Here is a 240,913-nt window from a genome sequence, read left to right on the forward strand (position 1 = left end):
TTCAGCATGAGCAGGGAAGCACATTTTAGTGCCTGTAATTCATTAAGTAGCTTGAGTTCTTTATTCTGTTATTCCTGTCCCTCTTACCTCCTCAGTTGTCTCCTTCTCACCTTCACATTTCATTGCCTTGTGGAATATGTTGCAAGAAATTACATAAACCTTCCTGGTAAAACTATACAGAGGAATAAACAAAGAACTAGTTTTTATCTTCTATAGCTCTTGTTTAGTCTACCTGACTTAACACCATGGAAATCACTTGTCTCGGTAATACTGAGTAAATTATAAATAATCCTTTTGATTTCTGCTTCTGTTAAACACAGATGGCCTTTCTGGAGTGCAGTGCAGACTGTGGGCCAGATCCCCAGCTTCTACAAATTGGGGTTACTTCATCAGCTTCAGTGGAGTGACACTGATTTGAGCTGTCTGAGGAATCCTGCCAATTGGTTTTAAGGTATCTGTGCCAATTCACAGCAGCTGAGGAGCTGTGAGTTCAAGGGCCTTTCTAATTGTAGCTTATGTTCACTGGATAGAAGATTTATTGGGTTTCTTCCCTCTGCCACTCAAGCAAATCATCAAAACATAGACACATCCCAGAAGATCTGCTGCTTACTGCTGTGGGGCAAGGTGAAGAACTGTTCATGGTAATCTTAAAAAAAGGAAGGGAGAGCTGCAGGTCAGACTCAGGCTCTGTGTCAACATGCAAGTAGAAGACTGATTGTCTGCCCAGTGTGTTTGTGGCCTCATGAGTTTAGCACAGCTGGGGGCTGTAATCCCTTATGCCATAACCTATCTCTGTGCTTTTGACTGGCTGTGTGGCCATGAAAGGTGACCACAAATAGAAGTCTAATTTATTCTTCACCTGCTTGCTTACCAAAACAGAATGTGTATTTTTTTATTCCATACCTTAGTGAACATACCTTAAACCTGATGGCAGAGTAATAGTGAGGATTAAAGTTAAAATTTCACTCACAGACTGTTATAGTTCTTAAGGCCCAAACCTTCTATACATCCCATCAATTTTCTCTGTGATTGATTTCTCTGCAAACAAGCAGGAGTTTAAATCTTTTAGGGGTGTGGTGACAGCAGGAAATATTATCTCCATGATATTGATGAGGAAATAGAGTAATTTGCCAGAGGTCTCACAGGAGGTAATACTATTATTTGGAAAGCTTATGCAGTTTGTTGGTTTGGCTTTTAATCTTTATTTTTATTATTTTTTTTAAATTGTATTTTGTGTTTATGCTGTTCCCTCTTCAGTCACATCTTTATATTCAATGTTCTTTGAATGCTACTTCTGCCCTGCTCAGGGTGTGTGTAATTTGGTTTGCTTTCAGACAGCTCACAATTTCATATTGTTTCCACTTGTAAAATTGTCACATAAGCATCCGTGTGCTTTCTTTCCCCCTTGTGAGAAGCTGGTACAAACAACTGCCACATTATTGCACTGTTTGACAAATCTCTCCTTTGTGCCACCATCCTCCAAAAATGTCAGTGCTGTTGCTGCGGAGCAGCAGGTGGTGCTTTGTTCCAGGAAGGTAAAGGGGGCTACATTGAATTTCAACAAGTTCTTGGACTGTCAGAAATTATCTCAAACTGGTTCTTCTGGTAATGCTCATCTTAGTAGGTGGTGTCTCTGCTCTCCTGACTGCTCAGGATGCCATGCCAGAAATCCACATTCCTGATGGCATCTCATGTTTGTACAGGGTGGGCAGCTGCTCGCACTGTTACTAGCATCATGTCCTTTATTTGCATACTTTTTCCACCTCTATCGATCTTATTTTCTCATTTGATACCTCTGTTGAGAGAAAGCCTCTTTTACAGCACTTGGCTCAGCAAGGTGCCTGCTTTTGACTCCCAAGCACTATGACTCAAAGGTATTAGTAATGGGTAGATTACCTCAGGCAATACAGTCCTGCACTTCAGCCTTTAGATCTTTTCTACTCTTGCATTTATTACAATGTGTGTCATTTAGAAGTTTCCAAGGGAAAAAAGTGAGAAAGCACATACCATTTTTTCTTCCTTTGTATATAATGTATTAAAGAAAGAGTGATAATACCTTTATCTAATGCATTATTTATGCTAATACATCCATGGCAAAAAGACTTCCTACAGGAATTAGTTGACATTTTCGTGGTTGCTAGAAGTTGTGTGGACATCATTTTACTTATCCTCAGAGTCAGATATAGATTAGGGAAGAAAATATTTTTAAATGGCTAAAATCTTTCTGCTTTTTGTTTGGGTTATGGAATTAGGTACTTATTTACACTAGTTTTGCTTAGTTATAATTCATTGACCAAGATGACTTACTTCCCCCATATGAATTGTATGTATGTATGTATGTAATGTATGAATTTATTCTCCTGTGGTTTCCTTTGTCACTATGCCAAGAGGCATAACCAAATCCTGACCAATCATTTTTGGGTTTCAAGAGGTTGATTTCCTGCATCAGCCAGAACAGGGGAGACAGGTTCGGTTAAGTTGTGCTAAATGTCTTTGTGTGAGTTGATGGAAAGATTGCAGCCCAAGTCTCATTTGCTGCCATTTGAGGCAGGGCAGTCTGTTCTAAATGGCTTTTTGGGGTATTGCTATGCAGTTCTTTGTTGGAGCCTGAGTCATGCTGACAAACTTGTGCTCTTCTGCTAGAGCAGGGGGTTGAACACCACAAGTCCTACCGGAGCACTCACGAGAAGGGGAGGTGACAAATTTGTGTGCCACAAGGTGACATTTCTTCAGTGCCAAATCTCTCTTGCTTGCACCTGTCTTGACAGCAGCTGATTGCTGCAGTCTCCTCTTCCGAAAGGAAGAGGAAGAGCTGCTCCACCGTGATTCCTATCAGATGCTGTGATGGCTGTCACCTCCTGGCTGCTCCTGGCTGGCCATCTCCGAGCCCTTGTGAGCCACCCCGGGACAGGACTAGACTAGAGAGAGTCCCAAATCATGACATTTATTCAGTCACATCAAGGATCACAGTGGATATCTCTTTTGTTATGTTGGGAAGATGAGTGTCTGTTTCTTTTTTTATTTAGGAACTGTTCCAGAGCAGTTAACGCTTTCCCTGTCTCCTTGTCCTGCATGTATGAGTTAGATTCACACGAGCTAGACCACCTGTTCTTAGCCTGGGGCTGGAATTTTTTTATGCAGGGAGATTAAACAGTTTATTTTTCATGCATCAGGGAGAGCCCTCAGAGTGTTGGCTGGACTTGTTGGGTGACAACTTCTACCTTAGGCTAATGACTGTTTTAAAAATAACCATTAATTGCTCTGTGGGGAACTTTCAACTTCTAGCGTGCTTTTATGCTGATTTTGGGCTCAGGCTTTTCAGTTTCAGCGATGCTCTTCTTTTTCCGGGGCTTCCCGTTTCTCCCGTTGCAGAAACACAAATTCTGTCTTCTTGGAGCTGTTTCTTAAGAGCACTGTTTGCCTCTAGGAGCTGGGGATTTTCTTAGCATTCCTTCTTAAAGGAGAGCAGCGCGGCACAGCAGGTGCTGCGCTGACCTCTAGTGACAGGTCAGGAGGACAGAAAGTATCTTCGCTGTTCATATACACCAGCCTTCCTCGGAGCACCCCCTTTCCTGCACTGTTCAGCCCAAACAAATCGTAAGGGCTTAATTTCTCCTACTGTATCTCCAAGCCTTTATAATATTTGCTTAAATTTCTGTCCAGTTGTTGAACAGCTGGTGTCGGACTCAGATCTTCTGCTGGCTGTGCAATGGCAGAATTCTATTAACTTTTATTAATACCTACAAATGTAACAAATTTTGCAAGCTGATGATACTCCATTCCATTTATGATCCTACAATCAAATGATTTATATGAAGATAACCCTTGAAACCCAGAGGTTAAAATTCTTGTTTTGACTCTTAAAAATTTGCCTTTTAATTATATTTCAGTCCGTGTGTCTTGTTGCCAACAGGGGAATTGGAAGGGTTCTGTTGGAAGAGATACTACTTGTTATGAAACACAGAGAAGAAATTTATAATTAGCAAATGTCTCTAGGGTTGCTAGATCTCTTTCAAAAGGTTTTAGACACTTGATGCCTCACAGTTTTAAATTGTTCTAACTTTTTAAATTTTTTAAATTTTGAAGTATGCTTATAAACTAGGAGCAGAGTTACTCCCTGTGTGAGTCACTGAAGTCAGTTGAGTGCACCAAAAATTGAGTTGCACCAAAATTAGGTAGGACAGTACTTGTACAGAAGAATGAAGAGATGGCAGTGGAAATCACAGGGAACTAAACCAGAGACATTAGAAGTACAAGGGAATCAAAGTGTGAGAGAGACACTGCAGGGACCTTTTATTTGGCCTGCCCTGGAGACTTGCAGACGATGTGTAAGAGGCTCCTGGTCGAGGTCCTTGCCCTTGAGTCCTGGATGCTCCTGGGTTTCTATGGGACCTGTTTTGAGTTAGGTGTTTAGACAGGGAAAATAGTGTAAGATTCTCCTAGACTATTGTCCTTGGGCTACACATTTGCAAGTGTTTTGTTAAGTCTCATATGTGGTAGATGTAATGTTTTTAGCAAACACTCAAACATAAACTGAATTTTACTGAATGAGGTAAGGGCCATTTTAGCTAAAAATAGTTATTGCTGCCTTCTGGTGGAATAACCCAATACCAGAACTATTACCAGATGTGAAATTAAAATATATGTCTGAATGCACTATGCACTCGGCAGTGAAACCCTCAAAAGCTCCCTATCATCTGCTTTGGTTTATATCCAGCGTCCTACAATGAACCAACATCACAATCAATAATACAGCTAATGTAGTTCCTTTTTTTTCTTAGCAGCCTAAGGGAATTTAAAAATAATAATTCTCCTTTTATAAAAAAAAATAAAATATGTCTAACCATGAGCAAATGTGAATGAAAATTCCGTGTCCATTCAGCTCACTGTTGTGCAAAGCAAAGGATTTCCCTTTCCTGTCTTATTTTTGAAACTTCCTTATTCTGTGTTTACTGTTCAGCTCAGTTTGGGAATGCTGCAGGCCAAAGAACACATTCATTGCTAAAGGCATGTTTGAAATTTCTTGCTTATGGTAAAAGGACAAAGATGTCACATCTCTCTGGGTAGTTTTGTTACTTGGTGGTGGTGGCTTCTATTCCTGTGAGGAGAGGGGTCACTGTGAGGGAAATGATCGGTTTACCTTGGAGGAAGGTACCGGATAGTAGCTATCAATTTCACCACATGCCAAATCTTTATTTAGAGAGTGAAAACTACTTTTGTGGCCTCCAATGCCAGTGAACAGGAAGGATGGGATACATGAGATGCTGAGGCTTTGGATCATGAGCAAATGGCAGGATGTACTGCAGGCAAAATAGCAAAAGTGGGACTTCAGTGAAGACACCTCCTGGAAAGGGGTATCAAATGGAACAGAAAGTGGGGAATGCCCTTGTGGCCAGAGTTGAGCTGGATGGCTGCCTGCAGCAAGGACAGGTGTGTCACAGCCTGAGAATGGTGCCCACTCACAAAGTTACAGGGACTGCCCTGATAACAGTAAAGTTTCATTCAGTTTTAGCTGAAAACATGCAATATCCTGCTGGGGATTTTGGAACAGGTCTTACCCACTCTTCTGGGCAACTACTGCCTGGATGAGAAGTGGCAGAAATTGAACTTTTAATGTGAAAAAAATAAAAAATCTGCTTAGCTGCACTCAAAACTTTTCTGCCAGAGACATTCCTCATTAAATACACATGGTGGGATTTTTTTCAAAAGAGCTTGGCACAGCCCTTTCCCTGCTCCCACTGGATTCCATGAAGGTGCCACAGGTTTCAGTGGGAGGAGAGCTAAATTAATATGGAGTGCTTTGGAAAAATGCAGCTCAGAATGGATCCTGGCAGCCTGAGTAGATAGGGATTGGAGGTGATGTTGAAATTGTCACGTAGAAATTTTCCATGCTGGCTAGCATTATCCTCTCCATCCTCCTTGGTTCAGAGCTAATGGAAAGCAGTGTGTGGCAAAGCATGACTTGAGGGGAAGGGAAAGTCAGTGCTGAATAAAATAAGAATATCCTAATTTCCTCCCTCCTCTGTGTCTTTCATCAGGATAAAAATTGCAGAACTTCCCTTCTTCCTGAGGTTTACACTTAACTCCTCAAGAACATACTGGTTAATTGCAAGCAGCTGTGCATACTGCTCCTTCTGGATGGGATTCTCCTGATGTGGGCTGAGCAGGCTGGTACTCTGTTCTCTCCAAAGTGCACCTGGCACACACTCAGGTGTGGGAGAAGCAGGGGAGGAGGTCATGTTCCATCTGTCCCGTTACCTGTCTCACATAAGGGTAGGCAGCAGGGGCTGCTGTGCTGGGTCACAGCCTGGTCTCATGGAAAATGTAGCTTGGAAGGGACCTCTGGGGCCCCTAATGCAATCTCCTACCTTGGGCAGGGCAAACTTCAGAGTTCAGTGAGGTTGCTCATCTGCTGAGGTACAGCAGTAATTTCTCCAATCCAGAGGGGAAAGAGCAAAGTGATCACAGGCCTCAGACCTATGTGGGACAAAACTTGCAGCCTGAAGATTGTGAAGAATCTGGTGATCCAGTGGTCTTGAAGGAAACCTGACATAGCTGACATCCTGCATTTCTTTGGTTTATGTCATTCTTTCCCCCTCAGGTAGAAAAATCTCTTATTAATACAGGTTGTCACAGGATAATCCTGTTTGATTACATGTTCTCTTGTTGGCACGCGTGCACTGAAGTGGTAAAGGTTGGTGAGGGCCGGGGTGGTGTTTGGGTTCAAGATCTTGCACAGCTGTATCAGCTGAGGAGGGGATGCCCCAGATGAGCCCAGATTTTCTAGTCCTTCTGTTGTGTGAGGTGATTCCTGCAGCTGCAAGCAGTGACAGTAGGCCAGTCCTGCTGCGGCCGCTGTTCCTCTCACAAAGTGACATTGTCCCTCATGGAGGAACCTTCACCAAGTGTCTGATTTTCCTCATTCCCTCAGTTATTCTGCTTCTCTTTTGGACACATCATGTTCAGCTTCCCTAGGTAAATTTCAGATCTTCTGACAGAAAAAGCCATACAAATAATCACAGAATCAGTCAGTTTGAAAAGGATCTCTGAGATCATTGAATCCAACCTATGATCAAACACCACCATGGCACTGAGTGCCACATCCAGTCTTTCCTTTAGTACCTCCAGAGACAGTGACTACACCAGTCATGGCCTCAGAAGTGAACAGTAGCCTGTTACACACAGCAATTCACCCCTTCTTTGCTTGAACGGATCCTTAGTAACTCCCTTGGCCTGCTTGGTGTTAAAAGAGGCCTCAGCAAGCACAAATTGCCTTTCAAAGTGGGTGGCACTGTTAAAAGAACAATACTGTAGTGTCTTCTAGAGGCAGCAGCAGGGTTCCCGAGTTTGCTGTACACTTTGAAGGAATGCACTGTGGTTTAATTGCTGCCCAGATCAGGCCTGTGACATGCTCTAATTTGGTTTGTCACCTTTCTTTTTGAGGAATTAAGAAAGTGCCAAAGCCAGGAGCCCCTTTCCTGCCAAACTCAGATTCAACCCGCACGAGCGTAACGATCAATGTGAGCTAATAGGTCATGACAACTCCTTCGGTGCCTTTAGCATTTCAGGACTTCTCTTACTCAGGAATTTACTTGAGTATGTCAGTTGCCACTGACTAGCTGAATATTTGTCATGACTGTGAGTTCTGTCTCTTGGATCCAAACGACCTGTCCAGCTGTGAGAGTTTTTTCCCAAGGAATATTAGTGTTCACTTTGATAGTTTTAACACTGACTAATTTTTTTCACTGAATAACGTCCCAACATGAAAGTATCTGTTCATATCAAATATCTTTCTAGCTGAAATGCACGTAACTCCAGTTCCATAGTAACTTCATTCCCATTAGCACAGCAGCATTAAAAGGGAACTAGCAGAATTCAGTTCTACCATGTCAGCAATTTAATCTTTTGTAGCAAGGAAATGTCTGCCTGAAAACGGACTGATTTTTTTTAGAGGATCCATATGAATGTATAAAGTATTGGTGCCATTTGGTATAAATTGTAATCAGTTCCAGATTCTGCTGTACTCAGAAACTTGAATCATGGAATTGTACGTGGTGGTTTCTGTATTTTGAAGGCTCTCACCTAAACCGCAGCTCTTGTAACAACTAAAATGGCTACACCCATGGTGTCCAATCCCTTGTCTTAATCATGTTAAGAAAACGTTTATTTAACTATGAATCAAAATTGTTTTCCAAGCCCTGCAGCTTTTCAGGTGAAATGACAGAACCAGCCTTGCTACACTGGGGCAAAGTAGGTGGGCTCCAGAGGCTGAATTTCACTTAATTCCTTCAATTGTGGTTCCTTTGTCAAAGCATTTCTGAAGGCCTGGCGCCAGACAACGTGGAATACTAAGCACTGGGATCTAAGTGCGATTTAGACTGCTTGGTCTGCTTTTGGCTCCCTGCATGTGTTTTAAGGCATATTAGAGGTACAAAGAGGTGAAAAGGAAAGGCACAAGCATGCACAAAGTCTGCTGCCTGCTTATACAGCGTCTGTGGTTGATAGAAGTGTGTGGCTGTAATGAGGACAGGGCTATTGAATTTATTCATTCAGGACTTGAGTCAACTGCTGCCCTCTTGAATCAGGTAGGGGAGATGGACAATGGCTGGACACACCAACATTTTTGTGAAAACACCAAAGTTTTTTGTGAATTGCTGCCAACAGAAACCGATAGGCCAAGAGATGGTTTAGGTTTGCTGAGGGAATTGTTTTCTATGGTACCAGAGCCAGCATAAACCATCACTCTGAATCTACTGGTATTCTCAATGCTGTGACCAACTTCAACCATGTCTATAAGGCAAATTAGAGCAAAAGGTCTGCACAATCTGAGGTCTGTGAACTTTGATGAACAGCTAGACACAAATGACCCAACTAATCCTCCTTGCTGAGAGCATGGACAACACTGAGTTTGGCAGCAGTTCTGCCAATGCATCTGCATCTGTTGGCCTGTCCTAGCACTCAGCTGCAAATGGGTGCCACCTGCATATGGATTGATGGAGTACTGGGATGCTGAAAATCTGAGGCTGGGTGAGAGCTGCAGTGGTGGCTTGGCTGTCTTACAGACATTAACACAGCTAGTTGATGAAGCAGGAGGAGGTGGGAGTCAGGAGAGCAATGTCCATTCTATGAATTTTCATGGTGCCTGAAAGCAGCCCAGGACATCCCAAGCACAGTGAAAAGCTGTAACTGTGACCTTGCTCTTTATTAAGACAGTAGGATTAACCCCAAGCAGGACAACTTAGAGCTCTTTAGTTACAGCATTCACTAATAAGACTAGCCTTTCCTTTCCTTTCCTTTCCTTTCCTTTCCTTTCCTTTCCTTTCCTTTCCTTTCCTTTCCTTTCCTTTCCTTTCCTTTCCTTTCCTTTCCTTTCCTTTCCTTTCCTTTCCTTTCCTTCCCTTCCCTTCCCTTCCCTTCCCTTCCCTTCCCTTCCCTTCCTTCCCTTCCCTTCCCTTCCCTTCCCTTCCCTTCCCTTCCCTTCCCTTCCCTTCCCTTCCCTTCCCTTCCCTTCCCTTCCCTTCCCTTCCCTTCCCTTCCCTTCCCTTCCTTTCCTTTCCTTTCCTTTCCTTTCCTTTCCTTTCCTTTCCTTTCCTTTCCTTTCCTTTCCTTTCCTTTCCTTTCCTTTCCTTTCCTTTCCTTTCCTTTCCTTTCCTTTCCTTTCCTTTCCTTTCCTTTCCTTTCCTTTCCTTTCCTTTCCTTTCCTTTCCTTTCCTTCCTCCCTCCCACCACTTCCTTCCTTCCGCCACTTCCTTCCCCACAGCAGGTAAGCAAGAATTATTTTTCTGTGTGTAATTATAGACCAGCTCCAGTGTTTGTAATCCACCTCTTTTTGACTAGAAAAGTGAAGTTTTCCTCCACCCTCTCCTGCCTAATTCTAGAAAAGTCAGGGGAGATGGCCACGTCACAAAGAATCTCTTCCCTAAGAGTTTTACTGAGAATGTTTTATTGCATTTTAACAGTATCCCCACTAGTCCTAGTGGCAGGTTCCAGCAGACAGAGAAGGGTCCTAGGAAGAACAGATGCTACTGCACATTTAGTCACATGGACTTCAGTAAGATCTACTGTAGCGTGCAGAACTGAAAAGGATACAACTTATGATAATTTTGGTTCAGTGGCTGACCTGAATATTTGAAAATAAATTTTATTCAGAATCAAAACAAGTTTGGTTGTTTTTTTTTTTTTGTTGTGTTTTTGTTTTTTTTTTTTTGTGAAATGAGAAATAATAACCTTATTTTTGGATAACTGGACTGAATTTGACTCACTTTAAAAAATCTCAAATTATCATTTTCATTTAAATGCAGGGCAGGTCTAAAAGACACAGCTAAACATTTCATTTGAAAAATAGGAAAAGGACTTGTTTCAGGATTTCTGAAAGAAACTCTTTCACTCTGGACAAGGTCAAAGTGAAACATCTGTCAGTCTCCTAATCCCTTTCTCTCATTCCACTGAAAAATAAGAGATGATGGGAAGGTACAGTTCATCAAGAAAAGGAAATTCTCCCCCTTCTCCTCAGCATTTCTGAAAACCAGGACATCATACTGTAGAGTGTTATTTGCAGATTTAGTGGGAAACATGCCTAAAAACCAGGAAAGAAAAAAAATTCCACGTGAATCAGCTTCCAAGTCAAACAATTTCTGTAGGTCTGTGTTTGAAATCTTCCCCCTGGAAGCCTAACTTCATGCATTAACTAATTCAGATTCTGGTCTTATTAAAACATCATGAGATGGAAAAACCAGCCAGACAACTCCCTAAGACCATTGTAATGTAAATTAAATCTAGTACTGTAAACACCTGAGGGCTGATTCTTGTAAAACAAACACCAAAAAAAAGGTGGGGGTGGGGGGGAGGGAAGGAAAGAAGACAAAATTAGTAAACAGCACTTTTTTTCTAAAAAAAGGTGATTTTATTGAGTTTTAATATACAGCTTTAATATGTTAGGGTAATCATACAAGATCTCTCTTGTGTTCAATTTACACATTACAATAGAGATGTGAGCTAAATTCTTTTGGTTTAATGTACAAAAGGAATCCAATGTTGTCCACTAGCAGCTTTGAACTTGGCAGAAAGGTTCTAAAGACTTTAAGTGCAGTAACAACCATACAGGATACAAAATGAATATAAGGACTTTTCACCAAGGTATATAAACATTTGAAAACAAATGGTGCCTGCTCCACAGGGCAGACAACTAGCAAATTAAAAAAAGTCACTGACCAATGTTCCAGGGAAGGAGGAGCATCACCCTGTGTAACAGTTCTCATAAAATGGACTAAGAGTATCTGTATCATAGAATTCGTACTGATCAGAAAAAAAGGTCTGAAAAGAAACAGTAGGCAAGGAAATGAACAATCAAAAAAATGACATAGTAATATAAAATATTTCCATCACTATTTAAATGCCAAATTAATCAAGCAATAGTAAAAAAAAACCCAAAACAAAAAACAAAGCTCTTCTGTTTAAAATAACAGCACTGTTTTTGATTATTTTCCAAGTTTTTTTTTTAATGAACACAGTTGTTTCTTTCATACAGAGCAATGTGTTCATTTGGTCTGTCACTTCAGTGAAGCTGATAAACAAACAACCCATCATGTCTCACCTTTGACACATTTTAACCCTTTTCTCCCCTTTTGTTTGCTAGTCTGGTGCCTTCTCTTCTCAAGTTAAATACTTTTCTTCCTTTTCTTTATACAGTGCAGAGTATATGGGCTTAGGATATGGAGATTTTCCTCTACTCCAGTTCACTCTCTGGTTCTGAGTTCAGTGGTGTGCAGTAATTTGGCTTGTCTGAAGGCACGTACCCAGGGAGACACAAACACTTGTACGACCCTTCCGTGTTAATGCATTTGGCATTCTTGCAGAGGGACATCCTGTTGTTCAGCTCGTTGCACTCATTCACATCTGCAAAAAGGAGACATCAAAAGACATGTACTCAAGTCTGGTGTGCAGTTAATACTCATTTAGTTCCAGCATTGTTAGGACTAGAACAATCTGCACAAATGCCCTGGGAACTTTATTTTCAGATCCAATTGGGTGGAATTAGGCTGGGTAAAAAGCTCTAAAAGATGAATTGGGAAGAGGTGGAAGTTATCATAGGAAATCAGTAGGGTATTGAAGAACTTTAAACTGTTAGATTACCAAGTCCAAATTCAGCCTAGCTGCACAACAAAATTAAGTAACCACTTACAGGTGTTTATCTGATGACTGAAAAGTGACTTTTAAGAAAGAAGCTCAAAGTTCTTAGCATGACATCTGTACTTTACCAACTAAATATTTTAGGAGCTGCTGGTGGTGTCAACTGAATAGTTGTGAAGGGTAAACAACCTGCACTCAACATCACACAGCTTTGGCCTGACATACACAGCAGCTGCATATTTTCTTACTAAGGAGGCCAACTTGCCATAAAGTCCTGAAGATTACAAAGCACACAGGCAGCTTCTCATCAGAGCTGGGAGATTTCAGCTGGGTGTTATGAAGCATAATGCTAAACAAGGTTAGTGCAGACCTTACACTGAAATAATCAGGCTATCTGTACTAGGCTTTTACACTGAGGGGTGGTTGTTCTGCTTCATCTTCTCACTGACATTTGCTGTTCCCATGTTTAGTTGTTTTAATTGAAAATAGAGATGTCTTGGTTAGTAAATGTGCAGATTTACTAGTTTGAGAGTGAGAGAAATGGCTGAGTCTGTTGAATGTTGAAACCTGTGAAAAATCAGAGGCCAAGCTTCACCAACTGGTTATCTGCATATTTAGGCAATCACTCTGAACCCACTCTAAAAATCCACTCCTAAAATCACTCTTCTGCTCTGGGTCCAGTTCCATCCTCCTAGCTTACTAAAGCCTTTGAAAGACATTTGGTCTGTACATTAAAGTCTTGGTATAAGTTTATGCTTCATTCCACAAATGTGTGTCTGTTCACTTCTACTCTCTTAACTGAACATAGCTGTAATGACCAAGATGCACTGAGGAACGCCAAGATATTTTTGCAACAACAAAAATAGTAGTAAATACATTTTTCAGTAAATAAAGCAAAGCTTGGATCTTTAATACAATTCAGGTGATCATCCCTAACCCCTTTGTTCGAGGCCTCCCAAGGTTAAGTGACTCTGTACCAGGAGATAACAGGTGATATAAAGGTGATATGCTATCCTCACCAACACAAGTCATTTTGGCCATGTCCAGGTGATAACCATCAAAGCAGTCACAGGTGTAGCCTTCCTGGACTCTTACACATCGTCCATTTTCACATCCATTCAGAATACCACATTCCTCCGCTTGTAGCTCCTCAAAGCTGTTCAGGAAACCTGGGAGGAGAGCGAATGGCAAACAAGTAGGTTACAAAGCTACTGAATTAGTATCCCCAATATATAGTGAGAGTCTGAAATTCTCTCAGAAGTTTACTGGAATGTGACTTGACTTTGCAGAAAATAGGTCAGCTTTAGCAGAGCTGCACCATCTGGAGTTTTAAATGTACCAGAAAAGTGCCGTGATACACTTCAAGATGGAAACGAAATAACTCGGTTAACTCTTAAGTTTTATTTTGTGTTAAAAATCTGTGATCTTTTTTGTAGAATGGAAAATTCATAATTTCATTGTTTACTTTTTAAAGGGTAAGTCAGTGTTTTCTAAATAGCACCTTTTATTTTAATTGTTATGTGAATCAGCCTTTAAGAAAACAAGTGGTCATGCAATTTGGGATAAAAGTTTCTTAAAGCAGGATTGTAGAAAAATAAGGTGTGTGTGTGTGTGTAGAGGGGTTAGAGATGCATTATAATTTATCCAGAAGAAAACATATTAAAAAAATATCAATCCCAGCTGCCATAAGGAAAATAAGAAGAAATCAGAGACTGCTTTCCTGTTGTGGTTTTTTGTTAACAGCCCTTTGGCTTGTGCTTCAGTGACTGGTGCCAGTACAAATACCTATAATCTACCAATTCCTCCTTGTCATAATTCTAGATGGTGAACAGTCAAAGCTCAAAGAGCTTTTTTTTTTTTTTTCACCTCTTATACAAAGAGTTGTCTTTGTATTCAGTGGTTTGCATAATACTTTTTGTGCTTCCTGCTTTAGGGCTTTTGTGACAGTTACACTTTTAAATATAAGGAAGGATTTATACTTACAAAATTACTTTACATTTTTACATGTTCAGAGATTGTCTCTAGGACCGAACTGTTCCTGTAAGTCCTTAGTTTTTTTTCACTACCTTTCTGCTCATGGAGCAGTAATGTAACAGGACTGCAGATGGCAGCCCATCACATCAAACAGACTTCTGTGGAAAAAACTGAGAATGTTTGAGTCATAAGTTTAATAGAACTATGAATATATAGAGGAGAAATTGGAGCTGAAGTGGAATAGACTAGGATACATTTCCCCATCTGTCCCGTAACAGGTAGTGGCTCCACCAACAAACCAGCAACTTATTGAAAAACTATTTACTGATTCATATTGCAACAGCTGTGATACATATATTTGCTAAGCTATCTAGGAATATGAATTTGTCCCCTCCTTATGTTTTTTCCTCTTGTGTTTCTTATTTACTCCATCCTGTCTTGGTCCTTGAGGCCCTCTTTTCTACTCACTTGCTTTGCCTTTCCTACTCTGCCCTTTCCACATCTTCCTCCATTTAACTTCCATACTGCCATTTCTACTCCCCTCTCTCTTTAACTACAAACATTGCTCCTATCCTGGATTTTCTAGCATGGTGGGCTTCTTAATAAGGATCAGGCTGGTCAGCAATACGCTGAGTAGATTCTGAACACACTGAACATGTAATGTGAATTAAGTACTTACTGACAGATGTCACATCTCAAGAACATATATAATACACAGGATGTATACAAGTGTACATTAAATGGGAAACATTGCAGTCTTTTTCATGAGCCTTGTAAATCACTTCTCAGTGCAGTATTGAGAATACTGAGAACTGTCATGATGTAGATAACCAAGTTTCATTACTTGCTGGGGTCCTCTGACAGAGCTTGCAGAAGTCTCAGGACAGACCTTTAAAGTGAAGACCTCTTCTAATTTAGAAAACAGTGCCAAGAAAGGGAAAGGTGTCCCCCCAACCACACAGGTATTTTTTAAACAAAAGAAATACATAATTTATTAGACATATAGCATATATATAGACATATATACGCACGTGCATAAACATATGTACACACACATGTTTTTACTCCCCCTTTCCCTGTCATAAATACCGTATGTTGTAATTTTAAGTAGCTAAAACTAAAATATATATAACTCAGAGCAAGTTCTACTCCACAAAATATACTCTAGTTCAAAACAGCTCAATGGGACCTGTATTGTAATTCTGAGGTATGTATTTGCTTCTGCAGAAACTGATTGCACAATGACAAATATTACACTGAAGTACATGGCCCTGCCATGGGATGGGATGTAATGCTGTATTCCTCACACAGCCTGCAGCAGGATTGTAATCTTGAAGTCTCTGATGCCCTAAACAGGATGCCCCATCTGATTCAGTGATAGGATGGGCCAAGAGCCATCAGCTCTTAAGCCTCTGTCCCTAAGAGGTCGGAACTAGATGATCTTTAAGGTCCCTTCCCACTGAAGCCATTCTATGAAGTGGTCTCAGCTGTGGATACAAAACTTTCCACAATTTATTGTATTTATTTACCACTATATTATACACCTTATTTATACCTCGTGAAATGCTTCTTTCCAGATTAACAGTATGTTAACATTGCTTACCCGGTCATTGTTCTGGGTTTTTTGTTGTGTAATGAGTAGTTTTCAGCTGTGTGACATTTCAGCTACACATCAATACTCAGTAATGCTGACTGGGGACTGTGAACATCACAGCAACTTGCAGGCCATAGATACCTAAAGCACGAGAAGTTACCAGCTCCTTCCGATACCTCCACTTTTCTTCTCTAAAACTGTGATAAAATATTTTGGACCTGCACAGGGTGCCTGGTTTTGAGGAAAATGCTGAAATCTGTAAGCATTTCTCTCCTGCAAATTTTAACAGTGAGCTGGGCCCGACCCAACATGAAGAGCCCTGATATTCCTCAAGTACAAGCAAAATGCTGTGTGCAATCCCTCACACCCTGCTTGGCAGGCCATAGCATCCAGCCTGAAGTCCATACATATGTGTGTTCTCTGATCACACTGTGCTGTACATTTTCTCTGTTGAGCAAGAATGACTTGCATGCTCTCATTTCACCCATACAAGTTCTGCTGGGAAATCATGGAAAGATGAAGAGGGCTTTTTTTTTCTTTTAAATTAAACACACTCTGGAGAAATCTATCCCATGCTCCAAAGGAAAATCAATTTGTGAGAAGGAAAATTGGAAAGCCGTTTGACCTTGACCTGTAAAGCTGTTGGTAAACACAAATTTAGTACAGTTGGCCCAAAATGTTTCACTAGATTAAAAATTAATTGTACTCTGAGCCCAACTGGACTCTCATACAAACCTGGCTCTTGAACTGGAACACCTGACTGGAAGCTTGTGTCATAGGAATAACTAAAGCATAAATAGGCCACACTACTCAGAAGCAAAGAGAAGAATGAAACTGTCTACAGGGAAAAAAGCCTGAAGTAAAAATCTCATTTCAAGTCTTTTATGTAACAGAGAATCTTGCTTACGGTCTTCAACAAAGTATGGATTGGTTTCTGGAGTGTAGTGCTCCTCAAAGTCCACTAAAGCATCTTGTCCATATGGCCGTCGAGATCCTGGAAGAGGAATGTTGCACAGCTGGGCGTAATCCTCTGAGGGGAGAAAGAAAATAAGATATAAAAGCAAATACACTTGTAACACAGGCTGCATTACATTAGTCCCAGTGAGCTGTGGTTCATATTTTCTGGAAATAAACTTATCTTCCTAGAAACACCATAAATTTGCAGAAAAGAAAATTACCAGAAAGCATTCCCTCTTCAAGAAGGATGTCATTACAATGTTAATGAGCCAAATATATACTGTTAAGTCTAAACAGGGATAACACCAGGGATAGATTTGAGTCAGTAACTGTACAAAAAGTTATAGGTCAGGTTCTTCTGCTCTGCATGGGAAGCAAGAACTGAGGGATGTTTTGTATCCCACTGCTAATGCACTTCTCTCTAGGGCTATCTCTGTTTATAGTCCTCATTCTGTGGAAGAAAGGCTATCCCAGACCATTATGGCTGCTAGCAGAAGCCTCCTCAAAGGAAGTAAATTGGGGCAGGTACAGCCAGTATTTCTGGCACTATCAACCAACCTGCAGAAATCCAAGTGAAAAATACTTCTAAAATAGCCCAAACTTATCTACAAACTGTATCTTCAACCCACAGGCTTAGAAGTGTGAGTGCTGTTCAAAGTCTCCTTGGCTGTGAACCTCAAAGAGCAGGGGGAAACACACAAGAGAAATAGTTACATCTGATTTTGTGCCTCTTTCTAAAAGCTAGACTACACAATCTGAGACCAAAGCAACTCTTCATTTTAGGTGTCAGAGTCCATGTTTGAAATGCTTATGCAGAGTTTGACACTTTTATAAATCAAAAATGGTGTCAACTCTGTTTCTAGTACCCTTTACTAAATGACACACAATACAATTTATTTGAAAACAGAAATATTGTTAAAATACAGCAACCCAGGTGCTCCTTTACTGCTGTGACAGTCTATTCAGCATCTGGTTCTGTGAAGACTGCCTGGTGTTCTGAGAATCAGGCAGAGAAAGGACGGGAAAGAAAAACCACCAAAAGAGAGGGAGGGAAAAAAGCCCTAAGCAGATACAAAATCCAAGAATTGCAGATGGATGCAGAGCCAGAAACCTCATGCTGTGTAGAACTGTCCCAGACAGCAAATAGTTGGATAAATCCAGACTGCCTCTAGACAGTACAGAGCACAGCCCTACTTGCTGTCCAGCACTTTAATTTTATTTTTACAGGTAGTATCTGCTCCACCTTGAATGATTTTATTTTGTACTGAAAAAACCAAAGTGTTCAAGAAGTCTGTTTGAATTCTGTGGTCAACAACTGGGCCCTTTGAGAGCACAAGACAGAGCAGTACAGGCAAAGCTTGTCTGTGCACACCCAGAGCTGCCATGGCTGCCAGTCCAAGTCTGCAGCATGAACTCCCCAGAGAACTTACAAATCATTGTAAATCCCACCACATTCTGCTGCAAGAGCAAAGTGGTTTCCTTTGAGGTATGTCCTCCAGAATGTATTTATACAAAGTAATAATATTCAAACACCATTTTCCTCTCCCAGAGAACAAAGTACACTGCCCAAGAGCAACATCCCAGGGCACAGGAAACAAAGCCAGCATTGCAAAATAAAGGACATACAGCAAAAGTTACTTACATCCCAACTGCACAGCTTCCCACTGACATACAGTGATAATGAGCATAATTTTGGGAGTTGTCATAGGACCAGAAACACCCCATTCTTTCTTCTCCACATCTAATCCTGAATTAACATCCACGTATGGGGACAGGTTATAATCTCAGATTGACCCTTTCATTCATATGTACACACAGGAAAGCTATGCAGAATAGTGAAAGCACTTTTTCACAGATGCCCACAAATGTTCTTGGCAAAGGAAATCTGTGTTCTACCACAAAATACTAATTCATCTGGCTTGTGTGGAAGAAACCACCACATAAAAACAGTCAGTGAAAGGCAAAGGGACAAGACAAGCAGCTCTTAGGGATCACTGCTTCTTCCACATGAATGTGATCTGATGGGAAGGACTGAGCAGGACATAAGACACTGGATTCCCAGATTACTCAGTGCTAATTTTGCCATTAGTGATACTGGCAGTATAAACAAGGCTTTAGTTCTGAAGGAAGCAGTTGGAACGTTTGAAAATCCATGGAACTGAAGCACTCATGTACATGATAGTTGCACAGTTTGACAGTTGTGCAAGACTATTTTATATTGCATGTCTGCCAATGCAAAGTTGTTTAACATCTAAAGAAGAATTAAGGAATGTTGACAATAGAAACTTGTTTCCTGCCCCACTGGTCCCTCAAAAATCAAGTTGTGAATGTCTGCATTTTTAGATCTTATACCTATAATACTCTCTTAATACTGTATGTTCTGTTTAGCTGTCCAAGTAGAGTAGACTAAAACTCTTATCTTTTATAATGTGTTGATTCAGTCACTAGGTGCTTGGACAATAAACCCAAGGGGAACAACAGCAACTCACCTAAGAAACCAACAGCAGAAATTCAGGACCAATAACAATGGTAAGTTAGCTATTCTGGTAAGTTATCTATTCCACCTTTCTCAGCTTGTCTTTTTCTTCTTCTTTCTCTTTTTTTTTTCCCTCCAGGGAAGAAAAGGGTGGGCAGAGAGGAGTGTACGAAGACTGAGAGGTATATGGGAGGCCACTGAAAGGTCATGAGAACTGCTGTTTTGAAATAAGGTAGATTTGAGACTTGGATCCCTGACAGAAATGAACCATCTGAGTGCCCCTGTGGAGGACAGAACAAGTTACAGCAGTGACACTTTCTGTTGTTTTAAACTTTTCCTCTTGCTATGCTATGTTCCTAAAGTTTAAATTAAAAATAATGTATTTTGGGTCACTGTGATGTGTGCTGGTCAAAGTTTTCCAGGGGAGGCAGCCAAATGAACAGAGTGCTGTAAGATTTGTGGGTGGAAGCATGACTGGTGCACAGAAACTTGCAGGCAAGTATTCAAACGGGAGAACAGGATGACATTGCCCTAGGGAGATGACAATAGGAGACTGAGATCAAGAAGATGGTAAGGGGGCAGAGACCAAGACAGAACATGTACCTATTCCTGAATGACAGAAACATCTTAGTTGCAACAGAAATTAATGCTCATTTTGAAAAGAATCTTTCAAGTAAAGTTGAAAGAAAATATCCTATAATTCACAATGATTGAAGAAACCTTTTTCTATATGGGTTTATTTTTACTGCTCACTCATCTCTTGGCTATGATCAGGGACAATACAACTACAGTTCAAGAGGGGGGAAAAAAAAACCACCTTTGTTTTTAACATAGTTTAGTCTACACTGGTCCATGTGTTTCTAAGCTTTTCTCATAACTTGCAAATGAAGCATAGAGACAGCTTGTTCTATAACTTAGGGTGGCTGTTATAAAAGGAAGCTGATGTATGCTTCCAAAAATGAAAAGGACATTTTTGAAGTCAGATGTATTGCATATTAAACAAGTGTTATGGGATTACATCTAGACACACAAGTGTACTGGCACAGATGTTAGCTGTAATTGCTGATGAAAGCTTGGCTGACAGAGACAACACAATATAAATTGGATGGACTGACTGGCTTTTAGGTGCTTGTTAGCAAAAATGCAGCTGTGCAAATGTGCATCTAATTTGCATATCCAGTTGTAACTGAGCAAGCCCTTGTGAGCCTTACTTGTACCCAGAGGCCTAAAAATCCTAATGTTAGAAACATTATTCTGTATTTCACATATTTAAAACTAAATATTATATTAAAAGTTTTTCCTGACACAACCATGAAACAACTACACCACAGCCAGTCCAGCTCCTGCCCATAAAAACAGCTTGATTTCTGTTCCAGCTCTTCAGAACTGTCACCATCACACACACAAAATAAGCAAAGACTAAGAAACTAAACCAGATCCTTCAAATTATTTAAGAATGCAACAGTTCTTTGTTCCAGAACTAAAGGTTCTGGACATCAGTCTAAATTGGTTAAGTTTATGCTGTCTCAGGAGATTGCATCATATTTGAACCAAAGCTAAAGGTATTTCTGCACTATATTTAGATTGTGCTATTTGACAATTTTGGTAACTTCAAATTCATTGATGTTGCCCATGGATAGATGTTAAGGTTTGCAGTGAACAGCATTCATGTCTACCCCACAATTTAAGAAAAAGGTAAGGGTATCAGTCACAAAGGTTATTTTTCATTAGTTAGGAAGGATGTTCATATACCCTCATGGACACACTCTAAATGAAATCCCTGAAAAAGATTCACAGTGGATGTGAAGCTCTCACTAAACTGAAATAATTACCAAATTGCTTGTCTCAAAACTTCTTGGTAGTGACCTTTTGTTCCTCTGCTATTGCTGCTCGAGTTTCCTAAAATGATCTTCCCACTCCTTTTTGGTCCAAGTGGATAGTTAAAAGTTGTAGTAAAAGGTTGTTTCTGATGCAATTTTGCACATGGCTTTCTGACTCCTTGCTGATTTCCATATCCACTTGGAATGTGAGGTTCCATGAGAAAGAACCTGTAGCCAAAGCTACTCTGCATGTCTTGCCTAACCTTCAGAAAAAGTACTGAAACGCTTCATCATCAGAAATTAAATCAGCCAAAAATCTGAACATACTGAACACAAGAATTTGAATATTTGAGGCCCAATCAGTGCAGTATTTTAAGCCCTGAGAATATAGTCCATTTGACCAGAGTCCTTACCACAAAGGAAGGAGGCACAATGCCATCCTAAATGGAAAGATGAGCAATGATCTACAGAAATTAATCCAGTGCCTCCCTGCTGATCTTAACCATCCCAAAAGAGGAGAGATGAAAACTCACACTTTACACACATTGATTTACCCTGTACTTCCAGATCTTCAAGTGTGACATTAGCCAGAACTTAAAAAGAACACTATGTTCTCATATTATGGAAGCTCAGCCCAGAACTAACTCATACTGTTTACAAAGGATACTCAGAGTTCCTTTGCAACAAAAATGCAATCCAAACAATCTGTTCTGCCAGAAATGGGCAGAATTCAACTCCATCTAGGCATCTCTGAGGGTCTGCATCTGAATTAGTTGTTCATTGTCCATTTTAATCCAAAGAAAGACATAACTACTTCTAGGACAGCATCTCATTGTAAAGCACATGTCTAGAACAGCTCAGGGGCATATATTGTTCAGGGTGCTGATTTATCTTTCCTGATGGAAGGAAAAACTGGCAGGACCAGCACTGATGTGGGTTTCTGTATAAAAAACACAATATGAAATTGTCCAAGAGAAATCCTACATTGTACAACACCCCAGGTGATTGAAATTACCCACTACTCACAGTGTTCACCTAACATGGGCTTTGCAAATGCTAAGGTGGGAATAAAGAGAAACTTCAAATACAATATGAACAGCAGTTCTTTGTGTGACTTCTAATCCCACAGAGCATCTGAAACATCTACTGACTGTCTTTTCTGCAGATCTTCTAAACATAAAGTGGTTCCATAAAATCCCACAAAGTAATAGAATTTAAAACTCAATAGTAGAGAAAGTATTTCTAAGTATACACAAATAAATAGGCTGATAAACTGAGTGCTGGTACCTTTTGCAGTTGCCTAAGAATGTGTTCATGACATTATCTTAGTACTCACACCAACAAAAAAGTCCATGTTACAGATATAGTAATGTACTCCCACTCTCAATAGTTACTAACACATGTGCTAAAGCTGCTGAGTCCCAGACCTACCTCACCCTGTTTTTCTGTATGAAAGCTTCTCCAGGCAGCCAGCTACAGAAGAGAAAGTACTGTCCTTAACTGACTGACATCTCTTTGGCACATCTATTGAGCTCCTAATACCACCTCACCAGCATTTTAAAGTGTTACAGAAGCAAAGGTGATACTGCACTGCAATAGCCTCAGAACTACTACTACTTTGCGAATACAAAAATAGGCTGTCTGTAAGTTAAATGCTGACCCCAGCACACCACATTACTCAACATTTTCTAGCTGCTGGTTCTATCTCCTCTCTTCAAATTTCCTGTAACCATATACCTTGCCTAAAATCCATTCCAGTCCCCTAAGTGTTTCACAGGAGCTTCTGGAGTCTCAGAATGTTTATAGTTCAGGTCCGACAAGTTCAATTTAACTTGAGGTGTACATGGCTTTATTTTAGATTTCAGATTTTTTCAGTCAGAGCCAGTTGCTCTGTTTTCTGGCATGGAGGCTTTGACCCAGATGCTAAACCTACTGGTGCCTGTCCTGCTACCAGTTACTAGACCAAGGACTCTGGATGGAGGGAGTTGGGCTGTTAAGCACTAACAGTAAATTGACCAAGTAAGCAGAACTTCCGAAGGCACATCATCCAACATGTATTTTTTTGGGTGGGTGCAATGAAGAAAGCATGTTTTGTTGTTGTTTTCTAAACCAAAAAGTATACAATTTTCTTTCTTTTCCCTCAACTGGTAAATTTCTACAGATTGCCAATGAGAAAACCTCAAGTAACACAGAAGTTTTTTAATAATAATTATTAAACTGTTATTAATGTTCTTTTGGCAAATACAGACTAATGACACTGTGAACTCAGAGAGAATACACTCAGTAGCTGACATTTTGGTAATGGATGAAATCTGTGAAAGTCTTTATCTGCAACATGATGATATCATAAGATAATAATATAATTAAAAACAATGTCTTTACATCCCTTGCTTGCACGAGTCAGATGTACTCAACCACAGCACTACAGCTCATGTTGGCAGTATTTTGATCAGGACTTTGAACTAATGTTTTGAGTTTGTTCCTCAATGTTGTCATCAAAGTACTTATCAGTCTTGCTGTTGTTAGTATGTTGCTGTTAGTATTTGTTGCAGTATCAACAAACGCTACTTATTTTTGTCTCAGTCTGAATGTTTGGAGTCATTTCAGTGGGGTTTGTTTAATTAAGCACTGATTAGTAGTTTTTAGAAACAGTAGCAACCATGTAATTTCTGTTTTCAGGCTGATTTAAGACTGTATTTCTTTTTGCTTAATATGGATGAAGTCTTGCAAAAGTGCTCTATCTTCCTACTGGTTCTATGCTGGATCCTACCTGAACAAGGTATTTAAATCTTGTCATGAAAAATGAAATCACTTTAAAGACAAGCTGGGTTACAAAAGTTAGAGGTTATTTTTAATAAAGTATTAATATTTTTAGAAGGGACTTGCAAAAGTATGACAAAAAGTATGACTGTGGTAGGCCTGTATTTCCTTCTTTCTAAGGGTGGTGACTAGATCTTCAAATACAACGGGATTATAAACAAGGTAAAAGGAAACCACAGATCTGTACTAGGATCCAACCCATTCCATGGTGTAAGTCTTGTGGTGATAATGCTTTTCACATCGCCAGGTCTTCTTTAACATATGTTACAAATCTTCAGAAAGCCCCTAACTGGGGAAATAGGCAAACACCTTCAGCAGTAAACGCAGCCAACACAATACCTAAGTATGTAAAAATGGAGAAATTCCAGATTCCCCAGCCAGGACTTGAACCTGTGACCTGATGGCCTGGAGGTGTGAAAGCACTCTCTTGAGCCAATGATATCACTTTAAGTGCTACAGACTGAAGACATGTCAAATGAATCATTTATTCAGTTCAGTCAGCTTTAAATTTTTCTTGGTAAACGTTCCTGAACAGAGAAAGGCTTCCAGGTTTCTGTGTGGGTGAGCGCACATGTGTGTGAGGACAAATGAGCACATACCATATCTCCACTGAGAAATGAGAGCTTGTATGTTTGTTGTGACATCATAAACATTCAATATGCTTTTATTTTTAACTATGTTCCAATCTATAAGGGTAATTTAAAGTATTTGGGATCAAAGTACGCCTCACAGTTCCAGTTAAAGCAGATATTTCTCAATGAAAATGAAACATTGCATAAAAGTTATCTTGTATCTGGAGGGAGAAAGATTTTATTATCCAACACAATGCTCTTCAGCTTTGATTAAGGATCATCCAACTCATGTTTAGGATGTTACACATTGGGAAGCTCCATGTAATTCTTAAAATAAATTTCTCAATTTTCTTCATAGAGCTAGTGGGGATTTACACCCCACTGTTGGCACAGGATTGAGGCTCCAGAATCCCGTGTTCCTAATGATCAAAATACATCTAATATTTTCAGACTGAAATAGTTCCAATTTTTTTTCCTCATATCAGCATTTTTGTTTAAATTAAAAGCTTCTGGGAATCCTCCATGATTGTGCTCTAGAGGAGAGTCTTAGAATTTGCTGCCTTTGTTCTCTAGCTATGTTTGCAATTTTTCATCTTCCCCCTTGTGAGGCAGGTTCTCTTTGCCTGACCATGTTGGTGGTCCTCTCTTTTCAGATTTATCCTGCTTTATATGTAACTAGCTAGAAATATCCAGAAGTAAATCTTGTACCTAATTTAACTCTATCTAACAGGAATAGCTTTTCTTTGCTCTCTCAGGATTACATGCTTGCATGACACAGATGGGTCATTCTCACCATGTGATAAACTTTGTACAAAGAAAAAATCCATTAATCTGTTCAGTCTTTCCACTTGAGGAGTTCCAGGTCATAGCAACTATTCTTGCTATTAGCTGTTGCCCTGTATTTGTCTTACTATTACACTTCTTTCCATTACATTTGTTATTCTAGCAGGTATAATAATTTGATGTCCTCATGCAAGCTTTGTTCTGACAAAGACATTTCAGAGATTTCCATATCTTATAAATCAAGCTGCTGTCATGCACTGTTTTTCTTCTTCAGTCTCTTCCTGGGTAAGCATCAGCCAGCAGTTACTCCACCCAACATCATCAAAATCAGATGCTTTTTTTGCAGTTGCTGCATTTCCAAAGCAAACTCAAACAAGTAAAGATATCTCAGAACAGGTTCAGGGACCTTGCAAGTAAATTATAAAAGCATACAACCCAAACAGACAGAAACAACCACATTAGTTCTTCACTGAGCTTCTCTGTAGTTTTTTAATTCCTGGGTTTTTGCTACACAAGCAAAACTTGTATTGCTTTAGCCACAACATTACCATTAGAGTAACACAGGCCCAAATAAAAATCCAGGAATGTTCACAGTAAAATCCTTTACCAGTGCAGGATGGTATTCCTACATGGAAAGATATGTCACTGAAAGACACATTTATAAGAAGAAAGCTGCATCCAAACTAGACCTTGGAGCAGTTTATATGGGGGGATGAAGTTAGTATCATATCAGACTGTGTATACCAGGGCTCATGTATCTCAGGCACAGCATGACATACACCTACACTGCTTCCACTGACCCCTTCTCCAGTCCCCAGAAATAAATTTGTGTGTCAATGACATTTCTCTCTGTATCCATTCAGCTTTTATAGTCACCACAAGTGGTACCTTCTACCTGAAATATCATGGAAGAGCATCTGATTTCCAAAAGCGTTAACAAAATATAGTATTTTAAAAATAACGCCAGCCACCTTTCTTTTTAACACTAAATTATATTCCCTGGAAATTCTTCAGTCCTTATTGGTAACCCATTCCCTTAACTTGAGGGGCCAGGGGCTTTTTAGTTTTTTTTTTTTGCGTCATTGGTGCAGGTACAAATGCAAGGGATTAGAGTGATGAAGCGTTTCAGGTTTCGATCCGAGGAGCGACACGCGTGTTTCCTTACCTGACTCCTTCATCGGACACAGCGCGCACTGCATGCCCCAGGCTTCCCCGTACAGGCAGCAGCACTCCGTGTACGTGGTCTGCTTTCCAACCAGTGGTCGACTGCAGACAAAATCGTCACTTAGGTGCTGCCAGCAAAGGTCCTGGTAGACCTCAGCTTCTTCAGTTTGTTCTGATGGAGAAGACAGGATTAGGTCATCGTCAGAGCACTGTTATTTAAATAAGACACTGGTGCAATGATAAATTTTATACATTTAGATTAGAAAAAATAGCTTAGCTTTACAGACTGCTGAATACAAATTTAAGCTTAGAAGTCATGACCTTTTTTAAGTGCCTGAGGGGGCTCATCCCTTGAATGTTCAGCTTTGGAAAAATCTTAAAAGGTTCTGAGTTATCACATTAGGCCAATTTAAAAGCACGTTGTGTTGGATACCCAAAACCCAAATCTTTCTAAATCACAGTCATTGCTGGACACTTAACATGGATTCAGCTCAGCTTCCATGGAAGTTAACAGAGCTTGACAAGAAACAGCACTGGGAAAGAGGTGAATGTTTGGGGAACTCCATCCACACAATGGTTCTTTAGAAGTTATTTTGTTTTTCTTATACTGTTGTCAGTGGCATCTGAAAGAACTTTTACAACTAGGGCAGAGCCAAACAAAAATTTTTACATGGGCTCCCTGGGAGACTGGACAAATACTTGGAAGAGAGAGTCCCATTAACTAAACAGACAAACTACATCAGTCTCAGGAAATCCCCTGAGCTGAAAATAGCTGGAGGCTGAGAGAGTGCTGGGGAGGGTGAAGAGAAGTATTGTTTATCTACCCTCCTGGTCTCTAATCATTCACTTACAGCTATTGTTAGAGACAGAACACTGCTGTGAACTACTGTCACATTCTTATGAACATTCACAAAAATCTGTATTTTTGTCAAGGCTGGAGTTTTTCAGAGGCATAATAGTTTTGACACAGATCTCAGAAGAAACCATTCCCAGTCCCAGCGAGTTCTGATCACTGCTGATCGGAAGGAGAGGAACTGTAAACTTAATCTTCCCACTTGGAATGTAAAAACCTCAGCACAATTGTTTTGTGAAGACATCTGCAAGGTTTTGATTTTGTTCCAATACAGAGTGAAAAGTAAGTGTTGTCACAAACCAAGGTTCTGTTTCGTCTGTGCATATCCATTTACTGCATTTTTACATTATGCACGGGTGAGCACAGAACTGAAACCTCTCCCAAGGTTTCAAACTGATTTCTGAAAGCATGAAGGTGGTCAAAACTTAGATACCTACTCTACAAAGACCTTAGAACACGCAGTGAAAAGCAGCAGCAGTGGGTCTCTGCAACCAACTCCAAATTCTGCTGGCAGCAAAGGAACCAGCCTGCCCTCTCCCCCTCTGCGTGAGGGGGACATTGCCAGCAGCGATACAAGGCTTGAGTGCTTTGTGCTGGCTGAGATGATCAGTGCTGTGTCAGCCTGAATGTCTTATGACAGAAGACCCTTTGGGCTCTTGCATTCTTTTCAGATCCTAGATGAACCCAAAGGACAATCCTGCTCTTGGTTTTTTTAACTGCAGCTGGAACAATAGAAATGCTGTGGCTCTTTCACAGTTCCAGGCAACAGGGTGACCACATTACTCCTCAAAATACCAGCCTTACAATTTGGAGTGACTAAAGCAGGCATTCAGTCTGTATTCCCATTTCCTTTTACAGAAGCATGTCAGGAAAATTCACCACAAGTTGCAGGAACCAGAGGTCTGGATTTATGGCCATACAGTGCCAGCATTAAATCAAACCCATTGTAACAATTCTTTTGAAGACACGAGTGGCATAGACAAAGCTGTGCAGTCTGAATGATGCTCTGGATTTCTGACACATTTCTAAGAATCTCGTAATATCTAACATTTTTTTCTGAAATCAGTCTCTACTGAAATTAAAAGAACACACAAAAACATTATTTCAACAGTGATGCTGAAGCCCACGACTCGAAACTGTGAGCTCAGTGTACCTTCAGTGTTAATCAACTGAAAGCACACACACACAATTTTAGCTATTTCCTCCTATATCCTGTCATTCCTGTCATACTTTGGTAGAATTACATCTCGAGACTTAGCCTGCAGCCAAACCCCAGCCTTACTGAGACAGCAAGCAGGCTGTGCCTCATTACCTACAAGGCTGGACAAGGCAGGCGCAGAGCTGGTGAACTGGCTGAAGACTCCTCAGCCCGAGCCTAATCTCACAATACTTCCAGCAATGTCCTGTCTGTATAGGCAAAGTGGAGCACTGTGGAGTTCTACATCACGATGCCTCCTGGATCAACAGACGACGGTCCAAGCATTGCCTTCCAAAATCCTCCAGAAGAGCAGGCTCATCCAAGGATGACCCAGTCTAAGCTTAGACTTCGGGTCTGTAGCCATGTCAGCACCACCTCGTAGAGGTGTACTCACTTCAGTAATATGTATAATGGATCATACCACTCGAATCTGCTGGTCTGATGCATCGCTTTTCTGTTGCGTCCAAAACCATTGGGTGTGTACAGAAACAGTTGTAAGATCCTTCTGTGTTAATGCATTGGCCATCAATACAGCTGTTTGGGTCCTGACATTCATCCGTGTCTTTAAAATGGAAGGAAATGTATCAAGGAGAGCCAGCACAAAGTATTTGCATTGTGTTAATATATGTTTCTATTTTCCTATATTAGGAGCAGACTTCCCTGCAAGCCTTCTGTAAATTACCACAAATACCCATTGCTGGCAAAAACATCCTGCCTGTGCTCACGGAGAAGGACAGACATCTGAAGGATGCTGACCTGTGATCCTCAAGTCTTAGGGAGCTAGTACAGAGCAGCACCAGGGAGGTCAAGGAGGATTGTTGGAGGGGTTGCAGTGCCAGGAATACCCTGCACCCAGTATAGCTGCTACTGCCTCCCACATTTGTCTCCCTTTAGGACAATACCAGCAGGCATTAGGGGTGGGCATACACTTAGTGATTCTTCATGAGCTTGTCAGAAGAATGGATCACCTTACCTAGCCATGGAAGTTATATTTCTTTGTTTGTCTTGGAAAGCAAAAGCTGAAATATAGCTCAAAGGGAAGAGCAGGCCACTTCAGATAAATTACATTTAATCAGCTAAAATCCCACCCTTTGTAAAGAATAATCACAGAATTCCAAGGTAAAAGGCTCTCTTATTGCAGTTGCAAAAATTGCTTCCTTTCATTATGATATTCTGTACATTATACATGGTTCTCTGCTTACAAAGCAAAAGCCAGGGTCATGGTCATGAGTAATTTTCAGCTGAATACCAGAACCAAAGGAGTATAAAGTTGTGCAGGCTAAAATAGGCTTATCAATTACCTCAACTGTAATTTACATTGCATATTAACCCCTTGTGGAAAATATCTGTCCTTGAAACAAACAAACAAACAAAAAAGTCTGCATTAATCTAATATAGTAAACCCAGAACACTTACCAAATTAAAGGAGAGCTTCAACATATAGGCTTTCACTGTTCATCCCACATACAAAGGACAGAAGGCTAAATTGTACCTTGGCAGAGTGAAGCAGCAGTGTGCATGTAAGGAGGGAGCCCCCTCTGATCACTTTGTGCTGCCTGCATTAAGGCTGGCACCAACTCTCAACTATGCACTTAAAGGAGCACAAAAGGCTGTCCTGGAGATGCAAACTCCTGAGAGTAATTTGCTGAAAAAGGAGGCAAATAAAGTAAACCCTGCTCTACATGCCACAGCTATGTCATCCAGAATTGCTGCTCAGCCAAGCAGAAGGAAGGGAAATGACCCAATGTATCTTACAAAACTGCTACAGGACTTCAGAGGCCCAGTATTTCTCCCCTTACTGGGAATGCCACAATTCTGATGGGATTCCTGCTGTACGAGTCTGCTTGTTTTGCCCATCTGCATACCACTATAATGACAAGACCACTTCAAATAAACTTACCAAAGCACTGGAGCTTAACAGGGTCATAGTATGTGCCTTGTTTGCAGTAGCACTCATAACCTGGCTGCGTATTCAAACAGAAGCCGTTTTTACAGATTTCTTGTCCAAAGAGTTGGCATTCATCAGCATCTGGGGAGAAAACATTAAAGGCTGTGTTACCATTGTTATTATCATGCCACATAGAAAAGCAAGATGGAATAAATCCTATACACTTCTCTGTTCAAGCAAACTTCAGTTTAAACAGAAAATCCCAGGAGCACAGATATCCACAGAAAAAAACACCCTCAGACAAGTGGTAGGGAAGAGGCTATGTAGCCAGAATGGAAAAGGAAAAATTGGTGGACTGTTACTTCCCCTTGTCAGAATTAAGTCCCGTGGCACACAGAGACTGGAATAATCCCCAGTTTCCCTTCCATTCCTTTGGTATCACATTGCTCTTAACTCCAAGCAAAACAGATGAACAATTTGACCTGTATTTCCCTATATAATTTGCTTTACTGAAGGTATTCCCACCATGGATCTAACTTAGACACACCATCTGGTTACCAAACTAAGCAGTTATGCTTATGGATGGACTCTGTGACGGCTCTTCTCTGTGCATAGCGTTTGGTGACTCTGCTGTGCACGGTAGAAAATACTCCTTCTCTGCACTGCTCGTGGCTTTGTTTCTCTTCCCCCACACAGGACCTATTGTGTCTGTGGCTGAACACAGGCTGGCCATCACTACAGAACTAGAGATGGCTGACAATCTACCACACTTTCAAATGAGGCTAAATGTTTTCATGGAGGTTTCATGGATAATATATGCCAGCTCATATATAGCTTTTCACAGTTGTACACATTTTTTCCCAGTCTTGCATTTATGTATTTGTTACTGTTGGAATTCCATTCACTTCCTTTTTTCCAACCTACTTTTCATTTGCTAGACCTACTTAGACTAGTCTGTTAAAGCTAGCTTGGTAGTAAAAATGGCAATAAAAAGCACAACTTAAAGTAGGTCATTCTTCTCTCAATACCAATTGTTTTAATCCACTGTCATCTATATATTTACTCCCCATTTATTCTGGGGCAGCACAGATTTCATCCCAAAGTTGTCATTTCCAGCTGTACAGTAATTTCAAAGGTGAATCATTCAAATGCTTCCCTTTTTCCAGAAGAACTGAAAGATCTAGAAAACTATTTACTTTTACATCCACTCTTCCAGCCACTAAGTGACTACAAACATTAATTATTTTTACTGTTTAGCAGCAGGAACAATGCGAAGATTAATAAGAAATGTCACGTTCACATCTGTCTTCTTCTTGTGAAACATGGATTTGTGTCTGGAGAAAAATGGGAAAGCCTGGAAGCAAAGCCAAGGAAGGCTAGCAGGCTATTCACTTCTGACAGGTAATTCAAATAAGAAAACAGGAATTGCCCCTCCAAGCAGAAGCTTGTGGACAAAAGGAACAGTAACATTTAAGTTAGTGTAACAGAGAAAGATCACATTACAAAAAGAGCAGATTAATAGTTATGTAAATGTGAAAGTTATTTATCTATTTAGAGTTTGTCCTTTGTGCCATTCCTAAGGTTTTACAACATAAATTTACTGAAAACGTAAAAAGTCTTATTATGGCAGGGATTTGTGGAAGGTATTTCCAGATAAATTATTTCCACATTTCAGTATTTATAGCAGCTACAGATACTATCAACCCTGAGGTAGCACAAAAACAACACAGATTTTATCTAAGGTGTATTTGGATATGCTGCACAGCAAGTTCCAACTGTGAATATCTTAGATCTGTAAAGATAAACAACACCCTTAAACAATCCCTGAACAAAAATACTCTCAGAGACCTTAAAATGAGCTCTGTGAAGTCTTAAAAATGATTAATATTGATGGCTACTTCTCAAACCTGAAAAGAAATTTTGCTGATCCCACTTTTACTTCTTTGTGATGCCAGCTCCCTCTCACCCACATTCACAAACTTCTATCACTCCAATTTCTTTACTACCACTGGACTACCACCAGTAAATATTCCATGAAGTTCTGTAATGAAAATATTGTTGCTGAACTTCTCTTCAGTGTTTGTATTCATTCTCCCTTGCAGGCCAAATGTTCAACAGAACTCTCTCTTCTCTTCCAACTCTGCATACAAATATTTACAAATTTAAGCTGGCATTGTATTCCATATGTAAACGAGTATTTGTGGTTTGTGGTCACAGCACCAATTCTCGTAGTATATAGCACTTAGTAGAAATTAAACCAGAGTATTGCAGAAACTGTGTAATTGATATTCTTAAAAACCAGTAAAATGATGATTTTCAGTAATGTTTCATACTACAAACTGTTTTTATCACCTAATAAAATTTTAATTAGTATGTTTACATTCCTAGCTCACATTTCTAGTCAATCAACTACCAGAACTTCTGAAATAATTAAAATAATTATACAAGTCAGTACTGACCTTTGTAATTCTGAGCAAGAAGCCCATAAGATGACTCTCCAGAGGGAATAAAACCTTTTCCTTCAGGACACAAATCAGTAAATTCAGCTGGGAGAGAAAGAAAACAAAAAAATTATGTTGTTAAGAAGAAAGTATTCACATATGTAGTGCTACATGTATTTCAGGGTACTTTGAGATACCTGCCCTGTTTGCATCAGGCAATCATACACACCTTTAGTTTAAGGGGGGATGTTAAATGCCACAGCCTGACCTTCCCCTGCTCTCAGTTTGCAGAGCTAGCTTTCACAAACCTGGCTAGGCTGCCCACGGCATCACAGAGCTCCAGGCAAACTCACTTCTCCTGCTCTTTGGCAGGAGAATGTGGCCCTTACTAGGTTTCATGGTGCACTGCAGTTATAACAATACCAGTAGCCAAATTATCTTAATTAAAGCAAGCATGGGCCTCTATGAGCTACGCTGAAAGCTGCAATCTAGGCATACTCCAACTGAGATACAAACCCCCATCCACATTCTTCAGTCCTCATACAGGAAAACCCCTAATTGACTGCAACAGGAGAACATGGTGTGCATTACAGAGAGAAATTATTTCAAGTGTCTTGGAGACTATACAGAATCAAACCAACCTATCCAAGCAGAGAGGCCCCTTTTTCATTCTGCATTTCATTTCAGTTTAACCAATTCTAAGGTCTTCTTAAAAAAGGAATTAAACGTGATGATGCATTTCTGTGAAAAGTAATCTCTAGCATTTAATCTCAGAAAGTTTACGCATGTTCACTCTTATGTGATTTTTTTTCCATCTGGATTCTGAATTGCAGTCATCCCTGTTTATGTTTCAAGTACTGTTTTCAAAATTTGTGACACATATCACATGGCTCTGTTTGTTTAATTTAATATTTAGATATTTAGAGGTTAAACAATGCCCTGCAGAGAACATTATTAACTGAATTGTTCAGTAAGTTGCAAAATGTAAAACTAATGTCATAATATGTATTGGTAAGCTGTAGTGCTGTAGGAACAGCACTGCAAAGAACAGCTGCAGCCTCAAAAATGTTATAATGGTTACCTTCGTTTTCCAGCTTCTGGAAAAAAATCTAACCTGTTACCATAGCATCTGGAAAAAGCTTTTGTGAGAACTCATATTTGCTTAAAATCAGTTGGAGTTAACACTGTTCAGTAACAGGCTTTTTCAATCCCTAGGGAAACTGCAGAGAAGCCAATGGATTTACACCAGGTACGAATTATTCTTATCACCCTTTCCTCTGTGAAGGATTCCTATGGTAAGTCACGACTAAATACTACAGAATATGGGATTTAATTGGCAAGCCTTCTCTAAAGGCAAGGCACACTCTATTAACATAAATACAATGCTAACAATAAATACAAAGCCTCTTCTTACCAGTTCCAACGACAGGGCACGGGAAGATTTCACAGTTATCACCCCAACCAGCACCCAAGGTACAGCAGCATTCTTGCTTGGTTACATTGGATGTAAGCACATTGTCACAGAAATTAGCATCATTCAGATTGTAGTAGCACTCCTTCTTTCCATCTTCCTGTTGATCAGCCTCTATTGGCATTTCTAAGATAAAAACACACAAGATGACACATGAAATTGGTCACTTTTTCCAGGACGTCAAAAGAGCAGAGAAGAAATTGAGTACAAATTTTGGTTTAACTTTTTGATGTTAGAAAAAATGATGGAAGTCGATTACTTTCCTTTGGCTTTTTCAGACCTGTTCTCCAACTTGACCATAAAAGGATTCCTCCAATTTGCATTTCTATCATTTTCAAGCAATGCATGAAATACCTGCTCTCATGTTCTGCTACTAATGGCTATACCCAACTACTGACATGATGCTCTTCATATATGAATCCAAAAGCTCTTCACAGAGGTAAGCAAATCTCATTTTTTCAGATAAAGGAGCTAAGACATGAACTGAAAAGACTCAATTTTCAAAAGAATGAGCATTTACAGCCCCTTTTCATTTCACTGGGAAAAAAAGCATGCTCCACATTTGAATACAATGCCCTTTATGATTTTTGCAAAAGAATCTTACTGACTCCATGGTAAGCAGAGGAATATAATACACATGTCAAGTTAACTTACTCTGTGTTTTACTTTACAATAGGAATCCAGCCAAGAAGGCAGATTTATTGCCCTAAGCACTGAGTGGGTCCTCTCACAATATTTATATGGACTGGAGGCAAAATAGTCTGTCCCACAGGTCAAATAAATACCCTATTAGTGTAAGAGTCAAAGACCTTTCAAAAGCAAGGCACTCCTAATGTACACCAAGAAGTGATTTTGAAAAGAAATACCTATTTAAAGCTTCTGTGTTTGCAGAACTCGGCCCACCTAACATTTCACTTCACAAAAATTATCATCAAGGGCTCAGAAGTGGGAACTACCACATAAAATTGTTATTCACACTTGATCGATATGAAAAACTTTTCACAGGCCATCAGTAAAGTAACCAAGTTCTAAAAGTATATATGCTCATATTTATTAATCAAACCCAAAACTTTATTCAGGAATTTGAGACAGATAAATCTTGAGTCTTGAAATTACTACCTCATTTTCTTTTTATCTAGGGAAATTCTTTATGCTTAGTACTTAACAAATGTTTAACTAACAAAAAACCAATTAAAATTACTGCATGTTGGCTGATTTTTCACTCTTTGAGATTTTATTTCCACCCAGGCTCTTGCACAATAAGTCAAGAATGAGACATTTCTCAGAAACACAGCTATTGAGGCAGGAATCAGAACCTCTATTTTATAGAGTGACAGTGCACTTCAAGATGCTACTGCAACAAATGTTGGTTTCATGGTGCAGCAGGAAAAGTGTAATAGAGTTGCTACCAGAGACACTGTGGGATGACAACTGGAGCACTGCAATGAGCTGTTCTAAACTCTTGAGAAGGGATAGGCAAGAAAAGAGAGGTAGCCAGCCCTGTGTGTTAGGGAGTTGAACAATGATGACAATAGGGTCAAGTGTTTATGGGTAAGAATCAGGGAAAAGGCCAACAAGGCAGGTACCCTGGTGGGAGTCTGTGGTAGACCACCCAGCCAGGATGGAGAGGCAGAAGAAACATTCTATAAGCAGTTGGGATCTGTTCTATAAGCAGTCTTGTGAACCCTAGCCCTTACTGCTGTGGCAGACTTCAGCATGCCAGATGTCTGCTAGAAATACAGCACAGCAGAGAGGAAGCAGCTTAGGGGATTCCTGGAGTGCGTGGAAGAGAACTTCCTGACATATCTGGTGAGGAAGCCAGCCAGGGGAGGTGCCCCACAGGACCTGCTGTTTGTGAACAGAGAAGGACTGGTGGGTGATGTGATGGTCAGAGGCTGTCTTAGGAAAAGCAATAAGGAAATGATAGTGATTGTGATTCTTCGGAATTAAGGAAGTGTGCCAGCAGTTCTCTCACCTTGGACTTCCAGAGGGCAGACTTCCACCTCATCAGGAGACTGGCTGAGAGATTCCCTAAGGCAGCAGCCCTGAAGGGCAAAAGTCCAGGAGTGCTGGAAGTACTTTAGGAAGAAAATCATAAAGGTGCAGGAGCAGGCCATCCCTATGTGCCAAAAGATGGGACAGGAGGGAAGATTCCCAGCCTGCCTGAACAAAGAGCTTTGTCTGGAACTTGGGGAGAAAAGTGAATCACCTTTGAAACAAGAAGCAAGCAACTCTGGAGTGGGCTTTAAGATCCCACTTAGAAAGTGTTTGTGAGATGGTAGCTTGAAGATAGTGATGTCCAACAAATGCTGAAGGAATTAAATAAACCCCAGCTCTTGCTACTTCAATTGTATTATCACTGCCCATCCACATTCCCCAAAGCAGATGGAGCAAGGCAACTTTACCAGGCATGCAAATATTAGATCCATTTGGAGAAAAGCAGATTTAAAAATGTCATCGTGGATTGCCTATTATTATACTTCAATAGTATGATCATGTGCAATAGTTCTTTTGGTTTCTCATTAGACACAGACAACTGGATTTATTTCTGTTTTCCTCAGAAAAGTGACTTCAATATTGGGAGCCTGAGGGGCTGGCAGACACCTCCATTCAAATTTAGTATAACGTTGCCACCTGCAAGGCTTTGCAGTTTTGCCAATATAACTAAATTGTACATTAAAGGATACACCCAGCTGGCTGCTTATTTCAGCTTTGTTAGTTTAGCCTGTGCTCAACCCTCATCTGACAATCACAATTTTCTATAATGTGTTGAATTTCATCAATTGAGGTGGTTTTGTGGTATCAGTTGCTATCCAATAGGAACTATATTAAGACTACCATGTCACAGAAATGCATCTGAACTAAATCTGCCATTCCAAGGTGAGAGAGCAGTGCTTCAGTCACCAATTTAAATATTTTCCTTGGCCATTTGCCATCTGTCCAAATGAATCAAAGCCAAATCTTCATCAGAAGAGAAAACATGGCTGTTTTCACACTGTTTATCAGAGAAAGAACACCAGAAGCTGCCCCAGGAGGAAGGGGAGATAGTCTCATCATGTCCTTGTTTATTCCCATTTTACATACAATGTGTTGGTTTCTCCTCTCATTATCTGTTCAGCAGATAAGTGGCTGTTGTTTACACAGCTGTAAGTGAGGGTTAGTCAAGAAGGCATCATGAATGTTTGGAAAGCAAATGAGACACAAAACCTTTTTCTTTTTTTTTAAGCCAAGACCAGTCTACATCTACAAGCTTATCATTTCTCTGTCATAGATTTTTAACCATTTAGTAAACAAGTTGTTTTTGAAAGTGATTTCATTAGTTATGTTGACAAAATATGACAGAATTTATTTTTTGTATCATTGTTTCTGTTTTTTTCTGTTAGAAAATGTAAAATATCTCCCTATGTAAGGTGTGCTGGTAAAGGAAAATAATTTTACCACTTTTTTGATGTAACTGTTCTATTAACAGTCTATGAGAGAAATTCTGTATAGTTGCTGCTGGATTGGATTCTGAAGTATTTCTTAGAAATAGATTTATATACCTTAGCATAACCTTGATCCAACAATATGCTTAGCATGTTTCATGCAAAAACATGCATCAGTAATATAGGATTCACTGGATAATAGCATATCCTTAGACTTCAGCATACACTGGAATATTTGCCTAAATAGTGTTCTGTTAACAAGTGTGATCTGAAAAAAACAACACATCAAACTTATGGGATCTTAAATACTGCAACTGTGTACCAACATTTACAAATGCAATGAGAAAACTTGTTGCAAAAATGAAAAATAGTCATTATAACTTCATGATTTCTAAAAGCTCAGAGGACTTTGAGAAAACAATTCAAGTAAGAATTCTCACTTTCGGAATCCAATTTTTAAGAATACAGTAAAAATGTATTGTTTAGATTTCTCAACTGACTCCACATGTGGCCAACTACAACACCTAACACATGCACGTGCAGTGCATATACATATACATGCATATATACAATTCAGGGATTAGTGCAAGTGATGCACACATAAAACTTACAGCTAAGACTTTGTCCACAGACAACTGAAATTCACTGAACAATAAGAAAGCCCATAATGTTTAGGAAATTCAGAATCTGTACTCATGCACCAAATTTGTAGCCTTTTGGATCAAATTTATGAAGTACTACTTGTCAGCCTCAAATTTTTTGTGCTGCTGGTTAGTTAGATTGCAAGGGGGATTGATTTTTTTTCAATATTAATCAGCCTAGAAGAGACTTACAGTTTTGGACACCAAAACCACGATTTTGACTTATAAATCACATCAATTACTGTTATTGCAATAAATAACTGGTTATGTTTCATGTAGCCAGGAGAAAGCAACATCTGTAGACACCTAAGTAGGCCCAGGTACCTTCCTGGAGATCTCCATGGCCATGCTGTGCCTGATGCCCCCCCGGACAGGGTTGTCCCCCCTGGCTGCCAGGGCACTGCTGGCTCATGTTCAACTTGCCAGTGACCAGGACCCCCAGATCCCTTTCTGTGACACTGCCTTCCAGCATTTCATTCCCCAGCCTGTCCGTACATCCAGGGTTAGCTGTCCCAGGTGCAGAATCCGGCACTTTCCCTTGCTGAACTTCATACGGTTGGAGATTGCCTCTGATTTGTTGGTCTCTCTGCAGGGTCTCCCTGCCCTTGATGGACTCAGCAGCTCCTCCCAGTTTTGCATCATCTGTGAACTTGCCCTGTATCCCTTCCAGTCCTGTGTCCAAGTAATTTCTGAAGATTTTGAAGAGCACAGGGCTGAGAATGGAGCCCTGTGGAACACCCCTAGTGACAGGTCCCCAGTGCGATGTCACCTCATTCACTGTAACCCTTTGTGTCTGACCTGTGAGCCAGCTGCTCACCCATCCCATGATGTGTTCATCCAGCAGTGTGCTGGACATTTTGTCCAGAAGGATCCTGTGAGAGACAGTATCAAAAGCTTTACTGAGATAAAAAAGATAACATTAACTTCAAGGCTTCCCTTGATCAGCTAGGTTTCCCCTAATGAAGAGATGCTGGCTGTGACCAATTACCATGTTGTTTTTCAGGTGTTTTTTTAATAACTCAGAATAATATTCTCCAGACCTGTGGTTGGCAGGGCCCTCCTTCTTTCCCTTTTTGAAAATCAGGACAATGTTTGCCATCTTCCAGTCAGGTGGGACCTCCCCAGATTGCAGTCAGCTCAAAAATGATTGAGAGAGACCTCACAATGTCATGAGAGGCCCTTTGAGTATTCTTGGTTTAAACCCATTAGGTCCCAGAGACTTACAGGGATCCAGTTGGAGCAGCAGATCCTGCACAAGTTTAGGGTCAGTTGTGAGTTTATCATTTTCACAGGCATGGTCCTCCAGCTCAGATCAATAGGACCCCCTTAGTTTGTCATCGTTGTTGAAGACAGAGGCAAAGAATGCATCAAATGTCTCTACCTTGTCACGTCCCTGTGTGCAAGATCCTCATCCTGTAAGGGGCCCATGTAATTTCTGCACTGCCTTTCTCTATTTATGTATTTAAACCCCCTTCCTTTTTATCTTCCCCCACAGTAATAGTCAGCTTCAACTCCAACTGCACTTTGGCCACACAAATTTTCTCGCAACAGTGGTGAGCAGCATCTCCGTATTCTTCTCATGTTAACTGACCTTCCTTTCACTGGACACTACTTTTTTTGCCTTAGCTCCAAAAGAAGATCCCTGCTCAGCTGGTCTTCTGCCTCGCCTTCTTGACTTTCCATGTTTTGGAATTGCCTGCTCCTGTGCTCCTAGGCAGTGGCACTTCAAAAGTAACCAGCACTGAATGGACCACAACTATGGGAACTGACAGTGGTCAAGTAAGAGATTTTTAGGCTTCAGGCACTACCTTGAGCCTGTGGGAAAGTCAAGTACACAACTTTCTCACTCTGGCCTAGGAAATCATAAGGAGGAATCCAAACAGGCCTTAGAGAAGGAAAACAACCTTTGCGGATATTGTTTGTCTCCTTGTTTTCTTGCAAGAAATGGTCGAGGGGTGCTGTTCCCAACTGTCCAATGATGGTGACATGTTGGTTTGATGATCCACAAAAGTTTTATCTTTTCAGACCTTCTTGGATCTGTCCATAAAAGAAGATCTGGAAGAATAAAAAGTGCTCTCTTTGCAACTAAAGCTAGAGTCTGTGTCATCACTTTTGCTGTTCCTAACACAGTGTGACACCACAACACCTTCAAGAGAATTTTCTCTTTCTTTCTAGCTAACTAGCTCCCTGAGAAGCCACAAGTCTGCTATCTTCATATCTTCAGAGTTGAAGTTGGCAGTTTCCTCTTGTCACCAGTTTTTAAGCTGGACTGCTTCATGGTCTCATGTCCAAGACAGGCATCAATCACCACTTCAGTCATGAGACCCTCCTGGTTAATTAAAGCAACAAATCAAAAACGATATATTTCCTAGTTGTCTCCCTTAATACCTGTACCATGAAGTTAGAATTCATGTTTTAGTAATCTTCTGGATGTGTTTGTGCCAGCTGTTTGTTGTCCCTAGTGAACATCTGGCAAGTTGAAGTGTCCCCAAAGGACAAGGGAAGTTGTCTGGAGCTTTCCATTAGCTCCTCAAATAACAATTCATCAGTGTCATTATCCTGGCTAGGTGGTTTGTAGTAGACTCCCACGATGACATCCATGTTATTTTTTTGTCCCTTAATCCTCATGGGGAGACGTTAAACCATACAATTGCCAAATGGTATGCTCCATTAAGCTCCATACATTCCAGCCACTTCCTTGCCCCCAGCCTCACCTGCCTTGCCTGAAAAGCCTGTAAACATCCAATGTGGCCCTCCAGGCATAGTTTCATCCCACCAGGTTTCCCTTACGCCAATGATGTGTCTTTGCAAGCACTGATATTGAAACATTTCAAGTTTAGGCATGCCACCCCAAATCATAGTTGTTATGATCCCCAAATATTCACTGTCCATTATATCTTCTGGATTCCATCTTATGAGACCTGTTAGTAGTATATTAGTCGTTAGTAGTATATTAGTCTATATTAGTGGTTCAAATGCATACTTACAACGTGCAATAGTGAAAATCACTATTGTATTCAAACTTATTATTTATTACTATTATCGATTATTACTCTAAATGCATTGACCTTGGCACATGCTAGAAATGAAGCACAAATAGCCTTATATAGTTTGTTATAAGAATAAATGAGAAGACTTCAACCCAAAGCATGCATTTTTTCTCTTTTAGGTACAAAGATGTATAGAACAGCAGATTTTCATCTCCTACAGAATGAAGTTCTTTCCTCCTTTATCTTTTCTTATTTCTGAAACATTTCCTACATTTTGTGAATGGCAGGGCAGAGAAGAAGGGAATAAGACAATCGAGCCTTGCACAACTTTTTGCACTTTTTTGGTTTTTTTTGGTAACAGTAGGGGTTTAAATTCCTGATACATACACTGGGAGGATTGTTTCAAGGCACAGCTAACAGCAGACACATTTCCAGCAAGTGGAATCTAAATAAAAGGAAATCTTGAGAGCCCTAAGGGTGAGTCAAGAAAAGTGTGAACACACAGCACTCCACAAATCTAACAGCCTTTGGAAGAAGACCATGGAAGAAAAGTTCAAAATTAAAGTAACATTTGAACAAATGTCACCTAATTGCACTTCATACAAGGTGGACAAACACTTCTTTATGCACAAAAATACAGAATGAGAAATAAGCAAGAGCTGGGTGAACTAGGCTGAACTACAGATATCTGCAAGAGGATAACACAGATTAAGTTCTTCCTTTCTGCCTCTTAAGTTCTGCCTTTCATAAGCATGGTGCAAACTAATGCTAACAGATGATATCCACATGGATCATGGGAGCTCTGGAAGCACCACGCCTGACTTGAGTATGTGGCTTGTCAAAGACAGAGAGGATGCGTGGCTATTCTAGCATTCTTTGCAGCAAGAATAGTTTGTAAGGAGAACTAACAACAGTCTTTTCTCCTTTTACTTTAGAAGTAAAGATCTCTGTTCCAAATCCTGCCATTTTGTCTTATTCTAGTCCAAGACCGTATGATGTAAAGTACTTCTCACTAGCTCCTTGTGGTTTCCTATGAGAGACCTTGATGACCTTATCAGAGAAGAGACAAAGGCGAAGCATGTGTTTTGTTAGGGCCTGATGAAGCCTGGAGGGGAAGGAAGAGCAGTTACAGCAAAGCTGTGCTCACTGCTGACAGCATAATGGAGTTAGTACAGCCAGTAGAGTATCCATCTGTTGACAGCACAATCTGTCACACTGTGTTCTTCATCCCCTTCCTCCCCACAGTAATGTTAGGGTATGTCCTCAAATGTCCCTTGGATGTGAGTTCTTTTTACATGACTCAGGCCCTCTGCTGATTTTTTAGTTCTGGTTTTGCTTCATCAGCTAGCTGAATTCCCCTGAGTACTACCTCTTCACAGGCCCAAAATGTTTGTCAATCAGCTGTTAATGATATTTCACAGGCAACTTCTTGAGTGCTGCTGAGTGCTACATTCAATGATCTAAATATTTGTGACAATTAGGTCATGGATATTTTAACCCTCTTTACAAGTCTGAAAGATCATGAGTGATAGGAGAAAATAGCCACAGCCTGGAAGCTGTAAAGTAAACAAAAAAACCCAATTCCTCTCAGGCTTTCCAGAAGCTAGACCTGCAGTGTAAGAAAGCAAGGAAAAAATACCAAGATTTGCATTTTGGAGGGGAAAAAACACTGTGCAAGTAAATCCTGTCATTTCTTGTACTCTGTTCATTGTTACTGTGGGTTTGTTCCTTTCTCCAAACTGGATCAGTTTAGAAATGTGAAGGCAGCTTTTAAGAGTTCTAAACTAATTTTCAATTAGTGCATTTCCAGTAGTATTTTCAACACCCAAAACACTTTATAAGAAAGCTCAAAAAATCCAGTACAATGGACTAGTAGGAAAAACAGGAGTAAACCAGGCAAGGACACTTCAAGAGAGACTGAGGTAGATTGACAACAATTTAGTGGTTTGGGTTTTTGCCTTCTCAACAGCCTTCTCTTAGGACTTATATTAATTCTAGATAATGCTAACAAGCTATCACTATTGTGCTGATTTTGGCTGGTATAGAGTTCTTCACAGTGGCTGGTATGGGGTTGTATTTTGGATTTGTGATGAACAACCCAGGGCTGATTAATATTGAGATGTTTTTATTATTGCTGAGCAGAACTTACACAGAGCCAAAGCCTTTTCTGCTTTCTGTTCTGCCGCACTGGTGAGGAGGCTGGGAGGAGACACAGCCAGGACAGGTGACACAAACTGACCAAAAGGATATTCCAGACTGAATGACATCATGCTCAGTACATAAAATGAGGAGAAGAAGAAGGAAGAGGGGGATGTTTGGCATGATGGCTTTTGTCTTCCCAAGTCACTGTTACGTGTGATAGGGTCCTGCTCTCCTGGAGATGGCAGAACACCTACCCATGGGAAACAGTCAATTCATTCCTTGACTTGCTTTGCTTTTGTTTGTGGCTTTTGATTTCCCTATTCATCTGTCTTTACGTCAACCCATGAGCTTTCTAGGGGAGTGAGTGAGTGGCTGCTTGGGGCTTGGTTGCCATCTGGGGTGAAACCACAACAACTAAATACAACTTCTGGTTTTAATAATATGCTCCCTTAAACATTGTCCAAGCATACTAGTGGGTGTTTTTAAAAGTTTGGACAAAACCCAAAAACACTCAGGTCATAGACTTGACTCCATATCAGATTTCATTTTTACAATCTAGCCAATGAGACCGTTTACTCTTACCTGCAGTAATTGCTCAATATTACTGCCAAGTCTGTTGATGAATAACATTTAGAAGGTGCTTCTGCTATATTTTCACTACTAATGGTTCACTGATAACATATTCCTTCCTAGAAAAACCTCCTCTCGTGCACACACTTCCAAGACACTGACAAAACTTTACATTTTTCTGCTGTAGTTAAAGCAACACCAATATTTCAACCAGCTCTGCCTTTCCAATGGTTCCGTGTGCAGTTGAAATCATGCCAAGCATGCAAAAATCCACTGAGTTTTACCTGGTGAGGTACGGAAGCGACACTGTCCGGTCATTGGATCATACTCCTGGTTTTCATCAGAGCACAGACACAGGAAAGAACCATCAACATTTTCACAGAGGGCTTCACCACATACTCCACTTAACATTTCACATTCATTCACATCTGGGGAAGAAATCCGAAACATGAATCAATTGAGACCTACTACTGACTGTTCTTTTATCTGCTGTACCTGTGCCAATATTGTCTGCCAGATTACAGATGTGATCCCTGGAGAAGGATTAAAAACTCACTAATACCTAAGTGGATTCATAAACAAGTAGTAAGTCCTATGAAATAAAGACCCCTGAAAGTCACAGTACAGTTTATAAACCATTAGTGCTGATTAGGTGCTGACTGTAGACCAGAACACAGGTTTTTTGGTGTTTCTCATTGTTAAATACTTGCTTTTCTGTGTATTCTCCTACTGGGATTTAAGACTCAGAGTAATTTGTTTTCTTAGCTTTATTATCAAACTTTCACTAAACTCAAGGAGCAAAATGAACGGGTTTTGGTGAGATTCAGACTGCACTACAAAAAAGAGAATTCATTTTCCTCTCCAAATACCAATTTGCTTGTAAACAACCACTAAAAAGAAAATTCCCCAGCCCCAGTGCCACTGTATGTCTATATATGTCCACTGCATGGACTCACAGGCTGCTCTGGGATCCACAGAAATTGTGCCCAGGTCACCCAGGGACCCCTGCTGAACACCGCAAAATTCCTCTCTCCAAAAAATTCCACATATTTTTAACTTGGATTCCATACACCTGCTAACTAGCCAATCCTGAAATGCTTTTTTGACCAAAAGAATTGTTGTCTGTTGTTTAAACAAGGATTATCAAATACTACCAGGATCACTTAGCTTTACTTTCTTTTTAGTTGTTAATGTTGACATTTGAAAATCAACTTCTAATGAGAGGATCTCAGTAGACAGAAATTATGCTGATTAGTATCAGAAATAGTAATTTCTTTATCACAATTCAAAAATTCCTATAACTGTGGTCTAACATAAAACTTGTTTAGCAATGTTTCATCCTTTTTACCCCTTGCCTATCAAAATTTAGTTATCTGAATAAATGTTGACTTCTGTGTTTTTATGTAAATATGAATTTTAACTTAAAGTTTGCTTACATTTAAAAAATGTATTCAGATTTTTCTTTATCTTTTTACTGGACTCTTGTCATAATGAATAAACCATCTTTGGGGAACACTGCTTGGTCAGGAACTAGAGACTTACTTTTTCCTTGAATTGTTTTGGCTGATAAGTGGCTTCAAAATTTGTAAGAGTATTTTACGTGATATCGTGTTATACAAGGAAAAAAAAGCATTGTTTAGTGGTTCAGAATTACTTCAGTGGGAACTCAAAATTAAATTTAGTTTCACACCATCCTCTCCCTTTCCCCTTTTATTTTTTTACTTTCTCAGCTTTGTTTTCATCCATGAAAAATCACTGTATGACAAAATACAACTTGGTATGCAGCAAAGTAAGTGTCAAATGGCATACAGAATTTTGTAACAAAACTATTTAATATATTAGAAAATGCATACAAACACTCTGTAAAACTTCTAAATCCTCCTCTCTGTTTGGTATTCCATTTAGGTCTCTGTTACCAGTAAATGTGTTTCATCCTGGGTCTGGCTTGAAGAATTGCTTAATGAATACCTTTCCTCAATCTGGTATTAATTTTATATTACAAACTTGTGCTGCCTCAAATGGTTCTCCAGCCAGCACTATTAACAACAGATCTGGAAACCTATTAGTCACAAAAGAAATGTGCAGTATTTACACATCTACAAAAATCCCACATCATTTCACGGTGCTAGGTGTCTTTCCTGGAGCTGGAAGCTAATGTTAAAATCTGTTTAAACACCATATGCCTAGGGAGGTGCCATCTAATTCAGCCTGGCTGTGCCACAGTCCAGATGTTATTTCCTGCAGGGGGTACAGCAGGGTCCTCGTTACCCAGCTGTGAAACTAAACAGATGTAGCACTTAAATAAGCACTAAAATATTAAATTCATGCTATTGTATTTGTGAATGGTCCTGACATGCAGAAACAGTGAGACTTCTTGGGGTTTTTAAAAGAAATAAAGTAAGTGGCTCAGCTTATTTGCTGTTTGCTTCTGTTTGTCCTAATAACAGGTTTTCATAAAGTTTCCATCTGGCACAAAGTTCAGTGAGTAAAGAAGAGCTCAATTACTATTTTGCTAGTAAGTGGCATAACTTTAATAAAAATGACAGAAAACAAAAAAGTGAAATGCGCTTTGCTGGAATGCTGGTTTTTCTTCCTTGAACTTCGCAGCAGTGACTACTGGCACCTACGAACTCACCTGTACACCCTTGCCCATCCTGTGTGTCCTGGTACCCTTGGTAACAGAGGCAGCGGTAGGAGCCATCCATGTTTTCACAGAACCCGTGACTGCCGCACACCGTGCCGTTCACACACTCATCCACATCTGCAAGGAAGAATTTTAACATCAGACAGGCTGTGTGACAGCCAAAGGCAGACATTCACCAAGAGTGCAGAAAACCCACAGATGGGCCACTTTGCAAACAGATGCAGCTATGTCTCAACACACTGGGAAGGAACACGAGGACAAGACACAATTAATATAAGCGCGTGGACAATTTAAGAAATTGTTTCAGTGTTAGCTTTGCAGCAAGTATGTCAGCAATGGTCAACTGCCTCCACCCATCTGTTTCACCAAACTTGCTAACCTACAGCATGATGTTACATACCACAGACTAAGGCATAGTTGAAACAGTTTCTCTGACTGACCTAGAGATTGTACCAGTTGTAGTATTATAGAGTCAACAACACGAGTGAAACTGAACTCACTGTGCCTACAAAAAGTGTTCAAGGGTATAGCTACATCCACTGTATTACTGTATTTACAGATCTCATTATAGCTCTCACCACAGATCACAATTTCATAGTGTAAGTGGTAAATATCTGTGGACTGAGCCTTCTGTGCCTGTAAAGTCCTTAAGTCTAGGGATAATTGCATTTTAAATGGAGGATAAAATGTTTATCTGAGTGCTTGTTACTATCATTAATTCTGCACATTTTGGTAGCCCTTCATGTGATGGAGCCTACCATCATTCTACCCCCAATGGAGGCCTTTGGCACTCCCTGAACTGAAGAACAGTGGGGACTGAATCCTGCAGTGCCACAAGAGAAGGCTTCTCCAAGCAGGTGAGCAGCACCTGGTGTTTCTCTGCAAGGACAGAGTAGGGCTCAAAATGTAGTCCTGCCTGCTCCTCCAGCTCTTCACAGCTGTGTCAAACAAAAATCTACAGAAGTCAGCAATGATGCAGTGCATTCTTATCCTGACAGTACTCACCAAGCAAAGACTATTTAACTTTTAAACTGTGTTTTACACTCAGCTAAAAGGTACCTCTTGGTCTTTGAACCATGTGGTTAATAGCCTCCCCAAGCTATTAAAATTTGAGCAGCATGTTATTACCATCCACACCTGTGACCTCTTGTGCTGCCCTCTTGCAACCCAAGTGCTCAAATTCATCCACACAAACTTTGCATGCCTCAGGGAGTGGTGTTTTTGGGATCTTGAAAACCAGTTTTTCCTGTGTGCTGTGGTGGGGTCTGAACAGAATCATATGTATACATTTAAGGCCAGAAGAGTCTATCCAGAACCTCTTAAAAAGATTAAAAAACTTGTCTCTGGTAATTTCTGTACCAATGGAACGGACTGTGAAATTTTAACTTTTTCCTCAGAAAGGCATGTAATTTCATGTTAGGATGTTTAAGTGATGGAAAACTCACTTCTCCTACTGAACTGATCCATTGGTTAACAAACTTCAGCCTACATAAGAAATGCATGCAAAAACTGTATGTACGAAATATACCAAAATCTAGGACACATATATGAGTATAATTGATGATTATAAAAAAAGTACTCGTAGATAAATGTATTTGGTTTGTAAGTTTTGTAGTAAAGATTTTAATGGTCTTTACATCTTGATTTATTAAACAAAGGAAAAATATTCAAGGAGTTTATTTTAGAAAGGGCTATTGTATTTGGCAAAGAATAAAATAGCCTGTATGCTTATTCTCAGGGAATTGAATACAAAAATTTGGATGTTTCTGGATCTTGAACTTACTGAAACCTACCACAAACCCTTCCTAGTAGAATTAATTCAGCAATGCAAATAAATAACTTATCTTTGTTAAAGACTGTCAGAGGTGAAAAGTCAAGAACTACCTTTTATACCTTTTCCATGTCCCCACAGTGACAGAATGATAAGAAGATGCATATGGAGTTACTGGGAGGAAGACAATAACATTTTTTTACTGCTGTGTTTTTTCTGGTCCCTCCTTCTTACTGCTGTGCACTGTCACTGCATAATATATCTGATATTAAGAGTCTCATGTGATCAGCAGAATTTCACATACCTAGTGAAAAAATCTGAATACACTGTCTCTTAATCAGAAAGCTCTGTTAAGAAAAGGAATTCAAAATGAGTATACAATGGTGGTTTGACAGCTGGGAATTTCAGACAGCAGACAATATAGTATCAGTGTGTCTTCAGAGAACAACTATGGTTAAATAACAAAAAGTTCCTGAGCCACACAACAGTAACTGTTAAAAACCTACATGGAAGAAACTATAACTGGAGATTTTAGAATTACCCAAATTACAGAACTCCTTTTACTTAAAACCTAAATGTTAAAGGAAACAGAGGGATGGTTCATGCAGCTGGCTCTTCACAAGTAAAACAAGGTCATTGACTAAAAAGCCGCAAAAAGAAAACTTGTGATTGTAGTAAGTGTCTAATTCAGTATATAATACAGCCACAGAAGACAGGGTTTTTTTTTCTAAAAAGTACAGTCTGAACATCATTCAGTGCATGGGATATTACAGAGAAGGTCCAAGCACCAAATATTTTTCCTCGTCTAGACAGTTCACTCAAAGGACTCTTTTTTATGGCCGGAAAGGACATTTGTTTCTTTAATCACCCCATAAAGAGTGAGGCTTGTAATCGGCAATTCTCTTGCTACATGGAAACAAAGTCAGGGGAAAAAACTAAATATGAAACTAATATATCCTGTGTCTAAAGAGTGACTAAAGCAGCTCTCTGTAATTACAACCAATTTTAGAATCCATGAATCAGTGCTGCCTGCTTTAATCAAAAGGCAAGAAGTGTGCACTCACACACACTTTTGTGCAGTTCAACACTGTGCTTCTGTTTTCTGACAACCTGAACTAGCTGAAGGCAACCTCAGGCATGATACTTAAATCTCACTGAAATCTACTTATGTAGCGATATATCTGGAAGAGGAACTGATTCCTAAGACAGGTGTGTAAAGTGATTAGAGAAGAAGAGCTCTGATTCTGAAACTTCCGGTGCTACTCATAACATGCATACGTGAAAAGGAAGATGAAGAGGTCGGAGAGCTCTGGTGGGATGTGTAAGTGTTTTTGGACTGCCTGTTGCAGCAATGAGAAGCCACTGAGAGACATATGGGATAGGACATGGAGACAGGAGAGGTGCTTGAGGCAGGGTATTGACTTAAGCATCAGAGAATCTCTAACTTGAGATTTTGCCAACATATTTGACTAACAGCCAGCTGGGTAAAACACCATCTTTACATGAACCCCAGAAAGCTCAGCAAGGAACTAAGGAGCATCTTGAGCTGCGCCGGTTCAGAGAGCCCAGTGCAGTCAAAGTGCTGAGCCTGGGGCCAAGGCTGCAGTGGAATGTCACTGCTGCAACAAAAGTTTGTCTACACCTTGGAAGAAGACACAGTCTTCACAGCTGTTCAGTTTACTTTGGCCAATGGCCACCAAAACTCCATACTAGAACTAAACCACATGAGGTTCTTAAATGTTTTATGCTGTCGTTGTTTCAAACTTCAAAAAAAAACCCAAGTCAAACTCATACCAAAAAAGACCGGAGATACGGAAAATCTGCTCTCCAGGTACAGAGAGGTGTGTGAATCCAGGAAAATTTTCTCAGGTTCTTTCTCTGATGGTATAAACAGTTATTCTCACTCACTTAATGAGAATTAAATTCACAGAGGCACTTAGTGTAAAGAACAGTAGCTCCTGAGGCTGGAAGCCACATGCTTTCACAGTACCTGGAATGTCACACATGCCTTTTGTTTCGTATTGCCTTTTAGCGCAAAGCTGACACCACTACAAATATTGACACTGATGCCATCAGTGCTCCCTTAAAATGAGTTTTTTCAAAACTCTAGAGTTGTTTTTATTAAAATGACAGAATGGAGAAACTAATTGTGGTGGAAAAGGAGTGCTGCTGTTTCAGAGACTAGAAGTACCCGTGCTTTGCCAAGTTATTAAAATACTTTTCCAAGTGCTGAATATAAAGTCTGATCTGTATTCCATACACAACACCAATTACTTGTGAAGCATGATCAACTGGTTTTGTACTTGTTTTATTCTTCATTAAAAAGTTCCAAAACTAGTCACAGTCCTGGAAACAAGATCTTGTGACTTCATCTTTTTCTATTTAGTAAAAGTTTGGCTTTTTTATTCTAATGGAGATTAACTTTGTATTACTTCATCATATATGATAGTAACCTTTCCCTGGAAACTGTGCTATTTTATTAAATGTCAGAGGGGCAGAGGCGCTCATTGGTTCTGGTACATCTCTTAACAGTAGATGCCAATGACTTTGGATTTTTTTTTTTCAAGTTGTGTTCCTTTTCAGTTGTGCTTTTTTTAGTTTCTGGGAGTTTGATTTCACAAGGTTAATAAGCGTTCTCCTAGCTTCATTTTCAAATGGAGTGTTTGGCTTCTACAAAAAGAAGGCTGTATTCTTCTCTAGCCACTTTTTTTTTTCTCTTTTATAGCTATGCTCAACAGTGAGGCAAAACACCTGCTACTACTTTTTTCTTGCAGAGCACTTGAAGATACATGGCCATATCCTTCCTGAACAGTGGATGAAATCTATAGGTTCTGATGAAAGAGTCCATAAACATGGTTTGGAATTATCCCCCATTACTTCAAATCATAAAATACCTCCATGAATCAGTGGAGTTCCTCAGATTTGTTCTCTCTAGCCTACTTGACCAGGCTTTTGTCTTGGCAGTAAGAAAATATTTCTTTCTACTTATGCCATGATTACAAAATGAAGTAAATGTTTAGAGATGAAAAAAAGCACTAAAAAACACTCTATAACTTTTTATAATTATCAATAATAATTAAAATACAAATGGTGTGTTTGATGTTATGCTGTATCTAATTATACAGCACTTACTCCCTGACATAAGCATAACAGTGTTCCTGCTAGCACTATATTTCATTTAATGAGAGATCACATTACTAAATATATGGCAGATTATATGCCAGCTTCAGTAATAAAGCTGTAATGCTTGTTTTTCTCTGCTATAAGCAGAGAGATGCATCAGTCAGACACAAGATTCAGTGTACCTCATCCACCAAAGAAAAAATGTTTTCACTATCCCTAAGCGAACTATGAGAAGAATTGGCCTGTGAAAACCAATCACATATGGATTTACTGGGATTGGGAGAGAGAACAGTTGCTTACTTCTTGGGTGCTTAAGATCTACTCCCCATTGGTTCTAACACTGAGCTATCATCTGCTCAGTGCCTCTCCTCGATATGCATCCTGCTGAAATACTACCATTCAATTTTTTCCCCTTCTGAACTTTTCCCACAAGCCTTATTGTCTCAAACACTCCTCTCAACTGTAACAATAGCCATTCTTAATCTAATTAAGAACTAGATTGTTCATTTTTTATCAGCATCACTGACTTCACAAAGCCACAGACCTTCTTGGTATCACTAAGCACAAGTGTCCTGTCTTAAATTCAGTGCAGGAGAGCAGCATCACTGGCAAATGTGTGTATACCATTAGCAACAGGATATATTCTCATGAGATAGCAACATAAAAAAACCTAGGTACCCTAAATTCCAGGCTCCTTGCTGATGCTTCTATAAAGATCTAATTACTGCTATTTACTTTGTTTCTGCCATTTCAAAATGCCTGAAGTTCTACAATAGAACTACTGGATTTCTCTGCAACTTCTCACTGGAGTTACTGTTCTGTTGCTTAATTTGTATATTTTAAATAAAGGTTTGGACAAGCATGTTACCGCTGGTGCTGAATAGATCACACGGACACAGCTCGAGGTGTGATGAAAGGAAGAGAGAGTTTATTTTTCCTCCCAGGATTTATAGGCTTCTGACCACGGCCAGGGATTGGATGGTCAGGATAACACTTTCCCACTGCACTGGCCATGAGAGATGTCCATCACAAGACATGTAATAGAAGGAATGTACACATATCTATGTTTACAGTTACTGTCCTGGGAAAGTCTTAGAAAACTATGTCAGCAAGCTCAGAAGCTGAGTTTTCAGTGTGACACTAGCATGGTTCTGTTATCTTCCACACACCAATGACAACATTCAGGTAGCTCAGAACTGCTGATAATGCACTTAAGTTTCAAATTAGATTATCTTAAATATTCATGTGTGTCTTACCCACAGAAATTTATCAGAACCCTGAGTTCCAAACATACTTTGCAAATCATTTATTTATGAAAAAAAGAACAAAGGGGCCTTCAGTGGCAGATTTTAGAGTTAGCAGTGACTGACTGACTACTTTTCTCACCCTCCTAAAAACAGCAAATCAATTGGAATGGATTATTATAACTTGTCTCACCTTCGCATGTTTGGCCATCTGCAGACACAGAAAAGCCCCGCTCACATATGCACTGGTAGGAGCCATCCGTGTTTAGACACTCTCCATGCGGCGAACAGAGGTCAGATCTCTCACATTCATTGATATCTGAAAGCACAGAGATGATCTTTGCAAATCACAGCCTTAATATTAAGCCTAAATTAAATTAATCTTAAAAGCAGCTTCCATTTCCACTGGCTATGTAAAATAGCTGTGTGAATGGCTCATCTTCCAGAGTAACCAAATCTCCTAGGATCATTCTTAAACTCTGTATAGATGTCATTATGTTCTGCTGCATCATACTCTTGCTATGTCACTCAGTGATGAGGATGAGCAGAGAGTGACTTGTCGGATATCAGCATAAGTGCCATCCTAGCCAACATTTCTTCTGTGTTACAGGAATTCTCAGCTCCATTGCACTGCTTTTTGATGGCTGCACCCTGGTCAACTTGGGCATCTGACTCCACATGCTACTAGCAGGTTTGGAGCTGCATCTTCCCCAGAAGGCAGATTTTATATAACTAAAACCAAATGCTCTTTTTTGCTGATGGGGAGTGGGAATGATCCCAAAAGGCGGCTACGCAAGAGCTTATCATCATCTCTCTTTCTTTGGGTTCTATAATAAGCTTCGAAAGCATTTTTCATACCTGTGAATCTGAAAAACAAGTATTTCCTTTGGATTGATGTCTCATGTTAGCAACCAAATCTACCCTCAGAACTTCATTCTTTCATTAAGATGCTACCACTTTCATACCAATTACCATTCATGTCGTAATTGTACTTTTGTATTTGCTTTATCAAAAACTATTAAGAAGCATTCAGTATACCATGCTGAGATCAAACACAAATTTACAAATAAAACTTACCCATGAGGCTTATTCATCCCTTATCCAAACCCTAGAATTTCTCATTCTTAACTGTACCTTTTGTTGCTTACAGCCATCCAGAATGTATCAAAGTAGCCAGAAATTTTGATATACTAGAGAAATTATGATTTCAATATCATTATCTCAAGACCATGACATCCATGATAGAATTTTCTCTAGCTGCAAACTGATTCTAGCCTGTGTGTAAACCTTCCTATCATGTCCTGAAATCATGGTCATAAGAGGAAAGAAAAGAGGCAGGCAGCTTGGGGAAGTTGTATCTGCTTGAGGTGCCTAAGGAAAAGTCAGTGCACTGTGCTGAACAGTGCCGCACAACATCTACATGAATAAAGCTTTCTCTGAATCCATAGCAAATGCAAACCATCAACTACTTCCTGAAGCCCTCTGAAAGTTGGGAATGGTGGGAGACCAGCAATGACAAGGACAGTATTGTACCTTCTCAATCTGTACTCAAGATTTACCTGTCTTAAAACTACCAGAAAAATACTGAAAAACAAACCAGCTGATTACACAAGGTAGAATGATGTATTAAAAGACAGTAAAACAAAATTACCAGTGTTAGGGAAATTGAGTATCAATACCTCTGAAAGAGCAAACTGAAATTTCTTGTGTTTTGGAGTCTTTTCAACCTTCTCCTTACCAAAGTGCATATCCCTAACTTCTAGTCTAGTCCAGATTCCACTCACAGACACTGCACTCTGTGATAAATTTGCTAGTTTAATTCAATAGCTCTCTGTCTGCACTGTCTGTCCCTTGTTTGGCTCATAAGTGCTTTAAGTTTTGTTACATTTATCAATTTAAAATATGAGGCATGTATCTACTACTTTAGATGGCAAAGTGAAGAGAACAGAGGGGTATCAAAGCTGCCATTGATTTTAGCTTGTGGTCAATTCTCTTTTATCTGCTTAAGCATGGTCTAATACAGCACTTCTGTATGCTGAATGCACCATATTTGGAACTAGAAAGCAGTCACATAGAATACTCAGAACTTTCACAGGGAATTTAGTGTTTGTTGCACAAGATCTTCAATGTGGATGAGCTGGAATCCTGTTTCTCAGCTCAAGTCTAAACTGTGCGTAAGAGAGCAGCCAAAGCAAAGCCCAGTGCTCTGGTCCTTCAGCCATTTAGAACATGAACATGTTATCACTTTCTAGCTCTAATACCGTGGTTTCTGTCTCACATAAAAGGTGGGCAAAAGTGATGAGGCATGCCTGGGTGCTGTGCCAATGTAATGATAGGACTGTTCAGAACTAAAACCTGGGAAGTGTTTTCCTGGGTTTGGCAATGCTGACTCAGTCTCAGTTAACACGTTCCCTTCCTCCCCACCCCTCCTCCACAAAAGTACTGCAAACATTTTATAGAGGTGATATCTAATGTGACTTGATGTTAACAATGCTGCTCTTGTTACATCTCTGACTCACAACACATAGAATATTCTGTCAAAATAAATGTTTTCAGGATTGGGGAAAAAAGCAGTGCTGTGTCTCTCTTCTCTTTCAGGTTATGAAGTGAAATAATATCTTGAAATAATTTCTCAGCATATATTTACGGAGAGAATAGAATGAATGAGGATAGAAAGTAAGGAGAGTAAGAAAGTACTACAAATGATAAATTAGTTTCTCTTCCTTAGCATGATCTGTGACTGTCAGAAGTTACACTTGCAAATAATAATGATCTAGGTATTTTTTACACCCATTTCATACCTTGACATCCCCTATTCGCTATCTGCTGGAAACCATGTGGACAAGTGCATTTGTAAGACCCTTCAGTATTTATGCAGCTTCCTCTTAGGCAAACATTGCTGTCTTGAAGGCATTCATCAACATCTGAAATAAAAAGGCAACCAAATGATTAGATGATGTCAAAACTGATGAAACTTCTAATAGTTTCAACATAACTTGAAGCAACTGTGCGCATACATGGAAATCAAGCTTTAGGACTCTTAGTTATTCTCCTTTCATCCTGTCATCAAACTTCTCATATTTCTAGAAGGCTTTGAAATTTGAGTTTGCATGTGATTTATTCCTAGCAAATGTGACTCATGTGCCATCTGCATCTCTACAAAAGCACATCATAACAGTAATGCAGTTAAAAAGAAATCCAAGCAGCTGCACAAAAATTACCTACTAATGCAAATTCAAAATAGTCATCTTTGGACATGTTTAAACCACCACACAGAAATCCCTGAGCTGGAAGTGACCTGACTCAGGCATCCCCCCTGAGAGCGGGCGAGACCAAGCATAGCTGGTGTGTCACACCAGACAGGATGTGCCTGGGGAGACCGCTCACACAACAGCCATGAGGGCAGGAGGCTCCTAGGACAGGGACCACACTGTGGGCACTGCTGTGCTAATGGGTGGCTGTGGGAAGTGGAAAAATGGAAAATTCCACAGATGCTGAAGGGTTCAATCTGCAGCCTTGGAAAGAGCTTGGGTTAATGCAATGATAAAGGTAAACAAACATTAAGTAGAAAAATTAAAAACTTATGTTCCTATAGTTATAAGTAAGAATATGTCTTGAGTAAGTAAGAAATTTTATTAGGTAAAATAGTGTGAGGTTTGGGCTGTAATAATGTGACTTATAGAGTAGGCTAGGGATCTAGAAGCTATACTGGAAGTGTGTGTATGAGTATGTGAGCTGTCAGCTTATTGGCCAAGATACAAATGCAGTGCAGCAAAATTAAGCAAAGGTGAGAGGTTATTAAGTACAAATAAGTCAACTGGCTGTTGGACCAAAATGTTACATACTGCTGTGTGAAGAAGAAACCCATGATTACCTTGAGCTATGGCTGAATTGTTGCTACTCTCTAAATCTCACGCTTTCAAGACTGATATTTTATCTGGCTATTTGAGTAATAAATCATCTCAAATAGTATGGTGGTCCCATCCCTCAATTTTCTTCTTGACAGGCGGCTTTTTATGCAGTTCATGAGATGCAATACAACCATTTCACAGGCTTTTAGCAGCTGGGTCATGAAGCTGAATGGCAGCTTCCGCACTGTGCTGCACCCCAGCCACAAACCCAGCTCCAGAGTCCAGGCACACAGGATCTTGTTTCCCAGCTGCCTATACACCAAGTTCAGGATCAAGCCTCAGGCCTGTACACCCTGCCCTAGTGTCTTGATATCTATGGGATAAACGGCTGACACACAGCAGGGGAAGTTCCAGGATACAAACTACACACAAGGTAATCAATTATTTCAAGACCAGGACACTGGCATAGACAATGCTCCATGGGAAGTCTTTTCTTCCCGTTGTCTTTCGAAGGGCTTCAAGGCAGCCCAGTGGAGGAAATAGAGTACAGCTACTGTGGGTACAGGATTAAGTCAGAAAGTGCCGACATTCCCATGATATTATACAGTTTTGGTTTCGTTACAGCTAAAGATCACAAGGCATTTGGTACTTGTGCCTCTAAGTTTCAAAAGCAAACAGAAAGTGAGATTCGAATAAAAAAATTGTCTCATAAGCAACTTCCCTCAGTCTCCATAGAGCCCTACCTAATAATGAACCCAGTGTATTGCTTTGATAATGTAGTTAGCTTCCTTTGAAAAACAGTCATCAAAGACTCTTCCCGGTACCTTTGATTATTTTGATTTTGTAAGTATGGATTTTAGCTGATTAGAATTGTAACTTTTTCCTGTACTCACGAATTAATAACAGCTGTAATTAAAAAGAAGACATGACCTGATTTCTACATTTATCTTTGGAAAGCCCCATACTATGTAATTCTCCTTGGGATTTAATCTATTTAATAAAAGTAAAAAATAGGGATAGCTTTCTTTCACAAATGAATGTTATTGAAGATAAAATTGCACTTAATGTTGACAAAGTTGTGACCTTTAGATAACCACATGTTTTATAACCATTTTAAACTGCGAAATAAATTGTGGCTTATTTAAAAAGCAATTAATTTTGACTAGAGCATGAGAAAAATTAATGACTCCCTTGTGCTAAGTTAATGCCAAGTCTCACAACAAGAAGGTGTCTTTTGCCAAATTCAGTCAAAATGCATTATTTTCCATATAGGATTCAAACCTCCCTTTCTCTGATGCAACTCTTCATAGACCCTATGACTGCTGCATGAGAATTCCCAGAAAAATAGTAGTCAGTGACTCATGCTTGAAACATTCAATGCTTTTTACCACCATTTACATATGCATGTCTTGAACATTCTGGATAGAAAAATCCCTGAAAGCTTTAGGAGAACACTGGAGACTTATACTTCAAACTTTCTTCCAGTAACCCAGGTTCTTTGAGATGTACAGTCTGCACGTAAGTCCTGCCGGCGCATATTCCCACTCCCTGTTGGTTAAAACAAGGACTCACACAGGTGCCCTCACACTTCCTGTTCCCCCTTATTCAGGGCAACAATGAGCAGAAAGTCTCAATGTCAATTCATCTCAAGAACAAGATGCTGAATGACAGGCTAAGGCAGAAGATAGACATGCATGTGGGTGTGTATCTGAAAGACTGCATGTATACTCGTATACATTGATGTATACAAGTTATTTGCAAATAACTTTTATTCTTAAACAAGTAAAACACTGCACAAGGGCTTCCAGACAAAAACTTCAGCCAGGGAGATGCAAAAAGCACAGCTGAAAATGAGCACAGCCTAATTCTGCTGAATCTGCAATGCCCCTAGAAGTTGCAGAAGTTATAATGATCAAACCTGCAAACTGTTTCCTGCATGCAACAACTTGAAGAAAATGTCTGCACCAGAAGAAAACCTAATTAAACAGACACATTTCTTGCAAGTGGTTTCCTAATCACATTTGTTTTACATCATCATCCGTTTTTTGGGTATCCTCTTATGTGACAAATGCCCATATCTGGCTCTTTGAGAAACTGAACAAACTTTGAACCACTTTGTTCTTTCCAGACAATTGCACTGTGCTATGCTGACAGTTTTTGTCATCCCTTTCCTGCTTTTTCTTTGAAGTGTTAGAAAACATTCAGGTAAATAGGCTAATCCAAAAATCAGAGGCCATTTTGTGGAGAAACACTGGATGTCCTCTTCAGGTGATTTTGTCTTTAGTTTCCAAGGTGCAAAAAGCAGTCTATAATATCCTGTACATCAGAAAATTTTGAAGTGATATAATGAAAGCACAGAAGAACTTCTTCCACCTGAATAGATTAATTATTTTGTGCAGGCCTTGCAATATTTACAGAAGTCTTCAGCGAACAAACTGTGGCTACAGAAATTAACCACTTTGTCACTGGATGGAGAAGCTGTAAATTTGGTTGCAGACCTTTAAATGAGACAAAGATCCTGGGTTAAAGGAATAGTTCTATCCTTCTTCCTAATTTGATTCAATCCCTCTTCTTTTGCCTTGAAAGTGTCTGAAACAATTTTGTCTTGAAAACTGCCTTTGAGTAGGATCAAGAAAGAGCTGAAGATAAAGTATGAACCTATCCTGACAGGCCAGGTAATGGAGAGATGCAACAGCTACCATGACTTCTTGGGCTGTATGAAATGCACCAAAGCAGTCTGAAGAGAAGTTTGAAATCTCATCTGAAGTCTACTCAGAGCAAGTTGGATGAGTAGTTGTCAGGAATGATACCATATTATCTGTTCTGTCTTTGGGAGGCAGGAAGGACCTGTGATCCATTACACCACATTTTTCTTTGATTCTTGACAGAGTATCTCTACATCTGCTGCACTTCATGAAGATCTTGAAGCCAGATGAGAGCAAAATTCTTTGATACAAATTTCTAGGGCATTGCATCATCAGCCCACATTTCTTGAAGCTGATGCAAGAGATGCTGCTACTCAGCACGAATAATGAGAAGATTGTGGTAAGTTCTTCTATGAACATATTCTCCAAATAGCTCAGGACCAAAGAGTATCAGTGGACTGCGGAGATTTTATAAGATACCCTTATTCTTGGTTGATGAGAACTTCAAGAGATGCTGTGACTCATTGAATGTGGACAATCCAGTATAATCACTTTTGATAAAGTCTGTTACAAATTTGTCTTGAGAAAACAGCATTTGGTTGGCCCAGGGGGAACTGCTCCTCTGCCTGCATCATTTGAAGAGGATTCCTGGCCTAGTGCTGTGAGGGAGAAGGTGAGGACTGCCTTCCAAGAGCTGTGTAGAGGATAACCTAGCAGCAGAACACTACTCAGTAGAACAGCAGCAAGAAGCTGTATCTTGCAAGGTATCAGCAGTTACAGAAAGCACACCAGAGACTGAAAAGCTTTTGTGAACTAATGCCACATGTACAATGAGACCTTAAGTGAGAGCTACTTCTCCTTGCTAGTGTGAGATAAGCAAGAAATTGAAGTAGAATCCTTCCTGGATCTCGCTAGTAAGTGATCTTACATTCTTAAGGTGACCATGAGTAATGCATCAGATGTACCACATCAGATAGCAAACAACAGATAAAAGGCAGTAGCTTTAAAATGCTTCGTTAGAAAAAAGTATCAGCTTTCCAATTACTGGACAATTAAACTGTTTTACTTGAGAGATAAGAGAGTGGGTTTTTCTTCTATAACACAGCATTTCTTGCTACATATATTGCACATCTTTCACTTCTTACTTTTGTTTTTGCAAGCTCAGTATGCAGACTGCCTTTTGAGACAGTGCAAGCTGTGAGCTCCAGTAGATCCTGCTGGAACTTGTCATCTGCTAAATACTTTCTCTTGCCAGTGCACATGTGTGATTGTGGTGGCTGGCTGCAGGTTCCCAAAAGCAGCTGGAGAAGAAGTTTTAACTAGAAGGCCCCCATGAGAATAGCATATGCTGGCAGAAGCTTTTGTAATACAGAGCCTCTGTGTCAGAGCTTAGACAACAAGGTTTGGAAAGGCTGACTTGTTTTCGGTAATAATGTCAACTGGTCTTCCAATCTTACTGTTGGAAACACATGTCCTGATTTTTTTGTATGTGGAAAGATGACGGGGACTATTTCTAAGAATCCATTAAATATGTGGCTGTGTTGGTGGCAATGAATGGTTAGCAGCGTAGAGAAAGAAAGAGAGGCAACATATATTTCTACTCCATTCTTAAAAGACTTCATGCCTACAGCTGAAATACTCGAGATCTTATTGAAAAAAATTAGTAGCTTCAGTCCCTAAGCTTACCTTCACACTGATCTCCAGTAGATGATAATGAGTAGCCTTGGCTACAGATACATCTGAAGGATCCTTCTGTGTTCCTGCAGCGTCCATTCGTACAGACTGATTGCTGCTGGCATTCGTTAATATCTGCAGAGACAGTGAAACTGTTACACATCTGAAAATACCAATTACTCATCAAATGGTACAAAGACCAAGTCTGAGCAAAATAGCAAAGTACAGTATCAAACATCCAGTATGGCTTAACTTGTTTGTATTTATGAGATGACTGTACTCAACATTCTCTCCTGTAACGTCAGTTTATCCCTCCATGCATAATTGGTTACACACAGACTCACAAATACACACACATGCTGCCTGAGAGCTGCTTTTGTTTCTGTTATATCTGGCAGAGGTAACAAGTCAGCCGCTCCAGTGAGTCAGCAAAACCCACAAAATACTTTCCAGCAGGATCACCACCTTTTAACAGGGTGTGGTTTTCAGATGCACACTGACAGGCTAATCCCCTATTAAGTTGTACGTTAAGGCTCCTTAAAATTCTTGCCTTGTAACAGTATTAATCATCTAACTGTGGGGAGACGTCTCTTTGCTTCCACAACACTGCTAATCCCTCTGTGGTTCAGTTCTCATAATCTGGGGTCACCCTGAGCTAACAGCTGGATTTGAACATCAAACTTAAATTTTCCTTTGGAAAACTCCCAAGTATTGGAGGGGACTGACACTTTGAATTCAGAACATAGCACATGCCTTGTTTGAGCTAGGAAGCCTATTTTCCCTGGTTTTTGTAAAATATTCATTAAGAAGCAGTAGCTAAATTGACATGGTGAGTTCTTGGTCAGTTCTAGTATTTTGGCACAGCTGAATGTCCTTCTGGAAATATACTTCAATTCAAACAGGAGAAGGTTACTCAATGAGGTTTTTCAGGTCTGTGTTATGGCTGCACAGTCTGACCTCTTAAGTAACGGTTCCTTGCAACCACAGAAGTTTAGAATTTAAGGATCACTGAAACCTGTGGGGCTCCATGAAGCAGCTGGGCATGTGTACGGGTCCTTACTTTAGAAGGGTGCACTTTAAGAAGAACAGTCTGCACATGCCAGCTCAGCTTGGCAAGGGCTGTTTTCCATGAAAGACTCAGAGGAAGCAGTCAAATTTTGTCTACATATTTTCCCCAAGATCAGTCTGCTGTGTGTCCTGAACAGCACATTTAACTCACTCAAGACACTTAACTTACACTAATGTTTTGTTTCAACCTTTCTGACAAATTTATATGAACGATCGTTTAGTTTTACTTTATTATTTTTAGCACTCAGAAGTCTGAAAAGTGTTTGGTGCTGTACAGAGACACTTAGGGAAAGCTGAGGGAAAGGAAAAAGAAGGAGATCCAACATCTGTCAAGAAGCATGTAGGTTTCTGTGCACTTCCACAGCCTGAAGACACTGCCGCAGATTTTCACCATTAGGGAAATGTTTCAAGTACCCTCTAGTTAAGAAGAGGAATATTCATACCTCCTGTACATGCTCTAGATTCTCCCTCAGACTACTTCACTCTAACTTCAGACCTAATTTTGTTCCACTGGAGCAGTCCTGATGGGAATTTTAGATACAGAAGAAATGTGGAAACTGGCACTTTGTAGGTACAGGTACTGTTCCTAGAACTATGACACCGAGCTCTCTCGCTCTCTCTCAGTGTAATGCTGGGAATACAGAGACACCAGCACAGGCAGGGTTAACTGCTCAGTGGTAACTAACACTGCTGGGTTCCAAAGAGGCCGTAGCCTAGGTTTTTTGATTCCACTCACCCACATGGTAGAAAAAAAAAAAAAGACAGAAAGAAAAGCAAAGCAAAAGCCACTGTCCTTAAACCTCCAAAATGCCAAGGATTTTGCAAAAATTCCAGTTTAGCAATATAAATATTACTACATGTTCTTGATTGGCTTTGTAACACATGTCAAAATTTACAATGTGATCATAGAAACCATAAAATGGAAATACACGTTCTTACATTTTTGGGTTTTTAGTATCAGTGTTGTACATTTAAAAGCAAAATGCAAAAAAAAAGGTAAGTGCAACCTTATGAATTTTAATCATATTCTCTCTTACCTTCACACTGATCCTTTGATGCAGAAAGTTTGAAACCCTGGGCACAAATACACCTGAAGGATCCCTCTGTATTTTCACAACGTCCATTTGTACAGTGATTGCCATACTGACATTCATTTATATCTGTGAATAGAAAGAAAGTGCAAGAAATTAACTGTGGAACAACCACCTTTCGGCTGAGCTTGGGAATATATTCAAATTACATCATAACCATGGTTATTATTCCTGAGGAATTTATTTTAATGGGATTTCAGCACCTCATGCAGGTCCCTTTGTAAGGCTACATACTCATCAAAGAACTCCACTGGATTATGCAAAATCTCTCTTCCTAGTCACAAACCATTCTTTCTTTAGAAGGACTCAAAAGCAGGTTTTTTTTTTTCTATCAGCTATCCCACAGACATCTACTTTCATCCTTCTCTGAAAGGCATTAATTAGATGGGCCAGCTTCTTTATCCAACATGAAAACTGGTGTGTTGCTACTTAACACTAATTTTCAAGAATTTATATTGAATGCAATTTGTATAAATCAACAAAGCAAAAAGCAAAGATAAAAATACAATAAGAAACATATTTTGCTACAAATCCAGACAGAATTATTTCTGTATTATAAAATAACAGTTATTAGTTTTCTTCTAGAACTGGTTTTCACTTTAGGGAAAAAAAAAAAAAAGTTAAGTTTTCAAATATTATTTCTTTATTTTGGGGTTGCAGTATTAGCATGTGTCTGTTTTATGGAAGAAAGCTGTATTTTTTTTTAGCTTCACCAATGCAGGAAAAGAAGTACCCTTTGTTTGTTTTTATGTGCCAGAAATCACATTACTCCCAATTATCCTGTCTTTTGCCACCACAAAGCACACAAACCCCATCAGCATAAAAAACTGCTAATTATTTGAGGCTCTTGAGCCATTTAGGCAGCTGTAGTACAGGGAGAGCTGGAAGAATAGACATCATCATAACCCCTTTTAGCTATTGTGAATAGCGCAGTAACTATTCTCCTCACATGTGTTCACACACATGGCTCTTTGCAAGCTCCTGTGCCACCTGCCTTTGACAAAGCCCATCTTCCCCCAGACACAAATGAAATCACCATTACCATCTGTATTCCCAATGACCTACAACTCTCAGGTCCCCACTTCAGCCTCTAGCTCTGTAAATAGATGTCCTGCTGCAGCCTGGCCAAGAAGAAGCCGTGACATCCTTGGAGAGATGACAGCACAGATCCACAGGTGCTGTGCGATGGCATTCAGTAGTGTTACTACTTATTCCCTTCTCCAAGGCTTATTTCCCAGCTCACTACTGCTGCAAAATGTGCTTGCTCTACAAAACACAATCTTTGCTCTCAGTGTACATGATCAATTCTCTAATTGAAGGGATCTGTTCAAACACAGAGAACCCATTTCAAGTACACAAATTTCCAACTGAACAACAAAACAGCTTCTTAGAGATTCACCTTCATCTTCCAGACGCTTGACAGAGAAACCTGGAATACTATTTCTGATTTTTGGATGGGACTCAAAGATCAAGAAACTTCCTCATAAAGCCAGCAGAAAAAACAGGAACAGAACTTAAATCTTCTGAGATGAAATCCAGAGTAACAACTGAATCTACTGGTGCTCCCTACAGTAGGGCTAGAGGTATTTGGATTAACTCTGCTTACCTCTGTTAGTTTTGGTATCTTCTAATGGGATCCTTAAAACTGTACAAGTTTTAACTTAGCAACAAGTATTGATAGTTAACCATGCAGCTTCAAAATCCACCCCAGTGATAACCAGGAGGATGAAGTGATCTAGAAGGTTTTGTCAACCTATTTTTTTAATTTGCTCATCAATACACAGAAGTGTGCTCTAGATACATCATGATATATGACTTTATTTGAATATGAAAATGTGCAGAGAGAAAAATGGAATAAAATTGAAAGTGGTTGAAAGTAAACTTAAAAAACAATTAATTATTTCACATAGTCCCTGTACAACACAAAAGCACGGAGGGACCTGGGACAGTGGCGATTTCAAGACAATGAGGAGGCTGGCTGTGCAGGTGTCCTTTTCCATTTCTTTCAACATTCCCCGAACGGAACATTTCCACCCAAACGCTAATTAAATGTAGTCTATCCAAGTCTGAAGTAAACTGATTGACTTGGTTTAATGAAACATAAGTGGCTGTGTTCCTGGCTTTAAATCCTGGAAAATTACAATATAAATGACATCAAAGTTCTATCTGTAGGATTGTTACACTAGATTTTCAATAGCATAAAGTGCAGGCAGAGGAATGGACTGAGGTAAAAAAATACTGAAAACAGCACTATGGAAAACCAGAAGAGCTGCAATGATCTAAACTAACAGGAAAAACAAATGTACTTATAGAACAATGGATTTAAATACCCTTCACAGATAATGAGAAATATTTTCCTTTTTGGTGTATTTAAACAGTGCCGTATTGCAGAACTACAGATCTAAAATAAATTGTCTGCATTACATTTTCTAAAATGTGTATGGCTCCTTTCCAACATGATGTAAGTCTAGGATAAACAAAAAATGGACTGATCACATCACTAATGAAGTGAGTAAGAATGTCTAGGCTTAGAACATTTCATAAAACAAAGGAAAAAAGGGAAGCTACATGCAGCAACACAAGGAAAAAAATTATCACTTTAAACCAAGATATATTCCTTACATGACTTAGTTCTGAGCAAAGCACTGACTTCTCTCATTTCCCTCCTACTAACTTGGTTAGCAAGAATGAAACTACTGAAAGTTATGCCAGGGAACTTTCAACCAGGCTATTTTCATAAACAGGCACAGAAATAAAGCTTAATACTGGGGAAGAAGGAAAAATAAGGCCAACATTTTGCAGAAAAAAAAAATAAAATAATTAAGTAGTTAAGTAAGAGAGTTCTAACAGAGTACATATACCACATTCTTTGCAAGGGCACCAAGAACCAGGCAGGTGGGAAGGAATGAAACAAAGATCAAACCCATTAATTTGTTGTAAACATTTTGTAGCATGTTACAACTCCATTAAAGTCCATGAAATTACCTGAGAAATACATTCCTCCACAGTAAGTCAAACGATAAGACCAAATCTGTGGCTATAACATGACAGATCTGTTCAGACAGTATGACTTCTTTAGAAAATAGGATAGTTGAAAGTGGTGTAATCTGCACAGCAACACTGGTGGTGAGGTTCTGACAGCCACACCATTGCTTCAGTGCAACTTGGCTCTAATCTTGATCCATAGATCAGCACCACATTTTCAGCTGGAGCACAGCAGATCCCAGCCACCAGAGCCGTTTCAACCAGACACTGCTCTTAGACTGCTCTGTGAACTGAAGAGAATCACAGAACTGGGAGCCATTACAAAATAAGCCATGGAAGTACACTGACAATCTGCCCTGTAACAGTAATGCAAAAACCCCCTCTGTGTAGGCCATTGTACACCTGCTTAGGTAACATGGTTATTCCAACCATCACAAATTATAGGGCATGTGTTACATGGAGTGGGCAGGAATATTCACAACAGAACCTTCACAACTGATGCTAAATTCAAGCTTCTGGTAGTGTCCCAAAAAGCAGCCCTCAACACTGCAAAAGATTATTTCTCTTTGCACAATGGATTAATTTTCTTTTTCTTACCTCTATTTCAAATAGCCAAAACTGATTTGGAAAAAAAATAAATTAATCTAACATTTGTAAATAAATCAACAAAAGTAAAATGTGAGAAATCTGTCCTAAACCCTTAACTTGAAGTCAGACAAGAGGCTTTAAGATATGCTAATGTTTTGCTAGAAGTACAGATAGTTAAGGAGTTTTATTAATATACTCTGTGAGCCAAGTCCCATATTCTATTGAAAAATCTGTGAGTCACACTGATGTTTTAACACTCACTTGTCTTTCCGTTTCCAAACAACAGCCTACTAGTATTTCACTGACAATACACCCCCTTTCTGTTCCATGTTTTCTATTTCAAGTTTCAAGACTTTCGATTTGTAGTTTGTATCATCTGTAGTCCAGATTCAGTGCTCATTTATCTACAGTAAAACAAGATTTCCTCTTACATACTGTGTCTGAGAACATAAAGTAATTTCAAAAATCTCCTATTTAAAAAATACATAATATTTCAAAAGTCTCCTATTTGCAGTTATTCTTGAATGAAACGGGGACCCAGGGCACAGTGCTGTCATCAAATTGTAACACTGACTGAATATGAAATACAGCACTTCATAACAAGAACAAAAACCCGAGGGACAAAGAGTACTAAACATACCATGACACTGTCCATTCCAGCCTCTGAACCCCACTCTGCAAGGAATGCACTGGTAAGAGCCAGGAGCATTAAGGCACTGTGCATCTGGACAGGTAGTTGGAGTCAGGCACTCATCGATGTCTTAAAAAGAGAAGATAAAAGGAAATACTGGTCAAAGCTGTAATAGAACACTGAACAATAATCTGGTTACTCTGACTCTCCTCCTGTGATACTAAAGCACTTAAAGAGTTGCCTGTTTTATCTGCTAGAGACACAGGAAAGAATAAGCTCATACAGATTTGTACCAGCAACGGGGCATCTCTGAGAAATATAGTAGCTCATAATACATGCAACTGAATATGAATTCTCTATTATACTAAACATCTTTGGTAGGTCTTCCAGAACATACAGCACATCAGATTCCTGACTACTGCAGGTAAGAGTAACTTTCCTTATGTTATTCCCTTACCATCTTGAAGTGCCTGAGATTCTTCCTATAGTAAGACTTTGGAAGTTCATTGCATCAACAGAAAAATTGTAACTCTGGATTCCAAAAGCAAAGCACAACTTTGTATTCTCCAACGCTGTCAAGTTATTCAGCATGTAAGTGCTATGGGGACTAAAAACTTAATTGTGTGAATGAGACTCAAATATGCTTACATGGAGTAAGTTAATTTTGTCTGAAAGAAGGCACAAACCACATGACTGAGGCTGGCAGTTTAGGGTGATACAGGGACTTTCTGCATCAGGCAAGGTCTCAAACTGCCCGTGACAAGAAGAGATAGATCCTGAAAATGCCATGGAACTCATATTCTGAGCAAGAACAACTTCTTATCCTGTACCAAGGAAACCCATAATACATGCAACATATGCAATCTAGAGGAGACTGAACACAAAAAAACAACATTCAAAGACAAGTTGCTGTTAAGTGACCAATGATCAGAAGATGCTGGAATTAAAACTGTGTACGCAGCCTCCTCGCAGTCTGCTCGCATGTGTGAGATCATTTTATAACATGGTATTTAATTACACAATAATTATAATCTTTCCCACAAAATACTTGCTTCATGCAGTGCACAAAACTAATTAAATTGTCAGTCACCTCTAAACTCAGCTTCCTACTCATCCATCCTTTTCCTAGCAGTTTTGTCTCCTGCAGTTGGACTATAACTTGAGCACAGATCAGAGGGAGGGATCTCACTCCTAGTTTTGAGAACAAGCTCACAGAACTCAAGGAGCTCCCAACAACTCCCTTGATGTAGGCAAATTATAATTTTTCATAGAATCACAATTGTTCACCTTAGAATACTTTCTCATAAAAATACCAACAGAGGCTTCTTCAGCTGCTACAATGCAGACCTGCAAAAGTTTCTCATGAACTGCTGTTGGAATTATTTTTTTTACTTAATTAGCAAAGAAAGTTACACTTCTAGTGTAATTTCTTCTCAAGCTGTCTGGACTGTGTCTGCCCTCAAAACACAGAACATGAATGATGTACTTGGTACAGAAATTTTCAGTCAAAATAAAGTCTAAATGCTGCAAAGCCTAAAAAAAAAAACAACACAAGAAGATTCTCTAAGAATACTCCATCCTATGCAATGATGTTCAGCTATGACCACAACACTGTTCTACATAAACAACAGACTCTACAACAACATATATGCTCTCTTTTCATTCTCTTGCCTGTGACAGAGCTTGTGTAAGCACAGCTTAAAGGCAGAATGAGTGCAAGTGAACTTTGAGTATTGTGTGCAGCTTGGAGGATTCTTGTGTTTGTTTTTGAACTGTGGAGGGGGTGGACGGAAGTTTTTTGTGGAATCAAAAATCTGGCAGTAGGGTAATGACATGGTGAAATGATTCCCTGAACGTGTCATTACCTTGGTTTGAGGGATTTAGTATAGGAGGGTTTTCTTCCCCTTAAGCAACCTTAAGTAACTTTCAACAGAGAATTTGGTTTCAGAAATTACATATTGTTAAGTTAAATTATAGAGGACTACCACCACACTATTTAAAATACAAGTTAATAACAAATTTGATGTAGTGTAATAGTCTGATTTCTAGCCTAACTGAATCACAGATTCCCTAGTCATAAAGAAGATTTGCAAAGACTAGGTGTAAGAGTGGAGTCTGAAGCATTGAAATAAATTTTAAAAAATTGGAAGAGGAATCTTTTAGCATTGCTCAGAGCAGCAAACATATCCATGGCAGCTTTAAGTTGCTTATTTGCCAGGCAACCTAACATGTCAGCAATTTTACTATGTCCTATGTAACTTAGACTGAGGCATGAACGAAATCATGCTTAAAATTAAATGATTTCTTGGGGTTTTTAGTTCACCATCCAAGTTGAAAATGAAAAAAAAGGCCAAAATATCACACTAAAAAACAATGTGCTTTGAAGCTTTTGAAGCTTTGAAGGTCAGATGTGCTAGAATCTCCTGCAATATGAAATATTTGCTTGATATAGATATTAAAAAGTCAACCTATCCTTTGCAATCTGATATAATATAGGGAAAATTAATTTTTTTCTTTTTAACAGAAACTTGGCAAGCAGGTAAGGATAAAAATGAAGTTAAATGATTCCATAACATGACATAAAATGGCTGTTCCAAGATGGTTCTGAACACAGTGGAGGAACTCCTTTGCAGCATCTTAAATTTAAATAATAGGAATTGAGTTGAAGTTCCAGACACCCAATAATGACAAAGATCGAAGAGTACTCACAAAGGTTTCTTGTTTGTTTTCTCCGAGATTTGTCCTTTTGCAACTCAAGCTGCAGCGCTATTCAAGCCTCCCTTGAATAGCAGGGAAGGTTAATAATTCCAAACAGCAGTAGTTTGATGCTGGTTTTGTGCTATCAATAAATGGTAACTTCACTTCATCATCGCCACTAGTGAAGAGTCCAAACCTACCTTCACATTCCCCTCTCCTATTCATTTGGTATCCACTATCACAATATTCACATCTGTAGGAGCCAAGAGTGTTTATACAAAAGCCTTCTCCACAAGTGCGAGGTCTTGAACATTCATCAAAATCTGCAGATGATAAAGAGAAGTTAAAAGAAGCTGCTTCACCATCAAAGACTTCAATGCTTGCATCTCCTCAAAACTCTGCTTTAACCAAACACTAAGTTAGTTTGGGTTTTTCGAGGTGTTTGCAAGCCACCTCACTGCTTGTGATGACAGAGAGGATGAGTTTGAGAAACAGCCAGGGTACAGAAGGTGGCCTGTGAGCACCTGTGGCTGCAAACACAATGTGTGTTGTTGCATGCATGCAGTGCCCAAGCCAGCACTAACCTAAGGCAGACCACAGCCCCTTCAAGCTGTTTTGTGAAGTCTGTGGCTGGTTGCAGCTATATTTAAAAATATGGTTTGTTCCAGCTTCTTACCCATTGTAAGAGTGTCGAATATTTTACAAAGCAGGTATTTCACTAAATGGTAGTAAAAATACCACTTTCCTAAACCATGATGGAACTGAAGAACTTCTTGTTTTTCAACAAACAAACATTTTGTAAAGGAGTATCAGCTACTCAGGGGCTTTCCTGACCACAATAACTAGTGAGAGGCAGTTAAATATACTCCCAGATACCACTCCAGTAGCACTGACATTGAGGAAAAAAAAAACTGAAAAGAGGAATTTAAGAGGGATTAGCTATGCCTCTTGAATAATTTTAATGTTTTTATTTTCTATAAAGGAGACTAGTTATTACCAACGCAGTCAGTTCCATCTTCACTGGCCATGAACCCAGCTTGGCAAATACATAGGAAACTTCCTTCTGTATTTTCACAGCGTCCAAGGGAACAGAGATGTGGTGCCTGATTACACTCATTAATATCTACAACAGAAATGAAAACATAAGACTGTAGAATAACATATTTAGTAGTGGTTATTTCTGTGCATTCTAAGCCATGCATTTGAAAAGACTGATCTTGTAATTATTTTATCTGTTAGAAAAGGTATATACATTTTCTCTCAGAGATGCAAAAATAAGCATTAAATAGTTTTGGTTGGAGAAATATGTTCTTACTGACTTAGACCATAATATTGCACTGGCCTGAAGAATGTGACATGATTACAGTTCAAATCACTACACTGTGTGCAACATGAGCACAAGCTGCAAGCATGGAACATTAACAAAACTTGGATGAAATAAAGGGATTCTAAGTTGCCATTTGGCATAATTTATTGCATATGCCATTTGCATAATTTATTTTTCAATACTGTAGTTGCACCTGACAGCATGTGTTAAAGCGTGAAGCTACTGAGCTTTGGTGGCATGAACATTTTATAGCATATAATCTGTCAATAAAATACACCCTTTCTGATCCAAGTTACAGAGAAACCAGTATAATCTGAATGAAGAAAAGATACCAATACAGCTGCTTCCAGATCTGAAAGGACCCATTTCTGCTCTGCCTTATACTCATCAGAGGCCTCTGTTCTAGAATTAACTGGCTTAAAAGGGGATGAAGACCTCACTTTGCAGATCTTCACTGTGCTTCTGGGTTGCTTATGATAAATTTTCTCTTTCCAGCAGCAGGCTGAAAGGAATGACCTAACAAAATGCCTGCTCTTAGTCTGGCTGCAGAGCTGATAGCCGTGTAAATCACAGAGAAACAGGCACAAATTCATTCTTTTTCCAAACAGAAGTGTGTTTCTTCCTAGTAGTCTGACTTTTAGATACCTGATGTACAGCTGACAGGAGATGATCTGCCTATTCACTACTTCTCTCACATCACCCTGGGAAATGTTTTTGTTCTATTTAATTAAATTCACACTCATTTCAGAGCAGCTGAAAGGCTGTATTAGATACTATCTCGCAAATTTTATTTGGCATAAAAAGAAATACCTTGTAGTTTGGAAACATTCAACAGAGGAAAGAACTCCTGACTGGCTCTGTAGAGATTTCCACTAACCAGATTCTACATTTCAAGCATTTCACAGCATGGTTATTTGAGAGTTTTGAAAGCATCATTTCATACCAATGCACTTCGTCTGCTGATCATTAAGTCTGTACCCCTTGTAGCAGATGCAAGTGTATCCCACAGGCAAATTAACACATTGTCCTGCTCCACAGATATCAGGATTAACTGTACATTCGTTGATTTCTAAGCAAACAAAGAAAAATTTAATGTTAAACTTACATAGCTCAGTAAGTGCACAATGCTCTGCAATCCAAGCAGAAAGCTCAGGCCTGAAAACAACTGTAAATCAAGTTTGCAACTCCTGAGTTTCTCTAATGGATACCTTATCTGAAAGAATCTAGAAACCATCTGGGCTTTTCCTAGTGACATGATCTTATGTCCCATCCAGGATCTATAAATCAGTACATAAATTTTAAAGCAAAACTAAGATAAGATCATATAAAATAAAAAATATATGGCTCAACCTTTGCATAGCACATTAAGAAAATAGCTGTAGTGAGTTTCTGATTACAGTGGGTAATCTGATTTACAGAATACTCATCTATTAATGGCTTGGATGTATTTTGTAAGATAAGGAGATTCAGATAAGGGGAGCATTGGATGCTAAATCCTTACAGTAGTTTTAGAAATTCCCGAAGTATATGCACTACTGCAGAAAGTACCAATGACTGTATTTCATTATACATTTGCAACAAAATGAGGTTATACTGCAGTCTGAAGTTGTAATTCCTAAAAAAGAAGAAATTAACTGTAAAGAAAAGCTGTTTATCTAGACTGTTTAGAAACAGGTCACATTTAAATTTATATTTTCAAATGCAGAAATAAGGCACTGAAAAACTTCTCAACTTGAACTGCATTCAGTTTGTAAATCCTGTTTAGGATTTTGTCCTACAAATCTTACTGCACTTGTACTTTATTATCTCTTAACAACATACTGATTTATAACACACAGCAATTTCTAGTTCTCTTAATTTTCCTGAGGAAATAAAAAACAGAACATGGAAAACTATTTTTCTTTTTACTTTTTCTTTTTACATGGAAAACATTTTCTTTTTACTAACTGATGTGAGTTCCCAGCAGGGTAACTTTCTCACCCTGTAAGGAAGATGGGAGCTGGCTGGCAGAAGGGGCACAGTCACAGAAGAACTGACTTCCAAGGGCTAGTTTGATGACCACAACTATTTGAACCTTCCTATGGAACTGATGAACTGTAATTACAGCAAACTGAAGGCAGCAGTTGAATGTCTACAGAAAGACAGGATACTTTCTCTAGTCTTACAGAACATTCAGGAGGATTTAACTGCAGACAGAATTATACAAACTGAGTCATTTAGACCCTGCGTGCATTGTATAAACTCAAAATTCCATTCCTGCATGAAGGAAAGCCATTTGAAGAGTTCATTTTTTTATTAAAGTATGTAAAATTTCTCCCTCTGAATGGAAACCAGGAAACCTCTTTGTAGGCTTAAGTATCTCTACCATATACAAGAATGCATCTTACAGTATGTACCAGGATATTGCAATCACTTCAAAGCCTGTGCTCATTCTAACCAAATATGGTACATTCACCTTTTTGTTTCTAAATGTATAGCAAAAGAAATTGTGATGTCTTTTCCACATAGCTGTCATTTAGACAAATTTCATCTATGGCAGGTGCATTACTTGCATTTCTGTTATTTTCACTTGATGCATAGACAAAGATAAGGCAACATCAATACATCAAAAAAGGATGAAGCACAAACAGTAACAGCTTCTTTCTGCAGAACATTCTGATCTACATCCCTTGAAGTCTACATCCCTCCAATGAACATCATCATGTATAGTTCATGACTACACAGGTAGACTATATAACAACCTGACTTGTATTCAAGAAGTATCAGTTGTGGACTTCCCTTGCACATCTGCAAAGAGAGTCCAGGACTGAATCTGAGGTGAATTATTAATTTTATCTTCTATCCTTTACTTGTGGATACAAAAGTGGCAGGTACATCCTGGAAGGCCCTGGTCCTGGCTCTCTTGATAGTAGTCTCATTGTTGTGCTGTTCTGCACTTTCTCCAGAATATTCTGTTCTACAATCACATTCTCTTCACTACAGCAATTCAGCAACAGTACAGAACAACAATGTCAGGAATTCAGTCGTTTCTTAATTTACTGTAGTTCTAAAAGAGAAGTACAATACCTGTAACTTGAGTAGGTGCAATAACTTGACTTGCACTTGATGTAGAGACTTCGGGAGCAACTTCAACAGGCAAAGGAGGGGATGTTTTCTCAATCACTACTGTGTGACATGGAATGGAAATTAATCACATCCAAAAAACCCACTTCAAATCATTCAAAAAACTCAACCCTTAAAGAATTCACACATGATACTGAATAAGATAGGCACTATGGAGATTTTAATTTGTTTATTCTGCTTTGACCTACAGTAGAAAAGGACCTGTGTAATTTGGGTTTTCATCATTCTACTGCTTGTGAAAAAAAAACACTGAGGTGCTAAAGAAAGCAAAGAGTTGTAAAACTTTTGCAGCAAAAGTTACGCATAAATCTGCAAAGAGCCACCCAAACACAGTTTTCTCTTGAAAGGAGTCCAAGGCTTCACCTCTGCCAACATTAAAATTCTCATGCACATAATCCAAGATATCGCTTCTTCTTAAAATATGTCTTTATCTCCTAAACAAGTCACCAAGCCAGTGCCAACCTCTCAATGCCTCCCACTTCTGCTTCCTTTACTTTTCTTTTGATCATGGAGAAATTGCTTTTTTTCTTTAACCTCTGCTAGAATTGCTACTTTCCCATTCTTTTAAGAACTGTAAACACTCTCTCATACTGAAAGAAAAGACAAAGTAAGTTACCTGGAAACTGTGGGTGCAGGTTAATTGTTGAAATTCCAGGAGAAAGCTGGGGCTGCCCAGGCTCTAGATAAGGTTGCTTTTCTTGATCAATGGAAGCCAATTCCTGGAAGAAATATCAAAAAAAAAACCAAACAAAACACCATTCTGAAAACATTCCCTTAATTCATAGCTACCCACAAACTCCTGGCTTGAGACACTGCTAACATTCTCACATGAGTGGCTTTTGATAGCAGATCATTAATCACCACCAATTTAAACATGAATGAACATGGAATACTACGTTTATACAGTGACATACAATTTAACATTGATTTTACTTGAAGCAGCCATTTCCTGGAGCTTCTAACTCTATCTTTGGCTTTGCTCCTCCATAATTCTCCCATTCTCTGGTCTTTAATTGCTTACAAATACCATTTGAATGCAGTTCAGCACCACACAGAAGTATACAACCACATCTAGGTGTCTGACAACTGTGAAAGGCTCCTTCTTAGCTACTGAACCCATCATCTTATTTTCATAGAAAAGTTTGATGCTTGTATGTCCGTAGGAAAATGAAGTGGAGCACAGCTGCAATTATTCACAACAAATTCCATTACCTCCAGCACAGAAAACCTGAAACCTACAGAATGGGGGACTTCACACAGATACACACTTGCTCTTCTCCAATGAATAGGAGACACCCTAAACAAACTGTGAAATTTACTTAGGCACTAATACAAGCCTCATAAACAAGTGTCACAAACGTTTCTCAAAGCTTCATAATGTTTCTCTATTTTCACTAGCTGTTGCTATCTGTGTCTCTTCTTTATACTCTCCGCATTTTTCAGTATCTCTTTAAAATACAGTCTCCAGAATGGAATAGAGCAATATATACCAGACCCTCCAATTAATGCCTCTAAGAGAGGTTAAAGTAATCTCTTTCCTGTACCTCACTACCTGTCTGTTGTTGTATACAGTAACAACACGAGCTCTTTTTGCCTCAGGTTTGAACAGTAAATCCACAGTGACTTGCTTGTTCATCATAAATTCTAAATCCTTTCAGTTATCTGTATCCAATCTCATACACTGGTCTGCATTCTAATCCCTAGATAAATTACATCATGCTTTACCTGATCAGGAGCTGCAGTTGCCACTAAAACCAGAAAAAAAAAAAAAGAAAATTAATCAGTTTTAACAAAACATTTTATTAAAGATGTTCTCACATTTGAAAGTGATTGTCGCCATCACACAAAAAATTCAGGCTCAAACCTCATTCCAAAATAGTGCAAACATGAAATCATGTTCCTGAAGCAAGTGTAAAAACTAACCTGAAACCAAAATAGGATTCTATACACTGTCTAATGTTTATTTACTCAGTATTCAGCTGCCTTGTAGCATTCTCAATTGTTTACCTGCTTCCTGAGAAACAATTTGACAAACTCACAGATTATTAAACCACTGATGAAACCTTTCCAATTCCTTCCAAGGGATATCAAGATCTGTAAATATTTTAAAGGTAAATTAATGTCATAACGATATATAGCTTACCACTAACAAATCTGCATGGATTTACTGGAAAAAAAAATAAAATAAATAAAGTTTTAAAATTTGTCTTTTCTTTAGACAACCAAGAGTGGTTTGGGGTTTCTTCCTCCACAAACATGACCTTTTTTCTGGGAAGGAGTTGTAGGAATTTCATCTAAGTTCTTATTTTCCATTGCAGCTTTCCTTTTTAGAACTCATAAATATAATTTTTTTTTAAAATCTTACAAGAAATATGCACTATTTCTGATCACAAAAATTACTGAGATTAAAGCAGTCTCTCTCTCTCTCTTCACGGTCTCAGCATCTGGTAGGACCTACCCACAACCTGTGAGCAGTAAATCTCGTGATGCAACACACTGGGCAGCGTGGCATGCTCTGCTGTGGGGAGTGGTGCCTCTCAGCCCTGCACTGTCCGCAGCTACCATGCAAAGAAACAAACCATGGAAGACACATGCACAGAAATAGAGAAAGACTAAATTTTCCCACTCTCACCTTCTTGTACAGCCATCTCAGTCTCACTTTTCTGTGAGAAGGTCAGTGCCTCCACTGGCTCTTCCTTTGCTGGGAGAGGTGGAGGAGAAGTACCTTTAGCAACAGGTTGAGTAATCGGGGTCTTGCCAATGGCAGGTGGCTGTACTCTAACTGCAGGGTGATGATATAGCTTGTTTCTGTGAGGGCCAGAAACCGTATAACCCATTCCACCAGGGCAGATTTCCTTAAAAGCAGCTAGATTTGGGATGGGAAAATATTCCTTTTAGGAGTCTAAAAGTGCAATATGTTGACATAGTGGAAAATATATGACTACCACTAAGAAATTTAATCTCATATTGTATAAACATTTTTATAAAAAACTTCTTAAAGAGAAGCTATGCATTGCATGCTAATATGACTGAGCATTCTCCCAAAAATCATGTTCTGGCTTTTTTTTTTCCCACGAGGCCTCCCGTTTACCATTTTTCTTCAGTTATGCTTATTTGTCAATATATCGAGATTTTTTTTTTTAGTTAATCCCCTTCAAACAGTATATCTTTTCTAAGTATTAATTTAAATATGCAAATAGTATTTATCATCTATACTGCATAATGAATGAAGAACACTACTGCTATGATTTTCTTTTTTGGAGAAATCTAAGGGGAAAAAGCTCACCAGCCCCATACTAGAGGAGCAGAACACTATCGATCAGTAACAACACCGATCCACAGGATTCCACCTGACTACTTTAGAGGCCTCATACCAGTACAGATCCAAGCTCCACTGAATTGAAAAAGGCTAGCTAAGAACAAGATGGGGCTCATAAGAAGCCAAATCACTATTGGAAGACAGGGGAAATAACCTAATTTATAAAGCTGCTACAGAAGATATTAAAGTCAGGCAACAGCACTTGCTCCACCTCTACAGGTGCTCTATATAAGCATCATGTTTTGCAGTTCTACTGGAAGAGTACAGTGAGAAAGAAATACAAGTCAGTCTTCCTCCTCATCAAAGAGAATAGTTATGCTCCTGTCAGGGTCACGGAGACATTCAGGAGTCTTGAGAGGGCAGCGCTTCATTGTCCTTACTGCTCTAGGTAAAGCCATGTTGGGATGAAACAAAAAAGATTTAGCCTCCTGTGTGGGAATTCTTATGGCTGCCTGAGGGATGTGCCAAGTGGGGCTTGGTAAGTTCACAAATTCTGCTTTGAATGCATCAGGGTTTTAAAACGAATTAGCACCTAAAATAAAAGCACAAAGTACTAGCTAGAAGCACTCCACAGATGCGTTAAAGTGTACATTAATCACAGTATGCATTAACTGCACAATATGTTCTGATGGTATCTTAGTAATCTTAGTAACAGAAAATATTAAATTTATATTTAACTGAAGTAATTAAATGGAGCAGATTCAGAATAAGGAAATACGTCTTTGCTGGGACACCGAATACAAAAATTTGTCATAAAAACACCCTGCTGAGGGTGGGAATTCTGGTCAAAGGAGTGAGACAGAAAACTTGACATCTGTCCCTTCAGATGCATACTTAGGATGTAGGAAATCCTGCCTCAGGTCATATTCTCTCAAATAAAAAATAGAAATGTGAGACTTATTCTACCACAGCTCTGATAAGAACTCTCAACACCTGCGCATACATATCTGGTCTCTCAGTGTCTCTTTAGGAGATGATTTACTTTGTACGAATATTTTAGAAGCTTTTTATTTTAGTGGCTTTTATACTAACATGGGATGCTGCTGTAAATACATTACCCCATTCTGGAGTATCCCACTTTCACACATTTTTCATAGAAAACTCTGAAACATTATCAATTTAACCTGTTACGGAAAGGAACATGTTTTTAAATCATGCAAGTAGTCACTGAATAGGAAAAGCTCATCAGAATTTTCTAACAGATTTTCTCTCTAGTCTTTTAATTAAGAAAAAAAATCACTAAAATAACCAATTCCAAATGATACTTGATGTATTTTTTGTGACCAGAGAGCAGGCAACATAAAGATGTGTTCCGCATTCCACTATACACACTATTTGGCATAAGGCCTCGTGTAATATTCTCACAGATGTAAAACACCTGCACTTAAATTGCTAGTCATCTCACAAGAATATATTTTTTCTCCATTAAAAAAAACCATAGAAATACTATTTATCCAGAAGTGAACTGGAGTTTTAAAATCCTGACCAATGATCTAGTGACCCAATGGTCATGCAGGAAACAGTGGCTTTAAAAATCCATTGAAATGCTCAAAACTGTTCGTCACTTTCATCTCTGTAAGTCAAACTTAAAAAGTAAGCAATCTGCTGCTCTCATCATATCTCTGATAGTAGCTGTGGATTTCCCAATGCAGCTAGCTGGTTTGAAAATGTAAACCTCTATAAAATACGTCAGAGAAATACCTGAACTGCATCATGACAGTGACGTCTGCAGCAGTTTCAAGTAAGTATAGTGGATTGTCACTAAAAATACCTGGGCTAAAATACTCAAGAGACTGGATATATTGTACATTACAACAAGCAATGACACTTTTAAAACAGATTAATTTGACCCTACATTTGGGAAGCAAGATAATATTAAATTGATTTTGATTGAAGACTCCATGGGTGTTTAAGTTTTAAGCAACATCAGGGAATAAAAAGTACTTGAAAACAGTGATCAGTATCTATAATATGTGGTATCTTAATCTACAACCGGCCAAAGCAAGAGTGGTGACCAAACAAGCTGATATTTTTGAAGTCCTGATGTATTTAAATAACACCAGAACTCCAAGGGAACACTGATTATACAAGAGAGCTTTATGTATCAAGTAAGGAATTGATTAAGTGAAAAATTGCATGGAAAGTTTAACCACTAGTTTATTGTTAAGAAAGCAATTCTTTCCTTAGCACATTCTTCAGAATAGGTGGTAAAGAGATGAAGGAAGGTGAGAAAGCAGAGATACTAACATGCTCATCCTACTAACTGCAATACAAACTACATCTCACATTGTTCTGCAACCAAATTCTCACAAGCTGTCATCATTTCACCAGAGCCTTTAACAGCTGAAGAGTATTAAATACATTTTGGGTTACCTTTCCTGTATCTATAGCAAGTACCGTGGCAGTGGTTTGTTTTTTTTTTTAAAGCATGCACAAAATATTAAGGGGCAGGGTGCAAGAGCTTGTGTTTTTAGTAGGAAGTTCTTACCTGTTCCTGGGAGCGGACACTTCTCACAGTGTGGGCCCCAGGCTTTGCCAACACTGCAACAGCAAAGCTGCTTGCTGAGCTGAACAGAAAGAGGATGCATGCATTGCTTTCCTGCACTAACAAACCGGTAGCAGGGGCCTTTCTCTTCAGCAACTACAGGGTTATCAGCTGCAATGAAAGTGGAAGAGAGGATGGTACTGTTCACATGAAAAGCAAAATAGAGAAACACCACCAGATTTCTAACACCACTTATACAGATTAATATTCTGTCTGCAGAAGTTTTATTTCAAACACCTATCTCAGATGAGAATCACATTAATAAAAATCTTACTTTGCATCAAACACTCCCTAAGAATTCCAACTTACCCCGGACCAGGATAAGATGTATTTCAAAGAAAAACAACAACAACAACAAAAAGAAGTAAATTCAAAACCAGCAGCTGCTATGCTACCACAATGAAGAGTGAGAACCTCTCTCATTTGTACACACTTGTACACAGCTGCTGAAGATCAGTCACTGGCACTACACAGTTGTGCCAAGCTATAAAGCCAAAGGAACATCCATCTACAACACAGGCCACACCAATAAGACTGCAAAAGCATAAAGTATCATACATGACACTGATTTTTCATAAAACAGACAATTAGGTATTTACATTTTATTATGCTTGTAATGTGGAAGAGCCAAAGGCCATAAGATATGATTAGTATGAAGTAACAGAAAGCTAAGACCCATCCAGCTTTGTTAATGCATCCACATTAACAACAAGTTAACAGTTCTGGGTAACATGTTCACATAACTCAAAAAATACAAAGACTAATTTTCAACATGACATGTAAAAAAAAAAACAAAAAACTCCAGGCTACTGAAAAAGACTGAATGTACATGGGGGCTGGAGATGGCCTTGAAAATTTAGTGACAAGAAAATGAGGAAAAGATAGCAAGGATCCTGGGCAGCCATGCGTGGAGACCAAGGTTTCCAGGACAAAGAAACAGAAAAGAAGCAAGAACACTGAGACTGACTAAATGAACTGAATAAACTGAAAATATGAATTGGGGACAGAAAAACAAAGGTGACAGTTTAGAACAGTTGGGCCCAGTCAAATAAATCTTCATCTGAAATGTAACTAAGTATCTAATTTGGTAATTTGATTAGCAGTATTACTTACGAACGCATCTCGAGAGGGTAGGATCTGGCACAAATCCCATTTTGCAGGTACATCTGTAGCTGCCCATGGTATTCAAGCACTCACCATTAGGGCATACTCCCTGTAACTGACACTCATTGATATCTGTGGGAAAATGGAAAAAAAATCAGATGCTGAAACATGTATTAATAATTCTCTTTCTTCAGAAGTTCTCTCTTTTTTTAAAATATATGAAGGATAACTGTTACAAGTTAACACTCTTATCAACACTTTTCCCCATACTGACATGTGATTTATGACCTTTACAAACATTGCTGAGAACATAAAAGAAACACAATTATATTTATACATCATTCTTAAGTACTCTGAATTAGAAAAACAAATACACTTTGATTGGCTCAGCTTATCAACCCTTCTTCTCCTGACTAGATGATTGCTTGCACAGCTCAACACAGCTCTCAGGAACATCCACAGAGACAAGTTTCAACCAATCTAGTTTATCTATACAATTCTTAATTTTTCTCCATAAATTTGGCTACCTGTCCCATGACTCAAGAGCACACAGTACAGCAGACTGTGGCAGCTGCCATATCAGCCGCATTTTTTTCTCCAAATACTCAGTGCTGAGCTTATCCCTCAGCTCTTCCAGTGTGATACCTAATACAGTATCTTGACACCACCTGGATAAACTTCACTTCTATGCACTTAGCTGTGTGTGACAAGGAGTAGTAATTTATATCCTAGAATGCTGGATGAAATGTGATGGAAACCACATGAATTACAAAGGATCAGCTCTGCCTCAAAGGAATTTTCAAGTGAAATTCCCAGACTACATGACTTTCTGACCTCAGAGGGAGTGGACTATTTAAAAATGAGAATGGTTAAAGAAAAGAGCAGAAAAACCAGCTGAAATATTTTTGTACAGCAGTCTACTTTTTGTCCCATCCACTGTTTAAGCAGGATGACATCCCATATAAGAAGAGAAGCATCTTATTTAAGGATTGCATTAATACAGAATATTTATCAAGCACTTGAATTTTACCAGTTTCTTAAGTTTCTTCGTCAGACTAGGTTCTTTCTTTCACGCAAATACACAAATTACACACACACTTATGCACAAAATCCACATACAGATTTTGGAGGAAGTGCAAAAACAAAGGAGAAAGTGATACACATAAAATAATTTCTCTACTTTAAAACACAGTAATACCCAGACATTTTTAAACAACTTTCTCCCTTTCCAAATTCTCAGTATATGTTTTTCTTTACAGGAAAATTAACATATGTGACTGGGGGAAAATGGAAGATATCTGCCAAGAGACATACATAATCACTTTTCTGATTACTTTTTCTGGAATTAGAATTAGCAGAAATGCTTTGTCTAATGAAAACAGCATTTAAGTTCTACATCACCAAAGAAGACAGCTTATTTTAAATAATGACAATTTGACTTGGATTTTATATTTATTTTCAATAAAAAGACTAAATCTCTTGTTTGTTAACCATTAAAATACATTTCTATTTACTTTGATGTCAGCATGAAATTGATGGCACTTTTTCTTTCTATCTAGGAGAATAATTCTACCCTTCAACAAGTTTTTAAGGAAGGTAAGTAATTGCATGGCTTAACATCACTGCATTTGAATTTTCCATGTTAAAAATGATTAATGATGCATTCTTCACTTATCAGATGACAATTTTACTCATTTGCATCCACCTTCATTTTAAGGAATGTTAAAAATCTATATATGAAGAAACTTTATTAATTAAATATCAGAAGTATCAATGTTTCAAGGCATTATTTACTAGAGTGGCTGATTTTTGGATACATGGGATCTTCCTATAATTCATGAATACACAGTCATCCTTCTTACCAAATGATTCAAACCGTTCTGCAGAAAACATTCACAAATGCTGTCATTATTGCCTCCTTATTCAATCTCTTTACAGATGAATGCTCTAGTATGTCTTGTACTAAAAACATAATTCCCCATTCACATGAGCTACATTTAAGTACCACCTTATATATACATGTGAATACCAACTAGCATTCCTTGTGGAGATCCTGATACAGTAATTCCTCTTGCTAAATTTGCCCAATTTTTAAAAGTTAACTTCATTGTGCATGTCCCAGTGCCTCAGCATAACTTAATTACACTGTATTTTAATGCCTTTTTTCCTGGTCGTGTCTACTCAATGAGCTCATAGAATTACTGATGCTCTATGCTGAATTACACAAGCTTGTCTCAGGACTCCACAGAAACAAGCCAGAAGCTGATAAAAAAAAAACCCAAAACAACCAACCCTCAAATTTTCAAAAGAAACATACATACACATAGGAATAGTGTTTATTTAACAACCTGAGGAGACAAAAAAAAAATTCCTCCCAGATTTACTACCTACTTCACCTCATTTCAGACTGTGGTAAAAGGCCACTGATCCAAAATGTTTCCTACCACCTGCCAGCCTGCCCAGCTGTGCAAATTGCATTGGAATCAACTTGTTCAGGCAGCTGAAAAGGAAATCTGATTCAAGATTAGCAGACTTCTTTTTTCTTTAGCCCTCTATTTCTTGTATATAAATATATATATAAGATGTATATATATATATGGACATAAAAATATTTCAATTTTACATTAGTATAGGAATAAGAATTCCATGGCTCCATTTTAAAAACTAGAGAAAAATGTCTGAATACTGTCTTGTGCAGAACTACAAACTGATGGCATGCTTGAGGAGTAGTTTGATCAGATGTCTTCATCTACACAGAGGAAGTACTAAGGGCTCAGGTAGCAGTGCTATAAAACCATACATATGCAAATAAAACTTTCCAAAGACCAACTCAATATAGACTTTCAGTTTTTGAGAAAAGCAGAGTAATGAAGTTCCATTGGTAAATAGCCTCTGTACCAGCGATACAGAAAAAATAGAATTTAAACAAGGAGATATTCCACACAGCACCTCATATGGCTCCATAAAGAACTCTCACAGACGGAACTGTCATTTATAATTTATACAGAACTGGTAAATAAAGCATTGATTTTTTAACATTTGGTGTTTGATTTTATGAATGACCAGCCGTTTTCTCAATGGTAAAAAATGGGTTTAACCCCACTGGCATGAAAGAAGCACCGTCAATTCCACACTGACTGACAGCCTGACCCTTTGTTGTTACCCTTTAGTATTATCCATGCCAAATACATGGAACGGGTCCTTGACACACTGTGTCCCTAAATTTGTTAGTCCACCCCCATGAAAGTCTGGCTCATCCTTACAATCAGCTGAGATGGCAATGGAAGCCACAGTGACCCTGTTGGTGACTCTGCTCTCACAAGTTCACCCAAATACACAGAAGCTTTGCCACAATCAGGGTTTTCACTGTGATGCTGCAGCACTGTACAGATGATTCTGCTGTGTCTCAGCTCCTCCTATACCCTTTTCTAAGCACAGCTTGACGTATGGTAAGGTCAGCCACCACGCTTTCCAGAGCCACCACCGTGCTCCCAGCTTCAAATAACCCAGACACTGTAACCAAACTGCTGCTAATCTGTCCCACTGAGGAGAATTTAAAACAGGCTCTCTTAACAGCAGTTGCTGTTTGATACCTTCCCACACATTTTTATAGGTCTTCTGGCTGTCAGGTCAGCCTGCTCTCAGAAAATGCAATGTGTTAATGACTCAGTGCCACTGAAATTCCTGGTGAAAAAAGCAAGTTCTAACAGCCATTTTCTAACTGCATCCCTGTCTGCTCACGTGGAGAATATGACTGTGAACACAGTACTCTGTTCATGACTTAAAAAAAACCAACAAGAAGAAAAAAAACAACCCTCAAAACCAGTGAAGCGAAGCAGGAAGGTGGGAACAATGTAAGATGGTGTACATTTAAACAATGAGCACACAGTACCACTGAACTTGTTATAAAACATGATAATTATATAGTTTTAATAAGTCCAAAAATGGATTTATCTTCAAACAATTTTACATCCATTATTGGAAGGTAAAAGATGGAAATTAATGGATAAGTCAGATAACAAAAAGAAAATTTATTTTGATCATGCTTTTTTTTGCTTGCTTTCTATGAATGTTCACAAAGGAATTTTATTTGGATTTTTGTCCAGGCAATCAATAAGGTTTCATACTAGAAATACCCCTAAACACTTTACCAGAGTCTTGGTCCACATATATTTAACACAATCAGATGAACTGTTTTTACTCATGACTACACATAGACATTTGCATGGGCTGAGAATCACAATACTAAACTAAATTTCGTTCAGTCTAAGTGCAGGCAACAGTTAATATCACCTATTTTCTTCTAATAACTGTGATTTAGAGGACTGAATACTCCAGAAGAAATAAAAAAATGCAGGAAGCTTCCGAAAAACAACCTGACCTTTATCTGTTACTCTCCTCTAAACAGTTCTTGCTTGTCTAAAGATCAAAACCCCAGCGATTGCTCAACATCTCCACCAGTGTTTCCTCAAGTATGGATTTACTTGTTGAGCTCTCTTACACTGCACACTGGGGAATTGTGACAACTGGAAAAGAAATGCATCTATCAAAACTTCACATACTGTCCTTAGGTGCTTAAATTTCAGTGACAAACATTTTCACACCCAGTGGAAGGTTTACCTCTTGCTGATGTGGAGGTATTTATGTACAGAAAAGTACAATGCAGCAGAATCTCTTTCTCAACTGAGTGACAATGCATAGAACTCTGTGCTGGAGGGGAGAACACGCTGCAGAAGGTCTTAACTTCCAACATTCTGCTTGCGTTCTCCAATTCTACACTGGTTTTTAAATTAGATTAAAACAGTGTTTGTGACTGCATTAGCTGCTATTCAACAGTACTTTGGTTCTTTACTGGAAACCTGCAAGCAACTTCTCTCACATTTCCTTGAGCAATGTAATACCTAATTCAATCACATCCAGGAAGTGAATCATTTCAGCTTTATTCCAGGATTAATGACATTTAACGCAGCCTGAGTATCCTTTATCCAAGAATAACAAACCATGCTAAGTGTAAACATCCAATCCTAGGAAAAATTCCTGTGCCTGCTTAGAACGAGATCTGTACCTGTCACTTACTGTTGAAAGCATATGCTTTGCTTTACTGTAAAACATGCTGAGTTATTTATTACATCATAGAGCTCCTTTAATTTCCCCTTTTACTGAAATACCTTACTAGATACTTCAGCAAGCAAATATGGATGTGCCTCACAGCCTGCTTCTGTTCTACACGTGAACAGGCCAACACTACCTGAAGGTGACAGCTGCTACAGCCAAGCAAAGTGGTGCAGAAGGACTAGAGATCAGCAGAGAGCTGCTCTGCTACAGAGCACCCTACAAAAACTGATGGCTGGAGTATCAGCTCTGCAGCGTTTCCCTCTGGCAGCTCCCGGCTGTAAGGCTGTTTAGGAAGAGAAGTTCACTGTGTTTTGGCTGTGCTAACCATTACAAGAGCTTCTCAGACCATGCAGGCCCAGTTGGCCTAATGCAGAAATGCTGAGGTGGTGTACAGCTGTCTTCTCTGCCTTCAGCCCAGTAAGTCATTCGGACACAAGCAGCAAGTCCACTGCCCACCCTCCTCAGATAGCGAGCAAGGCCCATATTTGGTCACAGACATGCAGGAATTTGAAACATTCCTGTAAAATTAAATTCATTCTTTCATTTCCAGCCTTAGCACATTGAATTTATGCTCATCAAAATCATCACTGCTTGGAAATTTTAACCACATTTAAGTACTGTCTTAAGATTCTACAACCAAACATATACGTTTACTACTGTGTTCTGCAACCTTCTGTCATTATGTTATTTAAATCTATTCATTTCAAGGAAAACATTTTTATTCAAGAAAATGAAAAAGAAGAAAAGCAGTCTATGAAATCAAAAAGGTCAGCCGTTACTTCAAGCATTTTGAACAGTGCAAAGAAAAATAGCCTTTGTTTTTTGAAAGAAACCACTGCTACTTCTGATGTAAATAATGCAGTAAAATTTCTTTTCAGGAGCACTGATAGCTCAGAAAACGCCAAGTTCCACTATCAAAACAGGACTGGGATTTGATTTTATTACTATCTTATGCTGAAGTAACTGAAAAAGGCATTTAAAATTTTCATAAACAAGGCTGAAGAATGTTAAGTGATTTAGTATGAATTTAAAAAATCCCTCTTTTGAAATAATAGATCTCAGTGGTATCATTGAGTTTGCTATATTACAGATTTGGTAGTGATTTTTGATTACATTAATTAATATGACTCAAAAAACAATGAACAAGTCTGATTTTCAAAGTCATATTACATGCACATGAAGAAAACAACATATAATTTCACAATTTTTAATACAACACATAACAAGGAATAAAAACCAAAATATGCAACTGCTTTCAGCTAAGACAGACACGATATCCAAAAAGTTCTTATAAAATTTGGATCAAGAATAGGAACTTCTAGAAGCAGGGATTTCTAGTCAGACCACCACAGCCCTGGTAACTTCACTGAACGTTACAAGAATAAACTTGTGTCAAGAAAAGTACTGCAGCCCATCTCACCTCCTCTGTCCCAAGTGGCTGGTGCTGGAGGACACAAGCAATCTCAATAGCTGATTATAGGCCTAAGCACTGTGGAAAGATAGATTTCTGAAGGTCGACTTGCACCGTTAGCTCAGAAATCCTATCTGTATGCTTATCAAAAACTGACTCTTTGAATTACTAAGTAATAAAACCAAATGGAAAATATTTGTCCACTTCTGATGCAAAGAGAACTTGCCTTTCAGTAAGACCTATGTGCCCTTAAAACACTCTGCTGCATTTAAGCAAAGAAAGCTGTCTAGATCAATTACACACTAATTAGAATTTGCCAAAGTATTTAATTAAATATGACCTGGTGGTCAGTCATTAAATGTTATTTAGTAATATCTGCTTGTTAGATGTTCTCATGCTGTAAGTATGCTTTAATATGCATAATAAATCATGCTGTAAATTTAGACAATAATACACTAGAATAATTTATGTCAATGGTGAAAATTTGGTATGTGCTGGTAAATTACATACTAGGCTTCACTCCGAGTGCCATCTGACTGATCTCCAAACTGACTCAATATACAGGCATCAGTTTTTATTCTCTTTATGAAAATCAATAACAATCAATTACTTATTAACACCACAGAAAACACTGTTCCAGCTGTTTCTACTATAGCTACATTAACCACTATTAATATCCTCCAAGAAAAATACAATATCCAAATTTTACTGCCTCCATTGTAGTTGACTGTTTCAATAATAACTTGATCAGTGAGAATGTGAGGTAAAAGAAACAAAAAACAAGGCTTTGTTGCTAAATAAACTATTGCAATGGTTTTGTTTTTTTTTTTAATTACAGAAAAAACAGTTGCTTATTCTAAGAAATGACCCACTGGTTTCTGTGAGCTAGCAGAATAGCAGCAGAAGAAAACAGTCCAACTCATTTTGTGCTTTTGCATGGAATTTACTGGAACGCAAGTTTGCAGAGCCACACTTCTCAAACACATAATCAGTGTCCAAACAGCAACCCAGCCCAGTTTCTGGAGATATATTTATTTCTCACTATGATCATCACAAAAGAACTTCTTTGAAAGATGGTTGTTGACTTAGTAACCAAGTAACATTAAACAGCATTTCTTATTAACGAAGCTCTTTTATTACTTAAAAGTAGTGAAATAAATATACAACATGCAGAAGAAAACAAATTTATTACTGTTTTAGGAACAAATGTAGGAGGGAAGAATATACCTTCAAAATTTATCTTAAATCACAATGAAGCCAAGGGAAAAGTTCTTCAAGTCCCTCGAGCATGTGATTACAGAATTTGATCTATCAACATACAAGTACTAGTTTCTGCAAGGTCATAAACATTTAATTTTAAGAATATAGGGACTTTCCAAGAACTTCCATACACTTTTTACTTCACTGCAAAACAACAAGTATTCAGGTATTTTTCCAGTTCTTCAAGATAAGATTTCTAAAGTGCTCTGTTGGCAATATGTTAGTTTCCTGAAAAATGAATCCAACCTTTTCACCAGCTGTTTTTTCCATTCTATTTCAGTTTTCCAAGAAAACCATTAGCAGACTAAGGAAACAATAAGTATAACTCTAAGCAGGGAACCAGAAATTAGTATTGCATGTGGATTCTGACAAAGTTGCAACACTGATAAGCTGTATTTTGGCTCTAATGACAGCCTTAGGGCATCCATGTGTGTACATGTAATAAATCACCCCATTGAAAAGATAATTACTGAGGGGGGAAAAGCTTTCCTGATAGTAATTACACTTAATTGCTTGAATTAACATACCCACAGATGGTTCTTTGTGATCCTACTTACACATTAGAGAGAAGACTACTTGATTACATTAGTTCACTCACTTGAAATGAAAAAAAAAAAAATCTGGTTATTAATTGTACTAATACTCCTTAGCTGATGAAGCCTATGTAGACTTTTGACTGCAAAACCAAAATAGAACAAAATGTTAATTAGGCTTTTAGGCCTGAGTTTCCAATGGCGGTGAAAGCTGGACAACATCTAGGTGAAAAAAACAATCTCTTTTAGCTGCAGACAGGGATTCAGAAATATATCCTCATTTCTATTTGGTCTGGCAGCCCTGACCCTTTCTAAGCATGGACATAGCATGCATAGCCTTTCAGCAAAGAATAATCTAATTAAAACTTACACTTGCATATGGACATGCTGTTCCACTCCTTTACAATTTAATTGTAAGGATTCTTAAAGGAATATGAATACTCCCACGCCAGCAGCTTAAACAGTTTTCTTTTGACATCTACAGCTGTCCGTGTTAGTGATATGGACAGCTCTTTCTTCATTAGCCCTGGCTGCTTCTCTTATAGAAAAGCATGTCTGCTTCAGATAAACAAACAGGACACTTCTGGCTGACCCATTGAGAAACACATGCTAACAACCATTTCAGGGCTGAAATGCACCCTGCCAGCAGCTTTCACATATGAAGCTAACTTTCCTGAAGAATTTTCAAACCAAGGTCAAAATCCTGACCCTCTGAAAGAAAATGGTAATCTTGTTACTTCAATAGGACTAAATTCTATGGCGGCTCTGTTTTCATGGGTATTATGTCTCCCATTTGTATCTCCTTATTGGAGTGTGTTAGTGAGCAAATCACGCAGAAACTATTCAAACCTCAATAAAGCAGTAAAGGGAACTTTCTACTTCATCCCTCTTCAGAAAGTTAAGAGATTGTCCCCATCCTAAATTCATCAACAGTCTACTCCCTGCTAAGATAATCCTACTATCAGTTTATGATTAAACACTACATTATAAATTTCCATGTATCAACTGCAAGTTATATTTAGAGTCTACAGCTCACTCTCTTCTGGGATAGTGACAGCAGTATAAAAATAATTGTTTAAAGCCTCATATTTCTTGCAGTTTTAGTCATTTAGTACAAAAATGTGTCAGGGGAAGAATTATCAAAATCCAGTGCAAAACCCAGTGATTGGCCTATCAGGTACAGATCTATTTCTGTACACTATTGTGGCAGTACTCAGTTCCCTCTTATGCTCCTACCCAGAGACATAGGTTCTCTCTCTCTCTATCAGCCTGTCACTGCTCAGTGAAACAACTTTCTGGCCTATTTCTAGCAACCTTCACGAGCATCAGACCATTTCTAACCGGCCATAATCCCTGAATAAGGATCCTAGTTTCCATGAAATAAGGTTTGCCAACACCTAGGTTCAACCTCTTGAACCAAACTGAATGCCCTGCTTGCCTTTAAATGCCTGCTGGGTTGCTGCTGTCTGAAAACATTGTGTATTCTGTGGGGTTTACACACCACTACTGAAGAGATCAAAAGCTCCTGGTCCTCCTGGATCACGCTCAGAGGGTTGTATGAGGACATTAATCTGTCATGGCATCTTCTAGACACTTTACAGGCTGAAAGTCAGAAAACCTCTTTGCAGACTCTGAAAAACCTTGTCACTGATACATTGAACAAGACAATCTCTTTCAAAATAGCTGGAACTCTCTTGCTGAAATACATACATCACCTGCATGTTTAATTTGAGGCATAAAAAGGCTGCCTATTTGCATCTGACACTCACCTCCTTCACCTTTTCACTCTGCAGTCCTCATTAGCAAGTTGCCATCAACATCTCCCCATCCCTTTTTACTTATTAAGAAGACTTTACAGTCTTTCACTGCAGAGCAGGCAACAAGCTCTTGAGATGCAATTGACAGCCCTCCTCCATTTGTGTTTTTAATCCATTCCTCGAAATGCCCCTACCCTGCAAGCTGCCAAACCACTAGGTAGAGACCTGAGCAGCAGATAGGCTCAGGTAGCTGCAGATAGCAGCTCACATCTCCCTCAGCAGTGAAACCACATGATGTTTGTGTTTAGTGATCCACAAACTTTATTTTGGTGGGCAAATAACTTCCTTATGCAACTGGCTATTGTACATTAACATGCAAAGTGAAAATTTTCAGTTAAATAAGATTAAATTTATGTCCAAAATGTCTACAAATATCCTTCAACATCAACCCTTCTTTCATTTTATCCAGCTCTCCACCAGCACTGCTATTTGTTGGGACCTCTTTACTCCTTGCAGTATCAACACTGATCAAGAAACTCAGCCACAGCAGTATCAGCTTCACTTGAATTTGTTTTTCCCTTGCTTCCCAAATCTCTCTCCAGAACACTACTGCAAGATTGCTTACACCATCTCAGAGCTCCTTTTTCTTGTTTACTGGTGCTGTGCCAAACAAGCCAGACAAACAATTAAGCTTTTTCTTATATCCTCATCTGGCACCTCTGCGCAGTGCTCCAAGATACACAGAAAGAATCAGTGCTTGTCTGTGGTCATCTCTTCAGCTTTGTCAGACAGAGCTGCTACAGACCAGGAGAATTCAAAATTCAAATGTCCCAAGCCTTGCTTTGGAGCTGCACAGACCCCACAGCAGACCCCACAACCATGTATGTTTTGACAACTTCTATATTTATCACCAGGTGATAATAATCTTGGATTAACACAACTAGGCTGCATCTAACTCCATACATCCTCACCTGCACTATGCATATTCTGGAAACAGGTGGGTCATTCTTTACACGGCAGCCAGGTACTCATTCTTTTCATCTCCACTTGCCAGGGATGTTATCTGGCTTTTCTCAGTACTGTTGTGCCTAGCCTCCTGAGTCCCAAAGAATTCTTCTCTGATTACTCTACACTTTCATGATTACAGAAATTGTTCTGTATTGCTAGTTTCATCTGACTTAACTGAGTATGTCCTCAGATCCACTGTTTAGCAAAAAAACTGACAAAACAATGTATTTCTACAGAAAAACAAAGTAAAAGAATCCTTATGAAGTCATCTTTATACATCACCAAAGAAAATGAGGGTATACACAAAAGTTTCAGAAGTTATTTTCCCTGGAGGGAAAAACTCACAGAGTTGCCAGTATTCGGAAATGGTCAAAAGTATACTCAACATTTGTTCCCAAATATAAATCAATGGACTGGATTAATTCATCTAAATCATCAGTATCAAAAAAGCTGTCACAGAAAGCCAGTATTAAAAATAAACACGATCAGTTTGGGTCCTATCATACCTTGGCAAAATGTAGCATTGATTCTCTTGTAGCCTTGTGGGCATTCCATCATAGGACCGTATCCATGGTAAGCTGAAAAAAAAAAATACATCAGTTTAATACTGATACTTTATATGCTTGCAGAGCCTGATAGCTAAATTACTATATAACTATATTAAAAAATTGTAAGGTTTTGTGATAAATGGTTAAGCAAAAAAGACAAAGAAATTAAAATTAAAGATTGTACAGGTAACCTTAATTCCATTTTTTCAACATGTGTACCAGTTAAGTCTTCAGTTGTCCTGTCAAATTTGTATTAAAAACAAAACAATTCTTTGAAATCAGGATATCTTTCCTCCTATTTGTTCTGAAATATTAAAATAATTACTTTTGCAAACCACTTACAAATACCACATTTGGAAAATATAAAGTTGAAGATTCATTATGGAAACATTTAGGATTTACCTAAAAGAGCTGATGAATTTTAGAATTCATCTCTAAACTCCACTTACTGGCTGATCAGTGTAAACAGTCAAAGATGTGACAACACTGCAAAATAAATACTGAATTCAATTTTGCCAAACTAGAAAGTTTTCAGTTAACCAGCTTTTTATTTCTATTTATTGTATCTTTTCTCCACTTAAGACTGCTTTTCAGATTACAGAAAACTGTTTACTGATTCTTAAACGTCATAAATGAGAGCAGTAACTTCTTTGTTTGGTTATGCCCCAAAAGCTAACTTCTTGGCAAAGCCCAGTACTTTATGAAGCATATAGGACTAAACTTTTGGCTCTATGATCACATAAATGCTTTTAATAAGAGTCAAGAGAATTTTCCATAATTTGAATATTACAACAGAGATACCTTACATTTTGTCAGATCTTTTGTTTTATTTCAAAGTTATTCCAAATGTTCAACAGACAAACCTCCCCCCCAAACCCACCAGATTCATTAGTTTCCATCTTTACTGTGCATAAACTGTCAAATAACATAGAAGAACTGAATAACACAATGCTATTGACTGGCCTCCCTTCACATAATGTCTGAATCACACATTTACCCCTGCAGCTTACTTTAGACCTGGCACCTGGTTGGCTGTAAAGATAGAAATATATATATATATATATAAAGGAAATTGTTTTAACTAGTTCTAAAGCTTTGCCTATTATTTGGAAAATTTTAAGTGATGATCCTGAGTTGCAGGCTTTGGAGTGAGATACTTTTATTTCAAATTTCAGTGAATTATTTAAAATAATTGCTTAAATAAAACATTGAAATCCTCCTTACATTATTGCATAAAGTGCAAAATGGTGAAACACACACAGTAAAAACACAGCTATGTTATTACAGTTCTGAACACATACTTTTTCATCTTTACACTGACAACAATCATTTTAACACCAACTACAACTTGAAAATTTTGTCTCTCTATTAAAGTGGCAGTTACACATTAAGTTTCCAAGGCAGATTTTTCAGTCTTTTCCTAATGTTAATATTAAAACCAGCTGAAATGTAAGGAGACTTCCAAAAGCACAATGCATTAGTCTACTTCTGATCCCCAGAAGTGTCAATGTACTCATGTGGACAGATTCAAACTCATATTCAAAATGTCCTGACTGATCTGTGAACAGGCCATAACAGACCTGATTTAATTCACACTAAAACCAGGAGAGCCTCTGTAACTTTCTGAGGGCAGGAATGGCCTGCAGTGCAGCCTGTCAAATGAAAACAGCTTCCAGTTGTAGATGGAGACCAGCCCATAACCTATGCCAGGTCCTTTCCACTTTCCAGTGCTGCATCACATTTTCTCTCCCAGGGTGACTCAGCTGCTCTAGAAAGGGCAGTAGTGGACTGAGGTCAGAGATTTTAACCTCTTCCTCATCCTCCTACTCCCACAATGAACTGGAAACTGACAGCTTACCAGCAGCTGTTTTCTTCCTTTCAACCAAGAGCAGAAATGTAAGCAAGTCTCAGTAGAGAAGAAGCTTGTTCAGTGATGGCTAGTGATCCATGTGGGAGCTGGATGGAGTCTGACATTACTTTCCTTTTACTCACCTAAAAACCTGTTCGTAATTACTAAATTAGCAAGAAGCCTGACCAATCACAACATCCCCCATGTAACACAGAAACAATCTTCCTCTTAAAAGTTGTCTTCGGTTAGAAGCCCTTAAAAATGGAGACCTATTCCAACACTTCTTTTGGTTTTCAGCAACAGTGAACTACCCATAAATTTACAGACATGGCAGCTGTCTCAGGCCAAGGCATTTACATTTGCAACAGGACAGAAGCCCTGACTGAGAAGCGGCTGTTACCCAAAGACTCAGGTCTTTACAGAGATGCCAGAACCCTCTGTAAGACCATGGGAACAAGACATATGCAAACTTATGCATGTCCTTAGGTAGTTGATTGAAGAGAGAAGTGCCTGCTAGTGACACTAAAGTATACGCTTAAATATTTTGCTGAAGTGGGTTATGCAGAAGATCACAACCTGATTACATATTATTATAAAACATATCCACTTTAAATGAAGTTTAGGAGGTATAAAACCATAAAAGCAAAAGGAAGTCTGTTTGCTTCCATGACATTAACAATAAAAAACGTAACACCAATTTAGTGAAGTATCAGAACAGGTCAGAAACACAAGCATAGGTGTCACTTAACTGATAACTTACTAATTATTTACTTGACTCAAGTTTTTCCATCCTATATCATATAAATTTATGTATATAAAAATATATACATATTCTTTTTTCCACTGAAGCATTCTCATTTATTTATTTATTTGCAAAAATAAAAATACTTGAAGTATATAAATCCCTCAGCATCTACTCTAGACTTCCATTAAATCTTCTAACAAATTTACATTTATCTTAGGAAATTGTTTACTGTACAGAACCCTAACACTTCTATACTGTCATGAGGCTTAGTTTGACCCCTATGTCCAAAAGATACTTTGATCCAGATTCAGAACAGATTTTGGGGTTTCAAGTTTTGTGCCTAAGTGCAAACTGAACATCTCTAACATTTTAAGATGTTGTAAGATTACTTAAACACCTGCAAAACATTAAATGTATCGCCATCAATTCTCAAAAAAATCTAAAAATTCACCATTTGCATCCATGCAGAATTGCCATAAGACACAGCATGATTAAATAGCACCATGCTTAGAATCATTCCTAAATCAAATGTAGCCTAGAGAAAATAGATACACTTCCACTAAACCACTGAATCTTTACAGATTCAATGAATATTCTTGAAGCATACACCCACCAAATCACACTCTTGATATAATGACCCTGTATTTTAATCTGGATAAAATAGATAGTGCAGCCTTCTCCTCCTCCCGTCTTAAAACACTAAGATACAGTGAGAACTCACACCTAGAAAGATGAGAAATGTGTCCGATTATGTCTAGGAGACACAAATCCTTACTTTCCAGGAATGCTTTAATCAGGAGAGGATTATTCCAAGTGCCACCATTCTCTGCCTCTTCCTGAAATTATACAGTTACATTCAAAAAAACAATTCCAAATTGAGCCAGAAAGCAGGAGTGAGCATGACTCATACTGTAAGTAATTAAGGACTCTGGGAAAGAGACTGGGTTCCTAGATCTGTTCCAAGAATTGTTTCTACATTTTATGGGTTAGGGCATCTCCTCATAGGTATAAAATGTAGATTAGAAATTATTCTGGCAAATAAAGGAACTCTGAAGTGTCCCATCTTGAGCAAGCATGCTAATCATTAAACTTTTTTATAGCAAAAGGACATTGCTCATCTCATTAACATTTAAACAAATGATTCTTATGCTTTGAAAAAAGATTGGTGGACTTTCCTTTAGGGGTGGTTTTTAGATTGAGTTAAAGCACTTCTCTGTACCCGCTTAAGAATCATCTGTGGATCAGAAGTTTGTCACAGTTTCCCTGTTTGCTTGCTTTTAACACTGTGCTGGGTACCGTACCTTTAAGCAGCTGCCTGATCCACATATCTACTGTGGATTCCAAGCTGAGACAATCAGTATTTTACCTGAACTATGAAGAACTAACAAGTGTGCTTCCCTTCAAACCAGGCACCAAAAATTTGTATTAGTAGTTCCAACCAATTTTTGGTTGAAACACATTTCAGGTTTTTGTGATTTTTCTCACACCTACATCCAAATAAGCAACATTTCACTTGTCAATATGATTCAGATGAACTAGATTTCAGTTGTAGTTGAATTGCATTGTCTGAATGCTTCTCAAACTCTGTCAGGCTGGTGCTGTGACCACTGCCCTGGGGAGCCTGTTCCAGTGCCCAACCACCCTTTGGGAGAAGAATCTTTTCCTAATATCGAACCTAAACCTCCCCTGACACAACCTCAGGCCAATCCCTCAGGTCCTGTCACGGGGCACCAGAGAGAAGAGATCAGTGCCTGCCCCTATTCCACTCACAAGGAATCTGTAACTGCAGTGAGGTCTGTCCTCAGTCTCCTCCAGGCTGAACTGACCAAGTGACCTCAGCCATTCCTCCTCATACAGCTTCCCCTCAAGTCCCTTCACCATCCTCGTGGCCCTCCTTTTGATACTCTCTAATAGTTTCAGAACTGTCCCCAGCACTGGAGGTGAGGCTGCCCCAGCTCAGAGCAGAGCAGGACAATCCCCTCCCTTGCCCAGCTGGCCATGCTGTGCCTGATGCCCCCCAGGACAGGGTTGGCCCTCCTGGCTGCCAGGGCACTGCTGGCTCAGGTTCAACTTTCCGACAGGCACTGCTCTCCAGCCTCTAACTCCGCAGTCTGTGCGGTACATCCAGGGTTGCCCAGGGCCAGGTGCAGAATCTGGCACTTGTCTTTGTTAAATTTTATATGGTTGGCATGCATGCTCCTTTTAGAAACTGTATTTACATGCTAGAGGAATAAAATAGATACCCGAGTTATTAACTATGACCTTCAGGCACCCAAGGAGGCTCTCTTTCTAAAGCATATCAGAAGATACGCATACTCCAATGCACCAAATGTTTCAGAAACTAGCAAATAAGACCATAAATTTATATCAGTCTCCTATGGAGGGAGGAGTCAGAAAAATAGGAGCAACAGGAGATCTTCCACTGGAAGTGTATTTACATCCATATTAAGACTTACAGAGAAACATATGCTTACAAAAAAATCAAACACTGAATGTATTTCCAGCTATCTGAATAACAGGGTTCTAGAAAAACTGGGTAAGAATGGCTGCATTTTAATGACCTATTTTTAGCCCAGTAAATGCAGGTCCACTCCATCTGCAAAACAGAGATCACATTATCTTTTCCCATCTTTCATTTAATGCCGAAAATATGACATGACACAGAAGTATTACTATTCCCGTGCAACGATAATGTGATTCACAAAAAGTTCAAGAGATTATTCTCACCCATCATGCAAGTAATTCAAAATTCTTTTCTTATTATAATATGATGTAAAATCATAATAAAATGCTGAAGAAAAGCCTTTGTCATTGTCTAATTGTTGGGGAAGATATTTCAAAAGCAGAGGAAAAAAAAGCAACCAACAATTTAGAGCCTGGAAGACCTTGGCTCCAAACTTGAAATTTCATCTGCAGTCCCGAGAGGTCACTGCATTCTCTCCAAGCAGAAACTGGCGCCTCTATAATTTAAGATTTCTATGCAAACTTAAAAAAAAAAAAAAAAAAAAAAAGAGAAGTCCAGCTGGAAAAGGCAAGATGATTCAATGTGATTACTCTTCCTGCACTGTGTAAATGCAACAGTCCATCACTGACTCAAAGGAGGAAGAAGCAGGGGAAAAAACCCAATGACATCAACTTTGCTGGCTGCACCAAGTGCCTGCATATTGTAACTGCTGGCATGCAGGGGAATTCCAGTTTCTACAACCTGTCCCTAATCAAATCATAGTACATTTTTTTCTACTAGGTTCCTTTAGTTTTTTTCCCCTCTGAAAAAAGAGAAAATACTACTTGAGGGGGAAAAACCACGAGAATAACAATAAAATAGCACTTACACGGCTTCTTGGGACATTTCTGGCATTTGTTAAAACCCCAGGAAGTACCCACGGTTCCACAGCAGTCTTCTTGCTTGGAAAGGCCAGGAAGTGCTTTGCCACACTGAAACAAGTCAGGTAAAGAATACTCTGGTTAGTGATACTGTACAACACTCCCAGTATAATGTTCTTTTTCAGACATTTTGAGTTAATCTCTTGCTGAAACACTGAAGATTCAATGGAGCTCTTAACTGAACTTAAATGGTGCACACACATTGTAGAGGCTCTCTAGACAGACATGAGCAAATTAAGTGACATTATTAGCTTCCCCCGTGTCAACTTGAAAAGGAGAAAAAACCAGAAGAAAACAGTATGTCATAGGAATGAGTGAGTATATTTCTAAGGTAGCAACTCACCATTGGAAGCTATAGTTTTCCTCATAAAAACATGCTTGTCCACTTTTTCAAAAGCTATATGAATTATCTCAAATACCTTATAAATTCTAAGGTCCATTTTCATTTCCCCACTGACCAATAACATAATTATTATGCTTTATAATAATAAGAATATTAATATTTGGAAGCTTACAACATAGTAGTTACGTTCTTGAATTTTCCAATTTTCTTGCATTTTGCATGGTAAAGAGAGTTTAAACGTATTTCAGCTGCAGACATTAAAATGACCCCCCAAACATCTAAACCTGACAATTAGGTATACAGTGGAACACACAAAGCACAGAAGTCCACAACAGCTGCACTTAGTAATACTTTCAAAGCAAATGTGATATAAATAGGCACTGCAGCAAGCAATTCAAATGTGCTGAAGTGTGAATCCTCAGGACAGAATGAAGAGACTTCCCCTAATCTAACTCTGCTTTCTGACAGCGTGTAAACCTCTGACCCAAATGTTCACTGCCACATAGCTTTCAGCTCAAGACAGCGGGCTCACCCTATGCCACAGGCTGTGGCCTTGTGGTTGCTCTCACTTAGCTGGTAACACAGCCACTCTGCAGTGCAGACGCATGCTGAATGCTTTCCCAAAATTTTTCCAATGTGCTCTTAATCATTCATGAGCCAATGATATTTCTGAAGCAGAGTTACCCTGTGTAGCTTTACAGCATGACTACTAACAGGATAGCAAGCTACTCTACAAGGGTTCTGACTCATGAGAGGGTCCCCTCAGCATGGGAGGGGCCAGCAAGGCACCATCCCAACCATTTTCTCTGTCCCTTTTTCACAGATACTCCCCAGACATCCTGAAGTATCTCAACAAATTAAAAGCAGCACCAGCTCACTATTTAAACATCAGACTGCATCTCAGCACTTGTATAAAGTGAAATTTACACCTGTGTCAAGGAATGTGTGAGAAGTCTGAAGTGTCCTCCATCTCACTGACAGCCAGCCACACATGCCCAAGTTTTTAGCACCACGCCAACTTGGCATGGCTATGGCGTGCCTCTGCCCATTACCCATATACAGGTTAGCACCACCTTTGAGCCTCAGCTTGGCATGACACATAAACAGCAAAAAGAACAGTGGCCAAACAGGTTCAAACAGTCTGCTCAGTTACTGTGCAACTTTAGGAGTCTATTTTCACGTTACTGTCTAGAGTGGGTCTGGTGATAAGTTTTCCTGTTGTAAGAGATGAGAAATAATCCTTGCCTGGATGGTTATTTGACTGTGTTAAAACAGTGGAGTATCTCAAAGTCCCACCTTTCAGATGCAGGCTCAGGCTTACCCTAGGTGAATGCAGATCTTTCAGCTGTCTTGCACTCCTCTGGCTTAGGCACTGGAAGGATTAATACAAGGCTGACCATTCCTGATCATTCAGAGTCCACAGAGTTCTGCTTCCATAAGCAACTCCCAGCCCCGTACCTCAGAAATGCCATCAAGATGCATAAATGGGGAATTCTGCACAACTTCCTCTGCCATAGCAGCTCTGCTGTTTTCAGAACTGAAATAAGCTCTTCCAACTGCCCCTAGCTAGAGGATACACAGATCATGCTGCACATCCCAGAGCTCAAAAAAATCTCTCAACTGAAGAGTACTCATAATACCTCCTCTACGTGATTACCCTAAAACCTTAGAGAGTTCATGTTACATCTTTACTCAATGCTGGTCTTCTCAACCTGCATCCCAGGCAGGCATGCTCCAGGAAGGACCATTTTACTTTATAACCACAGCTACCAAGTTTTGCTTTATACTTGCAGATGCTCAACCCCTTTCCTAGAGCTTCTTCAAAGACAGAGAAACCACTTGGTAAAGTTGTACACTGAGGCTGTTATCAAGAGCCAGCTAAAGCATTTACACCCAGCTCTTCTCCCTCCGTTTTACAACCCTCCACTCTGCAAAAAGAAATGGGAAGAATCAAGGCTGGTGTTGCATCTCCCGTTATGATCTCAGAAATGGAGCATTTAGGCAGTGAGGCACACTACCTAACAGCCAGCAGCTTCTCTTCAAGGTCAAAACCTCAAGGACACATCCCGGGAGCTCCTGTGTGTCGAGGCAAGATTCCACTAACGTGAGAGCCAGCCCCATGAACTGCCCCCGCCTTTTTTTCCCTTTTCCCCAAAACAGAAAAGGTGTCATCTAATAGTAACAAGCTAAAAAAGAAGAGAAAAAAGAAAGGAGGTGAGAAGGAGGAAGATGGACTAATGCCCGCTTATAGTTTAGGTGTGGTGCTACAGCATTTGCACTCTACTGAAAATCATGATCTTTGTGGTCATAACTTTTTCAAATTTCCATATAAAAATCATGAGCAAAAATAAGGATGCCAAAGTCTGAGTCATCTGGCAACTGTGGTTTGCAGTCCTGTCAGTAAAAACTGGCAATGATTAAAGCTGCTGCTCCCAGTGCCTCTATGGTGAATTAAAGCTTGAAGAATCAATGATAATTTGGTTAACATCCAGTTCATTGTAGAAACTGGGCAACAACGAAAAGCAACTCCCACATGGGGCTCCTATTGCCTTAAGATCTGTGTAATTTTGAAGCTATGCATCACAAAACATGAGTGCTCTGTAAAGTCCTAATCCAAGCAGAAACAGAGTTCTTCTGTGGCTACTAAACCCTGATTTCTCTGGTACATCTAGTAGTGCTTCAGATACTCCAAACACTCATGGCACCACACAAACTGTTCCCTAGCCAGCTACATTTTCATAAGATGCTCCCTCTTTTCAGCAACCTCAAGCATATATGAACTGAAGCTCTATTTCTACAGGTCCCAGAAACATTTATAGGTAATTCCTTTTCACTTCAAAAGTCTTAACCCACTTCCTACTACCTAGAAGAACTCATTAGTTCTTCAGACAGTCTTTTTCAGTCTCTGACTCACAAGTGACTGGAAGTCACTTGGATGATTTAAAAACGATTTTTTACTTTGTTTCACCATGTAACAACTCCAACACATACTTACAAGACTAAAATAAGCAGGAACGCTAAACACAGGCATGCTTGACTATGCATGAAGATAATGCCATTCTTTAAACTTAGGTTTACATTTTTCTATCCATCATCTACATGTATTTTAAACTAATCTAGTCTGTATTCCTGAGGGCTCCTGGAAAAGAGTACGGATTTTCATGAATGATATCCCTGTCACAAGCTAATGATTTGGAAATAAGTCTTACTGGTTCAGAAGGCAAAGAATTCAGGAAGGTTTGGTATAAAAGAGCTCAACTGTGCTGAAAGAGGCTCTGCAGTAGCATTAGTATGATGCACACATGGTACTGCTATAAAACAAAGTTCTTCCTGGGTAAAGCACTCAGAGACACTGAAAGTATTGTTTCAAATCCACATATTTTTCCTCATGCGTGCCTGGGCTCCTATGCCAATATTTTATATAACTGAAGGAAGTACTGAATATTCCCACTGGAAGACTGAAATTCTGGCTGACCCTGTGCTGGTGCACAAAAGCCACCCCAAGCCACATCACCTCTTTGTTACTCTGTCCGGACTCCAGCCTCTGCCCCATCTCCACAGCCCTACAGTGCTAAGCTGTGTATTGCCACCAGCCCTTCATGTCTTTTCCAATGCCAGGGAAAAGGAAGGATTATATCCTTGAAATTCATCTGCTAAGGCAGTAAAGGAAATTTATTCAGCTCCCTGTAAAGTGCAGTAGGGAGCCTAGTCTGGCAATTACCCTCAGGGCAACCGCAGAGGATTCGGGCCAAGGGACCACAAGATTTCCTGGGACTCCCACTCCTGCGTGACCCATCCACAAATCCCTGTCACAAGCTGTTAGTTAAAAACCACAATACAGGCATAAATAAAGGAGTGTCACATGATTAACTATGATTGAAATTGATAGGTGCTTTGCCTGAGCTAATAGCTAATGACTCTGGGATTCAGCTCAAAAGACTGCATTTCACATACCACAATAGCAGAAGTGAATGGATACACTGTTTAACTTTCTGCAAACCATTCAACAGGCACAGACCTTGGATTGTTGCTTCCCTTTTTTTTTTTTCCTATAGGCACTACAAGCAGAGCAAGAAACCTCAAACTTAATAAACTGTATTACTGAAACAATTAACAGACACACTTAATTAGCTTACTGACCAGCTCAATGACAGGTTGTTACAAATGAAGAGTGTTATCCCATGTAGCACTGGCTCACTAACAGCCATTGTCTCATAAGCAGAGGAGAGAAACTTAAATACTTCCAGACTTTCCAGAAGAACTGGTAAAGAATTTGTTTTGGCTTAAGCAGAACATTCTTCATAAGCAAGTAAAAATTATCCAGCTTTCTTCTATTTGAGTAATTAAAACAATGTTTGGTGTTTTTGGTATCTGATACTTCTTTAATCTTCTGATATTTCAGAGTATTGATCTTGCAAAGAAACTACTGCAAATGAAGCATTAATCCTGGAAATGAATCCACACCAATTTCTGTCAGTCTATTTGTTTAAGAACTTCAGAAGCCAAACCATGAGCTTCAAGGAATTCCAGACAGTTATTTTATTTTACAAGATGGTATTTTTAAGACTACTCTAAAGAAAAGAGGTTTGAAAAGTGCTCTAAGAGAAAAAGTTGCTACTTTTTTCTTTTTTTGTGTATGAAGCACAAAATTGTATCACTTCTCCTGCCTAAAGATAAATATGAAAGTTCATTCCATACAGCTGTCGAAAAAAGAAAATACCTGAAATTTACCTCCACAGGAAATGTTTTCTTAAATGTGAAGTTGGACAGGGATGCTTATACAGTTGAATGAATAACTTCAACAGGCATATTACTGCTGTCATCACCTCCACACTACATACACTATGATCATATTGCATACAGTAGTATCAATATTAGGTTAGGCATTAAGGGCTATCAACATAATTTTACTGTTCTGATTTCTAACTCAAAAACTTAGATGCATTTGCTTAATATTTCCCATCATGAAAAACTCATCAATAATCAAAGCCCACTTTTTAAAAACTGTATATATGTTCTCAAAGGTAAGTACCCAATCAGGGTATGCCCATGTCTGAATGAAGTAAATGCTTAATGACTTCCCATCAGAAACTCACCCATGGTACAATGTTGATAATTTATGACCTTTTCCAGCTGCCACCTATCACTTGGCTTTATTTTACATTCTATTGATTCTGACAGCAGACAGAAATGTGTTGCTCAAACCAAAACAAATGTTTCCTGTAAAAGACATTGCTGAAACAAAGTATTAAATAAACTGTTGCCATAGAAATTTATCCCACTTAAGATGCTGGTTAACTAATATCTGTTGATCAGACATACTAAGCAGCACTTGAAACACATTTGAATGCATATGTGAGAGTTTTGATTGCACTGAAAAATGGACAACCCATATAATTTTAAAGTCTTTCCTAGTGTTCATCACTAACGTTATTTATTAAACCATTTAAATAATTAAAACCAATTAGTTAAAACCATTCACCTATCAAAATATGCTCCTTTTATCTGCTGTAGATGTCATATTGTGATTTTTTTTAATATGATTTTCCAAAGTATCACTATACTCCACCAAATTTCACTTCACAATACCAAAACAACTCTAATTCAGGCGTCCTTTTGAACAGAGCTGTATCAAGTATGGACTTTTTCTGCAACACCTTTTAAAGCACTTTGCAAGGGAAGCACGAAGCATCATGCAGCAAACCACTGACAAGTGAGGAATGGAACATATACCCAAACATAGCAACCTGGAACCGACTTCAATCTAAAATACCACAACAAAAAGGGGGGATCAGAAGACAGTATTTCTGAAATTCTTGCAGTGATCATTTCAGAGAGCAGTCCAGCTCCTCCCAGCAGTTACATGAGGAGGAATGAACAAAGATAGGCAGACATGACTTCATAGCCAGCTTCTCTTCTGGATATTTTGCAATGTGCTCCTTTCATCAAGGTAAGCAACTTCAGTATCTGTCTGTAGAATAACAGTGGTTTTTTTTATCTTGTTTTTAAACTACAGATGCTGTGATCACTAGAAGTCTCTTTCAGTAAACCTAATACCCAAAAATATCTGCTGAAGAGAACAGCATCACATGTGAATCTAGACAGAAAGAGTCTGATTTAGACAATTTTTTTGTAATACCAGCTTCTCCAATTTCTTGCTGTTTGGAAAAAACACCTCCTTTTTTACATAGAAGCAAAGAATAGACCCAAACAATTTTGAAGGAAAATTCCTCCATTTTTTCAGTGATAATACTGCAGTGCAGTAACCATGGGAAACACATCAATACAGTTAGCAAACACTTCAAAATGATCTTAAGGGGTGACAAAAGTAGTGCTCAATTATCTTTATACAGATTTTCACAGAGTAGGAAAGTGGATTCCTTTCTTGATTTAAGTGCAAAGAAATTATATGCCAAATCAACAGGACACAAGAATACCATCACAATCTTTACTAGATACACCATGACTCTGTAGAAGTATTTTGGGAAGCAACAAGATACCCTGTGTCATAATAAAAACATTTTCATTAGAATTAAAATTAAAATCATCTGAAGAGAAGGAATTAAAGAAGAGAAACAAAATCTTCCTCATTTGCTTGCTTTTTAAATAGGACTTAGCAAATCAGTGGTCTAAGATGACCAGCCCCTTGAATTTTAGAAATACATGGCTTTCACACGACACTATGCCCAGTCTCCAGCTTTTGAAGGCATCATTATAGAGTGCTCTCCAGAAATTTACTGGTCTCCATCTTAACTGGGATTTTTGTCCTACTGCTTCCATTATGTCTGTTTCCAACTCCAAGTCTCTATTTCTTCTACATCATTTTCTATATAGCAATGGGCAAGTTTAGGTAAAGGTTTGTTTCCTACCCCTTTATGTCAACAGCCAGTTTCTGGCCTGCAGCTTAACATGGCTTATGACATACTCTGCAAAAATCTTTGTGGTACTGGGAAAAAGTCTGATGAACTACAACTCTTGTGTGGGACGTATCACTGTGAGCTATCATGTAACATGATAAGCTATCCTGGAGCAATCACCATTAACATCTCCCAGAGGAGAAATAATTGCTGAGTGTTCCACTCAGAGAAAAGAGAGGTAGCCAGGAAAAGTCAATTGATTTGAGAACAAAACAGAACCATCCAAAACACTATTTAATTCCTATAATCTTTTAAAAATTCAAATAGTAATACCACTTTTGTAGTTATCTTTCCACTTCAGAGTGCTGAGGACACTTCAGAAAACAATCAAAATTAAACAACACAGACATACATGTTTACATGTATTTACAAAAATTTATGTCTTTATTTATTCTTATTAAACCAGGAAATTTCATTCCTCTTGCCCTTCTCACTCTCCCTGTCCTTCTGAGCTGGTAGACTGACATCTTCCATTCACCTTTTACCAGCTTGTTCTCATGGTCACTGCCTTTGGTTACAGTCACGATACTACAGACAGCTAAGGGAAGAGAAGGTCTGCAAGAATTCCTATGTCCTTAATGAAAAGTGATTGTAGGCCTGACAGCATGACTAGATTCTTCAACTATCTGTGCCATAACATCCTCTGAACTTCAGCTCAAGGTGGCTCCAGTTGCTAAGTGCAACAGTATGCACTCACTTGGAAATTCACTGTAGAAAATGCACTGTCTTGGAAACTACTGTTTTTGAATGTGATACATTAAGGGAATTTAACTAAGGTGGGGCAAGGAAGAATGTGCTGGGAGATGGAAAATATTCCACAGAAGATTATGAAAAAAACCTCAGAGCACTAAAATCAAAGGACCTGTAACTTAAGAGCAGCTGAAATTCAAGCAAGAACAAGGGATGGAGAGAAACATGGAATTGTAGAAGTTACACATGCACACAAAACCACAAAATAATTTCTGATACAGTTTTAATCCTGTGCTTTTAGCATGGACCAAAAGCAAGCTCAGCAAAGCTCTAATCAACTTAGCTGACTTGTCTACAAGAGGCCATACACAAATCCTTCCACCAATCTGCCCTAAAGACAGTGGAGTCATCTCAGGAACACAGGATATTTAATAAAACATTAAGACAAATACACAATCCACCCTACAAAAAAAAAGTATAAACACTGATGATTGCTGAACTAAGTATGGGTATCAAATTATCCAGCATCAACTCCAGAAAGGAATTGCAACCTATCACTACTAATAGGGAAAGCTTATTACAGTATCGCATCTGAACAATTAGAGAGAAGCCACTAAGATACAAGCAAAGCAAATACGAAAGAAACTGAAAAAGTAGTTATTTTAGAGTAGGTCTATCAAGCAGTTAAAAAAAAAGTTGTTAACATAAAAATAAATAATAAACACTGACTGTCTGCAAGAAAAACAATAACATTTCAGATTCAAATTTGAAAGGTTAATGAGTCACTTAAATCTCTATGGCAAGGTCTTAAACGAATGCTCTACAAAATGCCATTCTACAACTCTAATTCTAAACTGAACCATCACTGCAACAGAATGCCTCTGAAATCCTCACTATGCTCTTCAACATTAACCCTGATCAATGAAATTGGGAAAAACTGAGAACATGGACTGTTCTAAACTAGGAGGCACTACCCTTTCTTGAGACAACTGCAAAGACACATTTTTCCAGGGGAATACTGAAACAAAAGTTACAAAAACTGGTGACTAAGCATTTAGTACGATTCTAAGTCAGACATAAGGGTAATGAAAGCTTATTTTCCCTTTTCTCCCCCTTTAAAAGGAGATACAACAGCACCCACTACCAAGTGTAAGACCAAGGAATTAATTTTGTATTCCTTTATATATGAGTACAAAGAGAACTATAAAAAAATAATAAACAACTAATAATTATCACACTTATGTCCAGATTTTTAGGACTGCACATTATGATATGCTTCTTAGATTGCTCATTTGTAGGAAATAGACAGAAATGGTTGTTTGACACAAGCCCTTTTTCATTTTTTCATGTAAAAATCCATGAACTTTCATTTGACCATGTGCTTCAACACTTGTAGAAAAAAAACTGAAGGTTTTACTGTGCTTGAAACAGACAAGCACAAAGAACTCACCAGTGTAAATTAACACTGTAGATCTCAAATTAATCATTTTACAATTAGTGAAGTGTAGCCTTTAATGTTCCATATGCAAATTTAACTCTGGTCTTCTAAAAAAATTGTTCATGTGCAATGACATTAAAATTCCATTGCATTTTTCAGAATTCATTACTTTTAAGCATCCTCATGTCAACTTGTTAGAGATGCTAGGTGACTGAGATGAAAAACTTTGATTTCAAGTTCAACATTCTGCCCATGGCAGGGAGAGTTCAGCACCTTAGGACCCAACAACTGCGTCACTTTCACCCTGCTTCTGCATCCTATTTCTGCTCCTGCCTGTTCCCCATTACTGATCCTTTCCAAACTCCTCGCCCATCTGTGAGTAAGGGAGTGAGGTCTTTTCCCTCTTTTTTTGGTGGGGGGAAGGCAGGGGTTGCACACAGCTTAAGAGCCTTTAAAAAAATCCACTGACAGCTGGAAGAAACAGCCAGAAAAAACACTTGTAAAGGGAATTTTGCTACAGTCCTACATCTCAGGAATGATGGGTGATGTCCCTTTGAGGGGAAGGCATGCTCTGTGAAATTTTTGGATAATTTTACTACCAACATCTAACAAGAATTTGTGAAATATACTGGAAATACATACAATATTGGATGCTTAAAAATTGTCTAATTTTGGGCACATGTTACTGGAAGGACCGAAAGCAAAGCAACCCTTCTGATAAACTTAAAAATCACATCTTCAAAGATGAAGTACTTTTCAGCCTGATAAACAACATACTTATTGTCTAACATTACTTCCCAAAACAAATGATTTTTCCCGAAACCTCACACATTATTTCAGTTTGAGGCGTGCTTTCACCTTAAAGACATTTGATCTGAAAAGCCAAATTTCAGAAAGGTACTAAGCAGTAACTAACAGGATTTTACTGACTTCTTAACAATCTTTTCACATATCCTTATCATCGCTCTCTCTCTCCCCACATATATATATATATACACAAATATATATGCAAATATAAAAACACGTATTGCTGTTAGAATTATTTAAGGATTGAAAGAAAACACGATTTTGAATAGTGATATGAAAAACACGATGTGAACATACTCTTTTCAATTGAACTAAGGTTTTAATGTTCTAGTGAACACTGAGTTGGCTTTCATGATTTTTCTATCGCATTCAATGGTCACATTTCAACATATTCAAAATATTAGCCTAAAATACTGTAAAACACGAAGTTGTTGAATAGGAATTTCCATGAGAAAAACAAAACGCTACGGATAAAATAATTGAAACCAAAATGTCAGGGACCCAAGTCCACAGAAAATAAAGACATTAGCTTGAAGGAGAAAGAGGTTCAGAAAAACATTACTTAAAAATTACTCAAAATAATTTTCTTGCAGAAAAGAAAGTCAAATGCATCCTTTCCCTCCAATTGTTAGATTTTTTTATTTTCTTTTCCATTCCTTTATAACAGAGTTTTAATGCTACCTGTCTCACAAGCCTTAGCAAACATTTCTTACCTGTGTCCCAACAGTCTCCTGAAAGCAGCGCCCAAGCTGAGTTTTAACTGAAACAGGAAACATATGAGGAATGGGTTGTTGATTTGTGTAAGTTGTATGTCCTTTCTGGGTCTTCTGATACGGAAGACCTTGGTAAGAGACCTGTGGATGTACTGGCTGAGGTACTTTCGCTTTTTGTCCTGTTGATGTGCTGTCAATCCTTGACACTTGATGGATCTGAACTGAGGCTTCAGGGGGATGTTTCACATGGATATTCACTATGTTAGGAGGGAACTTCACTAAAATAATTGAAGGAAAAACACATAAGAGAAGTTGGTAATAAATTAGGTGAAAAAGATATCTTAGGCATCTCTAAGACATTTATTTTTTGTACATCAGAATTTTTACAGAGTGCCTTGAAGTGACTGAAATATAAATGAAGCCCAAATTTGGGGGTTAGAAGGAAGGCTTAAAGAACACACAGAGTCTCATTAACAAAGCAAGAAAATGAAAAATCTTCATGAAGGAAGGGATAACACTTTAGGATTATAAAGACTGCTAGATAAACATGGATGTCCAAATTGGCTGGTATGACATTAATATTTGCGGTCACACTGTGTAATAAGAATCCCATTTAAAGTTCCAGAATTCATACTCTACTACGTTATTTTTGGATATATAGTAAGCTTTATTTTCTTTTTCAGATCCATCATCTTTCTCTGGAACACAGGAAAAGCTTCAGATTTCATCCCTTCACCTTTATATACCTGCCAAATCCCAAGTTCACCCCTGCAAGTGTTGCCAGCATCTCAGCCATCTAAAATCACCACTCCCTTTGATGAACTTTGAATTCAGGGTTTGGCAGATAAAGGGGGAGGAAATGGCCTTCAGACACTTCCATTTTTAAATATGGTTGTAGTTTTCGGTCTGGGTATGTAGACTGGGACCCTCCAGTCAAGGAAATCTGCATACAACTGCTCGTGACCCTTAAGCCTCTTTTCAATGGGACACAAAATGCCCCTTAAAGTAAATCAAATTATTATTGGGGTGGGCAGGGAGGAGAGGAGGGAAACAAGCTGTGCAGTTTGTAAGCTGCATAACTAAGTTAGCATTTCCTGTGTTTGGCTGGGCCTCTTGTCAGTCTGGCCACTTGAGGCCAGACAATCCATCAGAGGTAGCATCCCTTCCAAACATCAAGAACCAAAAAAAAACCATTCGACACAGCTTTCTCTATAATGCACACTGGATTGTTAGATCTTCTGGATCATCTCCTTGCCTCCTGGAGTTTGAACTTTTCTTTGGAATTTTATTAGGTATTTTCAGCTCCATTCATCAGGAGGCATATTTCATTTATTGGAGCTACTTTAAAATTATAGTATTTTGGAGAAAGTGCTTTTGGTTTTTGACATTATATTCATTTCTTTAGGCACACTATCAGTATTAACTGGTCTCACATAGAAATTCCTTAAAAGAAACAGACTTATTTTTACACTGACTGCATTGTTTCATTTATGAAAATTGTCAACATACTCTGACAGAAACTTCAGGAATAAGATGGTAGAAAGTCAGCAAAATATGGCTGCAGGGTAAAGATCTTGCCTGTAGCTGAAAACAACCCACAAGCAAAATGTATGCTACATGAGGTCTGCTAGAAGCAAACCCATGGGGGAAAGCTTCAGTGCTATAAGCAGAAGCAGTGAGGTCCTTTTCAGGCTGTTAGACTGGGTTTGGAGGGCAAGACAAGACAGCCTAGTCTGTCTGTAAAAAGAAGAAAACTCACCCCAACATTTTTATGTATGAAGAGGGATCCCTGTAACTAGTTTCTCTAGCTGCTAAATCTAAAAAACATATTAGTCCTCAAAATAAATCACTGAATTTCCCTACTTTAGTGTGTCTCAATCCAGCCGGAGATATTCAGATACTGAAAACATCAAATTTAGGCTGGGTTCTCCCATGCGGTATTATTATCACAATCCTCTCCACATCTTGGATCACTGCCTAGATGTGCTCATTTTTATTTCTGCCAGCCATTTCAGGATGAATTGTTTTATTCTTTCTTTTAAAGAAATAAAATATTTGTCTCTCAACAATCCAACATCCTCATTTGGACATGTAAAGAGAAGAAAAGGCATTGTGACTGCTAATGATTCCTATGAGGATTTGAAGGTCAGGAAAAAAATTTTCAAGAGGTCAGACTCTTTAGCAATGAGAAACCTATTGTGCATTTTAAGAGAGAATCTGAAGAATAACTGTCTTAAAAATTTGGGGGTTGTGGACCACTGTATTGTCTAAAATTATTTCAATTGGAATTACACAGGCAGAGAAATAAATTGACGCTCTGCCAAATGTTTAGGTAATTATATTCTCTTCTTTGGATGGAGGAGATACTCAAAAGTACTTATAAAACATTTCATTTCCAGGATACTGTCAACAGTTTCTTCACAGCTATGTCCCTTTCTGAATACAGCATTACTACTTCAGATTATCACAAATATCTTTTAGCAAAGTTATTCAGAAGCTATTTGCCAGTAACTGAGCCTGCTCACATCTTTCGCTCAAATGTTTTCTTTTTATTCAGAGATACCAACCTTGGAGAGGTAATTTTAAAACTACCCTTGACCAAAAATCAATCTGGCAATTCAAACAAGCAAACAAAATTCACATTAGGTTGTATGTTGAGATTTGAGTTGCAGGGGTCACTTTACATGGACCCAGAAAAATCCTACTTAGACCCATAGGACATCGAAGAAATAAACTCAACACTTCTCTTCAAAGTCATCAGAAGAATTTTCGCCTCACAACCAAAGTATTAAAGGAAGCAGTAATCTCAAGATGAATGAACTTTCTTAGACTGGGAAAATTTGATTAACATCACAGGTTTTCTTTTTTCTTATCCTCTGTCTTCTTCATAGCATCAGCAAAACCCTATTTTTTTTTTTTTTAAATGATATTGTTATTTGACCTGGAAGGAAGGTTCTATTTAAGTGACTCATATGGCCTATCTCCACTAAAAAGTTCACCACAAAATTAACTTATAATACTCTACCAAATCATATAATATAAACACAGCTTGTATTTTTAGATTTACATCAGATTTAAAAACTTTTTATGTTGAAAAGCTTGGTCTCTTCCCTCCATTAGTAACCACGGAATCACTTGCAACTCCGTGGCTAAGTATACTGCAATTTATGGACTCTGTTCAACCACAATCATAGTCTTTTTGAACAGGTCTGTACGTCTGGAAGAGACCCCCTGCATTATCTCTTGACTACAATTTGCATTAAATTCTATCAAAGTAAAGTAAATTTACCTACAAAACTGTTTTCAATAACACTGCTATTTCTTATTATTTCAGTCATTGAGAAAAATATGTTCCAGACATTCTGGTGAGCTCATGGTTCGAGTTGTGGTGTCAACATTTGACATATGTAGATGTAGCACTATTGTTACTGGTTGAATACCTGAAATAATTTGTTAAAACAGACAAGTTAAAAGTATCTATCAAGAAAGAAGTTACCTTTTACACCTTGCTGTCCAGACATTGTCAGTGGTAAAGTATGAGTAGAGTGGATAACTTGTGATCCTACAGCCTTGTTCACCTGTTGCGGGTGATGGTAGAGTTTCGGAGAATTGCCAGTCTGCACAGGAATCTGACAAAGTTTACCAGTGTAGTTAGGAGGGCACTGGCATTTATCTCTAGAACTACACTGGCCTCCATTCATGCATGGAAGGTGGCAAATAACTGAAATGAAAACAGAAATAAAAATTTTGTTAATGACTTCAGCTTTAGTATTATCTGGCCACATATCACACACAAGTTGAAGAGGAAAGGCATGGGGCAGGAGAGCTTCATTCGTCATTCAGACATCTGAGGAGTGACTATCCATCTGACATGCACTTTTAAGTGCCCTGTGGTAGAACCACTTCCCTTCCCCTCCTTGTGATCTCTGACTTCTGCCTTGTTTGCATCTTCTCTCCATGACAAACACAGAAAGCAATTCTTCCCTCAGATATCCCAGCTATTTTATTTCATGATGCTACTACTAAGCAAGACACTAAGCTAAATATGGTATCTGGCTACATCTCTTATTCACACTTCAGTACAGATACTCTTATTTGTCAGCCTCCTGTTTCCAAAAATCCTGGACTACTTACCCTTTCCTGGAAGTCTGCAAAAAGCTCACCTGAGAATAGAAAATACTGGGGACAGATTTTCTATTTTGACTTTAAGCCTTGATTGTTCTCTAGAAAACTATTTCTTGCAGAGCATCTAGATTTTTGCTTAACATTTATTTCTCAGATAAAATAAGCTAATTTGTATCTACCCGTGAAGATCATAAAAATATCAAGAGATTCTACTGAAATGACTTCATACACAAACTTTGAAGCATTAAAACATTGTAACTCCAATTTAAAGACAAGGGTAATTATTTCTCTGCCAGCTAGCACTTGCACATTTACAGCAATATAAATTATCAGACGAAACATGGAAAATGTTTCAAATGAAAAATATTTCTCAGCTCAGAGATACAAGCAGTAACAGGCATGGTTCAGCACTTTCTAAAAATAAAATGCAGGACTCTATAATCAATCACAATGTAAATGAGCTGTCAGAATTTTCAAGAACTAAATTACGTGAAAATAACAGAAAAAATATCATAAGGTTTGTTCAAGAAAAAAAAAGGTCATTTTTGTCAGGAATCAAATAATATTTGAGAAATAGAGTTCAGTATCCATTTGTTACATTTAACATAAGATTCTGACTTTAAAAAATAAGAACCTTTACAGTAATCATGGCATTTTGATGGATTGGTATTGCTTGGTCTGTAATGAATTACATAAAAATGACAAACTGTAGATAATCCGACATAATTAAGAACCTAGTGGTCATTATTCCAATTGCTGTGACCTCTGGACAACCACAAGCTGTTATTATTACAAATACCATAGAAGGCCAGTGTAGGAAAAAGAACCTGTGTGTTGTGTGCTGCAAGAAGACAAAGTAAAACACTCAGCAGCCCAAGGAGTTCTAGCCCAGCTGTGTAATTCCCTCGGCCCAGGAAACACACTCAAGAAACCGTGCACTCAGCCCAGCTTGTCACAGAGCACCCTCACACTGCCTGGACAGGGTCTGGAACACCAGTGCCTGACTGCCAGATAGGTCCACAATGCAAACTGCCAGAATCATTTTTTCACTGTGTTCTGCAAAAGAATATTTAATATTCTTCTTGTCTTGTCTTATATTAACATTTAATATAAACTGACTTAAAGTACTTCAAGCTGTATCATTGTGCTAATGGTCCCAGTCAACCTTGGAAGCCTACCCATGACGGCACAACCCTTACTTTTTTGGGTTCCAACCCTTGTTGGGACTTTATCTGAATGTATAAAAGACATCCTTACAGAACTGCTGTTGCTTCAGGGCAAAATGACGGGGAGTTGACCGCAGCAGTAACTAAAGCATGACAGACACCTCTCTCTCTCTCTCTCTGGTACCATTTCTTCCTGAGCAGCCACAAACAAGTGGCTGCACTGTAATAGTGACAACACACAAAGAATTTTAGTGCTTTTGAAGATGTACCTGAACAAGGTTGAACACCAATGTGGTTTTCTTGCAAAGTAAAATTGCACAATGCAACAGCATAGTGAAATAGCATTAAGGGGCAGCAGTTTGCTGCTTGACAGAAGTACAGTGAAATGAAGGCAAACAAAAATAGTTTCACTGTGGATTTCCTTGAGTTTAAGAGGTCTAGCCTATAGATTTTCTTCCCCCTCTCTTCAGGGTTGAGGCAAAATCCACCATTAACATAAATATATCCAAAATTTCCACCCAAATAAATTAATTTTTTCTGTGCTACTGTTCCTATAAAGTAATTGACATCCAGAAGGCCAAGTTGCATGGGTTGCATCTCTCCTCCACCAGGCACTCTTCATGTGCACCTCTCCTGCAGGATTCTGGTGGGTAATGAGTGAATAAGCACATGAAAAGCTTGTTTTTTGAGCAAAAAATTTGTGCTAAAAATACTGGAAGGAAGATGCCAACAGAAAAGAGTTGGTCATGTTCCTTCTTGTAACTGTTTGCTTTGGATATCCACCCAAATAATTTGTGCAAATAAGTGTAAATAAATGACACTAAAGGTCTAGCATGAGGTAAATAATTAAGAATATTTAATGCCTCAGTATTTAAATGTAACAGGAAATAATTTTTTATATTTATATATGTTTATAATAATATATTTATATATTTATCCATTTATTATATATTTCTATATTTATTATATATTAATATATTTTATTTATTAATATATAATGTGTGTTATACATTATCATGGGTGAAATCACTCAGTTAACTGATACTGATTTACATCTCTGGCCTAATGTACAAGGAAGGAAGCTTAAGTAGGAATACATGAAATCCATTCTGAGGATATAAAGTTCTGTAACAAAAATTCTAAATTCTGAAAATATACAACTGGAAGTTCAAATCAGCCATGCAAAAACACATAGGATGTAATCTCCAGGCCAAACTGAAAACTTGAAAATCTCAAATGGTAGCTATTATGAGAACTTAAAAAACAGCCTCAAAACAAAAGATCAAACAAAAAATAAAGAAAAAAAACCCACACCATATTGAAATATAATTTCTGATTCTTTTAAATATTTAAAATAGGTTTAAGTACCCCACACTCTTGTGGCACTATTTCCTCAGCTCATGTCCAAGAGAATGGGCTTCATTTCATTATGACACTGGTGGAAATCACAGGCACACAACTTCACCTGAACTGGAATTACACACAGACCATCTGAGAAGAATGAGCTGGAGGAGCATAAACCTTCAAAAAGGCAGAGGAAGGAAGCACTGCTTTTCCTTGACATGGCTCTGGGAACCTGTTAAAAAGGACCAAAGAGCCCCAGGGAAAGGACTACTTAAGATAGAAACAGGTCATAAAGCCAGGGTATGTTTGAACAGCTCAAGTTTTTGGCTTCGTTGTGTCTTGTCATTGAGGCTAAAGAACCTAAACAGAATAGCAGAATATTGCCAGAGGCATAGGGGACATTCCTGACAAAAGCCAGACTCATGCTTTTTGGGAAAACCCATTTGAAGATGCTGGGTTTGCACATAAGTTCTCAACTGGCATCCAGAAAAAGTGTACACTGAATCCTGATCTCACTGAGCTGTTAAAATTTTCTCCAAAAAGAAAAAAATAGAAGAAATAAAAGTATCCATCATGGAGTGAAACTCTCTAGCTCAGACCTTGATAAAAATGTGAAGATACATAAGATGAGAAGAAATTTCAGTTCACATATGGGTATCATACAAACAAAGCAAAGGAAGTACTAATGGATCTAAGAAAGGCAACAAATTCCTCACTCGGGTCTACTGTAAGCTAAACGTCTCAATGGTCTCCTAAGGAACAGCCAATATATGATTGAACATGCTGAATTATTTTTTACTATAAATGAACGCACAGCCTTTAGAAATGTGGAGACTGGCTTAAGAAAATATAAACATTTGACGTATTCTTCCCATCCTGGGGCATTTAATTGGTAACAGCAAGCTTTGATTCCTGTGGCATCCAAAAGCCTTAACTCCTCCCAGTGTGGCACAGCTTGCTGGGTATCACTGTTCAAAGTCAGCCAAGCGGAGAAGGTGCATCAAGATGCCCCCACAGGGAACCCCTGAACAGCTTCAATGCATAGGAAAAAAAAATTCGTGAGATCAATTGAGATCAATTCCATTAAAGCTGCCACAGCCGTGGGATGGAAACACTAGTACAGGGCATGAAATCATCAACAAAGCAGCTAGGAAACCACTGATAAATACAGTTTGTTCATGTAATTACATAATCTAATTTGTTTTCAATACTCAAACAACCTCAAACAGCTCCAGATAAACTAATTTAATCAAGTCCAAATGTTTTTATTTAATGAAAACAATGTGTAACAAGACAAATTCCAAGCACCTAAATCCTCCTAATCCTTAAAAAATAGCCCATGCTTACCCAAACAAGCCCTTAGGATGGAAGGAAACTCCCTTCCTGTAACCAGTGTTAGAGAAAATGAAGATGAGTTTTGCAATGTTCCTCATCAGACTCTCCAAATTCCTTTTCTTTTACACCTCAGGGAACATATGAGTTTCCCTCACCACTCTCTGCCTTTTCTACTTACATGGCATCAACAATTCAAGCATAAGCACTATTCAGTCACACCAACAGGCTCGCCAAGGAAAACCTTGAGCTGCTCATTTAGATTACAGTATTTCCACTGGATGCATCACAAAGAGCAGATTAATTTTGTCTCTGAGTACTACAGTTATCCAGCATTACTACATGCCCTCCAGCCGTTTGGGCATCTTTCAACCACCCTGTTACTAAAGCACACAGAAAGCGCAGGGACTCGTACGCAGACCTGCTGAACACAAACTGTCACGCTGCCATATGCAACCTTCTTATAATACAGTGCTCTGAAACACCACTGGTTTCAGGCAGGAATTGAAATGTGAATCTGCACAATTGCTCTAAACTTATTTCTGCTTTCTAATTGCAGAAACTCTTACAGTAACTCATAAAAGGCACATAGGTGTGAACTACAGCAGTGATGCTAGACTCTGGCTTAGACTCTTCCCTACCTTTTTTTTCCCTTTTTTCTTTACTTGTGGTACCTCAAGTTTCTAAGTAATTCATCCTAAACTATTTTCTCTTCAGGTTTCTGCTTGTAATTCAGAGGTGTTATGTTGTTAAAGAAGTTCCAAGTATAAAAAAAAATTAATTATTTGGTTACTTCAGTAGCATTCAGATAATCTTGATATCACAAACTTGTGCTTCGAGATGCGAAGGGAGAAAAGAAACTCTTTATGTGGCCTTAAAAGTACAATACCTCAGCATGCACTTCTGAATTCATCCTAATATTTGTATTATGACAACTTTTAATAGAAACATTCCATTGCAACAACAAAAAGCAATTACAAAAAGTAGATCTGATAGCAAGAGCTCCAGCACCAGATGTAAGAATTTTTTTCTGCTCTGAAAACACTGAAGCACCTGAAACACCTCTGTAATACCACTGAAAACAGTGAAGTGATGCCCTGCTCCTGTGACTGGCCTAGTTACACGAACATGATACTGAAGGCATTTGAGATGTTTTTTCTGGAAAGAGGTAAAATCTACAACACCACAGGAAAAAAATTTCCAACAGGAACCTAGCTCATACCTAATTGTATGATTAAAAAATACTCAGCTGCTAAACTGGGCTCGCAGCTATTGCAAATTAACATGGTTGCTTACCTCCTTAGAATTTGCCTTATATTTTAATATTATTAACAAGGGATCTTTAAAAAAATCCCCACTTGGGAATGGGATACTGCTATTTAACCAGATAAGCAAACCATATTACTGTCAAAATAAGCAAGCTTTATGGTGTTATTCCAGTCTGGATCACGCATGCGCTTTGGAACTAACGGAGGCTACACTACCAACCATGGAACATCCTGATACTGAAATTTGGGGAGCAAGTCCAGATCATAAAGGACAAGGAGGCAATATGCTATAGAGAAATACACATTTTTAAGTGAGCATCATGATCAGCAAGAAATCCAGAATGAACACGCACTAGGATAAATTTCACTGTACTACTCACTTTTCTTCTTCAGTTTTAAACTCATTACTTTAAAACATCTCGGGAAGAAATGTTGGATGTTGACAATTTGAAGACATGTACACAAAATCAACCAAGAGACATCCAGTATGTCCCCAGGTATTTAATTCATCTCTCATTGTGGGTCCCAATGGGACAGGAGTCTCATTGGCTCTGTATCACATCTTTCCAAACTCTTGTGATAAGCCACCTATCCTCAGATGTGTCAAATGCAACACAGGCCTGTTATGTAGGTGCCTGACATGATCACCATCTGACCAACAGCCACCAATAAAACTCTTATTGTTACAGTTTGGAAAGAACAGGATAGATGAAAAACAGTGTTAGAATATGCAAATACTATGAGAAAAATACAATGTATGCTGTGGCACAGAAAATGGCCTCAATATAGAAAGGCTATAGCAAAAATTCTGGTAGCTGCAAAATGATTGACAGGAAGATTCTTACTAACAGACGCGATGTTTAGTCAATCTCTGCTAACTCTGCTTCTAATATTCCCAATATCTGAGATGATTCAGACACTATGTTGGGAGGCAAGGAGACAGACTGCTAAGGAGACATCTGAGTCACTCACTCCTACACTGATCATAGGTGGAGAATATATTGACTTTATTAGACATCACCCTGATATACTGAGTATATCACAACAATCAGGCTTAGACTCAGTATATTACGAAAAACAAAAACTCACAGGTTACTACTGTTTATCAGGAATTAATGCCTTACAAATGGCCAGGGTCAGACCTTTGATAATGATACTAACACGTACAAAAAAGCTACTCCAGACATGTCTTTGGCTTTCTGGTGTATTGATATTTATTCTCCTCAGAAATAAAAAAACTAGGAAAAGCTGGCTTTGGAAGGGTAAAAAATCAGCACCCTTGCTTAAAACAAGCATGCTGCAGTATAAAAACTTTATAAGTATCAATATAAGCAGTCCTGAATAATTTCTTAGTTGCCATCATCAAAGTAGGAATACTGACTTAATATTGACAAGGTGCACAATGTCAGATGAAAACTACCTTTCCTCTGTTTCCAGATTTTTAAGACTTACCCTTCTGTGTAGTGTTTCATGTGCCTGAATACATGTAATACTGACATGGATTAGTTAATGTTGTTGAAACATACCCATTTTCAACAGAACAAGAATTCAACAGAAGGACAGGTAATGACAAACAGCAAACATCTTTATTGCTTTTAAGGACAACAGGACTAGTGAGTAATTTGACCATAAGGACACACGGCTGTTATTGCTCATGCATTGTTACAATCTGAAGAAGACAGCGAACTTCAGATTCTCTGCTCTGACACCTATTATCCTATTTCCAAAAAACACATGGAGTAACAGCCAGCAGCGTAAGGCAGAGAAAAGAGCTCCTCCTAGACATCTTACTACTTGACTACCATCAGACGAAACAGCAACACTCATTGAAAAGCACTGGGCATGCTTCTGGTATGCAAAGGCTCTGAAGACCACAGAAGTAATAAAGCTGACACTGGCCAGGGACATCAGCATCCTTGCAATTTCTGGCAACTGAATAATAGGTATTTAAGATGATGTGCCGGCTTCAGCTGGAGTAGAGTTAATTTTCTTCACTGGGGTTGGTACAGGGCTGTGTTTTAGGTTTGTGCTGACCACAGTGTTGATAATGTGGACATGTTGTTATTGCTGAGCAGAGCTTACAAGGCCTTGTCTTCTCTGTGCACTTCCACACTGGCAAAGAGGCTGGGGATGCACAGGTAACTGAGAGGAGACAGCCAGGACTAGTGACCCCAAATGTCCAAAGGGTTGTTCTGGACCATATGACATCATGCTCAGTATAAAAAGCTGGAGGGAAGAATGAGGAAGGGAAGGTGTCGTGGTTTTAAACCAGTAACTAAAAAAAAATTACTTATTTCTTGCTGTGAGATATGGATTAGAACAAGAGCAAAACAGGCTTAATACTTAAAAGGAATAAAGAAAGTTTATTAACAAACTATAATAATAAGAACACCAGAATAAACTTCCAGAAAACCTTTTGTATCTCCTCCTATTCACCATTCCCTTGTCCACATGACAACAGAGACAAAAACTTTGGAACTTTGGTGTTTAAAAACAGTCCCAATTCTTGCTAGAGTCTTTTCATCAATCTTTGTAGAGAAACAGAAGTCTCCTTCTGCTAATCTGTAGAGTTTCTCACAAGAAAACTATTTCTCTTATAGTTTTCTATTTCTCTGATGTCAGCTGCTCAGAAATGCTGGTATCAGAGCTCACTCCTCCCATTTCACATCACTCTGAGGTGTGTATGGGCCATGAGTTTAGGGATATCATTTTAAGGATGAGTTATTCAAAGGCAAAAGTCTTCTTCATTTGGCTCTGTGAGCTCTACTAGAAAACAGTTTTCTCATTGCCTCTCAAGGCTTCAAATCTTCCAGCACTTCACTGTATCACAATTATTCTACTTTTTACTCAAAATTTACATTTTGAACACTCTATTCCTCCCCATACTCTGTCATGAATTAAAGGAGTCTTTTTAAATTACTATTGTCCATCTCCATAGCTTTAACAGAAAGATATTTCAGCTGTAAAACATCTCCTTATTCTCTCTTTCCTTACTGTCTCTGACAGTCCATAAAGTCTCTTTACATGCTGATCACTCTCTTTTCTTCTCTCTGGATAAAAGGATTAATCTGCAAGTCTCATCTGGATAATGACAAGTTTAAAATCTTGCCCAGGCTTTGTAGATGGTTCTGTGACTTCTGCCGGTGCAGGAGCTGGAGCCGTCTGCGACAGAAAATTCCCCATGGCTGCTCTGGAGAGTGTAGTCGCTGTTTCGGCCCGCTGCAGGTCCAGAGTTTTTTCTCCTTTACTCAGCAGTCCCTGGTGAACTCCATCACTGCAGCCGAGCCAGGGACCGGCCTGGCCCGGCCAGAGCCCGGGGCAAGCCCCGCAGGCCCCATCTCCCGGCCGGGAGCCGCTGGGCCCAGCCCAGCTCCTGCCCGAGCCACATGGCCTGGGCAGGGAACGGGAGGCCAGCGGAGCTCAGTTACCTTTCACAGCCAGGAAACAAAGAGAACTAAACTGCCCTGACTTTACATCTTAAGGTAGGGTTCACAAGTTGATCCCACTTTTCAATGGTTAAAACTGCTGTCAATTCCCAGTAATGACCGATAATTGGTCAGGAGAAAAGACTCTCATCAGTCCCCAGCAACTTCAACTTCCTTAGCTCTCAAAACCACCTTAAAGGTAAAGTCAGTCCATGACAGAAGGACATTGAGAATTATGGTATTTGTCTTCCCAAGTCACTGTTATGTGTGATGAAGCCCTGCTCTCTTGGGAATGGCAGAACACCTGCCTGTCCATGGGAAGCAGTGAATTAATTCCTAGTTTTACTTTGCTTGCATGCATGGCTTTCTGCTTTCTCTATTATGAAGTTCTTTACCTCAACCAAAGAGTTTTCCAGCTTTTACCTTCCTGATTCTCTCCCTAGTCCTGCTGATGAGGAAGTTGAGAGGCTGTGTGGCAAATGGTTGCTGGCTGGGTTAAACCACAACAGCTGAGATTCATTCCCATTTAACCTTTTGTGCCTTCTTGAGCCACACAAGTTAGGAGTGCTGTTATCTGAGGTTTCCTGGTCTGTCAGTGAAGACAGGCTGGCCCAGCAGGCCAGTAAGGACATCCACAGGCCAACTTGCCATTCGGGTGCATCTCATCGCCCATTCACAATGAGGCTCTTGACTGAGGTATCTCAGTATAGTTTGGTGAGCCAGATGAACTCCCAAACTTAGATCAAAATGGTCTATAAACACTGATCTACTGCATTCCACCATACAACAAGACATCCTCCAATAAAAAAATTATGTTTAAAATATAAAAAGAAAAGCCACAGAAACCATAGTTGTTACAAAAATTTCCAAACATCAGGAGAGACTGGTCTCTGATTACTGTAGCATTACCACAGTGCTCATTTTGGTGTAAAAACATCTACAAGAAGAATAAAATAAGAACAGACTCTTTAAAGTGGATATCCATTAGCATAACAGCTCATAATCCAGGCATTCATTGAAGAGTTAAAAAACATGAGAAACACAGGCTATGATTTTCTGGCACTGGCTACATCACAAGAAATTGGAAAGTTTTCTAGGGAGTTGACCTTGAGGCAGTGACACAATGCAAGAATGGGATGGATCTCGTTCAGAGTTTGAGTAATAAATTAGGTCATAGGAGACCAGTGAAAAGCTAGAGACTCAAATCCTAGAGTTCTGAGAGAGGAAAGGAGAAGAGTCACTGCTAATGAACGGGAAGGATAAAGGTTACTCTGCAGAGACTGTACAGTTGGAAATTCTTCACCCCTCACTGTGGTTCTTATAACCATAACAGATGTATAAATTGATGCAAAAGATGTGTAAACCTAAAACACAATCAAATGCTCTGCCTGGTCATGTCCAGTTCCAAGCAACTCAGCCACACACCAAATTGCCCTGACCTGTGTACAACCTCACTGAGAAGCTTCACACCACAATGTTGTACCCAACCCTGTGTATTGTACTAGTTTTTCAAGTATGAAAAAAAATCCCTTTTCCCCCTTGTCACAACAGGCTTTCTATGAAACTCCGGTTAGACAGATGACGTTCTAGCACCTACAGTTACAGCCTCTAACATAACAGACTGAATTTAATATATTCAAACAATAAATAAGAGAGATGTAATGGACACATTAACTGCAGAAAGGTAGTATTACAGATTATGTTACAAAGCTGGTCTTCCCTGTTTACTTATACCAGCAAGTTTCCGAAGCAGGGTGTGCTCATTCCACACAGTGTGCCAGAAAATGTACTGGGATGCAGGAAAGAACGATTTTGTATCATTAATAAATAAAATGAATTTTCAAAAGAGTTCCCTTAGTCTTTTTCTCATCCATTTTTACTTTCTATTTTGTCTATGGTTTATAATGAACAAATAGATGATATATACAGTAGTAGGTATATATAATTTATAAATATGTATATATTGGAGATAGGGTTCAAAAATATTTTACTGATAGGAATGTGCAAGCAAAAAAGTTTGGAAACCACTGCCCTATGGACAGAGGCAGTGCCTCTCAGGGAGGAGTCAAAGAACTCATTTCTAAATTATGAGATGAACAGGTGCTGAAAGCTCCCCATAACCTGAAATATCTAAGTAATAACAACTACAAAAATTTGATTTAATAGCTCATCTTAGCATCTTTAAATTAAAATGAAAATACAACCAAAATGAGAAATTAACTAATTATTTGCATTAATAAAATATAGGTGAGAAATAAGCTGTTTGAGTTCTTAAAACTCAGTCCTCTTCCTGTGTAATTATAAAATATCCAATTTTCCTTCTATTCATTGACTAGAATCCCTCAAGATTTCACAAGAGACTAGTGGGAAAAAAAAAAAAGGGTTTACAGCTCCCATAGACCTCAACTTGATTCACATTCATAAACCCCTGGCTGAAAGTTCATGGTACACCCTCTTAACAGTTTTTTTTTTGATATATAGAAAACTCATTGAATTTAAGTGTGTACATAATGAAGATAAAGTTCATGTTCCAAAAGAAAAATCCAGGAATCCCAGTGTCTCTACAAAATAGGACTCAAATACAGTGATACTCAAATCTAAGAGCTAATTACAGGTGGAATGGACAGATGAACACTATACAGACTGCACAGGCACAGAGATGAGAATTACCTGGAGCAGAATAAAAGACTAGAACAAGCAGTAGAAAGGCTGAATGGGGAAAGACTCTGATCAACAGAGCAGTGACAGCTGCTTGCTTCCTTTCTGGCTGTGCCAGGCCCAGAAGGACCCATTAAATACAAACCCATTTGCTAGGAAATCTATTAATGGTAAGTGCTATATTTTAGCGTGTAGAGAAAATTTTTCAGACTCTTTCTTCTGTACTTGCACAATTTAGATGCAATTTCTTTTTCAAGCCAAAATTGGCATATACTTGATCTTCAGTGAGGTACATGCAAAGACATTTAGTTAAGCAATAATATAGTTATAGTGGTACAAGGTAGTGTGTTTATACAAATATGCAACAATGTAATCATTCAAATAAATGCACTCTTAGCTCTCTTTTTACAGTACTTCAGTCAGACGTACATAAATGAATCTCTAGAAATTAAAACGATATACAGTAAAATAAAACATTATGCATTTTAGCTTTGTGTTCTGTTTTGCTTTAACTTTGAGGCAAATATACTCCACATGTTTTTGAATGGCTGCAGGTGTGGATTTTGTACCATTTCCATTTGTGTTTTTTTCTATGACTGCACATCCAAAACTACTCTCTGTAACAGAATTTAGGTTATATGTATATATAACAGAATAGGTTTGGGGAGTAATTTGATAGCAGATGGACTTTCGTTTCACGGTGATGGTCTTTAGTCTTTAAGGTGAGCAAGGGAGCGAAAACAAGTTGCTAACAGACTTGTGTGAGTTCAGCCTCATTAAAATCATCTGACTGAAGAATCACTTTTCTATAAATTAGCACCTAGCCTCTACTGGAATCTGAGGTAAAGATGTCAACTTTGAATAATTATTTTAAGATTATGAAGAAAGAGCTCAAAGATGCTGTAAGTCCCATAGCAGAAACCAGAACTATTTGTTTATGACAAGTTCTGATAAATACATGGGGGAAAGAAATTATTTCCGAACAGATGTGGATATCAAAATCATTAAAATAGAAATTATTTTTTGCAACTTGAGCACTGGAGGGCCATAATTGAAAATGCATTAAAACCCTGAGCTTTGCTCAGCCTGTAGAATGGTACACATACATTACAGAATAGAATTGTAGTGCACTAGTATTTCAGATTAGAAAAGCCTATACTATACTATACTATACTACCTGGACTGTAAGTAAATTAAATTCATTCTGCTGTCAACTCAGATTTATTTACAGAACAAAGGGAGACTGGAACAAACAAATGTCTGGTTCCTCCCAAATAACTTTGCATTGGCACTTCATGGTAGGAAATACCTTTTTCCTAGTATCTTCCATAAGGCAAAGAATAATTCATAATAATAGTCCTGATGTCATTTTTTTAGCTACTCTGTTCACTCGCTGAGGAAAAATACTTGGCCTTCATTTTGCTACAGTGATTACAATCTTGCTGCATAGTCATCATTTGTAGAGATTAAATTTCAAGTTACCAGATAAAGAAGTGGTTAAATCCTAATCTCCTTCTCAATTTTTTTTTTCTGAGACACATAGACTGACAAGACTGACCAACTTCTTTGGCTACTGCTGAAGAAAGTTTAAAAAGTGATTCTTTTAGCCAAGCTGTCCAAGAATTCTGAAATTTTCATGTGTCTATTAAAGGAAATAATATTTCATCTGGCAGCAAAAAAAGCATAAATCAACAAAGCCTGACAAGGCACAAAGTATAATTACTGCAAGAACAGTAGAAACAAAGCTTTTTCCAAATAAGGCTACAAGGTAGCTACCAGAGACAGTAAAAGGACAAAAGTGATAACACTAAAGGAATAATAAAGTTCTTGCATCACAACTTCTTCATATTTGCAAGTTCAAGTGCAAAACTCAAGGATATTTCAAAGTAACACTTCACTCTTACCCAGAGAAAATATTTACTAAAAACAAACTATGAATTATAACATGCTGTTCTTGAGCTAAGTAGCTATTCTGGAAATAACCTTTTCTTCAATTAGGTTGTCTGATGGAACACATAAGAGTTGAAAATAAAAGAATTTTAAAAAATTAATATAAAATCATTTCTTAGTTATGTTACTAAAATAAATTTTAAAAATCTCTGCATGATATGCGTTACCAATTATTTTAAATCCTCCACATGTTTATCTGCTACCTCTCAGATGAAGCCACGGTTTTTCTGGGGCAAAGTTACATAGGTCATCAACCATGGGTATCTACACAGGCTGGCACTATTCACTAAATAGCAAACACCATTTCAAAACAGAGAATAAAGTCTCTCTTCTAATATGTTATCTTTCTAACAACTCTTACTAAACCCAGTAAAACAAAACAGTAAAATGTAATGGGTAAAAAACTGAACAGTGTGTACCTCACAAGCTGCCAGAAGAGACTGTGACTGTAAATTCTCACAAATCTACACAGCCACTTCCACAAGATGTTGGTCTTTTATATGCCTTTACATGTCATTAAATTAACTTTCCAGTACTATTAAAAATACACCTTTTCACCAAAAGGATACTAGAAAATCCTCCTCAAATATTACCCTTACAGCTTTAGTGTAGTAGGACATGTGCAGTATGTATCGTATGGAGCAAAGAATTGACAACTTTAATGCCAAATGGTAGCAAGAAAACACAAATCATTTCTCTTGGACTTTCTGTCACATGTAAACTACAGATAAAGGCAGCTGGCTGGCTTGCCAACAGGCTGCCTTGCTTGCAGGCAATTGCCATTTTTAACCAACACTACTCTTCGATAATGCCTGAAGTGCTTGAATAAAAAGCAATGCTAATGCCTACAACACTAACAGTAATTCATGATCCTAAGCCTGAATAAAATTCAGTCAACATTTTTTAAAGTAACTGCTTTAATTTTTCATAATTCAAAATAATTATACTTACTAAATTCTTTCCTAGATTGGAAATTCTGTTAGAATAATAATAACAGAGTGGGTCTTCTTACTAAATTTCCTTTGAATAATGTATTGTTTCGAAATATATTGGTCAAATTTTTTTTCACTGCTTTCACCAGAAGACCAAATAAAATTTGAGCAAAATGCTTCTGCTGCTTCTTAGAAGTTTTAGCATATATGTAATTGGAAACTTCTGGACAACCTCAATTATCTAAAAACATTTACACAGAGTCAACACAGTAAAGCTGGAAAAATTTTTGGTAGGAAATTCCAATAGGAAAAGTGCCAAAATTCAAGAGGCAACAATTTGAGCATTAGTGCAATCGAGTACAGAATATCCAGATTAGATTACTGTGATCCATGCTGGAAGTTTCAGAATTTGTGATTAAATATGAAGGACCAGATACATTTATTACTTGAAGACACCACTTAGTTCACCTGGAGAAGGCTTCAAGGTGACCTCATAGGAGTCTTCCAGCATCTAAGGGGAGCCTACAAGATGGCCAAAGAGGGACTTTTTACATGGGCATGGACAGGACAAGGGGGAGTGGCATTAAATTGAAAGAGGGTAGATTTAGATTAGATAGGGGAAGAAATTCTTTACTGCGAGGGTGGTGAGGCATTGGCACAAGATGCCCAGAGACGCTGTGGATGCCCCATCCCTGGAAATGTTCAAGGCCAGGTTGGATGGGACTTTGGGCAACCCTGTCTAATGGAAGATGTCCCTGCCCATGGCAGGGGCGTGGAACTCTAAGATTTTCAAGGTCCCTTCCAACCCAAACCCTTCTATAATTCTATGATTGTTTCCTTATTCAACACAGATACTGACAAGTGCTCAGACACAAAATTTTTACAGAAAGATATGCACTTTCACTTACAAGCATGCAACTTTGAACTTCTCATTTGTACCAGTTTGAATGAACCGCTTTAAAAGAGAGGCAGGGCTGGAAATGAACAGTGAATATGAACCTAAGTATTAAAAGACTGCTTCCTATGGTAAGTTCTGTCATTCCTGTTCAATGAAGGAAGCACAGATCCCTTGGGAAAAAACTGAATGTAAATCTATAATTAAATATATATACACAGCAGTGGGGGAGGAAAAAGCATGAAGATATTAATTTGGGCATTTACTAACTCCTTACTGCTTCATTTTACAGTTACAAATTACTCATTGTCCTCCCACTCCTTACAGAAAGAGAACTCATTTCAAAATTGGAATCTGGAATAATTTTGAGTAGAAACAGAACACCTTACTGAGAAACTTCAACAGTGAAAGAGACAGAAACCTCATGTGCTACTCTATTCCCATCCTTTCCTATGCACACATATCAAGCCTATTTTACAAGTCTCAGTAGATATATCAGGACTGAAATACCATACAAACTGTACATGCACCAATCCAACAGAATAGTAAGATTCATTCATTCAGCAGAAGCTTCCACTCAGATTAAATGCTTTCATTCTCCAAGCCAATGAAATATTGGAGGTTGGTTAGTTTAACTGCAACATATCCCATTCACAAAATAAAACTGAAAAAACCCCCAAAGTTTCACTGAAGCAGCCTGGCAATCAAAGAGGTCCTTCCTTTTAAATACCAAGCTTTCATCACCTTAAATTGCAGTGCTAGGAGCTATTGCTCAGCACAGCCAAAGATCTCAGCTACCTGAAAAGCAGCATTCCCCCCCAATCTGTCCTTTATTGTGGTTTTTTTTTTTAATGGCTTATCCATATTGTATAAAATTTTCAGGAAACAGGATTTGTTCCTTGCCTGGGCTCACTCTACCAAGCTTCAGCTGAATTGACAAAGGGAGCACATTAAGAATGTGAAATAATCCATGGCAAAGCTTGAGTAGCTGTAGTACAGATACTGCAACTTATTCTCTCTGAAAATGCAGTGTTTACAAAGTTCAGCACAAAGTTGAAAAGAAACAAACAAATTTACAATTTTATATTATTAGAAATAATTTATTATTAAGAACAAAGCAAACTGATGTGTAACTAATGTCATCTGAGAACCCAAATTCTGTCTTGTGTACTAGAATGCTCTTCCTGCTACAGAAATGCATTTAAAACTTTCCCAAATAGGACATGTGACTATTTTCTCTGGTTTTAGGAAGAACAGATATGGTTTAAAAACATATTGAAAAAGCACAGTTCACCACTTTAAATATGTATTTCCTGATATGACATTCTGTTTCATGGTTGCATTTCTAAATACCAGGTCATCTAAATAGAATTTCCACACGTTTTGGATTAACAGTAAGTAAAGACGTTTAGAACAGGGACTTCAAAGCAAAAAGCGCAAGTTAAACATAACTCAGCTGTTAAAAATATAACAAGTTAATGATCTTGGAAGACACAAATTATATCAGCTCTATGTGTCAGGAGACATCAGGACAAGCCTAAGCTAGTGACAGGCTCTAGTTTGAGAACAGATATGAAAAATTATTTCAGTAGTATAATTTTAAACTCTGATTCTAAAGCTCCTGAAAACTGTGACTGGTGAAAGAATTTAATCTACAGCTATAGGATTCCTCTTCTCTATTTATTAAGAAGCTCATGCAGCATTTTTTTTTTTAATTGGAGAGCCTTTAAGCGCTAGTTCAGACCTTCTTATTCTTCTGTGAATATGACAATACCTAGAGCTGTACTAAACACTTTTTGTCTTTTAAATGTAGTATGGAAGATAGCTAACAGGCAGGTTAAAAATCCTTATCCATCTGTAGCAACTTGTTTTTATACCTTTTTCAACACAAGATTGCCTTATCTTTCCATCGAATGCTATTATAGGCTGACTTTTGTTGAATGTTTCCAGCAGCCCGTTGTACCCAGTGCATCAGAGCTGCATGGCCTGAGGCCAGGAAGGAAGGTGTGGAACACGTCTTCACAGGTCAATTTCCGCTCTCCAAGTTTTCAAGTATTTGAGAGAAGGTCATGTTACAGCACAGATTTACATAGCAGACAAATTACATCTATGCCTGTTCTCAGCATTTCATAACTTCAATAGAAAAACTGGGTCAAATGAAAGGAGGGAAGAATAACCCTATCCTTTCATGCTAGTCAGAAAATTAAACAAGAAACTTACTTAGCTGGGGTTCTTGCCAAAACATTGGTAAAAATCTGCATTGGCAGTAAAACACAAATTAAAAGTATAGTATTTACGATTCCTTTACAAAATACCTTTTTTTTTTTGTGCCTCCAAACAACCACAAGCAAACCCGAAGATTTGTTCTGTTCTTGTTTTAAAACACTGGTTTTACTAGCAGTCCAAAACATATACATTTTTACAAACATGCATACTACGAAGGAATGAGTTTGTAACTTCAAGGGCTTTCCCCCACAGTCAGACAGTCTAGTAGAGTGTTAAAAGAAGGAACTGCTTTTTGTATTAACTGTCCAGAAGAAAAGAAAAATAATTTCGAACGGTTTTCCCTCCCACCCTCAGAGTATGAAATGCACTGCACTTGAAAATCGGCAATATTGGCCAGCCTCAGCACAGCCTGAACTCTATGTTTATTCTAGACAGAGACTAAAATTACAGTGTTCATATTTGGCATTCTTTAACTAGAAATTTGCAAATTCCTCCCCCCCCCCCCAGAAAACAATGCTGTGATATTTTCAGGATAACTACAAAATTACTCTCCCAGAGCAGTTCAAGGTACCATAAAGTGAAACAAAAAATTTCAAGTGTTTTGGTATGCACCCATATATCTGTATATTTTAACTTAGAAGGCAAATATGTGCACACAAATGCCTTTATAGTATATAGTTAAAATATGCTAATCATCATCCTAGATAGCTTTCAGGATTTGTTTCAGTAGAGTCAAAGAGTTGTAGGGTTTAGTCTGGCATACTGTTGATACTTTTACTGAGCAAGCAGAAAGAATAAACATTAACAAAGAAATTACTGGCTTCAATAACTTTAATTAGGTAATTAGGCTCAACATTATTTCAGTTTCTAAAAATGCCAAATATGAAATCTGATGTACTTTCAGCAGTAAGAAAAATTTTAAGCTGCTGCATATTTAAAAAGGAGTGTAGTTTTAAGGAACTGCTGAACAGATTTCTGAATACAGAATCACAGTTAGCTGTTCCGTAGGTTTTTTGTGCATTTGGTACATACTAAACAAGTAAAAAAGAGGAAACACAACTTTTGGTGTAATCTGTCATTTTTCCTATTTACTAACACAAACTCTGAGGGAGGAATTTTACCGAAGGCTTCAGCCTAGCATGTCGCATCCCTGCAGCTGAAAATTCAGATGAAAAATATGGGAGCTTATTCTCTCTGACACAAAAGGAACTTTTGGGAACACTTCTGAAGGACTCCAGAAAGCTTGTCTAACATACAATGGTTCCTGCTCAGCACAGCCGTCCAAACAAAGAGTAGCAGATGCACAACTGGTATTAATAACAAAACATCTCCTCCCTCTGTTAGTCAAGAGAGGACAGCTAAGGACAAACACAGTTTCAGGGTACTTACCTACTCGGAAGTTAGTGGCTGTCAGAGTATCAGCAGCATGGCCGTTTTCACTGATGAGGGTGGTTGTATTTCCCTTCTCACAGTTGTTCTGACAGTTGCCTTTGGTACAAGTCACTTTACAGATGCTGGGTGTAAAGACCACCTTGATGCGACCAGTGTGATTTCCCACTGTCAGCGGAGGCAAAGAAAAAAAGAAAAATAAACAGATCACTTTGGTATCCATTGATTTCCTTCAAGAAGTTTTTGGAAGAAAAAAAAAAGGCGCAGGGCGGGGGGGGAAGGCGACAGGTCTACAGGAGGAGGGCAGTCTGCAGTGCTCTCTCTCATAGATCTCCAGTGGTGTCTCTGAAACAGGAGTAGGAAGCTTAGCAAACAGAACTCCGGGATCCGCTCCAAAACCACATTTAAAGTCAAGTCACTGGAGTGGGATTAGTAATCACAATGCTGCACTTTATTCACAGGCAGACAAAGAGCAATACCAAGGGCATGACAGCTTAAATAGCCAACCCTGACAGGCAGATGTAATGTAAAGAGGCTGGCTGTGCACCTAGAGGTGAATAAACTCTTGTGTATGCCTACATACTTTTCCTGTTTCTGCACTTATTAAGTCACTATTTGTAGCTCGACCCCTGGAAACGTTTTAGGCATGCGGCACGTCTGAAAACATCTGTCTCAAATCTCCTGGCACCCCAGCCTGAAGTGGTCAAACCTTGTGACGCAGCAGCCTGGACCCATTTTTTCTTCACATTTTTTTGGCACTATTTTTCCACAAGAATTTACATACTAGAATTAGACTGAGCTCTACTGTCAGCCTTTGTTTTAGTAATAAATACCCCAGAGAAAAGACTGAGGAAGCATCAGTGCCTTAAAATTCTGAGACCAAAGATAAAAAATAGCTAGATTCTCTTTTTGTATATACTTCCCTGTAGTCATTTTAAAAAACTTGACTGTACTAAAGACTGCACAAGCACTAATTTGTAATTTAGCTAGTTGTACGAAATTCTTGTTACAGAATTTAATTTAAAACCGGATGTATTTGATTCTTTATCTAACAGCTGAAGGCAAAAACTGGATTAAAACTACTTATTAGGAAAGATGAGGAAAAGAAAAGATTCCATCTGCAATTATTTGAAAATAAAACATTTTGTCCTCTACATACTACTAATAAATTCAGCAAGTTCTCAAAAATATATAATAGCATCTTTGTGGAAACTATTAATAACTACTTTTATATCAAACCTAACAATGCCAAGAAATGACACACAAAGAGAAGAATCTCCTTCTTCCTCATGTCATAGAAATAAAGTTGCTGGATAGTTGCCTAACCCAGGTCATGAAATAACCTCCAGACAAACTTTTTTGAAAATATCAAGAAAATCTCAAAAATCTTCCTATTTCCAAAGAATATAATGCTTTCTTATTACTGGCTCTTCATAAACAAATAAATTTGAGCAATTGTGCCTATTGTTTTGTCTACAGTAAAGGCACTATTTGAACAGCAGCTGTAGTACAGATGCTTCCACCTTATTCTCCCTAAACAAGGCTTAGAAAAGCAAGAGCCCTGAGAGATACAATAATAAAATACTTCAATCAAAGGCTAATATTGTGATTTTAGGGGGTTTAGAAGACATCTTGGATTCTAGGATGCCCCCTATTTCTTACAAAAATAAATACAACTTAACCAATAAAGAGATATAAGTGACCTATGAACTGCTGAGGGTAGAACTTTTAAGTTATGCTTTTTAAAGCATAACTTCACGAGCAACACTGCCATCTTTGTATTTTACTTGCATGATTTTATACATATATTTTCCTAGAAAAGACTCCATTTTATATCTTATATTTTCAGACATTTTAGCAATTTTTCCTTTAGGATGTGATCTAATTAAAAAAACAGGGTTAGTTGAGTCACAAAAGTCAGTCCTGCTTACACTGTAGAAGCCAGTATTGGGGGACCCAGACAAGCTTTCTGGCTTAGCTAAGAAAAAATAACTGAAACTGAATGGAAGTCACATGGTTTGTGTTGCTACGGCACCAGGAAGGAATATGGGAGAAAAGTGGAGGCAGTGTGGTCTGATTCTTCTGCCTGACACTCAGAGATGTTTTGTACAAGCCTCCTACCGAGACATATTCTGTACAATGTGTGTCCACAAAGAACAGAAAGTTTGACCATAGTCCCACCACAGCACCTTGGCATAATCATGGTCAATGAGTTACAGGAAGTATCGCCATTTTCTATCTACCCAGAAGACGAAAATTTGACGTGAAATTGTGCAGGGACAGATGGACAGGTTTGTTGTCCTCACCTCCCCAAGGTGGGATATTTTAAGTAAGTCTTGTCCCCTCAGCTCTGCTGAGTGTTGACCCGGGACATGAAGCTCATGAATACAATGGCATTCTTAATGCTGTATACACCTATGTGTATAACACAGGTGTATAACAGCTCTGCTGTTAATGCATTTGGCACCAGCAACCCAGAAGAAACATCCATATGTGCAGCATTCAATAACATGTGCTGTTTGTGAACCCAAGAGGCTCTTTTGAATGTGACCCAACTTAAAGTGCAGTACATTGTCTGCACATCCCGCTTCAGGCCCACAGTTGTTTTTGAAACAGTAAAGATGAAACTAAACCATCATTTAATTCTCCTTCACAGTATTTTCTACTATGTTGTTGAGTGCTGAGCTGTAGTAAATCTTGGGTATAGCATTCACAACAACAAAAAATTTTAAATCATTTTTATCATAGTTTAGATTTTACCAGAAAATCCTGTAGCACAATTATTGTTTTAGTAAAAGAGATGCCTTAGTATGAGACTCAACAGAAATTGTAAAATTTGCTTTTCAATGCTTTTGGATGAGAAAATATTAGGATCTAAGTTTGGGAGTAATAGCAGTCAAACAGTACTTTCAAAAACACAGATCAATATCTAGAGAGCTGAAGAGCATCCCTGATACAATATTTCAATGGAGTTTTTCAGGAAGAAGTCTGAAAAACAACATGATGGAAGTCCTAGCCCCTACAAATACTCAAATCATTATTCAGCAAAGTTTTTCATAGAATATCAATGAGTTAGAAGGTACCTACACAAAGATGGAGTTCAACTCCTGGTCCTGCACAGGACCAACCTCTAAGTCACACCATGTCCCCCAGAGAGTGTTGTCCAAGAGCTTTTTGAACTCTGTCAGGTTTGATGCTGTGATCACTGCCCTGGGGAGCCTGTTCCAGTGCCCAACTACCCTTTGGGAGAAGAACCTTTTCCTAATACCCAACCAAAACTTTCCCTGGCACAACTCCAGGTCATTCCCTCTGGTCCCATTACTGGCACCACAGAGAAGAGATCAGTGCCTGCCCCTCCTCTTCCCCTCACAAGGTCACTGCTGTCATTGCAGTGAGGTCTGTCCTCAGTCTCCTCCAGGCTGAACTGACCAAGTGATCTCAGTTGCTCCCCTTATGGCTTCTCCTCAAGGCCCTCCCTGTTTTCATGGCCCTTCTTTGGGCACTTTCTTAGGACACTTCATAGGCTTATTATACTGTGGCTCCCAAAACTGTGTTGAAGAGCACTGACCCTAAAATGTAGCCCTACAGACATCCACTAGCCACCAGTCACCAACCTGATGTAACCCCATTTACTACAACCCTTTGTGCTTGACCTGTCAGCTGCTTGGTCAACCATCACATGATGTGTTTATCTAGCTGTGTGCTAGTTATTTTGCTATAAAGGAAATTCTCAGATATTCCTGTTCTGGTAGTTGCAAAGCGACAGAAATAAGACACCATCATATTCTTTACAAATGGGAAGATTTTCTCCATCTTTCTTAGATTTATGAAAACAACAAAACCACTTAGGTTGTTCTCCCTCCCTAGCAGGCCACAGCTTTTAACTTCAATTCTTTTGAGGACACTTAGGATGGATACAAAGCTAATTATGGCCTCTGAGCTAAAAACTAATCAGTGTTTGAGGAGGTGATTCAAGGCAGAGATGTCACTATCATTCTTTTCTGCAGCTGCAGAGAAGTCAGCAGTACTATTCCTCACAGATTCTGAGGCTTAGAGACCTTAACAGTAAACTTAGTACACACAGATTCAATTTGAAAAAAAGACCACCAGCCCTTCTCCTGAAAGGAAGCTTTTACCAGGAACTTCAAGTTTACACTCTTGGACCTCCTTGAATCTCCTCATCTCCAAAGAGGAAAATTCAATTCTAAATGGGAAACTATTCTTCAATATCTGTTAACTGATTTTGCATTATTCATGCTAAACCCCACAATTTCATGCTAGGAAAAGACCAGTACTGCTATAGCCTTGATCTCTTTTGACTTTGGACTAGCTCATACTAAAGGACAGTATATTTTTAAGGAAGCATATGGAGTATTCTCTTCAAACTCCAGAACCCCTACTGATGATGTCACTGTGACATAACAGCACGACAAAATCTGCAACTTAGATTACCTCAAATCCACTTCTGGAAAAAAATTGATAGTGCTACAACAATATACCTGGAATAATTTTTTTTAATATATATAGACAGAAGTATATCAAACTCTTCTAGACCAATTTTAAAACATGTGGAAATGAGTCTACGCTCCTAAGTATAACAGCAGACTGAAGAAATACAAATATGAGACCAGATAAACAAATGAGCCTAATGAAAAAAACAAAAGTAAATGATGCAAACACCAAATAAACAGCAAAGTTACTGAAAAAAATGGCCAAACCAGAGATAGACTCAGATTGTTGTTTTAATAAAGACAAGACAATCAAGATGACTAAGAGTGGATAAAGCTTCATCCCTCAGCTAGACAGCAATTTCACAAAGAGATTCAGCCAACAGCGCCATCATCCTGCCTCCTAATCCAGGCTCACTTATATTTAAGAACTCTGTGATACATTTGTCAAAAGATATGAGTGGAAGAATGTGCCTGTAACTTCCAAAATCTGTAAAACTCTTGAGCCAGATTAAAAAAAGAAAAATGTCTGGGTAAAGTGACAGGATTTTAGTTGAAAGCTGGCACCGTGTGTATGTGATTATTTTCCATCTCCGTAAGTCATTATGATATAATATCATGAACACAGCAAACTCCTGCTGTGATAAATTTATGATTTAGCAACAACTGCAGGAGAAATGGAAAATATAAGCAAAAGGATTTCTTAATAGAATCCTTTCTTCCCCCACTATTCATTATGACAATTTTTTTTCCCCTCACATTAGCAAGAAAGTTGAAGTAGTTAAGACAGGGCAGGTGGCAGGTTTTATGTCCAGGTGGTCACAACAGCTTACACAGCCACATCTGGAAAGAATTGTAATAAGGGGAAGGATTCCTCCTCAACCTCCTGAGTCACTGTGTAATGCAACTCAGACTTTGTTTCTTTCTAGAATAATTTCTATAAACACTTTATTTCCTTGGGTTTATGGCTCCTCTCACAGCTCCAACATTCTGCCAATATTCAATAGCTGCAGTGGAGCTCAGATGATTTGTGGTATGTCCCTGTTTTGCAGGAAGACAATGGGCTAGCAACACTAGTGAAAGCAGGACTGGTATTCAGTTAAATAGATAACTACATAGGTCAAGGGCGCAAAGAGAATAAAACATTTTAATGCGTCAAAAACATTGATGTTATTTGTGTGATGGTTTTGTGCTTCACAGTGATCTAATCAAAAGCATTCACAATTAAAAAAAAAAATCACAAGCAGTGGCTTCTATCAGCTGAATACACAGTGTAGCTTACACACACCTCCCATATACCTAGCACACATTTCTAAAACTATTTTAATAAGGCAGTTTTGGGGGGTTGTTGTTGTTCTCAGTTTTTTTGAGTTTTGTGGTGTTTTTTTCAATACCTTCACTTATGAATATATCCCTCAGGCAAATCTAAGGAAACAGAACTAGCAGAACTATAGACATTCAATCAGGACCTCCAGTAATGATACACAGTACTCTCTTTTCATGACAATCTACTTCTGCACTGATCCCAGTATTTTTTGATATATTTATCTACACAGTGTGTCATCAGACCTTAAGTTTATATTTTAAAATTACATTATTTTCCCAACAAAAACATTATCTTAGGCTATTTCATGTTTTCAAATTATAACCATGATGCATAAGGAGAGCATTTAAAATTAAATCTTCTAAAATCAAACCAAATTAGCTTTTAAACAGCTAATAGATTCAACATTTTAAATTCTTAGATGACCAACACCCTCTTTTTTCTTAGCTAAATGCTGGCACAGGGAAAAAAAAAAAAGGAAATAAAAAGAAGGAAATTACTTATTTCCTAAAAAAGAGGTCTCCCACTTATTTCTACTTCTAACCAGTCTGCCTGGTTTAGTTCTTACACTAGGTATGCTTGTTCAGCTAAAAGAAAAGATGACATTATATAAAAATCAGCCATAGAAGTAAGATAGTTCAGCCCTCAGAACTATTGTCAAATGACCTTTTTACACTTTTGACGATATATGAAGAAGTTCTGTCTTGTCACCACTTAGTCATCCATTTAAAACAAAAGAACAAAACCCAATCAAACAACAAAAACCTAGTTCCCAAAGATCTGAACAAGCTGAACTTAGCTGTCATACAACATAGAAATAGCATCATCTAGATTTATAATGCTAGCATTATATGCTAAAAAAAAGGAGAAAAAAAAAGACACTAGATTAACATACAGGCCAGAGGCAGATCTTCCCTAAATTTATGATTACACATTGAGAGAAATACAGCCTTTAAAAGGCACAGAAAGGGCTGAAACAGATTCTGAGAGATCACTTAATCTCCCCTATCATCATCTTCCCAGGATAAAACAGCAACATTAAACGAAAGGTTTGTCCAGACTATCCTCAAACCCCTTCTATTATGCAGATTCCACAGCCTCTCCAAAGAATTTATTCTAGCACTTCAGCCTCTCTTATTATGAAGGTATTCCTGATACTTAACCCACATTTCCCCTGTAGCAACTCCAGCGAACTCTTGCCCTGCTTTATCTACAGCAAACTTTAACAAGATATTATTCGCCTGTGGATCATTTTCTAACATACTTGAAGACCACTGCGATCAATCTCCCTTGTTCTCATTTTGACCAGACCAAAATAATCTAAACATTCAGTCTAACAGCCTGTATTTTACAGATTTCCATCTTTTTTTGTTTTTCTTTTGATATCAGTCACTTGGTCCTCATCTTTCTTCACAAGCCCTGTCCAAAACCATACTATACTGCAGCTGAGGTCTGATCAATGGTGGGGAGAGCAGCCAAATTACTTAACGCAGCTTCAGATAAAATGCTTCTATGATTTGAATTTATTTTTGTCTCCCAACAATGCACTGATACTTCATACCCAGAACCAATCTACAGGCTAGGCCAAAGGGGCACACATCTCCCAAATCCCTTTCTGCTCTGTTGATACAGGCATCATCACTTGCACAACCTTAGCAGGACTAAACTCAACCCTTACTCTGCTCTGAGCACAGCAGTAAAATCTTCTGCATTCTAACCTTGCTCATCTAAGAATCATGCATAATATAAATCTTATTCTTTCTGTAACAGTCACAAGCACAAACAAGTCTGAAAACTACATGGATTAAATAAAGGCAAGGCACAGCTGTTGAGTAATCTGATTTTTGGCTTCAATATACAATGTCTACCTTTGCTCTTACCAGAGACTTGGTTACTGTTCCCTAGTACACCTCAAAGCCAGTTCTCTTTTCACATTGACAGAAATTAGACATGTCAATGAAACTAAAAAGAAGATCCAGATTTATTTCATCCAAGATCCAATAACTTCTCTAATGCTTAAAAGTATACCCCCAGCTCTGCATGAGGTGAAGTGTATGTGTGCACATCCACCCAAACACTTTGAGCAAGATGACAGTATGGCAAGCTGTACTTGATTTAACATGTCTAGACAGCTGTAGGAACACACTATTAAAATGTAATTAGTTCAGCACTCCTGCTTTTTGTTATTTCTGTACTTCATGTTTTTGCTGCATTTGTATGATGTTACATGTATTTCATTAGTTAATATAGCTTAACCTTTAATATTTCATCACTTTTCAGGTACTCAGTTCTACTGTCCTGATGCAAAATAAAAGGGTTCCAAAAATCAAAACTCTATCCAACTACCTAATACAGCAGTAACTGAAGAGGGATACGCACTGGTATTTTTGTTGCCATTCTCACTGCCACTATTGCTATTACACACACCTCTCCAGATACCTATTTCTGATTAGCCACGTCACTACATCTTCACACCACTTCCTCCCTCCGTCTTGCTCAGAAGCTCCTACCACAATCTTCTCCCTGCAGTCAGAGCTGAGCTCTCAGACTTCCTGCTTCTGTCGCCTCCTTGTGTTTCCCTACCCTCCTATTTAAGCCCTGCCTGCTTCTTCAGCATGCTTGACAAACAGGAAAAGAAATCATCCAGAACATTTGATGCTTCCTGGAAGCATCAGGTAAGAAGCTTCCAGGGAGGAAGATGGTAACTGAAAAGAAAATAACTGGAAAAGTCTTTTTCCTTCCTGATTATCACAGGGATACAACCTCTTCTTTGCTCCCTGTCAAGGAACTGAACAGAGAATTCCAGTGTCTTCCTCATCACCACCTCCACCACACTCCAAAACACCAAAATTTTTAGTAGTCTATTCTAGGAGAGGCAAATAACCCACTCTTCAATTATCTTAATCTCAGTTTAAAATAGAGGTGAGTGTGAACAGTGTACTGTTTGAAGTCACTTACCACAGCAATAGTTGTTTCATCCAAGTAGGTTTCCTCTATTAATTTTGACAAATTCCAAAAAGCTCTCTACTGTCTGCAACACAGTTTTTTGTGTTTTCTATGGATGGCTTCACTTAAAAGTACCAAAGGAGCCCATGCAGGTGTAAGTACTGAGACTGTTTAGAAAGACCTAACTGTGTTTACATGGCATAAGCCCTTTGCTGATAAATTTTCTCACTGACACAGCCTTTTTAGAGCAAGAGAGGAATTCACAGAAATTACATTCCATTTTTCCCGTGGAAACCTATAATGTACAAGTGCATAGATTTGAAATCTGATATCTCTGCCAGCAGGTTTTATGAATCATCCTTTGTCTTCCTTGTCTTTTTTACCACTAGGAATATTCCTTACATACAATCCTCAGGCAATGAACATCCTATCTTAAACTACAGCCATTCTCTCTGGTAATGAGAAATGTAACTATCATTTCCCTTCACATAGATCAGAGTGAACCAGAAAAAGGTACCAAACCAAATAAATGAAAGAATGCAGTGTGGTTTGATTTCTGATGGAATGGCCTCAACTCATTTCAATAAACTTTTGGGTAATAATTATTTTAATCTGTACTGCATTTCTTTGGCTCAAATAAATTATATTTAAACTAGATCCACAAATGGTTATGATGATAAAGAGCTAAATTTTAGCCTCAAGTTATAACGCTTATCAGTCCTAGGTCTCTTTTCCAAGGGATGAGAGAAATTATTTGCATGAAGCAAGCAGCACATTGAACAGGAGTGTGCCTAACCCATTCAAAAGTAAATGCTGATGACCTAAGACTGCTTATTTCAAATCCTTAGTTCAAAACTGCTTTGTTTAGGGCTCAGACACTTTTCTTTGAAGAACTACGTGACTTCACTACAGCTGGATTCCAGGCACCACTATGACTGCTACAGCAGTCCTTGGGGAGCTTAATCCTGCAGGAGAGTTCAGCTGACTGTACTTCTGAGGATAGGCAGGCAGTCAAGTGCTTTAGCTGCAATTTCAAATATCAATTACACAAAATATTATCACCCAGATGACCTGTCTTTCCCTGAGTGAAGTACTTGTCCTGAAACAGAACTTCAAGCTCTTTAAGAGCCTCATGTTTGAGCTCATATCAGTGCTTCAGGTTTAGGGCTGGATACTACTCCAGCTGTAAGCAGAGCTTTCAGGTGAACAAGCCTTTTTAAGCTTCTATTTAGAAGATCATCTTTCAAATGTTCTTAGGTACCTAAGCATATCTGGACTCAAAAGGCTGTCACTTCAGTGATGCATTTAAAAAGGCCCAAAAGCCACACTTAGACACAGACATACATCTAAAGCACAGAGTTATTCCACACAGTCCTCATCTCAGCTCTAATGAAGCAGCAGTAATTTTGCAGCCCTTCACAAGCAATCTTCCACTGAGGGAAGCTGCTGCAATGCACACGCTGACAATGAAGTCAACATCTTTACACACAAACTTACAGCCATACAGGAACTTGAGTATTACCAGATACTAGATACAATGATACATTACTAGACACAATGCCACTGTCCACTTTATCAACAGGACTCTTTCACAAGAAGGTCTGAATTTGGTCTTTATACACTGAGAATGAGACTCACTCCCACCTGAAATTATGGACTCACCTGAAATTATGCCTTTTGCCTAGGGTTATTAGTTAGGCTTCTTTCACAATAATAATACAAATATCAGACAATAGTATTACAAGTCTCAAGTTAGAAGAGCATTACTTCTCCAGAAAATAAATTCTTTGGAAAAGTTTTCCCCTCCCAACATTTGCAACTCCCTTGAATGTGGAAAGAGTCTAAATTTAAAGAGTCTATGTTTATCATTTCTAGAAAGAATAGGGAATAAAAATTAGATTACTAGTACCTTACTAAAGTATATCCACTTGACATTTCATTTCCTGAAAGGAAACAGCCAAAAAGCACTAAGGAAGTCAACAAACTGTAAACAGTGACAAAGGACAGGACATCATGGAATTAAATTTAAGTGAATACAGCCGCCTCTGCATGCTGAATCACCATTAAAAATCTTCTCTCTCAGCAGTACATGAAGCCAAGATCTCTTTTTTCCCCTAATTTTCTGAAGAGGGGAAAAAATGACAACAGACAAGGATGTCACTGATTCTGAAATCTCAGTTTCATAGGGTATGAACTTTCTTGCAGTTATTTTTTGTCAACGTTTGTTCATTCCTTTTGTTATAGGCAATGGCACTGACAGAAGAGCACTTTCACATCTCCTATGAAGAAAACCAGACTCAGCTACTTGCAACAATCAAAACCAGTTCTTGATATCAAAGACTTGTATCACAGCAACTCCGGAGTCAGTCAGGCTAAGGGACTTTTCATGTTTAATTGTGTGGGTTCAATAAGTCTTTATATCCACCTAAATTAACATTTTTAAATATCATAAAGGCTTTCCCCTACAGAATTTTCTGGAAAGCCTCTTCATTTCTCCTTGAGAAATTTTTGGGTTTGGAGCCAATACTCTTTCATTACAAAAGTTGAGATGCATTTGTCCCTATCTGTTTTCCCCCAGCACTTTGAACTGATTTTAATTCTGTATGCCAGATCACCGATTTGTTTTTCCAACATTCTTCCTCATTCTGCAATATATCAGCCTCTGTCTCCGTATTTTAAAGCATGGATATGAGAATTCATTTTTGGGTGAATGCAACATTTAAAATAGTTTCTATAAAAGCACCAGCAGCCTTTGCCTGTCAGGCAGATATTTTCTGGCGAGCTCAGGGCCATAGAATCTTTTTAGAGTCCAAAGAGAAAAATACGTTACGTTTTAGGGGGGTGCTGCTTTTCTGGCCTCCTCAATCGTGAGCCCTTTATGGACACACAAACAATCACTAAGACAGCTTAGCAAGAGTATTCTTAGAATGCCTACAGCAACAGTATATTGAGTGAAATAGTTTGTATTTATACAGAGCTATTCTGTCTCCAAGGTCTTCAAAGAACTCCATAGTCTTTATAATTGCTAAATAAACTGCATTCATTTGTTAGTTATTTTTCCAGAATTTATCACTCTATTTTTTGAGGCAAAAGCAAAGTAAATATGCTGCTTGGTTTGCTAGAGTTAGCTGCATTAATGTGAATCTAGATAGCTCCATTTATACCTAAAATTTAGCCTGTTGTTTCCAAGTCCTGCTGGAATCAAAAGTAAACTTTAAATGACTTATGAATCACCATGCTGGTCAATAGCAGGAAGAAAAATGCTCTTAAATGGGAGAGAGGAAAAGGATGCTTCACACTAAAATTGTTCTTTGAAAAAGCCCCAGTGCTGTTTGACTCCTGTTTATTGCTGACAGCAACAAAATTTTTTCTTAAACGTTTTAGTTTGTCCCTGAAAAATCCCTTCTGCCTCTGGAATGAGAGCACAGGCTTTGAACACATGTGCAATTGATAACACAAACCAAAAAAGTCCCCAACATTTATACCATTACCCACTCCCTTGAAACTGACTATGTACAATTTTAGGAGCAATACATGAATGTCAGTGAAACAAATTTGACTCTACATTCACTCCAAATCAACTATGTTGTAATTGTTCAGTTACTTCTTAATGTTAGTCTTCAAAGTGTTCATTCTGGTTTCCCTCACCTCATTCTGCTGGCTATACCTTGTTTACAGTGTAGCCTTAAGATCCTCCCTTATCTCCAAATTTCCCAAAACTTTTATTGGGAACATTACCACTGTTTAACATCCAGAAATACACTGACAGGCAGAAGTTACAAGGATCACAATTCAATGATCTGGTTAAGACAAGCCAGTGACAGAATTATTTTGCTGATCATGAAGGGCAGTTCCACAAAGCAGTATCAAGAATGGTAGAAAGAATACCTGACCCAGTGAAGACCTGAGGGAGATTTTCCTCCAAAGTCTGAACTTGGGTAGAATGTCAATTCATACAGATGCATCTATATGCAACACATGTCATATCTCTGTGTGCACTTTTTTAAGCAGTAAAATATTTGTGCCTTTTGCAGCTGTTTACCCATACTTCCCGGTGGGGAAATACTATTATTATGAAGTAAGTGTCATTTAATGAAGTCAGAATGGTGCAATTCCACAAAAATAATTTGAATTGGAATTTCAAGGTGACCCCTGGGATTTCCTCAAATCAACCTATGAAGTCATAAGTGAAGCCAGCATATGTAATTATGTGTAACTTGCAGAAGAGCTTCAATAAGTTACCAGCATATTGTGCTGCCAACATAGGAAAGCTCTTGTTATATCGAATTTGGAACAGAGTATTTTGCCCATCACAACTCTTTCTTCTACATTAAGCTTATTTCATGTGTATAAACTTACATAAAATATGATGCAATACAATGTATACACAGTTAGAGGAGCTACACGACTTTCAGAGTGTTTCAGCTTCATCCTTACACAAGAACTTAAGAGCTGTCTACAGAACCATGATGAGCAGACTCTTGGGAGTCCAAAAGCCATACAGGTGTATTTGTCCAACTTCCAGCTACAACACATACAACTACGCCACAGTAGGGTGCTGCAAGCCCAAATTCACTAAACCTTATGTAACCTTTACTACTTAAATTCAAGACATGTTTTCATTTACTACCTACAATAGAGACAAGTTCTCCTTAATGAATTTTATAAAGAATTTTGGTGAGGACCAAAACAACCCAATCTACCTAAAAGCAAGTAGTTTTCCATAGTACTTCATTTTATAAACTTAACATGTAACTTAAATTGTAAAATTCACATACTTCTCACATTGTCTTCCTGAATAGATAGATTTGTCTCATTTTCTTTCTTATCCTCTCTTCTTTGGGATAACCTCGTTATACAAACACATGCCTTATTTACCTCACATAATAATTCTAGCTACTATTATTAGTAGATAAATCACTCTTGAGTTTTTCTTCTGCTTTCATTGCATTCTGAGGTCACCTCAGTCACTAACTAATACATTTTCTCAACATGCCTCTAAAACAGGGAAGTAGTGGCATCATCACTGTACTTACGAGGAACTGTAACCTGGTGAGAGTGTACAAAATTGTCCTACACATGCAGGCAACACCAGACAACTGATTTCAGAAGCAGAAATTTCACTATTTTCAGCTCAATGGGCAAAATGCACAATGCCACTAAACACTAGCCCCTCAGACATCTCAGGCTGGAAAATTAAGCATGTATTTAAATTCATTTTCTGAAGAACCATATAGCAACCAGAAGTGGATAGAGTGAAACTGAGAACCTCCTAGCCTCTTACTGCTGTAATAAGCAGTTCTCACAATAACTGTGTTGAAAGGAATTCCAGAAAGACTATGTTTAGAATTTGTTTATTATCATATACATTTTAGACCAATAGAAATAGCACAGAATTCCTTTAACTAATTTTCTTCAGCATTGCATTTATAAATCCAGGGAGATAAGCACTGATATTTAAGGGGATTCATGCTCAGATCAGTAGTGGTTACTATTTAACAGTGCCATTAAGGGAGTAGTGGGAAATGTCTGAGATAGATGTACCTGAACTACTAAAAAACATCTTCCTACTGTTTTATGGATTACCAGGTTGCAAACAGAATTTTATAGGTGAAATTTTTGTACTGCTGTCATTGCTACTGTTAGAGAATTTTTCACTCTTAGTTTCCAAATATTTAGGCAGAGTACAGGTGAAGTGTGATTGCACTTTTAAACAATTACTGAGAATTGCTCAGGGTTTGTATCCCACAGGACAAAAGTTCAAAACGCTTGACAGTAGAAATGCTACCTGCTGCTGGCAGGTAACTCAATTTCACATCCCACGGTGACTTTAAATGATGTAATTGCAACCCCAGTGGCTTACTGAAATCTAAAGCTCTGTTAATGTGATACATAATCTTACAGTAAAATTCAGCTTAAAAGCCAAAAGAAGAGACTATTTGCTGTCTTTAAAAGAGGACTACACTGCATGTTCTGAACATTATCAGAGAAATTAAACTGCTTACAAATGCACCAGAGTAAAAGTTCCAGAAGGCATCCTGAATTCATTTTAATTGAAAAGTGTTTAATGAGACTTAAACTTTAACATTTCTTAACCCAGTATCTCCAAAAGCTCATCTGACAACACTGTGATGGAGCATTTAAACATGACTAACCTCCTATAAATCAGAAGATGCCCAGAAGCATCTGGTCACATTTGGCAGTTTTCTTCCCAGTACTTCTGCCAGGACAGACCTGTCTCTAAAGGTAACAAAAGACTGACACTTCTTCCAGTTTCAAGACTACCTATTTTATATCACTGGATTGAAACTATCTACAGAAGTCCAGAAAAATCAAAACCGACTTCAGCTACAGCTAGAGAAGTAAGTTTATTCTATGGGATACATTTTGCCAATCTCTGGCACAGTGTTAATATTTTGAAGTAAAATGCATAGAAATGCTCATAAAAACCGAACAGAATGAGTAGCTTTGAACTCCATGTTAATTGATAGCTATACACTCTTGGTCAATGCTACCAAGTATCACCTGGCTACTATTTCTTCTCATCCCTAAAAAAAGTTCATTTAATGTTACCATAAAAAAAGAGCTGTGAAGCATTCAGTACTAACTTTCTGGCTTCTGCTTTTTAATAAAATTATTACATTTTCCCCATCTTCCTTTTCAAGTATCTCCACAAAGCCATTGCCAATTTCTTCGCTCAATGAAGTAAGAGGCTGTCCCATTGTTCATTAAATAAGATTACATATTTAAGAGCAATAACAAAACACCATGAGATCCTCAGCCACTCTCACAAATTAACTACACAATCAACATCAACCATAAATATGAACTAATTCACAGAGTCCATCTCTAGTCAAAACAGGACTAAGAACTGCATATTCATGTTTAGAACGGAGCACCTGACATGAAGTTTCACATCCTAATCTTACCCTCCAATAGTTAATTCAAACATCCCTAATATTAAAATATTGACAGCTGAAATTTAGAACACAATTTTAATGAAAACTAGTGGTCTTCTAATTTTCAAGTTCATTTCAGCACCTCCAGAAAACAGAAAACCTAAACAGATATGGCTGGCCAAGTTGTAGATCTCCCGTTCAGGCTAGCAATACATAATCCTAGACTCTAACAAAGTACAGCTCAAACTGCACTCTGTACTAGCAGATGTCTAAACTGCTTCACCAGAGGTTGTTGTCACCGTCATTTAAGTCAACACTTAAATCATGGCTGACCTTATCAGGCCATAGAAAATCTTTTTAGTAATTGTCCTCTGTCTGTTTTAGGACTCATAAGCTTTTCAATAAAGGTAGAATGTTTTACTAATTCACTGCTCACTAAGGGGCTTCTTAAAATTTGGTAAAAAACACTCCTGTCTTCAGCTCCTGGTTTTCCTTCTTCTAGTCATGACCCTCAGAGCACTGTAATTAACAGTGGGGCTCAAATAAGCTAGAAAGAGCTAGAAGCACAGGCTCCTTTGTCTTACAGCTGCATAGAGTCATCTCCTTATGCTGCCATAGAAGAAAAAAAACACAACTCACAGAATCCATCTATTTAGTTTATTATCATATACACTTTAGACCAATAGAGATAGCACAGCTATTATTATAGCTTGATACTTGTGAGTGCATGGAAGGTAGAACGACTTAAACAGCCTGAAAAATGGGGGCAAAATGAAGGATTTTTTTCTTTTTGGCCAGAATCCAACCTGGAACAGTCACACCAAATACTGGAGAACTAGACAACCTGGAATTTGTATACTCTTTGTCTAGTAAGAGTCATAAAAGATGGCACACAATCCAATTCTGGTGGCCATTAATATTTTATTTGAAGGAAATCAACTGCTGACTGGAAAAAAAAACAGTATTATCTTATTTACAAAGGAGACTACTGCTTGATGTTGATAGCATAACTGAAAAAAAATAAATCTTTCTGAAACTTCTACGAAAGGAAGATAGTGCTTTGTAAGAAGTATACTTCACCACTCTGAAAATGGTAATTGAAAGACCTCCAGCTGGCCACTGTTCTTCCCATTAGAGCCAATAGTCTCATTTACCATCCACAAACTGAGACTTGAGGAAAAGGAAACAGGGAGTTGTATTTAAGTGTAAATGGACAGACCATAAAGATGTGCAATGCAGAAATGCAAGCATACACAAAGGATTTCTAGTTTGAGATTTAGAAGGAAAGGCTCTTCCCAAAAACCTCAGCAGAACATGTTTTTTTGTGCTACAGCAAAGGAAATCTATCAGGAGACTGCAAGTACCTTAGGGTCTCAATGTTAATCAGTCCATTATTCAGCTGCAGGAACTTTTCTCCAAATCAAGCCAGCAGACGTTCTGTAATACCTAACCCACAATTCATCAAGCTCTTCATCTTCTAAGCCAAAACTTGTCCTCAAGCTCTGCACACAATGGGGCATGAGCCAAGGCCACAAGCTGGGCACCTACACAATCTTTTTTTAATAAATATGAAGCAGAAACTCTCAGGCAGCCTCCACACTGTGCACAAGTTCATAAACACGTAATAAATTAAACAGAGAAAAACAGTCACCAATGAGACCACAGTCCTGAACTCCAGCTTTCCAAAAAGGTATCCATCATACTGACACTGACTACACTCATAGATGTGCCTATTCTAGCAAAGCATTCACAAAGCACTCTTTTCTGAATAAATATTATCTAGAAATAGCATGATGAATTTTCAACAGTGAAACAGGTTCAATATTTTTTCTCATCCAGGAAATCTGTTTTGTTTCTCCACAAAATGCAGAATATTGGAGCACTTGCTAATCTAAGAATTCTCATGTATAGTTATTTTAACCTTTCTCCGTCGTTACTGCAGAAAATTTCAAGATCTTAAAAAAAGGGGAGTGGGGGCTTTGTGGGGGGAGAGAAAGGAGTATGCTTTTTGTAGCTGTACTCACATCGCAAAGGTGATGCAGGTTGATCCTGGCCCAGTCTCAGTGGTAAGGAGCCCTCAGTGGACTGTTCTCCTGAGATCACTTTTTTTACTGGATAATATTTAGGCTTAATCACATATTCCTGTGTTTGGCCATGATGAAGATTCATCATTAGTGTCTGAGATGATAGGGGTATCATCCTGTTTTGGAAAGAGATAAAGACAGATTAATGTTAAGAATTAGTAAATTAGACTTAGAAAGTACTTGTAAAAAAATCTAAGACAACTTTAACTGTACTCAAAATTCTCAAAACACAGTTTGGGAAACCTACTACCTTACAACTAAGCACCTGATTTTCCAAGCATTTAGCACCCTCATTGTCTTGTCAGCTCAGTAAACTCTTAAGAAAGAAAGACTACAGGGATTATATAACTATTTTTGACAGGCAAGAGAAATATCACAGACTGCTCAGAAAACAAAGGGAACACAGAAGATCCCAGACCAAACCGAATTGCAGCTCAAATTTGTTAACACACAGAGCTTTCCAGACAGGTCAAAGAAGCAGTGATGCATTCAAACCTTATTTCATTTCTTACAACTCTTCTTTGTCATTCCATACAAGGAATATTAAGTTGAACCTAAACCCAGCTGACTTTCCCCTCCTGTTCCCAGAAATCATTTCCTTCTTCACCGTATCCCTCTAGCCAAAGAGCAAAGCACTGCTCCTCTTTCCCGTTTTCAGACTGTTTCCCACCTAATCAGAAGGTTTGTGTCCCAGAGTCACATTACTTTGCCCATCCACTTTCTCTTTGCCCGCACCATTGAACATCTCTGACAAATGTCCCATAACCACATGGCCTCCCTTAAAAACAAAAACATTTCCCCTTCTTCCTAAACAAGAAGAGTCCTTCATGCTCAGGATTTCCCTCATTGCTAATCCTGACTCATATGGTTAGATTCCTCCCTACAACCTCAGCTTCTCACTGCACAAGGCCTTACCAACTTTCAGTAACAATTCTCTCCTCTCCCTATCAAAAACCCCACGGTTATTTAGTGACCACGAGCAGTAGGAATAATTTCTTCACTAACAAACTGGCCTTCACTCTTCCAGCAATTAATAAGGCAGCAGATTGGGCAGCTCCTAGCTACATGCAATGAAAGTGCAAGCTGCTTTGGGGCCCCAAGGCTGAAGAATCCCACCACCTAGCAAGTAATAACACACTTCCAAGTAACAAACCTACTAATAACATGCCTTCAAGCAGTCATAGCTACTGCAGATCAGACTGTAAAGACATACATGCCTTGGAGAGCAGAATCAATTACTAACTTTTACTAATTACTAATCACTGTTACTAACCTAGTAACAGTGGCCATCAGGACTACATTGTCCATTGCTCAAATGAAGGCATACAGAGCAGGATGCTGTAAGCCTCCCTTACTTCATTCTCAGCTGAGGGTCTGTAACTAGTTTGGTCTTCAAAAATGGAAAAGTGGGAAAGACAAGTTATGAGATTTGCAACAACCATCCCTCAGAGCCACAGTTCTGCAGGGTAAATAACTGTCTTCAGAGTAAGTCATGAACCCTATATTATAAAAGAGAGCTGAGCAGCACTTCCCCCACAGCGGTGAGACTGAAAAGTTTCAGCTAAGAACTTAGATGACTACTGCATTATTTTCTGACATGTGAAGCCTGAGCCAGCCCCTATCTCCAAAGCAAAGCCTAACTCCTTGGGCATGTTATTCAAGATGTTAGTAACTGCTGTAGCCAATGGATTTGTGGTTAGAACAAACAATGGGCTGTTGTCCTACACAGATGCTCTTTTTCTCAAACTGATCCAAGTTAACAAGAGCATTCATTAACAGTGACATTCTAAGCCTCCTATGTAGAACAGAAACATAACTGCTCAGGCTGTCTCCAAGTCAATATTCCTAATACAGTACTTACACAGGCTCATTACATTCAGTAAAAGTCCTTTTGCCAGACTAAGAGAGAATACTGTTTTTTCTATGTTGTCTTTACAGTTCCTACCAGAAGATCAAAAGAACCTTCACTGGCACTGGAGGTCAGGCTTGGAATTCAGTAGAGTCTGATAAGAACTATGACAAGGAAACCCTCAGCCTGAGATAAAGCCGAAGTCATTGCCTTCACTACTGCTTACATATGAATTTCATTTCTTTGTAGAATCACTACAATCACTCCAGCACAACCATTTTTTTATAACAGACCTCATTTGATGCCTAAGCAAAAGGACATCCGTTTCTGGTTTTGGACATAAAAGAGTAACTATACTGAATGTAGAAGCAGGACTTGACAACAGAGATCAAAATACTAGATTATAGATGCTGCCAGTTAAGTGGCTGAGTGTTTTCTGTTAAGGTTATAACCAATTATAAAGCATTAGAGAATCCCAGACATTGGAACGGACTGCTGGTGAGGTCAAGCTCTCTGTTCAAGCAGGGTCTTCCTAATGATCTCTGATTAGCAGTCCCCTAATTACCTTTGTTGCCCTCTGTTCAAACCTGCACCCAGAGTTCCACATCTCTCTTGTCCTGAGGGGCCCAGCAGTCCAGATGTGCCTCACCAGGGCTGGGCAGAGGGGCAGGATCACCTCCCCTGGCCTGCTGGCAATGCCCTTCCTAATGCACCCCAGGATTCCATGGCCTTCTTGGCCACAAGGACACTGCTGGCTCATGGATGGCTCATTGTCCACCATGACCGCCAGGTCCTTCTCCAGAGGAGGTCAGCCCCCAGCCTGTACTGGTAACAGGTCTCTGCATTTGCCTTTGAACATCAGAGAGGTCTTCTCTGCCCATCCTCCAGCCTGTCAGGATCCTTCCACACAGCACTCATGCTTCCCCAGTTTTGTGTCATCAGTGAACTTGCTGAGGAGGCATCTACTCCTTCATCCAACTCACTGATGAATGAGCAAACAATGAGGGGCCTGGTCAAGTCTTCTGCCATTCAGTCAGTTCTCAAGCCACCTCACTGTCCACTCCTCCACTCTGCACTTCCCAAGTTTGCCTATGAGGATGTTGTGAGAGGCAGTGACAAAGGGCTTGGTGAAGTCCAGGTAGAAAATATTCATTCCTCTCCCCTCATACAGCCAGGTAGTTTTGTCACTGTAGAAGACAATTGGGTTGCATGAGCTTGATTTACCTTTAGTGAATCCATACTGATTACTCCTGGTCACTTTGTGGTTTTCCATGTACTTAAAAGATGGCTTCCAGAGCAAGCCACTCCATCACATTTCCAGAGATTGAGGTGAGGCAGTAGTTGCCTGGGTACTTCTTCTTGCCCTTTTTGAAGGCTGGGGTGACACTTGCTTTCCTCTAATCCTCAAGCACCACTTCTGACTGCCATGACCTTCCAAAGATGACCATAAGTGGCCTAGCTATGATGTCTGTCATCTCTCTCAGCCCTCATGGATGAATCCCATTGTGTCCCATGGACTTGTGGATGCCAGGTTTGCCTAGGTGATCTCTAACCCAATCCTCCTTGACAAAGCAAAAGTCTTCCTTCCAACCGTTCCTCTTCCCTGGTCTCCCAGGTCAGAGATTCCTAAGGGCTAGTCTTGTCAGTGAAGACTGATGGACAGAAGGTAGTTGGTAATTCTGCCTTCTCTACATTCTCTGTTAACAGAGTCCCCACTCCATGTAAAAACAGACCGACATTTTCCTTAATTTCCTATTTGTTATAGATGTATTTGAGTCCTGTACTTGATATCCTTGGCCAGATTTTTAACTCCAGAGGGGCCTCAGCCACTTCTCCATACTCTGACAACATCTCTATGTTTTAAGTGTTCTGTCCTGGCTTCCTTCTCCTGTGTATCTCCCACTTCTGCTTGGGTATTGACAGGAGTTCCATGTTCATCCATACAGGTCTCTTTCCACGTTGCTCAATTTCTTGCTCATCAGGATGTACCTTTTTAAGTGTGAAAAAAATAATCCTTGAATATTTACCAGCTGTCTTGGATCCTTCTTCCCTGAAAGCACATTCCAATGATATTTATCCAAAAAAGTCCATGAATAGGCTAAAGTCAGCTCTCTCGAAGTCCAGGGTTGCAATCTTAATTGCTGCCTCTCTTCCTTCATGTAAGATACTGAGTTCCACAATGTCCCGGTCACTGTAGCCAAGGCTGCCCCAATCTTCACACGTTCACAAAGTCTTCCTTGCCTGTTAGTATTAGGTCCTTTTATTTCTATTAATACCCTTTATCTTGTCACACATCCAGCCACACTGAAGCCCAACTGTCAGCCTACAAAAAAGTCCATCATAACACTTGAAATTATAATAAAATTTTTTAAAAATCATTTTAAAAACCCAAGAACACACCATGCCATGCCAAAATTATGAATGCCTTATCTTGGAGGCTGAAAGCTTAACCACCAGAATTTACAAAAGTTGCCTCTTCCTTCTCAGGTATTATAATTTTCATCCTTTAGTTTGCATTAAAAATTAATGTTAATGAATTACTGCTTTGTTTTCCAAGAGTGGCTTACTCAGTACTACACAGGAAAGCTGTCAACTTTATCAATCCAATTCTTTAAAAGGAAACATCCACATGATGTGCAAGTTGTTAATTTCTGTTTCAAGGCAGACTAAATCACCTAATCTAAATCACCAAGGTATCTGCTTACAATAATCACATAAAATCAAAACTAAGACTTTAGACCCTTTTCTTACATACTTATGTTCAGTTTTCATGATCTTGGTATATAACCCCCATTAACTTAATAAACTTGACAAAAACTTTCCATTGCTGAAGTGTACACCAAGCAGATAAACAAATGTGTAACTGCACCTTCAACAAACAATATGATAAATACTAATAAGATTACAAGAGCACAACAGAAGAAGACGAAACATTTTCAGCTAACTATCATGCAAAAGAAAGCTCTCTTGCTTGATAAACCAGAGAAAGGATGTGATATATCAGAGTAACACTGGCAAGCAGAAATGAGATCAACAATATTTGGCATGAAAAGTACTGTCTAGACTAAACTAAGACAAAGCTCACTCAGGTTGCTTTCTTGATTTTGCTTACTGTAACCCTGACGTTCCCATGCCTGGCTCCTAGTTAGCAACATTTCAGAAAACAGGAATTGTTAACACTACTGCTCCATGCAAGCGTACAAATTAATTCCTTCTTCATTACCTCCTCCCAAAGTCACAATGAGAAATCAAAAGGAGAAGAAAACCATTATTTTCTAAAACTGTGAGATAGTAAAGAAAATATGCAGGCCAGTTCAAAAGGCATGGAAATAGAAGTAACTCCCTACCCCCCCATAAAGTGTTAAAATTCAGTTGCTGGTTCAGCCTGACCTTTGCCAGCTGTTTCCTCCTTCCACTTCTTCTCTGATATATATACACATATATATATATTTTTTTAAGATACATAAAAAAGTTTAACTTCCCAGCTGATGATCAACAGATGGGATGTCTACAAAGCCCTTTACAATATTATACCATCATTAATCAAGGATGGCCTATTCCACAAGGTCCTACCAGTAAAAAAAGATGAAAGAGAGAAGCATTCAGCTTTTCTTTATTTTCACCATAGCAAAACTTCTGCAAAAAATTGATTTTATATGCAAAAATGCATTTTTAATGCATATTTAAAAGTCTTATCCCTGAAATACAATGCAAACACTCCAAAACAAGCACTGAGACCTGCCTGTCCTACAGTAACAACCCTACAATGTCTCACTAATATCTTCATTATAAAACTGCCTTGATTTATATCCTTGCAGTACATTTTTCCCCAGGCAAAATTTTGCAAAGACAGTAGTTTGGATATGACTAATTGATTTTCAAATAATATCATCAAGTTAATTCCTACTTTTTTATCACCTTAAAGAGTTAGAATATTATTTACAATATGGAAAAGATCTTTGATTATCATCAAATTATTTAGGTTTGTAAATGAGGTAATATAACAAATACATCAAATCTTAATAACGACATTTAATCTACACTAAGATAAAAAAAGGTAAAAAGGAATTCAAATTGTTTATAAAGGTTCATAAAGAAACATGAAATACTAACTTTTATCTACAAGTACCAGTTTTTCCCCTCTTATGGGTAATACCTCTTTGCGGTAAAAACTTTCTCCAAGACACTTTCAGGGATTATCTAACTCCTAAGTGTTTGCTAATAAAGCTAGCCCTGTATTTTCAGGCTCAACTAAATTGCTCATTGGTTGGATCCCATTTGCCAGTATAACCTGGTGTGAGAGCTGGACTAAAGCTCTGTGAAACAGAACTCTGAAAACAGTGCAACTATGACTCCATCAATGCACTTCATCTTTTACATACAACACAAACTGGAAAGGGTAGATTAGAAACATTCTTCCAGGTTTCTAAAGAAATACACTGTTTTCTAGAATCAGAAGCAATGATTTGTTTCCTAGATGCCAAAAAGAAGAAACAGCTCTTAAGACAAAATAAATGTATATGTTGGTTAAATATTCAGATGCATCAACAATACAGATGCTTGGTCACATAAGCTGAAAGAAGGTACAGTTCTTGCAAGCTATGCAGCAGCAGGCAAGTACTCCTCACGTAATACAGCATTGAAAGATTAAGTTAGAAGAACAGCCCTTCCGTAAAATACTTATAAATGGCAATTCTATCAGTAAAAAAGGAATGTCTGCCTAATGCATCTTTTCATTAAAAAACAAGAAGTTTGTCCCACCCCACTCCCAAAGTGCCATCAAGATACAAGTGATGCCAATTTTTAAAAAATCTTTTTACAGTATTAAGTCTTTAGTATCCTTCAAGTATCCTAAACTACCATTAAAGAAACAGCAAGCATGAAGGCTAGAAAAGTCTGAGACAACAATTAACACAAATTAGCTGAATCTAAGTCTCAAAGTAACAGCAATTCACAAACCTCGCTTTTCACCACGCGCCAAATGAACAACCAGGAGTCACAAATCATTTGTTACCTCATGCATACTTTCACTAACACTTAACCAATGAAGCTCTTCACAAATCCAGATTAATTAATTTGACATCTGGATTATTCTCTACAGAATTCCAGGCATATATTTATCTTCAACTTTCCAGACACCTCTTACCAATAAAGTTCAAGGAGGCAAAGAAGGAAAAAACTCCACATCAGAAAACCTACATGTGTTGCTGACTTGTTCTTGTTCCTCTGCTTTTATTGGTTAACTCTTCATTTTTGGGAGTTTTTGTCATTGTTTTCCAGGATGCTATACTGATAATACCACAGTCAAGTAAGATATTTTGTCGCTATCAAGCTCAGCTTTTAAGAGTGGCTGCTAATGTCACCAACACTTGCAGTAAGAAATTGCCCTTCAAGCATCCACTGTGTTGCAGCACTGAGTCAAGATGAAATTCACTAGTTAGTGGCAGACTTACTTAACCAGAGCACTGTGTCAGTTCAATACTCTGTCTTCAGTAAATTCATGTATGCTTTCCCCTTTCCTGTTTTACATTATATTTTCTACAGAAAAATTGCTTTTGTTTCCATAGTACTAGTGCCATGTTACATTGACACTGTATAGTAAAAGGAATTACTCAGATCAATACATATTAACCAGTGGTGACTTCTAGTCCATCAACCCATGAGACAGACCTTGGTATTAGAAAAGCATGTTGAAATGACAACTAAAAATAGAAACAAACTCCCACAGTGGATGTTATACGATAAAGGCAAGATAGCACAGCTGCTGCAAAGCAAAACCACGCATCGCTAATCTACTCAAATTCTTGAGCATGTTAAACAAAACAGGAGACAAAGAGCCCAGCAGGCAGATATAATTTATCTGAAATATGAAAAAAACTTTGAAGATTTATAAGAGCCTACTAAGAAACCTTAAAGTGTAAAACAATGCTGTAATCTTAAAATGGAGAAATATATGGAACGTAACAGATTCATTTCCTTGAATATATATTAATTATAACTCATCCTTTTGAAATCTACCAAGATATATATGGTTTGATAATACCTCAGTTCAGGTAAATAAGTAACTTAAAACTATATGTAATTTTGTTACAATATTTATCAATTATTACTTTGTCTTCCAGACTAGCAATTATATTCACACAAAAAAGCTCTCTGGGAACACACTTACGTACTTGTCTGAATTAAGCAGAAATCTGTCATTTAGGAATACAGCACCTAAATAAAAGTAAAAATGCTAGTAAAGAACTGAAAACCTTGGCCTATCCTTGATATTCTGACAGGTTAGCTCATGACTACAAAAAACATAAATGCAAAGAGCAAGTAATTACCCCATCAAGTTTTTGCAAAGATGCAGATGGATTAGCAAAAACTGTTTTCTCACTACCACTTGTTATGTCTAGAAAATGTTTTACAAGTATGATCTTGCTGGTATAAACAGAGTTTCTCAGACAGAGTCAGATATAAAGGAATACATCATAGGTTTATAACAAAACTCCAAGGCAATTAATGGTGGCTAGACAGGAAGAGCCGGACTCTGAGGAAATTGAGCACTGATGAACATGACAGTGGGCATCAGAAGCAACCAGAACTTGTCACATACAGAACTGATGTCTATGACAACTGCAGCCAAACAACCGAGAGACTCTCGCATCAGTCGATTTAGTACGCAGAAAGTTTCCAGTGTACTAAATCGGATTAAAAGATAAACTCAAAGCATTACTGAGGTGTGAAGAGCTGAGGCAAAATAACAAGGAAGGCTTTTAAAGGGATTAATATTCACAAAGCTAAGAGTGTCCAGAAAGTACCCAGGCAGAAAAAAGCCCAACTCTGGTTCCAGAGGAAATTCTTTAGGAAATATATGGTAGAAAGACACAAAATAACACTAATTAAAAATTAAATGCAACAAGTTCTGGACTAAAAAAAAAAAATACTTTTTCCACATAATGCATACTCAGAACTATGACAATATATAATTCATCATTATTGCTCTCAAGAATGCCAGTGTAAATGGCTGATGAGCACACCTTGAATTGGATTGAGATCACAGGAAAAAAAAGTCAGAAATCCTTATGGTTAAGGATATCAGTTTCCTAGCATCATAAAAAAATTCAAACAGATCTGACTTTTCTCCTGCTAAGGAAGAAAAGAAAACACTGCCAGGTGTGCAAGTTGGAGCACTTTCTGTAATACATACTGATTGCTTACATAAGCAACTACTATCAGATATATACAATACTGACTTTGCCCAAGTACTATACACAAGAAGTACTCAGAGGAGAACAAATTACATCTTCATGTTTGAGTGGGAAAATGGTCGCTCCAAGTTAAGAATCTTAACCACATTTACTGTACACTTTCTAAATTTACTTGACAAGAAGCATAATTTATGACGAGCAGGCCTTGAAAATTTCAAGATTAAATCCAGACTCCGTCTTCAGTATGTGTATTCATCAGCAGAAGCTTTTTCTGGTATATGAAATCAGCAGAAAGAAGCTCTGACAGACTGTACTAGCTACAGGATATACTCCCTGAAACACTATAGGGGCTGGCTGCTCTTCCTAAGTTACACCACAAAATTTAGCAATCCTAAAGATGGAGGGTCAGAAAAACCCCAAACCCCAAAGTTTACCCAAGTTCTCCACAGCAGTCACCTAAATTCAAGTGATGAAACAATGGCAAGCTCCCTACCACATCTGGGAAGTCTGGAAATGATGCACAAACAAGAACAGCAGTACATGTTGTGCTGTACACCCCAGAGGGTGAAAAGATTAGTGGTGACAAGTTTTGGACACAGAAATAATATTTGCATTAGGTCAAGAACACTTTTAACATCTACGTTTTTAAATGTGTAATTACTTTCTTAGCTGAACTAGCTAAACAACTCTTATGATCTATTTCTCCATACCACAAAGTTGAGCAATAAAGAGTGTTCTTCACATTAAGTCACCACCAAAATGGAATGCTTCCATCTGTGGGCAGAACCAGAGAAAGGGGTGACAGCAGCAAGCAGTTACACTTACCAGGAGCCTAATTCTGGGGTAAAGGAGCTTCCAAAACCTTGTGACATATATATACAAATAGTTCAAACATAACATTACACAGAAAAATATTTTCTAATTAAGATAGTAGACTTATGCAGGATCAGAGGGCAGCAATCAAAAAATTGTTAGTGAATTGTAGTTTGTTGAAATTCAGCCAAATAACATCTTGTTCACTAAAAAGACATATATATGATGCATTATAACTATGTTTTCATCATCATGTCTTTTCAGAAAAAATAGCATCCAGAGAAATAGCATTTTTGTGCCTACATCCTTCTTGTGTCAGTACAAGATCCCTGATGTAAAAGGGTCACTTCAGGAGAGCTAAAGAACAGACTAAAGCTAACAGAACTGATAAAGCATTTATTCACTGCCATGACCTAAGAAATTCCTCTGCAGAGAGAACCTTGACTAAGAGCCTTGACAATAGATTAACAAAAATCAACATGCTTAATTTATCCTTCTATTAGAAATACCATAAAAAATTATCAAACTCCCCCACAATGCTATTTATCAGCTTGTCAAGTTTGTTTAGTAACGGAGATCACCGACGGTAAATTTTAGCTACATGACTAATTGCTTTAATAGGAGCACTTTAGGAGCATTTCTTTATTGGCTTAGTGTCCCAGCATCAGGAGACATACAACATATTCCTTTTCATTTCAGACATTAAAGAAAGGAAAAATAAGTTTAGTACATCAACAATAATTCTTGGCCTATATAGACCACTGCAACATTTCATACAGCAAGGAATTCTAAAAACAGCATGCAAGGAATCTAGATTTAAAAATAGGTTCGTTTTCCTCATTTACTTGCTTCATTTAATCCTGCCATAAAAAGACTGGTTGCTTGAAAACTGTGTTAAAATAATTTTTCATAAAGGAAACCTAGATAATATAAAGTCAGTAATATTTTTTGTCTGAGAAATGTTCATGATTTTCAGCAAAAATTACAGGGCTGAAAGAAAGTGTAGATTTCAAATCAGTAGTGCCTCACCCCTCCACTGCTAATGAGCCTAATAAATGCTGTAATTACTATCATAATCATGCTCTAGCTTTGTTTCTAAAATAATTAGGTAAAAGGTAAGATTTTCTAGTGCACTGAGGTCAAGGACAAAAGTTAAACTGTATAAAATTCTCTTTTTTCTTGCCAATATTGCTCTACTGAGCCATACAGTTTGCTCCAGAGACAGAAGTTTGCATAGAATAGGCACACATTTTTCCTTTTTCACTTCCCCATCTGTAAAGCAAAGTTCTACATCACCATCTAGTAAGCTACTGCATAGTTTTGAACAATGAAAGGTTGGTATACTGCTTGTTGGCATACTGTGGTACACACGCAAAAGAAAACCAAGCAGTTAAACTGGTTTTCATACAAGCTGTTTTCCCAGACACTACCATAAAATCCTGATTTCATTGAAGTCAACAGAAGAACTCTAATTTATTTCTTTGCTGGCCATGATTTCATCCCAGGACTTTGTTACTTGTCAAACACAGCTTTGCATCCTTGGACTTTAAGCCCGTGGATGCCACATTCAGCAGTCTTTACCCTGACTTGGAACGCCAAAGCAGAGATTCCTCGTGGTTCCTAACTCCAGTTCCTGAAATCCACATTTGTCACCCTGGAAGGCAGTGAAATGCAAACAAACTTAAAGAACACTGTATCCCTGACTTCAGCCCATGATCAACACAGAAATAAAGTATGTGAAAGCAATCTAATTCATTATTACAAAAATAAGCCCACCTACAGTTCAAATTCAGCTTGTAATAAAGCAGCTATGAAGAATTTCTAATGTACGGCTGAACCAACAATGTCTGGAGAAACTTGGATCTCCTACTCCAAACCACTTTGCCTGCTTTAAAAAAAAATAAAAATACTGTGACCAGAAGCCCAGACTGCATTCCAGAGGTCTAGGAATAGCTTGTTTTCCTATTTGCAGTTAGTAAATTTGAAGTCTGTGAGGCATTCCTCTGGTTTTTAAGGATGTCTCAGATTTCTCCTCAAAAATTCACTTCGCTTCTTTCTCGACATGTAAAATTCTGATCTTAGAACTACAGGCTTTGTTATATGAAATATTTTCCAGAGTCACTTTTGAGAAAATGTAATTCAACACATTCCTTCTTTCTGATACTGACCTAGTCCTTAGTTTTGGTACAATATACCAGGTATATATTTTAAATTGCTGAAGCTTGTGACTTAAAGGCTCATGTTATACACAGGCATAACAGTAAACCACATTTCACAATACTTATTTCTTTTTCTCCCTGTTGCATAAGGGACGGGTTTTAAACATCAGCTGAACACTGTCATTCCAACAAGTCTAAACTATAAAAAGGACAGGTTATAAAGTGTTTGAAATTACATCCTTAGGGCTCAATTTAGAATCTTCTCACATTCTTTTGATTTGCGTGTTTGGATATTGAAATTGTCTGCTAGAGTACTTTTTCTTTCCTCGTTAGTGAGTTCAAAGAAGTACATGCTTGAACTTCTAAATATATTAAACTTAATTTATATTATCTTAAAACATCCAGTGACTGCTCAGCAAGCCAGAAAAAGCAGACTGCATTTCTGGAAATAATACACGATTTAGCTTGGGAGCTGCACGCATAATGAATCACAAAACAAACACATCTAATTGAAGAATACCATTACAATATATTTCATATAATTTGAACTTTTTAAAGCTCCTAAATCATCATTGTAACATAGAAACATAAAGATATATTTAAAAACTGAAAATAACTATTTCTTAATTTTTTTTTATGTTTTCATGATATCTATTTATGCTTTTTATTTTCTAGGGGGGGAAATAAAAGAAAAAAGCAAATAGTTATGCACCTTTCACAAAGAAATGATGTTTCAGATGTACAGTTCACCTCTGGAAACTCATTGGTTTATGGTATAATTTGAAAGAGCATGTGTTATATCCAGGTTTATTAATTTGAAAAATTTAAGTACAGTGTTATCCTCTAGAATTCTATTATAGAATTCTGAAAATTAAAACATGGTTTCAACAGAACTAAAATACCATCCTTCATGTGGCCATATTTTGGGCTCCGTAGAAAAAGATTATTCTGTTAATAAATTATTTAAATAAGCTAAATTATTCTGTTACTAAAAGAGGTATCTTAGTTATCAGATCAGAATTTGTATTTTCAAATAAGACGATTGACAGTGACAACTTCCTGCCAAAACAAACACAAAACGTACTGGTTGCAATATTTGCATAGGTTAATATGTGTTGAATCACAAAACCAATCAAACAACCTTATGAACATACTAAAACAGACAACTTGCAAACAAAATCTGCTGAGATAATCTGTCATGGTAGGAATATAAATATAATAGTACCATCTCAGGATCACTGATAAAAGGCTACATTTTGGAAACATCCTATTCTGTGGTACCAGCTGGTTTGTGAATTACACAACCTCAGCAGCCTGGCTGAACTTGTTCCTCTGAACTTTTGGAAACCGGCACTCCTGCCAAATAGACATGTTGGTTCTGCATGAGGCAAATTCATCTCCACCTTGGTAAAGCAACCAGGATGTCAGAAAAATCTGGATGCTACTAGGAAACTGACATTACACATTCCCAGGCCACTCCACTGATTCGAATCACAATGAGACCAAGCACATTCTTTCCTGTGTCCAGCACTTGAATGTTCCTGTAACTGCCTAGTATTTCTCAACACTTTTTGAGTTCTTTGGCAGGACTTTGGAGCTCAGTGCTATTTTTGGATACTCCTGCAATAAATACTATAGGTACCGACTCTTATACATAATTTAACGATGAAAAGACATAGCTGTTTGGAATCCCTGGGCTTAACACACTACTTTTGAAGAAAGAGTGAAAGATGGAGCAGTTGCTACTCATTTCCAGTACTTTAAACACTACTTTGGACTCAGTCTGTTCAAATGCCTTTGTTCTCCCGGCTGATCACATCCATGACCAATAAGTGAACACGCTCAGCTCTACTATGCACAGCCAGAGACAAGAGGCTGGAGTGATGAAGGCCCTGGTTCTGCCTTTCCATCTGACTGGAAGTGACCAAAGCCCTGCACTCCTGCAGCCTGTCATGTGGAGACTGGCTCCTGCTCTTAGGTGGGACAAGGCTGAGCCATCCACAGGCACTTTTTAAACCCGCAGCCTGCCTCCAGGGGAGAGGCCCAAAAATGGATTAGTGCAAGACACCACTCCCTTCCAGCAGTGGGCATCCTACACACAGAAATGGCTTACCCAACTATTCTGCTCAGGACAATGATAGGTGACTACTGATACTATGAGGCAGGCAGATGACAATCCTCTGCTGCCGACATTAACCTCACAACAAGAACAAACTGGGCCTGGAGGCTGGAAGTGAAACACAGGTTGGGAGCGGGGAAAAAGCAAAAAGCTCCACACAGGAACCACAATATACCTATATTATTTGGCTTCAGATGTTCATAAGTAGACTTGACTTGCCAGCCTTTTGTAATCCTTACAGTCTGCTGCTTCTTAGCTTATAAGAAGTTTTATCTCATATGCAGAGTTCTACATACATGGAAATAGAAACTGTTATAGTAGAGTCTAGTTTTCACAATTAAAGCAATCTAATTACAGCAGAATATCTCCTGCACATACTTGTTCTCAAAGAGCAGCTTTTTTTAGTTCAGTTTAACTCTTGATACAGCACAAATATACTTAACAATCAGCCAAGAAATATCCCAGCTATCTTCCTTGACAGAAATGAAGATAAAATGCACCACGCACCTGAAAAAATACCCAATTTCAAACTACAGGACACACAACAATTTCCTACTATAATTAATCAGCTGGATGTTGAGAATATTTTGATTTTCAAAGTACCCTTCAATTTGCTCATGTTTGCTGTTCTGTAGATGACAACACAAGTTGCTGTAATTCTTACAAGTTGCTCTTCTTCTGTATCATATGAAGTTCCACAGTTTCCCAGATCTGAGTGCTGTATTAATAACTGAAGTAACAAACAACAATAAAAAGAACAGTATTTTATAACAACATACCAAAGGGTAAAATTTGGACTGTACTTTCACCCATAACTACTTTTCCTGCCTAATGTAGTTAAGAACTCAAGTTCTTAACTACAGCTTCTGTGAACACCAAAACATTCTGTATGAGTCTGACAGAGTACTGCATGCAAACTGCAATAATTTAATTTTACTAAATTAAAAAACAATTACAATAAATATAGCGTACAACAACTGCAATTGATTTAAATTACAAAGGATATTGAGGTCTTTTAGTTTCAGAAAGCCAAGAGCTCACATCTGAATTTTACAACAGAGGCACATATTCTTAAATTCTCTGTAACAAGTTTGACAATTAAGTATTTTCAGAAGACAATCACTGTAATTCATAGTTTAATTGAACCTAAAACGATTTATGTGAGTTTCATAGCCCCAGCCAAAAGCAGCTATGGCTCCTCATAGCATGCATTTAAGAGCACAGCAGAAAATAATACTTCTGGAAGCTTGTGTCAAGCATGCTAACACAGTTGAAAAACAAGCCTTTTCTAGCAAGCACTAACATGTTAAGAAGATCTTAAGAACACATGCATACTGTTTTCTATAGAGTTAGGAAAGCTAATAAATCTATTTGAATGACTATATACTCTGTGTACCAGGAGGATGTTGAATCAGAACAGCAATGACTTCCAAAGTGAGTCAGTGGTATTTTAAAGCTTCACAAATATAATCAAGAGACACAAACCTAGGAGAGCCACAGCAAATTCAACATGTCAAGGAACCTGACAACAAATATGCTCAGAGCTTATGATCTATCCCTCTCAGCATGAAAACTAACCCCAGCTTTGAAGCGAACTTGTAAAAATAGAAACATTTAACAAGCCTTTCTACAGTATGTTCTATCTAGAACAGCGCAGCCACCACAGACTTAATAGAAAGAAGAGCGTGGAAATCAGCAGCTTTTATTGCCTCTTTGGTTTCATTTTTTTAAAATGGAAGAATCTCCCCATTCTGCCCCATTTCTCTTTAATGAGAAAAGAACTACTCAAGTATTTTTTAAAATGTTATTATCTACTGTTTAACCATTTGTGTTAGAGATGCAATGCAAATAATGTAATCTAAGAAACTAAATTATGTCCACTAAACGCTGAACCTTCAAGTCTAGGTACACAACTCCTGTAGCCTTCAGGACATGTTCCGTAACATACATGAGACAAGCCTTTTGTCTTAAATGACTTAAAGCTGTAATTTGGCACTCTTGGTCTTGTTTCAAGAAAAAAAGTTTCTTTAACCAGATATTTCCAGCTTGGTAAAGAAAAAAAATATTCTATTTATGACTTAAAAAAACAAACAGAACGCTAAGCAAACAGCAGTCCTACATTTTAAAACTCTAACTTATCTTAATCAGGATGAATATTTTGCCCATTTAAAGAAAATTAAATTAATTAGAAATGTTGTGGAGTGCCTGTGAAGCATATCAGTTTCAAGAAAGGAACACAGCCAATGAAAGCAATGAATGTTCATATTAAATTGAGAATCATCTAGTTTCCATAGCTACTTTTTAAACAATTGCATGCTCTTATCATTTCTTAGAACGACCTTGTTTACTATGAATAACTTTAAAATGGCTGTTCTCAGAAAGAGCTACTTAAAACAACTTAGAAAAAAGTACAATCAGCAGCAGCAGCTGCTGCTTTAAGCTTTTAAAGACAGATAGTGTTAAAATACAAAAGAACAGTAGATAATGCATTTATCTTTTCCATAATATTATTTGTAAGAGTATAAGCCTTAGACATCTCAACCTGGATTCCAAACTTGCCATGGAAAACACTTGAGAAACACCCAGCAATGTAGAAATTACAGTGCAAGGATGGTACAGGCCACATGGTCACTACAGCAAGTGGGAATTAAAGAACAGGAGCTCCAAGAGCATAACAAACATCTCAAAGTGAAAATTTGACCCCAGAGCTCCCTCAAGTAATTTTTAATATTTGCTTCATTTTCAACACAATATAATAACAATATGAACACAATATCAATTAAGCAGCTATGAAAATCTCATTCTGGTATGAATAAATTATGCATCATGGAGAAAAAGCAACACGGTACAAGACAACAGACAACAACGTGCTGCAGCCCTGTACAGAGCAACCACAACAGTGTTCAACTTCACAGAACTCAAGGTTTCCATCAACTTCTATTCACCCCTGGGACAGTAAACCTGGGACTTCCCTCTCACTTGGCTGAATAGGAAGCCTGTGTGTCTCCCTCCTCCAAGGGGAACCTGAAAAATGTATGTGATGCCATCCCTTCAAGGAGACTATTATAGAAGGGACTGATTGACTGGAATCACCCCAAAATTATCTCCTTTACAAGGAGCACATAGAATTACCAGTTATTCTCTACTCTTTCAATTACAGTGGAAATTGGCAGGAAAGTAAGCAGGGAAAGGAAAAAAAAAACACTGCTGAATTTATACACCTCTTTTTCCTTTACAGTCTGAAGCTCTTCAGCTCTTCATCACCTGAATTCCCATAAGAAATGTTCTGAGTGTACAGCTGTGGGTTATATTTATTTCTAGTATCACTTCCAGAAGCACATCAAAAGACAATCCAATTTAGGAATTCACTGGATTTCTAAATACGACATCAGAACAAAAAAAGTTTATAGATACAGCCCTCCAGGGTGCAACAAGAAGGAAAACTCTTCACGACGCAAAGTGTACTCTGCAGTGAAAAGCCGCTATAAGCCACTGGAATAGCAAAAGGAAGAATGCGGGGAGTTGGCTTCTTCTAAAGGATCTGCAAGTGTGTGCAACAGCTGGAATACCCAAACAGGCATTACATAGTAACAACAAAAGCTGTTGGAAGCAGTAAGGAGGCACAGCCAGGACTACAGTGACCAGCAGCTGTCTTTCAGCTCAGAGCTTTGAGGTTCCAGTTCAGGAAGCAAGACAGACACCAGAGCTTTGTACATAAATGTATACAAGTATTTATATATAAATATATATAAATGTATATATGTATTGCTCCAGTATATAAATGTGTACATGTATTTCTGCTTCTCTGTCATTATTAATTTGGCAGTGACATCAATTCTACAGCTATCCTTGTCCACCATGCAGAAACCAGAATAGTATCTGTATCACAGTAGTATTAAGAATCAGACTACTCATCAACTGAACACAGTTTACATCTGTTTGCTACCTTTTCCAGGAGCACGCAGAGGTTATAAATTACAAAATGGTCTAAGGGAAGAGCTCTCCCAGTGTAAAACCCTTAAAAGGTAAGAATTTTAAGTTCTCAAAAACTGTCACGTTCTAAGAGTACTTTAAAAAGTGCTTAAAGCTAAAGGGATTCTAGACTCAAGACATTGCTACCCAGAGGCAATTGCTGAAGATCACCAAAGTATTAACTTTGCTCTAAAGCAATCTGGGAGCGTGGTTCAGAAAGCAGTTGAGCAGTGTCCTGATGGGAATGTGTGTGCAGAATCACAGTGAAATCTTTTTCAAAAAAAGTAAATGTGTTAAGACTGTAAATTTTATAATGAGGAAGCTGATGTAAGAACAGGAGTACTAATTGCAAGTTTAGACCTTGGTTGACTGTTCCCCCACTATAACTTTAGACTACATCTTAAGAACTTGCTATTTGTAACATATTATGTTATGGAATATTTTTGAATCATGCATATTATATAAAGGCATTTACTTCTCATGTATTATAACGACCATAGATATGGAAAGTTCAGGGGACAACTGAACTGAAAGAGGGACATGAAGAACAACTTTTTACAATGAGGGTGGTAAGGCAGCATACGTGGTTGCCCAGGAAAGTTGTGGATGCCCCACTCCTAGAAGACTTCAAGGGCAGATGGGGCAATGAGCAACCTGCTCTAGTGAAAGGTTCCCTGTCTATGACAGGGAAGTTGGAACAAGATGGTCTTAAAAGGTCCCTTGCAAACCAAGCCATTCTAGGATTATGGGAAAGCACCAAATTACAACACATTTGTCTTGGGTACTAAAATTTAACAATTTTTGCTAAATCTGAACAAACAAGGTGCCAGAGAGGTTGAGAGTTTTGCTGCATGGCTCAGAAAATGCTATAAACATAGGGGACTTCAGAATTATCAGAAAATGGAACAGAATTCTTTATGGAATACAAAACTCCACGTAAAGCTTGATGGAAATGACAAGTAGCACAAAAGAATTTTTAAATCAGAAACTGGGAAAGAAAGTATACAGATCTGAATGATGCAGTCGTGACTTTCAGTCAAGTCAGCACACTCAAGTAAAGAACAAAGCAAGAGTTGGTAACAAACAGGTAACAGTGAGAAGCAGAAAAAACTGAAAACTTTTTAAACAGTGTGATTTTTTAACAGAGGAGGCAACTGAATCACAAGTGTCTGTGCTTCTACATGAAGCATTATATGTTCAAGAATTAGAACTGAGAAAGAATGACCAGACTTACCAGGAAAGAATTATTGCTATCTTAGAAAAGTAAAACTAATGGGATGACTGGGAAAAATACATGTATTATCCTTGATATGAAACAGATCACCTGGTAAAGGAGTGATGCTACCTGTCAAATTAGATCAGCAAGTTAACCATACCAATCACTAACAGAACACCACTGTGATCTGCAATAAAAAGGAGAGAAAACACAGTATTAGGATTATGTTACTAGCTGCCTAAGACGGTGATGACTATTGTATCACTGAAGGTAGAGAGTCAGGAAACAATGGTAGTATGAAATTTCAGTTACCACCCAAAGACCATCACAACACTAAACCAGAATTTTTAGATGTAATTAACAAAATCTTGTTTGGCCCAACCTGTGTACAGGATCCAATTCAGATATTACCATTGAAGAGACACTTCAAGAGTAAGCAAAACAGAGCTAACAATGTTGAAAGGGAAAAAAGCCAAAGATTCTCTACAGCACTTCGTAGTACCAAAACCGAAGAATGAACATAAAATGGAAGCTAGCTCCAAAAGTTTAATGGACTGAAAAACTGTCCAGAAATCCTTCAATCCAGTTAAGAGATCTATTAAAGGAACACACACAGAAGAAAAGACCAAAGACAGTCCCAATTAATTTTTCTCATCTAAGCTCACAAACACACTTAGAAAGGTTCTTATGCCTTTCTCCACGAGAGATTCTCAGGATCTGTTTCAGACTGAAGCACAAAAGAAGGTGGTAGAACAGACAGGCAACACCAATAGGTCATTAGACCAGATAATTCTCATATAAAATTTACAGAAGTTAAGCAATATTCTACCTCTCTATTTTGTAGTACTCCGGGCACAAGAAGACCCAATAGAGAAGAATACAGTAACTTTCAACAACAACAAAAAACCCCACACCAAAATTGTATGGCCTTTAACTTCCCTTACTATTCATGTGGAACACAGGTTTTTTGTACAGCTTGTTACAATTCATGTACAGCCCCTGGAGTGACTAAACAAATTTAGTAAGCTGTTAAGGGACCAACTGGAATCTTGACAGAGCCATTTTCTCTCTGTCAGTATAACGAAGCTTGTCTGTGTTGGCTTCCTGACAGATGAGTCGTGAATGACAAGGGAAGGGGTGGAGGACTCTCCTACAAGTGTTTAGTTGATCCTTCCCTCACACTCAAGATAAATTAGCAGTGGAAACTGTTCAACAGTATGGGCAGGCAACAGTTTCCCTGCTAGCACTCCAACACTGACCACCCTTTTCTTGTGCCAAAGCTTTACTCATGTGATGTCACACAGACACATAAAACCATAAATTGGCTATAGCCATCACACAGAATAGCTTTCTTCTCCTGTCTGGAATAAGCTCTGGCTGGCTTGAGATCCCTGTTGGCTCCCTGTAATTTAAGGTATACTGTCTCTGTAGCAAAAAGATTTTATTTCTGAGAATCCTTTTCCTGTCAAAGATACTAATAAAAAGACTATAAAAAGAATATCGTGTAACAGCTGTTTGTGAGATGTTCACTTAACTAGAGGATGGCTAAAGTGTGAATAAAGTAAGACATTCAGGTAAAGATAGTCTATGTCATCTCAGGAACAACAATAATTTGAAGTACAGGACTGCAGCAGCATCTCATGAGTGCCCTGCATGCTGCTGCAGTGCTGATACTTTGTAACTTCAACATTCTTTCTGAGATATCTCTGCTTTTCTGGTGGACACAAGTTTACTGCACATGCACAGTACTTGATGTGGCCAGATGCTATCTGGGTTCAGCCCACTGCAAAGAATTTCTGTGGAACTCTCAACAGAAGTAAAGTGGATACTTGCAGACTCAAAGATTTCAACACAAACAGTTGAAGAAATATGAAGAAACAGTGGTAGATATCACAAATGTTCAAATTCAAAAGGTCTCATGAACAAGTCATTAAAACGGATTGGACTTGGTCCACCAAAACACCAAAGGCTTTATTCAAGGCAGTTTGCCATAATGACCTGCCCACTTCTCACACCACTGTGAACTAACAAGACCTATCAAATGATCAGCCCATTTTGCAATAATCACAGGGTTTTTTGCCTTTCACACCACACTTAAGGCCATAGTCTTTAGACTCAGCTCTACTACAACCCAATTAACAGCAAGTACTCAGTCCAACAGAGGTAACTACAAATTATCTATTAGTTTAACAGATTAGCACTCAAACGTGCCCTTAGCAGTGTTCAAAAAGGACACCAAGACAAGACTGACATTATTGTCATCAAAAAATCATCTCCACGTTCTCTGCCAATAGAAGTGATCCCAGTCCTGAGGGAGACCAGCCGTTTGAACTAAACAGTGACTTCAGCTCCTGCAGTCCGATGACTACATTTCCCTAGAATGATCAACGGAGGTGTTCTTGAGGGCTGACTCAGTGCCTGGCAGCACAAAGAGATGAGTAACTACCTTTGAACCAGTTTTTGTTCTAGCACACATAGATCATAGCACTGCCAAAGACTACAGAATTGAGACTTAACCACAGTATCAGGATCTCAAAACACTAGTCTCAATTTACCAATAGTTGATGCCAAAGACCCTTTTAGCCTAGTGCTCCTGCAGCAATGAAATTAACCATGCCTTCAACTGACAGCTCAGGTCTGCATTACCAGTCCCAAAAGAGTTCTAATCTCCACTAGGAATTGTGTGAGGAAAGAAAGCTTCAGCAGGGAAAATGTAAATTCATATGGAGCCTCAATGTACTTAAGGAAATTTCCACCCACCCCCTACATGCAGAATGCCCTGCCATAGTAAGAAGAAAATGTTAATTACTGTTTTAGAATGACACAATTGAACGATTATGTCAATGTTTGGGATCAAGGGTATCCAAGACAGCTGATCTTCCTCAGAGCAATTATTATAAAGTGCACATAGGATGGAGTGACTGAGAAAGAGAGTCATGTAAATTTTTTTAATCCACAACAAGCTTTCCCAGAACTTCAACAGCAAAGCAAGAACTCTAACTCATTCATTATAAGGAAACTGAAATAATTAACTTGGCTAATGAGTAAAAATTGTTCTAGAGAACAGCTGAGAATGCCTAAGTTGGAAAACAGCTGAGATGAACTGCAGAGGAGCAGAAGTTCCACATCCCTGGTACCCTTGGTAAAGATACAGAGCTGATCACTAATTCATCAGCTGCCAGGTCATTTGCTCTAGGCAAGAAGTCTGAGCAGAGAAAGGCTATTAGCAGTCACCCCCAACAGAAAGTTCCTAAAGAGAAGCACTTCAGCATTCCATTTCTACACAACCTTAGTTTTAGCTGGACAATTTGTGGCTACTGTCTTATTGTCCCCATGCTGAATCCTACACATCAGCAGAGCAGGCTGAGTTTGTGAGGACAGCTAAAGCAATTCAGGGGGGAATGAAGGGAAGGATGTGAGCACACAAACCAGAACAGGACATGACACATCATAAGAAAGACAAATAAGTATTCTATTGTTTTTTCTTTAGATTAATTAGTTACAGGGATAGAATACAGGAAAACATTGTGTTAAGAGGGTGTTGTTCCCCCTTGCCCCTAGCTGTACTGTGGTCCACAACAGAAATTGAACAGGAAGATTCCCAAGTAATTTCAGACTGACTGACTTCACCTCATTTGTGTAATGTCTATTAGTAATCTGCCCACAGAAGTCATGAGACAATACAACAGAGCTCACATTTATCAATTTGCATCTATCATTTGAAAAGAGGCTTTCCTTCAGTATTCAACAGCAAGACAATTATCCACAATGAACAAAAGAGATTGTTAACTAAATGCGCTGCCAATAAATGACATAATCCAGTGAATTTAAACCACTCCTCTAAAAATTCTGGCATTCTGCAATATGAAAATAAACCCTAACTAGAAGGAAAGCAAAGCTTGCCACCTACTGCCCAATGACATAATAGTATGTACTAATATTGTCTATTTCTTTTTAACAGAATCTCTTTCCTTGACACAGAACATACAGAACTGCATCTTCGGTTGTTTCTTTAATGAAACAAATAATACAAATCCAGCATAGGGAATATCCAAAAGCAGTCTTTTCTGTAAAACCACTTATAAAATCCCTGACAAGCCTGAAACAATTTCTCACAGCATCCAAGCTAACAACTCCTTTTAATATCTTCAGTGGTGCTAGAGACTTTAATAAAGTCTGTCCCCCAGCTGCTGAAGACAGTACTTTAAACTTAAAAAAAAATAAAAATTATTACAATAGATAAAACCTATTAGAAAAGATTTTTTTTTCTGTTCACATCTGGAGAAGAGATTTTCAAAGCTATTTATTTTTTTACACTGGTAAAAAAACAGAACTGTAGCAAACACTGGCTTATTGCAGATACTTTATTTGTTCTACAAACTTCATGTTTCAGCATCAGAAATGATGCTTTGTTATGTTTTCAAGGACAGAGAAACTCTCTTCAGTAATTACAATGCTTTGCTGAGCTATTATTCCAAAGGTATTTATTTTCCTAATAAATCACGTATAAAAAGCAATGTCTGAACAACAGTAGGTCCTTTGCTTAGGGTAGGAAGTTGCTTAACTAACTCAAAGTCAAGTAGTCATAATTCAGTTGCCTACAAAACTTTTGAGTACACCTACAGACTTACCTTCAGAAGGTAAAACTGAAATTAGCAAACATTTCACATCCTGGTCCTCCAGCGCCGCTCTCTAAGGCCGTGGGATAATTTAGGGAAAATTTGATCAAGAGGGAAACAAGCAAGGATTTACTGCAGAGTCCCTCTAATTGACTGCTGGCTGGTAACAAAGTCTCAATGCGTATTTGAACAATAATATCAGGAGAAGAGCCCACTTCCTCCATCTGCCTAGTGCTCTTCACCAGTTACATCAAAAGAAATACTAGTGTCAAGAGACACTGATGAACAGTAACCCCTAAACTTTAGCACAAGATGACATGAGCAATAAACCTCCTTAGAAGTAGCTAGATTAGCAAATGACACTTTATATAAAACAGTCATTTTGGATTCCTGGGCAAAACTGATCAAAGTACAAGAGTACGTGGCATAGGTAAACTTTATGGAGCTTAGGTAAAGTGGAAACTGCTTCTCAGTGAAGTACTTGGGTTACAGCACTGAAGAAAATAAGTTCACTGGAGATGAAATGTGTGTCTCTCAGGGTTCCTAAATCATGAGCAGAACACGCTATGCATAACAATGAAATCAAGGAGACAGACCCAACCCTGAAGACAAATCTGCCTTTGTCTAAGGCCAGTCCACATGTCATGTTTTCCAAGAAAAGCTGTGCTCCTTCAGCCCCACCAAGCCCTGGAAAGAAGTTCTTCGGATAGTTTCCCAGCATCTCCTGAAATCATTGTTTGATGATAAATAATAAAAGTTCCAATAGTTACAGGGAAAAAAAAAAAAAAAAGCAAAACAAACCAGAAAGCCAAATCACAACCTGAAAAAGCCACTTTGAAAGAGAACAGAGAATATTGCAACACAGTAACAAATAACATTAAAAACTCCTCATTAAAGTTCTCCCTTTGCATTCAAACACTTTGCAAACACTGAATAGACAGGCACGTGTGTTTTTAAACTAGAAAAAAAAATATTATTTAAAAACACTATGGCTTGAAATGGTGGCTTACTGTCTGCTTTTCAACTAAGCTGACAGCACCAGTACAGCTTAGAGGCAATTTTCTTTCCTGAAAAGCAGTGCCTTGAAAGCAAGACAATGACTTCCCCACACATGGAATATGCCTAAATCACTGTCTCTTTTTGCTGTGTTGACATACAGGAACATAAGCATATTCCCCCCAAGAAAGCACTCAAAAAAACCCCAAACTTAATGGCAAGTTAATTAAAACTTAACTTTACCTCATGGAGCGTGTTCAGGTTGCTGGGATTGTGAGAGGGAAGTGTACACTGACATTATCAAAAGTAACGTGCCTTACAGGAAAACATGGATAACTGATCTGCACAAACTCTTTACAAGTCTATTAGGAAGAACATGAATAACCTGATGGCTAATAGGGTACATAGTGTTTCCTTGCAGCACATCTCTTGTTGAAAACACTGTGCATCTCAGAATCCAACCCAAAGAACTCACAATGGAATAGTTATTTTCCTGGTTCTCCCTGGAGCCACCTTGCCCCAGCAATCCAGAAACAAGTACACCATGAGCCCAGTACATGTTAGAAGTACATGTTACATACTGAAGGGATGCAGTCGTCAGGGTAACCTGCAGACAGAATTCCAGTTTTTCATCTCCCCGACACAAAGCAGAAAGCTCAAGAACTGCTGGAAAAATCTCACCTCTGACCACTAGAGTTAAGTTTTAAAGTCTGTGAACAGTAAGACACAGTGTTAATACAAGCTGAAACAGCTCTGTCACTGAGCTCTAGGAGGGCAGGACAAGAAGCCCATGACTTACAGACCAAAGCTCTGAAGCACCAGGTAGCAACCCATGGTTGTACCTCTGTGCAAGAGTGTAGATTTGACACCAAAATGTCTGGGAAGCAGCCCTACAAAGTGTGGGGGTCCTGGTGGATGAGCTCAACTGTGTCAGCAGCATAACCTCACATGAAGAATGCCAATCACGTACTGGGCAGCAGCATAATCATATGTCAATCATAGTCAAGGGAGTGATTACTGCCTCCATCAGGCACTCGTGAGACTGCATCTCAAACACCGTGACCAGTTTTGGACTCTCCAAATCAAAAGAGCAGCACAGTGGAGCAAGGCCAGCAGAGGGCTGTCAGAGACTGGACACACAACATAAGAGGAAAAAGATGTCTCAGCTCTAAAAAAAACCAGACAGCTCAAGGGGATGATACTGTGATCTACAACTGCCTCTTCAGAATCTGTAGAGGAGGCTGAGCCAGACCTCTTAGAGGAATACAGCAAAAAGACACAGGTAACAATAAATGTGCAACAATGGAAACTATCAACTATAAAAGGAGACTACTCCTTTTTCCTCAGAGTAGTCAAGCACTGCAACAGAAGCCCACAAATACCGGAGATCTCCAACCTTGCAATCTTGGAAGTATTCAAAGCTCAACACAAAGCCCAGAGCAACCTCTTAATTTGATCCTGCTATAAGCAAAGGGCTGGACCCAATTGCTTCATACTTCCAACCTAAGTTTTAACCCTGCTGTTCTTAAAAAAGTTTCCTTCCAAAAAAAAACCAACAAGGTCTTTTTGGACAGAAGTTCAGTATTATCAAGAGCTTCCATAAAGTAATTTTCAAACAGATTCATACTTAAGTTCAAGTTCTGGGCTCTTGCAAATAAAGAGTTTCATTTGCTCTGTACATCTTTACTACAAAACTACCATAATGGTGGTGAAAAAGGATGTCCTCCAGAAACATGTACTTTCATACTAGCTTCAAAAAGCCTGTCCATAATCTTTTTTAGACCACCACCTGATACACCATAATATTAACCAATCTTAGAACCAGAAGGTCTAAAAGAATAAATTACATGGTGTCAAAGACACAAAAATGAACTACTATGTGAGACAGGAAATGGCTAAAAGAGCAGTCTCTTACTTTACAGTGATTCTCAGTCTACAGGAGTTTGCACAATAATCCCTCCTGATTTTGAATAAATATGTAAACATTTAACTTGCATTTATACATTATAGCAAGCATGCATTCCATTTTCTGTTATGACTGTCCTACATGGTTGATTTCAGTGTTGCTCAGTTCTTCTTCCAGGCATGTTTTTTCAATCTAAATTCATGCTGATGTGCCATCAACTAGTTAAAATTAGGAAAAAAATAGTTTAAACTGGAAAAAAAACTCTACATCTTTGAACAGAAGTCAAAAAAACATCTTTAAGACATCAGTTGATAGGTTTACTAAAATTAGCAGGCAATGCATCTGCCTGTCATAGCACTGGATCTGTCCAGTGACCCAGGAACACAGGTTTGGAAGGGACCTCTCAGCAAAGATTTCTGAGCACATAAGGCACACCAGTAAGTCCAAATATGTCTCCAGGACTCTGTGCAGTCACCACTCCTTTGATGAGCTTTGCTCTGTCCAACATTAAAGCAGATTTTCAGATTTCATCACCACCTGCCTCCAAAGGAGGCTGAAGGAGCAGTGCTGTGACACTTCAGTGCATTATTCAGCTTGGTGAATAATCCAGTTGGTTGATGCCATACTCCTCCAGTGACTATTTAAAAAACTGTACTAGAAAGACCACTTTAAAAAGCAAAAAAAATAGAAACACTCTGCTCACAGATGGTAAATGCACAAAATCAAGCTGTTGGAGCTATCCTGTTGCCAATAAGTGAGAACACAAGATGTGAAAAGAACACCCAGACTTACTGGAGAGCTATCACAGGAATTCAGGCCCACAAAGCACGCCTGTTACTGAGATCAGAATTCCCTACAGGTTCCAATAAGAAGCAGATTTTTGTTTCTGAAACACCACTTGTTTTCAATTACAGCCATCTATACCTTCTGCTAACATTTTTCTGAGATGAGACCTTGTACCTGACAGTATATCCATCTTCAGAGCACAGCTATGACAGACTTGCTGAACCCAGGATATTCCAGGAAATTAATCTCTCTCCAGCTTTCCTTCTGTTCACCACTTTATTCTTCAAAAAAAAAAGCTATCTGGAAAGAACTAAATGACTTCCCTGCTTTCCTAAATAGTATTGCCACTATGATCCTAAGCAAGCATGCATGAACGCATCTTGATAACTGAAGCTGGAAAAGTTGCATTCCTATATAAAACAGAAAAACACTCAGAGGATGGCAAAACAGAAGCTCTGTAGAGGCAAGTCTCCTCTAGGAGCTAATTTAGGTGTTCCAGGTTGGGCTCTGCCCTGGGTCTCACCAGTCCTGTCCTCGACTACACAGCAGCAGCATACCAGCCACACTTGACAGGGTGGATGACTCCACTTCCCAGGCATGGGAAAAGAAAACGCCATTCCAAAAGTATCGAGGCAGCATCACACAACATGCATCACAACATATTCAAAAAGGAATTGAAACAGGAGCTAGCCTGTCTAGCCTCTCAGTGTTAGAGACCTGACCTCAGAAGGATCTTTCAGCCCTGTAAACTGTCCTAACAGTCATAGACGGGAACTATCACTGGCACTCAACAGCTGTATCTAAACACCCACCTTCTGCTGCACTTGGTACAACTGCTTTGCATTGTGTAACAGGTCCTTTTCCTCACCATCTCCTACACCTGCCTTCAGCTAAGGCTGGCATTCTCATGACTCCAGGGACTCAGTTTTCCATTTTCCCATGTCAGTATTAAGCTGACTGAAATAGGTTTATCTTCATGTGATCTAAAAGAATAACAGTTCTACCAGGAAAAGTCTCTACAGTTAGGAGAAAATCCTAGGCTGAGAAGGCTCACATGAACAACAAAGCCCACTGCATATGGAAGCATGCAGAGGCACTTTGGATAGCAAATAACAGATGACTGGTTTTCTTAGTCTGAAATTGCTTCCTCTACATCTGTGATGATGTCTCATGCAAACAGGTAAAGAGATTTTGGTGAAGCATGAAATGCTGTAGATATCCTCTAGAAATACTTTGAGCATCATAGCCAAACAACTACCACAGCAGCACAGAAAAATAACAGTTTTTCATCATCATCTTTTTACAAGAGGAACCCTTTATCCCTGGATATTATTCCAGGAATAATGGGAAGTAAGCCTTATCTAGAGGCTGTCATAAGCCTTCTGAGTACAGTTTTAGAGTGCTCAAAGGATGACAATTCTTTTTTCAGGCAAGAGCAAATTATATTTTCTTATCTTTCTTGCCCCTCCCCCCCCGTTTTTTTTTTAAGTACATTTTACTACCCAATTTGGACAACCAGCCTTTATTGCAACAGAAAGAAAAATTCCTTGAGAATGCTTGTGTGCAGAGGGAAGGAAAAAAAGAAAGTATACTCTGCAGGAATCAAAACTGATCAGACAGGAATTGTCTGGCCTCTTTGTACTGATTTGTTGCGCTGCTCTTTATGGGGCCAAGCAGAGACACCAGGTGATGAGACCAGCTGGTCTGGGGAGGAAGGAACAAGAAAAATGCCTGATGATTTTATTGGAAATTTCCCCTTCGTATTAGTCAGTCACATTAGTCACAATAACCCTTGCCTCGCTGGTAGGAATGAAACTGGACTCAGAGTACTAGGAAATACTAGAACTGGGTAGCAATTTCTCTGTCTTTCAAGACTGTGGATGTATTTGTTGCTAAAGTCCCCACTGCGCTACTTTCTACCTTTCTCAAAAAAACATATTGGCTCAGGGCTTAGAACTCCAAGGGAATTCAGGTAAGTTTCTCTTCCTATTATACAAAACATGAAGGAACCCAGTTTAGCTTGTGGATTCACAGTTAATACAAAGAATTAGATGGGTTTAGGAGGAAATGATAATGGGATTATGAAACAACAAATAACATTGGGAGCATCCAGTGAACTCTGTTCTCAGATGTAGCTTTGGAAAGGAAGTGGCACTTTGTTGTCAAGAGCCTATGATGACTCAGGTGCAGAACTCTATAAACACACACCACCCTTCCACATTCATTTTCACAGTTTCAAACCCAGGAAAACAATTTATTTCATAGTCCTGGTTATCTTGCTGTGGAGACTAGAAGTAAGACGGACTAAACCTTCTTTAAAAGCAAAAGCAACACTTGTTACAGGACAAACTTTTTGTCACTGACTTCACCTCAAAGTGGAAGGACAGCAGTAGCTGAAAACACCTAAAACTGCTCACATTCCACTTGACTGCCACCCTTCTGTGCACCTCCCTCCCCCCATATCAAATGGGGTCTGGATCGGATCCATCAATAAAAACAATACAATTAGAGAAATTTCAGACTCACATTAAGTAAATATTTAAAGCTCAGAGAAAAAATATCAAAGGCTAAGTCATAAGCTACTAAAGAGCCAGAGGAAAAAATTTCCAACAAGATAGGTGTTTCCTTGCGGCTTATGGCAGTCAGATACAATCCTGAACCTCAAACACAAGCAAGCAGAAGTATTCATTGTAGCACAGCCACACACGCTTATATTAAAAGAGAAAATATAATGCAAATACAAGAAACCAGAACAGAAGCACCAAATCTTACTCTCCTCAGTTACACAAGGTGTCAGAATTCCCTGTCAGACTTTGTTCTAGGATAAACTCAAAAGGTCACCAGTGTAAATTAATTCCTCCAAAATCAGTACAGCAGTATCATTCTAAGGAAAACAGAAGCTGACTGATATAATGGGATATTCTGTTCAGGTAAGGAAATCTGGCTCATAATTAATAGAAGTCTGAACATCCACTGAAATCTTACAGTTAAAACAAGAAGCTGTTTTAAAAACTGTGAGACAGTTTCCAAACATGATTTTTTGAAAACACTTGCAAGGAACAACATTTTATAAATCTGACTACTGGACTTGTTTGAAAGCAAAGAAAACACTTACTGTGGTTGCATCTGCTGAGTCAACCCAACAGGAGGCTTCTGCTTGATTGTGAATGCCATCTGAGCCACAGGGCCAACCTTTGGTGGGACCTGTGCCTTCTGAGAGAAGGTCTGCTGGGCAGCCTGCTGGGGTATGGGCCACAGGGGAACAATGGGGCTCCGGCCTCCAGTGGAAGACGTGTCTTGCATGACTGTATCCTCACAGGAATTACCTTTTGTTCCTGGTTTACACACACAAAGCTGAGGTCGCAGACACATCCCTCCATTTTGGCACGGCGGTGCACAGTTAGCTAAGAAAAGACATTTTAAAAAGTACCTGTGAAACAAATCTTGAAGGAAAATGCAAACCCCCCCCCACAATAAAAAACAGCATTAATTGTTGATATTAATTGGAGTACGAGAGAGCAACATCGCTAAGCTCCACAAAAGATAATATTCAAGTTGGTGTAACTTTTACTGATTTCTTGTACAACACTTGAATAACTTCAAAAAGTAAAATGCTGGATCTCAAAAATAGGAAATGCGCTAGTTAAATTGAGAAATACAGCATTATTTCCAGTCTTCCTCCTTTCTGCTCAGCATCCCTTCTCCTCATACTTTAACAGCCCAAACTGCATCTGATGAAACAATATTACACAAATATAAAATTTTACTACTGATCCAGGCTGGGATTCATTTTACTACTATTTTAAAATCAGATGCTGCATAGGTACCTAGAATGAATCCCTACACCCACATTACAGACGACCAAAATGATGCAGAGAAGCGTGAAAGCACTTCAAGCCTTCCCCCTCTAAAACTCAAATGATGCTCCTTTCAGTACCCCACTGTAACAACACAAGAGGCCTGAACTGCTGCTACAAAGGCATTGCTACACCTAGGAAGAAACAGACAAGGGCTTGTGATTGTCCCAGACCAGCCTCTATAGAGGCTTCGTACCACCAGTGAAAAGGGAGCAGATTCTTTAAAACACAATTCACCTTCAGAGAGGATTAATTACACTGCTTTGCATTGCTCTATCTCACGACTACAAAGGGAGTCTGAATAACCAGCCTATACTCAACATCCAGCTTGCAGACCTAGTGAATGCAGTATCAATTCCTCTCTGAATGAACAAGAAACTTGGAGGACCAGCAAATCCCATCAAAAATATGGAGGGAGAGAAACAAGCAAAAGTGATTGCTGATTACATATATACATAATACTGCAGTCTACCTTGAGGATTTATTTTGGATGCTAGAATTTGCATGGCAAAACTAATTTTCTTATCTAAAGGACACAATTTAAGATTAAAAGATTGCAAAGAACATAATTTCATTAGTCACATTAAGATGGTAAACAATGAAGCATGTGTAAGGAAAAAACATGACTGAGCTACTTTCTTCCTATAAATTGAGCCCATTCTTAAAATGCCTTAAGATTCTAAAAATTAATCTTAAGAATCTTAATTAATGTTCTTAATCTTAATAATTAATAATGATTAATAATATTAAGATTCTTAAACTTCTTTTAAAAAAAGCAAGACAAGTCCCATTTTTACACTGAGAAAGCATTAATGTATTTCTGGAGATTTATGGGCAATATGCCTATATTAACCCCTAAGTTTCTCAATAAATTATTTGAAAACAAATGACTTAACACAGAAGCTAGCAAGACCACACCAAAAGTCAATATGACAAAATATCCATTCTGCTAGGACCCATCCTTGCATATCTCCTCTCAAAAGTGAAGTAACAATGTATATATACACAAAAGACAACCCTGAAAAAACTGCAACCCTTTTTCCTCTAGTTAAAAACCAAAGCTGTGCATCAGAAGCCTACAACTTGAGTTTCTACTTATTAAAGTGAAGGGCGCAGCAAATTTAGAACTGTAAAGCTAAAAACAGAACCTGTTTTGAAATTACCTCATCTCTTTTTGCCCCCATAGACTTGAACATTCTTACTTCACTGACAGCAATGTAAACCCTGAAACACATTACACGTACATAAAGCAAATGCTCTCCAGGAAAAACTGCATTGCTCAAAAAGAAGCATCAGAAGATCTAGAAACTATGTTATAAAAGACCAGTGACAACAGGTTGAAAACCGCATCCATTAGATCTTCACAGCAATGAAGCTTTTGACTGAAATCCTTCATTAATGTTGCATAATAGAAGAACACATAACTGGATAAAAGATCACGTTTTTAGGAAAGAATTAAAATGAACATTTTAATTGACATAATACAGCAGTTTAGTTTCTACAATGTCAAAGACAGCTGTAGTGTGCCAAATGAATGACCTAATTATTTTGTTTGAAGACAACAATAATGGCCCATAAAACTGAAAACACCAGTATTTTCCATAAAGCTAAGCTTCCAAAAACTGAAGCGTGGAAGTATTAAGTTCAAAACTGAAAAGCAGGCCAATATACTGCTGTTAAAGGCAATTGGCTTCATCCCATTCAGTTCAAGGAGGTCATGACTGGAAATTTAAAATGGCAAAGATTCAAATAATGAGACTTAACTTAAAGATCCACCTAGTCTAGTGCTCTGCCTCCATTACTAAGGTGAATGCTTAAGGACAGGGTGCAACGCAATAAAAGTTGATACCACTACAGCTTTTCAGAATTAGAGGCTCAGCAACTTCCTGAGCAAGAGGGCTGGTTTTGTGTTTAATAAGTCCCAATAGACTTTTCTGTAAGAGGTTGACTGATCTGTCTTTGAGCCACTTTGTTGCAACATCCAAAACTTGCTGCGCCAGGGAAGTTGTCCACATTGAAACGCCAGGTTTTAGACAACATAACCAACCTTCCCTCACTTTCCAGAAGTATGATTTGTGGTGAGGTTGACCTTGGCTGGATGCCAGATGCCCACTAAGCTGCTCTATCAGTCCCCAGCTAGAGGGGAAAGAAATTAAGATCAAAAACAACTCATAGGTTGAGCTAAGGCAGTTTACTAAAGCAAAAGCCAAAGTTTATGCGCACACAAGTAAAAAGAAGCAGACGTATTCTTTACTTCACATCAGCAAGTGATGCTCAGCCACTTCCCAGGAAGCAGGGCTTCAGCATTCACAGGGATTGCACCATAAAGCAAGTTTCATAAATAACAAACGACCCGTTTCTTCACCTTTTCTTAGTTTTTCTACCTGAAAAGCTGCTGTCATATGGTATGGAATATCCCTCTGGTCAGTTTGGATCAGCTGTCCCAGTTGCATCCCCTCCCCGGATCTTGCCCACCCCCAGCCTTCAGCCCCTTGATGGGGGGAAGGGAATGTTGAGAGACATTGCTGGTGGTGTGCCAGCGCTGCTCAGAGTAGCCAAAACCCTGAAGTGTTACCAACACCTTTCTAGGTACCAACGCAAAGCACAGCTCCAGCTCAGCCAGACCCAACGCAGTGGGGAGGGAACAAGGATTCTTTTGGGTTGGTTTGTGTTTTAAGACCATGCAACCCATATCTACTAAAAATAAAGTCACAGTAACACACTTCCTTTGGAAGTTCCTAAGTCACAAAATGTCCAAAACTGTATCCCAAAATGTTCATCCTTTTTATACATCTTTCCCTAATCAACTACTGCTCACCACTCACTCACTTAGACTACTGTGGGGTTTGACAAATGAATATCAGGTGTGGCATGGCTGTATTTGTGACATTCTTTCAGAAAAGCAAGGGTAAAATAACATTACTGTTAGGTTTAAACACAAACCTTCCAAAACATCTTATGTTGGTTTGGGACTGATGTATACATACACACTTTTCAGTCCATGTGTTCATGTCATTACAGTTAAAGCATATATAAATATTTGCAGAAGTAAGACCTAAAATAAAAGTTTTATAATGGTTTCAAAACACAAATATTTTAAAACACAAATATTTAAAACTTACACAGAATGTAATTTGTTTTAATAGATTCTAAGTTAAGCATAATTTATTATCTGGAATCAGTAAGTATAAAACATTGTCATGTATGTAAAGAGTTTAGATAGAAAATTCTCATTTGCATTTTGGTTCATTTGAAGGGACAAGCATAACTGAGTCTACTTCTCCTAAAAATGTTTGTACTAAAGTAATATTAAACTAAGACTAATTTTTGGATTAAGAACATTACAATCTCTTTCATATGCTAATCACTTATTTTAACTTCCTCAAAAGTAACAACACACTCACAAGCTTATTTCCCTGTGGAGAATAGAAATCCAGAAAAAATTATTTTTCAATGAGAAACTCACAATAAATGAATTTAAATATCCCAAAAGTTTCCTGCACCAAAGTTTCTAGCTTTTTAGCCTCAGCTCCACCTTTAAGTATTTCCTTTAACAAGCAAGTGCTGTTGGTTTGTACTTAAATGTCCACAAACATTTTGCAATGTCATTCCTGAATTTCTAGTACTTCGACACAATTACACTACAACAGCGTTGTGAGTCTTAATGCTATTTCTAATGCACTCATCCACCAGATTTCTTTCTTTTTCCACATGAAATTTACCTTTTTCTTCTTCTCTTGCGTACACAGAACAGTCCAGCACCAGCTTAAACAGAATGCACCAACTTCCAACAAATTCCATCACAGTGGACATTGGCACAGTATATATCAACTTCTCCCATAGAAGTGTGTAAATCCTGGGAGGCACAATACATGCCAGAGGGCAAATAATAGAAAATACAGCAACTGGAAAGAGGATTTTATGTATAGAGCTGTTTCAGATTCCAGCACAAAATGGTTGAGAAATGATGCATGCATCAAGTTTACAGAAAGGGGGAAAAACCAACACTATGACATGATAGTCCCTGCTGAGTTTTCAAGTTTCTTTACATGCAACATAGGAATACTGTTAAAGGCATAATAAATACTGCCTTATTTCATGAATGCAAGATTTTTATTCCTCAAGCACACAAGGAAATCAAACCAAAGCTCATCTTGGTTGAGTGCACATCCTAAACAAAAAGCTGTGATACAAAGGCACCTTTAACTCCTGCTGGGTTGAAAGACAGAGTGATGATCCCCCACCAATTCCAGAAGAAAAGCGGTGAAGCGCTTTCTTTGGAAGGCAACAAGCTGTGGGTTCTGAAAAGAAAGAGGCATTCCCAGTTTCCCTCAGAAAAATCTGAATATGGTGCTGACATCCTGAAGAAGAGCAATGACTCTCCTGTTCTCCAAACTACCCTACTGCTTAGCTCACCACTTAATTTTTCGCTTTTATTCTGAATACCCTTCTAAGTATTAGGTCATTGTCAGGACTGAGGATGCAACCGGAGTCTAGAAACCCAAAAGCTCACTGAAGCTAATGCTTTTCTGGGGAGCTAGTTCTCTGAGTATCTCACACAAAAAAGATTTCAGAAATTGAAAAATTTGCCAGAAATAGATCAAATAATTCTCAGCATTCATTGAGAATGGAGGAGAGAGGAATTTGCAACCAAAGGTGATACAACCTTATTTTATTTAAAAAAAAAAGTTGAAATTACTTTTATATAATCCTAAGAAATTACATTAACTGCAGAAAACCTGAGCTCTACACTACTAATGGAGGTAGTATTACAACCATCTGTGTCTTTCTACAGAGGAACTTGTTTTTATCGCAACTATATGGTCTTAAGGAATTCTTTCCCTAAATATACTTCAAATGAAAGCATGTGTTGGAATTCTTTGCTGTCCACTTCAAACCATCAGATTCATTCCCACACTGGCATGTAAACATGACCTCCAGGAAGGGAGGGAAACAAAAAACAATGCTTTTAGCATACATATTTCTTTTAAAACTAACACACAAAAAAACAGTTTCTCTCAACCTAATGGCAACACAATATACTTTATTAACATTATGTTCTATGTATCTCCATAGTATAATCTCTAAATGCCATGACTTATCAGAATTGAATAGCAGCTGTACTCAAATACTTCAAAAGCTTAACTTCAGCAAAAGGATGCATTATTCTATCGGCAACAAGAATATGGCACACGGTTTGATAACTTGGCATTCTCATTCATGTTGTGTTTACTGGAATTTATATAATATAAATAGTTAAGACAGTACAATCTGAGAGACATTTTAAAGCATTTAATTATAGGAGATCATAACTATGCATATTCTGACTATACAAACATTACATATGCTACAAATCCCTTTATCAGTCCAGTGCCTACAAATAAAAATAGCTCACTACAGAATGGACTAAGCCAAGGAAACCAGCAGATTCACATGCTACACACTGCTTTTGCTGCTTGAGTGGTTAACACTCCAGTACGCAGTACTTTTAATTCTCTTAACATTTCTCAGTACAGTCCTTTCACATTTTGTTACAAAATACTTCATAATCAATAGGCAGGAAGCTGAACAAACTAAGACAAGCTCAGTAAAAAGGCAACTGGAAATATTTAACTGGACACAGGATTCAGACAACTGAAATGTTACAAAAAAGAGAAAGACTAGAGAAAAAACTATTAACCACAACAGCGCAAGCGAAACAGTAAGTTCAATCAAGTTTTTTGTAAATTCAACCAACTCTCAATAAGAGTTCAAATTCAGTTGAGCTTCTTTGAAATTCCAGGCCTAAACTGACAACCAGAGATAAAAACCTGAGCTCAATTATAAAAAAGGCAAATCTTGCCACAGGACACAAAACAATTTCCCATATGCAGGGACTATTACCTGCACTTCACATAAAAAAGGAATATACCCAACCAGACCTATTTTTAGCTCTGTATTTAAATTAATATCTTGCCTTACTAACATGTAAGTAAGAAGAAATGCTGAAGATCTGCTTTCTTTCTGTAGTCAATGTGCAGGATCTATTTTCTAGGAATAAATGGGGCTACCCAAGTACTGCTGCTTTTAAAAGCCAAACAAAAAGCCAACTAAAGAAACCTTAAACCCAACCCTAACATCACTCTTAACAACTAACATATTATTTACAGAACATGGACTGACTTGAGGACCTGAACCATCAATAATCTGTTAACACTCCAGAGTTTGAACAAGGACACAGTTTGGGAAGGTCTACCTTCTACCCTCCACAAATCCTGAAGCTCCCAGGCAATCCAAGCTTGCTTTAAGGCAGGATCATTTAGCACAAGCAGCCCTTTGTGGTGAAGGCTGCACTCTTCTCAAGGCCTCACAGAGAGCAGAACCCCACCCCTCATGACAGTCCTGCTTTTCCCAAGGTTGGGGGGCTCACTGATCTCACACACAAAGCCACTTTGCAGGACAGGAAGGAGAGGGGAGCATGCCCCCTTCCTTCACACAGCTCTTCCCTTCTCATGCTCAGGAAGAGTGGCTGTAAGAAGAGAGGTGTAAGACTAGTACTGTATCAAATTATCACTTCTCTGTCAATACATCACTTTGTTCCTACACACATGCAGAACCAGGCAGTGCACAACTGATGGACAAACCACAGCTTTCCCTGGCACATACACAGCTTTCTACTACACTTCCAAGTTAATAAACAGCCAACAAGCTGAAAGGGAGGGAAAAAAAATATAAAAACAAAACACCTCAATTTTCTGTGTTCCTTCTGATTCTCTGTTAAGAAGGGAAGTGTTCAGGACTTTTCATCTACTGTAGATTTACCATAACTTTACTGCAGGTCCTGCTTCTTTTGTTAACACTAACTGCTACAATGAGCTGAACAAGTTCACTATCAATCTGTCATCTGCTCCAGAGTGAGAGCACAACGTCTTGACGAATTTCTTTTAAGGCTCCCTTTTCTTTTTTTGTTCTGTCTTAACTCTATACACACTTGTAGTATTTGTATGAAACAGACTATGTACCATTATAAGCTTGTTTCTAGTAAAGTCCCCAGTGCCTCACAAAGAGAAGGCTGGGTAGGTTTCACTTCATACTAATTGTGGACTTAAGTTTCCTCTCCAAAATGAGGGAATGGCACGTGGCATGGTCATGTGTAGAGGAGGCAGCAGCTAACAGCTCCCCCATCTTCTCACAGCTCTTTCACAGCCTGGTCTCACAGGAGGGAGGTTGGCTGCCAACCATGGCCAGGAGACAGACACTGTGCTCAAAAGTCTGCGTTACTGCTGATTCAGATCAGTCTCTCCTGAAGCTGTCACACCAATTACACTTAGAGAGCTTTGGTTCGTGTTGTGGGACCATTTTTAGGCGTGTGCACTCTATTTAAGATGCAAAGAAAAAAATATGTCTAAATAATAAAAAGCTAAACTCAAAACATGAACACTCCAAGAACACACCTAATGTATTTCAGCTTCATGTTTGTGCTCATTCCACAAGACCAGACTACACCTTGTCCAAAATAAAACACTAAGGCTTGAAACATACATGCCCTGGGCCTCAGGTCATCAAACCAAAGGGTTTTATCTATAGATCAGCTCAATGCTGCTTGTTAATGTAGACACAGACTACAAGAATTTGGAGCCTGTCGTTCTACCCCCTTCCAAGGGCAGAAAGTGAAAAATAGAGTAGAATTACCACCAAGGCCTACCAAGCTTCTCAAGATTTCAGTTTTTGAATTCTGAATTGTTTAAAAACCACATCAAAGGATAGATCAGAAAGAGCTAATGTATAGGTCAGTCACATGGGGTCAAAGTAGTTTGTCTCTTTAAAACTCAAAGATTAAATTTTGATTTAGTCATAATTTGAAGGAGATTGATACTGCTTTTACTAAGATGATGGTCTTAGGCTTTTGTATACACAATGTAAATAAACACAACCTGGTAAAACTCAAAGCCACAAAACTGATTAAGCACAAGCCTCAGGAACCAGTTGTTACCAGAAAATCTCCAAGAGGCACAGCTGCAAACATTTGAAGTACTTGGTTCCAATGATGAAAACAGCTCTCCTGGATATCACTTTCTAAGAGCTGAAGACAGAAAAAGAGTAGATTCTGAGCAACCCATACCAAAATATTTAGTGATACAGAGTTTTATGTCTAAACTGGAGGACTCATGTATGTTTCTAAGTTTCCAGGTCTGGATCCCACCCCTATTCCAGAACAAGACCAAGTATGCAACCTTTCCCTCACCTTCCCCAAGAAACTCAGAAGCACAAGGCAGAACCAACTTAGGGCACACTCCATCCAGGTGATCTGGAACCACTGGTCACTCTGTCAAGTGCCCATGTCCTAAAGGAGACACACAGCTATAGCACTGCTCACTCAGCCACAGCGAGAAGTACAGCTCTGGAAATTCAGGGAGGAGGTGGCTCAAACTGAACAGCAGTACACAAGCAGAGGCCAAGCAGATTCAGAAACTGAACAAAGGGGACCCTTCCTCAGGGCAGGTAATCTCACAACTTTCTAGTCTCCTGTCTATACAGCAGCAATTATCCACTGCTGTGTATTTTCTTAATCTGAAAAATAAATTAAACCTCTGTAACATCCTTATTTAACATTGAGTGCGGCAATCTTTTTTAAAGGAGAATTAGCAAGATAATCTTTTAATACAAAGAAAAAGCCAGCAGACTGCTTTCTTGTTTTCTGATGACCTTCCCAAAGTGCCCAAGCACATGACAGACAGCTCATGATCAAACTCAGAATTCAGTCCAGTTCCAGTACCAAAGTACTAGCCCCTATGCATGGAATACATGCGTACACACACACCTTCAGCTAAGAAAGACTTAAGATCCTTTTAATCTTAATTGACAATGATGACATACCTGGCTTATGGGTTCTACATAGACAGCAATTTTTCTCCCTGGAGAAAATTTACTCTGTGCTCCTGCAAAATCTACTTTCCTCACTTCTTTGCCCTGTGAGCCTTTTTTACAACTTCGCAGTAAGGAACTCGTGCCATTAAGAACTGTTAGCTCTCTGCTTCCATTTTTTTAACCATCCAGTTTACATTGAGAACACTCACATACAACTACTATTAATACTCCAGACAAAACACATTATACATTTTACAAGGGGTTTACTACTATAACAAAGTGGCTCTTTTCATTTCTCTTTTTAAGATATCAGATTCTACATACAATAGGTAATTTTCTCTTACATTCCCGACATGAAAATAGCTCCTTGTACCATTAAGCAAAATCATTACAAACAGAAGAGCGAATTTTGTAGAAGTAGTTTACAGAAGTAGTAGTAATTTTGCAGAAATTTAGTAGTAGTAGTAGGTAATAAAGTAGGGGACAACAGATTTCAACAGGATAAACACGCAGTTGGGTGGTGGGAACTCCTGATTTCCAGCACAGGCCTTCCTGACAGTTGTTATAACTTGTCCACATTTAACCTATGGTTTAATTTCCATAAATGAAATAATAAAATCCCCACACTCTAAGCTTTACGTGCCTTACAGACATGTTACAGAGCTAATTAATGTTTCTATAAAGCTCTGTTATACAACAAGTACTAACAAAACATGGTGTCTCCATGCAGATGTCTCATTACTGCACTAGCACAGATTATAACCTATGATAACTATGACTGGAAGACAATCCTTGTCCTAAACCCTTTCACATGCTTCTAACTTTGCAAGGTGTTTACTGATGTGGTTCAATTTTTCCCACCTTTGTCTTTACCCAAAGGTGGATGTTCTGAAAGCTTCAAAAAGGTTGGTTTTGATTGTTAGGGATCATATGCCCAGGATAAAGCAATTCTGAACACTTTTAACACTGAGTGTTATCATTTCATCTTTTTAATTAGAATGATGCAGATCTTCATAATTTAAGTCACTGAGTTTGAAAAAAGTTCTTAAAACTTTACAATGTAAAACTGAAATATTAGGGACAGAGGGGGGGAAACCCTACATGTCTAAATTGGAAATAGTAGGCACTCTCATACAGTTTACAGACAGAAGCTCACCTTCTGAGGACTGCCAGGCTTCCAAGAGAACATGAACAAATGCCAACACAAAAGGCAGCTCACCATCAGACTAAAATTTAGATAAAAGGACTTGTAAAGTTCCCTTGCCTCCCCCATACAGATGGTGCCCTCTGACCCGCACAGAAACATTTCAAACGCCCCCTGTTGCTGCCACTGAGAGAACAGGGATGTGGAGAGAAGTCACCCAAGGGAATGGCAGCCACAGCCTCACGCGTGAGAAAGCAGGGCTATCAAACACCACCATGCAAAGCAAAGGGAAGGGATGGCAGCCTGGCTGCAAGACCAGACTTCTGCCCTTCACCCCCTCTCTTTCTGAGGGTTCCAGGCAGCCTTATTCACACAGGTGCAGCAGAGCAGAAACACATGCTGCTTGTTCCAGCCTGGGATTACACCTGAGCTAATAAACCTCGCTGATCAGAGCTGGCTCTCAGCACTCTGGTTCTGGAAGCACGACACAGATAAATGGAAGTTGGCTCTGGAAAGAGCCAGTATGGGTCTGGGGTTTATTAACTCAGGCTTTGCACCATGCAAAAGAATAAAATCTGGCCCTAGAGACTAAATAGCTTATTAAAGGGATACTGAGCCTAAAATAATAAACCCTGACAGAATCAAACTGATTTTGCATCCAGTCAGCTCAGGTGTGCCAGCATCTGTGGCAAAGTTAATCTACTGCTGCAATAAGCCACTCCAAACCAACAGAGCCTGCTATCTCTATTGTAAAAACTCACTCAATTTTACAGGAAACAAAAGCGTTAACTGTTGTTCAGCTATAGATTTTCTTTTCTTCTGAAAGGAGCATCAGGCGCTTCCAGAAAAGGTGGTATCTGGCTTTTATGACTGTGAGACTAATCTTCCATAGCTGAATCAAGTCAATGCTGTATCTCATGGTTTGCCTAAGTTACAAAACAGACAACTTCAGTACATTCAGTGCTTCCCTTGGCCTGCCAAGAGAGGGGTGAAACGGAGAAAATCCAAGCCAAGTGTATGATACCACTGCTAGGAGGAATTAGAGTAGCATCAGAGCAGGGAATAAAAATATTTAATGCTAAGGAAAGCCTAATATCAGAGGCACAAAATGAGAAAATACCCCCACCTTTCTTTTTTTTTAATACTGTTTCTGCTACTCCATTCCTCCAGTAACTGTATGAGCTAACCAAGTAATTAATGGATTTGAATTAAATTTTAGAAAGCTGTCCCATAAAAATCAAATTGTCTGACTTAATCCTTATAGAAGATTCTAAAAATAAAAGAGAACCAAAAAGAAAAGATGAATGATAATCAGAGAAGTGAAAAAGATAAAACATAAGGGGCAAAAAGCTAAGAAAATGACTTAACTCACAAACAAAAAAGCTGCCTGGAAATGAAAGTTACTAGAAGACAGAAAAAGCCATTAAAAAAAAACCAAACCCAAACAATGTTTGGATTTTGTTCACAATACCGAAAATAAAATTGGTTGACAATAGCACAGTTAAAATATGTTTTTCACTCAATGTCCTGACATTACTGAGAATTTTTTTTCATTTTGATTAGTCTTTAAGCTAAGGTAGGTATTTATTAAGCTCTGCAGTTAGCCTCAAAATACCACCGTAAACTGAAGGAAACATTCTAGTGCTTATAAGGTGTTAAGTAAAATGTGTCTAACCTAACACAACAACATGCGTTTAAAAACGTTAATTTAGAAGAATATCTTAAATACATGCCTAAATTAGTAGGGAAATGGTGAAGTTTTGTCTTTAACTACTGTCATAAAGTCTTTGCTTCTTAGCAACAGGTCCATGCAGATCAAGGGTACTTGACCTTAGTCAGGATTACAAAAGTGATTGCTCCCTGTTGTGAAAAATCCCACACAGGGACAAAAGCCACTGGAAAAACAAAAATCTTGAAAGCATTGTTTACTCCAACTCTCTCAGGGACAGTAGTCTGTCCTGCTGAACTGCAGCAATATTCCCAGATCTACCCAATTTCACTGATACTTACAGGAGTTTCCTGAAGACGTATGTCATTCCAGTCTGTCCTGACCTCATAACATCACTCCAGTTTAGCCATTTGAATCTTGCCTAAGGTAGCAGAAATTCTTCCACCTTCCCATTAGAAAGAACTGGAGCACAGCAGGATTGATTCAACCTTTTATGCACATATCTTGTGTTTCTAGTTACCCCAGTAAAGGTACATCACCCTACAGGACCTTCCCCAAACCCACTTCTTTCACTTTGTTCAGTGCTCCAAAATTTCCATGTGGTAAGCACAGGATCATTCATGTGGGCTGCTGGTGAAGGGACAGTGTGGGTAGATGGTGATTCCTTGCTCCCCGGTAGATTCTTTACCCTGTTAAGCCATCATTCTAAGAACTCCTACAAACCAAGAACTGATGGGGAGGGGATGTTCACACAAACAAAGCCTCCACAAAGCTCTCTCCAAAAATATCGCTACTTGTACTAAGAATAAATGCAAGAGACACCCACTATTCATCCCTTAGCAAAAGAGAAGGTTAGGAAGGAGAGATTTAAGGATGGAAAGTGTGCTACATCTGTCCTGTGGGTTCAGTAGTTCAACCAGCACCTCTTTGCCCGCAGACGATCCCAGCGTCCACAAGCTCGCCAGGTGCCAGCGTGATCCCCTCGGGTCCCACCACAGCCCCTACCACACGCCCCTCCCCGACCGCACGGCTACTCACGTTTGATGCACCGCTGGGAGCCCGTGGCCTTGCTCCAGCCGTGGCAGCACTGTCCCCCGCACACATTGACCCTGCGGGAACAGCAAACAAGGACCAGTGTCCGGCGGGGCAGCCCCGCTCCCCATCCCGAGCCGGGCCGCGGGGCGGGCGCTGGGCCGGGGAGACAAAAGGCGGGAAGAATTAAACCTCCCGATTAAACTCGACGCCTCAAGCCGGGCGCGGGGCCCGCCGCGGACTCCCGGGATGGGGGGAGCTGGCCCCGCGTCCGGCTTCGTGTGCCGCGGGTGTTCGGCGGGCACCGGGGCCGGGCAGGCAACGCCGCGGTGCCCCCGCAGCCCGGGACAGCCCCCCGCCCTCTACCCCCTCCCGAGGGGGCGACGGCGGCCGCGACGGAGCTGCTGGGGGTGGTCGGGAGCTGCGGTGGCGGGGCGGGGGACGTGCGGGACGGGAGGGCGCCTTACCCCGGCAGCGGCGGCAGCTGCTGCTGCTTCTGGCGGAGGGGCAGGGCGGCGCTGCTGTTGCCGTGGGGGCCCGGCGGCGCCTTGAGCCGCGGGCTGAAGCGGGCCGGCTTGGCGAAGGAGGAGGCGTGAGCGGCCGAGTTGGGGTGGACCTGGCCGGCGGGGCCCAAGCGGAGCTGGACGGCGGCGCTGCCCGGCTTGCTCATCCGCCGGGTCCGCTCCAGGGGGCCGCCGCCGTAGCGCGTGTTCAGCTGCACATTAAAGGTGCGCTGCTGCTGCTGCTGCTCCCCCCCGAGGAGGGTCGGGCGCTGCTGCCGGCTGCCAGAGGAGGCCCCCCGGCTGGGCTGCAGGACGTACGTGATCCTCCTTAGCCTGCCCTTTTCGGAGGCTGCGAGCCCTGGCGACAAAAGTGCACAGGCAGCGAGGAGGAGAAAGCCCCATCTGATCCGACTCATTTCCACAGCGGGAGCCCCTGCAGCCGGCGAAGTTGGCGGAGCCGTGGTGCAAGGGTTTCCTCTCCGCCAAAGGACGCGTGTGTGTGCGACCTGCGCCCGGGGCGCGGATCCCTCCTCCGCTCGGTGCCCCCCAACCTGCTCCGGGCGGGGCGGGGGGAGAAGGAAAAAAGCCTCGGGATCCTCCCGCCCGCCCCCCAAACTGTTAGGAAAGTTCAGCAAACACTTCGCCCCGTGGAGCAGGAAAACATCGTTGGAAGAAAGGAAGCGGCGGGTGCGAGCCGAGCTGCGAGCCGGAGCGGGAAGGGAGGAGGAGCAGCAAGGGGAAGGGTGTTTGCTGGAGGGGGGTGGTCGCAATGGAGAGCAGATGTCTCGGTCGCCGGAGCTGCCAGGGGTCTGCGTGCGTGTGTAAGAATCGGCCCGTGAGCCGGGGCGGGCTGTGCCGAAGCCCCTCTTTAAGAGTTTCTCCGCGGGCCAGCGGGCGCGGGGGGCGGGGGCGGGCGGAGGGTGCCCCGGTGCCGGCCCCGCGCAGCCAATCTGGGGCCGCCGTGACGTCACGGGCGCTCCCGGGGCGCGGGAGGGGGCCCGGCCGGGCCAGGTGACCGCGGGCGGGGCGGCGGAGGCCGCGGGGTCCCGGCCGCGGAGCGAGCCTCGGAAATACCTGCTCGACCTGGGGCGCCGACTTGCCGTCTGCCAGGGTCCCACACGGCTGCCCGAGCTGCTGGGGCAGCGTACCTCTACTTCGGCAACAGCTGAGCCGCTCTGGTCTGTTTTAATGAACAGAGGTGAGGCTTTAAAGCCTCGAAAGCGTAGTAAGTGCTTCAGTGTGTAAGGTGGGAACTCGATGAAAGCACTTGTAACACGGTAAAGGTAAGTACATTCCTCCGTCTCAGCGTGCTGAGAGCCGAAGCTTGTTCTAAGCAGGATTAGGAGGGACCATATTCTTCCTTGTTTCTCTTTAAGGCAGGATGTATTAGTGAAGAATGAAACACAAACCACAACTGTACACTCGTAATTAACGTATAAGCAAAACTGCCCACGTTTTTCTCCTGTGTGTCTAACCAATCTCACCCTTTAGCACTGTAAACAAAACAAAGTTCACAAAATAACCCGAAGGTTACATCTTTTAAAATACTCAGAAGCTGATGTGTCCGAATTCTTTCCAAGAAACTTTGTGGAGAATCAGTTTGCAAATCGAATAGCTTGGAATTCAGGTCCTCCTCCCAGGGTTCTCTCTCTGCCTCTCTCTTCCTTTCCGAAGCTTTAAGGACAGTGACCCCGGCTCCAAACTGACGAGATCTTGCTCTTAAATGCTCTTGGCACGGCTACACAGCCGGCGAGGGGAGCAGGAGGGTTTTACATTGACTCGATCCTAGGCAAGAGCCAGTGTTAGGAGCACAACGGTCCCTTCCTCCTTAGTTCTCATCTATTTAAAACTGCTCAAAAATAAATAGATGTTTTAAATAGATCAGAGTTTGAAGCTTGCTACAGTCACGGTGCAAGGGATCCACATCAATGTTAAAGGCTTCTGTTCCTGTGCCTCCAGTGGTCTGAATTGAAACCCAGTGTTTGAAAAGAACATGCCACAGGTACTTGGGTATTCTATATCCAAGGTGGGTTAAATCAGAATGAAACTCTGTGATGCTTCAGAGAAAAACTGAGATAAAGCCTAAAAGTTTCAGAGCCCCGGTTTGAAGTTAACTGGGAATTTAACTGTGAGGCCACTGCCTCTTCTAGTAGCAAACATATTCGTCTATTGTCTTCTTAACTTGGAAGACATTCCCAGCAAGTGAACTGTTCAGCCTTCCAAAGGCTAATTACTGTGAATCCCAACTATGCTAAATGTTTTTACAGTATTTAGGGAACAGAAAAACACCTTGAAACCCGTGTGGGGAGGTGAGGACTGAGTAAGTGCAAAGAAACTGATGTGGTATTCAGGATGTTGCTCTGCATAAGGCCAGTGTCCTTCAGAAGTTTTCCAGAATGAGATCACAACTCCATGTGTGGCTGGGTTTGTGGAACAGAGGGCAAAAACTGCATCATTCCACAGCAGATGCCTGTTGCTTTTAAGAAATGTGAGGTTTAAGTTGTGTCAAGCAGGGGGCAAATGTGGTGTATTACTGGCTACTGTACAGCAAATGGTAAGGTACCTTGAGGGAAATATATCCACAAAGGTGGATGCCTTGCATAGAATCACTGAGGTATAAAAACACTCCTGAAAAAATATTTAGCATTATCTAAAATTAATTACTAGAGGTCAAGCACCCCTCACAAATTTACATGGCAGATCTGATTTTCCGTGTTCTCTTTTTCTTTTTTTTTTTTTTTTCTAGCAAGGAAATCTGTCTGCTATCTGATTTTGCTTCCTCCCTTCCTCCCCCTCCTTCTTCTGCACAAGGTCTTGGATGTTAGGGACCAGGTTTGGCTGCAGTAACACATCAGGTTGGGCACAGAAGTTTAACAGCTAAAAGAGGACTTCAGTGAACCACCACTGCAGACTGAATATCAGCTCAAAATTTCTTTACATGTGGAGGTTTCTGCTTCCAAAGGACAAAAAGTTAATTGAGCACAAAACAGCCAGATGCTGGCCTTTTAAAATCAAGCCAGGTGACTACTAAAGTTATGAGGATTCTTTAGTAAATGGTGTCACTGCTTGTGGGAAACCTGTTCTGGCTGCCTCCCCAGCTCCTGTGGAAAAGACACTGAGTTAGTAGTGACAAACAGGAATTAGTATCTCACACCACCTTTCAGGCACAGCCCCCTTGGAGAAGAGCTGGCAAAGCAGTTTGCAGTGTTTCTGTTCTGTCCCCTGTGGTTTGTGACTAAAGGGTGGACATGAAACATAAAGTTCCTTAGTCTGTACACCTCCCACCAGAGGGGCAGACCTCTGGACACTCTGCTGTAAGGGTGAGGCTGAGGTGGGCAGAATTGGCTGGAAGACTGTGAGAAGGACAGATGCAGGAGGCAGAACTGCTGCCCTGATGAGATCACAGGACTACTTCAAGGTTTAAGGGCTTAATGGACAAGGGAAAAGCCAGTTTGAGAGTGTATCTATAAGAACCAAAATAGCATTATTCAAACCAAAATAAAAGGAACAACTAAACTGCCGTACATGTTTTTGCACAAGTCTCTGACTTTGGGGTCAGTCCCATGAGTTGAACGAGGAAGGACAATTGTTTTGAGCTGTCAAAGCTGGGAGCACTCAGACCTCCACCGTTCTTTTTGTCAAACAGCTGTTGCCCTGTGTCTCATGGAGGATGTGTTTGGTGCATAGGCTCACAGGGCAGGGCAGGGACATTTGCAGGACACTTCAGTGAAGATGTGCAGTTATGCTGAGGGTGAAGTCATCTGAGCCCAGGTGATCGCTGAGCCAGCAATAAGCATATCACAGTGCCACCACATCTCCCTGTGACTAGATGTCCTCATTAGCCAGGCAGTAAGTTGAGCATGATCAGCAATGCCTGATGTGTCCAGCTACAGGGTCAGTAAATGGCCTTGGTGATCTTGCAGATCCACCAGGCAGCAAGTCTTGACTTGAAAGGAAGGCTGGTTTGGGAGCTCACGTTTAACATTGGGAGTTTGACAAGGCTGAATGCTGTATTTAGCCTCAATTTTGGCTATTTAAGAAAGCTTTTACAGTACTGTAGCTCCATTAGCGTCAGTAATATTACTTCAAACTTCTTTTGAGCTAAAGGAGGAAAAGCAGTCTATAATTTCTTGTAAACTGAGTATCAGCTGGAGACCTGTATTTGCTCTTTTCCCTTTCTGTACTATACAATTATCTGAAAAAAAGTCCTGTACTTTGCAGTCTAAATTACACCTTTAGCCATAGCTCTGTACAGGTAACATGACTCTAATGTGGAGAGTATTTCTTTTGAACAAAAGAAACCAGCTTAGTCTAACTGTCATCAGAGTAGGAAAAAGAAGTCATTGATGTTTATTATTGTGTCACTAAAGTATATGGCACACCTGACTCTGAATACATATGTGATTTGCAGAGTAAGACCATGTAGATGTATCATTTCTGCATGCTATTTTTCAAACAGAACTGTACCTTCCAACCCTCTGACTGTTGTTTGTTCCTTCAGGCAGAAACTGCAATTACTTTACAGTTTGTACTAATATCCTGAGGCCTCAACTGTTCCTGAGTGTTACCACAGTATAAATATCATTAATAATGTTTCACGAAAGGACAAGTCCTGCTCACTCTATTCATGTAGGTATTTAACACTCACTTCCAAGGAACTCAGGCAGTCAGACTATCTAGTCAGGCCTGGATGGATGTGTGAGGCTTTGGAAGGAAACAGCTGAGCTTCGCTGTACCCATTCACTACTGCTGGCCTTCCTTGTGATTTGGAGATCTCTAATGACCATACTTGGTACCCAGTAATTCCGGACTCACACTACGTTACCTTGGGTAACCAACCTTCTGCCTCCCCCTTCTTGGATCTGCTGAATCCAAGATGCATGAATGTGCCTTCCCAAGCACCTTCTCTGAAAGAACTCATCATCTCCCAAGGCCACTCTCCCACAGCCACTGCAATCAGGGCTCTGCTGCATTAGGCACTGTACACACAGCCGTACAGATCCTGTGTGGCACTCCGTTTCTGAAGCAGACAGATTAGCATGCCAATATTCCAGAGCCACATGGGATGGGATGGATGGCTAGGGAAAACAAAGTAATGATAGTGGGGATAGGGGTCATCATTCCCACTCTGACTACTACCAAAAGAGATTGCAAAAAGGGCTTTTTTTTTCTTGCATTAAGTGACACTGAAAGTTGGATCCGTTTTGCAGAAATCTGATGCCAGTCTGTCACCATTGACCGCCACCAAATCCAGCAAAATACACACTTAAGGCAAGCAGGAGTAGGCTTCTTTATGAGTTACTGACAATAGCTGTAGTAAAAGAAGTTGTGTGGATTTGTATAATCTTGAATTCCATTTTAACAAACTAGCAGAAATCCCTTCAAGAATATTTGGCAGTTTCAGAGTCATCCTCACATATGGAAAATAACTGATTCAGAAGTACAAGATTTTTTTCAAGATATGAAAACCTCCACATTGTGCAATTATTCTCCCCCTCAAGGAAATAACTGTATCTTGTCTACAAAGATAGAACTTTTTTCTATAGAACTTTTTTGTTACACTATTCCTTACAATTGTTTATTTCTTTGTACAATCCCACGTACACTGAAAATAAATAAACTGAGGAGGAAATTAGGTGGAAAGGACCACAAAAATAAGAAAATACATACAATTATTTCACTTTACCTTAGGAGAAGACATGTTTAAACTAACATATTATTCACAAAAGCCAAGTAAATATTATAACTAATACTTGAAAATTCTCACAGCGTGACTGTGCTGTATGCCAAGAATACTAACCTCTACAAAAATAAACTTCAGTGGTGGACCCTGATTTTTCAGTGTTGCACCATGTGCTGCTCAGGCATACGAAAGCTGAAGGAAAAAGAGTCTGTGTAAAAGAAAGCTGTTTCTGACTTCAATTACCATTGAAGAATGTCTTAAAGTTTTCATAACTGTACATAATGTAGGCAGACCAGCAAATCAGTGGAAATGGAAGTGAAGCAGACAGAAGTGGTATGAAACTATGGAAAGCAGAGCTGTGGCTCATGGGAACACCAGCCATGATTACCCCTGCCAGCAGCTGCTGAATAACCTGGAAGGTAATGTTCTCACAGCCTTGTCTGTGTTTGGTCTCCCACTCTGACAGCCTGGGATGAAGATCCAGCTACTGTCCAGTTTAACCTTGCTTTGCATGTCACAGAGACAGCAACCCAGCCCTGCTTAGCACCTGAGCTTGACTGTCAGGCCAAACAATTGTTTAGACCAGCTGGGAACACAGAGCAGCAGATCCTGGCTCTCTGAATTAAAACCAGGGCAGAATACTACTTCTAATGATGCACTTGGAGCAGCTCCCAGCACAGCAGTGTTAGATGTTGGGAGCATGTCTATAGGTTCTCTGTCTGCTGCTCTTTCAAGGTTTGTGGTGCAAGGCGATGGAATAAAAATTTCAAACTAGGTTTGGTTGTTTTTTTTTAAAGTAGGTAGGGAATAAAATGCTGGGCTTTCGTATCCATCACTCTTCCTCCAATAGCAAGACATGTCTGCAGAGATATTTAATGTCAGTATGCAGCATGTCTGTGTTTTGCATCAGGATGCTTGAACACTGACCCTGGTCTGAACAGGAGGTCCTTTGAGGGTCCCCTTCACCCTTAATTACCATTTGCATCTGGGATGAGGTGTGGCATCATGCCTAACAAGCAGCCTCAGGTTAGAACAGGCACAGCTGCTGCCCATTTTGGGTGGGTCAGAAGCCAGTTTCGAGAAAGCAAACCTGCAGGGTAATAAGGAAGAAGACGTCCTGATGTAAGCTGCAGGTGAGAAGGAGATTGAGGACTGGAAGAGCTAGGACATGCCAGAAGGGATGAGCAGACCCCAGGAAAAGGCTAAATACCTGGGCTTACAGATGACAGCAGGCACAGTCCGAGCTGATCTTGCCACCAAGCGGGTTGTAGCACAATAGTATTGTAGGGAGATACACCAGCCCAGCACTTGCGTTCAGAAACTGTAAATTCAGTCTGGCCTTCAAGCAAAGAGGCTTAGCCTAAGAGGGCCTGCTAAGGGCTGACTGCACTGGATAATCAAAACATGGTCTCTAATTAGCCAGATCAAAGTGATGTGAGCGCTCCTTGACTAGAATCTTTCTCAGGTTATAGTCAGTTTTGCAGTGTTCACCTGAGCCTAAGAAAAAGATTTTAAAAAGGCATGATTATGAAAATCATACATTTTTATCCTCCCTTAACAGCTGTATTTAAACTAAGCCTCCTAAAATCTGCCATCGCAATTTACCACGCTTCCCTAAAGCAGCAACAGATGAATCTAAACAGCAGAGGGCTTGCGGTCCGTCCCCAGCCCGTCAGTCACGAACCGCAGCTCCTCTCTGCTGGCACCGGAGCCTTTCCTCCCTCGCTCCCTCCCTCCCTCGCTCCCTGCCTCCCTCCCTGCCTTCTCTCCCTGGGCTCCGGCCCGGCGCTCTCTCCCCGTCCCGGCAGAGCTGCGCCGAGCTCTCCGCCAGCCTTTAGCGCACGGAAGCAGGCGGGCCCCAAAGCTGCACATCTGCAGGCTGCTTGGTGAGAATGCACAGATGTGCAGGGCAGTACAGCATCACGGGCAGCAAGCAGAGAGTCTTTCAGCTCCACACATCAGCATTCCCAGCAGGGGGGGAAAATAGGTCTGAAGGATGTGCCTCAGTGCTAAATAGCGTGTTTGTGAGTGAGATTCTTGTTTGAGTTACATGTAGGTGGGCTGTAAAGAGAAGAACCATTATCTGTACAGAACAGGGTCATCCAGGAAAGCAGGCATTTGTAGCATGAAGTTTCAGCTCATGCAGCCTCTTCTTCTCATTTTGCTTGTGTTGACTTTTAGCCAGCAGCACACAAAAAATTCAAATTCTCTAGATTTGGGATCCTAATGCTTTGTCCATATTAAAGTTTAAAATTTTCTGGAAAAAAAAGGAAAAAATAAAAGGAAGAAGATTCCTATCCTTTTCTTCCGAAACAAGTGTAGCATTTTCAAGGACCACAGATTTGACCTATCAGTGTACATAAAATCTTGAACTGAAAAGAGGCATTCTGAAGACAAAAGGAATGATCTACCTCTGCACAGAAGCTTCTCGTCTGTTCTGTTCAAGGCACACTGATGTCCATCTCTGACTTAAAATCAAGTAGTACCTTTACTTCTTCAAAGCTGAACTAACCTGTGTTGCTCCTCATTTTCTGTGGGCTTGTAGCCATGGCTGACAAGGATCAGGATTCTGCTCCAGGACTATAAGTTTGATGATTTCCAGAGTTGATTTAAAGGCAACTGCAATTATGAAAATCAGAAATTATGACTGCCAACAATTGAAATTGAGAGAAAGATTCTCCAGTCAAGAAAACCTGAACGAAGACCATATGTCTTCTTAGCAAGTCCTTAGCACTGACTGGCAAAAACACCAGGTTTTTTTTTTGAGTGTTTGCCAGTTTTGTGAAAGATATAATACATAACATTTTCAGGGTCTGTAGGAATCTCTTGTGATTCTTTACAGTTCAACTCATCAAGTACTGACATTTTCATCTTCAGCATTTCAGCATTTAAAGTAGCTTCTCCAAGCCAAAATTGTAGAGTTCTTCAGTCTTCTCTTGTGATATATTATCAGGTATCTTTCAAAGACTAGATTTATACTAATTGATTTAGCTCTTCTCAAAGATAGGGCTAATAAATTGAACTTTCACACCTGCTACCTTTTCTTAGGCTTTCTTAATCTTAAAATGAGGTGGGCTTTTTCCCTCTGAAAGAATTTAGGACTTGTTTATATTGCAAAGAGGATCTCAGTTACTTGACAATACCATTAGGTAGAACAAAGCCTTTTTACAAATAGTTATGCTGAACAAAATATTAACAAAAGCAGTTTCAGTATTTCCCCACAATTTGATGTAGGGTTTGTAAAGAAAAAAAAAAAAAAGGAGGATCCATATTTATAACTCACCTATTTAAAGTGTTCTGACTCTGCATCCAAATCTCATCTTGTCTATGTCATCTCCAACTTTTCAGACAGGCTGTGCCTGAAAATTAAATTTTGCCCCATTCTGGAGAAAACTGGGGAGTTTTCTTAACTTATCCATGTTTTAGGTTGCTATTAAGAGCTCTGATCAGCACATCAAGGAAGTGGGGGGTTTTCTTCTTTCTTTTAAAACTTGTTTGTACAGATACGATGAGGCTGAATCTGCATTTAAATGAAACAAACCCCTTTAGCAAATAATTTTCTTGAATATAACTCTTTCCAAATATTTCCACAGCTAATTTTAAGTGCCCATAATGATGTCACCAGACAGATAGCTTATTATTCACACTACAAATAAAAATCATAGAATAGCTTTGAGTGAATTCTCTGAGGAGCATTTTGTGAAAGAGAACATGGGTGTCATTATGCTGAAAGAGTTCCTAGGGATCCTCAAAGCAGGGAGAATTTCTCCTTCTTTTTTTGTTAAGCGTGCCTCTGTAAGTACATGTTTGTTTGGTTTGTGTATTGAATGAAAGAGTTAATGTGACCATCACATATGTTGAATACTTCATTAGCTAGTTTTCACAGCTAAAAACCACCACGCTTTAAAGCATCTTCTTCCTCTCTGGCTGTGCAATAGTCTTCAGTACATGTTAGCCTGTATCATGAAAGCTTATCTTTTCAGCAAATGAGACTGCAAGTTCTCTCTCACTGGTAAAGTAGTTTAGCGTTATGCCAAACTGGAAAACTTCACCCTCCCCCAGGGGTAAATAAAATCCCTGTAAGCAAGAGTTCAAGTTGAGCAAGTTCTTCACTAGTTACTCTTTCCATGAGTCACACACTTCTCTTCTGCAGAATCTGTCCAGCTCCTTGTCTCAGTGATATAAGATCAGCATAATCTAAATTACCCTACACTGCTGAAAACAATACTAACCCCTAATACAAATGAGAATAAAAGCCCTCTGCAGTAACAACCCAAAATTTCTTCTCCTTTCCTTCTGCAGTTTTCTTCACTCTCTTACTCTTCTTGATCTTTTTCCTAGGTCTGTCTCTCTAATCAAAGCAACATGCTTACCTTCTTACATTGATTATTTCTAAAGCAGCCACTAATCTTCTTAATGCTTTTCAGTCAGGGAGATGCTCTTCTTTTCTTACACCATCTGATCCTGTCTCCATCAGGAAATTATGCCATTGGCATGTGGTCATTCCTCGCAGCACTCCAGCGTACACAGCTTAGACACAAACCAGCAGCAGTGTGGTGGAGGACACAGAACCTGGTTTCAAGACTTTAACACTGCCTGTTAAAGCCCACTTCTAATTTGAATAAATGTTTTTATACTGGAGAAAACCTAATGCTCTAAATCTAATGAGCATACTGTCTGATCTTGTAATCAGTCTTGCAGAGTCTTAACAATTGTCTTAACAATTACATACAACCATTGTTTCCACAGCATAATTTCAGCAAGAAATAAAAATAAGAAAATGTTTTTACTTTTGTGACTTACTAAACCAGAAACAGTGAAAATAACCTATTTTATCCAAAGAGGGACATACAGTACAGTGATTATCATCTCCCAGGGCTAGGTGTTATGTTAGGAGGGTACATGAGAAACCTTTCTTCAGAAGTAAGAAAATAAAATTCAAAGTAACAAAGAATGCTTAAACTGAAAATAATGGGTAGGAAACCATGAGCTGGTTTTCATTGTAGTGCTGAATCCTCATATTGCCAGCCCATCTGAAATACTGTGCACAGCAAGCAGAGCAGTCCCTAGGGGGGGCTTTGATTTTTATTGGGTATTATGGTGGTATGTGCACAAAGGTTTGTGTATTGTTAAGAGAATCTTGTCAAATATAATAATCCCTCTGAACTGCTTGGAATGTTCTCAAAGTTTCATTTTCCAGGATATTTCCAGAAGTGTAGCTGCTGATGTCCAGGCTTTGTGGAAGATGAATGATATTCTCCTGACCTTCAGTAGTAGTCCAAAAGGAGTTACACCAATATTCTGTCTGCATAAACCTGTAATTTAAAGATGTTTAAAGCCACAGGATTACAAGCATCCTGAAGTAACACAAACTATAGCACAAAACACCTTCAACTGCAGGCAATTAATTATTCTCTGTTTATCTCTTTGTTTTACTAGGTCTTTTTTCTACCTTTACGTTTTATGATATACAAGAATTAATTCATTAGGATTTTTATATATGACATGCTAACATACTTAGAGGAAAAATCAAAGCCCCATAACAGGTTTTGCTTTGTTTTAAAAGTACAATGGTGTGAAAGCCAAGCACATAATTTGGGTTCCCTTTTATTGCTTTAGAGTGTTGTCTGGCTTTTCCAAACCATATACATAAATATGACTGTATAACCTGGAGATAGGAAAGCACTTGTTTAAACATGTGCATGCCCACAGAACCACAATTTACAGAAACTCAGAGCTGGCACCGTGTTCTGACACAGAAATTTAGACTTGCACCACACATACTGAACAATTGCTCTAATGTTTGAAATACAATGGCTACACTGTTTTGTTTCCAAGTTCTTTAGGAAAAATCAGTACAAATTTTTTTGGAAACTCTCTATATACTACAGAAAAGTATTCAGTGTATTATTTCTCAATTAGTTGTTACTTTTTATACTAAAAAAAAAATCTTCAAACTAAAGCTTAGGCACAATTAACTGGCACTTAGGGAAAAAAATCTTGGAAAGTCAGCAGAAATTCTGTAGTAGCCTGTGGATTCAGAAGTGGCAGGTGGAACACAAACAAATAAAAAAGGCAAAGAAAAAAATCTCTAAGTTACATATACCAGTTTCATTGTTACAAGCCAGCAAGTCAACCAAGCACTTTGTTTTATGAGGTGTTACAGAGTCAGAGGAAAAGGGGTTAGGGGACTGTACCAACAAGTAACAGTGCGAGTAGGTAGTGGAGAAAAAACCCCCACATTTGTCCCTGTTAGAAGCCCTGTTAGTTGCAGTTGTGATATACACTGTATGAACATACATAGCTTGGTGCTCCTCAGCCCAGAGAAGTTCACTTGGAAAACCCCACGTTTTCCCACCTTATCCTCACAGGTTTCTCCTCCATAATTCTACGTGGATCATGGTCCAGTCACTTTTGCACATGGGCACTTTCAGTGAGCAGTTGTGAGACAGAAAAATTTTGGTGGCATGTTCATTCCAAGCTTATTTTTTGATGGCAAATCATACTTCTGCTTTGCTGGTCTCCATAACTGATTTTGTCATCCTGACTGAATGAAAGTGGCTGTGTGGGACAAAGGCGCTGGGCACACAGCTGCCAGTAGGTATGGTAGGATGTACTCACCAGGAAATCTCTGTGAAGCTCAAAGAGAAAGAAAAGATGCTTAGCTGTTCAAAATTCCCTTTGTTTTGAAAGGGACACTGAAAAAATGTGAGCCAAAAAGTGATCTTTTCAGCCTTGGTCTCTGCTGCATTTGACAGAATTTTTGATGTAGTTACAGGAATGCTACAGCAATTTATTTTTTTTTCTTGTACTTCAGCAGTTCTCAGCAAAAACATCAATTTATCTGGGTTTAAGCTGACCCCACTGTGACTCATTGTATCAGGTTAATTTTTAAGATTGACTAGTTCTATTAAGCAGCTAATAATACTCACACCTATGCAACATTTTTCATTTACAGATTTCAACACACTGGCACAGCTGTACCCCCATTTTACGTAGGGTAAAAGTCTAGGAAAGCAAGGCCAACACTGGACTTTCTAACTAACTGCACACAGCAGTTTGGGTGGCAAAAGGATGTAGGATATTACTTGTTTTTTTTCCCCTGGTGTGCTGGAAAAGGGTTTAATTAGGCACAGTGGACTTCAAGTGTGCAGCCATTTACGGGGCTGAAGGCCCAACAGGGTTCCCGTGTCTCGCAGGCACAGCTGGTTGTGTTTTGGGGGCAGGGGCTCAGCCTGAAGTGTGAAAGCCGCCCACTGCCACAGCCCCGGGCACAGAACACTGTGCTGCACCCCACCACAGCCTGCTCCCACCTTACAAGGACAAGCAGCAGCACAGAGGGGAGAGACATGCAGCCTCGGAAATGGGATGGGTGGCATGGGATCAGAGGGAATGTGAAGGGCAGACTGTGAAAGGAGCAGGGGGAACTTCCAGGACAGTGTGAGAAAATACATTCAGGGAAGAAGGGGTGGGCACAAAACACTTCTTGCATGTACAAAGTGCATGTACCTTTTGATCCAGCAAAGAACGTAAGCATTGCTTAGGTGTCCTTTTAAATTTGAGGAGCTGGAATACAAAGATGCCTGAGCTTTGCAGTCTTAACACTTTTCCGCTCATGTGTCTGTCTCTTTTCCTGCCCTGCTGGAAACATTGGCAGAATTACTGTCCTCAGAATTATTCTCAGTTCTCCTGAGTCCCGTGCCCAGGTAAATTGAAGCTTAACAGGACAGCAAGGAAGCCAGCCCCTTTCATTACACTAGAACAAGATGGACCATAAAGCAAAATCCCAGGGTGAGGCTGCCAGCAGTGCAGTCCTTATTCTTAGGAGCAACCCAATCAGCCCTGGGGCAGAGGCATACCAATGTCATTTTTGCAGCCTCATTTTCATTGCCCCAACACTTCTTTATGAAGCTGACACTCTCTTTTAATATCCCAGGCTCCATTTATGCACCATCACTTTATACTGACTCCCTGCTTTCTGTGTGAGGATTTTCTTTGCACCTTAGCAAAGTTCAGGCTTTTCATGAGTGGATAACACATACATCGAGTTATCTGCAAGTCTATTACAGATTAATAACAACTTCTATGTTTATACAGGACTTTATATCCTGTGTACTTCCTAATACCTTGTAATTGCTCATAGAAATTTCTTTTACAGAGGTGTGGACAACAGTCTTGTCTTAAACCACTAAAAAAGGTGTGATGTTTAAGAATTATTAACTAGACTAACAGATTTATCAATTAAATAACTAAGCTTCAGCCCTAAAAAACCATTTAAATAACATAGCCTTAACAAAATATTTAAATAATGTGGAATTAAGACTTTTATAATTAGATATATTAGAGCAAACACACATCAATAACATTTTAGAAAACACTAAATATTAGAATGTTTAGTATGACTCATAGTGAAGTTTATCAGTTTAAGAACTCATGAAATATTGACATAAAGTTACTTGACAATCATATCCTAGCTCATGTATTGAACATGAAATTCATGCTGGACCCCTCTATTGAAAACAAAATACTTTTAATGTGGTTTAAGTTCTAAGACATTCGTACATTTACCAGTTAAACTGCTAGGTAAAAAAAAATAAATTAACAATGAGCAGAAGTATACTCTAAGAATAAACTATCAAGTGACCAAATACTCAAAAAAATTATAATCTGACTCCTTCTAAAACAGTTTAACAAAAGTCACAGCAGCTGTTAGGTTCTGATTTCCTTTCAAAATTAGATTATTAATTTAGATACAACTAGAAGGTAAATTTGGCCATACCAGTTTAAGTATCAGTCTTCATATAATGCTATTGTTCCCTATTTTGCAACAATTCCCTAATTACAAAGAAATTCTAAGTTGCTGGAAAGCTGTGCCATCAGACAGCTGGCTCAGCCAATCAAAACTAGGATTTTCTTTTTAAAGTTAATATTGCCATTCACGGCTGTGGGCTGCATGCAGCTCTAACCCAGCTGTTCAGGATAACAAGGGAGCAGACAAAGGCATGTTTCACCCTTTCAAACCTTGCTGCGCTGCTTCTTCTTAGCTTTTGCTCTGGGCAATGATGGGAGGACCCAGGTTTTGGCTGGGGCACAGCCCTGGGAGCTGGATGAGGAGACACCCCAGGCTGGAGCAGACACTTCCAAGGGCTCCTCTCCTTGCCAGGGCTGCTGCCCCCTGAACACTCACCTTAACCCATTCTAAGCAGAGAGCAAATTTCTGTCTGGTGTTAGAAAGGGGAAAACCAAAAGCAGGCCCCTCCACCAGTTTGAATCTTTGGTGACATCTGAGTGAGAGATCGTACAGAAGTGTGCCATGATACCTCTCTGTGCGTGGGATGCGCACGTGGGAGGTGCGCACAAAACCCTAAAAATACGAGACTGTAAAACAACTGCAGAGTCAACAGTAAGTGAAATGTTTTCAGAAAATCCTAAAGGGAAGAGTGGAAAAAAAGCAGACCAGCCCTCTGGGAACTCTGCTTTCCTAAGTCATAAAACCCTCAGTTTTCCCTGTCTGGAAAAGCTGTCCACAATGCTCAGAACAATATGCTTTTATTTTTAGCCTTTTACACCAAATAACCATGAGGAGAAAAATACCCAGTGTCAAATGTTGTGAGTGGGCAAAAGTACCATCTTGTAGTTAAGACAGATATGTTTTTAAAAGCTGGAGTTTGAGACATGAAATTGAAATTGTTCAACAAAGATTACAAGTTTAATATTTCAGAAACATGTTTATGTCCTTAACTAAAACATCTTTTCAAACTGCTTTATGCTATGTCTAAAAAATATTTAGTGTTCTTCACTTCGAAATTCACAAAAATTTAGAATCTTAAAAAAGTCCTGAAAAATGGACATGCCAAATGTGTTGTTAATAAACTAAAAAAATTTATTTTATTGAATAAAATGGCTTGAAATCAAGCCAAACTTCCAAAATGGAAAGGAAGATACATTTTTTCTTCTTTTTCTGAGGGCATCCAACGGTGCAGGAATGCTTTGTTGGAAATCTAAAGATGGACAAATAATCAAAAACTTGGTGGAGCATGGAGCAGCAGACTGTATTAATTAAGCCACAATTAACTTTGCGGCACTATTTGGTTTTGCATGGTCGCGCAGTATATTCATGCATATTGTATCTAATCCTGCTATCACCAGATAGACAAAACTCCAGACACCAGGAATTTGGTTTGGCTAAGTCAAGCACAGTGACTTATTTCAGATGCTGATATCTATTCCTTAAAAAGAAGCATTGTTACTTTTCCCTGTATATTCTACAGCCCAACTCAGCTGAATCTCAGTTGTGTGGGTGTGCTCAAGGCAAACCTTCAGACAACACCCAGATATTGCAGAAATTTATAAAGATGTTAATGAGGCTTTGCCTGGGTGTGTTGCTGTATCTGCAGCTGAACTGGGTCAGAGACTGAAGCTCCTGGGCACACTCCCAGCTGCTCACTGTTGCTTTTTCTTTTTTTCACTGCCAGAGGTCACTCTCTTTTGAGGTCTATCTCAGTCACTGCATGCTTAGGTTGACACTGTGAAATGACATAATTGTCACTGTCATGATTGCTTTATCATTCGTACATATCAATAGGTGTTATCTCACATTACACATGGTGAAAAACAGAGTGAACTTGGTCAGTGGGCTTGCTTATGCCTGCACCCACCCATGTGGCTCAGGCTGCTGCAGGAGCTCAGAGTTTACAGCGGCAGAAAGTCACTGGAGGCACATCTCACCTCGAGCAGCTGGCAAACCCCTTGGCACATGAGCCCCTCTTTGCACCCCTCCTGAGAGATGGAAACCTCTACTCCAGTTCACTGGACTAGTCCCTGTTCTCAGCCTCTGCTGTGCCATAAATGCACACCTTCTCAGATGCCGATCAAAGGCAACCTTTTCGTTTGGCACAGCACAGGATAGATGTTAAGGAACAGGTACAGATAGGGTTTCACTGCTTTAACACCTGTGGCAGGGTTTCCCAGAAATCTAACTGTAAAGGGAAGAGGTGAAAAGAGGCAGGGTAGTTTTGGCAGCCTGCCACCACAAACTGGTGTATGCTGAATGTATATCACAGGCAGATCCTGTGCAAAGGTCACAGCAAGCTAAATATTACAAGTCCTAAAAGGTCCTTGCACAATTAACATTTTAAAAATAATGTATATTATATAAACTGCTGTGATTAAAAGAGGCCAGGAAAAGGGAAAGGTACCCTGTAGTCAGGACTGTGCTAATTAAAGTACACAATAGAAATATTAATCAAGTGAACTTAAGGGCGGGAAGCAGGCAGGAGGAAGAGAGAAGATATGACATAATCCCCTTAGTACCATGTGATATTCCAGTGCCCTGAAAAACGGGACAGGCAGACAGAAAGAGAGCAATCCTGCCATCCTGGCTGGGAAAAGCTGTCTCTGCCAAGGCAGGGGTTCTGGTTGGGCTGAAAAGCCACATAAAATGTCTCTGAGTGCCCACTACAGATGGGATACTGTGGCCTGCAGCATCATGGGCCCATGAAGGCCTTGAAGAGGATGCTTTCCAAATGTAGCTTTAATAGGGAGTTTTGTTTTACTTTTTCCTACCTTGGTATTACAGACTGATGGTTTGAAGTAAGCCCTGTCTTTAAGGGAAAATCTCACTGTGAGTAACCTCACACACTAAAGCTCTCTGTTCCTGCGAGCATGGCAATCTGCAAAGCTTTTCCTGTAACTAGCATTCCTATCTGTATTTTTCAGGGTACCCTAGTGATAATACAGTCATCCTCCTCTTAGTCGCAAGGCTGTTTGGGAGATGGTATCTCTGGGTCTGAGGTGGGGAAGCATCTGCCAGCAGACTGCTTTAGCCAGGAAAATCCTCTGGCACAGAGGATGAGTCGGGAGCCTGCTAAGCACAGAGCACTACATGAAGCAATGTAGCCTGTGCATGCTTCTGCCTACATTTGCTTGCTGCTATGGAGGGTCATCCTTATGTTACAGCCCAGCTTCTGGCTTGTTTTGTTTAGATCTACCAGCTCAACTCAACTTCCTTTTCTGTCCTCAGCTGATCTTGCTGGTAAGCTGGGAACTTCTTTTGAAAAATCCTTTGTGTCTCTATTCCCTCTTCCTCAGCACCACCCTCGTGTCTGGCTGTGAAATTCCTTACTTAATTCTTTCTGCCCCTTGATCGTGTCCTGACATCTTTATCAGCCTCTGATGTTCAGGTTGCTGGGGATGCAGCACACAGCACCTTGGGGCTGGATTTCCCTGGCAGAAGCCTGGGGAGATGCCAACAGTAGTAATGAGGAAGAAGGATGGAGAATCTCAGCCAGATTCTGTCACATGAATACACAATCTTACAGTAATTAGGAACCTCACAGCAGCTTGGATATACACGCCCTTTACACTCTGCCCATGACTCACTTGCATACTGTATTTTTCTTACCATTTTTTTTTCACTAATCTTTTGAACAGTGTTTTGGAGCAGCTCTCAGTACCAGCAGTAGGATAAATAGGGTAGTCTTGTTCAACTTTAATTAATAGTTTACAGCAAGGATAGTATTCAAATATCAGCTTTTACTATCATAAGTACATAAACTTTCTTGCATGCAAGCACCCAGTCAAAGGAATGCATATGCCCATACCAAAAGTTCTTTCAATGCCTTTGCTGGCATCTGTTATATATTGCCTGAACAAAGAAAGAGAATGGATCTTTTCAGCCATCTAGCCATTCATACCTAAGGTCTTTGTTTCTGGGGCACAGGAATGAAGCTAGTCCCCAGGAAAAAAAAAAAAAAAAGGTTAAAAAGACCTCAATGTAATCTTGTTTCCCTTCATGATTAACTGAAGTTGAAAAAAAAAAGGGATCTCTTTCATGAGCCTTAGGTCGCTGGAAACATATTGGAGTCATGCTGCTCTGTCAGCTGAACAGGAGCTCCCAGTGTGACATGCTGCTAAAAGAGACAATGCTGCTCTTGGATACATGAGCAGATACCCAGGGGTGTATCCAGTAGGACGCCTATCGGATGTCTGCACGCAGTCCTGAGCAAATACTGCTGGAATACTGTCCTGGCCTAGTGCCTGCAGTTCAAAAGGGATGCTGATAAATTATAGTAACTTCAGAGAAAAGTCACAAGAATGTTTAACATGGACATGACCAGTGTTCCTTGTTGTATAAGCTCTGAACCAAAATCATTGTTTGAACAAAAGCCAGCAAAGGGGAAATCCAGGTATAATCAGAAGACAAGATTGGAGTCCTAGGAATCCCACAGCTCACTGCATGGAAGATGAAACATGGCCATGATAGAAGATGGGTTGGTCACTCGGCTTTTCCATACCCATGCCACAGTCTTGGCAGGAGTTGCACCTTAACACTTCCATTTCATGCAGCTGGAGCATCAGTTACCTGGAAAATAAATATAATCTATGAGAAAGCCCATTAATTACAACTATTTAGCTCATCAAAAGGAGGTTAAGGACTGAGTTCAGAGTCTGATACATAAATAAGACTTTGAGAACAACTGTTTCAATTCACTAAAGGAGGAGGACTCTGGGGGTTGAATATGAATAATGTCTTCATTTCTCAAGGTGAAAAAACCTACATTTGAATGTAATACAGCATTTGAAATTTTGAAAAAAAGTTCAAAGCGGCCATAACTTCATTTTAATTTTCTTTCTTAAAGCCATTATCCTCTTCACAACCCTGTGAGCAAGTATTGCTTATTCACATGGTAAATGGCTGTAGCTGTATAACAATGAGAAATCTCATTAAAAATATTCTTTTCTTAATCCTACATTGGAAAGAGCAAATAAAAATTTTCATGCCCATTTCTAACTTTCTACTTTGGAAATATCTATTTATGACAGAGAAATTAATTGAACTGGAATAAAACCCCCATACCCTAAACTCCAAGCAGTCCAGCTACTCTGGCAGCTTGTCTCTTTTCTGATGGCAGCACACAGCTACTGACAGTACAAACCTACCAACAAATTGTGCTGGGCCTTCAGACTTACTGCAGAAAAAAACCACAACCAGAAGCCTTTGGCCAGATGACCCCTGCTAGCAGTTTTAAAGAGTCACAGTGGATTTAAGGCACAGAGTGATGTTTTTGCAGTCCAGAGGTATGCAGAGGAGCTACTAGGAGATGAAGAAAAGCAGGGGATTCTGGGAAGCCAACACTTGCAATTACAAACTCTTCAACAGCAATTAAATGTATTTTTGTGAAACAGCACAATCCCTCTTCCTTGGTTTCCTTGAGAATAGGCTAATAGGAATCACATGACAATGATAAGTGCTTCAGCAGCCATTATTGTGGCTAGTGGGGTTTTAAAACAACAACAGAATTATTGTATGTTCCTATTAAATCCTCTTTGTCACCAATGATAGAATTGATCGAGTGCTCTTCAGCGAATAAACACATTGGTGAATTACTCTTTTTCTTGGTCAGCTGTTGTGTTGACAGGACTCTTTTATCCTTTGAGTGGCAGATGGTATGTGTGGCTGCTGGGAGGCAGCAGACAGAAAGTCAAGTCCAGGGCTTAGGGAACAGGCTAGGAAATGCCAGTGGAAGCTTGTGCAATGTGTGAGAAAATCAGCCAGATTCAGAAGGGAAGGAGAAGCCCTGTCTAGTGTCTGTTGAGACTGATTTTGGATAGCCATTGGGATTATCTTCCTGATGACACAGATGATAGTTGCTTTTAAAGATTAAAGATAGTGATTTCAAACATTGTTTGATTTCCCCTGCAGTTTCAGAAACTGTCTCAACCTCCAGGAAATCAGATGCTGCTTACCTTACCACAGAGGACAACACCAACACAACAGCAAAAGGAAATACCACTTTTCCACATGGAAACGTGTTAGAGGAAAAGGAAAAGTGATTAGAAAAGTCTTCCTCTAAATTTAAATGTTGCATATCATAATCCTCTTGTAAGTCCAAATGTTTGGGTATTTTTAGCACAACTCTACCAAATTAAGAAGAGGCACTGAAAGCACTAAATCAGCCCATGCTTGCTTTCTGTACCTCAGCACGCCACATCCAGTATGCCTGTGGTTTCCAGTGTTCAGAGAAAGGGCAGCCTGTGAAATTTAACAGGTATCTTTTCCTCGGCAGTGACATTTTGTTTCCCATTTCTCCCTAAGGCGCTGTCCTGCCTCCGGCAGCAGACCCAGCCCTGGCATTCCAGCAGCATCCCTACTTCTCCGCGCCAGCTGGGCAGGGAGAGTTGGCGCAATGAATTTTGCAGCTCCTCTCTGTGTGCACCCGTCAGTGTCACTGACCACATTCCTGGGACCTGACACACACTGGAACACCTCTCCTACGCATTTTTCTCCTCCAGTTTTGGCTCGTTCCAGTGGTTTTCTTAGAAAAACGAACTAGCTATGGTTGTATTACTCTAAAATGTAAAGCAGACATTTTGGCCCCTCAGCAAAACATCTTTAGAGTGAAATACTGCAGAAATCTACAGAAGATATTTTGACCACCAGAGGGGGCTTGTATTGTCCCAAATTTAAAGTAAAACCAGAAAAGCATGTTTTAGGAGAGAAAGAAAACAGCAAGCATGTATTTGCACCAGGGTAGCAGCCACAGGGATGGAGTAGCGATCCATTCATTCCCTGAGATGAAGGGGAAAACAAGTTTGTGTGGGGTGAACCGGGAGTGTGTCTGGTACCCACTCCATCAGCTGTGCTCAGATGGTATCCTACAGAGGAAATTCTTGAGGAATAATATGAATTTTTCTGTGAATCCAAATGTGAAATACAAGGAGATTATTTTGGCTCTTGCTTTTAACCGCTGCCTCCCCCGTGTGCATTTCAGTAAAAATAATGCTGTAGATGCAAGGCTCTTATCCTGTGTCATGGTATTAATATCTGTGTCTTAACTTCAAATGGGACATTTTTAAAACATCAATATTTTATCAATATTTTGCATAGATCTAAGACAGGGTTAGGCATCCCACTTAAAGTACAAAGAACAGACTTCAGAAATACAGTTTCTAGTTAATACTTCTAATTATAGTGAGAAATCCTTGCACAAAATTTAACATTGGAAATTTAAGATTGGAAAAGCCTAAAAATAGTTTTTTTCACCCTAAGAAAATTGACTGATCTACAACTGAGAGATACCATTTTCCATTACCTACTTAGTTATTGTACTGTATATCTCAAAAGTACTTGTTTTCCCTTTGTCTGCACTTTGCTTTTTTTATCTGTGTAGAATGAATGCAAACCATGTGTAATGCCATACCCCACACTTGCAGTCTAAAGCAACTTTCAAAATGCATTCATATATCATCATACTAGGTATATATCATAAGAACTAGGAAGCAGAAATTCTAATCCAGCATTTAATGCAAAAAAATCCTGTTTATGTTCTGTAACTTTTAGATGCAGACCATCTATACAAAACAATGGCATTAACACTACCACAAAAAATTTAAAAAGATGGGAAAGTTACTGCTGTTTGAATAGCAATTGACAATCTTGCATGTTCTTGCTTGAATACATTGTTCAAAGGAAACAAATCTTCCAGCTGAAAGCTTCATTCCTAGAGTCATCCAATAACACATAAATAGGACCACTTAGATACAGCATTTGTCCCACACTCTAACTTATTCATCTGCTTGTAGCGGATATGAGAGCTTGTGGGTGGCCTGACATGGTCCTCATTCAATTTTATTTAATTACTCACTTGATTTCACTTGAAAGAACTATTAAAATGGCATCTTAATTGCTCAGTATTATCCAGAATCTTTTTCAAAGCCCGTAAACTGTCAGGGATTAAAAATGATGTCACTTTTCTGAATTCCCTATTCAGAGGGGAAAAGAAAAAAAAAATCTCCATCCAAGCCAAAATAAATACATAAAAATACACAGCCCTTAAGGAGGGGGCCACCTCTTTCCCTCCCCCTATGCTGCACTTCTGCTGTGAGCAGGATTTGGGGAAAGCAGATGAAGCACTACAGCCATAAAGGTTTAGTCAGGAGGGGAAAGTCACATTTGGGATCATCAGATCCTGGATGATGGGGTTTCACAGCCCACTCCACCCCCCAAACACGGAACACTGCCACCCCGGGGTAGATGAAAGGTCCATCCAGCCCAATATCCTGCCTTTGACAGCAGACAAAGGCAGATGCTTAGGAAAAGAATATAAGAAGAGGGTGCATGCAAAGTGATTCCCTCTCCACACATCCCCCTCCCTCTCTTAATATCCTCTGCATTTCCGACAATCAGGAGTTTAAGGATTTCCTGAGCCAGATGTTGCATCTGGACCACTGTTTTTAATAATCAAATAGAAATAGAGACCCTCTTCTACAGGGACTTGGCTGTAACTGCAGCCAGCCTAACACAGTAGCAGCCACAGTGAGTGGCTGTACTGCTTCCCTGAATCTACAGAACATTTCTTCCTGTTTCTGACATTCATTTATAAAAATCCTATAAATTCAGGATTAGGCCTAAGAAGAATTCATAGCCATTGGACTATTAAAGATAGATTATGCCATCAGTAGTCTTATTAAGAAATCTATTAGTTGAGTGGAAAGCCCTGTTTTTCCATGCACAAACATATAACCTACATCTGCAAGCAGATGTTAACTATAAGACATATGGAATCTACCCTTTAAATATCTTACATATCAGGAAAGTTTAGCTGGATATTTGATTCAAGTGTACTTCAGTCTGTCTGGGAACTGGAAAACTATAAAAAAATAAAACAGATAAATGTTGATATAGAAGTGTGGTGCACTAGTGCATTGGGCCATAACTTCCCTTGAAGCGCTGCAGATTCCTTGTATAGCGGACATCACATAATGGCTACGAGGACCAGCTCTCACGGATCAAGAAATTAGATTAATTTTTACCTTTGGAGAAGGGAGGAAGGCAACAGAGAATACCACCTTCTTTTTTTGTGCTTGATGTCCATGCATAGCTTTGCCTTTTCTTTGTTTAATTAATCAGTTTGAAAGGAAAAGTGTCTTTTATTTTTGCTTTAAATAAAATCATCTCCCTTTCTTCTCCAGATCAAATGCCACACACTTAAAAAAAAAAAAAATAGAAAAAAAATTTATGGAGTTAACTCAAAAATAACTGAACTCTGGAACCTGGCAGGCAAATAATTCTAATCTTAGTGTACACACATGTTCAAGCTTGAAAACAAACTAAGTAAGATAAAAATAAAGGTGTTGGCAATTCTGAATATGGCTGCTTGACATCTGTTAAGACCTTTAGAATGTCCTGATTTAACTCCCCCTATATTTTGTGACTTGGCACAGATACACCTGCCTGATCTCGATGCTCAGGAGGCTCTGCAGAGGCAGTGCACAGTGAAGGACGGTGATGCCTCACAGTTATCACAGCAGAACCTTGAGGATGGTGAGGGAAAAGAAAGAAGAAATCGCCTGAGCACAGACACGCTGGAGAGTGCTTTCTTCCAACAACTTCAGCTCCCAAATACTGTTGCATTTTGCTACTTTAAGCTCTGCAGTTGACTCTTTGGACTTTAAGCAGTTCCAGTCCCTCAGTGTATGACAATATTCATCAAACTGGTCACACCACATTCCATTCCAGTGAAACAAGAACATCACTGACACATGTTATGATAATTCAGCTCCTGATTCATCAGTGTTTAGTTACATGTTCACCTTCAAGGAAGAAGGATCTCATACGCGAGTGGCTTACTTAGTTGGAGTTTAGTTTGGAGCTTACCTGCTCCAAAACCCAAAAGCCATAAACCCTAATGCCCCTCAACTGGAGTTTCCAGTATTTTGAAGCTGCCTAAGGGAGATTCAAAATTGAGACATTCCCACCACATCAGGGTCAGACATTCCATTTGGTAGGGATGTGTAGGTCTTCTCTTTTTCTCCCTTTCTTTCTCAGCAGCCTTTAGAGAAGTCAAATATCTTCAAGGAGCTGGGATCCTCTCAAAACACTGTCTCATGGAGGATTGTAGGCAGTGGAAATAATGCTCACTATCTTTCAATCTCCACCCCTTCTTATTTTGCCCTTCTGCCCAAACTTTTCTGCACACACCCCTAGAATCACCAGTTCTGTGCAGCAAGAGACTCTGTCTGCAGGGCTGGCAAGGGAAGACAATGCAGATGGGGAAACCAGAATCATCCTCTTCCATGGACTCCCTTCAACTGACAAGGCAAGAAACATCTATCCCATCACTTTTAGCAAGCTCATTACTTTTAAATGCTATTAACTGATCTCCACGTTGTCGGTAAATTCTTTTAAAATCATGAGAAAGTACTGCTGTATAAAGAGAAACTGTCACAGACTTTACACGCTGATACAGTGAGTTAGGATTGCCAGAAATACCCACCTGCACATCCCAGCCAGCAACTCCTGCTGGAGTCCGTGTGTTACCTCACACAGGGGTGTGCATGGCACTCAAGAAGTGTCCAGCCTGAGCCCTGCTATGCTCATGCTGGGTTTAAAGTTAAACATTAATTCTCTAATTAATTCAATCATTAATTCATTAAATTAATTCAATCAGTTCTGGGTGTGGAGGCCCCAGGGCTGTTTATACAGATGCCTCAGCCCTGGAAGGACCGAGGCAGGAAAGGAGAGACACCGCCCTAGGCTGCAGTGAGAAGAGCGTCCTTCCCTTGGACCTTTGCAGACACGTGTAAATAGTTCTCAAGGTTCAATGTTCTATTGGTTCTACAAATTGATGTAATCCCTGTTCTGCCCCCATTTGCCATTTATGGTTAATCCCCAGAATGTTCTCCCTTTCCCTGATTCCTATTGGCCCTGGTTTGGTGCACTACTCCACCTCTGTTTCCCTATCGATTGTTCCTGTCCCTAACCCCGCCTCTGCACCGCTTTTACCGATTCCCATTGAATCATGACCTCTGATCCGCCCCCTCTTATCCATGTATAATCCTGGATCCTCCACCCAGTTTTGTCTTTGTCCCTGGACCCTCTTCAGTAAATAAACCCTTCCTGGAGCACTGTACAAAGACCTGTCCCGTCTTAATCATCTGCCTAAAGATTCAGTTGTGCACTCTGGGCTGAAGAAGTGCCGGTCGCTCTCAGGCAGTGTTGTTGCGTGATGCAACATCTGGGTACCAGGCAGACAAACACATATCTAAGTAAAATACTTATGTCAGTAAAATAGGTACTGACAATCTTCAGTGCTCCTGAGATACAATGGAAAATTCACCTGGAAAATCTTTTCTATCATATGAGAAAGGGCACTTAAATGATACCTAAATTTGCTGAGTGTGAAGCGTGGACATCTTCTCTCAAAAAGATACAAACAGTGAAAAATTTCAAAGTATGTTTTAACTCTAACTTGGATTTATAATAAAGGAATATGTCTGGTTTATAAACTAGAATTTGTCTTTTTCTTAGGCATGAGTTAAAAACACAAGAAATGGATCCATTTCCTCTGTGCTTAGGTATGTGTATAGATGGACACACTTACATACAAGGACAGCAGCCATAACACATGCTTTATCATTTAAAAAACATCCTTCTCTGGGAAAATAATGCCAAAGGTGGCTTTTCTCATTTCATTAATTAGAACTCAAATGGTTTCCAGTTTTGACACAGCTCTCCAGAAATGAGTGTTTCTGCCTGTGACTTACCTGATTTACATTCCTTGTCACTTGAAATTCAAGGAGTCATTCATCTTTACATCACCTGCTGGCACATGCTGACTGCAGGCTTGTACCCACGAGGTCCTGCAAGCTTGCACCACTCCCATCAGTCTCAAGAACTGTTTTCCGAAATGCAGCAATGACAATTCATTTCAAACAAGACAGTCCGGTAGCTGGAGTTACACTGTAACCACAACTGTTAATGGAAGCAGCAGATTTTCTGACAAAGAAGTTGCTGATCACTTCAGGCTTATACAAAATAAGGGGGAAAAAACCCCCAGCTAATTAAAAACTTGCCTTGCAATATTATGCTAAAGATTTTTTTTAACTGTTTTTTTTCCTGTTTGTTGCTTGCCAGATGTTAACAGGATTGCAGCACATTTGCACAGCTCATGGAGATTTTTAACTGCAAGATTTACAAGAGACATATAAAATGCATCTCCTAGCCTCTGATACAATTTATTATTTTTAACTAGCCCAAGTGAAAGCACTAAAATTCCCTGCTCAGCACTTGAGGAATGAGTATCTGACAAGGAATGTAGCACAATTGCCCCCAAATAGCTTTGCCCTGACCCACCAAACACAGGGATAAAACAAATGAGATGGTTCTTGTCCCTCCTCCTTTTCTGAGAAGTCAGCATTCTCCACTGAAAATAAACCAGTGTCAGTAAGTGACAATTCTGGAATTCTCCTTGGGAGTTAAGTCCCAGCTGAGACACTAAATCACTTCATGAGAATGTGTCCTATTGCAAAACATTTGTATCAGGGTCCCACTGCACTATCCTTGGGTGCATTCCTTTTTTAATAGAATTGTCATTTTATTCCACTTAGGCACATCATAAAATTGCCACCAAATAATACTTCATGTGGTAGTTCTGTAATAATCAAAGAGACACTCCGGGCACTTTATTCTAAATGTTAGTCCTAATCCTCCAGGCAAATACTAATGGATAGTAGCAATTTGGGTAGTCATTGGAGCATAAAAAATGAACTTTTAAAAATACCTAACGCTTTAAAAACAAACAAACAAACAAACAATAGTTTGTTTGTCAGAACACAAACAACTTCCCCACAAAACATCTGAGAAAGAATGAAAAGGCAGAAGTTTGGACAAATCCAGTTTAGTTATTGTGTGCGGGTCTCTGCCTGCAGTAGGGAATTTTGATGCTTTCCTCATTTTTACTGACATGACTGCTGCTGCACCAAAGGATCATCAAAGGAAGCAGTAATGTGTACAAGAGGAGACAGATTCAGTAAACTGAAAAGGATTCCCTGTTTTCCTGCTCCAGGATAGTGGATACTATAGCTGTCAGTAGATGGGTTAAACCAAAACTATTGAAAACCAAAACTAATGAAAAGCAAGTGACATGGCAAACACACACACAAAGCCAAGTTCCCCAAGTGAATGGCCCCATCTGCACTAGAGAAATGATGCACTAAGCTGTGTGTGTTAACTTACCTTGTAGGATGCAAAACCCTCCGATTTCAGTCGCACTCACATGGGCATAACTCAAATTTTACTTGTCACCTGAACTTTTCCAAACCTCCCCTGAAAATAGAAGAATACATTGTCTTGGAACCATTGACCAATTTTCATGTGTCCTTTTCTAATTAAGTGGCTGAAAACAAGCAAGCAGACTGATCCACACATGCAACAAGACTCTAATTTCCACATTTTTCATTACATTCCCTTTCTTCCCTACTTCCCTACAAATGATGAAACTGCACAATTTGATCTTTCCTGTTTTGAATGGAATGCTTGATGGCCGCAGGAAAAGCTGCTGCCCACCTCACCACATTTAGACCCTGGACAGCAAGCTATCCCAGCTGACACGTCCTGGGAGTCACTGCCAAAAGCCCGGGCAGTGACTGGAGCTGCCTTACACGCCTGTTAGGACAGCTATCAAGCCCGGCATGACTTGATCTGGTCTCTTCAGAGCCATGTGCTCCTGCAGCCATCCTGCAGCCATCCTGCCTCCCAGAAAGCTCAGGCTTTTTCTCAGGTTAGAGGAAAGTCAAGCCATATACAGTAAGTGCAGGACAGAGCCTACCTGGGTCTAAGTGGTCAGGGCAGTCATTTGGGAGGAGAGTTCTGGTCTTGGTATCTGTGCCAGATATCATTTGTAGCTTATTTTCAATAAACAACAGACATATGCATATATACATATGTATATATGCATATATAGGGTGGGTACCCTCAGCTTAATGTGAGAAGTGGCACATGGTCCCAGTAAGCACTGTCTGAGGGAGTCAGATCCATGTTTGCACTGGCCTGATCCAACTGGCTTCGTGTTAAAGGTGCTCAGCTTGTGACTGCACTGGGGCCTTTCTGAGGGCATAGTCAGAAAAGTGAGTGCTTCTGAGGCTCCAGCCAGAGGTGTGCAGAATAGAAATCCAGACACTTCAAAAAGAGATGAACTTGATGACTACAGGACCAGGTGGAGCAAAGTGCGGGCTTTGTGGCTTTGTATTTCGGTAGTTCCAGTTTGAACACCTATGCCCTTCATGGGGCTGAACCTGAAGCTCTAAGATCACAGTAAGTCTTGCATGTGTTACCAGACAGGAATGCTTATCCATCAAAGCCAACCATCTATCCTTATTGTTACAAATACTTGTATCTAAATTGTTCTGTAAAAGTATCTCCCCAAATTGTTCTCAAGGAGGAAATACTATAAAGCATTACATCTAAGAAAAACCCCAAACAAACAGCAATTATTCAGTAAAGACTAACCATTTTTTCCTGAGAGTATTTAAGACAAAGGAAAAGGAATATGTGTACTTGGAGCTTGATGGAAGAATGAGAGGAGGGTAAAGGATGCATATAATTTGAATATTCTGTCTTTTGAACATTTCTCCTAATGTGGTTAAGTTCATGGGATGAACTCGCCTGAACACAGAAGACAGCAGGATTCAGCAAACACTATTTACTAGTAAATGTTTACCTTCAGTGAAACTCAGCAACAACTATGATAATGTTTGGTGAAAATCTGTGAAACTATGCCTTTAGGGTACAGATTCTGCTTTTTCATCTGAAAAGTACCTTACATTCCTGTTTATAATAAAAACAGTACAAATTACAGAATCAGAGAATCTTCTGAGTTGAAAGAGATCAACAAAGATTCATCAAGTCCGACTCTTGGCTCTGCACAGGACAGCCCCAACAAGCACACCATGTAAATTAAAATGGCAAAGTACTAAAGACCTATCAGTTGGAGGCTTCACAAAGAAAATATTAATGAATTCTGTATGCCCAAAGTTTTTCTTTTCAGTATTTGAAGATCATTGATGTCCTCTGATATTTTGAGCTTCAAAATCAAAATGTCACTATAACTATTTCTTGAATACTTTTCTGCCTTTTCTCTCTTTCTAGATGGAGAATTTTCACCAAAATTTGTTGCTTACCTAAGACTTGATATTTATGCTAACTCTGTATGCTAGAAAGGAGATGAGAGATACCAAGTGTATTTTTCAAAACATATTTTCAACCATGTAAGATACAGAATCACGTTAGTTACCTTTGTAATCCCAGCAAAAATGACAGGTCATGTTTCTGGTAATAGAAGTGATCAGACACACTCGGTCTCTGTCAGCTCTCCCAGCTCTGGAAAGAAGAGACAGACAGTTGAACTACTCTTTTCTCTCTCCTTAGATGTGGCTCTTATGTGTCAGTGTGGTGGCTGTGTTAAATCAGTCTCTCATAGACTTATTAAGGAGAAGCACACGGGAAACCAAGTAATTGGTACTAAAACTTGATCTTTCACCTCTGCTGCTGGTAACTCAACAGATCCCCCATTTCCGGGCTTCATGAGATACTTCAGTTTTTGGAAAAGGTTGATGCACTCTGAGCTTGTGACACACATTTTGTTAATCTCACTTTGCTCAGCTGATATCCTCACCTCAGTGAGGTACTGGTGTTCACATTACAAGGACAGACGCTTTAATGCTGGACAAAATGGCATAACAAGATTCTGTGGCTACAAAAAAAATTTATATAAGTTCAAATGGTGAAGCATGCAAATTTCTACTGTGAGGAAATAAAGCATTTACTTCAAGTTTTTGTCAATACTGAATTTTTTCACACCTGGCTCAACCATTCTAGGGACAAACCAAGAATTGCAGGGTGAAAGTACTGCAGTTTGTCCTATAAGGAAAGCTGAAAGAGATGAATATTTATAACCTCTTCTAGCTTTAAAATCTACTGAAAGAGATGAATATTTATAACCTCTTCTAGCTTTAAAATCTACCAGTTCTTTGACCTGTGACCAGAGTGCCAGCAAGTTTTTTGGAAGAGTTCTCCAACCTATTGTTTTCAGACTATTAAAATTTGTAATTTTGAAAACACGCTCCTGTTTTTTAGTGTTTGCTGCACATTTTATTTTCCTGACTTTTTTTTTTTTTTCCCCTGGGGTGCAGGGGGAGGGTGATCTTGGGGACGGGGAGAGCAAGGTAAGGACATGAAATTAAGAAACCCAAACTTTGCCCAAAAGAACTGCTTAAACTACTACATGTTTTTGTCTACTTGGATGCAACCCTGGGTTCTGTGCATTCTTTATAAGATAGTACAAAGAATTTCTGACTACTGCTTAAGTTTTGTTCTGAAAGGCAGAACAAAGTATCTTTTTACTAAGATATTCAGGTGACTTATTTCAGCAACTAAGAGATACTTCAAGTGGAGCATGTGCTAAACATGCCTGCAGGCACTGCTTACTGTGTTAAGGTTTTACTCAGTATTGAAAAAGTTGAATCCTGTAGTTAATTTTACAAATAGTGAATCAGCTCCCTCTGACCTGGGACATAAAATATTCTGTATATAACAGAATGTTATAGTGTTCAAAGTAGATAAACCATCTGAACTAATTTCCCCTTCGACTTCCTATAATCTAAACAAGTAAATGCATATCTTTTTTCATCACCTGTCCTTCATACGGAGAAGAGCAGAAGGCAAAGATCTGTCCTATGAAGGAATCTGCAGACAGTTGACTTTACATCAAACTCCTAAAATGCATAATTTATTTTCCAAACAAGGTCTTGCCAAACCTAGAGAGTTTGTATCTAAAAACATCCTGATGTGATTTTACCCAGCAAACTCGTATCGTTATTATTCTTGGCCTAGTTTCCTAAGATACTGAAAAAGTGTAATCATGATATGTGTCTTCCCCTAATAACTTCTATGGACACAGCCAACTTCAACTGCCTTTTAAGAGTAACAGAGATGTCAAATGCATTCAGTTCCTCAAGATTGTTAAAGTGAAACAAGGAGAAGCTCCACTGGAAAATTACAACAGTTCAAGATGTCAGTGAATGCAAATTATTGTGGGAATCCTAGATCTGGGACAGGTTTCATTGGCATTTGCACTGTAGATCAGACAAGATTTACCCACAAGACAGAAAGCTATGCATTGGACCTCAGTAACATTGCTGCCCACAAAATTGTTTTCTGTAGAGTGACTCATATATTTTTTAAAAAAATTTTAAGACAAAAATGTTTGTGTAGTCCCAACCTGCTGCACATCAAATGGCTGCCTGCATCTGCCATCCAGACTGCCTGCTAATTCCATAGGAAATATTGCCCCTGCTTCCTGGGAACCACTGCTGCCATTCCCTCTCCCCCATGTATTAAGGAGAGGACCTGGAGTTCTACTACTGTGAGGCACTTCAACCCAGAAGCCATTATCCCTATGTCATGTTCTGCCAGCAGGTCCCACAACTGGTCACCATCCCTGGCTCCTAAAAATAGCTGGATGGCTAATCACATGAGCCATAAAATCTCATGCAGAAAGTTCATCACAATTATATTTGCATTATTTCATTGCATTGTTATTGCTTTGGTTTGCTGTTAGAATTCTGTGTCTCTACCTTTTTTTCTTGTAAGTGAAGTTCTCATCTGCAAGCTAAACAACATACAATTATGCTCTATCTATAAGAACTAAAAGGCCACTAGAAACACACTGAATTGAAAAATGACCCAGTCTCTCTGTCAAGATTTTTCCTGGAACTGATAAATACTAGATAGACTGCAAGAGAAATTGAAAATAAACTTTAAAATATGGCTCTGAGAGCAAACCAATTTGGACAATCTTATGGAAACTTGGAAAATCAAGTTCAAGCCACAGAGATTTAAAATAAAAAGGCAGAAAGAGCAGATCCTTAGATTCTGTAAACACAGAGAACATAATATTTTTTCTGACTGAAAGATTTCCCACTGTATTTTTAAAAATACATTTACTTACATAATACAAAATTGTACATACAAAGAATAATGTACATTTTATATCCTGACATCATCCATCCCATCTCTCAGATGAAAACCAATTGCACTATATGCCTTAAATATTTTGTCCTGGAAGTTTAGCTAGAAAAACAAATGCCTAAAAATTTTACTGTTCAGTTCCTGAAAGAATTCTGGTTTTCATTACAGCAAAGAATAGTTATAAAAGCTGCTTTTCAAAGACTGTGCATGGTACCACAGATTGACATTAGGTACCTAAATGAAGGCCATGGTGAGAGTAAATCATGGCATATTTGCATCATCAGTCAATGGATATTTTCAATCAATTGCTATGGAACTAAAGTCTCTAATAGCATCTAGAGCATGGACAGTCAAAGCATTAATTGTTCCATCACTTTCCTTATGTTTTTAATTACTTAACATGACACAGGAAAAGCCATCTCTGGCATTGTGTAGCCCCATACATGTAGCCAAGCCACTGCTTTTGTGATTCTGAGCAGGTCATGCTGGAAAAAGTCCAGCATATCAGGAGAGGTGAGCATGAGCCATGCAGCATCAAACATCCCACAGATCTCATCTGTGTACTTCCAAAAAAAAAAAAAAGGTGGGCATGAGAAGAGAGATGGAAGAGATTGGGAGTGTACTCTGCGATCCTAGGTGCCTCCCTCCACAAGCAGATGGCAAAGCAGGATGCTTCAGCTAGAAAGGGCAAAGCAGAGCCAGGGAAAGGGTGTGATGGGAACCAGGCATGCTCAGTAGTTATTTATTTCTACAGCTGTACAGGAAATTTCAGCTGTTGGCAGCCTGCCTTGGCAAACCACACCTTGTCACCCTTTCTGAGCAGACAGAAAAGAAAGAAGGGGAGCCAAGTGAGATCCCTCTGTGGATTCAGCCACCAGTCCACCTGGAGCCAGCAGTATCCAAAACAGGATGTTTGAGTACCTGCTTAGCTCCGCTTATGGGTTAGAGATTTCTGTTTCACCCTCAAAGCGGGGAATAGTTGTTGGCCTAAGTGCTGGAATGGCAAATGCTGGTAGGACTGTGAAACACATAGAAAGGTTAGATGCTTTCCCTTCTCAGCATGGGAAAGAGCTCAGCTGAAGTACTCTGCCCCACTTGGACTCCGCACTTCACAGACGGAGCCAAATGGAGATAGCCCTGAGGGGAGTGATGGAAACTAATCTGAGGTTCAGAAAACCTGACATACAGGGAAAGAATAACAGAATAATAGCAAGTTGTTTAGAGAAAAGGGCTGAGAAGAGATTTGAGAACAATCTTTGGTGTATAAGGCTGCAAAAAGAAAAGGAGAGGAACAAATTATTTTCCAGGTCCAGTGTAGACAGGATAAGAAGCGATATGCTTCATTTGCAGTACGAGAAATCTGGGGAAAGGAGTTCTCCAACAAAAAAGAAAACAAAACACTGGAGAGTTTGTCTGGAGAGCTCATTATGGGTGGTATTTAAGAACAGACGAGACAGATCTCTATGACAAAGTGATGTTGGTTTAGCTGATCCTTCCTTGGGACAGGGAGTGGACTTCACAACTTTTCTGAGATCATAGCTTGAGAAAACTCTAAATGAGGTAAACTGTGTGTCATGGTCACACTACAGACCCCAAGACATCACATGTGAATGAAAGTCAGCAATGACTGTGCCATACTGAAAGGCCAAATGGATTCCTTGGCACTTCAGAGGAGGATTCTTTTGGCCATATAATGTGTGTGAAGCATCACCTACTGACACTCCTTCCCTTTACAATTTCCAGGTGATTTCTGCTTATCCAGGAGCTGATTCAGAGGACAGTCTTTGTTAGGTCACTATTAGGGCCTCACATGTCCTCCTTTCCCATGAGGGAGGAAGTGGTCTGGGAAAAGAAGTCATATCCTCACAACAGTTGTTAGAAATCACAGCTTTTTTTGGGGGATCAAGAGAAATCTCTTAAATCTGCTTCCAGATTTGGATTAACACCAAGCATGTCTACAGTAAGCAGAGCCCTGGGGTGAGAAAGAGACTATTTCTTAGATAAGTTAAAAAAAGAGGACTAAAGAGAGACACATCACCCATACTTCCTGTATTTGTAAAGGGGCCAGGAGCCTTCTGGCCACTCCCAGCTCAGGTGACTCCTCTTCTTCTTCAGTCAGCCCCACACCAGCCAGAATCCTTCCAGGAAGGGTTGCCATGCTTTTCTGCCTGCTGCTCTGACAAGGTCCTTGCCCTCATTCAGCTCTGCAGGAAGCACACTTTGGTGAGTGCTGCAGTTTAAGGAATGCGGGCATGTTAATTATTAGAGCTTCAAAAGATACAAGTTCCAGTGGGCTGGATTCCAGAGCTCTGAATAAAATGAAAACCTCATCTTGATCTCCCCTGGCCCACAGTTTGGGTTGTTAGTGGAAAAAAAAGAATTGAGTACATACACAGGATGGTTTATCAGCACAAAACAATAGCACACAGGTTTAGGACTTGGAGACTTGTTAAGTAGGAGCTGTTGTTGGGCAATGTTCCTTATACAGACTTACCCTTCACTGCTGTTAAGAAAATTCCAGAAGAAGATTTCAGTGTTATGTTTACAGTGCTCTCCTTTAAAACAGATGTAAACAGATCTCCTCCTTCTCTACTGTTTTTTGGAGTTCACATTTCAGTTCCTATGCTGTGACTGTGTTATATAATGGGTGCCATAAGCAAAGAATCACTTAAAAATATATTAGCACTTTCTCTGTCTGGAGTTTCTCATCATGCCCCACTATAGTTTCTTTTTGCAGAAGACTATGTAAATCTGTTATTTTGCCTCCCTCTCTGTCTGAGGAAGCCTGTGAGAGAAGCAAAAAACCTATGAGCTATGCTCATCCTCTGGCTGCTGAAAAGCTGTAATTTGAGGCATTGGATGTAGGAAGAATAGCACAAATACTTTTCCACCTCTGCTTACACAGGTAAGACATCACAATCCAAGGCAGAAGTTAAAAATTTGGTCTGTCCTGCCCAGCCTCCTACTGTGGTGCACATGGACAAAGCGAGCTTGTTTAGGTTATGATTAAGATGACGAAATGGCTCATCTAGTAAAATATGAGACCAGACAGTACCTAAAGGAATATGAGGTGCCTGCACAGAAGGAAAGGAAGGGTAATTTCAGTCTATTCATTCTCTCATGAAAGCCACCATCAGAGCTGAACACTGAAGAAAACAGTACAACCACATTCTGTACCCTCAAAAGTATTTTTTCATTGACTGAGAGAAAAAAAATCACATGAAGATGGACTCAGCCATGAATGCATGCCTCCTCCGAATAGAGGCAGACACATAAACTTCTCCTTGCCAGCCCATTGGTGCAAGCTGTCTGCATTTCAGAAGGTTCCAATCTCCAGCTCTTTGTACTCTTCAGACACTCTGTTTTATGAACCACAGAGGTGAAGTGGTTGCCATTTCTGAAGGTCAAAATCTCTGCTGTTCACTGCTAGCACATGACATGTTTCCTCTCCTGATGGCTGAAGCATGTGTCTGAATGGATGTGGCTCATGGTAGAAGCACGAGCCCCTAACTCTAGTTCTGTTTCTTCCTTTCTGGATGGTCTGGGGCAATGCACTTCAATCTTCTGTGCCTCAAGTTCCCCGCATGGGAACTGATGCTACTAATACCTCCCCAAGTCTCTGGAAATGGATGATCGAAAAGTTCTAGATACTGTAAGCAGTTTATTTCCCCAGCAGTTCTTAAAAATTGCATGGGATGCTCTTACAAAAATACAAATCATTTAAAAGAAGCCAGGAAATTTCCAGCAGTTCAGACTCTAAGGAGAAGAAGTCTAAACCTAAGAATCTGTCTAGTGAGAACCCAGAGTTCTCATTTAATTAAAATATAGACAGCTAGCTCAAACACCACTTCTTACCTCACTGCCTGTGACTAATTCACAAGGGTTCCTTAGCACCCAAACAAGGGAAGATTTTCTGTGAGTGGGTAAAAGAAAAGTTTGTGGGAGGTCTCTCTGGGATCTATAAAAACCATGCATATTAGACTCTCAACAAGTTCCAAAAACATCAAGATTGAAAAATTGCATTTCAATACAGCCAAGAGTTCAAGTACTATAAAAGCACCATTAAAATGTACATTTGTATTGCATCACTGAGGCAGAGCATCAAAGGATACACTAGAATTTTACTTCACTGGCTTTAATATAGGCATTGCTATATCCTGGCTGCCCTAGGACTCTTTATGACTTTGCCTTTACCATCCAAATATATACATGAAGGGCTAGAAGTTGTTTCACTAGACTGCACTGAAGAACATTGTTCTTAAAAAACTAATAGTGCATACTTTGTATTTGATTGGATAATTACCTACACAATTATGAATGGGTGTGCAATTGTGAAAACTGAAATATTAGACTTGGCATTTGCCAGCACAGGCTTTTGTAGTAGGGCTGAAATGAAAATCTTCTGCTCCGAGGTGAAAAACTATGAAATCTGGATTAAAGAGCACAGTTAATCAACTGCTGATGGTGGTAGTTCTATGGACTCACCAAAAGAAAAAGACAAAAGCACTGTTTTGGGAGCACATTACACATCTGCTGTTGTGCACACAACATTGAAAACCTCGAAATAAATCATCAGATCTGTTTTCTCTTATGGGAAAAACTTTGAGCTGGGGTTTTCAAGCACACAAAATATCTCTGATAGTCACTGCAGTACTGCATCCTCTCATGTCCAAGTTATTTTCACTAGAATTTCCTACAAAATTGGAGTCTATATGATCATTTCGTGTTCACCTGTGTATTCACTCCATCCATTTCTTAATGATATTTTGTGGTAGACTTGTGAAAGATAGCTGAATTCTTCCTTTTTCTTCCTGAAAACAGACAGACGGGTAGAGATGCTATCAGAGTCCTGGCTCTGAGAAAACTTGCAGTTGTGAGTTCAAGATATGAGAGAAGCCTCATGGGAGAAATCCCTTGTATAAACACCCACTGATGGGAAAAGCTTTGCCTGGGGCTCACATCCTCTTAGATAGTGAAAGTCAATCACCCATGAGACAAAAAGCTATAGGAAACCAGGCTTCATTAGTTCTGCTGCCACAAAATTTACTTGTTAAACAAAATGGCTATTCCAGGATTTCTGAAGAAGAGCACTATACTGTAGGCATGTGCAAGTCTGGATTTACTTTTTTTTTTCTTTTGCACAAAGTACTTCCGTTTATTAGGCTGTAAGTTGTGTACCTAACTCAGCAACATGTACATACAGTCTCACTGCCATCAACAGCAAGACAAACTGGTGACCTACGAAACACACAAGAGTTGAGCAAAGGTTTGGACAAAAATAACATGACACAAATCTACTGAGAACAACAAAGAATGAACAATTTAAACTACTTGCCTACTTTGCCAACACATGATGCCTGATTTTTATCAAGTAAATCTTTAGCAGAACATGGAGAGGAAAAAACAAGAAAAAAAGCCCAAAAGCAAGCTGTTCTAAAATTTCTTTTCAGTAGAATATAGTATCCTAAATTTTCAGCAATGGTTTTGCACGCCAAAACATCTGAAACAAGATTAATTATCAGACAGCAAACTTTGAAAACATAGATAAATACCCCCAAGCCTATTTTGATGTCTCTTAGCTGGCCAACTCAGAGGTGAGGTATAAAAAGTCTTTAACTTTTATTTCTAACCAAGTGTTGTGAGTGTACTTTTTTGTTTCTTGGAATTCTCACTTTGGGAGAGAGGGAAATTTAGTCACAAAAGTACCTCTGTATTCTTGATGATCGGCATTCTTCAAAGACAAAAGCAAGTTAAAAAATGAAATAATCTCTCCTTCAGATTCTGGATTTTACACATAAACACACACACACAAAATACCCTCAACATCATGGAAAGCTTCTGCTATTGTGATTGCACAAATATTCACAAAAATAACCTAAAGACTTAGGCCAGGGTCAAAGAATTGAATCTTTTCTGCTCTCCAGTATCACCAGTCTGAGAAAGTAAGGCTCAGAAGCCTTCTTCCCTGGTGGTCTGTTAGTATGGATATATCCTGGTTTACATTTTTCAGGTCTGTTTCTGGAAGCAGGCTACAGACTTTAAAGAAAAAAAAAAACCCCAAATTCACCTCAAGCCTAGTGGACAACCACCATAAACCTCACCAGACACTAGCTCAAAAGCCTCAGAAAATGGAGAGGGTGAATGTGACCACAGTACCACATATGAAATATGCACACTGGTATGGACAGAGATCCATCCACTGGGTCTGGAGAGCAATTGCTTGAAAGATTTACGAATTGTCCCACACCTCTTATTTTTTTCATCCCTTTCTTATATTTTCCTTCACAAAGAAATTATAGTCTGTGAAGGTCTGCAGTTACACTAATCAAGAGTTCCTCAGTTTAGTCCCTAGTCTATATTGTTCCCAGTTAGGAGGTTGACAGAAAAACACTTCATGGCTGTAGCCAGATTAAAACTGCTGTAGATTAATATTTTCCTTACCCTTCTTAAGCCTCATTTTAATCATGTCTTTCTCTTTACTCTTTTAAATCCTCTGTTTCTCCCAGCCCTTTTGAAGTAAATTCCCCATAATCTTTCTCTTTGCACCTTAAAAGTTGATCCCATTTGCTACCTCCACCATTTCCAGTTTATTCCCTTATCATGAGAGCTGCTTTATGTGTCTTGTCACAACTTCTTCATATCCAATTTTCAGTTCTCTCCACCCAGGTTTTAAGTGACTGGAGCAACAACAGAATGCAGGAGGTAAAAGAGCACCAGATGACCTACAAGAAACACTGATAGTGGGAAGACAGTGAGCATTCTCTAATGAAAGAAATACCTGCTTATTTTTTTTCTAGCTTGGTATGCCACAACTACTCTCTGCCTCGCAGAAAGCTCTACCCCATGAGCAAGTTTCCATGTCCTGTGCAAGGCTGACTGGTATTGCTTCAATTAAATGCAATTTTCCATTGAATGGAGATGTTTAGATAAGGGATTTTACCATGGGTCTCTTGAATCCCAGACAATTACAGATTCTTAGATGATATATACGTGCCTCTCTGCAGTGTTTACAGATTATTCATCAAGCCATTATGCAATTATTTTACATTGTTTCCTTTTTTCAGTACCTTCGGTGAATTTCATTGATATATTCCCTAATCAATCTTTGTCTGTAACTCAGTGGTTGAGTCACCAGCCCTGGAGATATTTAACAGATGTGCAGACAGGGCGTTTATTAGGGCCGTGATTTAGTGGTGGACTTGGCAGTGCTGGGTTAATGGTTGGGTTTGATGATCTTAAGAGTCCTTTTCAGCCTAAATGCTTCTGTGCTTGTGAATGGTTAACTAACACCAGAACCCTCACCACCTAAACTCTGTGGCACCTACTCACCACTACTCTAAGTCCCTTCACTATTTTTTAAATCATATTGATGCAAACATTCAAGCTGATTTCAGAATGTGTACACTGCATATTCCATGGTCCTCCACTGATTTAGTTGTTGTGTAAAAATAACACAGTCGAATGTGATGAGGTCTGTTAGTGACATAAACAAGGGCCACGACTGGAATGGCAATAGCTATATGTAGGCATATGCTCCCTGAAAAGAGAAATGATCCGTAAGAGCCCGGCATCCTGCGAAACACAAATTAAGGCAGTAAGTGCTCCAGTGCAGATATCTGATCCTGCACATTCCAGCCTATCTGGGATCTTGATCCTCTGATTCCCCCCTCTCCTCCCATCTCTGTAAATAACATTTCTTATTATGAACCACTCCACATCTGGCACAGGACTGCTTATGCCAAGCTGAACTACACCCTTCCCCTGGGGAATAAGGTAAGGAATCATCATAAACACAGCAGTATAGGAATTTCACACCTTATAAAATCATTGTTTACAAGTAATAGCAGTGATTAGTCAAAAAAATCTCAGAAAAAAAAAATATGAAAAAAGCTAATCAGATATGTAGACACAATAATTAGGTTGTAGCCACTACCAGTTATCAATTTACCCAGCAGTCTGTGTCTTTCTTTATTCTTCTGCTACTTTTTCTCTAAGAAAGCAAACCCCCTGCAGTCCTACTGAGAGGAGAAACATCATTTAAATACCCTGCCCATACAGCACAGAGCCCTGATTCAGATCCTTTCCCTACTCCCCAGAAAGAAAAAAAGCCAAGAGGGCGCTTTCTGGAATATATTTATTTTGCTTACTAGCTTGAGACTAGTCAGATTTGGAGACCATCCAAACTATCCAGTCTTCTAGTCTTCCCATATGCAATTGCTCCAAGCATAATCCTATTGGGAGCAGGCTGCCTGAAGACATTCAGCACTTGTGAGCTTCTGCATCCTTTCTATGTATGGCATGGATGGCCAACCACACAGAGACACCATCTGGGAAGAGGGGAAGAGCAGCTTCCTCAGCCTAAGTGTTCTGGATGAGCAGAGAAGCAGGGCAGGTGACCTGTGGCACACACAGCCACGGCAGAGAAGTACCTGCTTGGTCACAACTCCAGCCTGGGGCTGACATTTCTCAGCTGAGATGGAGGGACCCTGGTGCCACCAAGAAACCTGCTGTAGTCTCCCCAGCCTACAGCCTGTTTCTTTCCACTTCAGTTTATTTGCAAGTATCACCATATTTAAAGTGGGAAGTTGACTGTTTTTATCTTCCCACACAGGTGCTCACCCCCAGTGCATGGCTACAAACAACACACACAAACTCCCCACAGCCCTGGAAGTCAGAGTGAACCAGACTGAATGCCTGAGTTACAGTGACCCTTGCTGGGTGCCATCAGCTGCACAAGGTTGAATAGGAAAGGTTTGACATGCCAAACACCCATCTCTTTCTCTCACTCAGTCTTTTGGCAACAAAGATTGGCTCAGGCTTTCTACATTTAGAAAATTCTCTCCCAAGCTGAAAACACGACTCAGGGACTTTCCAAACCCTTCAAAGCTATTGGAAATGGCAACACCATGTGTCCTCCTCCACTCTCATCAGTGAGTTATTTAGGAGTTAGTTCCTCTGGGTTCATCTTAAAAATACTCAGAGCACAAAAATAAGTCATGCCTGAAGGTCAGTTAAAATCTTCCCAATGGTGTTAAAAGTGTCCCACTAGATGCAGCTAAGAGTAAGGACTGGGATTTATTTCCCAACACCTTTCATATAGCTCAGTACTATGCCAGTATCAAGGGGGAGACAGGGAAATATTCCAGAGGGTCAGATTTTGCATATTTCTTCCTTTCTGTGTAGAGATGTGGACAGACTGACAGAAATGGTGGCAGTGTGCCCATCCTAAGGTTGTGCTCCATAACCAAGGACACATAAAATGAGGTTACAGAAGACAACAGCTACATAGTCCCTTGCCAGTCAGCCACAGGATAAGTCCATCTGCTGTTAAATTTACAGGTTCTTTACAAAGCAGACAGCTATGGCCTGGCTGTCCCACCAGTGCTGTCAGCTGTAGCTGGAATATAGCACATGGGGGACTGCAGGCATGCATGAATCTTGGATTTCTATTTCTTCCTACAAATTAAACCCTTTTACGGTTATATTTCTCTGAAGGTATTTGAGCCATTAATACATGTTCTGTGCAGCTGCAGATATATGGATGTTCTCTGACTGTATATAGAAGTTACATCTGCTATATTCACCATCTGCTATATTCTCAGAAAAGTGTAGTATATAAAAATAACATTAAGGTGGAGATAGGGGCTGACTAAATGAATGCAGATTACAATCCTTCTTCAGGGGCAGAAGAAAGTAGTTAATTTTAGTGGTTACTGCTCACTAGCAAGTTTGATTATTTTATGGTTCCCATCTCCTTACCCTTTCCTGCTTAATTATTCTCCCTTATCAGTTATTTGAAGACTAAAACTTTAAAGCCTGGCTTAATTCAGTCTTGTCTTCTTTTATGTTTTCTTGTCAAGACTGCTGTTATCTACTGCTTCTTCCATCTGTGGCTTATTTTTCTGTCAGGGCAACAAGCTTCTCTTTGTCAGCTCTCCAAGGTCACTTCTGGGACATCTTCCATATGTATAACTACATCTAAAACCAATGGCTCTAAGGTCACCTGCAAAGCCCTTTGCTTTTTACAAGGCCTTACCTCATATCTCCTCCAGTTGCTCACAGGAGTTCACAGTCATTTGAACATTGAATGAATGTACTAGAAACTGACGTTCTTATTCCTCTGCCTATTTTGCAATCCTTGGGCTGTGGTTTTCCTGGAGTAGGAACTGTACTCTTCAGCTATGTCTAGACTGGTCAAACTAACAGTGTCTGAGCACAGACCCACCCCAGTCTCCCACCCAGCTGAACTAGTAGAATGGCCTCTGGCATGGTTTTGGCTGAGGCCAGCTAACTCTCTTCCAAGCATTATGTGGGCACAGTTCAAGTTCGGACATTAAGATGGGCCATGGACCATTCCCAATAGGCAGTCAAGTCCCATCTTTGGGAGACAGAAGTGTGTGGATTTGTGGCCCTGAAAACTCAGCTTTTTGAGCTTGCTGACATAATTTTCTGAAGACTTTCCCAGGACAGTAACTGTAAACATAGATACGTGTACATTCTTTCTGATACATGTCTTGTGATGTACATCTCTCATGGCCAGTGCAGTTGGGAAGGTGTTAACCTGACTATCCATGGTCAGAAACCTACAAATTCTGAGAGAAGAAATAAAGTTTCTCTTTCCTTCACCACACCTTGAGCTGCATCTGTGTGACTTATTTCATGTCCAACAGCGACGTGGATTCTCTGTGAATCTGTGAATTCACATTCTCTGTGAATCTGGGATGTGAGCTCTGCCATGCCACCATGGAGCAGGCTGACATCCTACCAGGTGTTACTGTAATTCCCAGGTCTTGCAATAGGGACTGCTTGGGATGTGTGCAGTGCCCATCCCTGGCAGATCTCAGCCATGACTGAGATCTCAGCGTGCTGCCTCAGTGCACCTCAGTGAACCTCAGTGACTAAACAGCTTTATTTTTCCATTCCTAAGATTTTATGAGTGCATAGGAAAATATTTGCCTCCCCCCTCCCCCCACCCCCATAACTTGAGTATTCCTTTCTTAAGGAACAGAGGCCCTTCACTTAACACCTCAATGAGAAAACCCAATTCCAATCTCCCTTTCATTTGAGAGAAACCAAGGGAAAGCATCAGAAGTCTCTGCATTCCCATCCTCCTTCTTGAGCCTTTCCTGACTCAAGGGTAAACAGGGAGTAACCAAGTCTGCCAGGAACTTTCTGTCTAAACTCTGCCTGTGAAACCTGTGAGTTCCTCTTAAAGGACTGTGCTGGAGCACTGGGACCTGGAGAGATTTTCCAATTTCCCTGATTCCAGCAAAGCCATGCTGCAGAGGAAAGGAGGGTTCTGGGAAGGTACACAGCCTCTCAAAGAGCATCCTGAAAACAAGACAGCTCTTAATGAGTTGCCGCAGGGAAGGCTAATGTGTGAGGTGGTGATTGAAGGCAAGGAAGATGCAACAGAACCAGCAGCTGCAAAACTTGCACTATTGAGAGGGTGTTCCCATGATGCAGGGAGCAGGGTGTCAAAGATCCCTTTCATGTGACTACAGGTAAAGCTGTTATTCCTTCCTATAAGGCCCCTCTCAGAGTCCAGGGAAGAGAAGGAAAGATAAATAGGAAACTGTGAGGCCATTATCTGTCCCTTATGGGTCCTTAGGAAGAAGAATTTGGTGGCAAAAACCACAAGTAAGAAAGTAGCAAAGAAAAGCAGGAATGGCTGTGCATGTCCCCTGCTGTCAACAACACACTTATAGCTTTGATGACTTTCTCGGGCATCAAAGTGCTGAAAGGCAAAGGAAAAGACTGATGCCTGGACAAGTGGGCATCTTGTTCCTTGCATGGTTCTGACAATAGCTCATGGAAGTTTTCCTGCTACTGTGGCTTAGAGGCAAATAAAGCAAATAGGGACAAAGAGAATGTGTGCATATTCTTATCTAGATCTTATTCGTAAATAAGAAAGTCTGAAAAATAATTCAAATCTCTCTTAACTGGGATTCTTAGTGAGAGCACTGCTACATCATCCTTTCCAACCACAGGCACAGAGCTGAACCCTGAGATCTTCCAACCCTCCCACCCCATGGTGCACTACAGTCAATATTTATGAGTGAGACTTATAAAAATAAAAAAAAATAAAAAAATCCATGCCCTCATTCTGCCACAATTAAACACCATCTCCAGGGCAGTTCTGAGATCACTGATGGTATCAAGAGCAAACGGGGCAGTAATTTGCAAAGACATGTTAGCATTGTTTGCCTTTAAAAGGCACAAACCCGCACACATACGTGCCCTCGCTCATACACAATTTTGCCAAGCATTACAGCCAACATTATTTTTAAGCTTCTGTCAAATAGATGCATGATTGCTGTGGGGATTTTATATGTTCAAAATGTCTAGTATTATTTCAGATATTTTCCTCTTAAATTTCTACTTTTTATTTTTAATTATTTTTCCGAACAGGTTTTGAAATACTCACAAAGCCTAAACACATTTAAGCTCACAGAAAGGCACATTTCAGGTCTGACAAGACTATGTTTAAGTAAGTTTGAAGAATCACCGATTTTTCAAGGATACTGTTTTTACTATAGTGTTGGGTTTTGGCCTGATAAATATACACACACACAGAGGTAACTTTTCTCCACTGCATCCAGCAAGAATATGCAAATGAATCAGGCTCACATGCAGAACAAGTTATGAGAGCTACTGTTTTAAACTGTGAGGCCTCAGTTTTAGGAAGCATTCTTTACGCTACAAATCCTCAAGAGAGTAGAAAGGCTATTTCACTGAGTTTCTCAGGGGAAGTTCATGGCCTCTGCATTTGACAGATCAAAATAACACTGCTGCTCCATTCCTGAAGTGGTGATGCAATATTTTCACTAGAACTCTCAGAAAGTCCAAAGAAAAAAACCAAAACACCCTAGATTAAATTTCAGTGACAATAAATCAAGGCACGAATGCTTTTAACAACCCAAATGCAATTGCTTGTCTGCACAGATACTACCTTACCATCCCATAATACAAATCCCATTTGTTTTCACTGATGCAGAACCTTGTTGTAGAAATGCCATTACAGCAAGAAGCAGCATAAGGGAGGATATCAGGTTTTCCTTTGGATTTATGCCTCGGAAGGTAAGCATATCTGCACTATATCCAAAACACATGCAAGTAGGATGTGACAACATATCCCAGTTGTGTTCACTGTTGTCACAGTAAGGTACCTTCTCTGATTTCCCAATACTTTCACAAAAAGTAGACTTGTATGAAAAATAAAAATAATTTGCAATGTGCAAAATAACTTCTAGTATGAATGTATGAGAAAATGTCCAGAAAAGATCTAAATACCTTCCAAAGTTCCTTGGCACAGCTCCCCAAGCTTCCCCATGTAGTATCAAACTGATCACTCAGCTAAAGGCATTGCTAACATAATAACACAGGATTTAACTGCTTTTAGAAAGGAAAAAAAAAAAAAAAAGGCAAAACTTTCCTTTTAGAAACCAATCCAACAAACAAATCACCCCAC

At 39.2% G+C, this 240,913-nt stretch overlaps 1 protein-coding gene across 3 annotated transcripts; it reads right to left on the bottom strand.

Moving 5' to 3' along the window:
* Positions 1-10,882: 10,882 nt before the first annotated feature.
* On the bottom strand, positions 10,883-195,759 carry LTBP1 (latent transforming growth factor beta binding protein 1). Of its 3 annotated transcripts, XM_058836171.1 has the most exons (33): positions 194,915-195,759; positions 194,454-194,524; positions 181,014-181,302; positions 150,208-150,383; positions 132,567-132,734; positions 113,353-113,577; positions 109,857-110,134; positions 98,897-98,999; positions 92,929-93,000; positions 81,348-81,470; positions 80,178-80,345; positions 77,003-77,236; positions 76,096-76,118; positions 74,987-75,089; positions 74,314-74,412; positions 72,191-72,316; positions 70,918-71,043; positions 70,121-70,243; positions 67,233-67,352; positions 62,966-63,088; positions 60,873-60,995; positions 55,492-55,614; positions 52,884-53,009; positions 46,544-46,669; positions 44,193-44,336; positions 34,084-34,266; positions 32,688-32,774; positions 30,241-30,369; positions 28,762-28,902; positions 26,291-26,461; positions 16,605-16,727; positions 13,149-13,298; positions 10,883-11,895 (listed from the first exon to the last, which is right to left on the bottom strand). In XM_058836171.1, exons 1-33 carry the CDS (start codon positions 195,364-195,366, stop codon positions 11,726-11,728), a joined length of 4,998 nt encoding a protein of 1,665 aa, XP_058692154.1. In that variant the 5' UTR covers positions 195,367-195,759; the 3' UTR covers positions 10,883-11,725. The 3 variants fall into 3 exon arrangements, with proteins under 3 accessions (XP_058692154.1, XP_058692156.1, XP_058692155.1); XM_058836173.1 differs by lacking the exons at positions 150,208-150,383; positions 181,014-181,302; positions 194,454-194,524; positions 194,915-195,759 and having other exon boundaries at positions 74,314-74,409; positions 77,003-77,071; positions 132,567-132,877; XM_058836172.1 differs by lacking the exons at positions 150,208-150,383; positions 181,014-181,302; positions 194,454-194,524; positions 194,915-195,759 and having other exon boundaries at positions 74,314-74,409; positions 132,567-132,877.
* Positions 195,760-240,913: the final 45,154 nt, after the last annotated feature.

This window comes from Poecile atricapillus, chromosome 3, assembly GCF_030490865.1.
Source record: "Poecile atricapillus isolate bPoeAtr1 chromosome 3, bPoeAtr1.hap1, whole genome shotgun sequence".
Taxonomy (NCBI): Eukaryota; Metazoa; Chordata; class Aves; order Passeriformes; family Paridae; genus Poecile; species Poecile atricapillus.

Excerpts from the sequence above, each read along its gene's own strand:
- LTBP1 (XM_058836171.1), bottom strand. The coding sequence starts at position 195,366 with ATGAGTCGGATCAGATGGGGCTTTCTCCTCCTCGCTGCCTGTGCACTT. Across the intron at positions 99,000-109,856 it reads AGGAGACTGTTGGGACACAG|TGTGGCAAAGCACTTCCTGG; the intron begins GTAAGAAATGTT and ends GACTTGTTTCAG. Across the intron at positions 55,615-60,872 it reads TACTGGAGATCAGTGTGAAG|ATGTTGATGAATGCCTTCAA; the intron begins GTAAGCTTAGGG and ends TTTTTATTTCAG.